A 288,358-nucleotide genomic window follows, 5' to 3' on the forward strand; every position below is an offset into this window, starting at 1 on the left:
AGCCGGGTTAAGTACAAGTAGACTGGCTCTTCTTACTGTCTTTGCTGTGAACCTTTCCTGTGAGACCAGTTTTAGATTCAGATGCTTCACTTCTGGTTTACTGTATCCCTTGGACCTTCTTATTGACGATGAAACACAGAAATTCCATCGGAGTTGAACACAAAAGGCACAATGCCGACTTCACTACAAGAAGACTGACTCTTCTTACAGTCTATGTTTTCAACCTTTCCTGCGAGACCAGTTCTTGTTTCCGATGCTCCACCTCATGTTTACTGTATTCATTGGACCTTCTTATTGATGATGAAACACAGAAATTGCATCGGAATTAAACACAAAAGCACAGTGCCGACATAACTACAAGAAGACTGACTCTTCTTTGTGTCTATGTTTAGAACCTTTACTGTGGGGCCAGTTTTAGATTCCGATGCTTCACTTCAGGTTTACTGTATCCCTTGGACTTTCTTATTGACGAAGACAAACAGAAATTGCATCAGAGTTTAATACAAAAGGCACTATGCCGACTGAAGTACAAAAAGACGGACTCATCTTACTGTCTTTGTTCTGAAACTTTCCTGTGACACTAGTTTTACATTCTGATGCTTCACTTCGGGTTTACTGCATCCCTTGGACCTTCTGATTGACGATGAAACACAGAAATTGCATCGGAATTAAATACAAAAGTCACAATGCCGATATAAGTACAAAAAGACAGATTCTTCTTAGTGTCTATGATTTGAGCCTTTCCTGTGAGGCCGGTTTTAGATTCTGATGCGTCACTTTAGGTTTACTGTATCCCTTGGACCTTCTTATTGACGATGAAACTCAGAAATTGCATCGGAATTAAATACAATACGCACAATGCCGACATAAGTACAAGAAGACAGACGCTTCTTACAGTCTCTGCTTTGGACCTATCCTGTCAGACCAGCTTTAGACTCCGATGCTTCACTTCAGTTTTACTGTATCCCTTGGACCTTCTTATTGACGATGAAACACAGAAATTCCATCGGAATTATATACAAAAGGCACAATGCCGACATAAGTACAAGAAGACTGACTCTTCTTACAGTCTACATTTTCAACCTTTCCTGCGAGACCAGTTTTAGTTTCCGATGCTTCACTTCAAGTTTACTGTATCCCTTGGACCTTCTTATTGATTATGTAACACAGAAATTGCATCGGAATTAAATACAAAAAGCACAATGCCGACTAAAGTACAAGAGGACTGACTCTTCTTACATTCTATGATTTAAGCCTTTCCTGTGAGACCAGTTTTAGATATCGATGCTTAACTTCAGGTTAACTGTATCCCTTGGACTTTCTTATTGACGATGAAACACAGAAATTGCATCGGAATAAAATACAAGAGGCACAAAGCCAACTTAAGTACAAGAAGACTGACTCTCCTTACTGTCTATGTTTAGAGCCTTTCCTGTGAGACCAGTTTTAGATTCCGATGCTTCACTTCAGGTTTCCTGTATCCCTTGCACGTTCTTATTGACGATAGAACACGGAAATTGCATAGGAATTAAATACAAAAGTCACAATGCAGACTTAAGTACAAAAAGAAAGCCTCATCTTACTGTATATAATTTGAGCCTCTCCTGTGAGACCGGTTTTAGATTCCGACACTTCAGTTTAGGTTTGCTGTTTACCTTGGGCCTTCCGAGTGACGAATATCCTTAGAAATTGCAACGGAATTAAATAAAAAAGGCACAATGCCGGGTTAAGTACAAGTAGACAGGCTCTTCTTACTGTCTTTGCTGTGAACCTTTCCTGTGAGATCAGTTTTAGATTCAGATGCTTCACTTCTTGTTTACTGTATCCCTAGGACCTTCTTATCGACGATGAAACACAGAAATTGCATCGGAATTAAATATAAAAGTCACAATGCCGACTTAAGTACAAAAAGACAGACTCTTCTTACTGTCTATGATTTGAGCCTTACCTGTGAGACCGGTTTTAGATTCCGATGCTTTGCTTTAGGTTTACTGTATCCCTTGGACCTTCTTATTGACGATGAACCTCAGACATTGCATCGGAATTGAATAAGAAAGGCACAATGCCGACTTAAGTAAAAGAAGACTGACGCTTCTTACTGTCTATGCTTTGGACCTTTCCTGTGAGACCAGTTTTAGACTCCGATGCTTCACTTCAGGATTACTGTATACCTTGGACCTTCTTGCAGACGATGAAACACAGAAATTGCATCGGAATTGAATACAAGAGGCACAATGCCGAGTCAAGTACAAGAAGACTGACTCTTCTCTCTGTCTATGTATTGAAACTTTCCTGTGAGACCAGTCTTACATTCCGATGGGTCACTTCAGGTATACTGTATCCCTTGGACCTTCTTATTAACGATGAAACACTGAAATTGCATCGGAATTAAACACAAAAGGCACAGTGCCGACATAAGTACAAGAAGACTTACTCTTCTTACTGTCTATGTATTGAACCTTTCCTGTGAGACCAGTTTTAGATTCCGATGCTTCTCCTCAGGTTTACTGTATCCCTTGGACCTTCTTATTGACGATGAAACACAGAAATTGCATCGGAATGAAGTACAAAAGGCACAAAGCCGACTTAAGTACAAGAAGACTGACTCTTATTTCTGTCTATGTTTAGAACCTTTCCTGTGAGACCAGTTTTAGATTCCGATGCTTCACTTCAGGTTTACTGTATCCCATGGACCTGTATTATTGACGATGACAAGCAGAAATTGTAACAGAGTTTAATACAAAAGGCACAAAGCCGTATTAAGTACAAGAAGACTGACTCTTCTTACTGTGTATGTTTAGAACCTTTCCTGTGAGACCAGTTTTAGATTCCGATGCTCACTTCAGGTTTACTGTATCCCTTAGACTTTCTTATTGACGCTGACAAACAGAAATTACATCGGATTTCAATACAAAAGGCACAAAGCCGACATAAGTACAAGATGACTGACTATTCTTACTGTCCATGCTTTGAACCTGTCCAGTGAGACCAGATTTAGATTCAGACACTTCACTTTAGGTTTACTGTATCCCTTGAACCTTCTTATTGACGATGAAACACCGAAATTGCATCGGAATTAAATACAAAAGGCACAATGCCTACTTGAGTACAAGAAGACTGACTCTTCTTACTGTCTATGTTTTGAACTTTTCCTGTGAGACCAGTTTTAGACTCCGATGCTTCACTTCAGGTTTACTGTATCCCTTGGACGTTCTAATTGACGCTCACAAACAGAAATTGCATCGGATTTTAATACAAAAGGCACAATGCCGACATAAGTACAAGAAGACTGACTCTTTTTACATTCCCTGTTTTGAACCTTTCCTGTGAGACCGATTTTAGATTCCGATGCATCACTTCACGTTTACTGTATCCCTTGCACCTTCTTATTGACGATGAATCACAGAAATTGGATCGGCATTAAATACAAAAGGCACAATGCCGACTTAAGTACAAGAAAACTGACTCTTCTTACAGTTTATGTTTTGAACCTTTCCTGTGGGACCAGTTTTTAGATTCCGATGCTTCACTTCAGGTTTACTGTATACCTTGGACCTTCTTATTGACGATAAAACACAGAAATTTCATCGGAATTAAATCCAAAATGCACAATGCATTCTTAAGAACAATAAGACTGACTTTTCTTACTGTCTGTGTTATGAACCTTTCCTTTGATGACAGTTTTATATTCCGATGCTTCAAATAATTTTACTGTAACCCTTGGACCTCCTTATTGACGATGAAACAGAGAATTGCATCTGAATTAAATACAAAACGCACAATGCCGACTTAAGCACAGGAGGACTGACTCCTCCTACATTCTCTGTTTTTAACCTTTCCTGTTGGACCGGTTTTAGATTCCGATGGTTCACTTCAGGTTTACTGTGTACCTTGGACCTTCGTACTGACGATGAAGCACAGAAATTGCATCGGAATTAAATAAAAAAGGCACAATGCAGTCTTAAGTTTAAAATGACGGACTCTTGTCACTGTCTATGTTTTGAACCTTTCCTGTGAGACCAGTTTGAGATTACGATGCTTCACTTCTGGTTTACTGTATCCCTTGGACCTTCTTATTGACGATGAAACACAGAGATTGCATCGCAATTAAATGCAAAATTCACAATGCCGAAGTACGTACAAGAAGATGGACTCTTCTTACTGTCCGTGTTTTGAACCTTTCCTGTTAGATTAATTTTAGATTCCGATGCTTCACTTCAGGTTTACTGTATCCCTTGTGAAATCTTATTGACGATGAAACACAGTAAATACATCTGAAGTGAATACAAAATGCACAATGCCGACTTAAGTACAAGAGGATTGTCTCTTCTTACTGTCTATGTTTTGAACCTTTCCTTTGAGACCAGTTTTAGATTTCAATGCATCCCTTCAGGTTTACTGTATCTCCTGGATCTTCCTATTGACGATGAAACACAGATATTGAATCGGAATTAAATACAAAAGCACAATGCCGACTTAAGTACAAGAGGATTGTCTCTTCTTACTGTCTATGATTTGAGCCTTTCCTGTGAGACCTGTTTTAGATTCCGATGCTTCAATTCAAGTTTACTGTACCTATGACCTTCTTTTTGACGCTGAAACACAGTAATTACATCGGAATTAAATACAAAAACAAAATGCCCACTTACGTACAAGAGGATTGTCTCTTCTTACTGTCTATGATTTAAACCTTTCCTGTGAGACCAGTTCTAGTTTCCAATGCTTCCCTTTAGGTTTACTGTATCTCCTGGACCTTCCTATTGACGATGAAACACATAAATTGCATCGGAATTAAATACAAAATGCACAATGCCGACTTAAGTACAAGAGCAATGTCTCTTCTTACTGTCTATGTTGTGAACCTCTCCTGTGAGACCAGTTTTAAATTCCGATGCTTCGCTTCACGTGTACTGTATCCCTTGGACCTTGTTATTGACGATGAATTAGAGAAATGGCATTGGAATTAAATACAAAATTAACAATGCCGACTTAAGTTCAAGAAGACTGACTCATCTTACTGTATAAGATTTGAGCCTTTCCTGTGAGACCAGATTTAGATTCCGGTGCTTCACTTCAGGTTTACTGCATCCCTTGGACCTTCTTATTGACGTTGAAGCACAGAAATTGCATCGGAAATTAATACAAAAGGCACTACGCCGACATAAGGAAAACAGGATTGTCTCTTCTTACTGTCTATGTTTTGAACATATCCTGTGAGACCGGTTTTTTCCAATGCTTCCCTTTAGGTTTACTGTATCTCCTGGATCTTCCTATTGACGATGAAACACAGACATTGCTCCGGAATTAAATACAAAAGGCACAATGCCGACTTAAGAAAATGAGGAATGTCTCTTCTTACTGTCTATGTTTTGAACCTTTCCTGTAAGATCAGTTTTAGATTCCGATGCATCACTTCAGGTTTACTGTATCCCTTGGACCTTCATATTGACGATGAAACACAGATTGCATCGGAGTTAAATACAAATAGCACAATGCCCACTTAAGTACAAGAGCAATGTCTCTTTTTACAGTCTGGTTTAGAACCTTTACTGTGAGACCAGTTTTATATTCCGATGCTTCGCTTCACGTGTACTGTATCCCTTGGACTTTCTTGTTGACGATGAATTAGAGAAATTGCATTGGAATTAAATAGAAAATTCACAATGCCGACTTAAGGACAAGAAGACTAACTCTTCTTTCTGTATAAGATTTGAGCCTTTCCTGTGAGACCAGATTTAGATTCCGATGCTTCACTTCAGGTTTACTGTATCGCTTAGACATTCTTATTGACGATTAAACACAGAAAATGCATCGGAATTAAATACATAGGGCACAATGCCGACTTATGTACAAGACAACAGACTCTTTTTACTGTCTATGTTTTGCACCTTTCCTGTGACACTAGTTTTAGATTCCGATGCTTCACTTCATGTTTACTGTATCCCTTGCACCTCCTTATTGTCGATGAAACACAGAAATTGCATCGGAATTAAATACAAAAAGCACAATGCCGACATAAGTATAAGAAGACTGACACTTCTTGCTGTCTACGCTTTGAACATTTCCTGTGAGACCAGTGTTAGATTCCGATACTTCACTTCAGTTTTACTGTATCCCTAGGACCTTCTTATTGACGATGACACTCAGAAATTGCATCTGAATTAAATACAGTATGCAGAATGTCGACTGAAGTGTAAGAAGGTTGACTCTTCTTACTGCCTGTGCTTTGAACCTGTCCTGTCAGACCAGGTTTAGATTGAGATGCTTCACTTCAGTTTTACTGTATATCATGGACCTTCTTATAGACGACGAAACACAGAAATTGAATCGGAATTAAATACAAAAGGCACAATGAGGATTTGAGTACAAGAAGACTGACTTTACTTCTTTATGTCTATGTTTTGTACCTTTCCTGTGAGACCAGTTTTTGATTCCGATGCTTCACTTCAGGAATACTGTATCCCTTGGACCTTCTTATTGACGTTGAAACACAGAAATGGCATCGGAATTAAATACAAAATGCACAATGACGACTTAAGTACAAGTAGACGGACTCTCCTTAATGTCTATGTTTTGAACCTTTCCTGTGAGACCAGTTTTAGATTCCGATGCTTCAGTTCAGGTATACTGTATCCCTCGGGCCTTTTCATTGACGATGACTCACAGAAATTACATCGGAATTAAATACAAAATGCACAATGCCGACTTAAGTACAAGAGGACTGACTCTTCTTACTGTCTATGTTTTGAACCTTTCCTGTGAGCCCTGTTTTAGATTCCGATGCTTCACTTCAGGTTTTCTATATCCGTTTGACATTCTTATTGACGATGAAACACAGAAATTGCATAGGAATTATATACATAAGGCACAATGCTGACTTAAGTAAAAGAGGACTGACTCGTCTTATATTCTACGATTTGGACCTGTCATGTGAGACCAGTTTTCGATTTCGATGTTTCACTTCAGGTTTACTGTATCCCTTGATCCTTCTTATTGACGTTGAAACACAGATATTGCATCGGAATTAATTCCAAAACACACAATGCCGACTTCAATACAAGAAGACTGACTCTTCTTACTGTCTATGTTTTGAACCTTTCCTGTGAGACTAGTTTTAGTTTTCGATGCTTCACTTCAGGTTTGCTGTATCCCTTGGACGTTCTTATTGACGATGAAACACAGAAATTGCATCGAACGTAATTACAAAAGGCACACTGCCAACTTAAGTGCAAGAAAGCTGACTCTTCTTACTGTCTATGCTTTGAAGCTTTCCTGTGAGACCAGTTTTAGATATCGATGCTTCACTTCAGGTTTACTGTATCCCTTGGACCTTCTTATTGACGATGAAACACAGAAATTGCATCGGGATTAAATACAAAAGGCACAATGCCGACTTAAGTACAAGAAGACTGAATCTTCTTACTGTCTATGTTTTTAACCTTTCCTGTGAGACCGTATTTAGATTCCGATGTTTCACTTCAGGTTAACTGTATCCCTTGGACCTTCTTGTTGACGATGAAACACAGAAATAGCATCGGAATTAAATACAAGAGCCAAAATGCCGACTTAAGTACAAAAAGACAGCCTCTTCTTACTGCCTATGTTTTGAGCCTATCCTGTGAAATCAGTTTTAGATTCTGATGCTTCATATCAAGTTTACTGTATCCCTTGGACATTCTTATTGACTGTGAGACACAGTAATTGCATCAGAATAAAATACAAATGCACAATGCCGAGTTAAGTACAAGATGACTGACTCTTCTTACTGTCAATGTGTTGAACCTTTCCTGTGGGACAATTTTAAGATATCGATGCTTCACTTCAGGTTTACTACATCCCTGAGATCTTCTCATAGTCGATGAAACACAGATATTGCATCGGAATTAAATACAAAAGGCACAATGAGGATTTAAGTACAAGAAGACTGACTCTTCTTCTTTATGTCTATGTTTTGAACCTTTCCTGTGAGACCAGTTTTTGATTCCGATGCTTCACTTCAGGAATACTGTACCCCTTGGACCTTCTTATTGACGTTGAAACACAGAAATGGCATTGGAATTAAATAGAAAATGCACAATGACGACTTAAGTACAAGTAGACTGACTCTTCTTAATGTCTATGTTTTGAACCTTTCCTGTGAGACCAGTTTTAGATTCCGATGCTTCAGTTCAGGTATACTGTATACCTTGGACCTTTTCATTGACGATGACTCACAGAAATTACATCGGAATTAAATACAAAATGCACAATGCCGACTTAAGTACAAGAGGACTGACTCTTCTTACTGTCTATGTTTTGAACCTTTCCTGTGAGACCAGTTTTAGATTCCGATGCTTCACTTCAGGTTTTCTATATCCGTTTGACCTTCTTATTGACGATGAAACACAGAAATGGCATAGGAATTAAATACAAAAGGCACAATGCAGACTTAAGTAAAAGAGGACTGACTCTTCTTACATTCTACGATTTGGACCTGTCATGTGAGACCAGTTTTAGATATCGATGTTTCACTTCAGGTTTACTGTATCCCTTGGTAATTCTTATTGACGTTGAAACACAGAAATTGCATCGGAATTAATTACAAAACACACAATGCCGACTTCAATACAAGAAGACTGACTCTTCATACTGTCTATGTTTTGAACCTTTCCTGTGAGACCAGTTTTATATTCCGCTGCTTCAGTTCAAGTATTCTGTATCCCTTGGATCTTCTCATTGACGATGACTCACAGAAATAGCATCGGAATAAAATTCAAAATGCACAATGCCGACTTAAGTACAAGTAGACTGACTCTTCTTACTGACTATGTTTTGAACCTTTCCTGTGAGACCAGTTTTAGATTCCGATGCTTCACTTCAGGTTTACTGTATCCCTTGGACCTTCTTATTGACGATGAAACACAGAAATTGCATCGGAATTAAATACAAAAGGCACAATGCCGAGTTAAGTACATGAAGACTGAATCTTCTTACTGTGTATGTTTTTAACCTTTCCTGTGATAACGGATTTAGATTCCGATGCTTCACTTCAGGTTAACTGTATCCTTTGGACCTTCTTGTTGACGATGAAACACAGAAATAACATCGGAATTAAATACAAGAGACACAATGCCGACTTAAGTACAAAAAGACAGCCTCTTCTTACTGCCTATGATTTGAGCCTATCCTGTGAGATCAGTTTTAGATTCCGATGCTTCATATCAAGTTTACTGTATCCCTTGGACATTCTTATTGACTGTGAGACACAGCAATTGCATCAGAATTAAATACAAATGCACAATGCCGAGTTAAGTACAAGAAGACAGACTCATCTTACTCTCTATGTTTTGGGCCTATCCTGTGAGACCAGCTTTTGATTCCAATGCATCTCTTCAGGTTTACTGTATCCAATGGACCTCCTTACTGACGATGAAACACAGAAATTTCATCGGAATCAAATACAAAAGGCACAATTCCGACTTAAGTCCAAGAAGACTGACTCTTCTTTATGTCTATGTTTTGAACCTTTCCTGTGAGACCAGTTTTAGATTCCGACGCTTCTCTTCAGGATTACTGTATCCCTTGGACCTTCTTATTTACAATGAAACACAGAAATTGCATCGGAATTAAGTACAAAAGGCACAATGACGACTTAAGTACAAGAAGACTGACTCTGCTTAATGTCTATGTTTTGAACCTTTCCTGTGAGACCAGTTTAAGATTCTGATGCTTCAGTTCAGGTATACTGTATCCCTTGGACATTCTCATTGACGATGTCTCATAGAAATTACATCGGAATTAAATACAAAATGCACAATGCCGACTTAAGTACAAGAAGAGTCTCTCTTCTTACTGTCTATGCTTTGAACCTTTCCTGTGAGACCAGTTTCAAATTCCGATGCTTCACTTCAGGTTTACTGTATCCCTTGGACCATCATATTGACGATGAAACATAGGGATTGCATCCAAATTAAATACAAGAGGCACAATGGCGACATGAGTACAAGAAGACTGACTCTTCTTACTGTCTATGTTTTGAACCATTCCTGTGGGTCCAGTTTTAGAATCCGATTCTTCACTTCAGGTTTGCTGTATTCCTTGGAAATTTTTATTGACGATGAAACACAGAAATTGCATCGGAATTTAATACTGGAGCCACAATGCCGACTTAAGTACAAAAAGAAAGCCTCTTCTTACTGTCTATGTTTTGAGCCTATCCTGTGAGATCAGTTTTAGATTCCGATGCTTCATATCAAGTTTACTGTATCCCTTGGAAAATCATATTGACGATGAAACATAGAGATTGCATCGGAATTAAATACAAGAGGCACAATGGCGACATGAGTACAAGAAGTCTGACTCTTCTTACTGTCTATGTATTGAACCTTGCCTGTGAGATTAGTTTTAGATACCGATGCATCACTTCAGTTTTACCGTATCCCTTGTACCTTCTTATTGACGATGAAGCACAGAAATTGCAACGGAATTAAATACAAAAGGCACAATGCCGACTTAGGTTTAAGAAGACTGACTCTTCTTAATGGATATGGTTTGAACCTTTCCTGTGAGACCAGTTTTAGATTCCGATGCTTCACTTCATGTTTACTGTATCCCTTGCACCTTCTTATTGTCGATGAAACACAGTAAATTGCATCGAACGTAAATACAAAAGGCTCAATGCCGACTTAAGTACAAAAAGACTGACTCATCTTACTCTCTATGTTTTGAACCTTTCCTGTGAGACAAGTTTTAGATTCCGATGCTTCACTTCAGGTTTACTGTATCCCTTGGACCATCTTATTGTCGATGAAACCCGGAAATTTAATCGGAAATAAATACAAAAGGCACAATGCCGACTTAAGTACAAGAAGACAGGCTCTTCTTACTGTCTATGCTTTAAGTGATTCCTGTGAGACCAGTATTAGATTACGATGCTTCACTTCAGGTTTACTGTATCCCTTGGACCATCTTATTGTCGATGAAACCCGGAAATTTAGTCGGAAATAAATACAAAAGGCACAATGCCGACTTAAGTACAAGAAGACAGGCTCTTCTTACTGTCTATGCTTTAAGTGATTCCTGTGAGACCAGTATTAGATTACGATGCTTCACTTCAGGTTTACTGTATCCCTTGGACCTTCTTATTGACTATGAAACACAGAACTAGCATCGGAATTAAATACAAAAGGCACAATGCCGACTTAAGTACAAAAAGACTGACTCATCTTACTCTCTATGTTTTGAACCTTTCCTGTGAGACAAGTTTTAGATTCCGATGCTTCACTTCAGGTTTACTGTATCCCTTGGCCCATCATATTGACGATGAAACACACAACTTGCATCAGAATTAAATACAAAAGGCACAATGCCGACTTATGTACAAGAAGACCGACTCTTCTTACTGTCAATGATTTGAGCCTTTCCTGTGAGGCCTGATTTATATTCCGATTATTCACTTCAGGTTTACTGTATCCCTTGGACCTTCTTATTGAGGATGAAACACAGACATTGCATCGGAATTAAATACAAATGCACAATGCCGAGTTATGTACAAGAAGACAGACTCATCTTACTCTCTATGTTTTGGGCCAATCCTGTGAGACCAGCTTTTGATTCCAATGCATCTCTTCAGGTTTACTGTATCCCATGGACCTCCTTACTGACGATGAAACACAGAAATTTCATCGGAATCTAATACAAAATGCACAATGCCCACTTAAGTACAAGAAGACTGGCTCTTCTAACTGTCTATGATTTGAACCATTCCTGTGAGACCAGTTTTAGATACCGATGCATCACTTCAGTTGTACCGTATCCTTTGGACCTTCTAATAGACGATGAAACACAGAAATTGCATCGGAATTAAATAAAAAGGCACAACGCCGACTTAAGTACAAGAAGACTGACTCTTCTAAATGTCTATGTTTTGAACCTTTCCTGTGAGACCAGTTTTAGATTCCGATGCTTGACTTCAGGTTTACTGTATCCCTTGGATATTCTTATTGACGATGAAACACAGATACTGCAACCGAAATAATTACAAAAGGCACAATGCCGACTTAAGTACAAGAAGACTGACTCTTCTTACTGTCTATGTTTTGAACCTATCCTGTGAGACCAGTTCTAGATTCCGATGCTTCTTTTCAGGTTTGCTGTATCCCTTGGACCATCTTATTGACGATGAATCACACAAATAGCATCGGAATTAACTACAAAACTCACAATGCCGACTTAAGTACATGAAGACCGACTCTTCTTACTGTCAATGATTTGAGCCTTTCCTGTGAGACCGATTTTAGATTCCGATGATTCACTTGTGGTTTACTGTATCCCTTGGACCATTTTATTGACGATGAAACACAGAAATTGCAACCGAAATAAATACAAAAGGCACAATGCTGACTTAATTACAAGAAGACTGACTCTTCTGATGGGCTATGATTTGAACCTTTCCTGTGAGACCAGTTTTAGATTCCGATGCTTGACTTCAGGTTTACTTTATCCCTTGGAAATTCTTATTTACGATGATACACAGAAATTGCAACCGAAATAAATACAAAAGGCACAATGCCGACTTAATTACAAGAAGACTGACTCTTCTTACTGTCTATGTTTTGATCCTATCCTGTGAGACCAGTTTTAGATTCCGATGCTTCACTTCATGTTTACTGTATCCCTCGGACCTTATTATTGGCGATGAAACACAGTAAATTGCATCGAACGTAAATACAAAAGGCTTAACGCCGACTTAAGTACAAGAAGACTGACACTACTGACGGGCTATGTTTTGAACCTTTCCTGTGAGACCAGTTTTAGATATCAATGCTTCTCTTCAGGTTTACTGTATCCCTTGGACCTTCTTATTGACGATGAAACACAGAACTAGCATGGGAATAATATACAAAATTCACACTGCCGACTTAAGTGCAAGAGGAATGCCTCTTCTTACTGTCTATGCTTTGAACGTTTCCTATGAAACCAGTTTTAGATTCCGATGCTTCATTTCAGGTTTACTGTATCCCTTGGACCATCTTATTGAAGATGAAACACACAAATTGGATCGGAATTAACTACAAAAGGCACAATGACGACTTAAGTGCATGAAGTGCGACTCTTCTTACTGTCAATGATTTGAGCCCTTCCTGTGAGACCAGTTTTAGATTCCGATGATTCACTTGTGGTTTACTGTATCCCTTGGACCTTCTTATTGATGATGAAACACAGAAATGGCATCGGTATTTTATACAAAATGCGCAATGCCCTTCTAAGTACAAGAAGACTGACTCTTCTTACTGTCTATGTTTTGAACCTTTCCTGTGAGATCAATTCTAGATTCCGAAGCTTCACTTCAAGTTTACTGTATTCCTTGGACCGTCTTACTGACGATGAAACACAGAAATTTCATCGGAATCAATTACAAAAGGCACAATGCCGACTTCAGTACGAGAAGTCTGACTCATCTTACTGTCTGTGTACACAACCTTTCCTGAGAGATTAGTTTTAGATACCGATGCATCACTTCAGGATTACTGTATCCCTTGGACCTTCTTATTGACGATGAAACACAGAAATTGCACCGGAATTAAATACAAAAGGCACAATGCCGACTTAAGTACGAGAAGACTGACTCATCTTACTCTCTATGTTTTGAACCTTTCCTGTGAGACAAGTTTTGGATTCCGATGCTACACTTCAGGTTTACTGTATCCCTTGGACCATCTTATTAACGATGAAACACGGAAATTTAATCGGAAATAAGTACAAAAGGCACAATGCCGACTTAAGTACAAGAAGACTGACTCTTCGTACTTTCTATGATTTGAACCTGTCCTGTGAGACCAGTTTTAGATTCCGATGCTTCGCTTTAGGTTTACTGTATACCTAGGACTCACTTATTAACGATGAAACACAGAAATTGCATCGGAATTAAAAACAAAAGGCACAATGCCCACATAAGTACAAGAGGAATGTCTCTTCTTACTTGCTATGCTTTGAATCTTTCCTGTGAGACCAGTTTTAGATTCCGATGCTTCACTTCAGGTTTACTGTATCCCTTGGACCTTGTTATAGACGATGAAACACCGAAATTGCATCGGAATTAAATACAAAAGTCTCTATACCGACTTGAGTACAAGAAGACTGACACTTCTTACTGTCTATGTTTGAACCATTCCTGTGAGACCTGTTTTAGTTTCCGATGCCTTACTTCAGATTTACTGTATCCGTTGGACCTTCTTAATGACGATGAAACACAGAAATTGCATCGGAAGTATATACAAAAGGCACAATTCCGACTTAAGTGCAAGAAGACTTACCCTTCTTATTGTCTATGATTTGGACCTTTCCTGTGAGACCAGTTTAAGATTCCGATGCTTCACTCCAGCTTTGCTGTATCACTTGGACCTTCTTATTGACGATGAAACACAGAAATGGCATCGGAATTTTATACAACAGGGACAATGCCGTTTTAAGTACAAGAAGACTGACTCTTCTTACTGTCTATGCTTTGAAACTTTCCTGTGAGACCAGTTTTCGAATCCGATGCTTTACGACAGGTTTACTGTATCCCTTGGACCTTCTTATTGGCTATGAAACACAGAAACAGCATCATAATTAAACACAAAAGGCACAATGTCGACTGAAGTACAAGAAAACTGACTCTTTTTACTCAGTATGATTTGAACCTTTCCTGTGAGACCAGTTTTAGATTCCGATGCTTCACTTCAGTCTTACTGTATCCCTTGGACCATCTTATTGACGATGAAACACAGAAATCGCATCCGAAAATAAAAACAAGAGGCACAATGCCGACTTAATTACAAGAAGACTGACTCTTCTTACTGTCTATGTTTTGAAACTTTCCTGTGAGACCAGTTTTCGAATCCGATGCTTTACGACAGGTTTACTGTATCCCTTGGACCTTCTTATTGGCGATGAGACACAGTAAATTGCATCGAACGTAAATACAAAAGGCTCAATGCCGGCTTAAGTACAAGAAGACTGACACTACTTACGGGCTATGCTTTGAACCTTTCCTGTGAGACCAGTTGTAGCTATCGATGCTTCTCTTCAGGTTTACTGTATCCCTTGGACTTTCCTATTGACAATGTAACACAGAAATGGCATCGGAATTTTATACAAAATGCGCAAAGCCCTTCTAAGTACAAGAAGACTGACTCTTCTTACTGTCTATGTTTTGAACCTATCCTGTGAGACCAGTTTTAGATTCCGATGCTTCACTTCATGTTTACTGTATCCCTTGGACCTTCTTATTGGCGATGAAACTCAGTAAATTGCATCGGACGTAAATACAAAAGGCTCAATGCCGACTTAAGTACAAGAAGACTGACACTACTGACGGGCTATGCTTTGAACCTTTCCTGTGAGACCAGTTGTAGATATCGATGCTTCTCTTCAGGTTTACTGTATCCCTTGGACCTTCTTATAGACGATGAAACACAGAAATTGCATGGGACTAATATACAAAATTCACACTGCCGACTTAAGTGCAAGAGGAATGCCTATTCTTACTGTCTGTGCTTTGAATTTTTCCTATGAGACCAGTTTTGGATTCCAATGCTTCATTTCAGGTTTACTGTATCCCTTGGACCGTCTTATTGACGATGAAATATAGAAATTGCATCGGAATTAAATACAAAATGCACAATGCCGACTTAAGTACAAGAAGACTGACTCTTCCTACTGTCTATGCTTTGAAAAATTCCCGTGAGACCGGTTTTAGATATCGATGCTTGACTTCAGGTTTCCTGTATCCATTGGACCTTCTTATTGACTTTGAATCACATATATTGCATCGGATTTAAATACAAAAGGCCCAATTCCGACTTACGTACAAGAAAACTGACTTTTCTTACATTGTATGATTTGAACTTGTCCTGTGAGACCAGTTGCAGATTCCGATGCTTCACTTCATGTTTACTGTATCCCTTGGACCTTCTCATTGGCGACGAAACACAGTAAATTGCATCGAACGTAAATACAAAAGGCTCAATGCTGACTTAAGTACAAGAAGACTGACACTACTGATGGGCTATGTTTTGAACCTTTCCTGTGAGACCAGTTTTAGATATCGATGCTTCTCTTCATGTTTACTGTCTTCTTTGGACCTTCTTATTGACGATGAAACACAGAAATTGAATCGGAATAATATACAAAATTCACAATGCCGACTTAAGTGCAAGAGGAATGGCTCTTCTTACTGTCTATGCTTTGAACTTTTCCTATGAGACCAGTTTTAGATTCCGATGCTTCATTTCAGGTTTGCTGTATCCCTTGGACCATCTTATTAACGATGAATCACTCTAATTGCATCGGAATTAACTACAAAAGGCACAATGCCGACTTAAGGACATGAAGATCGACTCTTCTGACTGTCAATGATTTGAGCCTTTCCTGTGAAACCAATTTTAGATTCCGATGATTCACTTGTGGTTTACTGTATCCCTTGGACCATCTTATTGACGATGAAACACGGAAATTGCAACCGAAATAAATACAACACGCACAATGCCGACTTAATTACAAGAAGACTGACTCTTCTGAGGGGCTTTGTTTTGAACCTTTCCTGTGAGACCAGATTTAGATTCCGATGCTTGACTTCAGGTTTACTGTATCCCTAGGACATTCTTATTGACGATGACACACAGAAATTGCAACCGAAATAAATACAAAAGGCACAATGCCGACTTAACTACAAGAAGACTGACCCTTCTTACTTTCTATGTTTTGAACCTATCCTGTGAGACCAGTTTTAGATTCCGATGCTTCACTTCATGTTTACTGTATCCCTTGGACCTTCTCATTGGCGACGAAACACAGTAAATTGCATCGAACGTAAATACAAAAGGCCCAATGCTGACTTAAATACAAGAAGACTGACACTACTGACGGGCTATGTTTTGAACCTTTCCTGTGAGACCAGTTTTAGATATAGATGCTTCTCATCAGGTTTACTGTATCCCTTGGACCTTCTTATTGACGATGAAACACAGAAATTGCATGGGAATAATATACAAAATTCACACTGCCGACTTAAGTGCAAGAGGAATGCCTCTTCTTACTGTCTATGCTTTGAACTTTTCCTATGAGACCAGTTTTAGATTCCGATGCTTCACTTCAGGTTTACTGTATCCCTTGGACCTTCTTATTGACAATGAAACACAGAAATTGCATCGGAATTATATGCAAAAGGCACAATGCCGATTTAAGTACAAGAAGACTGACTCTTCTTACTGTCTATGTTTTGAAACTTTCCTGTGAGACCAGTTTTCGAATCTGATGCTTCACGTCAGGTTTACTGTATCCCTTGGACCTTCTTATTGGCGATGAGACACAGTAAATTGCATCGAACGTAAATACAAAAGGCTCAATGCTGACTTAAGTACAAGAAGACTGACACTACTGATGGGCTATGTTTTGAACCTTTCCTGTGAGACCAGTTTTAGATATCGATGCTTCTCTTCATGTTTACTGTCTTCTTTGGACCTTCTTATTGACGATGAAACACAGAAATTGAATCGGAATAATATACAAAATTCACAATGCCGACTTAAGTGCAAGAGGAATGGCTCTTCTTACTGTCTATGCTTTGAACTTTTCCTATGAGACCAGTTTTAGATTCCGATGCTTCATTTCAGGTTTGCTGTATCCCTTGGACCATCTTATTAACGATGAATCACTCTAATTGCATCGGAATTAACTACAAAAGGCACAATGCCGACTTAAGGACATGAAGATCGACTCTTCTGACTGTCAATGATTTGAGCCTTTCCTGTGAAACCAATTTTAGATTCCGATGATTCACTTGTGGTTTACTGTATCCCTTGGACCATCTTATTGACGATGAAACACGGAAATTGCAACCGAAATAAATACAACACGCACAATGCCGACTTAATTACAAGAAGACTGACTCTTCTGAGGGGCTTTGTTTTGAACCTTTCCTGTGAGACCAGATTTAGATTCCGATGCTTGACTTCAGGTTTACTGTATCCCTAGGACATTCTTATTGACGATGACACACAGAAATTGCAACCGAAATAAATACAAAAGGCACAATGCCGACTTAACTACAAGAAGACTGACCCTTCTTACTTTCTATGTTTTGAACCTATCCTGTGAGACCAGTTTTAGATTCCGATGCTTCACTTCATGTTTACTGTATCCCTTGGACCTTCTCATTGGCGACGAAACACAGTAAATTGCATCGAACGTAAATACAAAAGGCCCAATGCTGACTTAAATACAAGAAGACTGACACTACTGACGGGCTATGTTTTGAACCTTTCCTGTGAGACCAGTTTTAGATATAGATGCTTCTCATCAGGTTTACTGTATCCCTTGGACCTTCTTATTGACGATGAAACACAGAAATTGCATGGGAATAATATACAAAATTCACACTGCCGACTTAAGTGCAAGAGGAATGCCTCTTCTTACTGTCTATGCTTTGAACTTTTCCTATGAGACCAGTTTTAGATTCCGATGCTTCACTTCAGGTTTACTGTATCCCTTGGACCTTCTTATTGACAATGAAACACAGAAATTGCATCGGAATTATATGCAAAAGGCACAATGCCGATTTAAGTACAAGAAGACTGACTCTTCTTACTGTCTATGTTTTGAAACTTTCCTGTGAGACCAGTTTTCGAATCTGATGCTTCACGTCAGGTTTACTGTATCCCTTGGACCTTCTTATTGACTATGAAACACAGAAACAGCATCGGAATTAAATACAAAAGGCACAATGTCGACTGTAGTACAAGAAGACTGACTCTTCTTACTCAGTATGTTTTGAACCTTTCCTGTGAGACCAGTTTTAGATTCCGATGCTTCACTTCAGGCTTACTGTATACATTGGACCTTCTTATTGACGATGAAACACAGAAATTGCATGGGAATAATATACAAAATTCACACTGCCGACTTAAGTGCAAGAGGAATGTCTCTTCTTACTGTCTATGCTTTGAACTTTTCCTATGAGACCAGTTTTAGATTCCAATGCTTCATTTCAGGTTTCCTGTATCTCTTGGACCATCATCTTATTGAAGATGAAACACACAAATTGGATCGGAATTAACTACAAAAGGCACAATGCCGACTTAAGTGCATGAAGTCCGACTCTTCGTACTGTCAATGATTTCAGCATTTCCTGTGAGACCAGTTTTAGATTCCGATGATTCACTTGTGGTTTACTGTATCCCTTGGACCTTCTTATTGATGATGAAACACAGAAATGGCATCGGTATTTTATACAAAATGCGCAATGCCCTTCTAAGTACAAGAAGACTGACTCTTCTTACTGTCTATGTTTTGAACCTTTCCTGTGAGATCAATTCTAGATTCCGAAGCTTCACTTCAAGTTTACTGTATTCCTTGGACCGTCTTACTGACGATGAAACACAGAAATTTCATCGGAATCAATTACAAAAGGCACAATGCCGACTTCAGTACGAGAAGTCTGACTCATCTTACTGTCTGTGTACACAACCTTTCCTGAGAGATTAGTTTTAGATACCGATGCATCACTTCAGGATTACTGTATCCCTTGGACCATCTTATTAACGATGAAACACGGAAATTTAATCGGAAATAAGTACAAAATGCACAATGCCGACTTAAGTACAAGAAGACTGACTCTTCGTACTTTCTATGATTTGAACCTGTCCTGTGAGACCAGTTTTAGATTCCGATGCTTCGCTTTAGGTTTACTGTATACCTAGGACTCACTTATTAACGATGAAACACAGAAATTGCATCGGAATTAAAAACAAAAGGCACAATGCCCACATAAGTACAAGAGGAATGTCTCTTCTTACTTGCTATGCTTTGAATCTTTCCTGTGAGACCAGTTTTAGATTCCGATGCTTCACTTCAGGTTTACTGTATCCCTTGGACCTTGTTATAGACGATGAAACACCGAAATTGCATCGGAATTAAATACAAAAGTCTCTATACCGACTTGAGTACAAGAAGACTGACACTTCTTACTGTCTATGTTTGAACCATTCCTGTGAGACCTGTTTTAGTTTCCGATGCCTTACTTCAGATTTACTGTATCCGTTGGACCTTCTTAATGACGATGAAACACAGAAATTGCATCGGAAGTATATACAAAAGGCACAATTCCGACTTAAGTGCAAGAAGACTTACCCTTCTTATTGTCTATGATTTGGACCTTTCCTGTGAGACCAGTTTAAGATTCCGATGCTTCACTCCAGCTTTGCTGTATCACTTGGACCTTCTTATTGACGATGAAACACAGAAATGGCATCGGAATTTTATACAACAGGGACAATGCCGTTTTAAGTACAAGAAGACTGACTCTTCTTACTGTCTATGTTTTGAAACTTTCCTGTGAGACCAGTTTTCGAATCCGATGCTTTACGACAGGTTTACTGTATCCCTTGGACCTTATTATTGGCTATGAAACACAGAAACAGCATCATAATTAAACACAAAAGGCACAATGTCGACTGAAGTACAAGAAAACTGACTCTTTTTACTCAGTATGATTTGAACCTTTCCTGTGAGACCAGTTTTAGATTCCGATGCTTCACTTCAGTCTTACTGTATCCCTTGGACCATCTTATTGACGATGAAACACAGAAATCGCATCCGAAAATAAAAACAAGAGGCACAATGCCGACTTAATTAAAAGAAGACTGACTCTTCTTACTGTCTATGTTTTGAAACTTTCCTGTGAGACCAGTTTTCGAATCCGATGCTTTACGACAGGTTTACTGTATCCCTTGGACCTTCTTATTGGCGATGAGACACAGTAAATTGCATCGAACGTAAATACAAAAGGCTCAATGCCGGCTTAAGTACAAGAAGACTGACACTACTTACGGGCTATGCTTTGAACCTTTCCTGTGAGACCAGTTGTAGCTATCGATGCTTCTCTTCAGGTTTACTGTATCCCGTGGACTTTCCTATTGACAATGTAACACAGAAATGGCATCGGAATTTTATACAAAATGCGCAAAGCCCTTCTAAGTACAAGAAGACTGACTCTTCTTACTGTCTATGTTTTGAACCTATCCTGTGAGACCAGTTTTAGATTCCGATGCTTCACTTCATGTTTACTGTATCCCTTGGACCTTCTTATTGGCGATGAAACTCAGTAAATTGCATCGGACGTAAATACAAAAGGCTCAATGCCGACTTAAGTACAAGAAGACTGACACTACTGACGGGCTATGCTTTGAACCTTTCCTGTGAGACCAGTTGTAGATATCGATGCTTCTCTTCAGGTTTACTGTATCCCTTGGACCTTCTTATAGACGATGAAACACAGAAATTGCATGGGACTAATATACAAAATTCACACTGCCGACTTAAGTGCAAGAGGAATGCCTATTCTTACTGTCTGTGCTTTGAATTTTTCCTATGAGACCAGTTTTGGATTCCAATGCTTCATTTCAGGTTTACTGTATCCCTTGGACCGTCTTATTGACGATGAAATATAGAAATTGCATCGGAATTAAATACAAAATGCACAATGCCGACTTAAGTACAAGAAGACTGACTCTTCCTACTGTCTATGCTTTGAAAAATTCCCGTGAGACCGGTTTTAGATATCGATGCTTGACTTCAGGTTTCCTGTATCCATTGGACCTTCTTATTGACTTTGAATCACATATATTGCATCGGATTTAAATACAAAAGGCCCAATTCCGACTTACGTACAAGAAAACTGACTTTTCTTACATTGTATGATTTGAACTTGTCCTGTGAGACCAGTTGCAGATTCCGATGCTTCACTTCATGTTTACTGTATCCCTTGGACCTTCTCATTGGCGACGAAACACAGTAAATTGCATCGAACGTAAATACAAAAGGCTCAATGCTGACTTAAGTACAAGAAGACTGACACTACTGATGGGCTATGTTTTGAACCTTTCCTGTGAGACCAGTTTTAGATATCGATGCTTCTCTTCATGTTTACTGTCTTCTTTGGACCTTCTTATTGACGATGAAACACAGAAATTGAATCGGAATAATATACAAAATTCACAATGCCGACTTAAGTGCAAGAGGAATGGCTCTTCTTACTGTCTATGCTTTGAACTTTTCCTATGAGACCAGTTTTAGATTCCGATGCTTCATTTCAGGTTTGCTGTATCCCTTGGACCATCTTATTAACGATGAATCACACTAATTGCATCGGAATTAACTACAAAAGGCACAATGCCGACTTAAGGACATGAAGATCGACTCTTCTGACTGTCAATGATTTGAGCCTTTCCTGTGAAACCAATTTTAGATTCCGATGATTCACTTGTGGTTTACTGTATCCCTTGGACCATCTTATTGACGATGAAACACGGAAATTGCAACCGAAATAAATACAACACGCACAATGCCGACTTAATTACAAGAAGACTGACTCTTCTGAGGGGCTTTGTTTTGAACCTTTCCTGTGAGACCAGATTTAGATTCCGATGCTTGACTTCAGGTTTACTGTATCCCTAGGACATTCTTATTGACGATGACACACAGAAATTGCAACCGAAATAAATACAAAAGGCACAATGCCGACTTAACTACAAGAAGACTGACCCTTCTTACTTTCTATGTTTTGAACCTATCCTGTGAGACCAGTTTTAGATTCCGATGCTTCACTTCATGTTTACTGTATCCCTTGGACCTTCTCATTGGCGACGAAACACAGTAAATTGCATCGAACGTAAATACAAAAGGCCCAATGCTGACTTAAATACAAGAAGACTGACACTACTGACGGGCTATGTTTTGAACCTTTCCTGTGAGACCAGTTTTAGATATAGATGCTTCTCATCAGGTTTACTGTATCCCTTGGACCTTCTTATTGACGATGAAACACAGAAATTGCATGGGAATAATATACAAAATTCACACTGCCGACTTAAGTGCAAGAGGAATGTCTCTTCTTACTGTCTATGCTTTGAACTTTTCCTATGAGACCAGTTTTAGATTCCAATGCTTCATTTCAGGTTTCCTGTATCTCTTGGACCATCATCTTATTGAAGATGAAACACACAAATTGGATCGGAATTAACTACAAAAGGCACAATGCCGACTTAAGTGCATGAAGTCCGACTCTTCGTACTGTCAATGATTCCAGCATTTCCTGTGAGACCAGTTTTAGATTCCGATGATTCACTTGTGGTTTACTGTATCCCTTGGACCTTCTTATTGACGATGAAACACAGAAATGGCATCGGAATTTTATACAAAATGCGCAATGCCCTTCTAAATACACGAAGACTGACTCTTCTTACTGTCCATGTTTTGAAACTTTCCTGTGAGACCAGTTTTCGATTCCGATGCTTCACTTCGGGTTTACTGCATCCCTTGGGCCTTCTTATTAACGATAAAACACAGAAATTGCAACCGAAAAAAAAACAAAAGGCACAATGCCGACTTAATTACAAGAAGACTGACTCTTCCGACGGGCTATGTTTTGAACCTTTCCTGTGAGACCAGTTTTAGATTCCGAAGCTTGACCTCAGGTTTACTGTATCCCTTGGACATTCTTATTGACGATGATACACAGAAATTGCAACCGAAATAAATACAAAAGGCACAATGCCGACTTAATTACAAGAAGACTGACTCTTTTTACTGTCTATGTTTTGAACCTATCCTGTGAGACCAGTTTTAGATTCCGATGCTTCACTTCATGTTTACTGTATCCCTTGGACCTTCTTATTGGCGATGAAACACAGTAAATTGCATCGGACGTAAATACAAAAGGCTCAATGCCGACTTAAGTACAAGAAGACTGACACTACTGACGGGCTATGCTTTGAACCTTTCCTGTGAGACCAGTTGTAGATATCGATGCTTCTCTTCAGGTTTACTGTATCCCTTGGACCTTCTTATTGACGATGAAACACAGAAATTGCATAGGACTAATATACAAAATTCACACTGCCGACTTAAGTGCAAGAGGAATGCCTATTCTTATTGTCTGTGCTTTGAATTTTTCCTATGAGACCAGTTTTGGATTCCAATGCTTCATTTCAGGTTTACTGTATCCCTTGGACCGTCTTATTGAAAATGAAACACACAAATTGGATCGGAATTAACTACAAATGGCACAATGCCAACTTAAGTGCATGAAGTCCGACTCTTCTTACTGTCAATGATTAGAGCCTTTCCTGTGAGACCAGTTTTAGATTCCGATGATTCACTTGTGGTTTACAGTATCCCTTGGACCTTCGTATTGACGATGAAACACAGAAATGGCATCGGAATTTTATACAAAATGCGCAATGACCTTCTAATTACAAGATGACTGACTCTTCTTACTGTCTATGTTTTGAAACTTTCCAGTGAGACCAGTTTTCGATTCCGATGCTTCACTTCGTGTTTACTGTAACCCTTGGACCTTCTTATTGACGATGAAACATAGAAATTGCATAGGAATTAAATACAAAAGGCACAATGCCGACTTAAGTACGAGAAGACCGACTAGTCTGACTGTCTACGTTTTGAACCTTTCCTGTGGGACAAGTTTTAGATTCCGAAGCTTCACTTCAGGTTTACTGTATCCCTTGGACCATCTTATTGACGATGAAACACGGATATTTAATCGGAAATAAATACAAAAGCCACAATGCCGACTTAAGTACAAGAAGACAGACTCTTCGTACTTTCTATGATTTGAACCTGTCCTGTGAGACCAGTTTTAGATTCTGATGCTTCGCTTTAGGTTTACTGTATCCCTAGGACCAACTTATTAACGATGATACACAGAAATTACATCGGAATTAAAAAGAAAAGGCACAATGCCGACATATGTACAAGAGGAGTGTCTCTTCTTACTTGCTATGCTTTGAATATTTCCTGTGAGACCAGTTTTAGATTCCGATGCTTCTCTTCAGGTTTACTGTATCCCTTGGACCTTCTTATAGACGATGAAACACAGAAATTGCATCGGAATTAAATACAAAAAGCGCAATGCCGACTTAAGTACAAGAAGACTGACTCTTCTTAATGTCTATGGGTTGAACGTTTACTGTGAGACCAGTTTTAGATTCCCCTGCTTCAGTTCAAGTATTCTGTATCCCTTGGATCTTCTCATTGACGATGAGTCACAGAAATAGCATCGGAATAAAATTCAAAATGCACAATGCCGACTTAAGTACAAGTAGACTGACTCTTCTTACTGTCTATGTTTTGAACCTTTCCTGTGAGACCAGTTTTAGATTCCGATGCTTCACGTCAGGTTTACTGTATCCCTTGGACCTTCTTATTGACTATGAAACACAGAAATAGCATCGGAATTAAATACGAAGGCACAATGCCGACTGAAGTACAAGAAGACTGACTCTATTTACTCAGTATGTTTTGAAACTTTCCTGTGACACCAGGAATGTCTTTCCTGTATACTGTATCCCTTGGCCCATCATATTGATGATGAAACACACAACTTGCATCGGAATTAAATACAAAAGGCAAAATGCCGACTTATGTACAAGAAGACCGTCTCTTCTTACTCTCAATGATTTGAGCCTTTCCTGTGAGACCAGTTTTAGATTCCGATTATTCACTTCAGGTTTACTGTAGCCATTGGACCTTCTTATTGAGGATGAAACACAGATGTTGCATCGGAATTTTATACAAAATTCACAATGCCGACTTACGTGCAAGAGGAATGTCTCTTCTTACAGTCTATGTTTTGAACCTTTCCTATGACACCAGTTTTAGATTCCGATGTTTATTTTTAGGTTTACTGTATCCCTTGGACCATCATACTGACGATGAACTACACACATTGCATCGGAATTAAATAAAAAAGGCACAATGTCGACTAAAGTACAAGAAGACCCACGCTCCTTTATGTCTATGTTTTGAACATTTCCTGTGAGACCAGCTTTTGATTCCGATGCTTCACTTCAGAATTACTGTATCCCTCTGACCTTCTTATTGACGATGAAACACAGTAATTGCATCGGTATTCAATACAAAAGGCACAATGCCAACTTAAGTACGAGAAGACTGACTCTTCTTAATGTCTATGGGTTGAACCTTTACTGTGAGACCAGTTTTAGATTCTGCTGCTTCAGTTCGAGTATAATGTATCCCTTGGATCTTCTCATTGACGATGACTCACAGATATTGCATCGGAATTAAATACAAAATGCACAATGCCGACGTAAGTGCAAGAAGGCTGACTCTTCTTACTGTCTAAGTTTTGAATCTTTCCTGTGAGACCAGCTTTAGATTCCGATGCTTCACTTCAGGTTTACTGTATCGCTTTGACCTTCGTATTGACGATGAATCACAGAAATTGCATCGGAATAAAATACAAAATGCACAATGCCGACTTAAGTACAAGAAGACTGACTCTTCTTACTGTCTATGTTTCGAACATTTCCTGTGAGACCTGTTTTAGATTCCGATGCTTCACTTCAGGTTTACTGTATCATTTGGAATTTCTTACTCACGATGAAAGACAGAAATTGCATCGGAATTAAAACAAAAGGCACAATGCCGAATTAAGTACAAGAGAAATGTCTCTTCTTACTGTCTATGATTTGAACCTTTCCTGTGAGACCAGTTTTAGATTCCGATGCTTCACTTCAGGTTTGCTGTATCCCTTGGACCTTTTTTTTGACGATGATACTCAGAAACTACATCGAACGTAATTACAAAATTCACAATGCCGACTTAAGTACAACAAAACTGACTCTTCTTACTGTCTATGCATTGAACCATTCCCGTGAGACCAGTTTTGGATATCGATGCTTCACTTCAGGTTTACTGTATCCATTCAAATTTCTTATTGACTTTGAATCCCAGATATTGCATCGTATTTAAATACAATAGGCGCAATTCCGACTTACGTACAAGAAAACTGACTTTTCTTACATTCTATGATTTGAACCTGTCCTGTGAGTCCAGTTGCAGATTCCGATGCATCACTTTCGGTTTACTGTATCACTTGGACCATCTTATTGACGAAGAAACACAGAAATCGCATCGGAATTAAGAACATAAGGCACAATGCCGCTTTTAAGTACCAGTTCAATGTCTCTTCTTACTGTCTATGCTTTTGAACCTTTCCAGTGAGACCAGTTTTAGATTCCGATGCTTCACTTCAGGTTTACTGTTTCCCTTGGACCTTCGTATTGAAGATGAAACAAAGAAATTGCATCGGAATTAAATACAAAAGGCACAATTGCGACTTCAGTACAGGAAGACAAACTCTTCTTACTGTCTATGTATTGAACCTTTTCTGTGACACCACTTTTAGATTCCAATGCTTCACTTTAGGATTACTGTATCCCTTGGACCCTCTTATTGACGATGACTCACAGAAATTAAATCGGAATTAAATACAACATGCACAATGCCGACATAAGTACAAGAAGTCTGACTCTTCTTAATGTCTATGTTTTGAACCTTTCCTGTGAAACCAGTTTTAGATTCCGATGCTTCAGTTCAGGTATACTGTATCCCTTGGACCTTCCCATTGACGATGACTCACAGAAATTACATCGGAATTAAATACTAAACGCACAATGCCGACTTCAATACAAGAAGACAGACTCTTCTTACTGTCTATGTTTTGAACCTTTCCTGTGAGACCAGTTTTAGTTTCCGATGCTTCACTTCCGGTTTGCTGCGTCCCTTGGAACTTCTTTTTGACGATGTATCACATAAATTGCATCGAAATTAATTACAAAAGGCTCAATGCCGACTTAAGTACAAGAAAACTGACTCTCCTTACTGTCTGTGCTTTGAACCTTTCCGCTGAGACCAGTTTTAGATATCGATGCTTCACTTCTGGTTTACTGTATCCCTTGAACCTTCTTATTGACGATGAAACACAGAAATTGCATCGGAATTAAAAACAAACTGCACAATGCCAACCTAAGTACAAGAAGACAGACTCTTTTTATTGTCAATGTTTTGAACCTTTCCTGTGAGACCAGATTTAGATTCCGATGCTTCACTTCAGGTTTACTGTACCCCTTGGACCTTCTTATTGACGATGAAACACAGGAATTGCATCGAACTTAAATACAAAAGGCACAGTGCTGACTTAAGTACAAGAAGACGGACTCTTATTAACGTCTATGCTTTGAACCTTTCCTGTGAGACCAGTTTTAGATTCCGATGATTCACTTGTGGTTTACCGTATCCCTTGGTCCATCTTATTGACGATGAAACACAGAAATTGCAACCGAGAAAAAAACAAGAGGCACAATGCCGACTTAATTACAAGAAGACTGACTCTTCTGACGGATTATGTTTTGAACCTTTCCTGTGAGACCAGTTTTAGATTCCGAAGCTTGACCTCAGGTTTACTGTATCCCTTGGACATTCCTATTGACGATGATACACAGAAATTGCAACCGAAATAAATACAAAAGGCACAATGCCCACTTAATTACAAGAAGACTGACTCTTCTTACTGTCTATGTTTTGAACCTATCCTGTGAGACCAGTTTTAGATTCCGATGCTTCACTTCATGTTTACTGTATCCCTTGGACCTCCTTAATGGCGATGAAACACAGTAAATTGCATCTAACGTAAATACAAAAGGCTCAATGCCGGCTTAAGTACAAGAAGACTGACACTACTGACGGGCTATGCTTTGAACCTTTCCTGTGAGACCAGTTGTAGATATCGTTGCTTCTCTTCAGGTTGGACCTTCTTATTGACGTTGAAACACAGAAATTGCATGGGAATAGTATACAAAAATCACTCTGCCGACTTAAGCGCAAGAGGAATGCCTATTTTTACTGTCTGTGCTTTGAATTTTTCTTATGAGACCAGTTTTAGATTCCGATGCTTCATTTCAGGTTTACTGTATCCCTTGGACCATCTTATTGAAGATGAGACACACAAATTGGATCGGAATTAACTACAAATGGCACAATGCCAACTTAAGTGCATGAAGTCCGACTCTTCTTACTGTCAATGATTAGAGCCTTTCCTGTGAGACCAGTTTTAGATTCCGATGATTCACTTGTGTTTTACTGTATCCCTTGGACCTTCTTTTTGACGATGAAACACAGAAATGGCATCGGAATTTTATACAAAATGCGCAATGACCTTCTAAGTACAAGATGACTGACTCCTCTTACTGTCTATGTTTTGACACTTTCCTGTGAGACCAGTTTTCGATTCCGATGCTTCACTTCGGGTTTACTGTATCCCTTGGACCTTCTTATTGACGATGAAACAAGGAAATTGCATAGGAATTAAATACAAAAGGCCCAATGCCGACTTAAGTACGAGAAGACCGACTCATCTTACTCTCTATGTTTTGAACCTTTCCTGTGGGACCAGTTTTAGATTCTGATGCTTCGCTTTAGGTTTACTGTATCCGTAGGACCCACTTATTAGCGATCATACACAGAAATTACATCGGAATTGAAAAGAAAAGGCACAATGGCCACATATGTACAAGAGGAATGTCTCTTCTTACTTGCTATGCTTTGAATATTTCCTGTGAGACCAGTTTTAGATTCCGATCCTTCTCTTCAGGTTTACTGTATCCCTTGGACCTTGTTATAGACGATGAAACACCCAAATTGCATCGGAATTTAATACAAAAGTCACAATACCGACTTAAGTACAAGAAGACTGACACTACTGACGGGCTATGCTTTGAACCTTTCCTGTGAGACCAGTTGTGGATATCGATGCTTCTCGTCAGGTTTACTGTATCCCTTGGACCTTCTTATTGACGATGAAACACAGAAATTGCATCGGAAGTATATACAAAAGGCACAATTCCGACTTAAGTGCAAGAAGAATTACCCTTCTTACTGTCTATGTTTTGGACCTTTCCTGTGAGACCAGTTTAAGATTCCGATGCTTCACTCCAGCTTTACTGTATCCCTTGGACCTTCTAATTGACGATGAAACACAGAAATGGCATCGGAATCTTTTAAGTACAAGAGGACTGATTCTTCCTACTGTCTATGTTTGAAACTTTCCTGTGAGGCCAGTTTTCGATTCCGATGCTTCACGTCAGGTTTACTGTTTCCCTTGGACCTTCTTATTGACTATGAAACACAGAAATAGCATCGGAATTAAATACAAAAGGCACAATGCCGACTGAAGTACAGGAAGACTGACTCTTCTTACTGTCTAGGTTTTGAACCTTTCCTATGACACCAGTTTTTGATTCCGATGTTTCATTTTAGGTTTACTGTACCCCTTGGACCATCTTATTGACGATGAAACACACAAATTGCATCGGAATTAAATACAAAACGCACAATGCCGACTTAGGTACAAGATGACAGACTCTTCTTACTGTAAATGATTTGGTCTTTCTACTGAGACCAGTTTTAGATTCCGATGATTCACTTCAGGTTTATTGTATTCCTCGGAACTTGTTATTGACAAAGAAACACCGAAATGTTATCGTAATTTTATACAAAAGGCACAATGCCGTTTTATGTACAAGATGACTGAATCTTCTTACTGTTCATGATTTGAAACGTTCCTGTGAGACCAGTTTTCGATATCGATGCTTCACTTCGGGTTTACTGTATCCCATGGACCTTGTTACTGACGATGAAACACAGAAGTTTCATCGGAATCAATTACGAAAGGCACAATGCCGACTTCAGTACGAGAAATCTGACTCATCTGACTGTCTATGTACAGAACCTTTCCTGAGAGATTAGTTTTAGATACCGATGCATCACTTCAGGTTTACTGTATCCCTTGGAACTTCTAATAGACGATGAAACACAGAAATTGCATCGGAATTAAATGCAAAAGTCTCAATGCCGACTTAGGTACAAGTAGACTGACTCTTCTTACTGTCTATGTTTTGAACCTTTCCTGTGAGACCAGTTTTACATTCCGATGCTACACTTCAGGTTTACTGTATCCGTTGGACCTTCTTATTGACGATGAAACACAAAATTCCATCGGAATTAAATACAAAAGGCACAATGCGGACTTAGGTAATAGAGGAATGTCTCTTCTTACTGTCTATGATTTGAACCTTTCCAGTGATACCAGTTTTCGATTCCGATGCTTCACTTCAGGTTAACTATATTCCTTGGACCTTCTTATTGCCGAAGAAACACAGAAATTGCATCGACCTTAAATAGAAAGGGCACAATGCCGACGTAAGTGCAAGAAGACTGACTCTTCTTACTGTCTAAGTTTTGAATCTTTCCTGTGAGACCAGTTTTAGATTCCGATGCTTCACTTCAGGTTTACTGTATCGCTTGGACTTTCTTATTGACGATGAAACACAGAAACTGCATCGGAATTAAATAAAAGATGCACAATGCCGACTTAAGTACAAGAAGACTGACTCTTCTTACTGTCTATGTTTTGAACATTTCCTGTGAGACCAGTTTTAGATTCCGATGCTTCACTTCAGGTTTACTGTATCATTTGGACATTCTTACTCACGATGAAAGACAGAAATTGCATCGGAATTAAAACAAAAGGGACAATGACGATTTAAGTACAAGAGAAATGTCTCTTCTTACTGTCTATGATTTGAACGTTTCCTGTGAGACCAGTTTTAGATTCCGATGCTTACATCAGGTTTGCTGTATCCCTTGGACCTTCTTATTGACGATGATACACAGAAATTGCATCGAACGTAATTACAAAAGGCACAATGCCGACTTAAGTACAAGAAAACTGACTCTTCTTACTGTCTATGCTTTGAAAAACTCCCGTGAGACGAGTTTTAGATATCGATGCTTCACTTCAGGTTTACTGTATCCATTGGACCTTCTTATTGACTTTGAATCACAGATATTGCATCGGATTTAAATACAAAAGGCCCAATTCCGACTTACGTACAACAAAAGTGACTCTTCTTACATTGTAAGATTTGAACTTGTCCTGTGAGACCAGTTGCAGATTCCGATGCTTCACTTCCGGTTTACAGTATCCCTTGGACCATCTTATTGACGAAGAAACACAGAAATTGCATCGGAATTAAGAACAAAAGGCACAATGCCGCTTTTAAGTACCAGTGGAATGCCTCTTCTTACTGTCTATGCTTTTCAACCTTTCCTGTGAGGCCAGTTTTAGATTCTGATGCTTGACTTCAGGTTTACTGTATCACTTGGACAATCTTATTGACGATGAAACACAGAAATTTAATCTGAAATACATACAACAGGCACAGAGCATACTTAAGTACAAGAAGACTGACTCTTCTTACTGTCTATGTTTTGAACCTTTCCTGTGAGACCAGTTTTAGATTCCGATGCTTGACTTCAGGTTTACTGTATCTCTTGCACATTGTTATTGACGATGAAAAACCGAAATTGCAACCGAAATAAATACAAAAGGCACAATGCCGACTTAAGTACAAGAAGACTGACATTTCTGACTGGCTATGTTTTGAACCTTTCCTGTGAGACCAGATTTAGATATCGATGCTTCTCTTCATGTTTACTGTCTTCCTTGGACCTTCTTAATGACGATGAAACACAGAAATTGCATCGGAATAATATACAAAATTCACAATGGCGACTTAAGTGCAAGAGGAATGTCTCTTCTTACTGTCCTATGAGACCAGTTTTAGATTCCGATGCTTCATTTCAGGTTTGCTGTATCCCTTGGACCATCTTATTAACGATGAATCACACAAATTGCATCGGAATTAACTACAAAAGGCACAATGCCGACTTAAGTACATGAAGATCGACTCTTCTTACTGTCAATGATTTGAGCCTTTCCTGTGAGACCAATTTTAGATTCCGATGATACACTTGTGGTTTACTGTATGCCTTGGACCATCTTATTGACGATGAAACACGGAAATTGCAACCGAAATAAATACAAAAGGCACAATGCCGACTTAATTCAAGAAGACTGACTCTTCTGACGGGCTATGTTTTGAACCTTTCCTGTGAGACCAGATTTAGATTCCGATGCTTGACTTCAGGTTTACTGTATCCCTTGGACATTCTTATTGACGATGATACACAGAAATTGCAACCGAAATAAAAACAAAAGACACAATGCCGACTTAACTACAAGAAGACTGACCCTTCTTACTCTCTATGTTTTGAACCTATCCTGTGAGACCAGTTTTAGATTCCGATGCTTCACTTCATGTTCACTGTATCCCTTGGACCTTCTTATTGGCGACGAAACACAGTAAATTGCATCGAACGTAAATACAAAAGCTCAATGCTGACTTAAGTACAAGAAGACTGACATTACTGACGGGCTATGATTTGAAACTTTCCTGTGAGACCAGTTTTAGGTATCGATGCTTCTCATCAGGTTTACTGTATCCCTTGGACCTTCTTATTGACAATGAAACATAGAAATTGCATGGGAATAATATACAAAATTCACACTGCCGACTTAAGTGCAAGAGGAATGCCTCTTGTTACTGTCTATGCTTTGAACTTTTCCTATGAGACTAGTTTTAGATTCTGATGCTTCATTTCAGGTTTACTGTATCCCTTGGACCATCTTATTGAAGATGAAACACACAAATTGGATCGGAATTAACTACGAAAGGCACAATGCCGACTTAAGTGCATAAAGTCCGACTCTTCTTACTGTCAATGATTTGGGCCTTTCCTGTGAGACCAGATTTAGATTCCGATGATTCACTTGTGGTTTACTGTATCCCTTGGACCCTCTTATTGACGATGAAACACAGAAATGGCATCGGAATTTTATACAAAAGGGACAATGCTGTTTTAAGTACAAGAAGACTGACTCTTCTTACAGTCTATGTTTTGAAACTTTCCTGTGAGACCAGTTTTCGATTCCGATGCTTCACGTCAGGTTTACTGTATACCTTGGACCTTCTTATTGACTATGAAACACAGAAATAGCATCGGAATTAAATACGATGGCACAATGCCGACTGAAGTACAAGAAGACTGACTCTTCTTACTCTCAATGCTTTGAGCCTTTCCTGTGAGACCAGTTTTAGATTCCGATTTTTCACTTCAGGTTTACTGTATCCCTTGGACCTTCTTATTGAGGATGAAACACAGATGTTGCATCGGAATTCTATACAAAATTCACAATGCCGACTTACGTGCAAGAGGAATGTCTCTTCTTACAGTCTATGTTTTGAACCTTTCCTATGACACCAGTTTTAGATTCCGATGTTTCTTTTTAGGTTTACTGTACCCCTTGGACCATCATATTGACGATGAACTACACAAATTGCATCGGAATTAAATAAAAAAGGCACAATGCCGACTTAAGTACAATAAGACCCACCCTCCTTTATGTCTATGTTTTGAACATTTCCTGTGAGACCAGCTTTTGATTCCGATGCTTCACTTCAGAATTACTGTATCCCTCTGACCTTCTTATTGACGATGAAACACAGTAATTGCATCGGTATTAAATACAAAAGGCACAATGCAAACTTAATTACAAGAAGACTGAATCTTCTTACTGTCTATGTTTTTAACCTTTCCTGTGAGACAAGTTTTAGATTCCGATGCCTCACTTCAGGATTACTGTATCCCTTGGACCTTCTTTCTGTCGATGAAAGACAGAAATTGCATCGGAATTGAAAACAAAAGGCACAATGCCGAATTAAGTACAAGAGTAATGTCTCTTCTTACCGTCTATGATTTGAACGTTTCCTGTGAGACCAGTTTTAGTTTCCGATGCTTCACTTCCGGTTTGCTGCGACCCTTGGAACTTCTTTTTGACGATGTAACACATAAATTGCATCGAACTTAATTACAAAAGGCTCAATGCCGACTTAAGTACAAGAAAACTGACTCTTCTTACCGTCTGTGCTTTGAATCTTTCCGCTGAGACCAGTTTTAGATATCGATGCTTCACTTCAGGCTTACTGTATCCATTGAACCTTCTTATTGACTTTGAATCACAGATATTGCATCGGATTTAAATACAATAGGCGCAATTCCGACTTAAGTACAAGAAAACTGACTCTTCTTACATTCTATGATTTGAACCTGTCCTGTGAGAAAAGTTGCACATTCCGATGCTTCACTTTCGGTTTAGTGGATCCCTTGGACCATCTTATTGACGAAGAAACACAGAAATTGCATCGGAATTAAGAACAAAAGGCACAATGCCGCTTTTAAGTACCAGTGGAATGTCTCTTCTTACTGTCTATGCTTTTGAACCTTTCCTGTGAGACCAGTTTTAGATTCCGATGCTTCACTTCAGATTTACTGTTTCCCTTGGACCTTCGTATTGAAGATGAAACAAAGAAATTGCATCGGAATTAAATACAAAAGGCACAATTGCGACTTCAGTACAGGAAGACAAACTCTTCTTACTGTCTATGTATTGAACCTTTTCTGTGAGACCACTTTTAGATTCCGATGCTTCACTTCAGGATTACTGTATCCCTTGGACCTTCTTATTGACGACGACTCACAGAAATTACATCGGAATTAAATACAAGATGCACAATGCCGACATAACTACAAGAAGTCTGACTCTTCTTAATGTCTATGTTTTGAACCTTTCCTGTGAAACCAGTTTTAGATTCCGATGCTTCACTTCAGGTATACTGTATCCCTTGGACCTTCTCATTGGCGATGACTCACAGAAATTACATCGGAATTAAATACAAGATGCACAATGCCGACTTAAGTACAAGAAGACTTACTCTTCTTACTGTCTATGTTTTGAACCTTTCCTGTGACACCAGTTTTAGTTTCCGATGCTTCACATCAGGTTTACTGTATCCCTTGGAACCTCCTATTGACGATGAAACACAGAAATTGCATAGGAATTAAATACAAAAGGCACAATGCTGACTATAGTAAATGAGTACTGACCCTTCTTACATTCTACGATTTGGACCTGAGAAGTGAGACCAGTTTTAGATTTCGATGGTTCACTTCAGGTTTACTGTATCCGTTGGTCCTTGTTATTGAACATGAAACACAGAAATTCCATCGGAATTAAATACTAAACGCACAATGCCGACTTCAATACAAGAAGACTGACTCTTCTTACTGTCTATGTTTTGAACCTTTCCTGTGAGACCAGTTTTAGATTCCGACGCGTCACCTCAGGTTTGCTGTATGCCTTGGAACTTCTTGTGTACAATGAAACACAGAAATTGCATCGGAATTAAATACAAAATTTATAATGCCGACTTAAGTACATGTGGACTGACACTTCTTGCATTCTATGAATTGAACCTGTCCTGTGAGACCAGTTTTAGAATCCGATGCTTTACATAGTGTTTACGGTATCGCTTGGACCTTCTTATTGACGATGAAACACAGAAAAAGCATCGGAAATAAATACAAAAGGCACCATTCCGACTTAAAGAGATGAAGACTGACTCCTCTTACTGTCTATGTTTTAAACCTTTCCTGAGGGACCAGGTTTCGATAACGCTTCTTCACTTCAGGTTTACTGTATCCCTGGGACCTTCTTATAGACGATGAATCACAGAAATTGCATCGGAATTAAATACAAAATGAATAATGCCGACTTAAGTACAAGAAGGCAGACTCATCTAACACTCTATGCTTTGAGCCTATCCTGTGAGACCAGCTTTGGATTCCGATGCTTCACTTCAGGTTTACTGAATCCCTTGGACCTTCTTACTGACGATGAAACATAGAAATTTCATCAGAATCAAATAAAAAATGCCAATGCCGACTTAAGTTCAAGAAGTCTGACTCTTCTTACTGTGTATGTATTGAACCTTTCCTGTGCGATTAGTTTTAGATACTGATGCATCACTTCAGGTTTACTGTATCCCTTGGACACTCTTATTGACGATGAAACACAGATATTGCATCGAACTTAAATACAAAAGGTACAATGCGGACTTAAGGATAAGAAGACTGACTCTTCCTACTGTCTATGATTCTAACCTTTCCTGTGAGACCAGTTTAAGATATCGATGCTTCACTTCAGGTTTACTGTATCCAAGGGTTCTCCTTATTTACGATGAAACACAGATATTGCATCGGAATTAAATACAAAACGCGTAATGCCGACTTAAGTACAAGAAGACTGACTCTTCTTACTGTCTATGTTTTCAACCTTTCCTGTGAGACCAGTTTTAGATTCCGATGCTTCACTTCAGGTTTACTGTATCTCTTGGACCTTCTTACTGACAATGAAAGACAGAAATTGCATCGGAATTGAAAACAAAAGGCACAATGACGAATTAAGTACAAGAGGAATGTCTCTTCTTACTGTCTATTATTTGAACCTTTCCTGTGAGACCAGTTTTAGTTTCCGATGCTTCACGTCTGGTTTGCTGTGTCCCTTGGACCTTCTTATTGACGATGTAACACATAAATTGCATCGAACTTAAATACAAAAGGCTCAATGCCGACTTAAGAACCAGAAAACTGACTCTTCTTACTGTCTATGGTTTGAACCTTTCCTGTGAGACCAGTTTTAGATATCGATGCTTCACTTCAGGTTTACTGTATCCCTTGGAGCTTGTTATTGACGATGTAACACAGAAATAGCATCGGAATGAAAAACAAAATGCACAATGCCGACTGAAGTGCAAGGAGACTTACTCTTCTTACTGTCTATGTTTTGAAACGTTCCTGTGGAACCAGTTTTAGATTCCGATGCTTCACTTCAGGTTTACTGTATCCATTGGACCGTCTTATTGACGATGAAACACAGAATTTGCATCGGCTGTAAATACAAAAGGCACAATGCCGACAGAAGTACGAGAGGACTGACTCTTCTTATATTCTATGATTTGGACCTGTCCTGTGAGACCAGTTTTACATTCCGATTCTTCACTTCAGGTTTACTTTATCCCTTGAACCTTCTTATTGACGATGAAACACAGAAATTGCATCGAAATTATAAACAAAATGCACAATGCCAACCGAAGTACAAGAAGACTGACTCATCTTTCTGTGTATGTTTTGAAACTTTCCTGTGAGACCAGTTTATATATCGATGCTTCACTTCACGTTCACTGTATCCCTTGGACCTTCTTATTGTCGATGAAACACAGACATTGAGTCGGAATTAAATACAAAAGGCACAATGCCAACTGAAGTACAAGATTACTGACTCTTCTTACTGTCTATGATTTCAACCTTTCCCGTGAAACCAGTTTTAGATTCCAATGCTTCAATTCAGGTTTACTGCATTCCTTGGACTTTCTTATTGACGATGAAACACAGAAATTGCATCGGAATCATATGCAAAAGGCACAATGCCGACTTAAGTACAAGAGGAATTTCTCTTCTTACTGTCTATGTTTTGTCCTTTCCTGTGAGACAGGATTTAGATTCCGATGCTTCACTTCAGGATAAGTGTATCCCTGGGACCTTGTTGATGACGATGAAACACGGAAATAGCATCGGAATTAAATACTAAAGGCACAATGCCGACTTAAGTACAAAAAGACAAACTCTTCTTACGGTCTATGTTTGTGCCTATCCTGTGAGACCAGTTTTAGATTCCGATGCTTCATATCAAGTTTACTGTATCCCTTGGACCTTCTTTTTGACGATGAAACACAGAAATTGCTTCGGAAATAAATACAGAAGGCACAACGCCGACTTAAGTACAAGGAAACTGACTCTTCTTACTGTCTATGTTTTGCACCTTTCCTGTGAGACCACTTTTTGATTCCGATGCTTCACCTCAGGTTAACTGTATCCCTTGGACCTTCTCATTGACGATGAAACACAGAAATTGCATCGGAATTAAATACGAAAGGCACAATGCCGACTTATGTACAAGAAGACTGACTCTTCTTACTGTCTATGATTTGAGCCTTTCCTATGAGACCAGTTTTAGATTCCGATGCGTCACTTCAGGTTTACTGTATCACTTGGACCTTCTCATTGACGTATAAACACAGAAACAGCATTGGAATTATATACAAAAGGCACAATGCCGACATAAGTGCAAGAAGACTGCCTTTTCTCACTGTCTATGTTTTGAACCTTTCCTGTGAGACCAGTTTTAGATTCTGATGCTTCACCTCAAGTTTACTGTATCCCTTAGACCTTCTTATTGGCGATGAAACACTGAAATTGCATCCGAATTAAATACGAAGGGCACAATGCCGACCTAAGTACAGGAAGTCTGACTCTTCTTACTGTCTATGTTTTAACCTTTCCTGTGAGACCAGTTTTAAATTCCGATGCTACACTTCAGGTTTACTGTATCCCTTGGACCTTCTTGTTGGCGATGAAACACAAGGATTGCATCGGAATTAAGTACAAAAGGCACAATGCCGACTTAAGTAAAAGAAGACTGACTCTTCTTATTGTCTATGCTTTGAACTTTTCTTGTCTGACCGGTTTTAGATTCCGATGCTTCACTTAAGGTTTATTGTATCTCTTGGACCTTCTTATTGACGATGAACCACAAAAATTGCATAGGAGTCAAATACAGAGGGCACAATGCCGACCTAAGTACAGGAAAGCTGACTCTTCTTACTGCCTATGTTTGAACATTTCCTGTGCGACCAGTTTTAGATTCCGATGTTACACTTCAGGTTTACTGTATCCCTTGGACCTTCTTATTGACGATGAAACACAGATATTGCCGTGGAATTAAATACAAGAGGCACAATGCCGACTTAAGTACAAGCAGACTGACTCTTCTTACTGTCTATGTTTTGAACTATTCCTGTGAGACCAGTTTTCGATTCCGATGTTTCGCTTTAAGTTTACTGTATACCTTGATCCTTCTTAATGACGATGAAACACAGAAATTGCATCATAATTAAATACAAATGCACAATGCAGACTTAAGCACAAGAAGACCGATTCTTCTTACTGTCTATGTTTGGACCTTTCCTGTGGGACCAGTTTAAGATATCGATGCTACACTTCAGGGTTACTGTATCACTTGGATCTTATCGTTGCCGATGAAACAAAAAAAAATTTCATCGGTATCAAATACAAAAGGTACAATGCCGTTTTAAGTACAAGAGAAATGTCTCTTATTACTGTCTATGCTTTGAACCTTTCCTGCGTGACCAGTTTTAATATCCGATGCTTCACTTCAGGTTTACTGAATACATTGGACCTTCTTATTGAAGATGAAACACAGAAATTGCATCGGAATTAAATACAAAAGGCACAGTGCCGACTGATGTACAAGAAGACTGACTTTTCTCACTGTCTATGTTTTCAACTTTTCCTGAGAGACCAGTTTTAGATTCCGATGCTTCACTTCAGGTGTACTGTATCCCTTGGACCATCTTATTGACGATGAAGCACAGAAAATGCAACGGAAATAAATACAAAAGGCACAATGTCGTCTTAAGTACAAGAAGACTGACCCTTCTTACTGTCTATATTTTGTAACATTCCTGTGAGACCAGTTATAGATATCGATGCTTCACTTCAGGTTTACTGTATCCCTAGTACCTTCTTATTGACGATGAAACACAGAAATTGCATCGGAATTAAACACAAAAGGCACATTGTCAACTTAAGTACAGGAAGACTGACTCTTCTTACTGTCTATGTTTGAACCTTTCCTGTGAGACCAGTTTTAGATTCCGATGATTCACTTTAGGTTTACTGTATACCTTGGACCTCCTTATTGACGATGAAACACAGAAATTGCATCGGAATTAAATACAATAGGCACAATGCAGTCTTAAGTACAATAAGACTGGCTCTTCCTACTGTCTATGATTTGAACCTTTCCTGTGAAACCAGATGTAGATTCCGATGCTCCACCTTAGGTTTATTGTAACCTTTGGACCTTCTTATTGACGAAGAAACACAGAAATATCATTTGGAATTAAATACAAAGGCATAATGCCGATTTAAGTACAAGAGGACTGACTCTTCTTACTGTCGATGGTTTGAACCTTTCCTGTGAGACCAGTTTTAGATTCCGGTGCATCTGTTCAGGTTTAATGTATCCCTTGGACCTTCTGATTGACGATGAAACACAGAGATTGCATCGGAAGTATACACAAAGGCACAATGCCGACTTACATACAAGAATGACTCTTCTTACTGTCTATGTTTGAACCTTAACTGTGAGACCGGTTTGAGTTTCCGATGCTTCACTTCACGTTTACTGTATCCCTTGGACCTTCTTTTTGACGATGAAACACAGAAATTGCTTCGGAAATAAATACAAAAGGCACAACGCCTACTTAAGTACAAGGAGACTGACTCTTCTTACTGTCTATGTTTTGCACCTTTCCTGTGAGACCAGTTTTTGATTCCGATGCTTCACCTCAGGTTAAATGTATCCCTTGGACCTTCTCATTGACGAAGAAACACAGAAATTACATCGGAATTAAATACGAAAGGCACAATGCCGACTTATGTACAAGAAGACTGACTCTTCTTACTGTCTATGATTTGAGCCTTTCCTATGAGACCAGTTTTAGATTCCAATGCGTCACTTCAGGTTTACTGTATCACTTGGACCTTCTTATTGACGTTTAAACACAGAAACAGCATTGGAATTATATACAAAAGGCACAATGCCGACATAAGTGCAAGAAGACTGCCTTTTCTTACTGTCTATGTTTTGAACCTTTCCTGTGAGACCAGTTTTAGATTCTGATGCTTCACCTCAAGGTTACTGTATCCCTTAGACCTTCTTATTGGCGATGAAACACAGAAATTGCATCCGAATTAAATACAAAGGGCACATTGCCGACCTAAGTACAGGAAGTCTGACTCTTCTTACTGTCTATGTTTGAACCGTTCCTGTGAGACCAGTTTTAGATTCCGATGCTACACTTCAGGTTTACTGTATCCCTTGGACCTTCTTGTTGGCGATGAAACACAAGGATTGCATCGGAATTAAGTACAAAAGGCACAATGCCGACTTAAGTAATAGAAGACTGACTCTTCTTATTGTCTATGCTTTGAACTTTTCCTGTCTGACCGGTTTTAGATTCCGATGTTACACTTCAGGTTTACTGTATCCCTTGGACCTTCTTATTGACGATGAAGCACAGAAAATGCATCGGAATTAAATACAAAAGGCACAATGCCGACTTAAGTACAAGAAGACTGACTCTTCTTACTGTCTATGCTTTGTACCTTTCCTGTGAGTCCAGTTTTGGATTCCGATGCTTCACTTGAGGTTTACTGTATCTCTTGTACCCTCTTATTGACGATGAAACACAGATATTGCATGGGAATTAAACAGAAAACGCACAATGCCCACATAAGTACAAGAAGACTGACTCTTCTTACTGTCTATGCTTTGAACCTTTCCTGTGAGACCAGTTTTGGATTCCGATGCTTCACTTTATGTTTACTGTATCTCTTGTACCATCTTATTGACGATGCATCACAGAAATTGCATCGGAAGTAAGTACGAGAAGCACAATGCCGACTTAAGTATAAGTAAACTGACTCTTCTTATGTCTATGTTTTGAACCTTTCCTGTGAGACCAGTTTTAGATTCCGATGCTTCACTTCAGGTTTACTGTATGCCTTGGACCATCTTATTGACGATGAAGCACAGAAAATGCAACGGAATTAAATACAAAAGGCACAATGACGACTTAAGTACAGGAAGACTGACTCTTCTTACTGTCTATGTTAGAACCTTTCCTGTGAGACCAAATTTAGATTCCGATGCTTCACTTTAGGTATACTGTATACCTTGGACCTTCTTATTGACGATGAAGCACAGAAAATGCAACGGAATTAAATACAAAATGCACAATGCCGACTTAAGTACCAGAAGACTGACTCTTATTACCGTCGATGGTTTGAACCTTTCCTATGAGACCAGTTTTAGATTCCGATGCTTCACTTCAGGTTTACTGTATCTCTTGGACCTTTATAATTACGTTTAAACACAGAAATTGCATCGGAATTATGTACAAAAGGCACAATGTCAACTTAAGTACAAGAAAACTGACACTTCTTACTGTCTAAGTTTTACCCTTTCCTGTGAGAACAGTTTTAGATATCGATGTTTCACTTCAGGTTTACTGTATACCTTGGACCTTCTTAATGACGATGAAACACAGAAATATCATCGGATTTAAGTACAAAAGGCACAATGCCGACTGAAGTACAAGAAGACTGAATCTTCTTTCTGTCTATGTTTTGAATTTTTCCTGTGAGACCATTAGTTTCCGATGCATCACTTTAGATTAACTGTATCTCAAAGACCTTCTTATTGACGAATAAACACAGAAATTGCATCGGTATTAAATACAAAAGGCAGAATGCCGACTTAAGTACAATAGGGCAGACTCTTCTTACTGTCTATGATTTGAATCTTTCCTGTGAGACCTGTTTTAGATTCTGATGCTTCACCTCAAGTTTACTGTATCCCTTGGACCTTCTTATTTGCGATGAAACACAGAAATTGCATAGGAATTAAATACAAAGTGCACAATGCCTACCTAAGTACAGGAAGTCTGACTCTTCTTACAGTCTATGTTTGAACCTTTCCTGTGAGACTTGTTTTAGATTCCGATGCTACACTTCAGGTTTACTGTATCCCTTGGACCTTCTTATTGACGATGAAAAACAGAAATTGCATCGGAATTAAATACAAAAGGCACAATGCCGACTGAAGTACAAGAAGACTGACTTCTCTTACTGTCTATGTTTTGAGCCTTTCCTGTGAGACCAGTTTTAGATTCCGATGCTTCGCTTTAGGTTTACTGTTTACCTTGGACCTTCTTATTGACGATGAAACATGGAAATTGCATCGGAATTAAGTACAAATGCATAATGCCGACATAAGCGCAAGAAGACCGACTCTTCTTACTGTCTTTGTTTTCAATCTTTCCCGTGAGACCGGTTTAAGATATCAATGCTACTCTTCATGTTTACTGTATCGCTTGGACCTTATTGTTGACGATGAAGCAAAAAAAATTGCATCGGTATTATATACAAAAGGCACAATGCCGATTGAAGTACATGAGGAATGTCTCTTCTTACTGTCTATGCTTTGAACTTTTCCTGTGTGACCGGTTTTAGATTCTGATGCTTCACTTCAGGTTTACTGTATCTCTTGTATCTTCCTATTGACCATGAATCACAGAAATTGCATCGGAATTAAATACAAATGGCACAATGCCGACGTAAGTACAAGAAGACTGCCCCTTCTTACTGTCTATCTTTTGTACCTTTCCTGTGGGACCAGGTCTAGATATCGATGCATCACTTTAGGTTTACTGTATACCTTGGACCTTCTTATTGACGATGAAACACAAAAATTGCATTATAATTAAATACAAAGGCACAATGCTGACCTAAGTACAAGAAGACTGACTCTTCACACTGTCTATGTCTTTTGAACCTTTCCAGTGAGACCAGTTTGAGATACCGATGCTAGACTTGAGGTTCACTGTATCCCTTGGACCTTCTTATTGACGATGAATCTCAGAAATTGCATCAGAGTTAAACAGAAAACACACAATGCCGACTCAAGTACAAGAATACTGACTGTTCTCACTGTGTATCTTTGAACCAATAATGTGAGACTAGTTTTACATTCTGTTGCTTCACTTCAGGATTCCTGTATCCCTTGGACCTTCTTATTGACGATGAAACACAGATATTGCATTGGAATTAAATACAAAGGCACAATGCAAACTTAAGTACAAGTGGACTGACTGTTCTTACTGTCTATGTTTTGAACCTTTCCTGTGAGACCAGTTTTAGATTCATATGCTTCACTTCAGCAGTACTGTATCCCTTGGACCTACGTATTGACGACGAATCAAAGAAATTGCATCGGAATTAAATACAAAAGCACAATGCCGACATAAGTACAATAGACTGACTCTTCTTACTGTCTATGATTTGAAACTTTCCTGTGAGACCAGTTTTAGATGCCGATGCTTCACCTCAGGTTTACTTTATCCCTTGGACCTTCTTATTGACGATGAAACACAGAAATTGCAACGGAATTAAATACAAAAGGCACAATGCCGACTGAAGTACAAGAAGACAGACTCTTCTTACTGTCTATGATTTGAACCTTTCCATTGAGACCAGTTTTAGATTCCGATGCTTCGCCTTAGGTTTACTGTATACCATGGACCTTCTTATTGACGATGAAACACAGAAATTGCATCGGAATTAAATACAAAAGGCACAATGCCGACTTAAGTACAAGAAGACTGACTCTTCTTACTGTATATGCTTTGAACCTTTCCTGTGAGACCAGTTTCAGATATCGATGCTACACTTTAGGTTTACTGTATACATTGGGCCTACTTATTGAAGATGAAACACAGAAATTGCATCGGAATTAAATACATAGGGCACAATGCCGTCTTAAGTACTAGAGGACTGTCTCTTCTTACTGTCTATGTTTTGAACGCTTCCTGTGAGACCAGTTTTAGATTCCGATGCTTCACTTTAGGTCTACTGTATCCCTTGGACCTTCTTACTGACGATGAAACACAGAAATTGCATCGCAATTATATACAAAAGCGCAATGCCGACGTAAGTACAAGAAGACTGACTCTTCTTACTGTCTATGTTTTGAACCTTTCCTGTGAGACCAGTATTAGAATCCGATGCTTCACTTCAGGATAACTGTATCCCTTCGACCTTCTCATTGACGATGAAACACAAATATTGCATCGGAATTAAATACAAAACGCACAATACCGACTTAAGTACAAGAAGACTGCCCTTCTTACTGTCTATGGTTTGAACGTTTCCTGTGAGACGTGTTTGAGATTCCCATGCCTCACCTCAGGTTTACTGTATCCCTTGGACCTTCTTATTGACGATGAAACACAGATATTGCATCGGAAGTATATTCAAAAGGCACAATGCTGTCTTAAGTACAAGAAGACTGACTCTTCTTACTGTCTATGATTTGAACCAATAATGTCAGACCAGTTTTACATTCCGATGCTTCACTTCAGGTTTACTGTATCCCTTGGACCTTGTTATTGACGATGAAACACAGAAATAGCATCGGAATTAGATACAAAAGGCACAATGCCGACTAAAGTAAAAGAAGACTGACTCTTCTTACATTCTATGATATAAGCCTTTCCTGTGAGACCAGTTTTAGATATCGAAGCTTCACTTCAGATTTACTCTATCCTTTGGACCTTTTTGTTGTCGAAGAAACACAGAAATTGCATCGGAATAATATACAAAGGCTACAATGCTGACATAAGTACAAGAAGACAAACTCTTCTTACTGTCTATGTATTGAACCAATCCCGTGAGACCAGTTTTAGATTCCGATGCTTCACTTCAGGTTTACTGTATCTCTTGGAGTTTCTTATTGACGACGAAACACAGAAATTGCTTCGGAATAAAATACAAATGGCACAATGCCGACTTAAGTACAAGAAGACTGACTCTTCTTACTTTCTATGATTTAAACCTTTCGTGTGAGACCAGGTTTAGATATTGAAGCTTCAATTTAGGTATACTGTTTCGCTTCGACATTCCTATTGACGATGAAACACAGAAATTGCTTCGGAATAAAATACAAAAGGTACAATGAAGACTTATGTACAAGAAGACTGACTCTTCTTACTTTCTATGCTTTAAACCTTTCCTGTGAGATCAGTTTTAGATTCCGATGCTTGACTTCAGGTTTACTGTATCCCTTGGAACTTCTTATTGACGATGAAACACAGGAATTGCATCCGACTTACGTACAAAAGGCACAATGCCGCTTTAAGTACAGGCAGAATGACCCTTCTTACCGTCTATGATTTGAACCATTTAGGTGAGACCAGTTTTAGATTCCGACGCTACACTTCAGGTTTACTGTATCTCTTGGACCTTGTTTTTGAGGATGAAACACAGATATTGCATCGGAATTAAATATAAAAGGCACATTGCTGATAGAAGTACAAGTAGACAGACTCTTCTTACTGTCTATGTTTTGAACCTTTCCTGTGAAACTAGTTTTAGAATTCGATGCTTCACTTCAGGTTTACTGTAACCCTTGGACTTTCTTATTGACGAAGAAACACAGAAATTGCATTGGAATTAAATACAAAAGGCACAATGCCGACGTAAGTACAAGAAGACTGACTCTTCTTACTGTCTAAGAATTGAACCTTTGCTGTGAGACCAGTATTAGAATCCGATGCTTCACTTCAGGATAACAGCATCCCTCCGACCTTCTTATTGACGATGAAACACAGATATTGCATCGGAATTAAATACAAAACCCTCAATACCGACTTAAGTACAAGAAGACTGCTCTTCTTACTGTTTATGGTTTTAACGTTTCCCGTGGGACCAGTTTGAGATACCGATCCCTCACTTCAGGTTTACTGTATCCCTTGGACCTCCTTATTGACGATGAAACACAGATATTGCATCGGAATTATATACAAAAGGCACAATGCCGACTTAAGTACAAGAAAACTGACACTTCTTACTGTCTATGATTTGAACCAATAATGTGAGACCTGTTTTACATTCCGATGCTTTACTTCAGGTTTACTGTATCCCTTGTACCTTGTTATTAACGATGAAACACAGAAATTGCATCGGAATTAGATACAAAAAGCACAATGCCGACTAAAGTACAAGAAGACTGACTCTTCTTACATTCTATGACATAAGCCTTTCCTGTGAGACTAGTTTTAGACATCGAAGCTTCACTTCAGGTTTACTGCATCCTTTGCACCTTTTTGTTGTTGATGAAACACAGAAATTGCATTGGAATAAAATACAAAGGGCATAATGCCGACTTCAGTACAAGAAGACTAACTCTTCTTACTATCTATGTAGTGAACCAATCCCGTGAGACCAGCTTTAGATTCCGATGCTTCACTTCAGGTTTACTGTATCTCTTGGACCTGTTTATTGACGACGAAACACAGAAATTTCTTCGGAATAAAATACAAAAGGCACAATGCCGACTTCAGTACAAGTAGACTGACTCTTCTTACTTTCTATGTTTTAAACCTTTCCTGTCAGACCAGTTTTAGATTCCGATGCTTCACTTCAGGCTTACTGTAACACTTGGACCTTCTTATTGACGATGAAACGCGGTAATCGCATCGGAATTAAATACAAAAAGCACAGTGCCGACTTAAGTACAAGTAGACTGAAACTTCTTACTGTCTATGTTTTGAACCTTTCGTGCGAGACCAGGTTTAGATATTGAAGCTTCACTTCAGGGTTACTGTTTCGCTTGGACCTTCCTATTGACGATGAAATACAGAAATTGCATCGGAATTAAATAAAAAAGGCACAATGCCGACTTAAGTACAAGAAGACAGACTCTTCTAACTGTCTATGATATGAACCATTCCTGTGAGACCAGTTTTAGATTCCGATACTTCACTTCAGGTTTACTGTATCCCATGGACCTTCTTATTGACGATGAAACACAGAAATTGCACCGGAATTAAATACAAAACGCTCAATACCGACTGAAGTACAAGAAGACTGACGCTTTTTACTGTCTATGATTTGAACCTTTCCTGTGAGTCCAGCTTTAGTTTCCGATGCTTCACTTCAGGTTTACTGTATCCCTTGGACCTTCTTATGGACGATGAAACACAGGAATTGCATCCGACTTAAGTACAAAAGTCACAATGCCGACTTAAGTACAGGAAAAATGACTCTTCTTACTGTCCATGATTTGAACCTTTCCGGTGAGACCAGTTTTAGATTCCGACGCTTCACTTCAGGTTTACTGTATCTCTTGTACCTTGTTTCTGAAGATGAAACACAGAAATGGCATCGGAATTAAATACAAAAGGCACAATGCCGATTGAAGTACAAGTAGACTGACTCTTCTTACTGTCTATGTTTTGAACCTTTTCTGTGAAACCAGTTTTAGAATCCGATGCTTCACTTCAGGTTTACTGTAACCCTTGGACATTCTTATTGACGAAGAAACACAGAAATTGCATTTGAATTAAATACAAAGGCACAATGCCGACTTAAGTACAAGTAGACTGACTCTTCTTACTGTCAATGTTTTGAAACTTTCCTGTGAGACCAGTTTTTGATTCCGATGATTCACATCAGGTGTACTGTATCCCTTGGACCTTGTTATTGACGATGACACACAGAAATTGCATCGGAATTAACCACAAAATGCACAATGCCGGCTGAATTACAAGAAGACTCACTCTTCTTACCGTCTATGATTTGAACCTTTCTTGTGAAACCGGTTTTAGATTCCGATGCTTCACTTCAGGTAACTCTATACCTTGGACCTTGTTATTGACGATGAAACACAGAAATTGGATCGGAACTGAACACAAAAGGCACAATGCACACTTAAGAACAATAAGACTGACCGTTGTCACTGTCTATGTTATGAACCTTTCCTGTGAGACCAGTTTTAGATTCCGATGCTTCACTTCAGGTTTACTGTAACGCTTGGCCTTTCGTATTGACGAAGAAACACAGAAATTGCATTTGAATTAAATACAAAGGCACAATGCCGACTTAAGTAGAAGAAGACTGCCTAATCTTACTGTCAATGTTTTGAAACTTTCCTGAGAGACCAGATTTAGATTCCGATGCTTCAGTTCAGGTTTACTGTATCCCTTGGACCTCCTTATTGACGATGACACACAGAAATTGAAACGGAATGAAATACAAAAGGCACAATGTCGACTTAAGTACAAGATGACTCCCTAATCTTACTGTCAATGTTTTGAACCTTTACTGTGAGACAAGTTTTGGATTCCGATGCTTCACTTCAGGTTTACTGTATCCCTTGCACCTTCTTATTGACGACGAAACACAGAAATTGAAACGGAATGAAATACAAAAGGCGCAATGCCGACAGAAATACAAGATGACTTCCTAATCTTACTGTCTATGTTTTGAACCTTTACTGTGAGACCCGTTTTGGATTCCGATGCTTCACTTCTGGTTGACTGTATCCGTTGGACCTTCAGATTGACGATGAAACACAGAAATTGAATCGGAATTAAATACAAAAGGCACAACGCCGACTGAAGTACAAGAAGACTGACTTCTCTTACTGTCTATGGTTGAACATTAACTGTGAGACCAGTTTGAGTTTCCGTTGCTTCACTTCAGGTTTACTGTATCCTTTGGACCTTCTTATTGACGATGAAACACAGAAAATGCTTCGGAAATAAATACAAAAGGCAACATACCGATTTAAATACAAGATGACTGACACTTCTTATTGTCTATGTTTTGAAGCCTTCCTGTGAGTCCAGTTTAAGATTCCGATGCTTCACTTCAGGTTTACTGTAACCCTTGGACCTTCTTATTGACGATGAAACACAGAAATTTCCTTGGAACTAAATACAAAAGCACAATGCTGACTTAAGTACAAGAAGACTGACTCTTCTTACTGTCTATGTTTTGAACCTTTCCTGTGAGACCAGTTTTAGATTCCGATGCTTCAGTTCAGGTTTACTGTATCCCTTGGACCTTCTTATTGGCGTTTAAACATAGTTACTGCATTGCAATTAAATACTAAAGATACAATGCTGACTTAGTTACAAGAAGACTGTCTCATGTTACTGTCTATGTTTTGAACCTTTACTGTGAGACAAGTTTTAGATTCCGAAGCTTCACTTCAGGTTTACTGTATCCCTTATACCTCCTAATTGATGATGAAACGCAGAAATTTCATCGGAAATATATACAATATTCACAATGCCGACTTAAGTACAAGAAGACTGTCTCTTCTCACTTTCTATATTTTGAACATTTCCTGTGAGACAAGTTTTGTATTCCGATGCTTCACTTCAGGTTTACTGTAAGCCTTGGACTTTCTTATTGACGAAGAAACACAGAAATTGCATTTGAATTAAATACAAAGGCACAATGCCGACTTAAGTACAAGAAGACTGACTCTTCTTACTGTCAATGTTTTGAAACTTTCCTGTGAGACCAGTTTTTGATTCCGATGTTTCACTTCAGGTTAACTCTATACCTTGGACCTTGTTGTTGACGATGAATCACAGAAATTGCTTCGGAATTGAACACAAAAGGCACAATGCACACTTAAGAACAATAAGACTGACCCTTGTCTCTGTCTATGATATGAACCTTTCCGGTGAGACCACATTTAGATTCTAATTCTTCACTTCAGGTTCACTGTAACGCTTGGATTTTCTTATTGACGAAGAAACACAGAAATTGCATTTGAATTAAATACAAAGACACAATGCCAACTTAAGTACAAGAAGACTGCCTAATCTTACTGTCAATGTTTTAAACTTTCCTGTGAGACCAGTTTCAGATTCCGATGCCTCACTTCAGGTTTTCTACATCCCTTGGACCTCCTTATTGACGATGAAACAAAGAAATTGAAACGGAATTAAATACAAAAGGCACAATGTCGCCTTAAGTACAAGAAGACTGACTCTTCTTACTGTCAAAGTTTTGAACCGTTCTTGTGAGACCTGTTTTAGATTGCGATGCTTCACTTCTGGAATACTGTATACCTTGGGCCTTCTTATTGACGGTGAAACGCAGAAATTGCATCGGAATTAAATACAAAAGGCACAATGCCGACTGAAGTACAAGAAGACTGACTTCTCTTACTGTCTATGATTGAACTTTAACTGTGAGTCCTGTTTGAGTTTCCGATGCTTCACTTCAGGTTTACTGTATCCTTTGGACCTTCTTATTGACGATGAAACACAGAAATTGCTTCGGAAATAAATACAAAATGCAAAATGCCGATTTAAATACAAGAAGACTGATTCTTCTTACTGTCTATGATTTGCATCTTTCCTGTGAGACCAGTTTCTGATTCCGATCCTTCACTTCGGGTTTACTGTATCCCTTGGACCTTCTTATTGGCGTTTAAACATAGAAACTGCATTGCAATTAAATACAAAAGGCACAATGCTGACTTAAGTACAAGAAGTCTGTCTCATGTTACTGTCTATGTTTTGAACCTTTCCTGTGAGACAAGTTTTAGATTCCGAAGCTTCACTTCAGGTTTACTGTATCCCGTATACCTCCTTATTGATGATGAAACACAGAAATTTCATTGGAAATATATACAATAGGCACAATGCCGACTTAAGTACAAGAAGACTGACTCTTCTTACTGTCCATGTCTTTAACCTTTCCTGTGAGACCTGTTTTAGATTCCGATGCTCCACTTCAGAATTACTGTGTCCCTTGCACCCTCTATTGACGATGAAACACAAAAATTGCATCGGAATTAAATACAGAAGGCACAAACCCGACCTAACTACACGAAGAATGTCTCTTCTTACTGTCTATGCGTTGCACCTTTGCTGCGAGACCAGTTTTAGATTCAATTGCCTCACTTCAGGTTTACTGCACCCCTTGGACCTTCTTATTGACGAAGAAACACAGAAATATTGTCGGAAATAAATGCAAAAGGCACAATGCCGACCTAACTACAAGAAGAATGTCCTCTTCTTACTGTCTATGTTTTAAACCTTTTCTATGAGTCCAGTTTTAGATTCCCACTCTTCACCTCATGTTTACTGTATCCGTTGGACCTTCTTATTGACGAAGAAACACTGAAATAGCATCGGAATTAAATACAAAAGGCACAATGCCGACTTAAGTGCAAGAAGACTGACTCTTCTTACATTTCATATTTTGAACCTTCCCTATGAGACCAGATTTAGAGTCCGATGCCTCATTTTAGGTTCACTGTATCCCTTGGACCTTCGTACTGACGATTAAGCACAGAAACTGCATCCGAATTAAGTACAATAGGCACTATGGCGACTTAAGTACAAGATGACTGACTCTTCTTACTGTCTTTGATTTGAACCTTTCCTGACAGACCAGTTTTAGATTCCGATGCTTCGCTTCAGGTTTACTGTACCCCTTGGACCTTCTTATCGACGTTGAAACACAGAAATTGCGTGGGAATTAAACAGAAAACGCACAATGCCGACTTAAGTACAAGAAGTCTGACTCTACTTACTGTCTATGCTTTTAACCTTTCCTGTGAGACCAGTTTTTGGATTCCGATGCTTTACTTCAGGTTTACTGTAACGCTTGGACCTTCTTACTGACGATGAATCACAGATATTGAATCGGAATTAAATACAAAAGGCACAATGCCGACTTAAGTACAAGAAGACTGACTTCTCTTACTTTCAATGGTTGAACCTTAACTGTGAGAACAGTTTTAGATTTCGATGCATCACTTCAGGTTTACTGTATCCCTTGGACCCTCTCATTGACGATGAAACACAGAAATTACATCGGATTTAAACACAAAACGCACAATGCCGACTTAAGTACAAGAAGGCTGAGCCTTCTTACTGGCTATGTTTTGAACCAATCCTGTGAGACCAGTTTTAGATTCCGATGCTTCAGTTCAGGTTTACTGTATCCCTTAGCCCTTCTTATTGGCGTTTAAACATAGAAACTGCATTGCAATTATATACAAAAGGCACAATGCCGACTTAAGTACAAGAAGACTGTCTCATGTTACTGTATATGTTTTGAACCTTTCCTGTGAGACAAGTTTTGGATTCCGAAGCTTCACTTCAGGTTTACTGTATCCCTTATACCTCCTTATTGATGATGAATCACAGAAATTTAATCGGAAATATATACAATGGCACAATGCCGACTTAAGTACAAGAAGACTGACTCTTCTTACAGTCCATGTTTTTAACCTTTCCTGTGAGACCAGTTTTAGATTCCGATGCTCCACTTCAGATTTACTGTGTCCCTTGCACCTTCTATTGACGATGAAACACAGAAATCGCATCGGAATGAAATACAGAAGGCACAAAGCGGACCTAACTACAAGGAGAATGTCTCTTCTTATTGTCTATGCGTTGAACCTTTCCTGCGAGACCAGTTTTAGATGCAATTGCTTCACTTCAGGTATACTGTTCCCACTTTGACCTTCTTATTGACGAAGAAACACAGAAATAGCATCGGAATTAAATAGAAAAGGCACAATGCCGACCTAACTACAAGAAGAATGTCTCTTCTTACTGTCTATGTTGAGAACCTGTCCTGTGAGACCAGTTTTAGATTCCCACTCTTCACCTCAGGTTTACTGTATCCCTTGGACCTTCTTATTGGCGAAGAAACACTGAAATAGCATCGGAAAAAAATACAAAAGTCACAATGCCGACTTAAGTATAAGTAAACTGACTCTTCCTACTGTCTATGTTTTGAATCTTTCCTGTGGGACCAGTATTAGCATCCGATGCTCACTTTGTGATTACTGTATCCCTTCGACAATCTTATTGACGATGAAACAAAGATATTGCATCGGAATTAAATACTAAACGCACAATACCGACTTAAGTATAAGAAGACTGGTCTTCTTACTGTCTATGGTTTGAACGATTCCTGCGAGACCAGTTTGAGATTCCGATGCCTCACTTCAGGTTTACTGTATCCCTTGGACCCTCTTATTGACGATGAAACACAGATATTGCATCTGAATTATATACAAAAGGCACAATGCCGACTTAAGTACAAGAAGACTGACTCTTCTTACTGTCTATGATTTGAACCAATAATGTGAGACCAGTTTTACATTCCGATGCTTCACTTCAGGTTTACTGTATCCCTTGGACCTTCTTATTGACGATGAAACACAGAAATTGCATCGTAATGAAATACAAAAGGCACAATGCCGACTGAAGTACAAGAAGTCTGACTCCTCTTACTGTCAAAGTTTTGAACCGTTCTTGTGAGACCAGTTTTAGATTGCGATGCTTCACTTCTGGATTACTGTATACATTGGGCCTTCTTATTGACGGTGAGACACAGAAATTGCATCGGAATGAAATACAAAAGGCACAATGCCGACTGAAGTACAAGAAGACTGACTTCTCTTACTGTCTATGGTTCAACCTTAACTGTGAGACCAGTTTTAGATTCCGATGCATCACTTCAGGTTTACTGTATCCGTTGGACCTTCAGATAAACGATGAAATACAGAAATTGAATCGGAATTAAATACAAAAGGCACAAAGCCGACTTAAGTACAAGAAGACTGACTCTTCTTACTGTCAAAGTTTTGAACCGTTCTTGTGAGACCAGTTTTAGATTGCGATGCTTCACTTCTGGATTACTGTATCCCTTCGGCCTTCTTATTGACGGCGAGACACAGAAATTGCATCGGAATGAAATACAAAAGGCACAATGCCGACTGAAGTACAAGAAGACTGACTTCTCTTACTGTCTATGGTTGAACCTTAACTGTGAGACCGGTTTTTGATTCCGATGCATCACTTCAGGTTTACTGTATCCCATGGACCTTCTCATTGACGATGAAACACAGCAATAGCATCGGATTTAAACACAAAACGCACAATGCCGACTGAAGTACAAGAAGGCTGACCCCTCTTACTGTCTATGTTTTGAACCATTCCTGTGAGACCAGTTTTAGATTCCGATTCTTCAGTTCAGGTTTACTGTATCCCTTGGACCTTCTTATTGGCGTTTAAACATAGAAACGGCATTGCAATTATATACAAAAGGCACAATGCCGACTTAAGTACAAAAAGACTGTCTCATGTTACTGTCTATGTTTTGAACCTTTTTTGTGAGACAAGTTTTAGATTCCGCAGCTTCACTTCAGGTTTACTGTATCCCTTATACCTTCTTGTTGATGATGAAACACAGAAATTTCATCGGAAAAATATACAATATGCACAATGCCGACTTAAGTACAAGAAGACTGACTCTTCTTACTGTCTATGTTTTTAACCTTTCCTGTGAGACCAGTTTTTGATTCCGATACTCGACTTCAGATTTACTGTGTCCCTTGCACCTTCTATTGACGATGAAACACAGAAATTACATCAGAATTAAATACAGAAGGCATGAAGCCGACCTAACTACAAGAAGAATGTCTCTTCTTATTGTCAAAGCGTTGAACCTCTCCTACGAGACCAGATTTAGATTCAATTGCTTCACGTCAGGTTTACTGTTCCCCTTGGGCCTTCTTATTGACGACGAAACACAGAAATAGCATCGGAATTAAATACAAAAGGCACAATGCCGACTTAAGTGCAAGAAGACTGATTCTTCTTACTGTTTATGTTTTTAGCCTTTCCTATGAGACCAGATTTAGATACCGATGCTTCATTTCAGGTTCACTGTATCCCTTGGACCCTCGTATTGACGATTAAGGACAGAAATTGCATCGGAATTAAGTACAAGAAACACAATGCCGACTTAAGTATAAATAAACTGCCTCTCTTTCTGTCTATGTTTTGAACCTTTCCTGTGAGACCAGTTTTAGATTCCGATGCTTCACTTTAGGTTAACTGTATACCTTGGACCTTCATTTTGACGATGAAACACAGTAATTGCATCGGAATTAAATACTTAAGCACAATGCAGACGTAAGTACAAGAGGACTGACTTCTCTTACTGGCTATTGTTGAACCTTAACTGTGAATCCAGTGTGAGTTTCCGACGTTTCACTTCAGGTTTACTATAACCATTGGACCTTCTTATTGACGATGAAACACAGAATTTGCCTTGGAACTAAATACAAAATCACAATGCCGACTTAAGTACAAGAAGACTGTCTCTTCTTACTGACTGTGTTTTGAACCATTCCTGTGAGACCAGTTTTAGATTCCGATGCTTCAGTTCAGGTTTACTGTATCCCTTGGACCTTCTTATTGGCGTTTAAACATAGAAACTGGATTGCAATTAAATACAAAAGGCACAATGCCGACTTAAGTACAAGAAGAGTGTCACATGTTACTGTCTATGTTTTGAACCTTTCCTGTGAGACAAGTTTTAGACTCCGAAGCTTCACTTCAGGTTTACTGTATCTCTTATAATTCCTTATTGATGATGAATCACAGAAATTTAATCGGAAATATATACAATGGCACAATGCCGACTTAAGTACAAGAAGACTGACTCTTCTTACAGTCCATGTTTTTAACCTTTCCTGTGAGACCAGTTTTAGATTCCGATGCTCCACTTCAGATTTACTGTGTCCCTTGCACCTTCTATTGACGATGAAACACAGAAATCGCATCGGAATGAAATACAGAAGGCACAAAGCGGACCTAACTACAAGGAGAATGTCTCTTCTTATTGTCTATGCGTTGAACCTTTCCTGCGAGACCAGTTTTAGATGCAATTGCTTCACTTCAGGTATACTGTTCCCACTTTGACCTTCTTATTGACGAAGAAACACAGAAATAGCATCGGAATTAAATAGAAAAGGCACAATGCCGACCTAACTACAAGAAGAATGTCTCTTCTTACTGTCTATGTTGAGAACCTGTCCTGTGAGACCAGTTTTAGATTCCCACTCTTCACCTCAGGTTTACTGTATCCCTTGGACCTTCTTATTGGCGAAGAAACACTGAAATAGCATCGGAAAAAAATACAAAAGTCACAATGCCGACTTAAGTATAAGTAAACTGACTCTTCCTACTGTCTATGTTTTGAATCTTTCCTGTGGGACCAGTATTAGCATCCGATGCTCACTTTGTGATTACTGTATCCCTTCGACAATCTTATTGACGATGAAACAAAGATATTGCATCGGAATTAAATACTAAACGCACAATACCGACTTAAGTATAAGAAGACTGGTCTTCTTACTGTCTATGGTTTGAACGATTCCTGCGAGACCAGTTTGAGATTCCGATGCCTCACTTCAGGTTTACTGTATCCCTTGGACCCTCTTATTGACGATGAAACACAGATATTGCATCTGAATTATATACAAAAGGCACAATGCCGACTTAAGTACAAGAAGACTGACTCTTCTTACTGTCTATGATTTGAACCAATAATGTGAGACCAGTTTTACATTCCGATGCTTCACTTCAGGTTTACTGTATCCCTTGGACCTTCTTATTGACGATGAAACACAGAAATTGCATCGTAATGAAATACAAAAGGCACAATGCCGACTGAAGTACAAGAAGTCTGACTCCTCTTACTGTCAAAGTTTTGAACCGTTCTTGTGAGACCAGTTTTAGATTGCGATGCTTCACTTCTGGATTACTGTATACATTGGGCCTTCTTATTGACGGTGAGACACAGAAATTGCATCGGAATGAAATACAAAAGGCACAATGCCGACTGAAGTACAAGAAGACTGACTTCTCTTACTGTCTATGGTTCAACCTTAACTGTGAGACCAGTTTTAGATTCCGATGCATCACTTCAGGTTTACTGTATCCGTTGGACCTTCAGATAAACGATGAAATACAGAAATTGAATCGGAATTAAATACAAAAGGCACAAAGCCGACTTAAGTACAAGAAGACTGACTCTTCTTACTGTCAAAGTTTTGAACCGTTCTTGTGAGACCAGTTTTAGATTGCGATGCTTCACTTCTGGATTACTGTATCCCTTCGGCCTTCTTATTGACGGCGAGACACAGAAATTGCATCGGAATGAAATACAAAAGGCACAATGCCGACTGAAGTACAAGAAGACTGACTTCTCTTACTGTCTATGGTTGAACCTTAACTGTGAGACCGGTTTTTGATTCCGATGCATCACTTCAGGTTTACTGTATCCCATGGACCTTCTCATTGACGATGAAACACAGCAATAGCATCGGATTTAAACACAAAACGCACAATGCCGACTGAAGTACAAGAAGGCTGACCCCTCTTACTGTCTATGTTTTGAACCATTCCTGTGAGACCAGTTTTAGATTCCGATTCTTCAGTTCAGGTTTACTGTATCCCTTGGACCTTCTTATTGGCGTTTAAACATAGAAACGGCATTGCAATTATATACAAAAGGCACAATGCCGACTTAAGTACAAAAAGACTGTCTCATGTTACTGTCTATGTTTTGAACCTTTTTTGTGAGACAAGTTTTAGATTCCGCAGCTTCACTTCAGGTTTACTGTATCCCTTATACCTTCTTGTTGATGATGAAACACAGAAATTTCATCGGAAAAGTATACAATATGCACAATGCCGACTTAAGTACAAGAAGACTGACTCTTCTTACTGTCTATGTTTTTAACCTTTCCTGTGAGACCAGTTTTTGATTCCGATACTCGACTTCAGATTTACTGTGTCCCTTGCACCTTCTATTGACGATGAAACACAGAAATTACATCAGAATTAAATACAGAAGGCATGAAGCCGACCTAACTACAAGAAGAATGTCTCTTCTTATTGTCAAAGCGTTGAACCTCTCCTACGAGACCAGATTTAGATTCAATTGCTTCACGTCAGGTTTACTGTTCCCCTTGGGCCTTCTTATTGACGACGAAACACAGAAATAGCATCGGAATTAAATACAAAAGGCACAATGCCGACTTAAGTGCAAGAAGACTGATTCTTCTTACTGTTTATGTTTTTAGCCTTTCCTATGAGACCAGATTTAGATACCGATGCTTCATTTCAGGTTCACTGTATCCCTTGGACCCTCGTATTGACGATTAAGGACAGAAATTGCATCGGAATTAAGTACAAGAAACACAATGCCGACTTAAGTATAAATAAACTGCCTCTCTTTCTGTCTATGTTTTGAACCTTTCCTGTGAGACCAGTTTTAGATTCCGATGCTTCACTTTAGGTTAACTGTATACCTTGGACCTTCATTTTGACGATGAAACACAGTAATTGCATCGGAATTAAATACTTAAGCACAATGCAGACGTAAGTACAAGAGGACTGACTTCTCTTACTGGCTATTGTTGAACCTTAACTGTGAATCCAGTGTGAGTTTCCGACGTTTCACTTCAGGTTTACTATAACCATTGGACCTTCTTATTGACGATGAAACACAGAATTTGCCTTGGAACTAAATACAAAATCACAATGCCGACTTAAGTACAAGAAGACTGTCTCTTCTTACTGACTGTGTTTTGAACCATTCCTGTGAGACCAGTTTTAGATTCCGATGCTTCAGTTCAGGTTTACTGTATCCCTTGGACCTTCTTATTGGCGTTTAAACATAGAAACTGGATTGCAATTAAATACAAAAGGCACAATGCCGACTTAAGTACAAGAAGAGTGTCACATGTTACTGTCTATGTTTTGAACCTTTCCTGTGAGACAAGTTTTAGACTCCGAAGCTTCACTTCAGGTTTACTGTATCTCTTATAATTCCTTATTGATGATGAAACACAGGAATACCATCGGAAATATATACAATAGGCACAATGCAGACTTAAGTACAAGAAGACTGACTCTTCTTACTGTCTATGTTTTTAACCTTTCCTGTGAAACCAGATTTAGATTCCGATGCTCCACTTCAGATTTACTGTGTCCCTTGCACCTTTTATTGACGATGAAACACAGAAATTGCATCGGAATTAAATACAGAAGACACGAACCCGACCTAACTACACCAAGAATGTCTCTTCTTACTGTCTATGCGTTGCACCTTTCCTGCGAGACCAGTTTTAGATTAAATTTCTTCACTTCAGGTTTACTGTACCCCTTGGAACTTCTTATTGACGAAGAAACACAGAAATAGCATCGGAATTAAATACAAAAGGCTCAATGCCGACTGAAGTAGAAGAAGACTGACTTCTCTTCCTGTCTATAGTTGAACCTTAACTGTGAGACCAGTTTTAGAATCCGATGCTTCACTTCAGGTTTACTGTATCCCTTGGACCTTCTCATTGACCATGAAACACAGAAATTGCATCGGATTTAAACACAAAACGCACAATGCCGACTTAAGTACAAGAAGCCTGACCCATCTTACCCTCTATGCCTTGAACCATTCCTGTGAGACCAGTATTAGATTCCGATGCTTCAGTTCAGGTTCACTGTATCCCTTGGACCTTCTTATTGGCGTTTAAACATGTAAACTGCATTGCAATTATAAACAAAAGGCACAATGAGGACTTAAGTACAAGAAGACTGTCTCATGTTACCGTCTATTTTTTGAACCTTTCCTGTGAGACAAGTTTTAGATTCCGAAGCTTCACTTCAGGTTTACTGTATCTCTTGTACCTTCTTATTGACGATGAACCACAGAAATTGCATCGGAATTAAGTACAAGAAGCACAATGCCGACTTAAGTATAAGTAAACTGACTCTTCTTACTGTCTATGTTTTGAACCTTTCCTGTGAGACCAGTTTTAGATTCCGATGCATCACTTTAGGTTTACTGTATTTCTTGGACCATCTTATTGACGATGAAGCACAGAAAATGCAACGGAATTAAATACAAAAGGCACAAGCCGACTTAAGTACAAGTAGACTGACTCCTCTTACTCTCTATTTTTTGTACCTTTCCTGTGAGACCAGTGTTAGATATCAATGCTTCACTTCATGTTTACTGTATCCCTTGGACCTTCTTATTGACGATGAAACACTGAAATTGCGACGGAATTAAATACACAAGGCACAATGCCGACTTAGGTACAGGAAGACTGACTCTTCTTACTGTCTATGTTTGAACCTTTCCTGTGAGACCAGTTTTAGATACCGATGCTTCACTTTAGGTTTACTGTATACCATGGACCTTCCTATTGACGATGAAACACAGAAATTGCATCGGAATTACATACAAAAGGCACAATGCAGACTTAAGTACAATAACACTGTCTCATCCTACTGTCTATGTTTTGAACCTTTCCTGTGAGACCAGTTGTGGATTCCGATGCTCCACTTCAGGTTTATTGTAACCTTTGGCCCTTCTTATTGACGATGAAACACAGAAATTTCATTGGCATTAAATACAAAGGCACAATGCCGACTTAAGTACAAGAAGACTGACTCTTCTTACTGTCGATGGTTTGAACCTTTCCTGTGAGACCAGTTTGGGATACCGATTCTTCACTTCAGGTTTAGTGTATCCCTTGGACCTTCTTATTGACGATGAAACAAAGAAATTGCATCGGAAGTATACACAAAAGGCACAATGCCGACTTAAGTACAAAGAGACTGACTCTTCTTACTGTCAATGTTTTGAACCATTCTTGTGAGACCAGTTTTAGATTCCGATGCCTCATTTCAAGATTACTGTATACCTTGGACCTTCTTGTTGACGATGAAGCATAGAAATTGCATCGGAATGAAATACAAAAGGCACAATGCCGACTTACGTACAAGACTGACTCTTCTTACTGTCTATGTGTTGCACCTTTCCTGTGAGACCAGTTTTTGATTCCGATGCTTCACCTCAGGATTACGGTATCCCTTTGACCTTCTTATTGACGATGAAACATAGGGATTGCATCGGAATTAAGTACAAAAGGCACAATGCCGACTTAAGCACAAGAAGACCGACTCTTCTTATTGTCTATGTTTTGAACCTTTCCTGTGAGTCCAGTTTTAGATTCCGATGCTTCAGTTCGGGTTTACTGTATCCCTTGGACCATCTTATTGGCGTTTAAACATAGAAACTGGATTGCAATTAAATACAAAAGGCACAATGCCGACTTAAGTACAAGAAGAGTGTCACATGTTACTGTCTATGTTCTGAACCTTTCCTGTGAGACAAGTTTTAGATTCCGAAGCTTCACTTCAGGTTTACTGTATCTCTTATAATTCCTTATTGATGATGAAACACAGGAATACCATCGGAAATATATACAGTAGGCACAATGCAGACTTAAGTACAAGAAGACTGACTCTTCTTACTGTCTATGTTTTTAACCTTTCCTGTGAAACCAGATTTAGATTCCGATGCTCCACTTCAGATTTACTGTGTCCCTTGCACCTTTTATTGACGATGAAACACAGAAATTGCATCGGAATTAAATACAGAAGACACGAACCCGACCTAGCTACACCAAGAATGTCTCTTCTTACTGTCTATGCGTTGCACCTTTCCTGCGAGAGCAGTTTTAGATTAAATTTCTTCACTTCAGGTTTACTGTACCCCTTGGAACTTCTTATTGACGAAGAAACACAGAAATAGCATCGGAATTAAATACAAAAGGCTCAATGCCGACTGAAGTAGAAGAAGACTGACTTCTCTTCCTGTCTATAGTTGAACCTTAACTGTGAGACCAGTTTTAGAATCCGATGCTTCACTTCAGGTTTACTGTATCCCTTGGACCTTCTCATTGACCATGAAACACAGAAATTGCATCGGATTTAAACACAAAACGCACAATGCCGACTTAAGTACAAGAAGCCTGACCCATCTTACCCTCTATGCCTTGAACCATTCCTGTGAGACCAGTATTAGATTCCGATGCTTCAGTTCAGGTTCACTGTATCCCTTGGACCTTCTTATTGGCGTTTAAACATGTAAACTGCATTGCAATTATAAACAAAAGGCACAATGAGGACTTAAGTACAAGAAGACTGTCTCATGTTACCGTCTATTTTTTGAACCTTTCCTGTGAGACAAGTTTTAGATTCCGAAGCTTCACTTCAGGTTTACTGTATCTCTTGTACCTTCTTATTGACGATGAACCACAGAAATTGCATCGGAATTAAGTACAAGAAGCACAATGCCGACTTAAGTATAAGTAAACTGACTCTTCTTACTGTCTATGTTTTGAACCTTTCCTGTGAGACCAGTTTTAGATTCCGATGCATCACTTTAGGTTTACTGTATTTCTTGGACCATCTTATTGACGATGAAGCACAGAAAATGCAACGGAATTAAATACAAAAGGCACAAGCCGACTTAAGTACAAGTAGACTGACTCCTCTTACTCTCTATTTTTTGTACCTTTCCTGTGAGACCAGTGTTAGATATCAATGCTTCACTTCATGTTTACTGTATCCCTTGGACCTTCTTATTGACGATGAAACACTGAAATTGCCACGGAATTAAATACAAAAGGCACAATGCCGACTTAGGTACAGGAAGACTGACTCTTCTTACTGTCTATGTTTGAACCTTTCCTGTGAGACCAGTTTTAGATACCGATGCTTCACTTTAGGTTTACTGTATACCATGGACCTTCCTATTGACGATGAAACACAGAAATTGCATCGGAATTAAATACAAAAGGCACAATGCAGACTTAAGTACAATAACACTGACTCATCCTACTGTCTATGTTTTGAACCTTTCCTGTGAGACCAGTTGTGGATTCCGATGCTCCACTTCAGGTTTATTGTAACCTTTGGCCCTTCTTATTGACGATGAAACACAGAAATTTCATTGGCATTAAATACAAAGGCACAATGACGACTTAAGTACAAGAAGACTGACTCTTCTTACTGTCGATGGTTTGAACCTTTCCTGTGAGACCAGTTTGGGATACCGATTCTTCACTTCAGGTTTAATGTATCCCTTGGACCTTCTTATTGACGATGAAACATAGGGATTGCATCGGAATTAAGTACAAAAGGCACAATGCCGACTTAAGCACAAGAAGACCGACTCTTCTTATTGTCTATGTTTTGAACCTTTCCTGTGAGTCCAGTTTTAGATTCCGATGCTTCACTTCAGGTTTACTGTAACCCTTGGACACTCTAATTGACGAAGAAGCACAGAATTTGCCTTGGAATTAAATTCGAAAGCACAATGCCGACTTAAGTACAAGAAGACTTACTCTTCTTCGTGTCTGTGTTTTGAACCTTTCCTGTGAGACCAGTTTTAGTTTCCGATGCTTCATTTCAGGTTTACTGTACCCCAAAAAACTTCTTATTGACGATGAAACAAAGAAATTGCATCGAATTAATTACAAAAGGCACAATGCCGACTTAAGTACAAGAAAACTGACTCTTCCTACTGTCTATGTTTTGACCCTTTTCTGTGAGACCAGTTTTAGATTCCGGTGCTTCTGTTCAGGGTTACTGTATCCCTTGGACCTTCTGATTGACGATGAAACACAGAAATTGCATCGGAAGTATACACAAAAGGCACAATGCCGACTTAAGTACAAAAAGAGTGACTCTTCTTACTGTCAAAGTTCTGAACCAGTCTTGTGAGACCAATTTTAGATTCCGATGCCTCACTTCAGGATTACTGTATACCTTGGACCATATTGTTGACGATGAAGCACAGAAATTGAATAGGAATTAAATACAAAAGGCACAATGCCGACTTACGAACAAGACTGACTCTTCTTACTGTCTATGTTTGAACCTTAACTGTGAGACCAGTTTGAGTTTCCGATGCTTCATTTCACTTTTACTGTATCCCTTGGACCTTCTCTTTGGCGATGAAACACTGAAATTGCATCGGAATTATATACAAAAGGCACAATGCCGACTGAAGTACAAGAAGACTGACTCTTCTTACTGTCTATGTTTTGAACCATTCCTGTGAGACCAGTTTTAGATTCCGATGCTTCGCTTTACGTTTACTGTTTATCTTGGACCTTCTTATTGACGATGAAACACAGAAATTGCATCGGATTTAAATACAAATGCACAATGCCGACATAAGCACAGGAAGACAGACTCTTCTTACTGTCTATGTTATGAATATTTCCCGTGAGACCAGTTTTAGATATCGACGCCGCACTTCAGGTTTACTGTATCGCTTGGACCTTATTGTTGACGTTGAAACGAAGAAAACCACATCGGTATTATATACAAAAGGACAATGCCGATTTAAATACAAGAGGAAGGTCTCTTCTTACTGTCTATGCTTTGAACTTTTCCTGTGTGACCGGGTTTAGATTCCGATGCTTCACTTCAGGTTTACTGTATCTCTTGTACCTTCTTATTGACGATGAATCACAGAAATTGCATCGGAATTAAATACAAAAGGCACAATGACGACCTAAGTACAACACGACTGACTCTTCTTACTGTCTATCTTTTGTACCTTTCCTCCGAGACCAGTTTCGGATTCCGAAGCTTCACTTCAGGTTTACTGTATCTCTTGTACCTTCTTATTGACGATGAAATTGAGAAATTGCATGGGAATTAAACAGAAAACGCACAATGTCGACTTAAGTCCAAGAAGACTGACACTTCTTACTGTCTATGTTTTGAACCTTTCCGGTGAGACCAGTTTTCAGATTCCGATGCTTCACTTCAGGTATACTGTATCTCTTGGACCTTGTTTCGGAAGATGAAACACAGAAATTGCATCGGAATTAAATACAAAATGCACAATGCCGATTGAAGTACAAGAAGACAGACTCTTCTTACTGTCTAAGTCTTAAACGTTTCCTGTCAGACCAGTTTTAGATTCCGATGCATCACTTCAGGTCTACTGTATACCTTGGACCCTCTGATTGACGATGAAACACAGAATTTACATCGGAATTAAATACTAAAGGGACAATGCAGACATAAGAACAATAGTACTGACTCTTCTCACTGTCTATATTTTGAACATTTCCTGTGAGACCAGTTTTAGATTCCGATGCTTCACTTCAGGTTTACTGTAACCCTTGGACTTTCTTACTAACGAAGAAACACAGAAATTGCATTGGAATTAAATACAAAGGCACAATGCTGACTTAAGTACAAGAACACTGACTCTTCTTACAATCAATGTTTTGAACCTTGCCTGTGAGACCAGATTTTGATTCCGATGTTTCACTTCAGGTTCACTGTATCCCTTGGACCCTCTTATTGACGATGAAACACTGAAATTGCATCGGAGTTATATACAAAAGGCAAAATGCCGAATTAAGTGCGAGAAGACTGACTCCTCTTACTGTCTATGTTTTGAACCAATAATGTAAGACTAGTTTTACATTCAGATTCTTCACTTCAGGTTTACTGTATCCCTTGTACCTTCTAATTGACGATAAAACACAGAAATTGCATCGGAATTCGATACGAAAGGCACAATGCAGACATAAGTACAAGAAGACTGACTCTTCTTACTGTCTATGATTTGAACAAATAATGTGACACCAGTTTTACATTCCGATGCTTCACTTCAGGTTTACTGTAACCCTTGTACCTTGTTATTGACGATGAAACACAGAAATTGAATCGGAATTAGATGCAAAAGGCACAATGCCGACTTAAGTACTAGAATACTGCCACTTCTTACTGTCCATGTTTTGAACCTTTATAGTGAGCCCTGATTTAGTTTCCGATGCTCCACTTCAGGTTTACCGCGTCCCTTGACCCATCTTGTTGACGATGAATCACAGAAATTGCATCGGAATTCAATACAAAAGGCACAATGACGACTTAACTACAAGACGAATGTCTCTTCTTACTGTTTATGTTTTGAACCTTTCCTGTAAGACCAGTTCCGGATTCCGATGCTTCACTTCAGGTTTACTGTATCACTTGGACCTTCTTATTGACGACGAAACACAGAAATTGCTTCGGAATTAAATACAAAAGGCACAATGCCGACTTAAGTACAAGAAGACTGACCCATCTTACTTTCTATGTTTTAAACCTTTCCTGTCAGACCAGTTTTAGATTCCGATGCTTCACTTCAGGTTTACTGTGACGCTTGGACCTTCTTATTAACGATGAAATGCAGTAATCGCATCGGAATTAAATACAAAGGCACAATGCCGACTTAAGTACAAGGAGACTGACTCTTCTTACTGTCTATGTATTGAACGTTTCCTGTGAGACCAGTTTTAGATTCCGGTGCTTCACTTCAGGGATACCGTATCCCTTGGACCTTCTTATTGACGATGAAAAACAGGAATTGCATCCGACTTAAGTACAAAATGCACAATGCCGAATTAAGTACAGGAAGACTGACACTTCTTACTGTCTATGTTTTGAACCTTTCCGGTGAGACCAGTTTTCAGATTCCGATGCTTCACTTCAGGTATACTGTATCTCTTGGACCTTGTTTCGGAAGATGAAACACAGAAATTGCATCGGAATTAAATACAAAATGCACAATGCCGATTGAAGTACAAGAAGACAGACTCTTCTTACTGTCTATGTCTTAAACGTTTCCTGTCAGACCAGTTTTAGATTCCGATGCATCACTTCAGGTTTACTGTATACCTTGGACCCTCTGATTGACGATGAAACACAGAAATTACATCGGAATTAAATACTAAAGGGACAATGCAGACATAAGAACAATAGGACTGACTCTTCTCACTGTCTATATTTTGAACCTTTCCTGTGAGACCAGTTTTAGATTCCGATGCTTCACTTCAGGTTTATTGTAACCCTTGGACTTTCTTACTGACGAAGAAACACAGAAATTGCATTGGAATTAAATACAAAGGGCACTATGCTGACCTGAGTATAGGAAGACTGACTCTTCTTAATGTCTATGTTTAACCTTTCCTGTGAGACCAGTTTTAGATTCCGATGCTACACTTCAGGTTTACTGTATCCCTTGGACCTTCTTACAGACGATGAAACACAGAAATTGCATCGGAATTAAATACAAAAGGCACAATGCCGACTGAAGTACAAGAAGACTGACTCTTCTTACTGTCTATGTTTTGAACCATTCCTGTGAGACCAGTTTTAGATTCCGATGCTTCGCTTTACGTTTACTGTTTATCTTGGACCTTCTTATTGACGATGAAACACAGAAATTGCATCGGATTTAAATACAAATGCACAATGCCGACATAAGCACAGGAAGACAGACTCTTCTTACTGTCTATGTTATGAATATTTCCCGTGAGACCAGTTTTAGATATCGACGCCGCACTTCAGGTTTACTGTATCGCTTGGACCTTATTGTTGACGTTGAAACGAAGAAAACCACATCGGTATTATATACAAAAGGACAATGCCGATTTAAATACAAGAGGAAGGTCTCTTCTTACTGTCTATGCTTTGAACTTTTCCTGTGTGACCGGGTTTAGATTCCGATGCTTCACTTCAGGTTTACTGTATCTCTTGTACCTTCTTATTGACGATGAATCACAGAAATTGCATCGGAATTAAATACAAAAGGCACAATGACGACCTAAGTACAACATGACTGACTCTTCTTACTGTCTATCCTTTGTACCTTTCCTCCGAGACCAGTTTCGGATTCCGAAGCTTCACTTCAGGTTTACTGTATCTCTTGTACCTTCTTATTGACGATGAAATTGAGAAATTGCATGGGAATTAAACAGAAAACGCACAATGTCGACTTAAGTCCAAGAAGACTGACACTTCTTACTGTCTATGTTTTGAACCTTTCCGGTGAGACCAGTTTTCAGATTCCGATGCTTCACTTCAGGTATACTGTATCTCTTGGACCTTGTTTCGGAAGATGAAACACAGAAATTGCATCGGAATTAAATACAAAATGCACAATGCCGATTGAAGTACAAGAAGACAGACTCTTCTTACTGTCTAAGTCTTAAACGTTTCCTGTCAGACCAGTTTTAGATTCCGATGCATCACTTCAGGTCTACAGTATACCTTGGACCCTCTGATTGACGATGAAACACAGAATTTACATCGGAATTAAATACTAAAGGGACAATGCAGACATAAGAACAATAGTACTGACTCTTCTCACTGTCTATATTTTGAACCTTTCCTGTGAGACCAGTTTTAGTTTCCGATGCTTCATTTCAGGTTTACTGTACCCCAAAAAACTTCTTATTGACGATGAAACAAAGAAATTGCATCGAATTAATTACAAAAGGCACAATGCCGACTTAAGTACAAGAAAACTGACTCTTCCAACTGTCTATGTTTTGACCCTTTTCTGTGAGACCAGTTTTAGATTCCGGTGCTTCTGTTCAGGGTTACTGTATCCCTTGGACCTTCTGATTGACGATGAAACACAGAAATTGCATCGGAAGTATACACAAAAGGCACAATGCCGACTTAAGTACAAAAAGAGTGACTCTTCTTACTGTCAAAGTTCTGAACCAGTCTTGTGAGACCAGTTTTAGATTCCGATGCATCACTTCAGGTCTACTGTATACCTTGGACCCTCTGATTGACGATGAAACACAGAATTTACATCGGAATTAAATACTAAAGGGACAATGCAGACATAAGAACAATAGTACTGACTCTTCTCACTGTCTATATTTTGAACCTTTCCTGTGAGACCAGTTTTAGATTCCGATGCTTCACTTCAGGTTTACTGTAACCCTTGGACTTTCTTACTGACGAAGAAACACAGAAATTGCATTGGAATTAAATACAAAGGCACAATGCTGACTTAAGTACAAGAACACTGACTCTTCTTACAATCAATGTTTTGAACCTTGCCTGTGAGACCAGTTTTTGATTCCGATGTTTCACTTCAGGTTTACTGTATCCCTTGGACTTTCTTACAGACGATGAAACACAGAAATTGCATCGGAATTAAATACAAAAGGCACAATGACGACCTAAGTACATAATGACTGACTCTTCTTACTGTCTATCTTTTGTACCTTTCCTCCGAGACCAGTTTCGGATTCCGAAGCTTCACTTCAGGTTTACTGTATCTCTTGTACCTTCTTATTGACGATGAAATTGAGAAATTGCATGGGAATTAAACAGAAAACGCACAATGTCGTCTTAAGTCCAAGAAGACTGACACTTCTTACTGTCTATGTTTTGAACCTTTCCGGTGAGACCAGTTTTCAGATTCCGATGCTTCACTTCAGGTATACTGTATCTCTTGGACCTTGTTTCGGAAGATGAAACACAGAAATTGCATCGGAATTAAATACAAAATGCACAATGCCGATTGAAGTACAAGAAGACAGACTCTTCTTACTGTCTAAGTCTTAAACGTTTCCTGTCAGACCAGTTTTAGATTCCGATGCATCACTTCAGGTCTACTGTATACCTTGGACCCTCTGATTGGCGATGAAACACAGAATTTACATCGGAATTAAATACTAAAGGGACAATGCAGACATAAGAACAATAGGACTGACTCTTCTCACTGTCTATATTTTGAACATTTCCTGTGAGACCAGTTTTAGATTCCGATGCTTCACTTCAGGTTTACTGTAACCCTTGGACTTTCTTACTAACGAAGAAACACAGAAATTGCATTGGAATTAAATACAAAGGCACAATGCTGACTTAAGTACAAGAACACTGACTCTTCTTACAATCAATGTTTTGAACCTTGCCTGTGAGACCAGTTTTTGATTCCGATGTTTCACTTCAGGTTCACTGTATCCCTTGGACCCTCTTATTGACGATGAAACACTGAAATTGCATCGGAGTTATATACAAAAGGCAAAATGCCGAATTAAGTGCGAGAAGACTGACTCCTCTTACTGTCTATGTTTTGAACCAATAATGTGAGACTAGTTTTACATTCAGATTCTTCACTTCAGGTTTACTGTATCCCTTGTACCTTCTAATTGACGATAAAACACAGAAATTGCATCGGAATTCGATACGAAAGGCACAATGCAGACATAAGTACAAGAAGACTGACTCTTCTTACTGTCTATGATTTGAACAAATAATGTGACACCAGTTTTACATTCCGATGCTTCACTTCAGGTTTACTGTAACCCTTGTACCTTGTTATTGACGATGAAACACAGAAATTGAATCGGAATTAGATGCAAAAGGCACAATGCCGACTTAAGTACTAGAATAATGCCACTTCTTACTGTCCATGTTTTGAACCTTTATAGTGAGCCCTGATTTAGATTCCGATGCTCCACTTCAGGTTTACCGCGTCCCTTGACCCATCTTGTTGACGATGAATCACAGAAATTGCATCGGAATTCAATACAAAAGGCACAATGACGACTTAACTACAAGACGAATGTCTCTTCTTACTGTTTATGTTTTGAACCTTTCCTGTGAGACCAGTTCCGGATTCCGATGCTTCACTTCAGGTTTACTGTATCACTTGGACCTTCTTATTGACGACGAAACACAGAAATTGCTTCGGAATTAATTACAAAAGGCACAATGCCGACTTAAGTACAAGAAGACTGACCCATCTTACTTTCTATGTTTTAAAACCTTTCCTGTCAGACCAGTTTTAGATTCCGATGCTTCACTTCAGGTTTACTGTGACGCTTGGACCTTCTTATTAACGATGAAACGCAGTAATCGCATCGGAATTAAATACAAAGGCACAATGCCGACTTAAGTACAAGGAGACTGACTCTTCTTACTGTCTATGTATTGAACGTTTCCTGTGAGACCAGTTTTAGATTCCGGTGCTTCACTTCAGGGATACCGTATCCCTTGGACCTTCTTATTGACGATGAAAAACAGGAATTGCATCCGACTTAAGTACAAAATGCACAATGCCGACTTAAGTACAGGAAGACTGACACTTCTTACTGTCTATGTTTTGAACCTTTCCGGTGAGACCAGTTTTCAGATTCCGATGCTTCACTTCAGGTATACTGTATCTCTTGGACCTTGTTTCGGAAGATGAAACACAGAAATTGCATCGGAATTAAATACAAAATGCACAATGCCGATTGAAGTACAAGAAGACAGACTCTTCTTACTGTCTATGTCTTAAACGTTTCCTGTCAGACCAGTTTTAGATTCCGATGCATCACTTCAGGTTTACTGTATACCTTGGACCCTCTGATTGACGATGAAACACAGAAATTACATCGGAATTAAATACTAAAGGGACAATGCAGACATAAGAACAATAGGACTGACTCTTCTCACTGTCTATATTTTGAACCTTTCCTGTGAGACCAGTTTTAGATTCCGATGCTTCACTTCAGGTTTACTGTAACCCTTGGACTTTCTTACTGACGAAGAAACACAGAAATTGCATTGGAATTAAATACAAAGGCACAATGCTGACTTAAGTACAAGAACACTGACTCTTCTTACAATCAATGTTTTGAACCTTGCCTGTGAGACCAGTTTTTGATTCCGATGTTTCACTTCAGGTTTACTGTATCCCTTGGTCCTTGTTATTGAAGATGAAACACAGAAATTTCATCGGAATTAACCACAAAATGCACAATGCCGACTGAAATACAAGAAGACTGACTCTTCTTACTGACTATGTTTTGAACCATTCCTGTGAAACCAGTTTTAGATTCCGAAGCTTCACTTAAGGTTAACTCTATACCTTGTACCTTGTTATTGACGATGAAACACAGAAATTGCATCGGAATTGAACACAAAAGGCGCAACGCAGACTTAAGAACAATAAGACTGACCCTTCTCACTGTCTATGTTTTGAACCTTTCCCCTGAGACCAGTCTTAGATTCCGATGCTTCACTTCAGGTTTACTGTAACCCTTGGACCTGCTTACTGACGATGAAACACAGATATTGCATTGGAATTATATACAAAGGCACATTGCCGACTTAAGTACAAGAAGATTGACTGATCTTGCCGGCTATATTTTGAAACTTTCCTGTGAGACCAGTTTTAGATTCCGATGCCTCACTTCAGGTTTACTGTATCCCTTGGACCTTCTTATAAACGATGTAACACAGATATTGCATCGGAATTAAACACAAAACGCACAATGCCGACGTTTACAAGAAAACTGACTCTTCTTACTGTCTATGTTTTGAACCTTTCCTGTGAGACCAATTTTAGATTCCCATGCTTCACCTCAGGTTTACTGTATCCCTTGGACCTTCTTATTGACGAAGATACACAGAAATAGCGTCGGAATTAAATACAAAAGGCACAATGCCGACTTAAGTGCAAGAAGACTGACTCTTCTTACGGTCTATGCTTTGAACCATTCCTGTGAGAACAGTTTTAGATTCCGATTCTTCATTTCCGGTTCACTGTATCCCTTGGACCTTCTTATTGACGATGAAACACAGAAATTGCATCGGAATTAAATACAAAAGGCACTATGCCGACTTAAGTACAAGAGGACTGACTCTTCTTACATTCTAAGAATTGAACCTTTCCTGTGGGATCAGTTGGATATTCCGATGCTTGGCTTCAGGTTTACTGTTTCCCTTGGACCTTCTTATTGACGATGAAACACAGAAATTGCATCGGAATTAAATACAAAAGGCACAATACCGACTTAAGTACAAGAAGACTGACTCTTCTTACTGTCTATGGTTTGAACGTTTCCTATGAGACCAGTTTGAGATTCCGATGCCTCACTTCAGGTTTACTGTATCCCTTGGACCTTCGTATTGACGATGAAACACAGATATTGCAACGGAATTATATACGAAAGGCACAATGCCAACTTAAATATAAGAAGACTGACTCTTCTTACTGTCTATGGTTTGAACCAATAATGTGACACCAGTTTAACATTCCGATGCTTCACATCAGGTTTAATGTATCCCTTGGACCTTGTTATTGACAATGAAACACAGAAATTGCATCGGAATTAGATGCAAAAAGCCCAAGGCCGACTTAAGTACAAGATGACTGAGTCTTATTACTGTCTATGTTTTGAACCTTTCCTGTGAGCCCAGATTTAGATTCTGATGCTCCACTTCAGGTTTACTGCGTCCCTTGCACCATCTTGTTGACGATGAAACACAGAAATTGCATCGGAATTCAATATAAAAGGCACAATGCCGACATAACAACAAGAAGAATGTTTCTTCTTACTGTCTATGTTTTGAACCTTTCCTGTGAGACCAGTTTCGGGTTCCGATGCTTCACTTCATGTTTACTGTATCACTCGGACCTTCTTATTGACGAAAAAACACAGAAATTGCATCGAAATTAAATACAAAAGGCACAATGCCGACGTAAGTACAAGAAGACTGATTCTTCTTACTGTCTATGTTTGAACCTTTCCTGTGAAACCAGTTTTAGATTCCGATGCTTCACTTCAGGTTTACTGTATACCTTGGACCATCTTATTGACGATGAAACACAGAAATTACATCGGAATTAAATACTAAAGGCACAATGCAGACTTAAGAGCATTAGGACTGACTCTTCTCATTGTCTATTCTTTGAACCTTTCCTGTGAGACCAGTTTTGGATTCCGATGCTTCACTTCAGGTTTACTGTAAACCTTGGACTTTCTTATTGACGAAGAAACACGGAAATTGCATTGGAATTAAATACAAAGGCACAATGCCGACTTAAGTACAAGAAGACTGATTCTTCTTGCTGTCAATGTTTTGAACCTTTCCTGTGAGACCTGTTTTTGATTCCAATGTTTCTCTTCAGGTTTACTGTATCACTTGGACCTTGTTATTGACGATGAAACACAAAATCGCATCGGAATTAACCACAAAATGCACAATGCCGACTGAATTTCAATCAGACTGACCCTTCTCACTGTCTATGTTATAAACCTTTCCTGTGAGACCAGTTTTAGATTCCGATGCTTCCGTTCAGGTTTACTATAACCCTTGGACCTTCTTACTGACGATGAAACACAGATATTGCATTGGAACTAAATACAAAGGCACAATGCCGACTTAAGTACAAGAAGACTGACTGATCTTACTGGCTATAGTTTGAACCTTTCCTGTTAGACCAGTTTTAGATTCCGATGCCTCACTTCAGGTTTACTGTATCCCTTGGACCTTCTTATAAACGATGTAACACAGATATGGCATCGGAATTAAACACAAACCGCACAATGCCGACGTAAGTACAAGAAGACTGACTCTTCTTACTGTCTATGTTTTGAACCTTTCCTGTGAGACCAATTTTAGATTCCCATGCTTCACCTCAGGTTTACTGTATCTCTTGGACCTTCTTATTGACGAAGATACACAGAAATAGCATCGGAATTAAATACAAAAGCACAATGCCGACTTAAGTGCAAGAAGACTGACTCTTCTTACGGTCTATGCTTCGAACCATTCCTATGAGACCAGTTTTAGATTCCGATGCTTCATTTCAGGTTCACTGTATCCCTCGGACCTTCCTATTGACGATGAAACGCAGAAATTGCATCGGAATTAAATACAAAAGGCACTATGCCGACTTAAGTACAAGAGGACTGACTCTTCTTACATTCTAAGAATTGAACCTTTCCTGTGGGATCAGTTTGATATTCCGATGCTTCACTTCAGGTTTACTGTTTCCCTTGGACCTTCTTATTGACGATGAAACACAGAAATTGCATCGGAATTAAATACAAAAGGCACAATACTGACTTAGGTACAAGAAGACTGACTCTTCTTACTGTCTATAATTTGAACGTTTCCTGTGCGACCAGTTTGAGATTCCGATGCCTCACTTCAGGTTTACTGTATCCCTTGGACCTTCTTATTGACGATGAAACACAGATATTGCATCGGAATTATATACGAAAGGCACAATGCCGACTTAAGTACAAGAAGTCTGACACTTCTTACTGTCTATGTTTGAACCTTTCCTGTGAGACCAGATTTAGATTCCGTTGCATCACTTTAGATTAACTGTATCCCAAAGACGTTCTTATTAACGATGAAACGCAGTAATCGCATCGGAATTAAATACAAAAGGTACAATGCCGACTTAAGTACAAGAAGACTGACTCTTCTTACTGTCTATGTTTTGAACCTTTCCGGTCAGACCAGTTTTAGATTCCGGTGCTTCACTTCAGGTTTACTGTATCTCTTGGAACTTGTTCCGAAGATGAAACTCAGAAATTGCATCGGAATTAAATACAAAATGCACAATGCCGATTGGAGTACAAGAAAACTGACTCTTCTTACTGTCTATGTTTTAAACCTTTCCTGTCAGACCAGTTTTAGATTCCGATGCTTTACTTCAGGTTTACTGTATACCTTGTGCCCTCTTATTGACGATGAAACACAGAAATTACATCGGAATTAAATACTAAAGGGACAAAGCAGACTTAAGAACAATAGGACTGACTCTTCTCACTGTCTATATTTTGAACCTTTCCTATGAGACCAGTTTTAGATTCCGATGCTTCATTTCAGGTTCACTGTATCCCTCGGACCTTCCTATTGACGATGAAACGCAGAAATTGCATCGGAATTAAATACAAAAGGCACAATGCCGACTTAAGTACAAGAAGACTGTCTCTTCTTACTGTCAAAGTTTTGAACCTTTCCTGTGAGACCAGTTTTTGATTCCGATGTTTCACTTCAGGTTTACCGTATCCCGTGGTCCTTGTTTTTGAAGATGAAACACAGAAATTGCATCGGAATTAACCACAAAATGCACAATGCCGACTGAAATACAAGAAGACTGACTCTTCTTACCGTCTATGCTTTGAACCAATCCTGTGAAACCAGTTTTAGATTCCGATGCTTCACCTCAGGTTTACTGTATCCCTTGGACCTTCTTATTGACGAAGAAACACAGAAATAGGATCGGAATTAAATACAAAAAGCGCAATGCCGACTTAAGTGCAAGAAGACTGACTCTTCTTACAGTCTATGCTTTGAACCATTCATATGAGACCAGTTTTAGATTCCGATGCTTCATTTCAGGTTCACTGTATCCCTTGGACCCTCGTATTGAAGATTAAGTACAGAAACTGCATCGGAATTAAGTACAAAAGGCACTATGCCGACTTAAGTACAAGATGACTGACTCTTCTTACTGTCTTTTATTTGAACCTTTCCTGAGAGACCAGTTTTAGATTCCAATGCGTAGCTTCAGGTTTACTGTACCCCATGGACCATCTTATTGACGATGAAACACAGAAATTGCATAGGAATTAAATATATAAGGCACAATGCCGACTTAAGTAAAAGAACACAGACTCCTCATACTGTCTATGTTTTGAGCTTTTACTGTGAGACCAGTTTTAGATTCGGATGCTTCACTTTAGGTTTACTGTATCCCTTGGACCTTCGTATTGACGATGAAACACAGATATTGCTTCGGATTTAAATACAAAAGGCACAATGCTGACTTAAGTGCAAGAAGACTGACTCTTCTTACTGTCTATGTTTTGAACCACTCCTATGAGACCAGTTGTATATTCCGATGCTTCATATCAGGTTCACTTTGTCCCTTGGACCTTCGTATTGACGATTAAGCACAGAAAGTGCATCGGAATTACGTGCAAAAGGCACTATGCCGACTAAAGTACAAGATGACTGACTTTTCTTAGTGTCTTTGATTTGAACGTTTCCTGAGAGACCAGTTTTAGAATCCGATGCTTTGCTTCAGGTTTACTGCACCCCTTGGACATTCTTATTGACGATGAAACACAGAAATTACATCGGAATTAAATATATAAGGCACAATGCCGACTTAAGTACAAGAACACTGTCTCCATACTGGCTATGTTTTGAACCTTTCCTGTGAGATCAGTTTCAGATATCGATGCTTCACTTCAGGTTTACTGTATCCCTTGGACCTTCTTTATGTCGATGAATCAAAGAAATTGCATCGGAACTAAATACAAAGGTCACAATGCCGACTTCAGTACTAGAAGACTGACACCTCTTACTGTATATGTATTGAACCTTTCGTGTGAGGGTTGTTTTAGATACCGATGCTACACTTCAGGTTTACTGTATCACTGGGACCCTCCTATTGACGATGAAAACAGAAATTGCTTCGGAATTAAATACAAAAGGCACAATGCCGACTTAAGTACGAGAAGACTGACTCATGTTACAGTCTGTGTTTTGAACCTTTCCTGCGTGACCAGGTTTTGATTCCGATGCTTCACTTCAGGTTTACTGCATCCCTTGGACCTTCTTATTGACGATGTAACGCAGAAATCGCATCGGAATTAAATACAAATGGCACAATGCCGACTTATGTACAAGAGGACTGACTCTTCTTACTGTCTGTGATTTTAACCTTTCCAGTGAGACCAGTTTTAGATATTGATGCTTCACTTCAGGTTTAATGTATCCCTTGGACCTTCATATTGACGATGAAACACAGAAATTGCATCGGAATTAAATACAAAAGGCACAATGCCGACTTAAGTGCAAGAAGACTGACTCTTCTTACTGTCTATGTTTTGAACCACTCCTATGAGACCATATGTATATTCCGATGCTTCATATCAGGTTCACTTTATCCCTTGGACCTTCGTATTGACGATTAAGCACAGAAACTGCATCGGAATTACGTGCAAAAGGCACTATGCCGACTAAAGTACAAGATGACTGACTTTTCTTAGTGTCTTTGATTTGAACGTTTCCTGAGAGACCAGTTTTAGAATCCGATGCTTTGCTTCAGGTTTACTGCACCCCTTGGACATTCTTATTGACGATGAAACACAGAAATTGCATCGGAATTAAATATATAAGGCACAATGCCGACTTAAGTAGAAGAACACTGTCTCCATACTGGCTATGTTTTGAACCTTTCCTGTGAGATCAGTTTCAGATATCGATGCTTCACTTCAGGTTTACTGTATCCCTTGGACCTTCTTTATGTCGATGAATCAAAGAAATTGCATCGGAATTAAATACAAAGGTCACAATGCCGACATCAGTACTAGAAGACTGACACCTCTTACTGTATATGTATTGAACCTTTCGTGTGAGGGTTGTTTTAGATTCCGATGCTACACTTCAGGTTTACTGTATCACTGGGACCCTCCTATTGACGATGAAAACAGAAATTGCTTCGGAATTAAATACAAAAGGCACAATGCCGACTTAAGTACGAGAAGACTGACTCATGTTACAGTCTGTGTTTTGAACCTTTCCTGCGTGACCAGGCTTTGATTCCGATGCTTCACTTCAGGTTTACTGCATCCCTTGGACCTTCTTATTGACGATGTAACGCAGAAATCGCATCGGAATTAAATACAAATGGCACAATGCCGACTTAAGTACAAGAGGACTGACTCTTCTTACTGTCTGTGATTTTAACCTTTCCAGTGAGACCAGTTTTAGATATTGATGCTTCACTTCAGGTTTAATGTATCCCTTGGACCTTCATATTGACGATGAAACACAGAAATTGCATCGGAATTAAATACAAAAGGCACAATGACGAATTAAGTACAAGAAGACTGACTCTTCTTACTGTCTATGATTTGAATCTTTCCTGTGAGACCAGTTTTAGATTCCGATGCTTCACTTCAGATTTACTGTATCCCTTGTACCTTCTTATTGACGATGAAACACAGAAATTGCATCGGAATTAAATATAAAAGGCACAATGCCGACTTAAGTACAAGAAGACTGACTCATCTTACTGTCTATGATTTGAACCTTTCCTGTGAGACAAGTTTTAGATTCCGATGCTTCAATTCAGGTTTACTACATCCCTTGGACCATCTTATTGACGATTAAGCACAGAAACTGCATCGGAATTAAGAATAAAAGGCACAATGCCGACTTAATTACAAGGGGACTGACTATTGTTGCTGTCTATGCTTTTAACCTTTCCTGTGAGACCAGTTTTAAATTCCGATGCTTGACTTCAGGTTTACTGTACACCTTGCACCTACTTATTGACGATGAAACACAGAAATTGCATCGGCATTAAATACATAAGGCACAATGCCGACTTAAGTACAAGAACACCGACTCTTCTTACTGTCTATGTTTTGAACCTTTCCTGTGAGACCAGTTTTAGATTCCGAAGCTCCACTTAAGGTTTACTGTGTCCCTGGCACCATCCTATTGACGACGAAACGCAGAAAATAGGTCGGAATTAAATACAAAAGGCACTATGCCGACTTAACTATAAGAAGAATGTCTTCTCTTACTGTCAATACTTTCAACCTTTCCTGTGAGACCAGTTTTAGATTCCGATACTTCACATGAGGATTACTGTATACCTTGGACCTTCTGATTGACGAAGAAACACAGAAATAGCATCGGAATTAAATACATAAGGCACAATGCCGACCTAATTACAAGAAGAACGTCTCTTCTTACTGTCTGTGTTTTGAACCCTTCCTGTGAGACCAGTTTTAGATTCCCATGCTTCACCTCAGGCTTACTGTATCCCCTGGACCATCTTATAAACGAAGAAACACAGAAATTGCATCGGAATTAAATATAAAAGACACAATGCTGACTTAAGTACAAGAACACTGACTCCTCATACTGTCTATGTTTTGAGCCTTTACTGTGAGAACAGTTTTAGATTCCGATGCTTCACTTTAGGTTTACTGTATCCCTTGGACCTTCTTATTGACGATGAAACACAGAAATTGTTTCGGATTTATATACAAAAGGCACAATTCCGACTTAAGCATAAGAAAACTGACTCTTAATACTGTCTTTGTTTTTAACCTTCCTGTGAGACCAGTTTTATATTCCGATGCTCCACTTCAGGTTTACTGTGTCCCTTGCACCTTCTTAGTGACGACGAAACACAGAAATTGCATCGGAATTAAATACAAAAGGCACAATGCCGACTTAACAACAAGAAGAATGTCTCTTCTTACAGTCTACGCTTTGAAACTTTCCTGTGAGACCAGGTTTAGATTCCGATGCTTCACTTCAGGTTTGGTGAATCGCTTGGACCTTCTTATTGACGAAGAAACACAGAAATAGCATCGGATTTAAATACAAAAGGCACAATGCCGACCTAACTACAAGAATAATGTCTCTTCTTACTGGCTGTGTTTTGAACCTTTCCTGTGAGACCAGTTTTAGATTCCCATTCTTAACCTCAGGTTTACTGTATCCCTTGGATCTTCTTATTGACGAAGAAACACAGAAATGGCATCGGAATTAAATACAAAAGGCACAGGGCCGACTTAAGTGCAAGAAGACTGACTCTTCTTACTGTCTATGTTTTGAACCTTTCCAATGAGACCAGTGTTAGATTCCGATGCTTCATTTCAGGTTCACTGTATCCCTTGGACCTTCGTATTGACGATTAAGCACAGAAACTGCATCAGAATTAAGTATAAAAGGCACTATGCCGACTTAAGTACAAGATGACTGACTCTTCTTACTGTCTTTGATTTGAACCTTTCCTGAGAGACCAGTTTTAGAATCCTATGCTTCGCTTCGGGTTTACTGTACCCCTTGGACCTTCTTATTGACGATGAAACACAGAAATTGCATCGGAATTTAATATTTAAGGCACAACGCCGACTTAAGTACAAGATCACTGACTTCTCATACTGTCTATGTTTTGGGCCTTTACTGTGAGACCAGTTTTAGATTCCTTTCCTTCACTTTAGGTTTACTGTATCCCTTGGACCTTCTTATTGACGATGAAACGCAGAAATTGCATCGAAATTAAATACAAAAGACACAATGCCGACTAAAGTACAAGAGGACTGACTCTTCTTACTGTCTGTGATTTGAACCTTTCCTGTGAGACCAGTTTTAGATATTGATGCTTCACTTCAGGTTTACTGTATCCCTTGGACCTTCCTATTGACGATGAAACACAGTAATTGCATAGGAATTAAATACAAAGGGCACAATGACGAATTAAGTACAAGAAGACTGACTCTTCTTACTATGATTTGAATCTTTCCTGTGAGACTAGTTTTAGATTCCGATGCTTGACTTCAGATTTACTGTATCCCTTGTACCTTCTTATTGACGATGAAACACAGAAATTGCATCGGAATTAAATATAAAAGGCACAATGCCGACTTAAGTACAAGAGGACTGACTGTTCTTGCTGTCTATGCTTTTAACCTTTCCTGTGAGACAAATTTTAGATTCCGATGCTACACTTCAGGTTTACTGTATCACTAGGACCTTCCTATTGACAATGAAACACACTAATTGCTTCGGAATTAAGTACAAAAATTTCAATGCCGACTTAAGTACGAGAAGACTGACTCGTCTTACTGTCTGTGTTGTGAACCTTTCCTGTGAGACCAGGTTTTGATTCTGAAGCTTCACTTCAGGTTTACTGTATCCCTTGGACCTTCGTAACGACGATGAAACGCAGAAATTGCATCGGAATTAAATACAAAAGGGACAATGCCGACTTAAGTACAAGAAGACTGACTCTTGTTACTGTCTGTGATTTGAACCTTTCCTGTGAGACCAGTTTTAGATATTGATGTTTCACTTCAGGTTTACTGTAACCCTTGGACCTTCATATTGACGATGTAACAAAGAAATTGCATCGGAAGTAAATACAAAAGGCACAATGCCGAATTAAGTACAAGAAGACTGAGCCTTCTTACTGTCTATGATTTGAACCTCTCCTGTGAGACCAGTTTTAGATTCCGATGCTTCACTTCAGCTTTACTGTATCCCTTGGACCTTCTTATTGACGATGAAACACAGTAATTGCATAGGAATTAAATACAAAGGGCACAATGACGAATTAAGTACAAGAAGACTGACTCTTCTTACTATGATTTGAATCTTTCCTGTGAGACTAGTTTTAGATTCCGATGCTTGACTTCAGCTTTACTGTATCCCTTGGGCCTTCTTATTGACGTCGAAACACAGAAATTGCATCGGAATTAATTACAAAAGGCACAATGCCGACTTAAGTACAAGAAGACTGACTCTTCTTACTGTCTATACTCTGAACCTTTCCTGTGAGACCAGTTTCTGATTCCGATGCATCACTTCAGGGTTACTGTATGCCTTGGACCTTCTTATTGACGATGAAACACAGAAATTGCATTGGAATTAAATACAAAAAGAACAACGCAGACTTAAGAAAAGTAAGACTGACTCTTCTCACTGTCTATGTTTTGAACCTTTCCTGTGAGAACAGTTTTAGATTCCGATGCTTCACTTCAGGTTTACTGTATCGCCTGGACGATCTTATTGACGTCGAAACGCCTAAATTGCATTGGAATTAATTACAAAAGGCACAATGCCGACTTAAGTACAAGAAGACTGACTCTTCTTACTGTCTATACTGTGAACCTTTCCTGTGAGACTAGTTTCATATTCTGATGCTTCACTTCAGGTTTACTGTATCCCTTGGACCTTCTTATTGACGATGAAACACAGAAATTGCATAGGAATTAAATACAAAACGCACAATGCCGCGTTAAGTACAAGAACACTGACTCTTCTTACTGTCTATGTTTGAGCCTTTACTGTGAGACTAGTTTAGATTCCGATGCTTCGCTTTAGGTTTACTGTATCCCTTTATCCTTCTCATTGATGATGAAACACTGAAATTGCATCGGATTTGAATACAAAATGCAGTATTCCGACTTAATTACAAGAAAACTGACTCTTCTTACTGTCTATGATTTGAACCTTTCCTGTGAGACCAGTTTTAGATATTGATGCTTCACTTCAGGTTTACTGTATCCCTTGGACCTTCTTATTGACGACGAAACACCGAAATTGCATCGGAATTAATTACAAAAGGCACAATGCTGACTTAAGTACAAGATGACTGACTCTTCTTACAGTCTATATTGTGAACCTTTCCTGTGAGACCAGTTTCTGATTCCAATGCTTCACTTCAGGTTTACTGAATGCCTTGGACCTTCTTATTGACGATGAAACACAGAACTTGCATCGGAATTAAATACAAAAAGAACAACGCAGACTTAAGAAAAGTAAGACTGACTCTTCTCACTGTCTATGATTTGAACCTTTCCTGTGTGACCAGTTGTAGATTCCGATGCTTCACTTCAGGTTCACTGTATCCCCTGGACGATCTTATTGACGTCGAAACGCAGAAATTGCATTGGAATTAATTACAAAAGGCACAATGCCGACTTAAGTACAAGAAGACTGACTCTTCTTACTGTCTATATTGTGAACCTTTCCTGTGTGACCAGTTTCAGATTCCGATGCTTGACTTCAGGTTTAGTATATCCCTTGGACCTTCTTATTGACGATGAAACACAGAAATTGCATAGGAATTAAATACAAAACGCACAATGCCGCGTTAAGTGCAAGAACACTGACTCTTCCTACTGTCTATGTTTCGAACCGTTCCTGTGAGACCAGTTTTAGATTCCGATGCTTCATTTCAGGTTTATTACATCCATTGGACCATCTTATTGACGATTAAGCACAGAAACTGCATCGGAATTAAGAATAAAACGCACAATGCCGACTTAAGTACAAGAGGACTGACTATTCTTGCTGTCTATGCTTTTAACCTTTCCTGTGAGACCTGTTTTTGATTCCGATGCTTCACTACAGGTTTACTGTATCCCTTGGACCTTCTTATTGACGATGAAACACAGAAATTGCATCGGCATTAAATACATAAGGCACAATGCCGACTTAAGTACAAGAACACTGACTCTTCTTACTGTCTATGTTTGAGCCATTACTGTGAGACTACTTTAGATTCCGATGCTTCACTTTAGGTTTACTGTATCCCTTGGACGTTCTCATTGACGATGAAACACAGAAATTGCATCGGATTTAAATACAAAAGGCACTATTCTGACTTAATTACAAGAAGACTGACTCTTCTTACTGTATATGTATTGAACCTTTCCTGTGAGACCAGTTTTAGATATTGATGCTTCACTTCAGATTTACTGTATGCCTAGGACCTTCTCATTGACGATGAAACACAGAAATTACATCATAATTAAGTACAAAAGGCACAATGCAGACTTAAGGAAAATAAGACTGACTCTTCTAACAGTCAATGTTTTGAACCTTGCCTGTGAGCCCAGTTTTAGATTCCGATGCTCCACTTCAGGTTTACTGTGTCCCTTGCACCTTAGTATTGACGATGAAACAAGAAAATTCCATCGGAAGTAAATACAAAAGGCACAATGCCGACTTGACTACAAGAAGAATGTCTCTTCTTACTGTCTATGTTTGAACCTTTCCTGTAAGACCAGTTTTGGATTCCGATGATGCACTTCAGGTTTACTGTATACCTTGGACCTTCTTATTGACGAAGAAACACAGAAATTGCATCGGAATTAAATACAAAAGTCACAATGCCGACGTAAGTACAAGATGACTGACTCTTCTTACTGTATATGTTTTGAGCCTTTCCTGTGAGACCAGTTTGAGATTCCGAAGCTTCACTTTAGGTTTACTGTATCCCTTGGACCTTCTTATTGTCGATGAAACACAGAATTTACATCGGAATTAGATTCAAATGGCACAATGCCGACTAAAGTACATGTAGACTGACCCTTCTTACATTCAATGATATAAGCCTTTCCTGTGAGACCAGTTTTAGATATCGATGCTTCACATCAGGTTTACTGCATCCCTTGGACCTTCTTGCTGTCGGTGAAACAATAAATTGCTTCGGAATTAAATACAAAGGGCACAATGCTGACTTAAGTACAAGAAGACTGACTCTTCTTACTGTATATGTATTGAACCTTTCCTGTGAGACCAGTTTTAGATATTGATGCTTCACTTCAGGTTTACTGTATCCCTTGGACCTTCTTATTGACGTCGAAACACAGAAATAGCATCGGAATTAATTACAAAAGGTACAGTGCCGATTTAAGTACAAGAAGACTGACTCTTCTTACTGTCTATATTGTGAACCTTTCCTGTGAGACCAGTTTCTGATTCCGATGCTTCACTTCAGATTTACTGTATGCCTAGGACCTTCTCATTGACGATGAAACACAGAAATTACATCGGAATTAAGTACAAAAGGCACAATGCAGACTTAAGAAAAATAAGACTGACTCTTCTTACTGTCTATGTTTTGAACCTTTCCTGTGAGACCAGATTTAGATTCCGATGCTTCACTTCAGGTTTACTGGATCCCTTGGACCTTCGTATTGACGTCAAAACGCAGAAATTGCATCGGAATTAATTACAAAAGGCACAATGCCAACTTAAGTACACGAAGACTGACTCATCTTACTGTCGATATTGTGAACCTTTCCTGTGAGACCAGTTTCAGATTCCGATGCTTCATTTCTTGTTTACTGCATCCCTTGGACCTTCTTATTGACGATGAAACACAGAAATTGCATAGGCATTAAATACAAAACGCACAATGCCGCGTTAGGTACAAGCACACTGACTCTTCTGACTGTCTATGTTTTGAACCTATTCTGTGAGACCAGTTTTAGCTTATGATGCTTCATTTCAGGTTTACTACATCCCTTGGACCCTCTAATTGACGATTAAGCACAGAAACTGCATCGGAGTTAAGAATAAAAGGCACAATGCCGATTTAAGTACAAGAGGACTGACTATTCTAGCTGTCAATGCTTTTAACCTCTTTTGTGAGACCTGTTTTTGATTCCGATGCTTCACTACAGGTTTACTGTATCCCTTGGACCTTCTTATTGACGAAGAAACGTAGAAATTGCATCGGAATTAAATTAAAAAGGCACAATGCCGACGTAAGTAGAGGTGACTGACTCTTCTTACTGTCTATGATATGAGCCTTTCCTGTGGGACCAGTTTTAGATTCCGAAGCTTCACTTTAGGTTTACTGTATCGCTTGGACCTTCTTATTGAGGATGAAACACAGATATTGCATCGGAATTAGATTCAAATGGCACAATGCCGACTAACGTACAAGTAGACTGACCCTTCTTACATTCTATGATGTAAGCCTTTCCTGTGAGACCAGTATTAGATGTCGATGCTTCACATCAGGTTTACTGTATCCCTTGGCCCTTCTTGTTGTCGATGAATCACAAAATTGTATCAGAATTAAATACCAAGGGCACAATTCCGACTTAAGTACAAGAAGACTGACTCTTCTTACTGTATATGTATTGAACCTTTCCCATGAGACCAGTTTTAGATTCCGATGCTTCAGTTCAGGTTTACTGTATTACTTGGACCTTCTTATATACGATGAAACACAGAAATTGCATCGGAATTAAATACAATAGGCACATTGCCGACTTAAGTACAAGAAGACTGACTCTTCTTACTGACTGTGTTTTGAACCTTTCCTGTGAGACGAGTTTTAGATTCTTATGCTTCACTTCAGGTTTACTGTATGCCTTGGAACTTCTTATTGACGATGAAACGCGGATATTGCATCGGAACTAAATACAAAAGGCACATTCCGACTTAAGTACAAGAAGACTGACTCCTCTTACCGTCTATGTTTTGAACCTCTCCTGTGAGAGCAGTTTTAGATATTGATGCTACACTTAAGGTTTACTGTATCGCTTGGATCTTCCTATTGACGATTAAACACAGAAATTGCCTCGGAATTAAATACAAAAGGCACAATGCCGACTTAAGTACAAGGAGACTGAATTTTCTTACTGTCTATGTTTTGAACCTTTCCTGTGAGGCCAGGTTTAGATTCCGATGCTTTAATTCAGGTTTACTGTACCCCTTGGATCTTGTTATTGACGAAAAAAACACAGAAATTGCATCGTAATTAAATACAAAATGCACAATGCCGATGGAAGTACAAGAAGACTGACTATTCTTACTGTCTATGGTTTGAACCTTTCCTGTGAAACCAGTTTTAGATTCCGATGCTTCACTTCAAGTTTACTGTATACCTTGGACCTTCTTATTGACGATGAAACTCATAAATTGCATCGGAATCAAATACTAAACGCACATTGCAGACTTAGGGACAATAAGACTGACTCTTCTCACTGTCAATGTTTTGAACCTTTCCTGTGAGAACAGTTTTGGATTCCGATGCTTCACTTCAGGTTAACTGCATACCTTGGACCTTGGTATTGACGAAGAGACTCAGATATTGCATCGGAATTGAAGACAAAAGGCACAATGCAGACTTACGACAATAAGATTGACTCTTCTCTCTGTCTATGTATTGAACCTTTCCTGTGACACCAGTTTGAGAATCCGATGCTTGACTTCAGGTTACTGTAACCCTTGGACCATCTTATTGACGATGAAACAAAGAAAATGCATTGTAATTTGATACAAGGGCGCAATGCCGACTTAAGTACAAGAAGACGGACTCTTCTTACTGTCTTTGTTTTGAACCTCTCCTGTGAGACCAGTTTTCGATTCCGATGACTCACTTCAGCTTTACTGTATCCCATGGACCTTCTTGTTGACGGTGAAACACAGAAATTGTATCGGAATTAAACACAAAACGCACAATGCCGACGTAAGTACAAGAAGACTGACTCTTCTTACTGTCTTTGTTTTGTACCTTTCCTGTGAAACCAGTTTTAGAATCCGATGCTTAACTTAAAGATTACTGTATACCTTGGACCTTCTTATTGACGATGAAACTCATAAATTGCATCGGAATTAAATACTAAACGCACATTGCAGACTTAGGAACAATAAGACTGATTCTTCTCAGTGTCTATGTATTGAACCTTTCCTGTGAGAACAGTTTTGGATTCCGATGCTTACTTCAGGTTTACGGTAAACCTTGGAGCTTCTTATTGACGATGAAACACAGAAATTGCATTGGAATTAAATACAAAGGCACAATGCCGACTTAAGTACAAGAAGATTGACCCTTCTTACTCTCAATGTTTTGAACCTTTCCTGTGAGACCAGTTTTAGATTCCGAAGCTTCACTTCAGGTTAACTGTATACCTTGGACCTTGGTATTGACGAAGAGACTCAGATATTCCATCGGAATTAAATACAAAAGGCTCAATGCCAGCTTAAGTACAAGGAGACTGCCTAATCTTACTGTCTATGCTTTGAACTTTTACTGTGAGACCAGTTTTGAATTCCGATGCTACGCTTCAGGTTTACTGTATCCGTTGGACCTTTTGATTAACGATGAATCACAGAAATTGCATCGGAAGTATACACAAAGTGCACAATGCCGACATAAGTACAAAAAGACTGACACGCGTTACTGTCAAAATTTTGAACCTTTCCTGTGAGACCAGTTTTAATTCCGATGCTTCACTACAGGTTTACTGTATCCCATGGACCTTCTTATTGACGATGAAACACATAAATCGCATCGGAATTATATACAAAAGGCACAATGCCGACTTAAGTACAAGAATGCTGACACTTCTTACTGGCTATGTTTTATCCTTTCCTGTGAGAGCAGTTTTAGATATCGATGCTTCACTCCAGGTTTACTGTATCCATTGGACCTTCTTATTGAGGATGAAACACAGAAATTGCATCGGAATTAAATTCAAAAGGCACAATGCAGACTTAAGTACAATAAGACTGACTCTTCCTACTGTCTATGTTTTGAACCTTTCCTGTGAGACCATTTGTATATTCCGATGCTCCACATCAGGTTTATTGTAACCCGTGGACCTTCTTATTGACGATGAAACACAGAAATTGCATTGGAATTAAATACAAAAGCACAATGACGACTTAAGTGCAATAAGACTGATACTTCATACTGTCTATGGTTTGAACCTTTCGTGTGGGACCAGTTTGAGATTCCGAAGCCTTACTTCAGGTTTACTGTATCCCTTGGACATTCATATTGACGATGAAACACAGATATTGCATCGGAATTATATACAGAGTGCACAATGCCGACCTAAGTACAGGAAGACTGTATCTTCTCTCTCTCTATGTTTGAACCTTTCCTGTGAGACCAGTTTTAGATTCCGATGCTACACTTCAGGATTACAGTATCACTTGAACCTTCTTATTGACGATGAAACACAGAAATTGCATCGGAATTAAATACAAAAGGCACAATGCCGACTGAAGTACAAAAAGACTGACTCTTCTTACTGGCTATTTTTGAACCTTTCTGTGAGACCAGTTTTAGATTCCGAAGCTTCGCTTTAGGTTTACTGTATGCCTTGGACCTTCTTATTGTCGATGAAACACAGAAATTGCATCGGAAGTAAATACATATGCACAATGCCGACCTAAGCACAAGAAGACCGACTCTTCTTACTGCCTATGCTTTGAACATTTCCTGTGAGACCAGTTTAAGATATCGATGATATACTTCAGGTTTACTGTATCCCTTGGTCCTTCTTGTTGACGATGAAACAAAAAAATTGCATCGGAATTATGTACAACAGGCACAATGCCGACTGAAGTACAAGAAGACTGACTCTTCTTACTGTCTATGTTTTGAACCTCTCCTGTCAGACCAGTTTCACATTCCGATGCTTCTCTGCAGGTTTACTGTACTAAATTTACCTACTTATAGACGAAGAAACACAGAAATTGGATTGGAATTAAATACAAAGGCACAATGCAGACTTAAGTACAATAAGACTGACTCTTCTTACTGTCTATGTTTTGAACCTTTATTGTGAGACCTGTTTTAGATTCCAATGCTTTACTTCAGGTTTACTGTATTCCTTGGACGTTCTTATTGACGATGCAACACAGAAATTGCATCGGAATTAAATACAAAAGGCACAAAGCCGACATAAGTGTAGGAAGACTGACCCTTCTTACTGTTTATGTTTTGACCCCTTCCTGTGAGACCAGTTTTATATATCGATGCTTCACTTCAAGATTGCTGTATCCCTTGGACCTTCTTTTTGACGATGAAACACAGAAATTGCATCGGAAATAGATACAAAAGAGCAATACCGACTTAAGTACATGAAGCTGACTCTTTTTACTGTCTCTGTTTTGAACCTTTCCTATGAGACCAGTTTTTGATTCCGATGCTTCACTCCATGTTTACTGTATCCCTCGGACCTTCTTATTGACGATGAAACACAGAAATTGCGTCGGAATTAAATAGAAAAGGCACAATGCTGACTTAACTACTAGAAGACAGACTCTTCTCACTGCCTATATTTTGAACCTTTCCTGTGAGACCAATTTTAGATTCCGATGCTTAACTTCAGGTTTACTGTATCCCTTGGACCTTCTTATTGACGATGAAACACAGAAATTGCATCGGAATTAAATGCAAAAGGCACAATGCCGACATAAGTACAAGAAGACCGACACTCCTTACTGACTATGATTTGAATCTTTCCTGTGAGCCCAGTTTTAGATTCCGATTCTTCACTTCAGGTTTATTGTATCCCTTGGACACAGAAATAGCATCGGAGTTAAATACAAAGACACAATGCCGACTTAAGTTCAAGGAAAATGACACTTCTTATTGTCTGTGCTTTGAACCGTTCCTGTGAGACTAGTTATAGATTCCCATGCTTCACTTTAGGTTTTCTGTATCCCTAGGACCTTCTAATTGACGGTGAAACACAGAAATTGCATCGGAATTAAATACAAAAGGCACAGTGCCGAATTAAGTACAAGAAAACTGACTCTTCTTACATTCTATGATTTGAACCTTTCCTGTGAGACCAGGTTTAGATTCCGATGCTCCACTTCAGGTTTACTGTATCCCTTGGACCTTATTGACGATGAAACACAGAACTTGCATCAGAATTAAATACAAGGGGCACAATGCCACTGAAGTACAAGAGGACTGTCTCTTCTTACATTCTAAGATTTGAACCTTTCCTGTGAGACCAGATTTAGATTCCGATGCTTCACTTCAGGTTTACTGTATCTCTTGGACCATCTTATTGACGATTAAACACAGAAATTGCATCGGAATTAAATGTAAAGGGCACAATCCCATCTTAAGTACAAGAAGTCTGATTCATCTTACTGTCTATGCTTTGAACCTTTCCTGTGAGACCAGTTTTAGGTATCGATTCGTCACTTCAAGTTTGCTGTATCCCCTGGACCTTCTTATTGACGATGAAACACAGAAATTGCATCGGAATTAACTACAAAAGGAACAATGCCGACTCAAGTACAAGAAGACTGACTCTTCTTACTTTCTATGTTTTGATCCTTTCCTGTGAGACCAGTTTCTGATTCCGATGCTTCACTTCAGGGTAACTGTATCCCTTGGACCTTCTTATTTACGATGAAACACAGAAATCGCATCTGAATTAAATACAAATGGCACAATGCCGAATTAAGTACAATTAGACTGACTCTTCTTACTGTCTTGTTTTAAATCTTTCCTGTAAGACCAGTTTTAGATCCCAATGCTTAACTGCAGGTTTACTGTATCCATTTGACCTTTTAATTCACGATGAAAAACTAACTGAAATTGCATCGGAATTAAATACAATAGGCACAATAGCGACTTCAGTACAAGAAGACAGACTCTTCTTACTGTCTATGATATGAGGCTTTCCTGTTAGATTAGTTTTAGATTCCGATGCTTCACTTCAGGTTTACTGTATCCCTTGGACCATCTTATTGACGATGAAACACAGAAATTGCATCGGAATTAAATGCAAAAGGCAAAATGCCGGCATAAGTACAAGAAGATCGACTCTTCTTACTGACTATCTTTAGAACCTTTCCTGTGAGCCCAGTTTTAGATTCCGATGCTTCACTTCAGGTTTATTGTATCCCTTGGACACAGAAATTGCATCGGAATTAAATACAAAGGCACAATGTCGACTTATGTACAAGGAAAATGACAGTTCTTACTGTCTATGCTTTGATCCTTTCCTGTGAGACTAGATTTAGATTCTGATGCTTCACTTGAGGTTTTCTGTATCCCTAGGACCTTCGTATTGACGGTGAAACACAGAAATTGCATCGGAATTAAATACAAAAGGCACAGTGCCGACTTAAGTACAAGAAAACTGACTCGTCTTACTTTCTATGATTTGAACCTTTCCTGTGAGACCAGGTTTTGATTCCGATGCTTCACTTCAGGTTTATTGTATCCCTTGGACACAGAAATTGCATCGGAATTAAATACAAAAGGCACAATGCCGACTGAAGTACAAGAAGACTGACTCTTCTTACTGGCTATTTTTGAACCTTTCTGTGAGACCAGTTTTAGATTCCGATGCTTCACTTCAGGTTTACTGTATCTCTTGGACCCTCTTATTGACGATTAAACACAGAAATTGCATCGGAATTAAATATAAAGGGCACAATCCCATCTTAAGTACAAGAAGACTGACTCATCTTACTGTCTATGCTTTGAACCTTTGCTGTGAGACCAGTTTTAGATATCGATTCGTCACTTCAAGTTTGCTGTATCCCCTGGACCTTCTTATTGACGATGAAACACAGAAATTGCATCGGAATTAACTACAAAAGGAACAATGCCGGCTCAAGTACTAGAAGACTGACTCTTCTTACTTTCTATGTTTTGATCCTTTCCTGTGAGACCAGTTTCTGATTCCGATGCTTCACTTCAGGGTAACTGTATCCCTTGGACCTTCTTATTTAGGATGCAACACAGAAATCGCATCTGAATTAAATACAAAAGGCACAATGCCGAATTAAGCACAAAAAGACCGACTCTTCTTACTGCCTATGCTTTGAACATTTCCTGTGAGACCAGTTTAAGATATCGATGATATATTTCAGGTTTACTGTATAACTTGGTCCTTCTTGTTGACGATGAAACAAAAATATTGCATCGGAATCATGTACAACAGGCACAATGCCGATTTAAGTACAAGTGGAATGTCTCTTCCTACTGTCTATGCATTGAACCTTTCCTGTGTGACCAGTTTTAGATTCCGATGCTTCACATCTGGTTTACTGTATACATTGGGCCTTCTTATTGAAGATGAAACACAGAAATTGCTTTGGAATTAAATACAAAAGCCACAATGCCGACTGAGGTATAAGAAGACTGCCTCTTCTTATTGTCTATGTTTTCAACCAATCCTGTGAAACCAGTTTTAGATTACGATGCTTCACTTCAGGTTTACTGTATCTCTTGGACCTTCTTAATGACGATGAAACACAGAAATTGCATCGGAATTAAATACAAAAGGCTCAATGCAGACTTAAGTACAATAAGACTAACTCTTCTTAATGTCTATGATTTGAACCTTTCCTGTGAGTCCAATTTTAGATTCCGGTGCTTCACTGCAGGTTTACTGTATCCTTTGGACCTTCTTATTGACGATCAAACACAGAAATTGCATGGGTATTGAACACAAAACGTACAATGCCGACTTAGGTAATAGAAGTCTGACTCTTCTTACTGACTATGTTTGAACCATACCTGAGAGACCAGTCTAAGAGTCCGATGCTTCCCTTCAAGTTTAATGTATCCCATGGACCATCTTATTGACGATTAAACACAGAAATTGCATCGGAATTTAATACAAAAGGCACAATGCCGACTTAAGTACTAGAAGACTGCCTCTTCAACTGTCTATGTTTTGAACGTTTCCTGTGAGACCAGTTTTAGATTCCGATGCTTCTCTTTCGGTTTACTGTATCCCTTGGACCTTCTTATTGACAATGAAACACAGAAATTGCATCAGAATTATATACAAAGGCGCAATGCCGACGTAAGTACAAGAAGACTGACTCTTCTTACTGTCTATGTTTTGAATCTTTCCTGTGAGACCAGTATTAGACTCCGATGCTTCATTTCAGGATTACTGTATCCCTTGGACCTTCTTATTGACGATGAAACACAGATATTGCATTGGAATTATAACGAAAATGCAGAATGCCGGCTTAGGTACAAGAAGACTGACTCTTCTTACTATCTATGTTTTGAACCAATAATGTAAGACCAGTTTTAAATTCCGATGCTTCACTTCAGGTTTACTGTAACACTTGGACCTTCTTATTGACGATGAATCAAAGAAATTGCATCAGAATTAAGTACAAAAGGCAATATGCCGACGTAAGTACAAGAAGACTGACTCTTCTTACTGTCTATGTTATGAACCCTTCCTGTGAGACCAGCTTTAGATTCCGATGCCTCACTTCAGGTTTACTGTATCCCTTGGCCCTTCTTATTGACGATGAAACACAGAAATTGCATCGGAATTGAACACGAAACTCACGATGCCGACTGAAGTCCAAGAAGACTGACTCTTCTTACTGTCTATGTTTGAACCCTTCCTGTGAGACCAGTTTCAGATTCCGATGCTTCTCTTCAAGTTTACTGTACTCCTTTTACCTTCTTATTGACGATGAAACACAGAAATGGCATCGGAATTAAATACAAAAGGCACAATGCACACATAATTACAAAAAGACTGACTCTTCTTCTGTCTATGTTATGAACCTTCCCTGTGAAACCAGTTTTAGATTCCGATGCTTCACTTCAGGTTCACTGTAACCCTTGGCCCTTCTTATTGACGATGATACACAGAAATGGCATCGGAATTAAACACGAAACTCACAATGCCGACTGAAGTACAAGAAGACTGCCTCTTCTTACTGTCTATGTTTTGAAACTCTCCTGTCAGACCAATTTCATATTCCGATGCTTCTCTTCAGGTTTACTGTACTCCATTTACCTACTTATAGACGAAGAAACACAGAAATTGGATTGGAATTAAATACAAAGGCACAATGCAGACTTAAGTAGAATAAGACTGACTCTTCTTACAGTCTATGTTTTGGACCTTTATTGTGAGACCTGTTTTAGATTCCGATGCTTTACTTCAGGTTTACTGTATTCCTTGGACGTTCTTATTGACGATGCAACACAGAAATTGCATCGGAATTAAATACAAAAGGCACAAAGCCGACATAAGTGTAGGAAGACTGACCCTTCTTACTGTTTATGTTTTGACCCCTTCCTGTGAGACCAGTTTTAGATATCGATGCTTCACTTCAAGATTGCTGTATCCCTTGGACCTTCTTTTTGACGATGAAACACAGAAATTGTATCGGAAATAAATACAAAAGAGCAATGCCGACTTAAGTACATGAAGCTGACTCTTTTTACTGTCTCTGTTTTGAACCTTTCCTATGAGACCAGTTTTTGATTCCGATGCTTCACTCCATGTTTACTGTATCCCTCGGACCTTCTTATTGACGATTAAACACAGAAATTGCATCGGAATTAAATAGAAAAGGCACAATGCCGACTTAACTACTAGAAGACTGACTCTTCTCACTGAATATATTTTGAACCTTTCCTGTGAGACCAGTTTTAGATTCCGATGCTTAACTTCAGGTTTACTGTATCCCTTGGACCTTCTTATTGACGATGAAACACAGAAATTGCATTGGAATTAAATGCAAAAGGCACAATTCCGACATAAGTACAAGAAGACCGACACTCCTTACTGACTATGTTTTGAAACTTTCCTGTGAGCCCAGTTTTAGATTCCGATTCTTCACTTCAGGTTTATTGTATCCCTTGGACACAGAAACAGCATCGGTGTTAAATACAAAGACACAATGCCGACTTAAGTTCAAGGAAAATGACACTTCTTATTGTCTATGCTTTGAACCGTTCCTGTGAGAGTAGTTATAGATTCCGATGCTTCACTTTAGGTTTTCTGTATCCCTAGGACCTTCTAATTGACGGTGAAATACAGAAATTGCATCGGAATTAAATACAAAAGGCACAGTGCCGACTTAAGTACAAGAAAAAACTGACTCTTCTTACATTCTATGATTTGAACCTTTCCTGTGAGACCAGGTTTAGTTTCCGATGCTCCACTTCAGGTTTACTGTATCCCTTGGATCTTATTGACGATGAAACACAGAACTTGCATCAGAATGAAATACAAGGGGCCAATGCCACTGAAGTACAAGAGGACTGACTCTTCTTACATTCTAAGATTTGAACCTTTCCTGTGAGACCAGTTTTAGATCCCTATGCTTCACTTCAGGTTTACTGTATCCATTTAACCTTTTAATTCACGATGAAAAACTAACTGAAATTGCATCGGAATTAAATACAATAGGCACAATGGCGACTTCAGTACAAGAAGACAGACTCTTCTTACTGTCTATGATATGAGGCTTTCCTGTTAGATTAGTTTTAGATTCCGATGCTTCACTTCAGGTTTACTGTATCCCTTGGACCATCTTATTGACGATGAAACACAGAAATTGCATCGGAATTAAATGCAAAAGGCACAATGCCGGCATAAGTACAAGAAGACCGACTCTTCTTACTGACTATCTTTAGAACCCTTCCTGTGAGCCCAGTTTTAGATTCCGATGCTTCACTTCAGGTTTATTGTATCCCTTGGACACAGAAATTGCATCGGAATTAAATACAAAGGCACAATGTCGACTTATGTACAAGGAAAATGACAGTTCTTGCTGTCTATGCTTTGAACCTTTCCTGTGAGACTAGATTTATATTCTGATGCTTTACTTGAGGTTTTCTGTATCCCTAGGACCTTCTTATTGACGGTGAAACACAGAAATTGCATCGGTATTAAATACAAAAGGCACAGTGCCGACTTAAGTACAAGAAAACTGACTCTTCTTACTTTCTATGATTTGAACCTTTCCTGCGAGACCAGGTTTTGATTCCGATGCTTCACTTCAGGTTTACTGTATCCCTTGGACCTTATTGACGATGAAACACAGCAGTTGCATCAGAATCAAATACAAGGGGCACAATGCCGAATGAAGTACAAGAGGACTGACTCTTCTTACATTCTAAGATTTGAACCTTTCCTGTGAGAACAGTTCTCGATTCCGATTCTTCACTTCAGGTTTACTGTATCTCTTGGACCCCCTTATTGACGATTATACACAGAAATTGCATCGGAATTAAATACAAAAGGAACAATCCTATCTTAGGTACAAAAAGACTGACTCTTCTTACTGTCTATGCTTTGAACCTTTCCTGTGAGACCAGTTATAGTTATCGATTCTTCACTTCAAGTTTGCTGTATCCAGTGGACCTTCTTATTGACGATGAAACACAGAAATTGCATCGGAAACAACTATAAAAGGCACAATGCCGACTCAAGTACTAGAAGACTAAGTCTTCTTACTTTCTACTTTTTGATCCTTTTCTGTAAGACCAGTTTTAGATTCCGATGTTTCGCTTCAGGTTAACTGTATCCCTTGGACCTTCTTATTTACGATGAAACACTAAAATTGCATCTGAATTAAATACAAATGCACAATGCCGACTTATGTACAATAAGACTGACTCTTCTTACTGTCTATGTTCTGAACCTTTTGTGTGAGACCAGTGTTAGATTCCGATGCTTCACTTCAGGTTTCCTGTAACACTTGGACTTTCTTATTGACGATGAAACAAAGAAATTGCATTGGAATTACATACGAAGGCACAATGCCGAATTAAGTACAATTAGACTGACTCTTCTTACTGTCTTGTTTTAAATCTTTCCTGTAAGACCAGTTTTAGATCCCGATGCTTCACTTCAGGTTTACTGTATCCATTTGATCTTTTAATTGACGATGAAAAACTGAAATTGCATCGGAATTAAATACAAAGGCACAATGTCGACTTATGTACAAGGAAAATGACAGTTCTTACTGTCTATGCGTTGAACCTTTCCTGTGAGACTAGATTTAGATTCTGATGCTTCACTTGAGGTTTTCTGTATCCCTAGGACCTTCTTATTGACGGTGAAATACAGAAATTGCATCGGAATTAAATACAAAAGGCACAGTGCCGACTTAAGTACAAGAAAACTGACTCTTCTTACTTTCTATGATTTGAACCTTTTCTGTGAGACCAGGTTTAGATTCCGATGCTTCACTTCAGGTTTACTGTATCTCTTGGACTTTCTTATTGACGATGAAACACAGAAATTGCATTGGAATTACATACGAAGGCACAATTCCAACTTAAGTACAAGTGGACTGACTCTTCTTTTTCTCTATGTTTTGAACCTTTCCTGTGAGATCAGTTTTAGATTCCGATGCCTCACTTCAGGTTTACTGTAACCCTTGGCCCTTCTGATTGACGATGAAACACAGAAATGGCATCGGAATTAAACACGAAACTCACAATGCAGACTGAAGTACAAGAAGACGGACTCTTCTTACCGTCTATGTTTTGAACCTCTCCTGTCAGACCAGTTTCAGATTCCGATGCTTCTCTTCAGGTTTACTGTACGCCATTTACCTTCTTATAGACGAAGAAACACAGAAATTGGATTGGAATTATATACAAAGGTACAATGCAGACTTAAGTACAATAAGAATGACTCTTCTTACTGTCTATGTTTGAACCTTTATTGTGAGACCTGTTTTAGATTCCAATGCTTCACTTCAGGCTTATTGTGTCCCTTGGACCTTCTTATTGACGATGAAACACAGAAATTGCATCGGAATTATATACAAAAGGCACAATGCCGACATAAGTGCAGGAAGACTGACCCTTCTTACTGTTTATGTTTTGACCCCTTCCTGTGAGACCAGTTTTAGATATCGATGCTTCACATCAAGATTGCTGTATCCCTTGGACCTTCGTATTGACGATGAAACACAGAAATTGCATCGGAAATAAATACAAAAGGGCAATGCCGACTGAAGTACAAGAAGACTGACTCTTCTTACTGTCTATGTTTTGAACCTTTATTGTGAGCCCTGTTTAAGATTCCAATGCTTTACTTCAGGTTTACTGTATTCCTTGGACGTTCTTATTGACGATGCAACACAGAAATTGCATCGGAATAAATACAAAAGGCACAAAGCCGACATAAGTGCAGGAAGACTGACGCTTCTTACTGTTTATGTTTTGACCCCTTCCTGTGAGACCAGTTTTAGATATCGATGCTTCACTTCAAGATTGCTGTATCCCTTGACCTTCTTTTTGACGATGAAACACTGAAATTGCATCGGAAATAAATACAAAAGAGCAATGCCGACTTAAGTACAAGAAGACCGACTCTCCTTACTGACTACGTTATGAAACTTTCCTGTGAGCCCAGTTTTAGATTCCGATGCTTCACTTCAGGTGTATTGTATCCCTTGGACACAGAGATAGCATCGGAGTTAAACACAAAGACACAATGCCGACTTATGTTCAAGGAAAATGACACTTCTTATTGTCTATGCTTTGAACCGTTCCTGTGAGACTAGTTATAGATCCCGATGCTTCACTTTAGGTATTCTGTATCCCTAGGACCTTCTAATTGACGGTGAAACACAGAAATTGCATCGGAATTACATACAAAAGGCACAGTGCCGACTTAAGTGCAAGAATACTGACTCTTCTTACATTCTATGATTTGAACCTTTCCTGTGAGACCAGGTTTAGATTCCGATGCTCCACTTCAGGTTTACTGTATCCCTTGGACCTTATTGACGGTGAAACACAGAACTTGCATCTGAATCAAATACAAGGGGCACAATGCCGACTGAAGTACAAGAGGACTGACTCTTTTTACTTTCTAAGATTTGAACCTTTCCTGTGAGACCAGTTTTAGATTCCGATGCTTCACTTCAGGTTTGCTGTATCTCTTGGACCCTCTTATTGACGATTAAACACAGAAATTGCATCGGAATTAAATATAAAGGGCACAATCCCATCTTAAGTACAAGAAGACTGACTCTTCTTACTGTCTATGCTTTGAACCTTTCCTGTGAGACCAGTTTTAGATATCGGTTCGTCACTTCAAGTTTGCTGTATCCCCTGGACCTTCTTATTGACGATGAAACACAGAAATTGCATCGGAATTAACAACAAAAGGAACAATGCCGACTCAAGTACTAGAAGACTGACTCTTCTTACTCTCAATGTTTTGATCCTTTCCTGTGAGACCAGTTTCTGATTCCGATGCTTCACTTCAGGTTAACTGTATCCCTTGGACCTTCTTATTTACGATGAAACACAGAAATCGCATCTGAATTAAATACAAAAGGCACAATGCCGAATTAAGTACAATTATACTGACTCTTCTTACTGTCTTGTTTTAAATCTTTCCTGTAAGACCAGTTTTAGATCCCGATGCTTCACTTCAGGTTTACTGTATCCATTTGATCTTTTAATTGACGATGAAAAACTGAAATTGCATCGGAATTAAATACAAAGGCACAATGTCGACTTATGTACAAGGAAAATGACAGTTCTTACTGTCTATGCTTTGAACCTTTCCTGTGAGACTAGATTTAGATTCTGATGCTTCACTTGAGGTTTTCTGTATCCCTAGGACCTTCTTATTGACGGTGAAATACAGAAATTGCATCGGAATTAAATACAAAAGGCACAGTGCCGACTTAAGTACAAGAAAACTGACTCTTCTTACTTTCTATGATTTGAACCTTTCCTGTGAGACCAGGTTTAGATTCCGATGCTTCACTTCAGGTTTACTGTATCTCTTGGACTTTCTTATTGACGATGAAACACAGAAATTGCATTGGAATTACATACGAAGGCACAATTCCAACTTAAGTACAAGTGGACTGACTCTTCTTTTTCTCTATGTTTTGAACCTTTCCTGTGAGATCAGTTTTAGATTCCGATGCCTCACTTCAGGTTTACTGTAACCCTTGGCCCTTCTGATTGACGATGAAACACAGAAATGGCATCGGAATTAAACACGAAACTCACAATGCAGACTGAAGTACAAGAAGACGGACTCTTCTTACCGTCTATGTTTTGAACCTCTCCTGTCAGACCAGTTTCAGATTCCGATGCTTCTCTTCAGGTTTACTGTACGCCATTTACCTTCTTATAGACGAAGAAACACAGAAATTGGATTGGAATTATATACAAAGGTACAATGCAGACTTAAGTACAATAAGAATGACTCTTCTTACTGTCTATGTTTGAACCTTTATTGTGAGACCTGTTTTAGATTCCAATGCTTCACTTCAGGCTTATTGTGTCCCTTGGACCTTCTTATTGACGATGAAACACAGAAATTGCATCGGAATTATATACAAAAGGCACAATGCCGACATAAGTGCAGGAAGACTGACCCTTCTTACTGTTTATGTTTTGACCCCTTCCTGTGAGACCAGTTTTAGATATCGATGCTTCACTTCAAGATTGCTGTATCCCTTGGACCTTCTTATTGACGATGAAACACAGAAATTGCATCGGAAATAAATACAAAAGGGCAATGCCGACTGAAGTACAAGAAGACTGACTCTTCTTACTGTCTATGTTTTGAACCTTTATTGTGAGCCCTGTTTATGATTCCAATGCTTTACTTCAGGTTTACTGTATTCCTTGGACGTTCTTATTGACGATGCAACACAGAAATTGCATCGGAATAAATACAAAAGGCACAAAGCCGACATAAGTGCAGGAAGACTGACGCTTCTTACTGTTTATGTTTTGACCCCTTCCTGTGAGACCAGTTTTAGATATCGATGCTTCACTTCAAGATTGCTGTATCCCTTGACCTTCTTTTTGACGATGAAACACTGAAATTGCATCGGAAATAAATACAAAAGAGCAATGCCGACTTAAGTACAAGAAGACCGACTCTCCTTACTGACTACGTTATGAAACTTTCCTGTGAGCCCAGTTTTAGATTCCGATGCTTCACTTCAGGTTTATTGTATCCCTTGGACACAGAGATAGCATCGGCGTTAAACACAAAGACACAATGCCGACTTATGTTCAAGGAAAATGACACTTCTTATTGTCTATGCTTTGAACCGTTCCTGTGAGACTAGTTATAGATTCCGATGCTTCACTTTAGGTTTTCTGTATCCCTAGGACCTTCTAATTGACGGTGAAACACAGAAATTGCATCGGAATTACATACAAAAGGCACAGTGCCGACTTAAGTGCAAGAATACTGACTCTTCTTACATTCTATGATTTGAACCTTTCCTGTGAGACCAGGTTTAGATTCCGATGCTCCACTTCAGGTTTACTGTATCCCTTGGACCTTATTGACGGTGAAACACAGAACTTGCATCTGAATCAAATACAAGGGGCACAATGCCGACTGAAGTACAAGAGGACTGACTCTTTTTACTTTCTAAGATTTGAACCTTTCCTGTGAGACCAGTTTTAGATTCCGATGCTTCACTTCAGGTTTGCTGTATCTCTTGGACCCTCTTATTGACGATTAAACACAGAAATTGCATCGGAATTAAATATAAAGGGCACAATCCCATCTTAAGTACAAGAAGACTGACTCTTCTTACTGTCTATGCTTTGAACCTTTCCTGTGAGACCAGTTTTAGATATCGATTCGTCACTTCAAGTTTGCTGTATCCCCTGGACCTTCTTATTGACGATGAAACACAGAAATTGCATCGGAATTAACAACGAAAGGAACAATGCCGACTCAAGTACTAGAAGACTGACTCTTCTTACTCTCAATGCTTTGATCCTTTCCTGTGAGACCAGTTTCTGATTCCGATGCTTCACTTCAGGTTAACTGTATCCCTTGGACCTTCTTATTTACGATGAAACACAGAAATCGCATCTGAATTAAATACAAAAGGCACAATGCCGAATTAAGTACAATTATACTGACTCTTCTTACTGTCTTGTTTTAAATCTTTCCTGTAAGACCAGTTTTAGATCCCGATGCTTCACTTCAGGTTTACTGTATCCATTTGACCTTTTAATTGACGATGAAAAACTGAAATTGCATCGGAATTAAATACAATAGGCGCAATGGCGACTTCAGTACAAGAAGACAGACTTTTCTTACTGTCTATGATATGAGGCTTTCCTGTTAGTTTAGTTTTAGATTTCGATGCTTCACTTCAGGTTTACTGTATCCCTTGGACCTTATTGACGATGAAACAAAGCACTTGCATCAGAATCAAATATAAGGGGCACAATGCCGAATGATGTACAAGAGGACTGACTCTTCTTACATTCTAAGATCAGAACCTTTCCTGTGAGAACAGTTCTCGATTCCGATGCTTCACTTCAGGTTTACTGTATCTCTTGGACCCTCTTATTGACGATTAAACGCAGAAATTGCATCGGAATTAAATACAAAAGGCACAATCCTATCTTAGGTACAAGAAGACTGACTCTTCTTACTGTCAATGTTTTGAACCTTTATTGTGAGACCTGTTTTAGATTCCAATGCTTTACTTCAGGTTTACTAAATTCCTTGGACCTTCTTATTGACGATGAAACACAGAAATTGCATCGGAAATAAATACAAAAGAGCAATGCCGACTTAAGAACATGAAGCTGACTCTTTTTACTGTCTCTGTTTTGAACCTTTCCTATGAGACCAGTTTTTGATTCCGATGCTTCACTCCATGTTTACTGTATCCCTCAGACCTTCTTATTGACGATGAATCACAGAAATTGCATCGGAATTAAATAGAAAAGGCACAATGCCGACTTAACTACTAGAAGACTGACTCTTGTCACTGCCTATATTATGAAAATTTCCTGTGAGACCAGTTTTAAATTCCGATGCTTAACTTCATGTTTACTGTATCCCTTGGACCTTCTTATTGAGGATGAAACTCAGAAATTGCATCGGAAATAAATACAAAAGGGCAATGCCGACTGAAGTACAAGAAGACTGACTCTTCTTACTGTCTATGTTTTGAACCTTTATTGTGAGCCCTGTTTAAGATTCCAATGCTTTACTTCAGGTTTACTGTATTCCTTGGACGTTCTTATTGACGATGCAACACAGAAATTGCATCGGAATAAATACAAAAGGCACAAAGCCGACATAAGTGCAGGAAGACTGACGCTTCTTACTGTTTATGTTTTGACCCCTTCCTGTGAGACCAGTTTTAGATATCGATGCTTCACTTCAAGATTGCTGTATCCCTTGACCTTCTTTTTGACGATGAAACACTGAAGTTGCATCGGAAATAAATACAAAAGAGCAATGCCGACTTAAGTACAAGAAGACCGACTCTCCTTACTGACTACGTTATGAAACTTTCCTGTGAGCCCAGTTTTAGATTCCGATGCTTCACTTCAGGTTTATTGTATCCCTTGGACACAGAGATAGCATCGGAGTTAAACACAAAGACACAATGCCGACTTATGTTCAAGGAAAATGACACTTCTTATTGTCTATGCTTTGAACCGTTCCTGTGAGACTAGTTATAGATCCCGATGCTTCACTTTAGGTTTTCTGTATCCCTAGGACCTTCTAATTGACGGTGAAACACAGAAATTGCATCGGAATTACATACAAAAGGCACAGTGCCGACTTAAGTGCAAGAATACTGACTCTTCTTACATTCTATGATTTGAACCTTTCCTGTGAGACCAGGTTTAGATTCCGATGCTCCACTTCAGGTTTACTGTATCCCTTGGACCTTATTGACGGTGAAACACAGAACTTGCATCTGAATCTAATACAAGGGGCACAATGCCGACTGAAGTACAAGAGGACTGACTCTTTTTACTTTCTAAGATTTGAACCTTTCCTGTGAGACCAGTTTTAGATTCCGATGCTTCACTTCAGGTTTGCTGTATCTCTTGGACCCTCTTATCGACGATTAAACACAGAAATTGCATCGGAATTAAATATAAAGGGCACAATCCCATCTTAAGTACAAGAAGACTGACTCTTCTTACTGTCTATGCTTTGAACCTTTCCTGTGAGACCAGTTTTAGATATCGATTCGTCACTTCAAGTTTGCTGTATCCCCTGGACCTTCTTATTGACGATGAAACACAGAAATTGCATCGGAATTAACAACAAAAGGAACAATGCCGACTCAAGTACTAGAAGACTGACTCTTCTTACTCTCAATGTTTTGATCCTTTCCTGTGAGACCAGTTTCTGATTCCGATGCTTCACTTCAGGTTAACTGTATCCCTTGGACCTTCTTATTTACGATGAAACACAGAAATCGCATCTGAATTAAATACAAAAGGCACAATGCCGAATTAAGTACAATTATACTGACTCTTCTTACTGTCTTGTTTTAAATCTTTCCTGTAAGACCAGTTTTAGATCCCGATGCTTCACTTCAGGTTTACTGTATCCATTTGATCTTTTAATTGACGATGAAAAACTGAAATTGCATCGGAATTAAATACAAAGGCACAATGTCGACTTATGTACAAGGAAAATGACAGTTCTTACTGTCTATGCTTTGAACCTTTCCTGTGAGACTAGATTTAGATTCTGATGCTTCACTTGAGGTTTTCTGTATCCCTAGGACCTTCTTATTGACGGTGAAATACAGAAATTGCATCGGAATTAAATACAAAAGGCACAGTGCCGACTTAAGTACAAGAAAACTGACTCTTCTTACTTTCTATGATTTGAACCTTTCCTGTGAGACCAGGTTTAGATTCCGATGCTTCACTTCAGGTTTACTGTATCTCTTGGACTTTCTTATTGACGATGAAACACAGAAATTGCATTGGAATTACATACGAAGGCACAATTCCAACTTAAGTACAAGTGGACTGACTCTTCTTTTTCTCTATGTTTTGAACCTTTCCTGTGAGATCAGTTTTAGATTCCGATGCCTCACTTCAGGTTTACTGTAACCCTTGGCCCTTCTGATTGACGATGAAACACAGAAATGGCATCGGAATTAAACACGAAACTCACAATGCAGACTGAAGTACAAGAAGATGGACTCTTCTTACCGTCTATGTTTTGAACCTCTCCTGTCAGACCAGTTTCAGATTCCGATGCTTCTCTTCAGGTTTACTGTACGCCATTTACCTTCTTATAGACGAAGAAACACAGAAATTGGATTGGATTTATATACAAAGGTACAATGCAGACTTAAGTACAATAAGAATGACTCTTCTTACTGTCTATGTTTGAACCTTTATTGTGAGACCTGTTTTAGATTCCAATGCTTCACTTCAGGCTTATCGTGTCCCTTGGACCTTCTTATTGACGATGAAACACAGAAATTGCATCGGAATTATATACAAAAGGCACAATGCCGACATAAGTGCAGGAAGACTGACCCTTCTTACTGTTTATGTTTTGACCCCTTCCTGTGAGACCAGTTTTAGATATCGATGCTTCACTTCAAGATTGCTGTATCCCTTGGACCTTCTTATTGACGATGAAACACAGAAATTGCATCGGAAATAAATACAAAAGGGCAATGCCGACTGAAGTACAAGAAGACTGACTCTTCTTACTGTCTATGTTTTGAACCTTTATTGTGAGCCCTGTTTATGATTCCAATGCTTTACTTCAGGTTTACTGTATTCCTTGGACGTTCTTATTGACGATGCAACACAGAAATTGCATCGGAATAAATACAAAAGGCACAAAGCCGACATAAGTGCAGGAAGACTGACGCTTCTTACTGTTTATGTTTTGACCCCTTCCTGTGAGACCAGTTTTAGATATCGATGCTTCACTTCAAGATTGCTGTATCCCTTGACCTTCTTTTTGACGATGAAACACTGAAATTGCATCGGAAATAAATACAAAAGAGCAATGCCGACTTAAGTACAAGAAGACCGACTCTCCTTACTGACTACGTTATGAAACTTTCCTGTGAGCCCAGTTTTAGATTCCGATGCTTCACTTCAGGTTTATTGTATCCCTTGGACACAGAGATAGCATCGGCGTTAAACACAAAGACACAATGCCGACTTATGTTCAAGGAAAATGACACTTCTTATTGTCTATGCTTTGAACCGTTCCTGTGAGACTAGTTATAGATTCCGATGCTTCACTTTAGGTTTTCTGTATCCCTAGGACCTTCTAATTGACGGTGAAACACAGAAATTGCATCGGAATTACATACAAAAGGCACAGTGCCGACTTAAGTGCAAGAATACTGACTCTTCTTACATTCTATGATTTGAACCTTTCCTGTGAGACCAGGTTTAGATTCCGATGCTCCACTTCAGGTTTACTGTATCCCTTGGACCTTATTGACGGTGAAACACAGAACTTGCATCTGAATCAAATACAAGGGGCACAATGCCGACTGAAGTACAAGAGGACTGACTCTTTTTACTTTCTAAGATTTGAACCTTTCCTGTGAGACCAGTTTTAGATTCCGATGCTTCACTTCAGGTTTGCTGTATCTCTTGGACCCTCTTATTGACGATTAAACACAGAAATTGCATCGGAATTAAATATAAAGGGCACAATCCCATCTTAAGTACAAGAAGACTGACTCTTCTTACTGTCTATGCTTTGAACCTTTCCTGTGAGACCAGTTTTAGATATCGATTCGTCACTTCAAGTTTGCTGTATCCCCTGGACCTTCTTATTGACGATGAAACACAGAAATTGCATCGGAATTAACAACAAAAGGAACAATGCCGACTCAAGTACTAGAAGACTGACTCTTCTTACTCTCAATGCTTTGATCCTTTCCTGTGAGACCAGTTTCTGATTCCGATGCTTCACTTCAGGTTAACTGTATCCCTTGGACCTTCTTATTTACGATGAAACACAGAAATCGCATCTGAATTAAATACAAAAGGCACAATGCCGAATTAAGTACAATTATACTGACTCTTCTTACTGTCTTGTTTTAAATCTTTCCTGTAAGACCAGTTTTAGATCCCGATGCTTCACTTCAGGTTTACTGTATCCATTTGACCTTTTAATTGACGATGAAAAACTGAAATTGCATCGGAATTAAATACAATAGGCGCAATGGCGACTTCAGTACAAGAAGACAGACTTTTCTTACTGTCTATGATATGAGGCTTTCCTGTTAGTTTAGTTTTAGATTTCGATGCTTCACTTCAGGTTTACTGTATCCCTTGGACCTTATTGACGTTTAAACACAGAAATTGCATCGGAATTAAATACAAAAGGCACAATCCTATCTTAGGTACAAGAAGACTGACTCTTCTTACTGTCAATGTTTTGAACCTTTATTGTGAGACCTGTTTTAGATTCCAATGCTTTACTTCAGGTTTACTGTATTCCTTGGACCTTCTTATTGACGATGAAACACAGAAATTGCATCGGAAATAAATACAAAAGAGCAATGCCGACTTAAGAACATGAAGCTGACTCTTTTTACTGTCTCTGTTTTGAACCTTTCCTATGAGACCAGTTTTTGATTCCGATGCTTCACTCCATGTTTACTGTATCCCTCAGACCTTCTTATTGACGATGAATCACAGAAATTGCATCGGAATTAAATAGAAAAGGCACAATGCCGACTTAACTACTAGAAGACTGACTCTTGTCACTGTCTATATTATGAACCTTTCCTGTGAGACCAGTTTTAAATTCCGATGCTTAACTTCATGTTTACTGTATCCCTTGGACCTTCTTATTGAGGATGAAACTCAGAAATTGCATCGGAATTAACTACAAAAGGAACAATGCCGACTCAAGTACTAGAAGACTGACTCTTCTTACTTTCTATGTTTTGATCCTTTCCTGTGAGACCAGTTTCTGATTCCGATGCTTCACTTCAGGTTAACTGTATCCCTTGGACCTTCTTATTTACGATGAAACACAGAAATCGCGTCTGAATTAAATACAAAAGGCACAATGCCGAATTATGTACAATTAGACTGACTCTTCTTACTGTCTTGCTTTAAATCTTTCCTGTAAGACCAGTTGTAGATCCCGATGCTTCACTTCAGGTTACTGTATCCGTTTGACCTTTTAATTGACGATGAAAAACTGAAATTGCATCGGAATTAAATACAATAGGCACAATGGCGACTTCAGTACAAGAAGACAGACTCTTCTTACTGTCTATGAGATGAGGCTCTCCGGTTAGATTAGTTTTAGATTCCGATGCATCACTTCAGGTTTACTGTATCCCTTGGACCATCTTATTGACGATGAAACACTAAAATTGCATCTGAATTAAATACAAAAGCACAATGCCGACTTAAGTACAATAAGACTGACTCTTCTTACTGTCTATGTTCTGAACCTTTCGTGTGAGACCAGTGTTAGATTCCGATGCTTCACTTCAGGTTTCCTGTAACACTTGGACTTTCTTATTGACGATGAAACACAGAAATTGCATTGGAATTACATACGAAGGCACAATGCCGACTTCAGTACAAGTGGACTGACTGTTCTTTTTGTCTATGTTTTGAACCTTTCCTGTGAGACCAGTTTTAGATTCCGATGCCTCACTTCAGGTTTACTGTAACCTTTGGCCCTTCTTATTGACGATGAAACACAGAAATGGCATCGGAATTAAACACGAAACTCACAATGCAGACTGAAGTACAAGAAGACTGACTCTTCTTACTGTCTATGTTCTGAACCTTTCGTGTGAGACCAGTGTTAGATCCCGATGCTTCACCTCAGGTTTACTGTAACACTTGGACTTTCTTATTGACGATGAAACACAAAAATTGCATTGGAATTACATACGAAGGCACAATGTCGACTTAAGTACAAGTGGAATGACTGTTCTTTTTGTCTATGATTTGAACCTTTCCTGTGAGACCAGTTTTAGATTCCGACGCTTCACTTCAGGTTTACCGTATCCTTTGGACCTTCTTATTGACGATGAATCAAAGAAATTGCATCGGAATTAAGTACAAAAGGCACAATGCCGACTTAAGTACAAGAAGACTGACTCTTCGTACTGTCTATGTTTTCAACCTTTCCTGTGAGACCAGTTTTAGATTCCGATGCCTCACTTCAGGTTTACTGTTTCCCTTGGCCCTTCTTATTGACGATGAAACACAGAAATGGCATCGGAATTAAACACGAAACTCACAATGCCGACTGAAGTACAAGAAGACTGACTCTTCTTACTGTCTATGCTTTGAACCTTTATTGTGAGATCTGTTTTAGATTCCAATGCTTTACTTTAGGTTTACTGTATTCCTTGGACGTTCTTATTGACGATGCCACACAGAAATTGCATCGGAATTAAGTACAAAAGGCACAAAGCCGACCTAAGTACAAGAAGACTGACACTTCTTACTGTCTTTGTTTGAACCTTTCCTGTGAGACCAGTTTGATATTCCGATGCTTCACTTCAGGTTTATTGTATCCCTTGGACGTTCTTATTGACGATGAGACACAGAAATTGCATCGGAATTATATACAAAAGGCACAATGCCGACATAAATGCAGGAAGACTGACCCTTCATACTGTTTATGTTTTGACCCCTTCCTGTGAGACCAGTTTCAGATATCGATGCTTCACTTCAAGATTGCTGTATCCCTTGGACCTTCTTATTGACGATGAAACACAGAAATTGCATCGGAAATAAATACAAAATAGCAATGCCAACTTACGTACATGAAGCTGACTCTTATTACTGTCTCTGTTTTGAACCTTTCCTATGAGACCAGTTTTTGATTCCGATGCTTCACTCCACGTTTACTGTATCCCTCGGACCTTCTTATTGACGATGAAACACAGAAATTGCATCGGAATTAAATGCAAAAGGCACAATGCCGACATACGTACAAGAAGACCGAGTCTTCTTACTGACTATGATTTGAACCTTTCCTGTGAGACCAGTTTTAGTTTCCGATGCTTCACTTCAGGTTTACTGTATCTCTTGGACCCTCTTATTGACGATTAAGCACAGAAATTGCATCGGAATTAAATATAAAGGGCACAATCCCATCTTAAGTACAAGAAGACTGACTCTTCTTACTGTCTATGCTTTGAACCTTTCCTGTGAGACCAGTTCTAGATATCGATTCGTCACTTCAAGTTTGCTGTATCCCCTGGACCTTCTTATTGACGATGAAACACAGAAATTGCATCGGAATTAACTACAAAAGGAACAATGCCGACTCAAGTACTAGATGACTGACTCTTCTTACTTTCTATGTTTTGATCCTTTCCTGTGAGACCAGTTTCTGAATCCGATGCTTCACTTCAGCTTAACTGTATCCCTTATACCCTCTTATTTACGATGAAACACCGAAATCGCATCTGAATTAAATACAAAAGGCACAATGCCGAATTAAGTACAATTAGACTGACTCTTCTTACTGTCTTGTTTTAAATCTTTCCTGTAAGACCAGTTTTAGATCCCGATGCTTCACTTCAGGTTTACTGTATCCACTTGACCTTCTAATTGACGATGAAAAACTGAAATTGCATGGGAATTAAATATAATAGGCACAATAGCGACTTCAGTGCAAGAAGACAGACTCTTCTTATTCTCTATGATATGAGGCTTTACTGTTAGATTAGTTTTAGATTCCGATGCATCACTTCAGCTTTACTGTATCCCTTGGACCATCTTATTGACGATGAAACACAGAAATTGCATCGGAATTAAATGCAAAAGGCACAATGCCGACATAAGTACAAGAAGACCGACTCTTCTTCCTGACTATTTTTAGAACCTTTCCTGTGAGCCCAGTTTTAGATTCCGATGCTTCACTTCAGGTTTATTGTATCCCTTGGACACAGAAATTGCATCGGAATTAAATACAAAGGCACAATGCCGACTTATGTACAAGGAAAATGACTGTTCTTACTGTGTATGCTTTGAACCTTTCCTGTGAGACTAGATTTTTGATTCCGATGCTTCACTTGAGGTTTTCTGTATTCCTAGGACCTTCTTATTGACGGTGAAACACAGAAATTGCATCGGAATTAAATACAAAACGCACAGTGCCGACTTAAGTACATGAAAACTGACTCTTCTTCCTTTCTATGATTTGAACCTTTCCTGTGAGACCAGGTTTACATTCCGATGCTTCACTTCAGGTTTACTGTAACCCTTGGACCTTATTGACGATGAAACACAGCACTTGCATCAGAATCAAATACAAGGGGCACAATGCCGAATGAAGTACAAGAGGACTGACTCTTCTTACATTCTAAGATTTGAACCTTTCCTGTGAGAACAGTTCTCGATTCCGATGTTTCACTTCAGGTTTACTGTATCTCTTGGACCCTCTTATTGACGATTATACACAGAAATTGCATCGGAATTAAATACAAAAGGCACAATCCTATCTTAGGTGCAAGAAGACTGACTCTTCTTATTGTCTATGCTTTGAACCTTTCCTGTGAGACCAGTTTTAGTTATGGATTCTTCACTTCAAGTTTGCTGAATCCCCTGGACCTTCCTATTGACGATGAAACACAGAAATTGCATCGGAATCAACTACAAAAGGCACAATGCCGACTCAAGTACTAGAAGAATGCCTCTTCTCACTTTCTACTTTTAGATCCTTTTCTGTAAGACCAGTTTTTGATTCCGATGTTTCGCTTCAGGTTAACTGTAACCCTTGGACCTTCTTATTTACGATGAAACACTGAAATTGCATCTGAATTAAATACAAAAGCACAATGCCGACTTAAGTACAATAAGACTGACTCTTCTTACTGTCTATGTTCTGAACCTTTCGTGTGAGACCAGTGTTAGATTCCGACGCTTCACTTCAGGTTTACCGTATCCCTTGGACCTTCTTATTGACGATGAATCAAAGAAATTGCATCGGAATTAAGTACAAAAGGCACAATGCCGACTTAAGTACAAGTGGAATGACTGTTCTTTTTGTCTATGTTTTGAACCTTTCCTGTGAGACCAGTTTTAGATTCCGACGCTTCACTTCAGGTTTACCGTATCCTTTGGACCTTCTTGTTGATGATGAATCAAAGAAATTGCATCGGAATTAAGTACAAAAGGCACAATGCCGACTTAAGGACAAGAAGACTGACTCTTCTTACTGTCTATGTTTTCAAACTTTCCTGTGAGACCGGTTTTAGATTCCGATGCCACACTTCAGGTTTACTGTATCCCTTGGCCCTTCTTATTGACGATGAAACACGGAAATGGCATCGGAATTAAACACGAAACTCACAATGCCGACTGAAGTACAAGAAGACTGACTCTTCTTACTGTCTATGTTTTGAACCTTTATTGTGAGACCTGTTTTAGATTGCAATGCTTTACTTTAGGTTTACTGTATTCCTTGGACGTTCTTATTGACGATGCAACACAGAAATTGCATCGGAATTAAATACAAAAGGCACAAAGCCGACCTAAGTACAAGAGGACTGACTCTTCTTACTGTCTTAGATTGAACCTTTCCTGTGAGACCAGTTTAATATTCCGATGTTTCACTTCAGGTTTATTGAATCCCTTGGACCTTCTTATTTACGATGAAACACAGAAATCGCATCTGAATTAAATACAAAAGGCACAATGCCGAATTAAGTACAATTAGACTGACTCTTCTTACTGTCTTGTTTTAAATCTTTCCTGTAAGACCAGTTTTAGATCCCGATGCTTCACTTCAGGTTTACTGTATCCACTTGACCTTCTTATTGACGATGAAAAACTGAAATTGCATCGGAATTAAATACAATAGGCACAATGGTGACTTCAGTACAAGAAGACAGACTCTTCTTACTCTCTAAGATATGAGGCTTTCCTGTTAGATTAGTTTTAGATTCCGATGCTTCACTTCAGGTTTACTGTATCCCTTGGACCATCTTATTGACGATGAAACACAGAAATTGCATCGGAATTAAATGCAAAAGGCACAATGCCGACATAAGTACAAGAAGACCGACTGTTCTTACTGACTATCTTTAGAACCTTTCCTGTGCGCCCAGTTTTAGATTCCGATGCTTCACTTCAGGTTTATTGTATCCCTTGGACACAGAAATTGCATCGGAATTAAATACAAAGGCACAATGCCGACTTATGTACAAGGAAAATGACTGTTCTTACTGTCTATGCTTTGAACCTTTCCTGTGAGACTAGATTTAGATTCCGATGCTTCACTTGAGGTTTTCTGTATCCCTAGGACCTTCTTATTGACGGTGAAACACAGAAATTGCATCGGAACTAAATACAAAACGCACAGTGCCGACTTAAGTACAATCAAACTGACTCTTCTTCCTTTCTATGATTTGAACCTTTCCTGTGAGACCAGGTTTACATTCCGATGCTTCACTTCAGGTTTACTGTAACCCTTGGACCTTATTGACGATGAAACACAGCACTTGCATGAGAATCAAGTACAAGGGGCACAATGCCGAATGAAGTACAAGAGGACTGACTCTTCTTACATTCTAAGATTTGAACTTTTCCTGTGAGAACAGTTCTCGATTCCGATGCTTCACTTCAGGTTTACTGTATCTCTTGGACCCACTTATTGACGATTATACACACAAATTGCATCGGAATTAAATACAAAAGGCACAATCCTATCTTAGGTGCAAGAAGACTAACTCTTCTTACTGTCTATGCTTTGAACCTTTCCTGTGAGACCAGTTTTAGTTATCGATTCTTCACTTCAAGTTTGCTGTATCCCCTGGACCTTCCTATTGACGATGAAACACAAAAATGGCATCGGAATTAAACACGAAACTCACAATGCCGACTGAAGTACAAAAAGACTGACTCTTCTTACTGTCTATGTTCTGAACCTTTCGTGTGAGACCAGTGTTAGATCCCGATGCTTCACCTCAGGTTTACTGTAACACTTGGACTTTCTTATTGACGATGAAACACCGAAATCGCATCTGAATTAAATACAAAAGGCACAATGCCGAATTAAGTACAATTAGACTGACTCTTCTTACTGTCTTGTTTTAAATCTTTCCTGTAAGACCAGTTTTAGATCCCGATGCTTCACTTCAGGTTTACTGTATCCACTTGACCTTCTAATTGACGATGAAAAACTGAAATTGCATGGGAATTGAATATAATAGGCACAATAGCGACTTCAGTGCAAGAAGACAGACTCTTCTTATTCTCTATGATATGAGGCTTTACTGTTAGATTAGTTTTAGATTCCGATGCATCACTTCAGGTTTACTGTATCCCTTGGACCATCTTATTGACGATGAAACACAGAAATTGCATCGGAATTAAATACAAAACGTACGGTGCCGACTTAAGTACATGAAAACTGACTCTTCTTCCTTTCTATGATTTGAACCTTTCCTGTGAGACCAGGTTTACATTCCGATGCTTCACTTCAGGTTTACTGTAACCCTTGGACCTTATTGACGATGAAACACAGCACTTGCATCAGAATCAAATACAAGGGGCACAATGCCGAATGAAGTACAAGAGGACTGACTCTTCTTACATTCTAAGATTTGAACCTTTCCTGTGAGAACAGTTCTCGATTCCGATGTTTCACTTCAGGTTTACTGTATCTCTTGGACCCTCTTATTGACGATTATACACAGAAATTGCATCGGAATTAAATACAAAAGGCACAATCCTATCTTAGGTGCAAGAAGACTGACTCTTCTTATTGTCTATGCTTTGAACCTTTCCTGTGAGACCAGTTTTAGTTATGGATTCTTCACTTCAAGTTTGCTGAATCCCCTGGACCTTCCTATTGACGATGAAACACAGAAATTGCATCGGAATCAACTACAAAAGGCACAATGCCGACTCAAGTACTAGAAGAATGCCTCTTCTCCCTTTCTACTTTTTGATCCTTTTCTGTAAGACCAGTTTTTGATTCCGATGTTTCGCTTCAGGTTAACTGTAACCCTTGGACCTTCGTATTTACGATGAAACACTGAAATTGCATCTGAATTAAATACAAAAGCACAATGCCGACTTAAGTACAATAAAACTGACTCTTCTTACTGTCTATGTTCTGAACCTTTCGTGTGAGACCAGTGTTAGATTCCGACGCTTCACTTCAGGTTTACCGTATCCCTTGGACCTTCTTATTGACGATGAATCAAAGAAATTGCATCGGAATTAAGTACAAAAGGCACAATGCCGACTTAAGTACAAGAAGACTGACTCTTCTTACTGTCTATGTTTTGAACCTTTCATGTGAGACCAGTTTTAGATTCCGATGCCTCACTTCAGGTTTACTGTATCCCTTGGCCCTTCTTATTGACGATGAAACACAAAAATGGCATCGGAATTAAACACGAAACTCACAATGCCGACTGAAGTACAAGAAGACTGACTCTTCTTACTGTCTATGTTTTGAACCTTTCGTGTGAGACCAGTGTTAGATCCCGATGCTTCACTTCAGGTTTACTGTAACACTTGGAATTTCTTATTGACGATGAAACACAGAAATTGCATTGGAATTACATACGAAGGCACAATGCCGACTTAAGTACAAGTGGAATGACTGTTCTTTTTGTCTATGTTTTGAACCTTTCCTGTGAGACCAGTTTTAGATTCCGACGCTTCACTTCAGGTTTACCGTATCCTTTGGACCTTCTTGTTGATGATGAATCAAAGAAATTGCATCGGAATTAAGTACAAAAGGCACAATGCCGACTTAAGGACAAGAAGACTGACTCTTCTTACTGTCTATGTTTTCAAACTTTCCTGTGAGACCAGTTTTAGATTCCAATGCCACACTTCAGGTTTACTGTATCCCTTGGCCCTTCTTATTGACGATGAAACACGGAAATGCCATCGGAATTAAACACGAAACTCACAATGCCGACTGAAGTACAAGAAGACTGACTCTTCTTACTGTCTATGTTTTAACCTTTATTGTGAGACCTGTTTTAGATTGCAATGCTTTACTTTAGGTTTACTGTATTCCTTGGACGTTCTTATTGACGATGCAACACAGAAATTGCATCGGAATTAAATACAAAAGGCACAAAGCCGACCTAAGTACAAGAGGACTGGCTCTTCTTACTGTCTTAGTTTGAACCTTTCCTGTGAGACCAGTTTAATATTCCGATGTTTCACTTCAGGTTTATTGAATCCCTTGGACCTTCTTATTTACGATGAAACACAGAAATCGCATCTGAATTAAATACAAAAGCACAATGCCGAATTAAGTACAATTAGACTGACTCTTCTTACTGTCTTGTTTTAAATCTTTCCTGTAAGACCAGTTTTAGATCCCGATGCTTCACTTCAGGTTTACTGTATCCACTTGACCTTCTTATTGACGATGAAAAACTGAAATTGCATCGGAATTAAATACAATAGGCACAATGGTGACTTCAGTACAAGAAGACAGACTCTTCTTACTCTCTAAGATATGAGGCTTTCCTGTTAGATTAGTTTTAGATTCCGATGCTTCACTTCAGGTTTACTGTATCCCTTGGACCATCTTATTGACGATGAAACACAGAAATTGCATCGGAATTAAACGCAAAAGGCACAATGCCGACATAAGTACAAGAAGACCGACTGTTCTTACTGACTATCTTTAGAACCTTTCCTGTGCGCCCAGTTTTAGATTCCGATGCTTCACTTCAGGTTTATTATATCCCTTGGACACAGAAATTGCATCGGAATTAAATACAAAGGCACAATGCCGACTTATGTACAAGGAAAATGACTGTTCTTACTGTCTATGCTTTGAACCTTTCCTGTGAGACTAGATTTAGATTCCGATGCTTCACTTGAGGTTTTCTGTATCCCTAGGACCTTCTTATTGACGGTGAAACACAGAAATTGCATCGGAACTAAATACAAAACGCACAGTGCCGACTTAAGTACAATCAAACTGACTCTTCTTCCTTTCTATGATTTGAACCTTTCCTGTGAGACCAGGTTTACATTGCGATGCTTCACTTCAGGTTTACTGTAACCCTTGGACCTTATTGACGATGAAACACAGCACTTGCATGAGAATCAAGTACAAGGGGCACAATGCCGAATGAAGTACAAGAGGACTGAATCTTCTTACATTCTAAGATTTGAACTTTTCCTGTGAGAACAGTTCTCGATTCCGATGCTTCACTTCAGGTTTACTGTATCTCTTGGACCCTCTTATTGACGATTATACACACAAATTGCATCGGAATTAAATACAAAAGGCACAATCCTATCTTAGGTGCAAGAAGACTAACTCTTCTTACTGTCTATGCTTTGAACCTTTCCTGTGAGACCAGTTTTAGTTATCGATTCTTCACTTCAAGTTTGCTGTATCCCCTGGACCTTCCTATTGACGATGAAACACAGAAATTGCATCGGAATCAACTACAAAAGGCACAATGCCGACTCAAGTACTAGAAGAATGTCTCTTCTTACTTTCTACTTTTTGATTCTTTTCTGTAAGACCAGTTTTTCATTCCGATGTTTCGCTTCAGGTTAACTGTATCCCTTGGACCTTCTTATTTACGATGAAACACTGAAATTGCATCTGAATTAAATACAAAAGCACAATGCCGACTTAAGTACAATAAGACTGATTCTTCTTACTGTCTACGTTCTCAACCTTTCGTGTGAGACCAGTGTTAGATTCCGATGTTTCACTTCTGGTTTACTGTAACACTTGGACTTTGTTATTGACGATGAAACACAGAAATTGCATTGGAATTACATACGAAGGCACAATGCCGACTTAAGTTCAAGTGAAATGACTGTTCTTTTTGTCTATGTTTTGAACCTTTCCTGTGAGACCAGTTTTAGATTCCGACGCTTCACTTCAGGTCTACCGTATCCCTTGGACCTTCTTACTGACGATGAATCAAAGAAATTGCATCGGAATTAAGTACAAAAGGCACAATGCCGACTTAAGTACAAGAAGACTGACTCTTCTTAATGTCTATGTTTTGAACCTTTCCTGTGAGACCAGTTTTAGATTCCGATGCCTCAGTTCAGGTTTACTGTATCCCTTGGCCCTTCTTATTGACGATGAAACACAAAAATGGCATCGGAATTAAACACGAAACTCACAATGCCGACTGAAGTACAAGAAGACTGACTCTTCTTACTGTCTATGTTTTGAACCTCTCCTGTCAGACCAGATTCAGATTCCGATGCTTCTCTTCAGGTTTACTGTACTTCATTTACCTTCTTATAGACGAAGAAACACAGAAATTGGATTGGAATTAAATACAAAGGCACAATGCAGACTTATGTACAATAAGACTGACTCTTCTTACTCTCTATGTTTTGAACCTTTATCGTGAGACCTGTTTTAGATTCCAATGCTTTACTTTAGGTTTACTGTATTCCTTGGACGTTCTTATTGACGATGCAATAGAGAAATTGCATCGGAACTAAATACAAAAGGCACAAAACCGACCTAAGTACAAGAAGACTGACTCTTCTTACTGTCTTTGTTTGAACCATTCCTGTGAGACCAGTTTAAGATTCCGATGCTTCACTTCACGTTTATTGTATCCCTTGGACCTTCTTATTGACGATGAAACACAGAAATTGAATCGGAATTATATACAAAAGGCACAATGCCGACATAAGTGCAGGAAGTCTGACCCTTCTTACTGTTTATGTCTTGACCCCTTCTTGTGAGACCAGTTTTAGATATTGATGCTTCACTTCAAGATTGCTGTATCCCTTGGACCTTCTCATTGACGATGAAACACAGAAATTGCATCGGAAATAAATACAAAAGAGCAATGCCGACTTAAGTACATGAAGCTGACTCTTTTTACTGTCTCTGTTTTGAACCTTTCCTATGAGACCAGTTTTTGATTCCGATGCTTCACTCCATGTTTACTGTATCCCTCGGACCTTCTTATTGACGATGAAACACAGAACTTGCATCGGAGATAAATAGAAAAGGCACAATGCCGACTTAACTACTAGAAGACTGAGTCTTCTCAATGCCCATATTTTGAACCTTTCCTGTGAGACCAGTTTTAGATTCCGATGCATAACTTCAGGTTTACTGTATCCCTTGGACCTTCTTATTGACGATGAAACGCAGAAATTGCATCGGAATTAAATGCAAAAGGCACAATGCCGACATTAGTACAAGAAGACCGACTCTTCTTACTGACTATGTTTTGAAACTTTCCTGTGAGCCCAGTTTTAGATTCCGATGCTTCACTTCAGGTTTATTGTATCCCTTGGACACAGAAAAAGCATCGGGGTTAAATACAAAGACACAATGCCGACTTAAGTACGAGGAAAATGACACTTCTTATTGTCTATGCTCTGAACCGTTCCCGTGAGACTAGTTATAGATTCCGATGCTTCACTTTAGGTTTTCTGTATCCCTAGGACCTTCTAATTGACGGTGAATCACAGAAATTGCATCGGAATTAAATACAAAATGCACAGTGCCGACTTAAGTACAAGAAAACTGACTCTTCTTATATTCTATGATTTGAACCTTTCCTGTGAGACCAGGTTTAGATTCCGAAGCTTCACTTCAGGTTTACTGTATCCCTTGTACCTTATTGACGATGAAACACAGAACTTGCATCAGAATCAAATACAAGGGGCACAATGCCGACTGAAGTACAAGAGGACTGACTCTTCTTACATTCTAAGATTTGAACCTTTTCTTTGAGACCAGTTTTAGATTCCGATGCTTCACTTCAGGTTTACTGTATCTCTTGGACCCTCTTATTGACGATGAAACACAGAAATTGCATCAGAATTAAATACAAAAGAAACAATGCCGACTTAAGTACTAGAAGACTGACTGTTCTTAATTTCTATGTTTTAATTCTTTCCTGTGAGACCAGGTTTTGACTCCGATGCTTCACTTCAGGTTAACTGTATCCCTTGGACCTTCTTATTGACGATTAAACACAGAAATTGCATCGGAATTAATTACAAAAGGCACAATGCCGCATTAAGTACAAGAAGACTCACTCTTCTACTCTCCATGATGTGAACCTTTCCTGTGAGACCAGTTTTAGATTGCGATGCGTCACTTCAGGTTTACTGTATCCCTTGGACCTTCTTATAGACGAAGAAACACAGATATTGCATCGGAATTAAATACAAAATGCACAATGCCGACATAAGTACAAGAAGACTGACTCTTCTTACTGACTATCTTTAGAACCTTTCCTGTGAGACCAGTTTTAGATTCCGATGTTTCACTTCAGGTTTACTGTATCCCTTGGACCTACTTATTGACGATGAAACTCAGAAATTGCATGGGAATTAACACCAAAAACCACAATGCCGACTTAAGGTCAAAAAGACTGACTCTTCTAACTGTCTATGAATTGAACCTTTCTTGTGACACCACTTTTAGATTCCGATGCTTCACTTGAGGTTTACTGTATCCCTAGGATCTTCTTATTGACTATGAAACACAGAAATTGCATCGGGATTAAATACAAAAGTCACAATGTCGACTAAAGTACAAGTGGTCTGTCTCTTCTTACATTCAATTATTTAAGCCTTTCCTGTGACACCAGATTTAGATATCGATGCTTCACTTCAGTTTTACTATATGCCTTTGACCTTCTTATTGACGATGTAACACAGAAATTGCATCGGAATTAAACACAAAAGGCAAAATACCGACTTAAGTACAAGAAGACTGACTCTTCTTATTGTCTATTATTTGAACCGTTCCTATGAGACCAGTTTTAGTTTGCGATGCTTCACTTCAGGTTTTCTGTATCCCTTGGATCAACTTATTGACGATGAAACACAGAAATTGCATCGGAATTCAATACAAAACGCACAATGCCGACTTAACTACAAGTAGACTGCCTCTTCTTACTCTCTATGTATTGAACTTTTCCGGTGACCAGTTTCAGATTCCGATGCTTCACTTCAGGTTTGCTGTATCCCGTAGACCTTCTTATTGACGATGAGACACAGATATTGCATCGGAATTAAATCCAAATGGCACAATGCCGACTTAAGTACATGAGGAATGACACTTCTTACTTTCTATGTTTGTACCATTCCTGTGAGACTAGTTTTAGATTCCGATGCTTCACTTCATGTTTGCTGTATCCCTTGGTCCTTCCTATTGACGATGAAGCACAGAAATCTCTTCGGAATTAAATACAAAATGCACATTGCCGACTTAAGTACAAGAAGACTGACTCTTCTTACTGTCTATGATTTGAGCCATTCCTGTGATTCCAGTTTTAGATTCCGGTGCTCCACTTCAGGTTTACTGTATACCTTGGACCTTCTTATTGACGATGAAACACAGAAATTCCATCGGAATTAAATACAAAATGCACAATGCCGACTTAAGTACAAGAAGACTGACTCTTCTTACTGCCTATGCTTTGAACCTTTCCTGTGAGACCATTTTTAGATTCCGATGCTTCACTTCAGGTTTACTGTATCCCTTGGACATTATTATTGACGATGAAACACAGAAATTGCATCGGAAGTAAATACAAAAGGCACAATGCCCACTTAAGTACCAGAAGACTGATTCTTCTTACTGCCTATGTTTTGAACCTTTCCTGTGAGACCAGTTTTAGATTCCGATGCTTCATTTCAGGTTTACTGTATCCTTTGGACCCTCTTATTAACGATGAAACACAGAAATTGGATCGCAAATAAATACAAAACGCACAATGCTGACTGAGGTACAGGAAGACTGACTCTTCTTACTCTCTATGTTTTGCACCTTTCCTGTGAGACCAGTTGTAGATTCCGATGCTTCACTTCAGGTTTACTTTATCCCTTGGACCATCGAACTGACGATGAAACACGGAAATTGCATCGGAATTAAATACAAAAGGCACAATGCCGACTTAAGTACAAAAGACTGACTCTTCTTACTGTCTATATTTTGAACCTTTTATGTGAGACCAGTTTTAGATTCCGATGCTTCACTTCAGGCTTACTGTATCATTTGCACCTTCTTATTGACGATAAAAAACAGAAATTCCATCGGAATTATTTACAAAAGACACAATGCCTACTTAAGTACCAGAAGACTATCTCTTCTTACTGTCTTAGCTTTGAACCTTTCCTGTGGGACCACCTTAATTTTCCCATGCTTCACTTCACGTTTACTGTATCCCTTGGACCTTGTTAATGACGATGAAACACGGAAATTGCATCGGAATTAAATACAAAATTCACAATGTCGACTGAAGTACAAGTGGTCTGACTCTGCGTACTTTCAATGATTTAAGCCTTTCCTGTGAGACCAGATTTAGATATCGATGCTTCACTTCAGTTTTACTGTATCCCTAGGACCTTCTTTTGACGATGTAACACAGAAATTGCATCGGAATTAAATACAAAAAGCAAAATGCCGACTTAAGTACAAGAAGACTGACTCTTCTTACTGTCTATGTATTGAACCTTGCCTGTGAGACCAGTTTTGGATTCCGATGCTTCACTTCAGGTTTACTCTATCCCTCAGACCTTCTTATTGACGGTGAAACACAGAAAATGCATCGGAATTAAATGCAAAAGGCTAAATGGCGACTAAAGTACAAGAAGCCTGACTCTTCTCACTGTGTATGCTTTGAACCTTTCCTGTGAGACCAGTTTTAGATTCCGATGCTTCACTTCAGGTTTACTATATCCCTTGGACCTTCTTATTGACGATGAAACACAGAAATTGCATGTGAATTAAAGACAAAAGGCACAATGCCGTCTTAATTACAAGAAGACTGACTCTTATTACTGTCAATGTTTTGAACTTATCCTGTGAGACCAGGTTTAGATATCGATGCTACACTTTAGGTTCACTGTATCCCTCAGACTTTCTTATTGACGATGAAACACAGAAATTGCATCGGAAGTAAATACAAAAGGCACAATGCCGACTTAAGTAGCAGGAGACTGATACTTCTTACTGTCTATGTTTTGAACCTTTCCTCTGAGACCAGTTTTAGATACCGATGCTTTATTTCAGGATTACTGTATCCCTTGGACCTTCTTATTGACGATGAAACACAGAAATTGCATCGAAAAACAAATACAAAAGGCACAATGCTGACTGAGGTACAAGAACACTGACTCCTCTTACTGGCTATGCTTTGAACCTTTCCTGTGAGACCAGATTAAGATTCCGATGCTTCACTTCAGGTTCACTGTATCCCTTGGACATTCTTTTTGACGATAAAACACAGAAATTTCATCGGAAGTAAATACAAACGTCACAATGCCGACTTAAGTACCAGAAGACTGTCTCCTCTTACTGTCTAAGCTTTGAACGTTTCCTGTGAGACTAGCGTAAGTTTCCGATGCTTCACTTCAGGTTTACAGTATCCCTTGGACCTTCTTATTGACGATGAAACACAGAAATTGCATCGGAATTAAATACAAAATTCACAATGTCGACTGAAGTACAAGTGGCCTGACTCTTCTTACATTCAATGATTTAAGCCTTTCCTGTGAGACCAGATTTAGATATCGATGCTTCACTTCAGTTTTACTGTGTCCCTTGGACCTTCTTATTGACGGTGAAACACAGAAAATGCATTGGAATTAAATACAAAAGGCACAATGCCGACTTAAGTACGAGAAGACTGACTCTTCTTAGTGCCTATGCCTTGAACCTCTCCTGTGAGACCATATTTAGATTCCGTTGCTTCACTTCAGGTTTACTGTATCCCTTGGCCGTTATTATTGACGATGAAACACAGAAATTGCATCGGAAGTATATACAAACGGCACAATGCCGACTTAAGTACCAGAAGACTGCCTCTTCTTACTGTCTAAGCTTTGAACCTTTCCTGTGAGATCAGCTAAAGTTTCCGATGCTTCACTTCAGGTTTACTGTATCCTTTGGACCATCTTATTGACGATGAAACACAGAATTTTCATCGCAATTAAATACAAAACTCACAATGTCGAGTGAAGTACAAGTGGTCTGACTTTTCTAACATTCAATGATTTAAGCCTTTCCTGTGAGACCAGATTTAGATATCGATGCTTCACTTCAGTTTTACTGTATCCCTTGGACCTTCTATTGACGACGTAACACAGAACTTGCATCGGAATTAAATACAAAAGGCAAAATGCCGACCTATGTACAAGAAGACTGACTCTTCTTACTGTCTACGTATTGAATCTTGCCTTCTAATTGACGATGAAAAACATAAATTGCATCGGAATTAAATACAAAATGCACAATGCCGACTTAAGGACAAATGACTGACTCTTCTTACTGCCTATGATATGAACCTTCCCTGTGAGACAAATTTTAGTTCCCGATGCTTCACGTCAGGTTTACTATGTCCCTTGGACCTTCTTATTGACGATGAAACACAAAAATTCCAACGGAATAAAATACAAAAGGCACAATGCCGTCTTAAGTAGAAGAAGACTGACTGTTCTTACTGTCTATGTTTTGAACCTATGCAGTGAGACAAGTTTTAGATTCCGATGCCTCACAGCTGGTTTACTGTATCCCTTGGACCTTCTTATTGACGATGAAACACAGAAATCGCATCAGAATGAAATACAAAATACACATTGCCGACTTAAGTGCAAGAAGACTGACTCTTCTAACTGTCAATGATTTGAACCTTTCCTGTGAGACCAGTTTAAGATTCCGATGCTTCACTTCAGGTTTAGTGTTGCCCTTCGATCTTCTTATAGGTGATGAAACACGGAAATTGAATCGGAATCAAAAACTAAAGGCACAATGCCAACTTAAGTACCAGAAGACTGTCTCTTGTTACAGTCTATGTTTGAACTTTTACTGTGAGACCAGTTTTAGATTCCGATGCTTGACTTCAGGTTTTCTGTATCCCTTGTATCATCTTATTGACGATTAAACACAGAAATTGCATCGGAATTAAGTACAAAAGGCACAATGTCGACTTAAGTACAAGAAGACTGACTCTTCTTACTGTCTATTATTTGAGCCATCCCTATGAGACCAGTTTTAGGTTCCGATGCTTCACTTCAGGTTTACTGTATCCCTTGGACCTTCTTATTGACGATGAAACACAGAAATTGCATCAGAATTAAATACAAAAGAGACAATGCTGAATTAAGTACAAGGGGACTGACTCTTCTTACTGTCGATGATTTGAGCCAGTCCTGTGAGACCAGTTTTAGATTCCGATGCTACACTTCAGGTTTACTGTATGCCTTTTGCCTTCTTAGTGACGATCAAAACCTGAATTTGCATCGGAATTAAATACAAAAGAGACAATGCTGAATTAAGTACAAGAGGACTGACTCTTCTAACTGTCAATGATTTGAACCTTTCCTGTGAGACCAGTTTAAGCTTCCGATGCTTCACTTCAGGTTTAATGTTGCCCTTCGATCTTCTTATAGGTGATGAAACACAGAAATTGAATCGGAATCAAACACTAAAGGCACAATGCCAACTTAAGTACCAGAAGACTGACTCTTGTTACAGTCTATGTTTGAACTTTTACAGTGGGACCAGTTTTAGATTCCGATGCTTCACGTCAGGTTTACTGTATCATTTGGACCTTCTTATTGACGACGAAACACAGAAATCCCAACGGAATTAAATACATAATGCACAATGCCGTCTTAAGTACAAGAAGACTGACTCTTCTTACCGTCTATGTTTTGAACCTTTCCAGTGAGACCAGTTTTAGATTCCGATGCCTCACTTCAGGTTTACTGTATCCCTATTAACTTCTTATTGACGATGAAAAACAGGAATTGCATCGGAATTAAATTCAAAATGCATAATGCCGACTTAAGTACAAAAGACTGACTCTTCTTACTGCCTATGATTTGAACCATCCCTGTGAGACCAGTTTTAGATTCCGATGCTTCACGACAGGTTTACTGTATCCCTTGGACCTTCTTATGGACGATGAAACACTGAAATTCCAACGGAATTAAATACATAATGCACAATGCCGTCTTAAGTACAAGAAGACTGACTCTTCTTACTGTCTATGTTTTGAACTTTTCCTGTGAGACCAGTTTTAGAATCCGATGCCTCACTTCAGGTTTACTCTATCCCTTGGAACTACTTATTGACGATGAAACACAGAAATCACATCGGAATTAAATACCAAAGGCACATTGCCGACTTAAGTGCAAGACGACTGACTCTTCTTACTGTCAATGATGTCAGGTTTACTGTATCCCTAGGACCTTCTTATTGACGATGAAACACAGAAATTGCATCGGAAGTAAAAAGAAAAGGCAAAAAGCCGAATGAAGTAGAAGAAGACTGACTCTTCTTAATGTCTATGTTTAGAACCATTCGTGTGAGACGAGTTTTAGATTCCGATGTTTCACTTCAGGATTACTGTATCTCTTGGACTTTCTTATTGACGATGAAACACAGATATTGCATCGGACTTGAACACAAAAGGCACAATGCCGACTTAAGTACAAGAAGACTGACTCTTGTTACTGTCTATGATTGATATTTTCCTGTGATACCAGTTTTAGATTCCGATGCTTCACTCAGGTTTCCTGTATCCCTTGGACCTTTTTATTGACGAATAAATACAGAAATTGCATCGGAATTATATACAAAAGGCACAATGTCGACTTAAGTACAAGAGGACTGACTCTTCTTACAGTCTATGTTTAGAACCGTTCCTGTGAGACCAGTTTTACATTCCGATGTTTTACTTCAGGATTACTGTATCCCTTGGACCTTCTTACTGACGATGACACACAGAAATTGCATCGGAATGAAATATAAATTACACAATGCCGAGTTCAGCACAAGAAGACTGACTCTTCTTACTGTCTATGTTTGAACCTTACCTGTAGAAAAGTTTTAGAATCCGATACTTCACTTCAGGTTTACTGTAGCCTTTGGACCTTCCTATTGACAATGAAACTCAGAAATTGCAACGGAATTGAATACAAAGGGCACATTGCCGACTTACGTACAAGAAGACTGACTCTTCTTACTGTCTTTGTTTTGAACTTTTGCTGTGAGACCAGTTTCGGATTCCGATGCTTCACTTCAGGTTTACTGTATAGCTTGGGCCTTCTTCTTGACGATGAAACACAGAAATTGCAACGTAATTAAATACAAAAGGCACATTGCCGACTTAAGTACAAGAAGACCGACGCTTCTTACTGTCTATGATTTGAGCCTTTCCTTTGAGACCAGTTTTAGATTCCGATATTTGCCATCAGGTTTACTGTATCCCTAGGACCTTCTTATTGACGATGAAACACAGAAATTGCAGCGGAATGAATTACAAAAGGCAGAATTCCGGCTTAAGTACATGAAGACTGACTCTTCTTACTGTCTATGTTTTGAACTTTTGCTGTGAGACCTGTTTCGGATTCCGATGCCTCACTTCAGGTTTACTGTATCCCTTGGAACTTCTTATTGACGATGAGACACAGAAATTCCATCGGAATTAAATACAAAAGGCACAATGCCAACTTAAATACAAGAAGACTGACTCATATTACTGTCTATGTTTTGAACCTTTCCTGTGAGACCAGTTTTAGATTCCAATATCCCACTCCAGTTATACTGTATCCCATGGACCTTCTTATTGACGATGAAACACAGATATCTCATCGGAGTTAAAAACAAAAGGCACATTGCCGACTTAAGTGCAAGAAGACTGACTCTTCTTACTGTCTATGTTTTGAACCTTTCTGTGAAACCAGTTTTGGATTCCGGTGCCTCACTTCAGGTTAACTGTATCCCTTGGACCTTGTTATTGACGATGAAACACAGAAATTGCATCGGAATGAAATACAAATTACACAATTCCGAGTTAAGCACAAGAAGACTGATTCTTCTTACTGTCTACGTTTGATTCTTACCCGTAGACCAGTTTTGGAATCCGATGCTTCACTTCAGGTTTACTGTAGTCCTTGGACCTCCCTATTGACAATGAAACTCAGAAATTGCAACGGAATTAAATACAAAGGGCACATTGCCGACTTAAGTACAAGAAGACTGACTCTTCTTACTGTCTATGTTTTAAACTTTTGCTGTGAGACCAGTTTCGGATTCCGATGCTTCACTTCAGGTTTACTGTATCCCTTGGACCTTCTAATTGACGATGAAACACAGAAATTACAACGGAAATTAATACAAAGGGCACATTGCCGACTTAAGTACAAGAATACCGACTCTTCTTACTGTCTATGATTTGAGCCTTTCCTTTGAAACCAGTTTTCGATTCCGATGCTTCCCTTCAAGTTTACTGTATCCCTAGGACCTTCTTATTGACGATGAAACACAGAAATTGCATCGGAATGAAATACAAAAGGCAGACTGCCGACTTAAGTACAAGAAGACGGGCTCATATTACTGTCTATGTTTAGAACCTTCCCTGTGAGACCAGTTTTGGATTCCAATGTCTCATTCCAGGTATACTGTATCCCATGGACCTTCTAATTGACGATGAAACACAGAAATCGCATCGGAATTAAAAACAAAAGACACATTGCCGACTTAAGTGCAAGAAGACTGACTCTTTTACTGTCAATGTTTTGAACCTTTCCTGTGAGACCAGTTTAAGATTCCGATGCTTCACTTGAGGTTTAGTGTATCCCTTGAACCTTCTTATTGACGATGAAACACAGAAATTCCATCCGAATTAAACCCAAAAGGCACAATGCCGTCTGAGGTACAAGACTGTTCTTCTTACTGTCTATGTTTGAACGTTTACTGTGAGACCACTTTCAGATTCCGATGCTTCACTGCACGTTTCCTGTATCCCTTGGAACTTCTTATTGACGATGAAACACAGAAATTGCATCGGAATGAAATACAAAAGGCAGAATGCCGACTTAAGTACAAGAAGACTGACTCATATTACTGTCTATGTTTAGAACCTTTCCCGTGAGACCGTTTTTAGATTCCAGTGCCTCACTCCAGGTATAATGTTTCCCATGGACCTTCTTATTGACGATGAAACACAGACTTCTTATCGGAATTGAAAACAAAAGGCACTTACCGACTTAAGAGCAAGAAGACTAACTCTTCTTATTGTCAATGATTTGAAACTTTCCTGTGAGTCCAGTTTAAGATTCCGATGCTTCACTTCAGGTCTAGTGTATCCCTTGAGCCTTCTTATTGACGATGAAACACAGAAATTCCATCGGAATTAAACACAAAAGATACAATGCCGACTGAGGTGCAAGACTGTTTCTTCCTACTGTCTATGTTTGAACGTTTACTGTGAGACAAGTATTAGATTCCGATGTGTCACTTCAGGTTTAGTGTTTCCCTTGGACCCTTTTATTAGTGATGAAACACAGAAAGTGCATCGGAATTTAATACAGAAGGCACAATGCCGACTTAAATACAAGGAGACTGACTCTTCTTACTGTCTATGATTTGAGCAAGTCCTGTGCGACCAGTTTTAGATTCCGATCCTACACTTCAAGTTTTCTGTATACCTTTTGCCTTCTTATTGACGATGAAAAACAGAAATTGCATCGGAATTAAATACAAAAGGCACATTGCCGACTTAAGTGCAAGAAGACTGACTCTTCTTACTGTCAATGTTGTGAACCTTTCCTCTGAGACCAGTTTAAGATTCCGTTGCTTCACTTCAGGTTTAGTGTATCCCTTGGACCTTCTTATTGACCAAGAAACACAGATATTGCATCGGAATTGAACACAAAAGGCACAATGCCGACCTAAGTACAAGAAGACTGACTCTTGTTACTGTCTATGTTTGAAATTTTCCTGTGATACCAGTTTTAGAATCCGATGCTTCACTTCAGGTTTCCTGTATCCCTTGGTCCTTCTTGTTGACGATTAAACACAGAAATTGCATCGGAATTAAATACAAAAGGCACAATGTCGACTTAAGTACAAGGAGACTGACTCTTCTTACAGTCTATGTTTAGAACCGTTCCTGTGAGAACAGTTTTAGATTCCGATATTTCACTTCAGGGTAACTGATTCCCTTGGACCTTCTTATTGACGATGAAACACAGAAATTGCATCGGAATGAAATACAAATTACACAATGACGAGTTAAGCACAAGAAGACTGACTCTTCTTACTGTCTATGTTTGAACCTTACCTGTAGACCAGTTTTAGAATCCGATGCTTCACTTCAGGTTTACTGTAGCCCTTGGACCTTCCTATTGACAATGAAACTCAGAAATGGCAACGGAATTAAACACTAAGGGCACATTGCCGACTTAAGTACAAGAAGACTGACTCTTCTTACTGTCTATGTTTTGAAACTTTCCTGTGAGACCAGTTTTAGATTCCGATGCCTCTCTTCAGGTTTACTGTATCCCCTAAAACTACTTATTGCCGATGAAACACAGAAATCGCATCGGAATTAGATACAAAAGGCACATTGCCGACTGAAGTGCAAGAAGACTGACCTTTCTTACTGTCAATGTTGTGAACCTTTCCTGTGAGACCAGCTTACAATTCCGATGCTTCACTTCAGGTTTAGTGTATCCCTTGGACCTTCTTATTGACGATGAAACACAAATTTCATCGGAATTGAACACAAAAGGCACAATGCCGTCTTAATTACAAAAAGACTGACTCTTATTACTGTCAATGTTTTGAACCTTTCCTGTGAGACCAGTTTAAGATTCCGATGCTTCACTTCAGGTTTAGTGTATCCCTTGAATCTTCTTATTGACGATGAAACACAGAAATTCTATCGGAATTGAACACAAAAGGCACAATGCCGACTTAAGTACAAGAAGACTGATTCTTCTTACTGTCTACGATTTGAGCCAGTCCTGTGAGACCTGTTTTAGTTTCCGATGCTACACTTCAGGTTTACTGTATACCTTTTGCCTTCTTCTTGACGATGAAAAACAGAAATTGCATCGGAATTAAATACAAAAGGCACAATGCCGACTTAAGTACAGAAGACTGACTCGTCTTACTGCCTATGATTTGAACCTTCCCTGTGAGACCAGTTTTAGATTCCGATGCTTCACGTCAGGTTTACTGTATCCCTTGGGCCTTCGTATTGTCGATGAAACACAGAAATTCCAACGGAATTAAATACATAATGCACAATGCCGTCTTAAGTACACGAAGACTGAGTCTTCTTACTGTCTATGATTTGAAACTTTCCTGTGAGACCAGTTTTAGATTCCGATGCCTCTCTTCAGGTTTACTGTATCCCCTAAAACTTCTTATTGCCGATAAAACACAGAAATCGGATCAGAAATAGATACAAAAGGCACATTGCCGACTTAAGTGCAAGAAGACTGACCTTTCTTACTGTCAATGTTGTGAACCTTTCCTGTGAGACCAGTTTAAAATTCCGATGCTTCACTTCAGGTTTAGTGTATACCTTGGACCTTCTTATTGACGATGAAACACAAATTTCATCGGAATTGAACACAAAAGGAACAATGCCGACTTAAGTACAAGAAGACTGACTCTTGTAACTGTCTATGTTTGAAATTTTCCTGTGATGCCAGTTTTAGTTTCCGATGCTTCACTTCAGGTTTCCTGTATCCCTTGGACTTTCGTATTGACGATTAAACACAGAAATTGCATCGGAATTAAGTACAAAAGGCACAATGTCGACTTAAGTACAAGAAGACTGACTCTTCTTACAGTGTATGTTTAGAACCATTCCTGTGAGACCAGATTTAGATTCCGATGTTTCACTTCAGGACTACTGTATCCCTTGGACCTTCATATTGAGGATGAAACACAGAAATTGCATCGGAATGAAATACAAATTACACAATGCGAATTAAGCACAAGAAGAATGACTAATCTTACTGTCTATGTATGAACCTTACCTGTAGACCAGTTTTAGAATTCGATGCTTCACTTCAGGTTTACTGTAGCCCTTCGACTTTCCTATTGACAATGAAATTCAGAAATTGCAACGGAATTAAATACAAAGGGCACATTGCCGACTTAATTAGAAGAGGAATGACTCTTCTTACTGTCTATGTTTTGAACCTTTGCTGTGAGACCAGTTTCGGATTCCGATGCTTCCCTTCAGGTTTACTGTATCCCTTGGCCCTTCTTATTACGATGAAACATAGAAATTGCAACGGAATTAAATACAAAAGGCACATTGCCGACTTAAGTACCAGAAGACTAACTCTTCTTACTGTGTATGATATGAGCCTTTCCTTTGAAACCAGTTTTAGAGTCCGATGCTTCCCTTCAGGTTTAATGTATCCCTAGGATCTTCTTATTGTCGATGAAACACAGAAATTGCATCGGAATGAAATACAAAAAGCAGACTGCCGACTTAAGTACTAGAAGACTGACTCTTCTTAATGTCTATGCTGTGAATCCTTCCTGTGAGATCATTTTTACATTCCGATGCTTCACTTCAGGTTTACTGTATCCCTTGGACCTTCATATAGACGATGAAACACTGAAATTGCATCGGAATTAAATACAAATGGCACAATTCCGACGTAAGTACAAGAAGACTGACTCTTCTTACTGTCTATGATTTGGACTTTTGCTGTGAGACCAGTTTCGGTTTCCGATGCCTCAATTCAGGTTTACTATATCCCTTGGACCTTCTTATTGACGATCAGACACAGAAATGCCATTGGAATTAAATACAAAAGGCACAATGTCGACTTAAGTACTAGAAGACTGACTCTTGTTACAGCCTAAGCTTAGAACCGTTCCTGTGAGACTAGTTTTAGATTCCGATATTTCACTTCAGGATTACTGTATCCTTTGGACCTTCTTATTGACGATGAAACACAGAAATTGCAACGGAATTAAATACAAAGGGCACAATGCCGGCTTAAGTACAAGAAGACTATCTCTTCTTACTATCTATGTTTTGAACCTGTCCTGTAGACCAGTTTCAGATTCCGATGCTTCACTTCAGGTTTACTGTAGCCCCTGGAGCATCCTATTGACAATGAAACTCAGAAATTGCGACGGAATTAAATACAAAAGGGCATATTGCCGACTTTAGTACAAGAAGACTGACTCTTCTTACTGTCTATGATTTGAACTTCTGCTGTGAGTCCAGTTTCGTAGTCCGATGCTTCACTACAAGTTTACTGTATCCCTTGGACCTTCTTATTGAAGATGAAACACAAAAATAGCATTGGAATTAAATACTAAAGGCAGAATGCAGACTTAAGTACAAGAAGACTGACTCTTCTTTCTGTCTATGATTTGAACCTTTCCTGTGAGACCAGTTTTAGATTCCCATGCTTCACTTAAGGTTTACTGTATCCCTTGGACCTTCTTATTGACGATAAAACACAGATAGTGCATCGGAATTAAATACAAAACGCACAATTCCGACGTAAGTACAAAAAGACTGACTCTTCTTACTGTCTATGTTTTGAACCTTTCCTGTAGACCAGTTTTAGATTCCGATGCTTCACTTCAGGTTTACTGTAGCCCTTGGACCTTCCAATTGACAATGAAACTCAGAAATTGCTACTGAAGTAAATACAAAGGACACATTGCCGACTTAGGTACACGAAGACTGTCTCTTCTTACTCTCAGTGCTTTGAACTTTTGCTGTGAGACCAGTTTCGGATTCCGACGCTTCACTTCAGGTTTACTGTATCCCTAGGAGCTTCTTATTGACGATGAAACACAGAAATTGCATCGGAAATAAATACAAAAGGCAAAATGCGGACTTAAATACAGGAAGACTGACTCTCCTTACTGGCTATGATTTGAGCCTTTCCTGTGAGACCAGTTTTAGGTTCCGATGCTTCACATCAGACTTACTGTATCCCTTGGACCTTCTTATTGACGATGAAACACAGAAATTGCATTGTAATTAAATACAAAAGGCACAATTCCGCCTTAAGTACAAGAAGACTGACTCTTCCCTCTGTCTATGATTTGAGCCTTTCCTGTGAGACGTGTTTTAGATTCCGATGCTACACTTCAGGTTTACTGTACATATTGGACCTTCTTATTGGCGATGAAACACAGAAATTGCATCGGAATTAAATACAAAAGGCACAATGCCAACTTAAGTACAAGAGGACTGACTCTTCTTACTGTCTATGTTTAGAACCGTTCCTGTGAGACCAGTTATAGATTGCGATGCTTCACTTCAGGATAACTGTATCCCTTGGACCTTCTTATTGACGATGAAACACAGTAATTGCATCGGAATTTAATACAAAATGCACTATGCCGACTTAAGTACAAGAAGACTGACTCTTCTTACTGGCTATGATTTGAACCTTTCCTGTGAGACAAGTTTGAGATTCCGATGCTTCACCTCTAGTTTACTGTATCCCTTGGAACTTCTTATTGAAGATGAAACACAGTAATTGCATCGGAATTAAATACAAAAGGCACAATGCCGACTTAAGTACAGGAAGACTGACTCTTCTTACTGTCTATGACTTGAACCTTTCCTTTGAGACCACTTTTAGATTCGGATGCTTCACTTTAGGTTTACCTGAGCCCTTGGACCTTCCTATTGACGATGAAACTCAAAAATTGCATGGGAATTATGTACAAAAGGTACAATGCGACTTAAGTACAAGAAGACTGACACTTCTTACTCTCTATGTTTGAACCGTTCCTGTGAGACTAGTTTTAGATTTCGATGCTACACTTCGGGTTTGGTGTATCCCTTGGTACTTCCTGTTGACGATGAAACTCTGATATTGCAGCAGAAGTAAATACAAAAAGCACAATGCCGACTTAAGTACAAGTAGACTGACTCTTCTTAGTGACTATGCTTTGAACCTCTCCTGTGAGACAAGTTTTAGATTCCGATGCTTCACTTCAGGTTTACTGTATACCTTGGACCTTCTTATTGACAATGTGTTACAGAGATTGCATCAGAATGAAATACAAAAGTCTCACTGCCGACTTAGGTAAAAGAAGAGTGACTCTTCTTACTGTCAATGATTTGAACCTTTCCTATGAGACCTGTTTTAGATTGCGGTGCGTCACTCAGGTTTACTGTATTCCTTGGACCTTCTTATTGACGATGAAACACAGAAATTGCATCGGAATTAAATACAAAAGGCACAATGCCGACTTAAGTACAAGAAGACTGACTCTTCTTACTGTCTATGTTTTGAACCTTTCCTTTGATTCCAGTTTTAGATTCCGATGCTTCACTTCAGGTTTACTGTATCCGTTGGACCTTCTTATTGACGATTAAACACAGAAATTGCATCGGAATTAAATACAAAAGGCACAATGCCGACTTAAGTACAAGAAGACTGACTCTTCTCAGTGTCTATGCTTTGAACCTTTCCTGTGAGACCTGTTCGAGGTTCCGATGCTTCACTTCAGGTTTACTGTATCCCTTGGACCTTCTTATTGACGATGAAACTCAGAAATTGCATCGGAATTAAATTCAAAAGCACAATGATGACTTAAGAACAAGAAGACTGGCTCTACTTACTGTCTATGATTTGAGCCTTTCCAGTGAGACCAGTTTTAGATTCCGATGCTTCACCTCAGGTTTACCGTATCCCTCGGACATTCTTATTGACGATGTAACACAGAGATTGCATCGGAATTAAATTCAAAAGTCTCACTGCCGACTTAGGTACAACAAGAGTGACTCTTCTTACTGTCAATGATTTGAACCTTTCCTATGAGACCTGTTTTAGATTGCGGTGCTTCACTCAGGTTTACTGTTTTCCTTGGACCTTCTTATTGACGATGAAACACAGATATTGCGTCGGAATTAAATACAAAACGCACAATTCCGACTTAAGTTCAAGAAGACTGACTCTTCGTACTGTCTATGTTTCGAACCTTTCCTGTGAGACCAGTTTTAGATCCCGATGCTTCACTTCAGGTTTACTGTACCCTTGGCCCTTCTTATTGACGATGAAACACAGAAATAGCAACGGAATTAAACACAAAAGCCACAATGCCGACTGAAGTACAAGACAGTCTCTTCTTACTGTCTATGTTTGAACGTTTAATGTGCGACCAGTTTTAGATTCCGATGCTTCACTTCAGGTTTCCTGTATTCCTTGGACCTTCTTATTGACGAACAAACACAGAAATTGCATCGGAATTAAATACGAAAGGCACAATGTCGACTTAAGTACAAGAAGACTGATTCTTCTTACAGCCTATATTTAGAACCGTTCCTGTGAGACCAGTTTTAGATTCCGATATTTCACTTCAGGATTACTGTACCCCTTGGACCTTCTTATTGACGATGAAACACAGAAATTGCATCGGAATTAAATAAAAAAGGCACAATGCCGACTTAAGTACAAGAAGACTGACTCTTCCCTCTGTCTATGATTTGAGCCTCTCCTGTGAGACATGTTTTAGATTCCGATGCTCCACTTCAGGTTTACTGTATACCTTGGACCTTCTTATGGACGATGAAACACAGAAATTGCATCGGAGTTAAATACAAAAGGCACAATGCCGACTTAAGTACAAGAAGACTGACTCTTCTTACTGTCTATGTTTGAACCTTTCCTGTGATACCAGATTTAGATTCCGATGCTTCAATTCAGGTTTACTGTATCCCTTGGACCTTCTTATTGACGATTAAACACAGAAGTTGCATCGGAATTTAATACAAAAGGCACAATGCCGACTTAAGTACAAGAGGACTTACTCCTCATACTGTGTATGTTTAGAACCGTTCCTGTGATACCAGTTTTAGATTCCGTTGCTTCACTTCAGGATAACTGTATCCCTTGGACCCTCTTATTGACGATGAAACACAGTAATTGCATCGGAATTTAATACAAAATGCACAATGCCGACTTAAGTACACGAAGACTGACTCGTCTTACTGGCTATGTTTTGAACCTTTCCTGTGAGACAAGTGTGAGATTCCGATGGTTCACCTCTAGCTTACTGTTTCCGTTGGACCTTCTTATTGACGATGAAACACAGTAATTGCATCGGAATTAGATATAAAAGGCACAATGCCGACTGAAGTACAAGAAGACTGAATCTTCTTACTGTCTATGTTTCGAACCTTTCCTGTGAGACCAGTTTAACATCCCGATGCTTCACTTCAGGTTTACTGTATCCCTTGGCCCTTCTTATTGACGATGAAACACAGAAATTGCATCGGAATTAAGTCCAAAAGGCACAATGCCGACATAAGTAGATGAAGACTGTCTCTCCTTACTGTCTATGATTTGAACCTTTCCTGTGACACTAGTTTTAGATATGGATGCTTCACTTTATTTTTACTTTATCCCTTGGACATTCTTATTGAAGTTGAAACACAGAAATTGCTTCGGAAATAAATACAAAAGGCACAATGCCGACTGAAGTATAAGAAGACTGTCTCTTCTTACTGTCTATGATTTTAACCTTTCCTGTGAGATCAGTCTTAGATTAGGATGCTTCAGTTCAGGTTTACTGTATCCATGGACCTTCTTATTGACGATGAAACACAGAAATAGCAACGGAATTAAATACAAAAGTCACAATGCCGACTTAAGTACAAGATGACTGACCCTTCTTACTGTCTATGTTTTGAACCTTTAATGTAAGACCAGTTTGAGATTCCGATGCTTCACTTCAGGTTTACTGAGTCCCTTGGACCTTCTTATTGACGATGAAACACTGAAATTGCATCGTAATTAAATACAAAACGCACAATGCGGACTTAAGTACAAGAAGACTGACTCCACTTACTGTCAATGTTTGAGCCTTTCCTGTAGGACCAGTTTAAGATTCCGATGCTTTACTTCCGGTTTAGTGTACCCTTGGACCTTGTTATTGACGATGAAACACAGAAATTGCATCGGAATTAAATACAAACGGCACAATATTGACTTAAGTACAAGAAGACTGACACTTCTTACAGTCTATGTTTTGAACCGTTCCTGTGAGACTAGAAAAAGGTTCCTATGCTTCACTTCAGCATTAGTGTATCCCTTGGACCGTCTTATTGACGATGAATCTCCGAAATTGCATCGGAATGAAATAGAAAAGGCACAATGCCGTCATAAGTACATGAAGACTGACTCTTCTTACAGGCTAGGATTTGAGCCTTTCCTTTGAGACTAGTTTTAGATTCCGATGCTTCACTTCAGGTTTACTGTATCCCTTGTACCTTCTTTTTGACGATGAAACACAGAAATTGCATAAGAATTAAATACAAAAGGCACAGTGCCGACTTAAGTACAAAAGACTGACTCTTCTTGCTGCCTATATTTTGAATCTATCCTGTGAGACCAATTTTAGATTCCAATGTTTCAATTCAGGTTTACTGTATCCCTTGGACTTTCTTATTGACGATTAAACTCAGAAATTGCATCGGAATTAAAACCAAATAGGCACAATGCCGACTTAAGTGCGGGAGGACTGACTCCTCTCACTGTCTATGTTTGAACCTTTCCTATGAGACCAGTCTTAGATTCCGATGCTTCACTTCTGGCTTACTATATCCCTTATACCATCTTACTGACGATTAAACTCAGATATTGCATCGGAATTAAATACAAAAGGCACAATGCCGACTCTAGTACAAGAAGACCCCCTCTTCCTACTGTCTATGATTTGAAACATTCTTGCGTGCCAAGTTTTAGATTCCGATACTTCACATCAGGTTTAATGTATCCCATGGACCTTGTTATTGACGATAAAACACAGAAATGCCATCGGAATTATATACAAAAAGCACAATGCCGACTTCTGTACAAAAGACAAACTCTTCTTACTGCCTATGCTTTGTACCTTCCCTGTGAGACCAGTTTTAGATTCCGATGCTTCACTTCAAGTTTACTGTATCCCTTGGACCTTCTTATTGACGATGAAGTACAGATATTGCATCGGAATTAAATACTAGAGGCACAATGCCGACTTAAGTACAAGAAGACTGACTCTTCTTACTGTCTATGTTTTGAATCTTTTCTGTGAGACCAGTTTTAGATTCCGATGGTCTGTGAGACCAGTTTTAGATTCCGATGCTTCACTTCAGGTGTACTGTGTATCTTGGACCTTCTTATTGACGATGAAACACAGAAATTGCTTCGGAACTAAATACAAAAGGCACATTGCTGACTTATTGCAAGATGACTGACTCTTCGTACTGCCTATGATTAGAACCGTTCCTGTGTGACCAGTTTTAGATTCCGATGCTTCACTTCTGGATGACTGTGTCCCTTGGACACTCTTATTGACGATGAATCACAGAAATTGCGTCGCAATGAAATACAAAAGGCACAATGTCGACTTAAGTGCAAGAGGACTGACTCCTCTTACTGTCTAAGTTTTGAACCTTTCCAGTGAGACCAGTTTTAGATTCCGATGCTTCACTTCAGGTATACTGTTTCCCTTGGACCTTCTTATTGACGATGTAACACAGAGATTGCATCGGAATTAAATACAAAAGTCTCACTTCCGACTTAAGTACAAGAAGAGTGACTCTTCTTACTGTATATGATTTGAACCTTTCCTATGAGACCAGTTTTAGATTGCGGTGCTTCACTCAGGTTTACTGTATTCCTTGGACCTTCTTATTGACGATGAAACACAGAAATTGCATTGGAATTAAATACAAAACGCACAGTGCCGACTTAAGTACAAGAAGACTGACTGTTCTTACTGTCTATGTTTCGAACCTTTCCTGTGAGACCAGTTTTAGATCCCGATGCTTCATTTCAGGTTTACTGTATCCCTTCGCCCTTCTTATTGACGATGAAACACAGAAATTGCTTCGGAATTAAATACAAAACGCACAATGCGGACTTAAGTACAAGAAGACTGACTCAACTTACTGTCAATGTTTGAACATTTCCTGTAGGGCCAGTTTAAGATTCCGATGCTTTACTTCCTGTTTAATGTACCCTTGGACCTTGTTATTGACGATGAAACACAGAAATTGCATCGGAATTACATACAAAAGGCACAATATTGACTTAAGTACAAGAAGACTGACACTTCTTACAGTCTATGTTTTGAACCGTTCCTGTGAGACCAGAATAAGGTTCCTATGCTTCACTTCAGGATTACTGTATCCCTTGGACCTTCTAATTGACGATGAAACGCTGAAATTGCATCGGAATGCAATACATAAGGCACAATGCCGACTTAAGTACATGAAGACTGACTCTTCTTACTGCCTTTACTTTGAATCTTTCCTGTGAGACCAATTGTAGATTCCAATGTTTCCAATCAGGGTAACTGTATCCCTTGGACTTTCGTATTGACGATTAAACACAGAAATTGCATCGGAATTAAATACAAATAGGCACAATGCCGACTTAAGTGCGGGAGGATTGACTCCTCTTACTGTCTATGTTTGAACCTTTCCTATGAGACCAGTTTTAGATTTCGCTGCTTCACTTCTGGTTTACTAAATCTCTTATACCATCTTACTGACGATTTAACGCAGATATTGCATCGGAATTAAATACAAAAGGCACAAGGCTGACTTTAGTACAAGAAGACCCCCTCTTCCTACTGTCTATGATTTGAAACATTCTTGTGAGACCAGTTTTAGATTCCGATACTTCACATCAGGTTTAATGTATCCCATGGACCTTCTTATTGACGATAAATCACAATAATGCCATCGGAATTAAATACAAAAAGCACAATGCCGACTTAAGTACAAATGACAGACTCTTCTTACTGCCTATGTTTTGTACCTTTCCTGTGAGACCAGTTTTAGATTCCGAAGCTTCACTTCAAGTTTCCTGTATCCCTTCGACCTTATTATTGACGATGAAATACAGAAATTGCAACGGAATGAAATACAAAAGGCACAATGCCGACTTAAGTACTAGAAGACTGACTCCTCTTACTGTCTATGCTTTGAAGCTTACCTGTGAGACCAGTTTTAGATTGCGATGCTTCACTTCAGGTGTAGTGTATACCTTGGACCCTCTTATTGACGATGAAACTGAAATTGCATCGGAATTAAATACAAAAGGCACAATGCCGACATAAGTACAAGAAGACTGACTCTTCTTACTGTCTATATTTGAGCCCATCCTGTGAGACCAGTTTTAGATTCCGATGCTTCACTACAGGTTTACTGATCCATTGGACCTTCTTATTGACGATTAAACACAGAAATTGCATCGGAATTAAATAAAAAAGGCACAATGCCGACTTCAGTACAAGAAGACTGACTTTTCTTACTGTCTATGATTTGAGCCTTTCCTGTGAGACCAGTTTTGGTTTCCGATGCTTCACTTCAAGTTTAGTGCACCCTTGGACCTTCATATTGACGAAGAAACACAGAAATTCCATCGGAATTAAATACAAAAGGCACAATGCCGACTTAAGTACAAGAAGACTGTCTTTTCTTACTGTCTTTCTTTTGAATCTTTCCCGTGAGACCAGTTTTAGATTCCGATGCTTCACTTCAGGTTTACTGTATCCCTTGGACACTCTTATTGACGATGAAAAACAGAAATTGCATCGGAATTAAATACAAACGGGACAATGCAAACGTAAGGACAGGAAGACTGACACTTTTTACCATCTATGATTTGAACCTTTCCTGTGAGACCAGTTTTAGATTCCGTAGCTTAACTTCTGGTTAAGTGTATCCCTTGGACCTTCTTATTGACGATGAAACACAGAAATTGCATCGGAATTAAATACAAAAGGCACAATGCCGACTTAAGTACAAGAAGACTGACTTTTCTTACTGTCTATGCTTTGAGCCTTTCCTGTGAGACCAGTTTTAGATTCCGATGCTTCACTTCAGGTTTAGTGCACCCTTGGACCTTCTTATTGACGATGAAGCAAAGATATTGCATCGGAATTAAATACAAAAGGCACAATGCCGATTTAAGTACAAGAAGACAGACTCTTGTTACTGTTTATGTTTGAACCGTCCCTGTGAGACCAGTTTGAGATTCCGATGCGTTACTACAGGTTTTCTGTATACCTTGGACCTTCTTATTGATGATGAAACACAGAAATTGCATCTCCATTAAATACAAAATGCACTAGCCTCCTTAAGTACATGAAGACCGACTTTTCTTACTGTCTATTCTTTGAATCTTTCCTGTGAGACCAGTTTTAGTTTCCGATGCTTCACTTCAGGTTTACTGTATCCCATGGATTTTCTTATGGACGATGAAACACAGAAACTGCATCGGAATAATATACAAAAGGGACAATGCTGACTTAAGTACAAGAAGACTGTCTCTTCTTACCGTCTATGCTTTGAACCTTTCCTGTGAGACCAGTTTAAATTCCGATGCTTCACTTCAGATATACTGTATCCCTTGGACCTTCCCATTGACGATGAAGCTCAGAAACTGCAACGGTATTAAATACAAAAGGCACAATGCCGACATAAGTACAAGAAGACTGACTCTTCTTACTGTCTATGTTTTGAACCTTTCCTGTGAGACCAGTTTCAGATTCCGATGCTTCACTTCAGGTTTACTGTATCTCTTGGACCTTCTTGCTGACGATGAAACACAGAAATTGCATCGGAATGAAATACAAAAGACACAATGCCGTCATAAGTACAAGAAGACGGACTCTTCTTACAGTCTATGATTTTAGCCTTTCCTTTGAGAGTAGTTTTAGATTCCGATGCTTCACTTAGTTTTACTGTATCCCTCGTACCTTCTTATTGACGATGAAACACAGAAATTGCATCGGAAATAAATACAAAAGGCACAATGCCGACTTAAGTACAATAAGACTGACTCCTCTTACTGTCTATGAATTGTGCCTTTCCTGTGAGACCAGTTTTAGATTCCGATGCTTCACTTCAGGTTAACTGTATGACTTGGATCTTCTTATTGACGATGAAACACAGAAATTGCATCGGAATTAAATACAAAAGGCACAATGCCCACTTAAGTACAAGAAGACTGACATTTCTTGCTGTCTATGATTTGAACCATTCCTGTGACACCAGTTTCAGTTTCCGATGCTTCACTTCAGGTTTAGTGTACCCTTGGACATTCTTATTGACGATTACACACAGAAATTGCATCGGAATTAAATACAAAAGGAACAATGCCGACTTAAGTGCAAGTAGACTAACTCTTCTTACTATCTATGTTTTGAAACTTTCTTGTGAGACCAGTTGTAGTTTCCGATGCTTCCCTTTAGGTTTACTGTATCCCGTGGATTTTCTTATTGACGATGAAACACAGAAACTGCATCCGAATAGTATACAAAAGGCACAATGCCGACTTAAGTACAAGAAGACTGTCTCTTCTTACTGTCTATGTTTTGAACCATCCTGTGAGACCAGTTTAAATACCGATGCAGCACTTCAAATATACTGTATCCTTTGGACCTTCCTAATGACGTTGTAACTCAGAAATTGCAATGGAATTAAATACAAAATGCACAATGCCGACTTAAGTACAACAAGACTAACACTTCTTACTGTCTATGTTTGAACCTTTCCTGTGAGACCAGTTTCTGATTCCGATACTTCACTTCTGATTTACTGTATCCCTTGGACCTTCTTATTGACGATGAAACACAGAAATTGCAACGGAATTAAATACAAAAGGCAAATTGCCGACTTAAGTACAAGAAGACTGACGCTTCTTACTGTCAATGTTTTGAACCTTTCCTGTGAGACCAGTTTTAGATTGCGATGCTTCTCTTCAGGTTTAGTGTATCCCTTGGACCGTCTAATTGACGATGAAACACAGATATTGCATTGGAATTAAATACAAAAGGCACAATATCGACTTAAGTACAAGAAGACTGTCTCTTCTTACTGTCTATGATTTGAGCCTTTCCTGTGAGACCAGTTTTAGATTCCGAAGCTTCACTTCAGCTTCACTGTATCCCTTCGACCTTCTTATTGACGATGAAACACAGATGTTGCATCGGAATTAAATACAAAAGGCACAATGCTGACTTAAGTATAATAAGACTGACTCTTCTTACTGTCTATGGTTTGAGCCTTTCATGTGTGACCAGTTTTAGATACCGATGCTTCACTTCAGGTTTAATTTATCCCATGGACCTTCTAATTGACGATAAAACAAAGAAATGCCATCGGAATTATATGCAAAAGCACAATGCCGACTTAAGTATAAGAAGACTGACTCTTCTTACTGTCTATGTTTTGAACCTTTCCTCTGAGACCAGTTTCAGATTCCGATGGTTCACTTCTGCATAACTGTATCCCTTGGCATTTCTTATTGACGCTGAAATACAGAAATTGCATCGGAATTAAATATAAAAGGCACAATGCAGACTTAAGTACAAGAGGACTGACTCTTCTTACTGTCTATGTTTGAACCTTTCCTGTGAGACCTGTTTGATATTCCGATGCATCACTTCGCGTATACTGTATCCCTTGGACCTTCCTATAGACGATGAAACTCAGAAATTGCAACGGAATTAAATACAAAAGGCAAATTGCCGAATGAGTACAAGAAAACTGACGCTTCTTACTGTCTATGTTTTGAACCTTTCCTGTGAGACCAGTTTAAATACCGATGCATCACTTCAGATATACTGTATCCCTTTGACCTTCCTAATGACGTTGTAACTCAGAAATTGCAACGGAATTAAATACAAAAGGCACAATGCCGACTTAAGTACAAGAAGACTGACACTTCTTACTGTCTATGTTTGAAGCTTTCCTGTGAGACCAGTTTTAGATTCCGATGCTTCACTTCAGGTTTACTGTATATCTTGGACCTTCTTACTGACGATGAAACACAGAAATTGCTTCGGAACTAAATACAAAAGGCACAATGCCGACTTCTTGCAAGAAGACTGACTCTTGTTACTGTCTATGTTTAGAACCGTTCCTGTGGGACCAGTTTTAGATTCCGATGCTTCACTTCAGGATGACTGTATCCCTTGGACATTCTTATTGACGATGAATTACAGAAATTGCATCGGTATTAAATACAAAAGGCACAATGCCGACTTAAGTACAAGACGACTGACCCTTCTCACTATATATGTTTTGAACCTCTGCTGTGAGACTAGTTTTACATTCCAATGCTTCAGTTCAGGTGTACTGCGTCCCTTGGACCTTCCTATTGACGATGAAACTCAAAAATTGCAACGGAATAAAATACAAAAGGCAAATTGCCGACTTAAGTACTAGAAGACTGACGCTTTATACTGTCTGTGTTTTGAACCTTTCCTGTGAGACCAGTTTTAGATTGCGATGCTTCTCTTCTGGTTTAGTGTATCCCTTGGACCGTCTAATTGGCGATGAAACACAGAAATTGCATTGGAATTAAATACAAAAGGCTCAACATCGACTTAAGTACAAGAAGACTGACTCCTCTTACTGTCTATGATTTGAGCCTTTCCCGTGAGACCAGTTTTAGATTCCGAAACTTCACTTCAGCTTCACTGTATCCCTTGGACCTTCTTATTGACGATGAGACACAGATATTGCATCGGAATTAAATACAAAAGGCACAATGCCGACTAAAGTACAATAAGACTGACTCTTCTTACTGTCTATGATTTGAGCCTTTCATGTGTGACCAGTTTTAGATTCTGATGCTTCACTTCAGGTTTTGTGTATCCCTTGGATATTCTTTTGACGATGAGACACAGAAATTCCATCGGAATTAAATACAAAAGGCCCAATGCCGACTTAAGTACAAGAAGACTGTCTCTTCTTACTGTCTATGTTTGAATCTTTCCTGTGCGACCAGATTTAGATTCCGATGCTTCACTTCAGGTTTACTGTATCACTTGGACATTCTTATTGACGATGAAACACAGAAATTGCATCGGAATTAAATACAAGAGGCACAATGCCGACTTAAGTACAAGAAGACTGTCTCCTCTTACTCTCTATGTTTTGCACATTTCCTGTGAGACCAGTTTAAATTCCGATGCTTCACATCAGATATACTGTATCTCTTGGACCTTCCTAATGACGTTGAAGCTCAGAAATTGCAACGGAATTAAATACAAAAGGCACAATGCCGACTTAAGTACAAGAAGACTGACACTTCTTACTGTCTATGTTTGAACCTTTCCTGTGAGACCAGATTCAGATTCCAATACATCACTTCAGATTTCCTGTATCCTTAGGACGTTCTTGTTGACGATGAAACACAGAAATTGCATCGGAATTAAATACAAAAGGCACAATGCCGACTTAAGAACAAGAAGACTGACTCATCATACTGTCTATGTTTGAACCTTCCCTGTGAGACCAGTTTGAGATTCCGATGCGTTACTTCAGGTTTACTGTATCCCTTGGACCTTCTTAATGACGATGAAACCCAGAAATTGCATCGGAATTAATTACAAGAGGCACAATGCCGACTTAACTACAAGAAGACTGACTCTTCTTACTGTCTATGCATTGAACCATTCCTGTGAGACCAGTTTTAGATACCGTTGCTTCACTTCAGGTTTACTGTATCCCTTGGACCATCTTATTGACGATGAATCACAGATATTCCATCGGTAATACATACAAAAGGCCCAATGCCGACTTAAGTACAAGAAGACTGACTCTTCTTAATGTCTATGTTTTGAACCTTTGCTGTGAGACTAGTTTTAGATTCCAATGCTGCACTTCAGGTGTACTGTGTCCCTTGGACCTTTCTATTGACGATGAAACTCAGAAATTGCAACGGAATTAAATACAAAAGGCAAATTGCCCACTTAAGAACTAGAAGACTGTCGCTTCTTACTGTCTATGTTTTGAACCTTTCCTGTGAGACCAATTTTAGATTCCGATGTTTCAATTCAGGTTTACTGTATCCCTTGGACTGTCTTGTTGACGATTAAACACAGAAATATCATCGGAATTAAATACAAAAGGCACAATGCCGAATTAAGTACAAGAGGACTGACTCTTCTTACTGTCTATGTTTGAACCTTTCCTATGAAACCAGTTTTAGATTCCGATGTTTCACTTCTGGCTTACTGTATCCCTTGGACCATCTTACTGACGATTAAGCTCAGAAATTGCATCGGAATTAAATACAAAAGGGACAATGCCGACTTAAGTACAAGAAGACCGCCTCTTCTTGCGGTCTATGTTCTGAAACTATCTGGCCAGACCAGTTTTAGTTTCCGATGTTTCACTTCAGGTTTAATGTATCCCATAGACCTTCTTATTAAGGATAAAACACAGAATTGCCATCGGAATTATATACAAAAGCACAATGCCGAATTAAGTACAAGAAGACTGACTCTTCTTACTGTCTATGTTTTTATCCTTTCCTGTGAGACCAGTTTCAGATTCCGATGTTTCACTTAAGGATAACTGTATCCCTAGTAACTTCTTATTGACGATGAAACACACAAATTGCATTGGAGTAAATACAAAAGGCACAATTCCGTCTTAAGTACAAAAGACTGACTCTTCTTACTGCCTATGATTTGAACTTTTCCTGTGAGACCAGTTTTAGATTGCGATGCTTCTCTTCACGTTTAGTGTATCCCTTGGACCGTCTAATTGACAATGAAACACAGAAATTGCATTGGAATTAAATACAAAAGGCACAATGCCGACTTAAGTACAAGCAGACTGTCTCTTCTTACTGTCTATGTTTGAATCTCTCCTGTGAGACCAGTTTTAGATTCCGATGCTTCACTTCAGGTTTACTGTATCCCTTGGACATTCTTGTTGACGATTAAACAGAGATATAGCATCGGAATTAAATCCAAAAGGCTCAATGACGACTTATGTATTTGAAGACTGACTCTTCTTAATGTCTATGTTTGATCCTTTAATTTGAGACCAGTTTTAGATTTCGATGCTTCACTTCAGGTTTACTGTATCCCTTGGATTTTCGTATTGACAATGAAACACAGAAATTGCATCGGAATTAAATACAAAAGGCACAATGCCGACCTAAGTACAAGAAGACTGACTCTTCTCACTGTCTATGTTTTGAACCTTTCTTGTGAGACCAGTTTTAGATTCCGATGCTTCACTTCAAGTTTACTGTATACCTTGGACCTTCTTATTGATGATGAAAAACAGAAATTGCATCTGAATTGAATACAAAAGGACCCATGCTGACTTAAGTACAATAAGACTGACACTTCTTACTGTCTATGTTTGAACCATTCCTGTGAGACCAGTTTTAGATTCCGATACTTCACTTCAGGTAAACTCTAACCCTTGGACCTTCTTATTGACGATGAAACACATAAATTGCATTGGAATTAAATACAAGGGCACAATACCGACTTAAATACAAGAAGACTGACTCTTCTTATTGTCTATGTTTTGAACCTTTCCTGTGAGACCAGTTTTAGATTCCGATGCTTCACTTGAAATTTACTGTATCGCTTGGACCTTCTTATTGACGATGAAACACAGAAATGCCATCGGAATTATATACAAAAGGACAATGCCGACTTAAGAACAAGAAGACTGACTCTTCATACTGTCTATGTTATGAACCTTTCCTGTGAGACCAGTTTCCGATTCCGATGCTTCACTTCAGGATAACTGTATACCTTGGAACTTCTTATTGACGATGAAATACAGAAATTGCATCGGAAATAAGTACAAAAGGCACAATGCCGACTTAAGTACAAGAAGACTGACTCTTCTTACTGTCTAATCTTTGAACCTTTCCTGTGAGACCAGTTTTAGATTCCGATGCTTCACTTCAAGTTTACTGTATCCCTTGGACCTTCTTATTGACGATGAAACACAGAAATTGCATCGGAATTAAATACAAAAATCACAATGCCGACTTAAGTACAAGAAGACTGACTCATCATACTGTCTATGATTTGAACTTTCCCTGTGAGACCAGTTTGAGATTCCGATGCATAACTTCAGGTTTACTGTATCCCTTGGACCTTGTTATTGACGATGAAACACAGATATTGCATCGGAATTAAATACAAGAGGCACAACTCCGACTCAAGTACAAGAAGACTGACTCTTCTTACTGTCTATGTTTTGAACCTTTGCTGTGAGACTAGTTTTTAGATTCCAATGCTTCACTTCAGGAGTACTGTGTCCCTTGGACCTTCATATTGACGATTAAACTCAAAAATTGCAACGGAATTAAATACAAAAGGCAAATTGCCGACTTAAGTACTAGAAGACTGACACTTCTTACTGTCTATGAGTTGAACCATTCCTGTGAGACCAGTTTTAGTTTGCGATTCTTCTCTTCAGGTTCAGTGTATTCCTTGGACCGTCTAATTGACGATGAAACACAGAAATTGTATCGGAATTAAATACAAAAGGCACAATGCCGACTTAAGTACAAGAAGACTGACTCTTCTCACTGTCTATGATTTGAGCCATTCCTGTGAGACCAGTTTTAGATTACGATGCTTCACTTCAGGTTTACTGTGTGCCTTGGACCTTCTTATTGACGATGAAACACAGAGATTGCATCGGAATTAAATACAAAAGGCACAATGCCGGCCTAAGTACAATAAGACTGACTCTTCTTACTGTCTATGATTTGAGCCTTTCCTATGAGACCAGTTTTAGATTCCGATGCTTCACTTCAGGTTTACTGTATCCCTTGGACATTCTTATTCACGATGAAACTCAGAAATTGCATCGGAATGAAATACGAAAGGCACAATGCCGACTTAAGTACAAGAGGACTGACACTTCTTACTGTCTATGACTTGAGCCTTTCCTGTGAGACCAGTTTCAGATACCGATGCTTCACTTCAGCATAACTGTATCCCTTGGCATTTCTTATTGACGCTGAAATACAAAAATTGCATCGGAATGAAATATAAAAGGGACAATGCAGACTTAAGTACAAGAGGACTGACTCTTCTTACTGTCTATGATATGAACCCTTCCTGTGAGACCTGTTTGAAATTCCGATGCTTCACTTCGGGTATACTGTATCCCTTGGACCTTCCTATAGACGATGAAACTCAGAAATTGCAACGGAATTAAATACAAAAGGCAATTTGTCGATTAAGTACTAGAAGACTAAAGTTTCTTACTGTCTATGTTTGAACCTTTCCTGTGAGACCAGTTTTAGATAGCGATACTTCTCTTCAGGTTTAGTGTATCCCTTGGAACTTCTTATAGACGATGAAACACAGAAATTGCATCGGAATTAAATACAATAGGCACAATGCCCACTTAAGTACAAGAAGACTGACTTTTCTTGCTGTCTATGATTTGAACCCTTCCTGTGACACCAGTTTCTGTTTCCGATGCTTCACTTAAGGTTTAGTGTATCCTTGGACATTCTTATTGACGATTACACACAGAAATTACAACGGAAATAAATGCAAAAGGCACAATGCCGATTTAAGTGCAAGTAGACTAACTCTTCTTACTATCTATGTTTTGAAACTTTCTTGTGAGACCAGTTTTAGTTTCCGATGCTTCCCTTTTGGTTTACTGTATCCCGTGGAATTTCTTATTGACGATGAAACACAGAAACTGCATCGGAATAGTATACAAAAGGCACAATGCCGACTTAAGTACAAGAAGACTGTCTCCTTTTACTGTCTATGTTTTGAACCTTTCCTGTGAGACCAGTTTAAATACCGATGCATCGCTTCAGATATGCTGTATCCCTTGGACTTTCCTAATGACGTTGTAACTCAGAAATTGCAACGGAATTAAATACAAAAGGCATAATGCCGACTTAAGTACAAGGAGACTGACACTTCTTACTGTCTATGTTTGAACCATTCCTGTGAGACCAATTTCAGATTCCGATACTTCACTTCTGATTTACTGTATCCCTTGGACCTTCTTATTGACGATGAAACACGGATATTGCATCGGAATTAAATACAAGAGGCACAATGCCGACTTAAGTACAAGAAGACTGACTCATCATACTGTCTATGACTTGAACCTTCCCTGTGAGACCAGTTTGAGATTCCGATGCATTACTTCAGGTTTACTGTATCCCGTGGACCTTCTTATTGACGATGAAACACGGATATTGCATCGGAATTAAATACAAGAGGCACAATGCCGACTTAAGCGCAAGAAGACTGACTCTTCTTACTGTCTATGCATTGAAACTTTCCTGTGAGAATAGTTTTAGATTCCGATGCTTCACTTCAGGTTTACTGTATCCCTTGTACCTTCTTATTGACGATGAAACACAGAAATTGCATCGGAATTAAATACAAAAGGCACAATGCCTACTTCAGTACAAGAAGACCGCCTCTTTTTACTGTCTATGCTTTGAAACAATCTTGCGAGACCAATTTTAGTTTCCGATGTTTCACTTCAGGTTCAATGTATCCCATGGACCTTCTTATTGAGGATAACACACAGAAATGCCATCGGAATTATATACAAAAGCACAGTGCCGAATTAAGTACAAGAAGACTGACTCTTCTTACTGTCTATGTTTTGAACCTTTCCTGTGAGACCAGTTACAGGATAACCGTATCCCTAGGAACTTTTTATTGACGATGAAACACACAAATTGCATCGGAATTACATACAAAAGGCACAATGCCGTCTTAAGTACAAAAGACTGACTCTTCTTACTGCCTATGATTTGAACTTTTCCTGTGAGACCAGTTTTAGATTCCCATGCTTCACTTCAGGTTTACAGTATCCCTTGGACCTTCTTATTGACGATGAAGTACAGATATTGCATCGGAAATAAATACAAGAGGCACAATGCCGACTTAAGTACAAGAAGACTGACTCTTCTTACTGTCTATGATTTGAGCCTTTCATGTGTGACCAGTTTTAGATTGCGATGCTTCTCTTCTGGTTTAGTGTATCCCTTGGACCGTCTAATAGACGATGAAACACAGAAATTGCATTGGAATTAAATACAAAAGGCACAACATCGACTTAAGTACAAGAAGACTGACTCCTCTTACTGTCTATGATTTGAGCCTTTCCCGTGAGACCAGTTTTAGATTCCGAAGCTTCACTTCAGCTTCACTGTATACCTTGGACCTTCTTATTGACGATGAAACACAGAAATTGCATCGGAATTAAATACAAAAGGGACAATGCCGACTTAAGTACAAGAAGACCGCCTCTTCTTGCGGTCTATGTTCTGAAACTATCTTGCGAGACCAGTTTTAGTTTCCGATGTTTCACTTCAGGTTTAATGTATCCCATAAACCTTCTTATTAAGGATAAAACACAGAATTGCCATCGGAATTATATACAAAAGCACAATGCCGAATTAAGTACAAGAAGACTGACTCTTCTTACTGTCTATGTTTTAAACCTTTCCTGTGAGACCAGTTTCAGATTCCGATGCTTCACTTCAGGATAACTGTATCCCTAGTAACTTCTTATTGACGATGAAACACACAAATTGCATCGGAGTAAATACAAAAGGCACAATTCCGTCTTAAGTACAAAAGACTGACTCTTCTTATTGCCTATGGTTTGAACTTTTCCTGTGAGACCAGTATTAGATTGCGATGCTTCTCTTCACGTTTAGTGTATCCCATAGACCGTCTAATTGACAATGAAACACAGAAATTGCATTGGAATTAAATACAAAAGGCACAATGCCGACTTAAGTACAAGCAGACTGTCTCTTCTTACTGTCTATGTTTGAATCTCTCCTGTGAGACCAGTTTTAGATTCCGATGCTTCACTTCAGGTTTACTGTATCCCTTGGACATTCTTGTTGATGATGAAACACAGAAATTGCATCGGAATTAAATACAAAAGACACAATGCAAACGTAAGGACAGGAAGACTGACTCTTATTACCTTCTATGTTTTGATCTTTTCCTTTGAGACCAGTTTTAGATTCCGATCCTTCACTTCAGGTTAACTGTATGACTTGGACCTTATTACTGACGATGAAACACAAAAATTGCATCGGAGTTCAATACAAAAGGCACAATGCCCACTTAAGTACAAGAAGACCACCTCTTCTTACTGTCTATGTTTTGAAACTATCTTGCGAGACCAGTTTTAGTTTCCGATGCTTCACTTCAGGTTTAATGTATCCCATGGACCTTCTTATTGAGGATAAAACACAGAAATGCCATCTGAATTATATACAAAAGAACAAAGCCGACTGAAGTACAAGCAGACTGACTCTTCTTACTCTCTATGTTTTCAACCTTAGCTGTGATACCAGTTTTGGATTCCGATGCTTCACTTCAGGATTACTGTATCCCATGGACTTTCTTATTGACGATTAAACAGAGATATAGCATCGGAATTAAATCCAAAAGGCTCAATGCCGACTTATGTATTTCAAGACTGACTCTTCTTAATGTCTATGTTTGATCCTTTAATTTGAGACCAGTTTTAGATTTCGATGCTTCACTTCAGGTTTACTGTATCCCTTGGATTTTCGTATTGACAATGAAACACAGAAATTGCATCGGAATTAAATACAAAAGGCACAATGCCGACCTAAGTACAAGAAGACTGACTCTTCTTACTGTCTATGTTTTGAACCTTTCCTGTGAGACCAGTTTTAGATTCCGATGCTTTACTTCAAGTTTACTGTATACCTTGGACCTTCTTATTGATGATGAAAAACAGAAATTGCATCTGAATTGAATACAAAAGGCACCATGCTGACTTAAGTACAATAAGACTGACACTTCTTATTGTCTATGTTTGAACCATTCTTGTGAGACCAGTTTTAGATTCCGATACTTCACTTCAGGTAAACTCTAACCCTTGGACCTTCTTATTGACGATGAAACACATAAATTGCATTGGAATTAAATACAAGGGCACAATGCCGACTTAAATACAAGAAGACTGACTCTTCTTACTGTCTATGTTTTGAACCTTTCCTGTGAGACCAGTTTTAGATTCCGATGCTTCACAACTGGTTTATTGTATCCCTTGGACCTTCTTATTGACGATGAAACACAGAAATGCCATCGGAATTATATACAAAAGCACAATGCCGACTTAAGAACAAGAAGACTGACTCTTCATACTGTCTATGTTATGAACCTTTCCTGTGAGACCAGTTTCCGATTCCGATGCTTCACTTCAGGATAACTGTATACCTTGGAACTTCTTATTGACGATGAAATAAAGAAATTGCATCGGAAATAAGTACAAAAGGCACAATGCCGACTTAAGTACAAGAAGACTGACTCTTCTTACTGTCTAATCTTTGAACCTTTCCTGTGAGACCAGTTTTAGATTCCGATGCTTCACATCTGGTTTACTGTATCCCTTGGACTTTCTTATTGACGATGGGACACAGAAAATGCATTGGATTTAAATACAAACGCAAAATGCCGACTTAAATACAGAAAGACTGACTCTTCTTATTGTCTATGTTATGAACCTTACCTGTGAGACCAGTTTTAGATTCCGATGCTTCACATCTGGTATACAGTATCCCTTGGACCTTCTAATTGACGATGAAACACAGAAATTGCATTGGAACTTAACACAAAACGCACAATGCCGACTTGAGTACAAGAAGACTCACTCTTCTTACTGTCTATACTTTGATCCTTTCCTGTGAGACTAATTTTTGATTCCGATGCTACACTTCTGGCTTACTGTATACCTTGGACCATCTTTCAGACGATTAAACTCAGAAATTGCATCGGAATTAATTACAAAAGCACAATGCCGACTTAAGTACAAGAAGACTGACTCATCATACTGTCTATGTTTTGAACCTTCCCTGTGAGACCAGTTTGAGATTCCGATGCGTTACTTCAGGTTTTTGATTCCGATGCTTCACTTCAAGTTTACTGTATCCCTTGGACTTTCTTATTGACGATTAAACACAGAAATTGCATCGGTATTAAATACAAAAGGCACAATGCCGAATTAAGTACAAGAAGACCGCCTCTTCTTACAGTCTATGTTTTGAACCTTTCCTGTGAGACATGTTTGAAATTCCGATGCTCACTTCGGGTTTACAGTATCCCTTGGACCTTCTTATTGACGATGAAACACAGAAATTGCATCGGAATGAAATACAAAAGGCACAATGCCGACTTAAGTACAAAAGACTGACTCTTCTTACTGCCTATATTTTGAATCTTTCCTGTGAGACCAATGGTAGATTCCGATGTTTCAATTCAGGTTTACTGTATTCCTTGGACATTCTTTTTCACGATTAAACACAGAAATTGCATCCGAATAAATTACAAAAGGCACAATGCCGGCATAAGTGTAAGAGGACAGACTCTTCTTACTGTCTATGTTTGAACCTTTCCTATGAGACCAGTTTTACATTCCGATGCTTCACTTCAGTTTTACTGTAGTTCTTGGACCTTCTTATTGACGATGAAACACAGAAATTGCTCGGAACTAAATACAAAAGGCACATTGCCGAATTATTGCAAGAGGACTGACTCTTCTTACTGTCTATGTTTAGAACCGTTCCTGTGAGACCAGGTCTAGATTCCGATGTTTCACTTCAGGATTACTGTATCCCTTGGACATTCTTATTACGATGAATAACAGAAATTGCATTGGTGTTAAATACAAAGGCACAATTTCGACTTAAGTACAAGAAGACTGACTCTTCTTACTGTCTATGATTTGAGCCATTCCTGTGAGACCAGTTTTAGATTCCGATGCTTCACTTCAGGTTTACTGTATCCCATGGACTTTCTTATTGACGATTAAACACAGATATTGAATCGGAATTAAATCCAAAAGGCTCAATGCCGACTTAAGTACAAGAAGACTGACTCTTCTTTCTGTCTAAGTTTTTACCCTTTACTGTGAGACCAGTTTTGGATATCGATGCTTCACTTCAGGTTTACTGTATCCCTTGGACCATCGTATCGACGATGAAACACAGAAATTCCATCGGAGTTAAATACAAAAGGCACAATGCCGACTTGTGTACAAGATGACTGACTCCTCTTACTGACTGTGATTTGAACCTTTCATGTGAGACCAGTTTTAGATTCCGATGCTTCACTTCAGGTTTACTGTATCCCTTGGACCTTCTTGTTGTCAATGAAACACAGAAATTGCATCGGTATTAAATACTAAAGGCACAATGCCGACATAAGTACAAGAGGACTGACTCTTCTTACTGTGTATGCTTTGAACCTTTCCTGTGAGACCACTTTTAGATTCCGACTCTTCACATCTGGTTTACTGTATCACTTGGACCTTCTTATTGACGATGAGACACAAAAAATTCATTGGATTTAAATACAGTGGCACAATGCCGACTTAAATACAAGAAGACTGACTCTTCTTATTGTCTATGTTTTGAACCTTTCCAGTGAGACCAGTTTTAGATTCCAATGCTTCACATCTGGTTTACTGTATCCCTTCGACCTTCTTATTGACGATGAAGCACAGAAATGCCATCGGAATTATATACAAAAGCACAATGCCGACTTAAGAACAAGAAGACTGACTCTTCATACAGTCTATGTTATGAACCTATCCTGTGAGACCAGTTTCTGATTCCGATGCTTCACTTCAGGATAACTGTATTCCTTGGAACTTCTTATTGACGATGAAATACAGAAATTGCATCGGAAATAAGTACAAAAGGCACAATGCCGACTTAAGTACAAGAAGATTGACTCTTCTTACGGCCTATATTTTGAATCTTTCCTGTGGGACCAATGGTAGATTCCGATGTTTCAATTCAGATTTACTGTATCCCTTGGACATTCTTATTGACGATTAAACACAAAAATTGCATCCGAATAATTTACAAAAGGCACAATGCCGGCTTATGTGTAAGAGGACAGACTCTTCTAACTGTCTATGTTTGAACCTTTCCTATGAGACCAGTTTTACATTCCGATGCTTCCCTTCAGGTTTACTGTAGTTCTTGGACATTCTTACTGATGATGAAACACAGAAATTGCTTCGGAACTAAATCCAAAAGGCACATTGCCGAATTAATGCAAGACGACTGACTCTTCTTACTGTCTATGTTTAGAACCGTTCCTGTGAGACCAGTTCTAGATTCTGATGTTTCTCTTCACGATTGCTGTATCCCTTGGACCTTCGTATTGCCGATTAAACACAGATATTGCATCGGAATTAAATCCAAAAGGCTCAATGCCGATTTAAGTACAAGAAGACTGACTCATCTTACTGTCTATGTTTTGACCCTTTAATGTGAGACCAGTTTGGGATATCAATGCTTCACTTCAAGTTTACTGTATCCCTTGGACCATCTTATCGACGATGAAACACAGAAATTCCAAAGGAGTAAAATACAAAGGGCACAATGCAGACTTTTGTACAAGATGACTGACTCCTCTTACTGACTGTGATTTGAGCCTTTCCTGTGAGACTAGTTTTAGATTGTAATGCTTCACTTCAGGTGTACTGTATCCCTTAGTCCCTCCTATTGACGATGAAACTCAGAAATTGCAATGGAATTAAATAAAAAAGGCACAATGCCGACTTAAGTACAATAAGACTGACTCTTCTTACTGTCTATGTTTGGTACCCTTCCTATGAGACTAGTTTTAGATTGCGATGCTTCACTTCAGGTTTAGTGTATCCCTTGGACCTTCTTATTGACGATGAAATACAGAAATTGTATCGGAATTAAATACAAAAGGCACAATGCCGACTTAAGTACAAGAAGACTGACTCTTCTTACTGTCTATGATTTGAGCCATTCCTGTGAGACCAGTTTTAGATTCCGATGCTTCACTTCAGGTTTACTGTATGCCCTGGACCTTCTTATTGACGATGAAACACAGAGATTGCATCGGAATTAAATACAAAAGGCACAATGCCGACCTAAGTACAATAAGACTGACTCTTCTTACTGTCTATGATTTGAGCCTTTCCTATGAGACCAGTTTTAGATTCCGATGCTTCACTTCAGGTTTACTGTATCCCTTGGACATTCTTATTGACGATGAAACTCAGAAATTGCATCGGAATGAAATACAAAAGGCACAACGCCGACTTAAGTACAAGAGGACTGACACTTCTTACTGTCTATGTTTGAACCTTTCCTGTGCGACTAGTTTCAGATTCCAACGCTTCACTTCAGGAGTACTGTATCCCTTAGTCCTTCCTATTGACGATGAAACTCAGAAATTGCTACGGAATTAATTACAAAACGCACAATGCCGCCTTAAGTACTAGGAGACCGACTCTTTATACTGTCTATGTTTTGAACCTTTCCTGTGAGACCAGGTTTACATTCCGATGCTTCACTTCAGGTTTAGTGTATCCCTTGGACCTTCTTATTGAGAATGAAAAACAGAGATTGCATCGGAATTAAATACAAAAGGCACAATGCCGACTTAAGGACAGGAAGACAGACTTATCTTACTGCCTATGATTTGAGCCTTTCCCGTGAGACCAGTTTTAGATTCCGATGCTTCACTTCAGGTTTATTGTATCCCTTGGACCTTCTTATTGACGATGAAACACAGAAATTGCATCGGAATTAAATACAGAAGGCACAATGCCGACTTAAGTACAATAAGACTGACTCCTATTACTGACTATGAATTGAACCTTTCCTGTGAGACCAGTTTTAGTTTCAGATGCTTCACTTCAGGTTTTCTGTGTCCCTTTGACGTTCTTATTGACGATGAAACACAGAAATTGCATCGGAATTAAATACAAAATGCACAATGCCGACTTAAGTTTAATAACACTGACTCTTCTTAATGTCTATTATTTGAGCCTCTGCTGTGAGACCAGTTTTAGATTCCGATGCTTCACTTCAGGTTTACTGTATCCCTTGGACCTTCTTATTGACGATGAAACACCAAAATTGCATTGGAATTAAACACAAAACGCATAATACGGACTTGAGTACAAGTAGACTGACTCTTCTTACTGTCTATGCTTTGATCCTTTCCAGTGAGACCAGTTTTAGATTCCAATGCTTCGCTTCTGGCTTACTGTTTCCCTTGGACAATCTTACTGACGATTAAACTCAGAAATTGCATCGGAATTAAATACAAACGGCACAATGCCGACTATGAGTACAAGAAGACCGCCTCATCTTACTGTTTATGATTTGAAACTTTCTTGCGAGACCAGTTTTATATTCCGAAGCTTCACTTCAGGTTTAGTGTATCCCATGGACCTTCTTATTGACGCCAAAACACAGAAATGCCATCGGAATTATAAACAAGAGCACAATGCTGACTTAAGCACAAGAAGACTGACACTTCTTACTGTCTATGTTTTAAACCTTTCCTGTGAGACCAGTTTCAGATTCCGATGCTTCACTTCAGGATAACTGTATCCCTAGGAACTTCATATTGACGATGAAACACAGAAATTGCATCGGAATTAAATACAAAAGGCACTATGCCAACTTAAGTACAAGAAGACTGACTCTTCTTACTGTCTATGATTTGAACCTGTCCTGTGAGACCTGTTTGAAATTCCGATGCTTCACTTTGGGTTTACTGTATCCCTTGGACGTTCTTATTGACGATGAAACACAGAAATTCCATCGGAATTAAATACAAAGGGCACAATGCCGACTTAAGTACTAGAAGACTGACTCATTTTACTGTCTATGTATTGAACATTTCCTGTGTGACCAGTTTTAGATTCCGATGCTTCACTTCAGGTTTAGTGTATCCCTTGCACCTTCTTATTGACGATGAAGCACAGAAATTCCATCGGAATTAAATACAAAAGCACAATGCCGACTTAAGTACAAGAAGACCGCATCTTCTTACTGTCGATGACTTGAAACTTTCTTGCGAGACCAGATTTAGATTCCGATGCTTCACATCAGCTTTAATGTAGCCCATGGACTTTCTTATTGACGATCAAACACAGAAATGGCTTCGGAATTAAATACAGAAGGCACAATGCCCACTTAAGTACAATAAGACTGACTCCTCTTACTGTCTATTATTTGAGCCTTTCCTGTGAGACCAGTTTTAGATTCCGATGCTTCACTTCAGGTTTACTGTATCCCTTGGACCTTCTTATTGACGATGAAACACAGAAATTGCATCGGAAATAAATAAAAAAGGCACAATGCCGACTTAAGTACAATAACACTGACTTTTCTTACTGTCTAAGCTTTGAACCTTTCCTGTGAGACCAGTTTTAGATTCCGATGCTTCACTTCAGGTTTACTGTATCCCTTGGACCTTCTTATGGACAATGAAACACAGAAATTGCATCGGTATTAAATACAAAAGGCACAATGCCGGCTTAGGTACAAGAACACTGATTCTTCTTACTGCCTAAGATTAGAACCTTTCCTGTGAGATCAGTTTTAGATTCCGATGCTTCACTTGAGGTACACTGTATACCTTGAACCATCTTATTGACAATGAAAAACAGAAATTGCATCGGAGTTAAATACAAAAAGGCACCATGCAGGCTTAAATACAATTAGACTGACAATACTCACTGTCTGTGCTTTGAACCATTCCTGTGAGACCAGTTTTAGATTCCGATGCTTCACCTCAGGATAACTGTAACCCTTGGACCTTCTAATTGACGATGAAACACAGAAAATGCTTTTTGATTTAAATGCAAAGGCACAGTGATGACTTAAATACAAGAAGACTGACTCTTCTTATTGTCTATGTTATGAACCTTTCCTGTGAGACCAGTTTTGGATTTCGATGCTTCACATCTGGTTTACTGTATCCGTTTTACCTTCTTATTGACGATGAAACACAGAAATTGCATTGGAATTAAACACAAACCCATAATGCCGACTTGAGGACAAGAAGACTGACTCTTCTTACTGTCTATGCTTTGATCCTTTCCTGTGAGACAAGTTTTAGATTCCGATTCTTCACTTCTGGCTTACTGTATCCCTTGGACCATCTTACTGACGATTAAACTCAGAAATTGCATCGGAATTAAATACAAAAGGCACAATGACGACATAAGTACAAGAAGAGCGCCTCTTCTTACTGTTTATGTTTTGAAACTTTGTTGCGAGACCACTTTTAGATTCCGATGCCTCACTTCAGGTTTAATGTATCCCATGGTCCTTCTTATTGACGATAAAACACAGAAATGCCATCGGAATTATATTCAAAAGCACAATGCCGACTTAAGCACAAGAAGACTGACACTTCTTACTGTCTATGTTTGAACCTTTCCTGTGAGACTAGTTTTAGATTCCAATGCTTCACTTCAGGTGTACTGTATCCCTTAGTCCTTTCTATTGTCGATGAAACTCAGAAACTGCAACGGGACTAAATCCAAAAGGCTCAATGCTGCCTTAAGTTCTAGAAGACTCACTCTCCTTACTGTCTACGTTTTAAACCTTTCCTGTGAGACCAGTTTAAGATTCCGTTGCTTCAGTTCACGTTTAGTGTATCCCTTGGACCTTCCTATCGACGATGAAGCATAGAAATTGCACCGGAATTAAATACAGAAGGCACAATGCTGACTTAAGTACAAGAAGACTGACTTCTCTTACTGTCTAGCATTTGAACCTTTCCTGTGAGAAGAGTTTTAGATTCCGATGCCTCTCTTCAGGTGTACTATATGCCTTGCACCACCTTATTTACGATGAAACACAGAAATTGCATCGGAATGAAATACAAAAGACACAGTGCCGATTTAAGTACAAGAAGACTGACTCTTCTTACTGTCCATCATTGGAGCCTTTCCTGTTAGACCAGTTATTGATTCTGATGCTTCACTTCAGGTTTACTGTATCCGTTGGACCTTCTTATTGGAGATGAAACACAGAAATTGCATCGGAATTAAATACAAAAACACAAAGCCGCCTTAAGTACAAAAGTTTGACTGTTCTTACAGACTACGATTTGAATCTTTCCTGTGAGACCAGTTTTAGATTCCGATGCTTCACTTCAGGTTCACTGTATCCCTTGGACCTTCTTATTGACGATGAAACACAGAAATTGCATCGGAATTGAATATATAATTCACGATGCCGACTTAAGTACAAGCAGACTGACTCTTCTTACTGTCTATGATTTGAAACATTCCTGTGAGACCACTTTAAGATTCCGATGCTTGACTTCAGGTTTAATGTATCCTCTGGACCGTGTAAATGACGATGAAACACAGAAATTGCATCGGAATTAAATACCAAATGCACAATGCCGACATAAGTACCAGAAGACTTACACTTCTTACTGTCTATGTTTTGAACCTTTCCTGTGAGACCAGTTTTAGATTCCGATGCTTCAATTCAGGTTTACTGTATCCCTTGGACCTTCTTATTGACGATGGAACACACAAATTGCATTGGAGTTAAATACAAAAGGCACAATGCCGACTTAAGTACCAGAAGACTGACACTTCATACTGTCTATGTTTTGAACCTTTCCTGTGAGACCAGTTTTAGATTCCGATGCTTCATTCAGGTTTACTGTATCCCTTGGACCTTCTTGTTGACGATGGAACACAGAAATTACATCGGAATTAAATACAAAAGGCACAATACCGACATCAGTACAAGAAGACTGACCCTTCTTACTGTCTATGTTTTGAACCTTCCCTGTGAGACCAGTTTGAGATTCCGATGCTTCACTTCAGATATAATGTATCCCTTTGACATTCTTATTGACGATGAAACACAGAAATTGCATCGGAATTAATTACAAAAGGCACAATGCCGACTTAAGTACAAGCAGGCTGACTCTTTTTACTGTCTATGTTTTGAACCATTCCTGTGAGACCACTTTTAGCTTCCGATGCTTCACTTCAGGTTTACTGTATCCCTTGGACCATCTTATAGACGATGAAACACAGAAATTGCATCGGAATTAATTACAAAAAGCACAATGCCTACTTAAGCACAAGAAGACTGACTCTTCTTACTGTCTGTGATTTGAGCCTTTCCTTTGAGACCAGTTTTAGATTCCGATGCTTCACTTCAGGTTTACTGTTTCCCTTGGACATTCTTATTGACGATGAAAGACAGAAATTGCATCGGAATGAAATACAAAAGGCACAATGCCGACATCAGTACAAGAAGAATGAATCTCCTTTCTGCCTATGATTTGAGCCGTTCACGTGAGACCAGTTTTAGATTTCGATGCTTCACTTCAGGTTTACTGTATCTCTTGGACCTTCTCCTTGTCGACGAAACACAGAAATTGCATCGGATTTAAATACAAAAGGCATAATGCCGACTTAAGTACAAGAAGACTGACTCTTCTTACTGTCTATGGTTGAAACTTTCCTGTGAGACCAGTTTTAGATTCCAATGCTTCGCTTCTGGCTTACTGTTTCCCTTGGACAATCTTACTAACGATTAAACTCAGAAATTGCATCGGAATTAAATACATACGGCACAATGCCGACTATGAGTACAAGAAGACCGCCTCATCTTACTGTTTATGATTTGAAACTTTCTTGCGAGACCAGTTTTATATTCCGAAGCTTCACTTCAGGTTTAGTGTATCCCATGGACCTTCTTATTGACGCCAAAACACAGAAATGCCATCGGAATTATAAACAAGAGCACAATGCTGACTTAAGCACAAGAAGACTGACACTTCTTACTGTCTATGTTTTAAACCTTTCCTGTGAGACCAGTTTCAGATTCCGATGCTTCACTTCAGGATAACTGTATCCCTAGGAACTTCTTATTGACGATGAAACACAGAAATTGCATCGGAATTAAATACAAAAGGCACTATGCCAACTTAAGTACAAGAAGACTGACTCTTCTTACTGTCCATGATTTGAACCTGTCCTGTGAGCCCTGTTTGAAATTCCGATGCTTCACTTTGGGTTTACTGTATCCCTTGGACGTTCTTTTTGACGATGAAACACAGAAATTCCATCGGAATTAAATACAAAGGGCACAATGCCGACTTAAGTACTAGAAGACTGACTCATTTTACTGTCTATGTATTGAACATTTCCTGTGTGACCCGTTTTAGATTCCGATGCTTCACTTCAGGTTTAGTGTATCCCTTGCACCTTCTTATTGACGATGAAGCACAGAAATTCCATCGGAATTAAATACAAAAGCACAATGCCGACTTAAGTACAAGAAGACCGCATCTTCTTACTGTCGATGACTTGAAACTTTCTTGCGAGACCAGATTTAGATTCCGATGCTTCACATCAGCTTTAATGTAGCCCATGGACTTTCTTATTGACGATCAAACACAGAAATGGCTTCGGAATTAAATACAGAAGGCACAATGCCCACTTAAGTACAATAAGACTGACTCCTCTTACTGTCTATTATTTGAGTCTTTTCTGTGAGACCAGTTTTAGATTCCGATGCTTCACTTCAGGTTTACTGTATCCCTTGGACTTTCTTATTGACGATGAAACACAGAAATTGCATCGGAAATAAATACAAAAGGCACAATGCCGACTTAAGTACAATAAGACTGACTCATCTTACTGTCTAAGCTTTGAACCTTTCCTGTGAGACCAGTTTTAGTTTCCGATGCTTCACTTCAGGTTCGCTGTATCCCTTGGACCTTCTTATTGACAATGGAACACAGAAATTGCATCGGTACTAAATATAAAAGGCACAATGCCGACTTAAGTACAAAAAGACTGACTCTTCTTACTGTCTATGTATAGAACCTTTCCTGAGAGACCAGTTTTAGATTCCAATGCTTCACTTCAGGTTTACTGTATCCCTTTGACCTTCTTATTGACGATGAAACACAGAAATTGCAACGGAATTAAATACAAAATGCACAATGCCGACTTAACTTTAATAAGGCTGACTCTTCTTACTGTCTATTATTTGAGCCTTTCCTGTGAGACCAGTTTTAGATTCCGATGCTTTACTTCAGGTTTACTGTATCCCTTGGACCTTCTTATTGACGATGAAACACCAAAATTGCATTGGAATTAAACACAAACCCATAATGCCGACTTGAGGACAAGAAGACTGACTCTTCTTACTGTCTATGCTTTGATCCTTTCCTGTGAGACAAGTTTTAGATTCCGATTCTTCACTTCTGGCTTACTGTATCCCTTGGACCATCTTACTGACGATTAAACTCAGAAATTGCATCGGAATTAAATACAAAAGGCACAATGACGTCATAAGTACAAGAAGAGCGCCTCTTCTTACTGTTTATGTTTTGTAACTTTGTTGCGAGACCACTTTTAGATTCCGATGCTTCACTTCAGGTTTAATGTATCCCATGGTCCTTCTTATTGAGATGAAACACAGAAATGCCATCGGAATTATATTCAAAAGCACAATGCCGACTTAAGCACAAGAAGACTGACTCTTCTTACTGTCTATGTTTTAAACCTTTCCTGTGACACCGGTTTCAGATTCCGATGCTTCACTTCAGGATAACTGTATCCCTAGGAACCTCTTATTGACGATGAAAGACAGAAATTGTATCGTAATTAAATACAAATGGCACAATGCCGTCTTAAGTACAAGAGGACTGACTCTTCCTACTGTCTATGATCTGAACCTTTCCTGTGAGACCTGTTTGAAATTCCGATGCTTCACTTCGGGTTTACTGTATCCCTTGGACCTACTTATTGACGATGAAACAAAGAAATTGCATCGGAATGAAATACAAAAGGCACAATGCCGACATAAGTACAAGAGGACTGACACTTCTTACTGTCTATGTTTGAACCTTTCCTGTGAGACTAGTTTTAGATTCCAATGCTTCACTTCAGGTGTACTGTATCCCTTAGTCCTTTCTATTGTCGATGAAACTCAGAAATTGCAACGGAACTAAATCCAAAAGGCTCAATGCTGCCTTAAGTTCTAGAAGACTGACTCTTCTTACTGTCTATGATTTGAACCTTTCCTGTGAGACCAGTTTTACATTCCGATGCTTCACTTCAGGTTTAGTGTATCCCTTGGACCTTCTTATTGACGATGAAACACAGACATTACATCGGAATTAAATACAAAAGGAACAATGCCGACTAAGTACAAGAAGACTCACTCTCCTTACTGTCTACGTTTTAAACCTTTCCTGTGAGACCAGTTTAAGATTCCGTTGCTTCACTTCACGTTTAGTGTATCCCTTGGACCTTCCTATCGACGATGAAACATAGAAATTGCACCGGAATTAAATACAGAAGGCACAATGCTGACTTCAGTACAACAAGACTGACTTCTCTTACTGTCTAGGATTTGAACCTTTCCTGTGAGAAGAGTTTTAGATTCCGATGCCTCTCTTCAGGTGTACTATATGCCTTGCACCACCTTATTTACGATGAAACACAGAAATTGCATCGGAATGAAATACAAAAGACACAGTGCCGACTTAAGTACAAGAAGACTGACACTTCTTACTGTCCATCATTGGAGCCTTTCCTGTTAGACCAGTTATTGATTCTGATGCTTCACTTCAGGTTTACAATATCCGTTGGACCTTCTTATTGGAGATGAAACACAGAAATTGCATCGGAATTAAATACAAAAACACAAAGCCGCCTTAAGTACAAAAGTTTGACTGTTCTTACAGACTACGATTTGAATCTTTCCTGTGAGACCAGTTTTAGATTCCGATGCTTCACTTCAGATGTAATGTATCCCTTTGACATTCTTATTGACGATGAAACACAGAAATTGCATCGGAATTAATTACAAAAGGGACAATGCCGACTTAAGTACAAGCAGGCTGACTCTTTATAGTGTCTATGTTTTGAACCATTCCTGTGAGACCAGTTTTAGCTTCCGATGCTTCACTTCAGGTTTACTGTATCCCTTGGACCATCTTATAGACGATGAAACACAGAAATTGCATCGGAATTAATTACAAAAAGCACAATGCCTACTTAAGTACAAGAAGACTGACTCTTCTTACTGTCTATGATTTGAAACTTTCCTGTGAGACCACTTTAAGATTCCGATGCTTGACTTCAGGTTTAATGTATCCTCTGGACCTTGTAAATGACGATGAAACACAGAAATTGCATCGGAATTAAATACCAAATGCACAATGCCGACATAAGTACCAGAAGACTTACACTTCTTACTGTCTATGTTTTGAACCTTTCCTGTGAGACCAGTTTTAGATTCCGATGCTTCAATTCAGGTTTACTGTATCCCTTGGACCTTCTTATTGACGATGGAACACACAAATTGCATTGGAATTAAATACAAAATGCACAATGCCGACTTAAGTACCAGAAGACTGACACTTCATACTGTCTATGTTTTGAACCTTTCCTGTGAGACCAGTTTTAGATTCCGATGCCTCATTCAGGTTTACTGTATCCCTTGGACCTTCTTGTTGACGATGGAACACAGAAATTACATCGGAATTAAATACAAAAGGCACAATACCGACTTCAGTACAAGAAGACTGACTCTTCTTACTCTCTATGTTTTGAACCTTCCCTGTGACACCAGTTTGAGATTCCGATGCTTCACTTCAGATGTAATGTATCCCTTTGACATTCTTATTGACGATGAAACACAGAAATTGCATCGGAATTAATTACAAAAGGGACAATGCCGACTTAAGTACAAGCAGGCTGACTCTTTATAGTGTCTATGTTTTGAACCATTCCTGTGAGACCAGTTTTAGCTTCCGATGCTTCACTTCAGGTTTACTGTATCCCTTGGACCATCTTATAGACGATGAAACACAGAAATTGCATCGGAATTAATTACAAAAAGCACAATGCCTACTTAAGTACAAGAAGACTGACTCTTCTTACTGTCTGTGATTTGAGCCTTTCCTTTGAGACCAGTTTTAGATTCCGATGCTTCACTTCAGGTTTACTGTTTCCCTTGGACCTTCTTATTGACGATGTAAGACAGAAATTGCATCGGAATGAAATACAAAAGGCACAATGCCGACATCAGTACAAGAAGAATGAATCTCCTTTCTGCCTATGATTTGTGCCGTTCACGTGAGACCAGTTTTAGATTTCGATGCTTCACTTCAGGTTTACTGTATCTCTTGGACCTTCTCCTTGTCGACGAAACACAGAAATTGCGTCGGAATTAAATTCAGAAGGCATAATGCCGACTTAAGTACAAGAAGACTGACTCTTCTTACTGTCTATGCTTTGAACCTTTCCAGTGAGACCAGTTTTAGGTTCTGATGGATGCTTCACTTCAGGTTTACTGTATCCCTTGGACCTTCTTATTGACGATGAAACACAGAACGTGCATCGGAATTAAATACAAAAGGCACAATGCCGACATAAGTACAAGATGACTGACTCTTCTTACTGTCTATGGTTTGAAACTTTGCTGTGGGACCAGTTATAGATTCTGATGCTTCTCTTCGGGTTTACTGTATCCCTTGGACCTTCTTATTGATGGTGAAACACAGAAATTGCATCGGATTTAATTACAAAAGGCACAATGCCGACTTAAGAACAAGAAGACTGACTCTTCTTACTGTCTATGGTTGAAACTTTCCTGTGAGACCAGTTTTATATTCAGATGCTCCACTTCAGGTTTATTGTATCCCTTTGACCTTCTTATAGACGATAAAACACAAAAATTGCATCGGAATTAAATACAAAGTGCACAATGCCGACTGAAGTCAAGTGGACTGACTCTTCTTACATTCTAAGAATTGTATAACTCCTGTGAGAACAGTTTTAGATTCCGATGTCTCACTTCATGTTTACTGTATCCCTTGGACCTTCTTATTGACGATGAAACACAGAACGTGCATCGGAATTAAATACAAAAGGCACAATGCCGACATATGTACAAGATGACTGACTCTTCTTACTGTCTATGGTTTGAAACTTTGCTGTGGGACCAGTTATAGATTCTGATGCTTCTCTTCGGGTTTACTGTATCCCTTGGACCTTCTTATTGACGGTGAAACACAGAAATTGCATCGGATTTAAATACTAAAGGCACATTGCCGACTTAAGTACTAGAGGACTGACTCTTCTTACTGTCCATGATTTGATATTCCCTGTGGGATCAGTTTTGGATTCCGATGCTTCACTTGAGGTTTACTGTATCCCTTGGACCTTCTTATTGACGATGAAACACAGATATTGCATCGGAATTAAATACAAAAAGCACAATGCCGACCTAAGGACAAAAGACTGACTCTTCTTACTGCCTACGTTCTAAATATTTCCTGTGAGACCAGTTTTAGATTCCGATTCTTCACTTCAAGTTCACTGTATCCCTTGGACCTTCTTATTGACGATGAAACACAGAAATTGCATCGGAATTAAATATATAAGGCACGATGTCGACTTAAGTAGAAGAAGACTGACTCCTCATATTGTCTATGACTTGAACCTTTCCAGTGAGACCAGTTTTAGATTCCGATGCTTCACTTCAGGTTTACTGTATCCCTTGGACCTTCTTATTGACGACGAAACACAGAAATTACATCGGAATGAAATGCAAAAGGCACATTGCCGACTTAAGTACAAGAAGACTGACTCTTCTTACTGTCTATGCATTGATTCTTTCCTCTGAGACCAGTTTTAAATTCCAATGCTTCATTTCAGGTTCACTGTATCCCTTGGACCTTCTTATTGACGAAGAAACACCGAAATAGCATCGGAATTAAATACAAAGGGCATAATGCCGACTTAAGTACAAGAAGACTGACTCTTCTTACTGTCTATATTTTGAACCTTTCCTGTGACACCAGTTTTAGGTTCTGATGCTTCACTTCAGGTTTACTGTATCCCTTGGACCTTCTTATTGATTATGAAACACAGAACGTGCATCGGAATTGAGTACAAAAGGCACAATGCCGACTTAAGTACAAGTTGACTGACTTTTCTTACACTCTATGTTTTGAAACTTTGCTGTGAGAGGAGTTATAGATTCCGATGCTTCACTTTAGGCTTACTGTATCCCTTGGACCTTCTTATTGACGTTGAGACACAGAAATTGCAAAGGAATTAATTACAAAAGGCGCAAGGCCGACATAAAGACAAGAAGACTGATTCTTGTTAGAGTCTATGTTTGAATATTTCCTGTTAGACCAGTTTTAGGTTCCGATGCTTCACTTCAGGTTTACTGTATCCCATTGACCTTCTTGTTGACGATGAAACACAAAAATTGCATCGGAATTAAATACAAAAGGCACAATGCCGACTTAAGTACAAGAGGACTGACTCTTCTTACATTCTAAGAATTGAACCTTTCCTGTGGGATCAGTTTGATATTCCGATGCTTCACTTCAGGTTTACTGTTTCCCTTGGACCTTCTTATTGACGATGAAACACAGAAATTGCGTCGGAATGAAATAAAAAAGGCACAATGCCGACTTAAGTACAAGAAGACTGACTCCTCCTACTGTTTATGACTTGAACCTTTCCTGTGAGACCAGTTTTAGATTCAGATGCCTCACCTCAGGTTCACGGTATCCCTTGGACCTTCTTATTGACGATGAAACACAGAAAATGCATCGGAATTAAATACAAAAGCCACAATGCCGACTTAAGTATGAGAAGACTGACACAACTTACTGTCTATGTTTGAACCTTTCCTGTGAGACTAGTTTTAGATTCCGATGCTTTACTTCAGGTTTACTGCATTCCTTGGACCTTCCTACTGCCGTTGAATCTCAGATATAGCAACGGAATTAAATTCAAAGGGCAGAATGCAGACTTAAGTACAAGAAGACTGACTCTTCTTAGGGTCTCTGTTTTGAACTTTCCTGTGAGATCAGTTTTAGATTCCGTAGCTTCCCTCTAGGTTTACTGAAAGCCTTGGACCCTCTTATTGACAATGAAACACAGAAATTAGATCAGAATTAAAAACAAAAGACGCAATGCCGACTTGACTACAAGCACACTGACTCTTCTTACTGTCTATGTTTTGAACCTTTCCAGTGAGACCAGTATTAGATTCAGATGCTTCACTTCTGGTTTACTGTATCCCTTGGACCTTCTTATTGACGATGGGACACAGAAATTGCATCGGTATTAAATACAAAAGGCACAAAGCCGACTTAAGTACAAGAAGACTGACTCTTCTTACTGTCTATGATTTGAACCATCCCTGTGAGACCTGTTTGAGATTCCGATCCTTCACTTCAGGTGTAATGTATCCCTAGGTCCTTCTTATTGACGATGAAACACAGAAATTGCATCGGAATTAAATACAAAAGACACAATGCCAACTTAAGGACAAGCAGTCTGACCCTTCTTACTGTCTATTTTTTGGACCTTTCCATTGACACCAGTTTTGGATTCCGAAGCTTCACTTCAGGTTTCCTGTATCCCTAGTATCTTCCTATTGACGATGATTCTCAGAAAATGCAACGGAATTAAATACAAAAGGCACAATGCCGACTTAAGTACAAGAAGACTGACTCTTCTTACTGTCTATGTTTTGAACCTTTCCTGTGAGACCAGTTTAAGATTCCGATGCTTGACTTCAGGTTTAATGTATATTTTGGACCTTGTAAATGACGATGAAACACAGAAATTGCATCGGAATTAAATACAAAAGGCACAATGCCGACTTAAGTACCAGAAGTATTACACTTCTTACTGTCTATGTTTTGAACCTTTCCTGTGAGACCAGTTTTAGATTCCGATGCTTCACTTCAGGTTTACTGTATCCCTTGGACCTTCTTATTGACGATGGAACACACAAATTGCATTGGAATTAAATACAATAGGCACAATGCCGACTTAAGTAAAAGAAGACTAACACTTCATACTGTCTATGTTTTGAACCTTTCCTGTGACACCAGTTTTAGATTCCGATGCTTCATTCAGGTGTTCTGTTTCCCTTGGACCTTCTTGTTGACGATGGAACACAGAAATTACATCGGAATTAAATACAAAAGGCACAATACGGACTTTAGTACAAGAAGACTGACTCTTCTTACTGTCTATGTTTTGAACCTTCCCTGTGAGACCAGTTTGAGATTCCGATGCTTTACTTCAGATATAATGTATCCCTTTGACATTCTTATTGACGATGAAACACAGAAATTGCATCGGAATTAAATACAAAAGGCACAATTACGACTTAAGTACAAGCAGGCTGACTCTTTTTACTGTCTATGTTTTGAACCTTTCCTGTGAGACCAGTTTTAGATTCCGATCCTTCACTTCAGGTTTACTGTATCCCTTGGACCATCTTATGGACGATGAAACACAGAAATTGCATCGGAATTAATTACAAATGGCACAATGCCTACTTAAGTACAAGAAGACTGACTCTTCTTACTGTCTGTGATTTGAGCCTTTCCTGTGAGACCAGTTTTAGATTCCGATGCTTCACTTCAGGTTTACTGTATCCCTTTGACCTTCTTATTGACGATGAAACACAGAAATTGCAACGGAATTAAATACAAAATGCACAATGCCGACTTAACTTTAATAAGGCTGACTCTTCTTACTGTCTATTATTTGAGCCTTTCCTGTGAGACCAGTTTTAGATTCCGATGCTTTACTTCAGGTTTACTGTATCCCTTGGACCTTCTTATTGACGATGAAACACCAAAATTGCATTGGAATTAAACACAAACCCATAATGCCGACTTGAGGACAAGAAGACTGACTCTTCTTACTGTCTATGCTTTGATCCTTTCCTGTGAGACAAGTTTTAGATTCCGATTCTTCACTTCTGGCTTACTGTATCCCTTGGACCATCTTACTGACGATTAAACTCAGAAATTGCATCGGAATTAAATACAAAAGGCACAATGACGACATAAGTACAAGAAGAGCGCCTCTTCTTACTGTTTATGTTTTGTAACTTTGTTGCGAGACCACTTTTAGATTCCGATGCTTCACTTCAGGTTTAATGTATCCCATGGTCCTTCTTATTGAGATGAAACACAGAAATGCCATCGGAATTATATTCAAAAGCACAATGCCGACTTAAGCACAAGAAGACTGACTCTTCTTACTGTCTATGTTTTAAACCTTTCCTGTGACACCGGTTTCAGATTCCGATGCTTCACTTCAGGATAACTGTATCCCTAGGAACTTCTTATTGACGATGAAAGACAGAAATTGTATCGTAATTAAATACAAATGGCACAATGCCGTCTTAAGTACAAGAGGACTGACTCTTCCTACTGTCTATGATCTGAACCTTTCCTGTGAGACCTGTTTGAAATTCCGATGCTTCACTTCGGGTTTACTGTATCCCTTGGACCTACTTATTGACGATGAAACAAAGAAATTGCATCGGAATGAAATACAAAAGGCACAATGCCGACATAAGTACAAGAGGACTGACACTTCTTACTGTCTATGTTTGAACCTTTCCTGTGAGACTAGTTTTAGATTCCAATGCTTCACTTCAGGTGTACTGTATCCCTTAGTCCTTTCTATTGTCGATGAAACTCAGAAATTGCAACGGAACTAAATCCAAAAGGCTCAATGCTGCCTTAAGTTCTAGAAGACTGACTCTTCTTACTGTCTATGATTTGAACCTTTCCTGTGAGACCAGTTTTACATTCCGATGCTTCACTTCAGGTTTAGTGTATCCCTTGGACCTTCTTATTGACGATGAAAAACAGACATTACATCGGAATTAAATACAAAAGGAACAATGCCGACTAAGTACAAGAAGACTCACTCTCCTTACTGTCTACGTTTTAAACCTTTCCTGTGAGACCAGTTTAAGATTCCGTTGCTTCACTTCACGTTTAGTGTATCCCTTGGACCTTCCTATCGACGATGAAACATAGAAATTGCACCGGAATTAAATACAGAAGGCACAATGCTGACTTCAGTACAAGAAGACTGACTTCTCTTACTGTCTAGGATTTGAACCTTTCCTGTGAGAAGAGTTTTAGATTCCGATGCCTCTCTTCAGGTGTACTATATGCCTTGCACCACCTTATTTACGATGAAACACAGAAATTGCATCGGAATGAAATACAAAAGACACAGTGCCGACTTAAGTACAAGAAGACTGACACTTCTTACTGTCCATCATTGGAGCCTTTCCTGTTAGACCAGTTATTGATTCTGATGCTTCACTTCAGGTTTACAATATCCGTTGGACCTTCTTATTGGAGATGAAACACAGAAATTGCATCGGAATTAAATACAAAAACACAAAGCCGCCTTAAGTACAAAAGTTTGACTGTTCTTACAGACTACGATTTGAATCTTTCCTGTGAGACCAGTTTTAGATTCCGATGCTTCCCTTCAGGTTCACTGTATCCCTTGGACCTTCTTATTGACGATGAAACACAGAAATTGCATCGGAATTGAATATATAAGGCACGATGCCGACTTAAGTACAAGAAGACTGACTCTTCTTACTGTCTATGATTTGAAACTTTCATGTGAGACCACTTTAAGATTCCGATGCTTGACTTCAGGTTTAATGTATCCTCTGGACCTTGTAAATGACGATGAAACACAGAAATTGCATCGGAATTAAATACCAAATGCACAATGCCGACATAAGTACCAGAAGACTTACACTTCTTACTGTCTATGTTTTGAACCTTTCCTGTGAGACCAGTTTTAGATTCCGATGCTTCAATTCAGGTTTACTGTATCCCTTGGACCTTCTTATTGACGATGGAACACACAAATTGCATTGGAATTAAATACAAAATGCACAATGCCGACTTAAGTACCAGAAGACTGACACTTCATTCTGTCTATGTTTTGAACCTTTCCTGTGAGACCAGTTTTAGATTCCGATGCTTCATTCAGGTTTACTGTATCCCTTGGACCTTCTTGTTGACGATGGAACACAGAAATTACATCGGAATTAAATACAAAAGGCACAATACCGACTTCAGTACAAGAAGACTGACTCTTCTTACTGTCTATGTTTTGAACCTTCCCTGTGAGACCAGTTTGAGATTCCGATGCTTCACTTCAGATGTAATGTATCCCTTTGACATTCTTATTGACGATGAAACACAGAAATTGCATCGGAATTAATTACAAAAGGGACAATGCCGACTTAAGTACAAGCAGGCTGACTCTTTATAGTGTCTATGTTTTGAACCATTCCTGTGAGACCAGTTTTAGCTTCCGATGCTTCACTTCAGGTTTACTGTATCCCTTGGACCATCTTATAGACGATGAAACACAGAAATTGCATCGGAATTAATTACAAAAAGCACAATGCCTACTTAAGTACAAGAAGACTGACTCTTCTTACTGTCTGTGATTTGAGCCTTTCCTTTGAGACCAGTTTTAGATTCCGATGCTTCACTTCAGGTTTACTGTTTCCCTTGGACCTTCTTATTGACGATGAAAGACAGAAATTGCATCGGAATGAAATACAAAAGGCACAATGCCGACATCAGTACAAGAAGAATGAATCTCCTTTCTGCCTATGATTTGTGCCGTTCACGTGAGACCAGTTTTAGATTTCGATGCTTCACTTCAGGTTTACTGTATCTCTTGGACCTTCTCCTTGTCGACGAAACACAGAAATTGCGTCGGAATTAAATTCAGAAGGCATAATGCCGACTTAAGTACAAGAAGACTGACTCTTCTTACTGTCTATGCTTTGAACCTTTCCAGTGAGACCAGTTTTAGGTTCTGATGGATGCTTCACTTCAGGTTTACTGTATCCCTTGGACCTTCTTATTGACGATGAAACACAGAACGTGCATCGGAATTAAATACAAAAGGCACAATGCCGACATAAGTGCAAGATGACTGACTCTTCTTACTCTCTATGGTTTGAAACTTTGCTGTGGGACCAGTTATAGATTCTGATGCTTCTCTTCGGGTTTACTGTATCCCTTGGACCTTCTTATTGATGGTGAAACACAGAAATTGCATCGGATTTAATTACAAAAGGCACAATGCCGACTTAAGAACAAGAAGACTGACTCTTCTTACTGTCTATGGTTGAAACTTTCCTGTGAGACCAGTTTTATATTCAGATGCTCCACTTCAGGTTTATTGTATCCCTTTGACCTTCTTATAGACGATAAAACACAAAAATTGCATCGGAATTAAATACAAAGTGCACAATGCCGACTGAAGTCAAGTGTACTGACTCTTCTTACATTCTAAGAATTGTATAACTCCTGTGAGAACAGTTTTAGATTCCGATGTCTCACTTCATGTTTACTGTATCCCTTGGACCTTCTTATTGACGATGAAACACAGAACGTGCATCGGAATTAAATACAAAAGGCACAATGCCGACATAAGTACAAGATGACTGACTCTTCTTACTGTCTATGGTTTGAAACTTTGCTGTGGGACCAGTTATAGATTCTGATGCTTCTCTTCGGGTTTACTGTATCCCTTGGACCTTCTTATTGACGGTGAAACACAGAAATTGCATCGGATTTAAATACTAAAGGCACATTGCCGACTTAAGTACTAGAGGACTGACTCTTCTTACTGTCCATGATTTGATATTCCCTGTGGGATCAGTTTTGGATTCCGATGCTTCACTTGAGGTTTACTGTATCCCTTGGACCTTCTTATTGACGATGAAACACAGATATTGCATCGGAATTAAATACAAAAAGCACAATGCCGACCTAAGGACAAAAGACTGACTCTTCTTACTGCCTACGTTCTAAATATTTCCTGTGAGACCAGTTTTAGATTCCGATTCTTCACTTCAAGTTCACTGTATCCCTTGGACCTTCTTATTGACGATGAAACACAGAAATTGCATCGGAATTAAATATATAAGGCACGATGTCGACTTAAGTAGAAGAAGACTGACTCCTCATATTGTCTATGACTTGAACCTTTCCAGTGAGACCAGTTTTAGATTCCGATGCTTCACTTCAGGTTTACTGTATCCCTTGGACCTTCTTATTGACGACGAAACACAGAAATTACATCGGAATGAAATGCAAAAGGCACATTGCCGACTTAAGTACAAGAAGACTGACTCTTCTTACTGTCTATGCATTGATTCTTTCCTCTGAGACCAGTTTTAAATTCCAATGCTTCATTTCAGGTTCACTGTATCCCTTGGACCTTCTTATTGACGAAGAAACACCGAAATAGCATCGGAATTAAATACAAAGGGCATAATGCCGACTTAAGTACAAGAAGACTGACTCTTCTTACTGTCTATATTTTGAACCTTTCCTGTGACACCAGTTTTAGGTTCTGATGCTTCACTTCAGGTTTACTGTATCCCTTGGACCTTCTTATTGATTATGAAACACAGAACGTGCATCGGAATTGAGTACAAAAGGCACAATGCCGACTTAAGTACAAGTTGACTGACTTTTCTTACACTCTATGTTTTGAAACTTTGCTGTGAGAGGAGTTATAGATTCCGATGCTTCACTTTAGGCTTACTGTATCCCTTGGACCTTCTTATTGACGTTGAGACACAGAAATTGCAAAGGAATTAATTACAAAAGGCGCAAGGCCGACATAAAGACAAGAAGACTGATTCTTGTTAGAGTCTATGTTTGAATATTTCCTGTTAGACCAGTTTTAGGTTCCGATGCTTCACTTCAGGTTTACTGTATCCCATTGACCTTCTTGTTGACGATGAAACACAAAAATTGCATCGGAATTAAATACAAAAGGCACAATGCCGACTTAAGTACAAGAGGACTGACTCTTCTTACATTCTAAGAATTGAACCTTTCCTGTGGGATCAGTTTGATATTCCGATGCTTCACTTCAGGTTTACTGTTTCCCTTGGACCTTCTTATTGACGATGAAACACAGAAATTGCGTCGGAATGAAATAAAAAAGGCACAATGCCGACTTAAGTACAAGAAGACTGACTCCTCCTACTGTTTATGACTTGAACCTTTCCTGTGAGACCAGTTTTAGATTCAGATGCCTCACCTCAGGTTCACGGTATCCCTTGGACCTTCTTATTGACGATGAAACACAGAAAATGCATCGGAATTAAATACAAAAGCCACAATGCCGACTTAAGTATGAGAAGACTGACACAACTTACTGTCTATGTTTGAACCTTTCCTGTGAGACTAGTTTTAGATTCCGATGCTTTACTTCAGGTTTACTGCATTCCTTGGACCTTCCTACTGCCGTTGAATCTCAGATATAGCAACGGAATTAAATTCAAAGGGCAGAATGCAGACTTAAGTACAAGAAGACTGACTCTTCTTAGGGTCTCTGTTTTGAACTTTCCTGTGAGATCAGTTTTAGATTCCGTAGCTTCCCTCTAGGTTTACTGAAAGCCTTGGACCCTCTTATTGACAATGAAACACAGAAATTAGATCAGAATTAAAAACAAAAGACGCAATGCCGACTTGACTACAAGCACACTGACTCTTCTTACTGTCTATGTTTTGAACCTTTCCAGTGAGACCAGTATTAGATTCAGATGCTTCACTTCTGGTTTACTGTATCCCTTGGACCTTCTTATTGACGATGGGACACAGAAATTGCATCGGTATTAAATACAAAAGGCACAAAGCCGACTTAAGTACAAGAAGACTGACTCTTCTTACTGTCTATGATTTGAACCATCCCTGTGAGACCAGTTTGAGATTCCGATCCTTCACTTCAGGTGTAATGTATCCCTAGGTCCTTCTTATTGACGATGAAACACAGAAATTGCATCGGAATTAAATACAAAAGACACAATGCCAACTTAAGGACAAGCAGTCTGACCCTTCTTACTGTCTATTTTTTGGACCTTTCCATTGACACCAGTTTTGGATTCCGAAGCTTCACTTCAGGTTTCCTGTATCCCTAGTATCTTCCTATTGACGATGATTCTCAGAAAATGCAACGGAATTAAATACAAAAGGCACAATGCCGACTTAAGTACAAGAAGACTGACTCTTCTTACTGTCTATGTTTTGAACCTTTCCTGTGAGACCAGTTTAAGATTCCGATGCTTGACTTCAGGTTTAATGTATATTTTGGACCTTGTAAATGACGATGAAACACAGAAATTGCATCGGAATTAAATACAAAAGGCACAATGCCGACTTAAGTACCAGAAGTCTTACACTTCTTACTGTCTATGTTTTGAACCTTTCCTGTGAGACCAGTTTTAGATTCCGATGCTTCACTTCAGGTTTACTGTATCCCTTGGACCTTCTTATTGACGATGGAACACACAAATTGCATTGGAATTAAATACAATAGGCACAATGCCGACTTAAGTAAAAGAAGACTAACACTTCATACTGTCTATGTTTTGAACCTTTCCTGTGACACCAGTTTTAGATTCCGATGCTTCATTCAGGTGTTCTGTTTCCCTTGGACCTTCTTGTTGACGATGGAACACAGAAATTACATCGGAATTAAATACAAAAGGCACAATACGGACTTTAGTACAAGAAGACTGACTCTTCTTACTGTCTATGTTTTGAACCTTCCCTGTGAGACCAGTTTGAGATTCCGATGCTTTACTTCAGATATAATGTATCCCTTTGACATTCTTATTGACGATGAAACACAGAAATTGCATCGGAATTAAATACAAAAGGCACAATTACGACTTAAGTACAAGCAGGCTGACTCTTTTTACTGTCTATGTTTTGAACCTTTCCTGTGAGACCAGTTTTAGATTCCGATCCTTCACTTCAGGTTTACTGTATCCCTTGGACCATCTTATGGACGATGAAACACAGAAATTGCATCGGAATTAATTACAAATGGCACAATGCCTACTTAAGTACAAGAAGACTGACTCTTCTTACTGTCTGTGATTTGAGCCTTTCCTGTGAGACCAGTTTTAGATTCCGATGCTTCACTTCAGGTTTACTGTATCCCTTGGACCTTCTTGTTGTCGACGAAACACAGAAATTGCATCGGAATTAAGTTCAGATGGCATAATGCCGACTTAAGTACAAGAAGACTGACTCTTCTTACTGTCTATGCTTTGAACCTTTCCAGTGAGACCAGTTTTAGGTTCTGATGGATGCTTCACTTCAGGTTTACTGTATCCCTTGGACCTTCCAATTGACGATGAAACACAGAACGTGCATCGGAATTAAATACAAAAGGCACCATGCCGACATAAGTACAAGATGACTGACTCTTCTTACTGTCTATGGTTTGAAACTTTGCTGTGGGACCAGTTATAGATTCCGTTGCTTCTCTTCGGGTTTACTGTATCCCTTGGACCTTCTTATTGACGGTGAAACACAGAAATTGCATCGGATTTAAATACAAAAGGCACAATGCCGACTTAAGAACAAGAAGACTGACTCTTCTTACTGTCTATGGTTGAATCTTTCCTGTGAGACCAGTTTTAGATTCTGATCCTCCACTTCAGGTTTCTTGTATCCCTTTGACATTCTTATAGACAATAAAACACAAAAATTGCATCGGAAATAAATACAAAGTGCACAATGCCGACTTAAGTCAAGTGGACTGACTCTTCTTACATTCTAAGAATTGAACCACTCCTGTGAGAACTGTTTTAGATTCCGAAGCCTCACTTCATGTTTACTGAATGCCTTGGACCTTCTTATTGTCGATGAAACACAGATATTGCATCGGAATTAAATACAAAAGCACAGAGCCGACTTAAGTACAAAAGTCTGACTCTTCTTACAGAGTATGATTTGAATCTTTCCTGTGAGACCAGTTTTAGATTCCGATGCTTCACTTCAGGTTCACTGTATCCCTTGGACCTTCTTATTGACGATGAAACACAGAAATTGCTTCGGAATTAAATATATAAGGCACGATACCGACTTAAGTACAAGAAGACTGACTCCTCATAGTGTCTATGACTTGAACCTTTCCATGGAGACCAGTTTTAGATTCCGATGCTTCACTTCAGGTTTACTGTATCCCTTGGACCTTCTTATTGACGACGAAACACAGAAATTACATCGGAATGAAATACAAAAGGCACAATGCCGACTTAAGTACAAGAAGACTGACTCTTCTTACTGTCTATGCATTGAATCTTTCCTGTGAGACCAGTTTTAAATTCCAATGCTTCACTTCAGGTTCACTGTATCCCTTGGTCCTTTTTATTGACGAAGAAACACCGAAATTGCATCGGAATTAAATACAAAGGGCATAATGCCGACTTAAGTACAAGAAGACTGACTCTTCTTACTGTCTATATTTTGAACCTTTCCTGTGCCACCAGTTTTAGGTTCTGATGCTTCACTTCAGGTTTACTGTATCCCTTGGACCTTCTTATTGACGATGAAACACAGAACGTGCATCGGAATTGAGTACAAAAGGCACAATGCCAACTTAAGTACAAGATGACTGACTTTTCTTACTGTCTATGTTTTGAAACTTTGCTGTGAGACGAGTTATAGATTCCGATTCTTCACTTTAGGCTTACTGTATCCCTTGGACTTTCTTATTGACGTTGAAACACAGAAATTGCAAAGGAATTAATTACAAAAGGCACAAGGCCGACTTAAAGACAAGAAGACTGATTCTTCTTACAATCTATTTTTGAATCTTTCCTGTTAGACCAGTTTTAGGTTCCGATGCTTCACTTCAGGTTTACTGTATCCCTTTGACCTTCTTGTTGACGATGAAACACAAAAATTGCATCGGATTTAAATACAAAAGGCCCAATTCCGACTTAAGTACAAGAGGACTGCTCTTCTTACATTCTAAGAATTGAACCTTTCCTGTGGGATCAGTTTGATATTCCGATGCTTCACTTCAGGTTTACTGTTTCCCTTGGACCTTCTTATTGACGATGAAACACAGAAATTGCGTCGGAATGAAATACAAAAGGCACAATGCCGACTTAAGTGCAAGAAGACTGACTCTTCCTACTGTTTATGACTTGAACCTTTCCTGTGAGACCAGTTTTGTAATTCAGATGCCTCACCTCAGGTTCACCGTATCCCTTGGACCTTCTTAGTGACGATGTAACACAGAAATTGCATCGGAATTAAATACAAAAGGCACAATGCCGACTTTAGTATAAGAAGACTGACACATCTTACTGTCTATGTTTGAACCTTTCCTGTGAGACTAGTTTTAGATTCCGATGCTTTACTTCAGGTTTACTGTATCCCTTGGACCTTCCTACTGCCGTTGAATCTCAGATATAGCAACGGAATTAAATTCAAAGGGCAGAATGCAGACTTAAGTACAAGACGACTGACTCTTCTTAGGGTCTATGTTTTGAACTTTCCTGTGAGATCAGTTTTAGATTCCGTAGCTTCCCTCCAGGTTAACTGTAACCCTTGGACCTTCTTATTGACAATGAAGCACAGAAATTGCATCGGAATTAAATACAAAAGACGCAATGCCGACTTGACTACAAGCACACTGACCCTTCTTACTGTCTATGTTTTGAACCTTTCCAGTGAGACCAGTTTTAGATTCAGATGCTTCATTTCAGGTTTACTGTATCCCTTGGACCTTCTTATTGACGATGGGACACAGTAATTGCATCGGAATTAAATACAAAAGGCACGAAGCCGACTTAAGTACAAGCAGTCTGACCCTTCTTACTGTCTAAGATTTGGACCATTCCATTGACACCAGTTTTGGATTCCGAAGCTTCACTTCAGGTTTGCTGTATCCCTAGTATTTTCCTATTGACGATGATTCTCAGAAAATGCAACGGAATTAAATACAAAAGGCACAATGCCGACTTAAGTACAAGAAGACTGACTCCTCCTACTGTCTTTGTTTTGAACATTTCCTGTGAGACCAGTCTTAGGTTCCGATGCTTCACTTCATCTTTACAGTATCCCTTGGACCTTCTTATAGACGATGAAACACCGAAATTGCATCGGAATTAAATACAAAAGGCACAATGCCGAATTCAGTACAAGAAGACTGACTCTTCTTACTGTCTATGATTTGAGCCTTTCCTGTGAGTCCAGTTTTTGATTGCGATGATTCACTTCTGGTTTACTGTATCCCTTGGTCCTTCATCTTGTTGACGAATCACAGAAATTGCGTCGGAATTAAATACAAAAGACTTAATGCCGACTTAAGTACAAGAAGACTGACTCTTTTTACTGTCTATGTTTTGAACCTTTCCAGTGATACCAGTTTTAGGTTCTGATGGATGCTTCACTTCAGGTTTACTGTATTCCTTGGACCTTCTTATTGACGATGAAACACAGTTATTGCATCGGAATTAAATGCAAAAGGCACAATGCCCACCTAAGTACAAAAGACTGACTCTTCTTACATCCTATGTTCTAAATCTTTCCTGTGAGACCAGTTTTAGATTCCGATGCTTCACTTCACGTTTAGTGCATCCCTTGGACCTTCTTATTGCCGATGAAACGCAGAAATTGCACAGGAATTAAATACAGAAGGCACAATGCCGACTTAAGTACAAGAAGACTGACTTTTATTACTCTCCATGCTTTGAAGCTTTCCTGTGAGAAGAGTTTTAGATTCCGATGCTTCACTTCAGGTTCACTGTATCCCTTGGACCTTCCTAGTGACGAAGAATCACAGAAATTGCATCGAAATTAAAGATATAATGCACGACGCCGAATTCAGTACAAGAAGACTGTCTCTTCTTACTGTCTATGATTTTAACCTTTCCTGTGAGACCAGTTTAAGATTCCGATGCTTCACTTTAGGTTTAATGTATCCCTTGGACCTTCCAAATCACGATGAAACACAGAAATTGCATCGGAATTAAATACAAAAGGCACAATGCCGACTTAAGTACAAGAAGACTGACACATTTACTGTCTATGTTTGAACCATTCCTGTGAGACTAGTTTTAGATTCCGATGCTTCACTTCAGGTTTACTGTATGCCTTGGACCTTCCAACTGCCGTTGAAACTCAGATATTGCAACGGAATTAAATTCAAAGGGCACAATGCAGACTTAAGTATAAGAAGACTGGCTCTTCTTTGTGTCTATGTTTTGAACCTTTCCTGTGAGACCAGTATTAGATTCCGATTCTTCCCTCCAGGTTTACTGCAACCCTTGGACCTTCCTGTTGACGATGAAACACAGAAATGGCATCGGAATTAAATACAAAAGGCACAATGCCGACTTAAGTACAAACAGACTGACTCTTCTCACAGTCCACGTTTTAAACCTTTCCTGTGAGACCAGTTTTAGATTCCGATGCTTCACTTCAGGTTTACTGTATCCCTTGGACACTCTTATAGACGATGAAACACAGAAATTGCTTCGGAATTACATACAAAAGGCACAATGCCGACTTAAGTAGAATAAGTCTGACTCTTCTTACTGTCTATGAATTGAACCTTTCCTGTGAGACCAGTTTTAGATTCCGATGCTTCACTTCATATTTACTGTATCCCTTGGACCTTCCTACTGCCGTTTAAACTCTGATATTGCAACAGAATTAAATTCAAAGGGCACAATGCAGACTTAAGTACAAGAAGACTGACTCTTCTTAGTGTCTATGATTTGAACCCTTCCTGTGAGACCAGTTTTAGGTTCCGATGCTTCCCTCCAGGTTTACTGTAACGTTTGGACCTTCTTATTGACGAGGAAACACAGAAAGTGCATCGGAATTAAATACAAAAGACGAATGCCGACTTAAGTACAAGAAGACTGACTCTCCTTACTGTCTATTATTTGAGAATATCCTGTGAGACCAGTTTTTGATTCTGATGCTTCACTGCTAGGTTACTGTATCCCTTGGACCTTCTAATGGACGATGAAACACAGAAATTGCATCGGAATTAAATACTAAAGGCACAATTCAGTCTTAAGTACAAAAGAGTGACTCTTCTTACTGTCTATGTTTTGAACCTTTCCAGTGAGACCAGTTTTAGATTTCGATGCTTCACTTCAGGTTAACTGTATCACTTGGACCCTCTTATAGACGATGAAACACAGAAATTGCATCGTAATTAAATACAAAAGGCACAATGAAGACTTAAGTCAAGTGGACTGACTCTTCTTACATTCTAAGAATTGAACAATTCCTGTGAGACCAGTTTTAGATTCCGACGTCTCACTTCAGGTTTAGTGTATCCCTTGGACCTTCCTATTGACGATGAAACTCAGAAATTGCAACGGAATTAAATACAAGAGGCACAATGCCGACTTAAGTACAAGAAGACTGACTCTTCTTACTGTCTATAATTTGAACCTTTCCTGTGAGACCAGTTTTAGATTCCGATGCATCTCTTCAGGTATACCGTATCGCTTGGACCTTCTTATTGGCGTTGAAACACAGAAATTGCATCGGATTTAAATACAAAAGACACAGTGCCGACTTGAGTACAAGGAGTCTGACTCTTCTTGCTGTCTATCATTTGACCCTTTCCTGTGAGACTAGTTTTCGATTCCGATGTTTCACTTCAGGTTCACTGTATCCCTTGGACCTTCTCATTGACGATGAAACACAGAAATCGCAGCGGAATTAAATATAAGAGGCACGATGCCGACATAAGTACAAGAAGACTGACTCTTCTTACAGTCTATGTTTTGAACCTTTCTTGTGAGACCAGTTTAAGATTCCGATGCTTCACTTCAGGTTTACTGCATTACATGGACCTTATTATTGACGATGGAACACAGAAATTGCACCGGAATTCAATACTGAAGGCACAATGCCGACTTAAGTACAAGAGGACTGACTTTTCTAACTGTCTATGTATTGAACCTTTGCCGCGTGAAGAGTTTTAGATTCCGATGCTTCTCTTAAGGTTTACTTTATAACTTGGACCTCCTTATTGACGATGAAACACAGAAATTGCATCGGAATTAAATACAAAAGGCACAATGCCGACTTAAGTACAAAAGACTGACTCTTCTTACAACCTATGATTTGAATCTTTCCTGTGAGACCAGTTTGCGATTCCGATGTTTCACTTCAGGTTCACTGTATCCCTTGGACGTTCTTATTGACGATGAAACAGAAATTGCAGCGGAATTAAATATAATAGGCACGATGCCGACTTAAGTACAAGAAGACTGACTCTTCTTACTGTCTATGTTTGAACCTTTCTTGAGAGACCAGTTTAAGATTCCGATGCTTCACTTCAGGTATACTGCATCCCGTGGACCTTATTATTGACGATGGAACACAGAAATTGCATCGGAATTAAATACAAAAGGCACAATGCCGACTTAAGTACAAGAAGACTGACTCTTCATACTGTCTTTGTTTGAACGTTCCCTGTGAGACAAGTTTGAGATTCCGATGCTTCACTTCAGGTATAATGTATCCCTTGGACCTTCCGATTGACGATGAAACACAGAAATTGCATCGGAATTAAATACAAAATGCACAATGCCGTCTAAGTACAAGCAGACTGACTCTTCTTACTGTCTATGTTTTGAACCTTTCCTGTGAGACCTGTTTTAGATTCCGATGCTTCACATCAGGTTTACTCTATCCCTTGGACCTTCTTATAGACGATGAAACACAGAAATTGCATCGGAATTAAATACAAAAGGCACAATGCCTACTTACGTACAAGATGACTGACTCTTCTTACTGTCTGTGATTTGAGCCTCTCCTGTGAGACCTGTTTTAGATTCCGATGCTTAACTTCAGGTTTACTGTATCCCTTGGACCTTCCTACTGACGATGAAACACAGAAATTGCTTCGGAATTAAATACAAAAGGCACAATGCCGACTTAAGTACAAGATGACTGACTCCTCTTACTGTCAATGCTTTGAATCTTTCCTGTGAGACCAGTTTTAAATTCCAATGCTTCACTTCAGGTTTACTGTATCCCTTGGACCTGCTTATTGACGACGAAACACAGAATTTGCATTGGAATTAAATACAAAAGGCATAATGCCGACTTAAGTACAAGAAGACTGACTCTTCTTACTGTCTATGTTTTGAACATATCCTGTGAGACCAGTTTTAGATTCCGATGCTTCTCTTCAGGTTTTTCAGTATCCCTTGGACCTTCTTATTGACGATGATACACAGAAATTGCATCGGAGTTAAATACAAAAGGCACAATGCCGACTTAAGTACAAGAGGACTGACTCTTCTTACATTCTAAGTATCGAACCTTTCCTGTGAGATCAGTTTCATATTCCGATGCTTCACTTCAGGTTTACTGTATGCCTTGGACCTTCTTATTGACGATGAAACACAGATATTGCGTCGGAATTAAATACAAAAGGCACAATGCCGGCCTAAGTACAAAAGACTGATATTTCTTACTGCCTATGCTCTAAATGTTTTCTGTTAGACCAGTTTTAGATTCCGATGCTTCATTTCAGGTTTACTGTATCCCTTGGACCTTCTTATTGACGATGAAACACAGACATTGCATCGGAATTAAATACAAAAGTCACAATGCCGACTAAGTACAAGATGACTGACTTTTCTTATTGTCAATGTTTTGAATCTTTCCCGCGTGAAGAGATTTGGATTCCGATGCTTCTCTTCAGGTTTACTTTATACCTTGGACCTCCTTATTGACGATGAAACACAGAAATTGCATCGGACTTAAATACAAAAGACACAATGCCGACTTAAGTACAAAAGACTGACTCTTCTTACAGCCTATGATTTGAATCTTTCCTGTGAGACCAGTTTGAGATTCAGATGTTCACTTCAGGTTCACTGTATCCCTTGGACCTTCTTATTTACGATGAAGCACAGAAATTGCTTCGGAATGAAATATAAAAGACCCGATGCCGAATTAAGTACAAGAAGACTGACTCTTCTTACTGTCTATGCTTTGAACATTTCCTGTGAGACCAGTTTAAGATTCCGATGCTTCACTTTAGGTATACTGTATCCCTTGGACCTTCTAATTGACGATGATCATAGAAATTGCATCGTAATTAAATACAAAAGGCACAATGCCGACTTAAGTACCAGAAGCCTGACTCTTCTTAATGTCTATGTTTTGAACTTTTCCTGGGAGACCAGTTTTAGATTCCGATGCTTCACTTCATGTTTACAGTATCCCTTGGACCTTCTTATAGACGATGAAACACCGAAATTGCATCGGAATTAAATACAAAAGGCACAAGCCGACTTCAGTACAAGAAGACTGACTCTTCTTACTGTCTATGATTTGAGCCTTTCCTGTGAGACCACTTTTTGATTGCGATGCTTCACTTCTGGTTTACTGTATCCCTTGGTAATTCATCCTGTTGACGAATCACAAAAATTGCGTCGGAATTAAATACAAAAGACTTAATGCCGACTTAAGTACAAGAAAACTGACTCTTCTTACTGTCTATGCTTTGAACCTTTCCTGTGAGACCAATTTAAGATTCCGATGCTTGACTTCAGGTTTAATGTATCCTTTGGACCTTGTAAATGACGATGAAACACAGAAATTGCATCGGAATTAAATACAAAAGGCACAATGCCGACTTAAGTACCAGAAGTCTTACACTTCTTACTGTCTATGTTTTGAACCTTTCCTGTGAGACCAGTTTTAGATTCCGATGCTTCATTCAGGTTTACTGTATCCCTTGGATCTTCTTGTTGACGATGGAACACAGAAATTACATCGGAATTAAATACAAAAGGCACAATACCGACTTCAGTACAAGAAGACTGACCCTTCTTACTGTCTATGTTTTGAACCTTCCCTGTGAGACCAGTTTGAGATTCCGATGCTTCACTTCAGATATAATGTATCCCTTTGACATTCTTATTGACGATGAAACACAGAAATTGCATCGGAATTAATTACAAAAGGCACAATGCCGACTTAAGTACAAGCAGGCTGACTCTTTTTACTGTCTATGTTTTGAACCATTCCTGTGAGACCACTTTTAGCTTCCGATGCTTCACTTCAGGTTTACTGTATCCCTTGGACCATCTTATAGACGATGAAACACAGAAATTGCATCGGAATTAATTACAAAAAGCACAATGCCTACTTAAGTACAAGAAGACTGACTCTTCTTACTGTCTGTGATTTGAGCCTTTCCTTTGAGACCAGTTTTAGATTCCGATGCTTCACTTCAGGTTTACTGTTTCCCTTGTACATTCTTATTGACGATGAAAGACAGAAATTGCATCGGAATGAAATACAAAAGGCACAATGCCGACATCAGTACAAGAAGAATGAATCTCCTTTCTGCCTATGATTTGAGCCGTTCACGTGAGACCAGTTTTAGATTTCGATGCTTCACTTCAGGTTTACTGTATCTCTTGGACCTTCTCCTTGTCGACGAAACACAGAAATTGCATCGGAATTAAATTCAGAAGGCATAATGCCGACTTAAGTACAAGAAGTCTGACTCTTCTTACTGTCTATGCTTTGAACCTTTCCAGTGAGACCAGTTTTAGGTTCAGATGGATGCTTCACTTCAGGTTTACTGTATCCCTTGGACCTTCTTATTGACGATGAAACACAGAACGTGCATCGGAATTAAATACAAAAGGCACAATGCCGACATAAGTACAAGATGACTGACTCTTCTTACCGTCTATGGTTTGAAACTTTGCTGTGGGACCAGTTATAGATTCTGATGCTTCTCTTCGGGTTTACTGTATCCCTTGGACCTTCTTATTGACGGTGAAACACAGAAATTGCATCGGATTTAAATACAAAAGGCACAATGCCGACTTAAGAACAAGAAGACTGACTCTTCTTACTGTCTATGGTTGAAACTTTCCTGTGAGACCAGTTTTAGATTCAGATGCTCCACTTCAGGTTTATTGTATCCCTTTGACCTTCTTATAGACGATAAAACACAAAAATTGCATCGGAATTAAATACAAAGTGCACAATGCCGACTTAAGTCAAGTGGACTGACTCTTCTTACATTCTAAGAATTGTACAACTCCTGTGAGAACAGTTTGAGATTCCGATGCCTCACTTCATGTTTACTGAATCACTTGGACCTTCTTATTGACGACGAAACACAGATATTGCATCGGAAATAAATACTAAAGGCACATTGCCGACTTAAGTACTAGAGGACTGACTCTTCTTACTGTCCATGATTTGATATTCCCTGTGGGATCAGTTTTGGATTCCGATGCTTCACTTGAGGTTTACTGTATCCCTTGGACCTTCTTATTGACGATGAAACACAGATATTGCATCGGAATTAAATACAAAAAGCACAATGCCAACCTAAGGACAAAAGACTGACTCTTCTTACTGCCTACGTTCTAAATCTTTCCTGTGAGACCAGTTTTAGATTCCGATGCTTCACTTCAGGTTCACTGTATCCCTTGGACCTTCTTATTGACGATGAAACACAGAAATTGCATCGGAATTAAATATATAAGGCACGATGTCGACTTAAGTAGAAGAAGACTGACTCCTCATATTGTCTATGACTTGAACCTTTCCAGTGAGACCAGTTTTAGATTCCGATGCTTCACTTCAGGTTTACTGTATCCCTTGGACCTTCTTATTGACGACGAAACACAGAAATTACATCGGAATGAAATGCAAAAGGCACATTGCCGACTTAAGCACAAGAAGACTGACTCTTCTTACTGTCTATGCATTGATTCTTTCCTCTGAGACCAGTTTTAAATTCCAATGCTTCATTTCAGGATCACTGTATCCCTTGGACCTTCTTATTGACGAAGAAACACCGAAATAGCATCGGAATTAAATACAAAGGGCATAATGCCGACTTAAGTACAAGAAGATTGACTCTTCTTATGGCCTATATTTTGAATCTTTCCTGTGGGACCAATGGTAGATTCCGATGTTTCAATTCAGGTTTACTGTATCCCTTGGACATTCTTATTGACGATTAAACACAGAAATTGCATCCGAATAATTTACAAAAGGCACAATGCCGGCTTATGTGTAAGAGGACAGACTCTTCTAACTGTCTATGTTTGAACCTTTCCTATGAGACCAGTTTTACATTCCGATGCTTCCCTTCAGGTTTACTGTAGTTCTTGGACATTCTTACTGATGATGAAACACAGAAATTGCTTCGGAACTAAATCCAAAAGGCACATTGCCGAATTAATGCAAGACGACTGACTCTTCTTACTGTCTATGTTTAGAACCGTTCCTGTGAGACCAGTTCTAGATTCTGATGTTTCTCTTCACGATTGCTGTATCCCTTGGACCTTCGTATTGCCGATTAAACACAGATATTGCATCGGAATTAAATCCAAAAGTCTCAATGCCGACTTAAGTACAAGAAGACTGACTCATCTTACTGTCTATGTTTTGACCCTTTAATGTGAGACCAGTTTGGGATATCAATGCTTCACTTCAGGTTTACTGTATCCCTAGGACCATCTTATCGACGATGAAACACAGAAATTCCAAAGGAGTTAAATACAAAGGGCACAATGCAGACTTTTGTACAAGATGACTGACTCCTCTTACTGACTGTGATTTGAGCCTTTCCTGTGAGACTAGTTTTAGATTGTAATGCTTCACTTCAGGTGTACTGTATCCCTTAGTCCCTCCTATTGACGATGAAACTCAGAAATTGCAATGGAATTAAATAAAAAAGGCACAATGCCGACTTAAGTACAATAAGACTGACTCTTCTTACTGTCTATGTTTTGTACCCTTCCTATGAGACTAGTTTTAGATTGCGATGCTTCACTTCAGGTTTAGTGTATCCCTTGGACCTTCTTATTGACGATGAAACACAGAAATTGTATCGGAATTAAATACAAAAGGCACAATGCCGACTTAAGTACAAGAAGACTGACTCTTCTTACTGTCTATGATTTGAGCCATACCTGTGAGACCAGTTTTAGATTCCGATGCTTCACTTCAGGTTTACTGTATGCCCTGGACCTTCTTATTGACGAAGAAACACAGAGATTGCATCGGAATTAAATACAAAAGGCACAATGCCGACCTAAGTACAATAAGACTGACTCTTCTTACTGTCTATGATTTGAGCCTTTCCTATGAGACCAGTTTTAGTTTCCGATGCTTCACTTCAGGTTTACTGTATCCCTTGGACATTCTTATTGACGATGAAACTCAGAAATTGCATCGGAATGAAATTCAAAAGGCACAACGCCGACTTAAGTACAAGAGGACTGACACTTCTTACTGTTTATGTTTGAACCTTTCCTGTGAGACTAGTTTCAGATTCCAACGCTTCACTTCAGGTGTACTGTATCCCTTAGTCCTTCCTATTGACGATGAAACTCAGAAATTGCTACGGAATTAAATACAAAAGGCACAATGCCGCCTTAAGTACTAGGAGACCGACTCTTCTTACTGTCTATGTTTTGAACCTTTCCTGTGAGACCAGGTTTACATTCCGATGCTTCACTTCAGGTTTAGTGTATCCCTTGGACCTTCTTATTGAGAATGAAAAACAGAGATTGCATCGGAATTAAATACAAAAGGCACAATGCCGACTTAAGGACAGGAAGACAGACTTATCTTACTGCCTATGATTTGAGCCTTTCCCGTGAGACCAGTTTTAGATTCCGATGCTTCACTTCAGGTTTATTGTATCCCTTGGACCTTCTTATTGACGATGAAACACAGAAATTGCATCGGAATTAAATACAGAAGGCACAATGCCGACTTAAGTACAATAAGACTGACTCCTTTTACTGACTATGATTTGAACCTTTCCTGTGAGACCAGTTTTAGTTTCAGATGCTTCACTTCAGGTTTTCTGTGTCCCTTTGACGTTCTTATTGACGATGAAACACAGAAATTGCATCGGAATTAAATACAAAATGCACAATGCCGACTTAAGTTTAATAAGACTGACTCTTCTTAATGTCTATTATTTGAGCCTTTGCTGTGAGACCAGTTTTAGATTCCGATGCTTCATTTCAGGTTTACTGTATCCCTTGGACCATCTTATTGACGATGAAACACCAAAATTGCATTGGAATTAAACACAAAACGCATAATACGGACCTGAGTACAAGTAGACTGACTCTTCTTACTGTCTATGCTTTGATCCTTTCCAGTGAGACCAGTTTTAGATTCCAATGCTTCGCTTCTGGCTTACTGTTTCCCTTGGACAATCTTACTGACGATTAAACTCAGAAATTGCATCGGAATTAAATACAAACGGCACAATGCCGACTATGAGTACAAGAAGACCGCCTCATCTTACTGTTTATGATTTGAAACTTTCTTGCGAGACCAGTTTTATATTCCGAAGCTTCACTTCAGGTTTAGTGTATCCCATGGATCTTCTTACTGACGCCAAAACACAGAAATGCCATCGGAATTATAAACAAGAGCACAATGCTGACTTAAGCACAAGAAGACTGACACTTCTTACTGTCTATGTTTTAAACCTTTCCTGTGAGACCAGTTTCAGATTCCGATGCTTCACTTCAGGATAACTGTATCCCTAGGAACTTCTTATTGACGATGAAACACAGAAATTGCATCGGAATTAAATACAAAAGGCACTATGCCAACTTAAGTACAAGAAGACTGACTCTTCTTACTGTCTATGATTTGAACCTGTCCTGTGAGACCTGTTTGAAATTCCGATGCTTCACTTTAGGTTTACTGTATCCCTTGGACGTTCTTTTTGACGATGAAACACAGAAATTCCATCGGAATTAAATACAAAGGGCACAATGCCGACTTAAGTACTAGAAGACTGACTCATTTTACTGTCTATGTATTGAACATTTCCTGTGTGACCAGTTTTAGATTCCGATGCTTCACTTCAGGTTTAGTGTATCCCTTGCACCTTCTTATTGACGATGAAGCACAGAAATTCCATCGGAATTAAATACAAAAGCACAATGCCGACTTAAGTACAAGAAGACCGCATCTTCTTACTGTCGATGACTTGAAACTTTCTTGCGAGACCAGATTTAGATTCCGATGCTTCACATCAGCTTTAATGTAGCCCATGGACTTTCTTATTGACGATCAAACACAGAAATGGCTTCGGAATTAAATACAGAAGGCACAATGCCCACTTAAGTACAATAAGACTGACTCCTCTTACTGTCTATTATTTGAGTCTTTTCTGTGAGACCAGTTTTAGATTCCGATGCTTCACTTCAGGTTTACTGTATCCCTTGGACCTTCTTATTGACGATGAAACACAGAAATTGCATCGGAAATAAATACAAAAGGCACAATGCCGACTTAAGTACAATAAGACTGACTCATCTTACTGTCTAAGCTTTGAACCTTTCCTGTGAGACCAGTTTTAGTTTCCGATGCTTCACTTCAGGTTCGCTGTATCCCTTGGACCTTCTTATTGACAATGGAACACAGAAATTGCATCGGTACTAAATATAAAATGCACAATGCCGACTTAAGTACAAAAAGACTGACTCTTCTTACTGTCTATGTATAGAACCTTTCCAGAGAGACCAGTTTTAGATTCCAATGCTTCACTTCAGGTTTACTGTATCCCTTTGACCTTCTTATTGACGATGAAACACAGAAATTGCAACGGAATTAAATACAAAATGCACAATGCCGACTTAACTTTAATAAGGCTGACTCTTCTTACTGTCTATTATTTGAGCCTTTCCTGTGAGACCAGTTTTAGATTCCGATGCTTCACTTCAGGTTTACTGTATCCCTTGGACCTTCTTATTGACAATGAAACACAGAAATTGCATCGGAAATAAATGAAAAAGGCACAATGCCGACTTAAGTACAATAAGACTGTCTCTTCTTACTGTCTAAGCTTTGAACCTTTCCTGTGAGACCAGTTTTAGATTCCGATGCTTCACTTCAGGTTTACTGTATCCCTTGGACCTTCTTAAGGACAATGAAACACAGAAATTGCATCGGTATTAAATACAAAACGCACAATGCCGGCTTAAGTACAAGAACACTGACTCTTCTTACTGTCTATGATTAGAACCTTTCCTGTGAGATCAGTTTTAGATTCCGATGCTTCACTTGAGGTACACTGTATACCTTGAACCATCTTATTGACAATGAAAAACAGAAATTGCATCGGAGTTAAATACAAAAAGGCACCATGCAGGCTTAAATACAATTAGACTGACAATACTCACTGTCTGTGCTTTGAACCATTCCTGTGAGACCAGTTTTAGATTCCGATGCTTCACCTCAGGATAACTGTAACCCTTGGACCTTCTTATTGACGATGAAACACAGAAAATGCGTTTTGATTTAAATGCAAAGGCACAGTGATGACTTAAATACAAGAAGACTGACTCTTCTTATTGTCTATGTTGTGAACCTTTCCTGTGAGACCAGTTTTGGATTTCGATGCTTCACATCTGGTTTACTGTATCCGTTTTACCTTCTTATTGACGATGAAACACAGAAATTGCATTGGAATTAAACACAAACCCATAATGCCGACTTGAGGACAAGAAGACTGACTCTTCTTACTGTCTATGTTTTGAACCTTCCCTGTGAGACCAGTTTGAGATTCCGATGCTTCACTTCAGATATAATGTATCCCTTTGACATTCTTATTGACGATGAAACACAGAAATTGCATCGGAATTAATTACAAAAGGGACAATGCCGACTTAAGTACAAGCAGGCTGACTCTTTTTACTGTCTATGTTTTGAACCATTCCTGTGAGACCAGTTTTAGCTTCCGATGCTTCACTTCAGGTTTACTGTATCCCTTGGACCATCTTATAGACGATGAAACACAGAAATTGCATCGGAATTAATTACAAAAAGCACAATGCCTACTTAAGTACAAGAAGACTGACTCTTCTTACTGTCTGTGATTTGAGCCTTTCCTTTGAGACCAGTTTTAGATTCCGATGCTTCACTTCAGGTTTACTGTTTCCCTTGGACCTTCTTATTGACGATGAAAGACAGAAATTGCATCGGAATGAAATACAAAAGGCACAATGCCGACATCAGTACAAGAAGAATGAATCTCCTTTCTGCCTATGATTTGTGCCGTTCACGTGAGACCAGTTTTAGATTTCGATGCTTCACTTCAGGTTTACTGTATCTCTTGGACCTTCTCCTTGTCGACGAAACACAGAAATTGTGTCGGAATTAAATTCAGAAGGCATAATGCCGACTTAAGTACAAGAAGACTGACTCTTCTTACTGTCTATGCTTTGAACCTTTCCAGTGAGACCAGTTTTAGGTTCTGATGGATGCTTCACTTCAGGTTTACTGTATCCCTTGGACCTTCTTATTGACTTTGAAACACAGAACGTGCATCGGAATTAAATACAAAAGGCACAATGCCGACATAAGTACAAGATGACTGACTCTTCTTACTGTCTATGGTTTGAAACTTTGCTGTGGGACCAGTTATAGATTCTGATGCTTCTCTTCGGGTTTACTGTATCCCTTGGACTTTCTTATTGACGGTGAAACACAGATATTGCATCGGATTTAAATACAAAAGGCACAATGCCGACTTAAGAACAAGAAGACTGACTCTTCTTACTGTCTATGGTTGAAACTTTCCTGTGAGACCAGTTTTATATTCAGATGCTCCACTTCAGGTTTATTGTATCCCTTTGACCTTCTTATAGACGATAAAACACAAAAATTGCATCGGAATTAAATACAAAGTGCACAATGCCGACTGAAGTCAAGTGGACTGACTCTTCTTACATTCTAAGAATTGTACAACTCCTGTGAGAACAGTTTTAGATTCCGATGCCTCACTTCATGTTTACTGAATCCCTTGGACCTTCTTATTGACGACGAAACACAGATATTGCATCGGAAATAAATACTAAAGGCACATTGCCGACTTAAGTACTAGAGGACTGACTCTTCTTACTGTCCATGATTTGATATTCCCTGTGGGATCAGTTTTGGATTCCGATGCTTCACTTGAGGTTTACTGTATCTCTTGGACCTTCTTATTGACGATGAAACACAGATATTGCATCGGAATTAAATACAAAAAGCACAATGCCGACCTAAGGACAAAAGACTGACTCTTCTTACTGCCTACGTTCTAAATATTTCCTGTGAGACCAGTTTAGATTCCGATGCTTCACTTCAAGTTCACTGTATCCCTTGGACCTTCTTATTGACGATGAAACACAGAAATTGCATCGGAATTAAATATATAAGGCACGATGTCGACTTAAGTAGAAGAAGACTGACTCCTCATATTGTCTATGACTTGAACCTTTCCAGTGAGACCAGTTTTAGATTCCGATGCTTCACTTCAGGTTTAGTGAATCCCTTGGACCTTCTTATTGACGATGAAACACAGACATTACATCGGAATTAAATACAAAAGGAACAATGCCGACTAAGTACAAGAAGACTCACTCTCCTTACTGTCTACGTTTTAAACCTTTCCTGTGAGACCAGTTTAAGATTCCGTTGCTTCACTTCACGTTTAGTGTATCCCTTGGACCTTCCTATCGACGATGAAACATAGAAATTTCACCGGAATTAAATACAGAAGGCACAATGCTGACTTAAGTACAAGAAGACTGACTTCTCTTACTGTCTAGGATTTGAACCTTTCCTGTGAGAAGAGTTTTAGATTCCGATGCCTCTCTTCAGGTGTACTATATGCCTTGCACCACCTTATTTACGATGAAACACAGAAATTGCATCGGAATGAAATACAAAAGACACAGTGCCGACTTAAGTACAAGAAGACTGACTCTTCTTACTGTCCATCATTGGAGCCTTTCCTGTTAGACCAGTTATTGATTCTGATGCTTCACTTCAGGTTTACAATATCCGTTGGACCTTCTTATTGGAGATGAAACACAGAAATTGCATCGGAATTAAATACAAAAACACAAAGCCGCCTTAAGTACAAAAGTTTGACTGTTCTTACAGACTACGATTTGAATCTTTCCTGTGAGACCAGTTTTAGATTCCGATGCTTCCCTTCAGGTTCACTGTATCACTTGGACCTTCTTATTGACGATGAAACACAGAAATTGCATCGGAATTGAATATATAAGGCACGATGCCGACTTAAGTACAAGAAGACTGACTCTTCTTACTGTCTATGATTTGAAACTTTCCTGTGAGACCACTTTAAGATTCCGATGCTTGACTTCAGGTTTAATGTATCCTCTGGACCTTTTAAATGACGATGAAACACAGAAATTGCATCGGAATTAAATACCAAATGCACAATGCCGACATAAGTACCAGAAGACTTACACTTCTTACTGTCTATGTTTTGAACCTTTCCTGTGAGACCAGTTTTAGATTCCGATGCTTCAATTCAGGTTTACTGTATCCCTTGGACCTTCTTATTGACGATGGAACACACAAATTGCATTGGAATTAAATACAAAATGCACAATGCCGACTTAAGTACCAGAAGACTGACACTTCATACTGTCTATGTTTTGAACCTTTCCTGTGAGACCAGTTTTAGATTCCGATGCTTCATTCAGGTTTACTGTATCCCTTGGACCTTCTTGTTGACGATGGAACACAGAAATTACATCGGAATTAAATACAAAAGGCACAATACCGACTTCAGTACAAGAAGACTGACTCTTCTTACTGTCTATGTTTTGAACCTTCCCTGTGAGACCAGTTTGAGATTCCGATGCTTCACTTCAGATATAATGTATCCCTTTGAGATTCTTATTGACGATGAAACACAGAAATTGCATCGGAATTAATTACAAAAAGCACAATGCCTACTTAAGTACAAGAAGACTGACTCTTCTTACTGTCTGTGATTTGAGCCTTTCCTTTGAGACCAGTTTTAGATTCCGATGCTTCACTTCACGTTTACTGTTTCCCTTGGACCTTCTTATTGACGATGAAAGACAGAAATTGCATCGGAATGAAATACAAAAGGCACAATGCCGACATCAGTACAAGAAGAATGAATCTCCTTTCTGCCTATGATTTGTGCCGTTCACGTGAGACCAGTTTTAGATTTCGATGCTTCACTTCAGGTTTACTGTATCTCTTGGACCTTCTCCTTGTCGACGAAACACAGAAATTGCGTCGGAATTAAATTCAGAAGGCATAATGCCGACTTAAGTACAAGAAGACTGACTCTTCTTACTGTCTATGCTTTGAACCTTTCCAGTGAGACCAGTTTTAGGTTCTGATGGATGCTTCACTTCAGGTTTACTGTATCCCTTGGACCTTCTTATTGACTTTGAAACACAGAACGTGCATCGGAATTAAATACAAAAGGCACAATGCCGACATAAGTACAAGATGACTGACTCTTCTTACTGTCTATGGTTTGAAACTTTGCTGTGGGACCAGTTATAGATTCTGATGCTTCTCTTCGGGTTTACTGTATCCCTTGGACCTTCTTATTGACGGTGAAACACAGAAATTGCATCGTATTTAAATACAAAAGGCACAATGCCGACTTAAGAACAAGAAGACTGACTCTTCTTACTGTCTATGGTTGAAACTTTCCTGTAAAACCAGTTTTATATTCAGATGCTCCACTTCAGGTTTATTGTATCCCTTTGACCTTCTTATAGACGATAAAACACAAAAATTGCATCGGAATTAAATACAAAGTGCACAATGCCGACTGAAGTCAAGTGGACTGACTCTTCTTACATTCTAAGAATTGTACAACTCCTGTGAGAACAGTTTTAGATTCCGATGCCTCACTTCATGTTTACTGAATCCCTTGGACCTTCTTATTGACGACGAAACACAGATATTGCATCGGAAATAAATACTAAAGGCACATTGCCGACTTAAGTACTAGAGGACTGACTCTTCTTACTGTCCATGATTTGATATTCCCTGTGGGATCAGTTTTGGATTCCGATGCTTCACTTGAGGTTTACTGTATCTCTTGGACCTTCTTATTGACGATGAAACACAGATATTGCATCGGAATTAAATACAAAAAGCACAATGCCGACCTAAGGACAAAAGACTGACTCTTCTTACTGCCTACGTTCTAAATATTTCCTGTGAGACCAGTTTAGATTCCGATGCTTCACTTCAAGTTCACTGTATCCCTTGGACCTTCTTATTGACGATGAAACACAGAAATTGCATCGGAATTAAATATATAAGGCACGATGTCGACTTAAGTAGAAGAAGACTGACTCCTCACAGATTCCGATGCTTCACTTCAGGTTTACTGTATCCCTTGGACCTTCTTATTGACGACGAAACACAGAAATTACATCGGAATGAAATGCAAAAGGCACATTGCCGACTTAAGTACAAGAAGACTGACTCTTCTTACTGTCTATGCATTGATTCTTTCCTTTGAGACCAGTTTTAAATTCCAATGCTTCATTTCAGGTTCACTGTATCCCTTGGACCTTCTTATTGACGAAGAAACACCGAAATAGCATCGGAATTAAATACAAAGGGCATAATGCCGACTTAAGTACAAGAAGACTGACTCTTCTTACTGTCTATATTTTGAACCTTTCCTGTGACACCAGTTTTAGGTTCTGATGCTTCACTTCAGGTTTACTGTATCCCTTGGACCTTCTTATTGTCTATGAAACACAGAACGTGCATCGGAATTGAGTACAAAAGGCACAATGCCAACTTAAGTACAAGATGACTGACTTTTCTTACTGTCTATGTTTTGAAACTTTGCTGTGAGACGAGTTATAGATTCCGATGCTTCACTTTAGGCTTACTGTATCCCTTGGACTTTCGTATTGACGTTGAAACACAGAAATTGCTAAGGAATTAATTACAAAAGGCACAAGGCCGACTTAAAGACAAGAAGACTGATTCTTCTTACAATCTATTTTTGAATCTTTCCTGTTAGACCAGTTTTAGGTTCCGATGCTTCACTTCAGGTTTACTGTATCCCTTTGACCTTCTTGTTGACGATGAAACACAAAAATTGCATCGGATTTAAATACAAAAGGCACAATTCCGACTTAAGTACAAGAGGACTGCTCTTCTTACATTCTAAGAATTGAACCTTTCCTGTGGGATCAGTTTGATATTCCGATGCTTCACTTCAGGTTTACTGTTTCCCTTGGACCTTCTTATTGACGATGCAACACAGAAATTGCGTCGGAATGAAATACAAAAGGCAGAATGCCGACTTAAGTGCAAGAAGACTGACTCTTCCTACTGTTTATGACTTGAACCTTTCCTGTGAGACCAGTTTTGTAATTCAGATGCCTCACCTCAGGTTCACCGTATCCCTTGGACCTTCTTAGTGACGATGTAACACAGAAATTGCATCGGAATTAAATACAAAAGGCACAATGCCGACTTAAGTATAAGAAGACTGACACATCTTACTGTCTATGTTTGAACCTTTCCTGTGAGACTAGTTTTAGATTCCGATGCTTTACTTCAGGTTTACTGTATCCCTTGGACCCTCCTACTGCCGTTGAATCTCAGATATAGCAACGGAATTAAATTCAAAGGGCAGAATGCAGACTTAAGTACAAGACGACTGACTCTTCTTAGGGTCTATGTTTTGAACTTTCCTGTGAGATCAGTTTTAGATTCCGTAGCTTCCCTCCAGGTTTACTGTAACCCTTGGACCTTCTTATTGACAATGAAACACAGAAATTGCATCGGAATTAAATACAAAAGACGCAATGCCGACTTGACTACAAGCACACTGACCCTTCTTACTGTCTATGTTTTGAACCTTTCCAGTGAGACCAGTTTTAGATTCAGATGCTTCATTTCAGGTTTACTGTATCCCTTGGACCTTCTTATTGACGATGGGACACAGTAATTGCATCGGAATTAAATACAAAAGGCACGAAGCCGACTTAAGTACAAGAAGACTGACTCTTGTTACTGTCTATGATTTGAACCATCCCTGTGAGACCAGTTTGAGATTCCGATGCTTCACTTCAGGTTTAATGTATCCCTAGGACCTTCTTATTGACGATGAAACACAGAAATTGCATCGGAATTAAATACAAAAGGCACAATGCCGACTTAAGGACAAGCAGTCTGACCCTTCTTACTGTCTATGATTTGGACCATTCCATTGACACCAGTTTTGGATTCCGAAGCTTCACTTCAGGTTTGCTGTATCCCTAGTATCTTCCTATTGACGATGATTCTCAGAAAATGCAACGGAATTAAATACAAAAGGCACAATGCCGACTTAAGTACAAGAAGACTGACTCCTCCTACTGTCTTTGTTTTGAACATTTCCTGTGAGACCAGTCTTAGGTTCCGATGCTTCACTTCATCTTTACAGTATCCCTTGGACCTTCTTATAGACGATGAAACACCGAAATTGCATCGGAATTAAATACAAAAGGCACAATGCCGAATTCAGTACAAGAAGACTGACTCTTCTTACTGTCTATGATTTGAGCCTTTCCTGTGAGTCCAGTTTTTGATTGCGATGATTCACTTCTGGTTTACTGTATCCCTTGGTCCTTCATCTTGTTGACGAATCACAGAAATTGCGTCAGAATTAAATACAAAAGACTTAATGCCGACTTAAGTACAAGAAGACTGACTCTCCTTACTGTCTATGTTTTGAACCTTTCCAGTGATACCAGTTTTAGGTTCTGATGGATGCTTCACTTCAGGTTTACTGTATTCCTTGGACCTTCTTATTGACGATGAAACACAGTTATTGCATCGGAATTAAATGCAAAAGGCACAATGCCCACCTAAGTACAAAAGACTGACTCTTCTTACATCCTATGTTCTAAATCTTTCCTGTGAGACCAGTTTTAGATTCCGATGCTTCACTTCACGTTTAGTGCATCCCTTGGACCTTCTTATTGCCGATGAAACACAGAAATTGCACAGGAATTAAATACAGAAGGCACAATGCCGACTTAAGTACAAGAAGACTGACTTTTATTACTCTCCATGCTTTGAAGCTTTCCTGTGAGAAGAGTTTTAGATTCCGATGCTTCACTTCAGGTTCACTGTATCCCTTGGACCTTCTCAGTGACGAAGAATCACAGAAATTGCATCGGAATTAAAGATATAATGCACGATGCCGAATTCAGTACAAGAAGACTGTCTCTTCTTACTGTCTATGATTTTAACCTTTCCTGTGAGACCAGTTTAAGATTCCGATGCTTCACTTCAGGTTTAATGTATCCCTTGGACCTTCTAAATCACGATGAAACACAGAAATTGCATCGGAATTAAATACAAAAGGCACAATGCCGACTTAAGTACAAGAAGACTGACACATTTACTGTCTATGTTTGAACCATTCCTGTGAGACTAGTTTTAGATTCCGATGCTTCACTTCAGGTTTACTGTATGCCTTGGACCTTCCAACTGCCGTTGAAACTCAGATATTGCAACGGAATTAAATTCAAAGGGCACAATGCAGACTTAAGTATAAGAAGACTGGCTCTTCTTACAGTCTATGTTTTGAACCTTTCTTGTGAGACCAGTTTAAGATTCCGATGCTTCACTTCAGGTTTACTGCATTACATGGACCTTATTATTGACGATGGAACACAGAAATTGCACCGGAATTCAATACTGAAGGCACAATGCCGACTTAAGTACAAGAGGACTGACTTTTCTAACTGTCTATGTATTGAACCTTTGCCGCGTGAAGAGTTTTAGATTCCGATGCTTCTCTTAAGGTTTACTATATAACTTGGACCTCCTTATTGACGATGAAACACAGAAATTGCATCGGAATTAAATACAAAAGGCACAATGCCGACTTAAGTACAAAAGACTGACTCTTCTTACAGCCTATGATTTGAATCTTTCCTGTGAGACCAGTTTGCGATTCCGATGTTTCACTTCAGGTTCACTGTATCCCTTGGACGTTCTTATTGACGATGAAACAGAAATTGCAGCGGAATTAAATATAATAGGCACGATGCCGACTTAAGTACAAGAAGACTGACTCTTCTTACTGTCTATGTTTGAACCTTTCTTGAGAGACCAGTTTAAGATTCCGATGCTTCACTTCAGGTATACTGCATCCCGTGGACCTTATTATTGACGATGGAACACAGAAATTGCATCGGAATTAAATACAAAAGGCACAATGCCGACTTAAGTACAAGAAGACTGACTCTTCATACTGTCTATGTTTGAACGTTCCCTGTGAGACAAGTTTGAGATTCCGATGCTTCACTTCAGGTATAATGTATCCCTTGGACCTTCCGATTGACGATGAAACACAGAAATTGCATCGGAATTAAATACAAAATGCACAATGCCGTCTAAGTACAAGCAGACTGACTCTTCTTACTGTCTATGTTTTGAACCTTTCCTGTGAGACCTGTTTTAGATTCCGATGCTTCACATCAGGTTTACTCTATCCCTTGGACCTTCTTATAGACGATGAACACAGAAATTGCATCGGAATTAAATACAAAAGGCACAATGCCTACTTACGTACAAGATGACTGACTCTTCTTACTGTCTGTGATTTGAGCCTCTCCTGTGAGACCTGTTTTAGATTCCGATGCTTAACTTCAGGTTTACTGTATCCCTTGGACCTTCTTACTGACGATGAAACACAGAAATTGCATCGGAGTTAAATACAAAAGGCACAATGCCGACTTAAGTACAAGAGGACTGACTCTTCTTACATTCTAAGTATCGAACCTTTCCTGTGAGATCAGTTTCATATTCCGATGCTTCACTTCAGGTTTACTGTATGCCTTGGACCTTCTTATTGACGACGGAACACAGAAATTGCATCGGAATTAAATACAAAAAGCACAATTCCGACTTAAGTACAAGAGAACTGATCCTTCTTACTGTCTATGTTTTTAACCTCTCCTGTGAGACCAGTTTGAGTTTACGATGCTTCACTTCAGGTACAATGTATCCCTTGGACCTTCTTATTGACGATGAAACACAGAAATTGCATCGCAATTAAATACAAAATGCACAATTCCGACCTAAGAACAGGAAGACTGACTCTTCTTACTGTCAATGTTTGAACCTTTCCTGATAGATCAGTTTTAGATTCCTATGCTTCACTTCAGGTTTACTGTATCCCTAGTATCTTCCTATTGACGATGATTCTCAGAAAATGCAACGGAATTAAATACAAAAGGCACAATGCCGACTTAAGTACAAGAAGACTGACTCCTCTTACTGTCTTTGTTTTGAACATTTCCTGTGAGACCAGTCTTAGGTTCCGAAGCTTCACTTCATGTTTACAGTATCCATTGGACCTTCTTATAGACGATGAAATACCGAAATTGCATCGGAATTAAATACAAAAGGCACAATGCCGACTTCAGTACAAGAAGACTGACTCTTCTTACTGTCTATGATTTGAGCCTTTCCTGTGAGACCACTTTTTGATTACGATGCTTCACTTCTGGTTTACTGTATCCCTTGGTAATTCATCCTGTTGACGAATCACAGAAATTGCGTCGGAATTAAATACAAAAGACTTAATGCCGACTTAAGTACAAGAAAACTGACTCTTCTTACTGTCTATGCTTTGAACCTTTCCTGTGAGACCAATTTAAGATTCCGATGCTTGACTTCAGGTTTAATGTATCCTTTGGACCTTGTAAATGACGATGAAACACAGAAATTGCATCGGAATTAAATACAAAAGGCACAATGCCGACTTAAGTACCAGAAGTCTTACACTTCTTACTGTCTATGTTTTGAACCTTTCCTGTGAGACCAGTTTTAGATTCCGATGCTTCACTTCAGGTTTACTGTATCCCTTGGACCTTCTTATTGACGATGGAACACACAAATTGCATTGGAATTAAATACAATAGGCACAATGCCGACATAAGTAAAAGGAGACTGACACTTCATACTGTCTATGTTTTGAACCTTTCCTGTGAGACCAGTTTTAGATTCCGATACTTCATTCAGGTTTACTGTTTCCCTTGGACCTTCTTGTTGACGATGGAACACAGAAATTACATCGGAATTAAATACAAAAGGGACAATACGGACTTCAGTACAAGAAGACTGACTCTTCTTACTGTCTATGTTTTGAACCTACCCTGTGTGACCAGTTTGAGATTCCGATGCCTTACTTCAGATATAATGTATCCCTTTGACATTCTTATTGACGATGAAACACAGAAACTGCATCGGAATTAAATACAAAGTGCACAATGCCGACTTAAGTCAAGTGGACTGACTCTTCTTACATTCTAAGAATTGAACCACTCCTGTGAGAACAGTTTTAGATTCCGAAGTCTCACTTCATGTTTACTGAACCCCTTGGACCTTCTTACTGTCGATGAAACACAGATATTGCATCGGAATTAAATACAAAAAGCACAATGCCGACCTAAGTACAAAAGACTGACTCTTCTTACTGCCTACGTTCTAAATCTTTCCTGTGAGACAAGTTATTGATTCTGATGCTTCACTTCAGGTTTACTGTATCCGTTGGACCTTCTTATTGGAGATGAAACACAGAAATTGCATCGGAATTAAATATATAAGGCACGATGCCGACATAAGTACAAGACGACTGACTCCTCATAGTGTCTATGACTTGAACCTTTCCAGTGGGACCAGTTTTAGATTCCGATGCTTCACTTCAGGTTTACTGTATCCCTTGGACCTTCTTATTCACGACGAAACACAGAAATTACATCGGAATGAAATACAAAAGGCACAATGCCGACTTAAGTACAAGAAGTCTGACTCTTCTTACTATCGATGCATTGAATCTATCGTGTGAGACCAGTTTTAAATTCAAATGCTTCACTTCAGGTTCACTGTATCCCTTGGACCTTCTTATTGACGAAGAAACACCGAAATTGCATCGGAATTAAATACAAAGGGCATAATGCCGACTTAAGTACAAGAAGTCTGACTCTTCTTACTGTCTATATTTTGAACCTTTCCTGTGACACCAGTTTTAGGTTCTGATGCTTCACTCCAGGTTTACTGTATCCCTTGGACCTTCTTATTGACGATGAAACACAGAACGTGCATCGGAATTGAGTACAAAAGGCACAATGCCGACTTAAGTACAAGATGACTGACTTTTCTTACTGTCTATGCTTTGAAACTTTGCTGTGAGACGAGTTATAGATTCCGATGCTTCACTTTAGGCTTACTGTATCCCTTGAACCTTCTTATTGACGTTGAAACACAGAAATTGCAAAGGAATTAATTACAAATGGCACAAGGCCGACTTAAAGACAAGAAGACTGATTCTTCTTACAGTCTATGTTTGAACCTTCCCTGTTAGACCAGTTTTAGGGTCCGATGCTTCACTTCAGGTTTACTGTTTCCCATTGACCTTCTTGTTGACGATGAAACACAAAAATTGCATCGGATTTAAATACAAAAGGCACAATGCCGACTTAAGTACAAGAGGACTGCTCTTCTTACATTCTAAGAATTGAACCTTTCCTGTGGGATCACTTTGATATTCCGGTGCTTCACTTCAGGTTTACTGTATACCTTGGAACTTCCTATTGACGAAAAAACACAGAAATTGCATCGGAATTAAATACCAAAGGCACAATGCTGACTTAAGTACAAGAAGACTGACTCTTCTTACTGTCTATGATTTGAACCTTTCCTGTGAGACCAGTTTTGTATTCCGAAGCTTCACTTCAGGTCTACCGTATCTCTTGGACCTTCCTATTGACGAAGAAACACAGAAATAGCATTGGAATTAAATACAAAAGGCACAATGCCGACTTAAGAACAAGAAGACTGACTCTTCTTACAGTCTATGTTTGAATCTTTCCTGTTACACCAGTTTTGGATTCCGATGCTTCACTTCAGGTTTACTGTATCCCTTGGACCTTCTAATGGACGATGATACACAGAAATTGCATCGGAATTAAATACAAAAGGCACAATGCAGTCTCAAGTACAAAACAGTGACTCTTCTTACAGCCTATCATTTGAGTCTTTCCTGTGAGGCCAGTTTTAGATTCCGATGCTTCACTTCAGGTTAACTGTATCACTTGGACCCTCTTATAGACGATGAAACACAGAAATTGCATCGGAATTAAATACAAAAGGCACAATGCCGACATAAGTACAAGATGTCTGACTCTTCTTACTGTCTATGCTTTGAAACTTTGCTGTGAGAGCAGTTATAGATTCTGATGCCTCACTTCAGGTTTACGGTATGGCTTGGACCTTCTTATTGACGGTGAACACAGAAATTGCATCGGTATTAAATACAAAAGGCACAATCCCGACTTAAGAACAAGTAGACTGACTCTTCTTACTGTCTATGTTTGAACCTTTGCTGTGAGACCAGTTTTAGATTCCGATGCTTCTCTTCAGGTTTTTCAGTATCCCTTGGACCTTCTTATTGACGATGATACACAGAAATTGCATCGGAGTTAAATACAAAAGGCACAATGCAGACTTAAGTACAAGAGGACTGACTCTTCTTACATTCTAAGAATCGAACCTTTCCTGTGAGATCAGTTTCATATTCCGATGCTTCACTTCAGGTTTACTGTATCCCTTGGACCTTCTTATTGACGATGAAACACAGATATTGCGTCGGAATTAAATACAAAAGTCACAATGCCGGCGTAAGTACAAAAGACTGATTCTTCTTACTGCCTATGCTCTAAATGTTTTCTGTTAGACCAGTTTTAGATTCCGATGCTTCATTTCAGGTTTACTGTATCCCTTGGACCTTCTTATTGACGATGAAACACAGCCATTGCATCGGAATTAAATACAAAAGTCACAATGCCGACTAAGTACAAGAAGACTGACTTTTCTTATTGTCAATGTTTTGAATGTTTCCTGTGGGACCATTTTAAGATTCCGATGCTTCACTTCACGTATAGTGTGTCCCTTGGACCTTCTTATTGACGATGAAACAAGGAAATAGCACCGGAATTAAACACAGATGGCTCAATGCCGATTTAAGTACAAGAAGACTGACCTTTCTTACTGTCTATGTTATGAACCTTTCCCGCGTGAAGAGATTTAGATTCCGATACTTCTCTTCAGGTTTACTTTATACCTTGGACCTCCTTATTGACGATGAAACACAGAAATTGCATCGGACTTAAATACAAAAGACACAGTGCCGACTTAAGTACGAGGAGACTGACTCTTCTTGCTGTCTGTCATTTGAGCCTTTCCTGCGAGACCAGTTTACGATTCTGATGCTTCACTTCAGGTTCACTGTATCCCTTGGATTTTCTTATTGACGATGAAACACAGAAATTGCTTCGGAATGAAATATATAAGACACGATGCCGAATTATGTACAAGAAGACTGACTCTTCTTACTGTCTATGCTTTGAACCTTTCCTGTGAGACCAGTTTAAGATTCCGATGCTTCACTTCAGGTATACTGTATCCCTTGGACCTTCTAATTGACGATGAAAGATAGAAATTGCATCGTAATTAAATACAAAATGCACGATGCCGACTTAAGTACCAGAAGCCTGACTCTTCTTAATGTCTATGTTTGAACTTTTCCTGGGAGACCAGTTTTAGATTCCGATGCTTCACTTCAGGTTTACTACATCCCATGGACCTTCTTATTGACGATGGAACACAGAAATTGCATCGGAATTAAATACAAAAGTCACAATTCCGACTTAAGTACAAGAGGACTGACCCTTCTTACTGTCTATGTTTTGAACCTCTCCTGTGAGACCAGTTTGAGATTACGATGCATCACTTCAGGTGTAATGTATCCCTTGGACCTTCTTATTGACGATGAAACACAGAATGTGAATCGCAATTAAATACAAAATGCACAATTCCGACCTAAGAACAGGAAGACTGACTCTTCTTACTGTCTATGTTTGAACCTTTCCTGATAGATCTGTTTTAGATTCCTATGCTTCACTTCAGGTTTACTGTATCCCTTTGACCTTCTTGTTGACGATGAAACACAAAAATTGCATCGTAATTAAATACAAAAGGCAGTATGCCGACTTAAGTACAAGTGGACTGTCTGTTCTTACATTCTAAGAATTGATGGTTTCCTGTGAGACCAGTTTTAGATTCCGATGCTTCACTTCAGGTTTACAGTATCCCTTGGACCTTCTTATTCACGATGAAACACAGAAATTGCATCGGAATTATATACAAAAGCCACAATGCCGACTTGAGTACAAGAAGACTGACACTTCTTACTGTCTATGTTTTGAACCAATCCTGTGAGACCAGTTTTAGATTCCGAAGCTTCTCTTCAGGTTTTTCAGTATCTCTTGGACCTTCTTATTGACGATGATACACAAAAATTGCATCGGAATTAAATACAAAAGGCACAATGCCGACTTAAGTACAAGAGGACTGACTCTTCTTACATTCTAAGAATCGAACCTTTCCTGTGAGATCAGTTTCATATTCCGATGCTTCACTTCAGGTTTACTGTATCCCTTGGACCTTCTTATTGACGATGAAACACAGATATTGCGTCGGAATTAAATACAAAAGGCACAATGCCGGCCTAAGTACAAAAGACTGATTCTTCTTACTGCCTATGCTCTAAATGTTTTCTGTTAGACCAGTTTTAGATTCCGATGCTTCATTTCAGGTTTACTGTATCCCTTGGACCTCCATATTGACGATGAAACACAGAAATTGCATAGGACCTAAATACAAAAGACACAGTGCCGACTTAAGTACAAGGAGACTGACTCTTCTTAATGTCTATGCTTTGAACCTTCCCTGTGAGACCTGTTTGAGATTCCGATGCTTCACTTCAGGTTTACTGTATCCCTTGGACCTTCTTATTGACGATGAAACACAGGAATTGCATCGGAATTAAATACAAAGGGCACAATGTCGACTTAAGTACAAGAAGACTGACTCTTCTATCTGCCTATGATTTGAATCTTTCCTGTGAGACCAGTTTTAAATTCCAATGCTACACTTCAGGTTTACTGTATACCTTGGACCTTCTTAATGACGACGAAACTCAGAAGTTGCATCGGAATTAAATACAAAATGCAGAACGCCGTCTTAGGTACAAGAGGACTGACTCTTCTTACATTCTAAGCATTGAACCATTCCTCTGAGATCAGTTTCATATTCCGATGCTTCACTTCAGGTTTACTGTATCCCTTGGACCTTTTTATTGGCAAAAAAACACAGAAATTGCATCGGAATTAAATACAAAAGGCACAATGCCGACGTAAGTACAAGAAGACCCACTCTTCTTACTGTCTATGATTTAAACCATTCCTGTGAGACCAGTTTTAAATTCTAATGCTTCACTTCAGGTCTACTGTATCCCTTGGACCTTCTTATTGACGACGAAACACAGAAATTGCATCGGAATTAAATACAAAATGCACAACGCCGACTTAAGTACAAGAGGACTGACTTTTCTTTCTGTCTATGTATTGAACCTTTCCCGCGTGAAGAGTTTTAGATTCCGATGCTTCTCTTCAGGCTTACTTTATACCTGGGATCTCCTTATTGACTATGAAACACAGAAATTGCATCGGAATTAAATACAAAAGACACAGTGACGACTTAAGTACAAGGAGACTGACTCTTCTTGCTGTCTATCATTTGAGCCCATCCTGTGAGACCAGTTTTCGATTCTGATGCTTCACTTCAGGTTTACTGTATCCCTTGGACCTTCTTATTGACGATGAAACACAGAAATTCAATCGGAATTAAATACAAAAGGCACAATGCCGACTTAAGTTCAAAAGACTGACTCTTCTTACTGTCTATGTTTTGAACTTTTCCTGTGAGACCAGTTTAAGATTCCGATGCTTCACTTCAGCTATACTGTATCCCTTGGACCTTCTAATTGACGATGAAACATAGAAATTGTATCAGAATTAAATACAAAAGGCCCAATTCCGACTTAAGTACAGTAAGACTGACTCTTCTTCCTGTCTATGTTTTGAACCTTTCCTGTGAGACCAGTTTTAGATTCCGATGCTCCACTTCAGGTTTACTGTATCCCTTGGACCTTCTTATAGACGATGAAACACAGAAATTACATCGGATTTAAATACAAAAGGCACAATGCCCACTTAAGTACAAGAAGACTAACTCTTCTTACTGTCTGTGATTTGAGCCTTTCCTGTGAGACCAGTTTTCGATTCTGATGCTTCACTTCAGGTTTACTGTATCCCTTGGACCTTCTTATCGACGGTGAAACACAGAAATTGCATCGTAATGAAATACAAAAGGCACAATGCCGACATAAGAACAAGAAGACTGACTCTTCTTACTGTCTATGTTTGAACCTTTCCTGTTAGACCATTTTTAGATTCCTATGCTTCACTTCAGGTTTACTGTATCCCTTTGATCTTCTTGTTGACGATGAAACACAAAAATTGCATCTGAATTAAATACAAAAGGCACAATGCCGACTTAAGTACAAGTGGACTGCCACTTCTAACATTCTAATAATTTAAGCGTTCCAGTGAGACCAGTTTTAGATTCCGATGAATCACTTCAGGTTTATTGTATCCCTTGGACCTTCATATTGACGATGAAACACAGAAATTGCATCGGAATTATATACAAAAGTCACAATGCCGACTTAAGTACAAGAAGACTGACTCTTCTTACTGTCTATGTTTTGAACCTATCCTGGGAGACCAGTTTTAGATTCCGATGCTTTTCTTCAGGTTTTTCTGTATCCCTTGGACCTTCTTATTGACGATGATACACAGAAATTGCATCGGAATTAAATACAAAATGCTCAACGCCGACTTAAGTACAAGAGGACTGACTCTTCTTACATTCTAAGAATTGAACCTTTCCTGTGAGATCAGTTTCATATTCCGATGCTTCACTTCAGGTTTACTGTATCCCTTGGACTTTCCAATTGGCGAAAAAACACAGAAATTGCATCGGAATTAAATACAAAAGGCACAATGCCGATGTAAGTACAAGAAGACTGACTCTTCTTACTGTCTATGATTTGAACCTCTCCTGTGAGACCAGTTTTAGTTTCCGATGCCTCACTTCAGTTTTACCGTATCCCTTGGACCTTCCTATTGACGATGAATCTCAGAAATGGCAACGGAATTAAATACAAAAGGCACAATGCCGACATAAGTACAAGAAGACTGACTCTTCTTACAGTCTATGTTTTGAACCTTTCCTGTGAGACCAGTTTTAGAATCCGATGCTTCACTTCAGGTTTACTGTATCCCTTGGACCTTCTTATTGACGATGAAACACAGAAATTGCATCGGAATTCAATACAAAAGGCACAATGCCGACTTAAGGACAAGAAGACTGACACATCTTACTGTCTATGTTTGAACCTTTCCTGTGAGACTAGTTTTAGATTCCGATGCTTCACTTCAGGTTTACTGTATCCCCTGGACCTTCGTACTGCCGTTGAAACTCAGATATTGCAACGCAATTAATTCCAAAAGGCACAATGCATACTTAAGTACAAGAAGACTGACTCTTCTTACTGTCTATGTTTTGAACCTTTCCTGTGAGACCAGTTTTAGATTCCGACGCTTCCCTCCAGGTTTACTGTAACCCTTGGACCTTCTTATTGACGATGAAACATAGAAATTGCATTGGAATTAATTACAAAAGACACAATGCCAACTTAAGTACAAGAAGACTGACTCTTCTTACCGTCTATCATTTGAGCCTTTCCTGTGAGACCAGTTTTTGATTCTGATGCTTCACTTCTGGGTTACGGTATCCCTTGGACCTTCTAATTGACGATGAAACACAGAAATTGCATCGGAATTAAATACAAAAGGCACAATGACGACTTAAGTACAAAAGACTGACTACTCTTACAGCCTATGGTTTGAGTCTTTCCTGTGAGACCAGTTTAAGATTCCGATGCTTTACTTCAGATTCTCTTTATCCCTTGGACCTTCTAATTGACGATGAAACACAGAAATTGCAATAACATTAAATACAAAATTCACAATGCCGACATAAGGACCAGTGGACTGACTCTTCTTGCTGTCTATGTTTTGAACCTTTCCTGTGAGACCAGTTTAAGATTCCGATGCTTCACTTCAGGTTTACTGCATCCCTTGGACCTTCTTATTGTCGATGGAACACAGACATTGCATCGGAATTAAATACAAAAGGCACAATGGCGACTTAAGTACAAGAAGACTGACTCTCCTTAATGTCTATGTTTTGAACCTTCCCTGTGAGACCAGTTTTAGATTTTGATGCTTCACTTCAGGTTTACTGTATCCCTTGGACCTTCTTATTGACGGTGAAACACAGAAATTGTATCGTAATGAAATACAAAAGGCACAATGCCGACTTAAGTACAAGATGACTGACTCTTCTTACTGCCTATGATTTGAATCTTTCCTGTGAGACCAGTTTTAAATTCCAATGCTTCACTTCAGGTTTACTGTATCCCTTGGACCTTCTTATCGACGAAACACAGAATTTGAGTCGGAATTAAATACAAAAGGCATAATGCCGACTTAAGTACAAGATGACTGACTCTTCTTACTGTCTATGCTTTGAACCTTTCCTGTGACACCAGTTTTAGGTTCCGATGCTTCACTTCATGTTTACTGAATCCCTTGGAGCTTCTTATTGACGATGAAGCACAGAACGTGCACCGGAATTGAATACAATAGGCACAGTGCCGACTTAAGTACAAGATGACTGACTCTTCTTACTGTCCATGATTTGTAACTTCCCTGTAAGACCAGTTATAGATTCCGATGATTCACTTCCGGCTTACTGTATCCCTTGGACATTCTTTATGACGATAAAACACAGAAATTGCATCGCAATTAAATACAAAAGGCACAATGCCGACTTGAGGACAAGAAGACTGATTCTTCTTACTGTCTATGTTTGAACCTTTCCTGTTAGACCATCTTTAGATTCCTATGCTTCACTTCAGGTTTACTGTATCCCTTTGACCTTCGTGTTGACGATGAAACACAAAAATTGCATCGGAATTAAATACAAAAGGCACAATGCCGACTTAAGTACAAGTGGACTGTCACTTCTTACATTCTAAGAATTTAAGCTTTCCTGTGAGACCAGTTTTGGATTCCGATGCTTCACTTCAGGTTTACTGTATCCCTTGGACCTTCCTATTGACGATGAAACACAGAAATTGCATCGGAATTCAATACAAAAGGCACAATGCCGACTTAAGTACAAGAAGACTGACACATCTTGCTGTCTATGTTTGAACCTTTCCTGTGAGACTAGTTTTAGATTCCGATGCTTCACTTCAGGTTTACTGTATCCCCTGGAGCTTCCTAGTGCCGTTGAAACTCAGATATTGAATCGCGATTAATTTCAAAAGGCACAATGCATACTTAAGTACAAGAAGACTGACTCTTCTTACTGTCTATGTTTTGAACCTTTCCTGTGAGATCAGTTTTATTTTCCGATGCTCCACTTCAGGTTTACTGTATCCCTTGGACCTTCTTATAGACGATGAAACACAGAAATTGAATCGGAATTAAATACAAATGACACAGTGCCGACTTGAGTACAAGGAGACTGACTCTTCTTGCTGTCTATCGTTTGAGCCTTTCCTGTGAGACCAGTTTTTGATTCTGATGCTTCACTTCAGGTTTACTGTATCCCTTGGGCCTTCTTATTGACGATGAAACACAGAAATTCAATCGGAATTATATACAAAAGGCACAATGCCGACTGAAGTTCAAAAGGCTGACTCTTCTTACAGCCTATGATTTGAATCTTTCCTGTAAGACCAGTTTGAGATTCCGCTGTTTCACTTCAGGTTCACTGTTTCCCTTGGACCTTCTTATTGACGATGAAACACAGAAATAGCATCGGAATTAAATATAAAAGGCACGATGCCGACATAGGTACAAGAAGACTGACTCTTCTTACTGTCTATGTTTTGAACCTTTCCTGTGAGACCAGTTTAAGATTCCGATGCTTCACTTCAGGTATACTGTATCCTTTGGACCTTCTAATTGACGATGAAACATAGAAATTGCATCATAATTAAATACAAAAGGCACAATGCCGACTTAAGTACCAGAAGACTGACACTTCTTACTGTCTCTGCTTTGAACCTTTCCTGTGAGACCAATTTTAGATTCCGATGCTTCACTTCAGGTTTACTACATCCCGTGGACCTTCTCATTGACGATGGAACACAGAAATTGCATCAGAATTAAATACAAAAAGCACAATTCCGACTTAAGTACAGTAAGACTGACTCTTCTTACTGTCTATGCTTTGAACCTTTCCTGTGAGACCAGTTTTAGATTCCGATGCTCCACTTCAGGTTTACTGTATCCCTTGCAACTTCTTATAGACGATGAAACACAGAAATTACATCGGAATTAAATACAAAAGGCACAATGCCCACTTAAGTACAAGAAGACTAACTCTTCTTATTGTCTGTGATTTGAGCATTTCCTGTGACACCAGTTTTCGATTCTGATGCTTCACTTCAGGTTTACTGTATATCTTGGACCTTTTTATTGACGATGAAACACAGAAATTGCATCGCAATTGAATACTAAAGGCACAATGCCGACTTAAGGACAAGAAGACTGACTCTTCTTACTGTCTATGTTTGAACCTTTCCTGTTAGACCATTTTTAGATTCCAATGGTTCACTTAAGGTTTACTGTATCCCTTGGACCTTCTTACTGACGATGAAACACAGAAATTGCTTCGGAATTAAATACAAAAGGCACAATGCCGACATAAGTACAAGATGACTGACTCTTCTTACTGTCTATGATTTGAATCTAACCTGTGAGACCAGTATTAAATTCAAATGCTTCACTTCATATTTACTGTATCCCTTGGACCTTCTTATTGACGACGAAACACAGAATTTGCATCGGAATTAAGTACATAAGGCATAATGCCGACTTAAGTACAGGAGGACTGACTCTACTTACTGTCTATGTTTGAACCTTTCCTGTGACACCAGTTTTAGGTTCCGATGCATCACTTACGGTTTACTGTATCCCTTGGAGCTTCGTATTGACGATGAAACACAGAACGTGCATCGGAATTGAATACAAAAGGCACAATGCCGACTTAAGCAAAAGATGACTGACTCTTCTTACTGTCTATGAATTGAACCCTTCCTGTGTGACCAGTTTTAGATTCCGATGCTTCACTTCATATTTACTGTATCCCTTGGACCTTCCTACTGCCGTTTAAACTCTGAAATTGCAACAGAATTAAATTCAAAGGGCACAATGCAGACTTAAGTACAAGAAGACTGACTCTTCTTAGTGTCTATGATTTGAACCCTTCCTGTGAGACCAGTTTTAGGTTCCGATGCTTCCCTCCAGGTTTACTGTAATCCTTGGACCTTCTTATTGACGAGGAAACACAGAAATTGCATCGGAATTAAATACAAAAGACGCAATGCCGACTTAAGTACAAGAAGACTGACTCTTCTTACTGTCTATTATTTGAGAATATCCTGTGAGACCAGTTTTTGATTCAGATCCTTCACTGCTAGGTTACTGTATCCCTTGGACCTTCTAATGGACGATGAAACACAGAAATTGCATCGGAATTAAATACAAAAGGCACAATGCAGTCTTAAGTACAAAAGAGTGACTATTCTTACAGCCTATCATTTGAGTCTTTCCTGTGAGGCCAGTTTTAGATTCCGATGCTTCACTTCAGGTTTACTGTATCCCTTTGATCTTCCTATTGACGATGAAACACAGAAATTGCATCGGAATTAAATACAAAAGGCACAATGCCGACTTAAGTACAACCAGACTAACTCTTCTCACATTCTATGATTTAAATCTTTCCTGTGAGACCAGTTTTAGATTCCGATGCTTCACTTCAGGTTTGCCATATCCCTTGGTCCTTCCTATTGATGATGAATCTCAGAAATTGCAACGGAATTAAATACAAAATGCACAATGCCGACTTAAGTACAAGAAGACTGACTCTTCTTACTGCCTATGCTTTGAAACTTTGCTGTGAGAGCAGTTATAGATTCTGATGCTTCACTTCAGGTTTACGGTATGACTTGGACCTTCTTATTGACGGTGAACACAGAAATTGCATCGGTATTAAATATAAAAGGCACAAGCCCGACTTAAGAACAGGTAGACTGACTCTTCTTACTGTCTATGTTTGTACCTTTGCTGTGAGACCAGTTTTAGATTCCGATGCTCCACTTCAGGTTTACTGTATCCCTTTGACCTTCTTATTGACGAAGAAACACAAAAGTTGCATCGTAATTAAATACAAAAGGCACAATGCCGACTTAAGTCAAGTGGACTGACTCTTCTTACATTCTAAGAATTGAACCTTTCCTGTGAGACCAGTTTTAGATTACGACGTCTCACTTCAGGTTTAGTGTATCCCTTGGACCTTCCTATTGACGATGAAACTCAGAAATTGCAACGGAATTAAATACAAGAGAAACAATGCCGACTTAAGTACAAGAAGACTGACTCTTCTTACTGTCTATAATTTGAACCTTTCCTGTGAGACCAGTTTTAGATTCCGATGCATCTCTTCAGGTATACCGTATCGCTTGGACCTTCTTATTGGCGTTGAAACACAGAAATTGCAACGGATTTAAATACAAAAGACACAGTGCCGACTTGAGTACAAGGAGTCTGACTCTTCTTGCTGTCTATTAATTGAGCCTTTCCTGTGAGACCAGTTTTCGATTCCGATGTTTCACTTCAGGTTCACTGTATCCCTTGGACCTTCTTATTGACGATGAAACACAGAAATTGCAGCGGAATTAAATATAAGAGGCACGATGCCGACTTAAGTACAAGAAGACTGACTCTTCTTACAGTCTATGATTTGAACCTTTTTTGTGAGACCAGTTAAAATTTCCGATGCTTCACTTCAGGTTTACTGCATCCCGTGGACCTTATTATTGACGATGGAACACAGAAATTGCACCGGAATTAAATACTGAGGGCACAATGCCGACTTAAGTACAAGAGGACTGACTTTTCTAACTGTCTATGTATTGAACCTTTCCCGCGTGAAGAGTTTTTGATTCCGATGCTTCTCTTCAGGTTTTCTTTATACCATGGACCTCCTTATTGACGATGAAACACAGAAATTGCATCAAAATTAAATACAAAAACACAGTGCCGACTTAAGTACAAGGAGTGTGACTCTTCTTGCTGTCAATCATTTGAGCCTTTGCTGTGAGACCAGTTTTCGATTCTGATGCTTCACTTCAGGTTTACTGTATCCCTTGGACATTCTTATTGACGATGAAACACAGAAATTGAATCGGAATTAAATACAAAAGGCACAATGCCGATTTAAGTACAAAAGACTGACTCTTCTTACAGCCTATGATTTGAATCTTTCCTGTGAGACCACTTTGAGATTCCGATGTTTCGCTTCAGGTTCACTGTATCCCTTGGACCTTCTTATTGACGATGAAACACAGATATTGCAGCGGAATTAAATATAATAGGCACGATGCCGACTTAAGTACAATAAGACTGACTCTTCTTACTGTCTATGATTTGAACCTTTCTTGAGAGACCAGTTTAAGATTCCGATGCTTCACTTCAGGTTTACTGCATCCCGTGGACCTTATTATTGACGATGGAACACAGAAATTGCATCGGAATTAAATACAAAAGGCACAATGCCGGCTTAAGTACAAGAAGACTGACTCTTCATACTGTCTATGTTTGAACCTTCCCTGTGAGACAAGTTTGAGATTCCGATGCTTCACTTCAGGTATAATGTATCCCTTGGACCTTACGATTGACGATGAAACACAGAAATTGCATCGGAATTAAATACAAATGCACAATGCCGTCTAAGTACAAGCAGACTGACTCTTCTTACTGTCTATGTTTTGAACCTTTCCTGTGAGACCTGTTTTAGACTCCGATGCTTCACATCAGGTTTACTCTATCCCTTGGACCTTCTTCTAGACGATGAAACACAGAAATAGCATCGGAATTAAATACAAAAGGCATAATGCCGACTTAAGTACAAGAAGACCGACTCTTCTTACTGTCTATGTTTTGAACAAATCCTGTGAGACCAGTTTTAGATTCCGATGCTTCTCTTCAGGTTTTTCAGTATCCCTTGGACCTTCTTATTGACGATGATACACAGAAATTGCATCGGACTTAAATACAAAAGACACAGTGCCGACTTAAGTACAAGGAGACTGACTCTTCTTGCTGTCTATCATTTGAGCCTTTCCTGCGAGACCAGTTTACGATTCTGATGCTTCACTTCAGGTTTACTGTATCCCTTGGACCTTCTTATTGACGATGAAACACAGAAATTTAATCGGAATTAAATACAAAATGCGCAATACCGACTTAAGTACAAAAGTCTGACTCTTCTTACAGCCTATGATTTGAATGTTTCCTGTGAGACCAGTTTGAGATTCAGATGTTTCACTTCAGGTTCACTGTATCCCTTGGACCTTCTTATTGACGATGAATCACAGAAATTGCTTCGGAATGAAATATAAAAGACACGATGCCGAAATAAGTGCAAGAAGACTGACTCTTCTTACTGTCTATGCTATGAACCTTTCCTGTGAGACCAGTTTAAGATTCCGATGCTTCACTTCAGGTATACTGTATTCCTTGGACCTTCTAATTGACGATGAAACATAGAAATTGCATCGTAATTTAATACAAAAGGCACAATGCCGACTTAAGTACCAGAAGCCTGACTCTTCTTAATGTCTATGTTTTGAACTTTTCCTGGGAGACCAGTTTTAGATACCGATGCTTCACTTCAGGTTTACTACATCCCATGGACCTTCTTATTGACGATGGAACACAGAAATTGCATCGGAATTAAATACAAAAGGCACAATTCCGACTTAAGTACAAGAGGACTGACCCTTCTTACTGTCTATGTTTTGATCCTCTCCTGTGAGACCAGTTTGACATTACGATGCTTCACTTCAGGTATAATGTATCCCTTGGACCTTCTTATTGACGATGAAACACAGAAATTGCATCGCAATTAAATACAAAAGCACAATGCCGACATAAGAAGAAGAAGACTGACTCTTCTTACTGTCTATGTTTGAACCTTTCCTGTTAGACCATTTTTAGATTCCTATGCTTCACTTCAGGTTTACTGTATCCCTTTGACCTTTTTGTTGACGATGAAACACAAAAATTGCATCTGAATTAAATACAAAAGGCACAATGCCGACTTAAGTACGAGTGGACTGCCACTTCTTACATTCTAAGAATTGAAACTTTCCTGTGAGATCAGTTTCATATTCCGATGCTTCACTTCAGGTTTACTGTATCCCTTGGACCTTCTTATTGACGGTGAAACACAGAAATTGCATAGTAATGAAATACAAAAGGCACAATGCCGACTTAAGTACAAGAAGACTGACACATCTTACTGTCTATGTATGAACCTTTCCTGTGAGACTAGTTTTAGATTCCGATGCTTCACATCAGGGTTACTGTATCCCTTGGACCTTCCTACTGCTGTTGAAACTCAGATTTTGCAACCGAATTAATTTCAAAAGGCACAATGCAGAGTTAAGTACAAGAAGACTGACTCTTCTTACTGTCTATGAATTGAACCTTTCCTGTGACACCAGTTTTAGGTTCCCGATGCTTCACTTCATGTTTACTGAATCCCTTGGAGCATCTTATTGACGATGAAGCACAGAACGTGCACCGGAATTGAATACAATAGGCACAGTGCCGACTTAAGTACAAGATGACTGACTCTTCTTACTGTCCATGATTTGTAACTTTGCTGTAAGACCAGTTATAGATTCCGATGCTTCACTTCAGGGTTACTGTATCCCTTGGACATTCTTTATGACGATAAAACACAGAAATTGCATCGCAATTAAATACAAAAGGCACAATGCCGACTTGAGGACAAGAAGACTGACTCTTCTTACTGTCTATGTTTGAACCTTTCCTGTTAGACCATTTTTAGATTCCTATGGTTCACTTCAGGTTTACTGTATCCCTTTGACCTTCTTGTTGACGATGAAATACAAAAATTGCATCGGAATTATATACAAAAGGCACAATGCCGACTTAAGTACAAGAATACTGACTCTTCTTACTGTCTATGTTTTGAACCTTTCCTGTGAGACCAGTTTTAGATTCCGATGCTTCACTTCAGGTTTACTGAATCCCGTGGACCTTCTTATTATCGATGGAACACAGAAATTGCATCAGAATTAAATACAAAAGGCACAATTCCGACTTAAGTACAGTAAGACTGACTCTTCTTACTGCCTATGTTTTGAACCATTCCTGTGAGACCAGTTTTAGATTCCGATGCTCCACTTGCGGTTTACTGTATCCCTTGGACCTTCTTATAGACGATGAAACACAGAAATTACATCGGAATTAAATACAAAAGGCACAATGCCCACTTAAGTACAAGAAGACTAACTCTTCATACTGTCTGTGATTTGAGCCTTTCCTGTGAGACCAGTTTTCGATTCTGATGCTTCACTTCAGGTTTACTGTATCCCTTGGACCTTCTTATTGACGATGAAACACAGAAATTGCATCGCAATTAAATACAAATGGCACAATGCCGACATAAGGACAAGAAGACTGACTCTTTCTACTGTCTATGTTTGAACCTTTCCTGTTATACCATTTTTAGATTCCTATGCTTCACTTCAGGGTTACTGTATCCCTTTGACCTTCTTGTTGACGATGAAACACAAAAATTGCATCAGAATTAAATACAAAAGGCACAATGCCGACTTAAGTACAAGTGGACTGCCACTTCTTACATTCTACAAATTTAAGCGTTCCAGTGAGACCAGTTTTAGATTCTGATGATTCACTTCAGGTTTATTGTATCCCTTGGACCTTCCTATTGACGATGAAACACAGAAATTGCATCGGAATTATATACAAAAGGCACAATGCCGACTTAAGTACATGAAGACTGAGTCTTCTTACTGTCTATGATTTGAACCTCTCCTGTGAGACCAGTTTTAGATTCCGATGCTTCACTTCAGGTTTTCCGTATCCCTTGGACCTTCCTTTTGACGATGAATCTCAGAAATGGCAACGGAATTAAGTACAAAAGGCACAATGCCGACATAAGTACAAGAAGATTGACTCTTCTTAGAGTCTATGTTTTGAACCTTTCCTGTGAGACCTGTTTTAGATTCCGATGCTTCACTTCAGGTTTACTGTATCCCTTGGACCTTCATATTGACGATGAAACACAGAAATCGCACCGGAATTCAATACAAAAGGCACAATGCCGACTTAAGAACAAGAAGACTGACACATCTTACTGTCTATGTTTGAACCTTTCCTGTGAGACTAGTTTTAGATTCCGATGCTTCACTTCAGGTTTGCTGTATCCCCTGGACCTTCCTACTGCCGTTGAAACTCAGATATTGCAACGGAATTAATTCCAAAAGGCACAATGCATACTTAAGTACAAGAAGACTGACTCTTCTTACTGTCTATGTTTGAACCTTTCCTGTGAGACCAGTTTCAGATTCCGACGCTTCCCTCCAGGTTTACTGTAACCCTTGGACCTTCTTATTGACGATGAAACATAGAAATTGCATTGGAATTAATTACAAAAGGCACAATGCCAACTTAAGTACAAGAAGACTGACTCTTCTTACCGTCTATCATTTGGGCCTTTCCTGTGAGACCAGTTTTTGATTGTGATGCTTCACTTCTGGGATACGGTATCCCTTGGACCTTCTAATTGACGATGAAACACAGAAATTGCATCGGAATTAAATACAAAATGCACAATGCCGACTTAAGTACAAAAGACTGACTCTTCTTACAGCCTATGGTTTGAGTCTTTCCTGTGAGACCAGTTTCAGATTCCGATGCTTCACTTCAGTTTCTCTTTATCCCTTGGACCTTCTAATTGACGATGAAACACAGAAATTGCATCAACATGAAATACAAAAGGCACAATGCCGACATAAGTACCAGTGGACTGACTCTTCTTACTGTCTATGTTTTGAACCTTTCCTGTGGGACCAGTTTAAGATTCCGATGCTTCACTTCAGGTTTACTGCATCCCTTGGACCTTCTTATTGTCGATGGAACACAGACATTGCATCGGAATTAAATACAAAAGGCACTATGCCGACTTAAGTACAAGAAGACTGACACCTCTTACTGTCTATGTTTGAACCTTTCCTGTGAGACTAGTTTTAGATTCCGATGCTTCACTTCAGGTTTACTGTATCCCCTGGAGCTTCCTACTGCCGTTGAAACTCAGATATTGCATCGCGATTAATTTCAAAAGGCACAATGCATACTTAAGTACCAGAAAACTGACTCCTCTTACTGTCTATGTTTTGAACCTTTCCTGTGACACCAGTTTTAGATTCCGATGCTTCACTTCAGGTTTACTGCATCCCGTGGACCTTCTTATTATCGATGGAACACAGAAATTGCATCAGAATTAAATACAAAAGGCACAATTCCGACTTAAGTACAGTAAGACCGACTCTTCTTACTGTCTATGTTTTGAACCTTTCCTGTGAGACCAGTTTTATTTTCCGATGCTCCACTTCAGGTTTACTGTATCCCTTGGACCTTCTTATAGACGATGAAACACAGAAATTACATCGGAATTAAATACAAAAGGCACAATGCCCACTTAAGTACAAGAAGACTAACTCTTCTTACTGTCTGTGATTTGAGCCTTTCCTGTGAGACCAGTTTTCGATTCTGATGCTTCACTTCAGGTTTACTATATCCCTTGGACCTTCTTATTGACGATGAAACACAGAAATTGCATCGCAATTAAATACTAAAGGCTCAATGCCGACTTAAAGACAAGAAGACTGACAGAATGCCGACTTAAGTTCAAAAGACTGACTCTTCTTACAGCCTATGATATGAATCTTTCCTGTAAGACCAGTTTGAGATTCCGATGTTTCACTTCAGGTTCACTGTTTCCCTTGGACCTTCTTAATGACGATGAAACACAGAAATAGCATCGGAATTAAATATAAAAGGCACGATGCCGACATAGGTACAAGAGGACTGACTCTTCTTACTGTCTATGTTTTGAACCTTTCCTGTGACACCAGTTTAAGATTCCGATGCTTCACATCAGGTATACTGTATCCTTTGGACCACCTAATTGACGATGAGACATAGAAATTGCATCGTAATTAAATACAAAAGGCACAATGCCGACTTAAGTACCAGAAGACTGACTCTTCTTACTGTCTATGCTTTGAACCTTTCCTGTGAGACCAGTTTTAGATTCCGATGCTTCACTTCAGGTTTACTGCATCCCGTGGACCTTCTTATTGACGATGGAACACAGAAATTGCATCAGAATTAAATACAAAAGGAACAATTCCGACTTAAGTACAGTAAGACCGACTCTTCTTACTGTCTATGTTTTGAACCTTTCCTGTGAGACCAGTTTTATTTTCCGATGCTCCACTTCAGGTTTACTGTATCCCTTGGACCTTCTTATAGACGATGAAACACAGAAATTACATCGGAATTAAATACAAAAGGCACAATGCCCACTTAAGTACAAGAAGACTAACTCTTCTTACTGTCTGTGATTTGAGCCTTTCCTGTGAGACCAGTTTTCGATTCTGATGCTTCACTTCAGGTTTACTATATCCCTTGGGCCTTCTTATTGACGATGAAACACAGAAATTGCATCGCAATTAAATACTAAAGGCTCAATGCCGACTTAAAGACAAGAAGACTGACACACCTTACTGTCTATGTTTGAACCTTTCCTGTTAGACCATTTTTGAATTCCTATGGTTCACTTCAGGTTTACTGTATCCCTTGGACCTTCCTATTGACGATGAAACACGGAAATTGCATCGGAATTATATACAAAAGGCACAATGCCGACTTAAGTACAAGAAGACTGACTCTTCTTACTGTCTATGTTTTGAACCTATCCTGGGAGACCAGTTTTAGATTCCGATGCTTTTCTTCAGGTTTTTCTGTATCCCTTGGACCTTCTTATTGACGATGATACACAGAAATTGCATCGGAATTAAATGCAAAATGCTCAACGCCGACATAAGTACCAGTAGACTGACTCTTCTTACTGTCTATGTTTTGAACCTTTCCTGTGGGACCAGTTTAAGATTCCGATGCTTCACTTCAGGTTTACTGCATCCCTTGGACCTTCTTATTGTCGATGGAACACAGACATTGCATCGGAATTAAATACAAAAGGCACAATGCCGACTTAAGTACAAGAAGACTGACACATCTTGCTGTCTATGTTTGAACCTTTCCTGTGAGACTAGTTTTAGATTCCGATGCTTCACTTCAGGTTTACTGTATCCCCTGGAGCTTCCTACTGCCGTTGAAACTCAGATATTGCATCGCGATTAATTTCAAAAGGCACAATGCATACTTAAGTACAAGAAGACTGACTCTTCTTACTGTCTATGTTTTGAACCTTTTCTGTGAGACCAGTTTTAGATTCCGATGCTCCACTTCAGGTTTACTGTATCCCTCGGACCTTCTTATAGACGATGAAACACAGAAATTGAATCGGAATTAAATACAAAAGACACAGTGCCGACTTAAGTACAAGGAGACTGACTCTTCTTACAGCCTATGATATGAATCTTTCCTGTAAGACCAGTTTGAGATTCCGATGTTTCACTTCAGGTTCACTGTTTCCCTTGGACCTTCTTAATGACGATGAAACACAGAAATAGCATCGGAATTAAATATAAAAGGCACGATGCCGACATAGGTACAAGAGGACTGACTCTTCTTACTGTCTATGTTTTGAACCTTTCCTGTGAGACCAGTTTAAGATTCCGATGCTTCACATCAGGTATACTGTATCCTTTGGACCACCTAATTGACGATGAGACATAGAAATTGCATCGTAATTAAATACAAAAGGCACAATGCCGACTTAAGTACCAGAAGACTGACTCTTCTTACTGTCTATGCTTTGAACCTTTCCTGTGAGACCAGTTTTAGATTCCGATGCTTCACTTCAGGTTTACTGCATCCCGTGGACCTTCTTATTGACGATGGAACACAGAAATTGCATCAGAATTAAATACAAAAGGAACAATTCCGACTTAAGTACAGTAAGACCGACTCTTCTTACTGTCTATGTTTTGAACCTTTCCTGTGAGACCAGTTTTATTTTCCGATGCTCCACTTCAGGTTTACTGTACCCCTTGGACCTTCTTATAGACGATGAAACACAGAAATTACATCGGAATTAAATACAAAAGGCACAATGCCCACTTAAGTACAAGAAGACTAACTCTTCTTACTGTCTGTGATTTGAGCCTTTCCTGTGAGACCAGTTTTCGATTCTGATGCTTCACTTCAGGTTTACTATATCCCTTGGACCTTCTTATTGACGATGAAACACAGAAATTGCATCGCAATTAAATACTAAAGGCTCAATGCCGACTTAAAGACAAGAAGACTGACACACCTTACTGTCTATGTTTGAACCTTTCCTGTTAGACCATTTTTAGATTCCTATGGTTCACTTCAGGTTTACTATATCCCTTTGACCTTCTTGTTGACGATGAAACACAAAAATTGCATCGGAATTAAATACAAAAGGCACAATGCCGACTTGAGTACAAGTGGACTGTCACTTCTTACATTCTAAGAGTTTAAGCTTTCCAGTGAGACCAGTTTTAGATTCCGATGAATCACTTCAGGTTTATTGTATCCCTTGGACCTTCCTATTGACGATGAGACACAGAAATTGCATCGGAATTATATACAAAAGGCACAATGCCGACTTAAGTACAAGAAGACTGACTCTTCTTACTGTCTATGTTTTGAACCTATCGTGGGAGACCAGTTTTAGATTCCGATGCTTTTCTTCAGGTTTTTCTGTATCCCTTGGACCATCTTATTGACGATGATACACAGAAATTGCAACGGAATTAAATACAAAATGCTCAACGCCGACTTAAGTACAAGAGGACTGACTCTTCTTACAGTCTATGTTTTGAACCTTTCCTGTGAGACCAGTTTTAGATTCCGATGCTTCACTTCAGGTTTACTGTATCCCTTGGACCTTCTTATTGACGATGAAACACAGAAATTGCATCGTAATTCAATACAAAAGGCACAATGCCGACATAAGTACAAGAAGACTGACACACCTTACTGTCTATGTTTGAACCTTTCCTGTGAGACTAGTTTTAGATTCCGATGCTTCACTTTAGGTATACTGTATCCCTTGGACCATCTAATTGACGATGAAACATAGAAATTGCATCGTAATTAAATAAAAAATGCACAATGCCGACTTAAGTACCAGAAAACTGACTCTTCTTACTGTCTATGTTTTGAACCTTTCCTGTGAGACCAGTTTTAGATTCCGATGCTTCACTTCAGGTTTACTGCATCCCGTGGACCTTCTTATTATCGATGGAACACAGAAATTGCATCAGAATTAAATACAAAAGGCACAATTCCGACTTAAGTACAGTAAGACTGACTCTTCTTACTGTCTATGTTTTGAACCTTTCCTGTGAGACCAGTTTTAGATTCCGATGCTCCACTTGAGGTTTACTGTATCCCTTGGACCTTCGTATAGACGGTGAAACACAGAAATTACATCGGAATTAAATACAAAAGGCACAATGCACACTTAAGTACAAGAAGACTAACTCTTCTTACTGTCTGTGATTTGAGCCTTTCCTGTGAGACCAGTTATCGATTCTGATGCTTCACTTCAGGTTTACTGTATCCCTTGGACCCTCTTATTGACGATGAAACACAGAAATTGCATCGCAATTAAATACAAAAAGCACAATGCCAACATAAGGACAAGAAGACTGACTCTTCTTACTGTCTATGTTTGAACCTTTCCTGTTATACCATTTTTAGATTCCTATGCTTCACTTCATGTTTACTGTATCCCTTTGACCTTCTTGTTGACGATGAAACACAAAAATTGCATCGGAATTAAATACAAAAGGCACAATGCCGACTTAAGTACAAGTGGACTGCCACTTCTTACATTCTAAAAATTTAAGCGTTCCAGTGAGACCAGTTTCAGATTCCGATGATTCACTTCAGGTTTATTGTACCCCTTGGACCTTCTTATTGACGATGAAACACAGAAATTGCATCGGAATTATATACAAAAGGCACAATGCCGACTTAAGTACAAGAAGACTGACTCTTTTTACTGTCGATGATTTGAACCTGTCCTGTGAGACCAGTTTCAGATTCCGATGCTTCACTTCAGGTTTACGGTATCCCTTGGACCTTCCTATTGACGATGAATCTCAGAAATGGCAACGGAATTAAATACAAAAGGCACAAGAAGACTGACTCTTCTTACAGTCTATGTTTTGAACCTTTCCTGTGAGACCTGTTTTAGATTCCGATGCTTCACTTCAGGTTTACTGTATCCCTTGGACCTTCTTATTGACGATGAAACACAGAAATTGCATTGGAATTCAATACAAAAGGCACAATGCCGACTTAAGTACAAGAAGACTGACACATCTTACTGTCTATCATTTAAGCGTTTCCTGTGAGACCAGTTTTTGATTCTGATGCTTCACTTTTGGGTTACGGTATCCCTTGGACCTTCTAATTGACGATGAAACACGGAAATTGCATCGGAATTAAATACAAAAGGCACAATGCCGACTTAAGTACAAAAGACTGACTCTTCTTACAGCCTATGGTTTGAGTCTTTCCTGTGAGACCAGTTTCAGATTCCGATGCTTCACTTCAGGTTCTCTTTACCCCTTGGACCTTGTAATTGACGATGAAACACAGAAATTGCATCAACATGAAATACAAAAGGCACAATGCCGACATAAGTACCAGTGGACTGACTCTTCTTATTGTCTATGATTTGAACCTTTCCTGTGAGACCAGTTTAAGATTCCGATGCTTCACTTCAGGTTTACTGCATCCCTTGGACCTTCTTATTGTCGATGGAACACAGACATTGCATCGGAATTAAATACAAAAGGCACAATGGCGACTTAAGTACAAGAAGACTGACTCTCCTTAATGTCTATGTTTTGAACCTTCCCTGTGAGACCTGTTTGAGATTTCGATGCTTCTCTTCAGTTTTACTGTATCCCTTGGACCTTCTTATAGACGATGAAACACAGAAATTGAATCGGAATTAAATACAAAAGACACACTGCCGACTTAAGTACAAGGAGGATGACTCTTCTTGCTGTCTATCGTTTGAGCCTTTCCTGTGAGACCAGTTTTCGATTCTGATGCTTCACTTCAGGATTACTGCATCCCTTGGACCTTCTTATTGACGATGAAACACAGAAATTCAATCGGAATTAAATGCAAAAGGCACAATGCCGACTTAAGTTCAAAAGACTGACTCTTCTTACAGCCTATGATTTGAATCTTTCCTGTAAGACCAGTTTGAGATTCCGATGTTTCACTTCAGTTTCACTGTTGCCCTTGGACCTTCTTATTGACGATGAAAGACAGAAATAGCATCGGAATTAAATATAAAAGACACGATGCCGACATAGGTACAAGAAGACTGACTCTTCTTACTGTCTATGTTTTGAACCTTTCCTGTGAGACCAGTTTAAGATTCCGACGCTTCACTTCAGGTATACTGTATCCTTTGGACCTTCTAATTGACGATGAAACATAGAAATTGCATCTTAATTAAATACAAAAGGCACAATGCCGACTTAAGTACCAGAAGACTGACTCTTCTTACTGTCTATGTTTTGAACCTTTCCTGTGAGACCAGTTTTAGATTCCGATGCTTCACTTCAGGTTTACTGCATCCCGTGGACCTTCTTATTGACGATGGAACACAGAAATTGCATCAGAATTAAATACAAAAGGCACAATTCCGACTTAAGTACAGTAAGACTGACTCTTCTTACTGTCTATGTATTGAACCTTTCCTGTGAGACCAGTTTTAGATTCCGATGCTCCACTTCAGGTTTACTGTATCCCTTGGACATTCTTATAGACGATGAAACACAGAAATTACATCGGAATTAAATACAAAAGGCACAATGCCCACTTAAGTACAAGAAGACTAACTCTTCTTACTGTCTGTGATTTGAGCCTTTCCTGTGAGACCAGTTTTCGATTATGATGCTTCACTTCAGGTTTACTATATCCCTTGGACCTTCTTATTGAGGATGAAATACAGAAATTACATCGCAGTTAAATACAAAAGGCTCAATGCCGACGTTAGTACAGGGAGACTGACTCTTCTTACTGTCTATGATGTGAACCTCTCCTGTGAGACCAGTTTTAGATTCCGATGCTTCACTTCAGGTTTACTGTATCCCTTGGACCTTCCTATTGTCGATGAATCTCAGAAATGGCAACGGACTTAAATACAAAAGGCACAATGCCGACTTAAGTACAAGGAGACTGACTGTTCTTACAGTCTATGTTTTGAACCTTTCCTGTGAGACCAGTTTTAGATTCCGATGCTTCACTTCAGGTTTACTGTATCCCCTGGAGCTTCCTACTGCCGTTGAAACTCAGATATTGCATCGCGATTAATTTCAAAAGGCACAATGCATATTTAAGTACAAGAAGACTGACTCTTCTTACTGTCTATGTTTTGAACCTTTCCTGTGAGACCAGTTTTAGATTCCGATGCTCCACTTCAGGTTTACTGTATCCCTTGGACCTTCTTATAGACGATGAAACACAGAAATTGAATCGGAATTAAATACAAAAGACACAGTGCCGACTTAAGTACAAGGAGACTGACTCTTCTTGCTGTCTATCGTTTGAGCCTTTCCTGTGAGACCAGTTTTCGATTCTGATGCTTCACTTCAGGTTTACTGTATCCCTTGGACCTTCTTATTGACCATAAAACACACAAATTCAATCGGAATTAAATACAAAAGGCACAATGCCGACTTAAGGACAAGAAGACTGACTCTTCTACTGTCTATGTTTGAACCTTTCCTGTTAGACCATTTTTAGATTCCTATGCTTCACTTCAGGTTTACTGTATCCCTTTGACCTTCTTTTTGACGATGAAACACAAAAATTGCATCGGAATTAAATACAAAAGGCACAATGCCAACTTAAGTACAAGTGGACTGTCACTTCTTACATTCTAAGAATTTAATCTTTCCTGTGAGACCAGTTTTGGATTCCAATGCTTCACTTCAGGTTTACTGTATCCCTTGGACCTTCCTATTGACGATGAAACACAGAAATTGCATCGGAATTAAATACAAAAGGCACAATGCCGACTTAAGTACCAGAAGACTGACTCTTCTTACTGTCTATGTTTTGAACCTTTCATGAGAGACCAGTTTTAGATTCCGATGCTTCACTTCAGGTTTACTGCATCCCGTGGACCTTCCTATTGACGATGAAACACAGAAATTGCTTCGGAATTATATACAAAAGGCACAATGCCGACTTAAGTACAAGAAGACTGACTCTTTTTACTGTCTATGTTTTGAACCTATCCTGGGAGACCAGTTTTAGATTCCGATGCTTTTCTTCAGGTTTTTCTGTATCCCTTGGCCCTTCTTATTGACGATGATACACCGAAATTGCATCGGAATTAAATACAAAATGCTCAACGTCGACTTAAGTACAAGAGGACTGACTCTTCTTACATTCTAAGAATTGAACCTTTCCTGTGAGATCAGTTTCATATTCCGATGCTTCACTTCAGGTTTACTGTATCCCTTGGACTTTCCTATTGGCGAAAAAACACAGAAATTGCATCGGAATTAAATACAAAAGGCACAATGCCGATGTAAGTACAAGAAGACTGACTCTTCTTACTGTCTATGATTTGAACCTCTCCTGTGAGACCAGTTTTAGATTCCGATGCTTCACTTCAGGTTTACCGTATCCCTTGGACCTTCCTATTGACGATGAAACACAGAAATTGCGTCGGTATTAAATACAAAATGCAAATGCCGACTTAAGTAAAAAAGACTGACTCTTCTTACAGCCTATGTTTTGAGTTTTCCTGTGAGACTAGTTTTAGATTCCGATGCTTCACTTCAGGTTCTCTTTATCCCTTGGACCTTCTAATTGACGATGAAACACAGAAATTGCATCAACATGAAATACAAAAGGCACAACGCCGACATAAGTACCAGTGGACTGACTCTTCTTACTGTCTATGTTTTGAACCTTTCCTGTGAGACCAGTTTAAGATTCCGATGCTTCACTTCAGGTTTACTGCATCCCTTGGACCTTCTTATTGTCGATGGAACACAGACATTGCATCGGAATTAAATACAAAAGGCACAATGGCGACTTAAGTACAAGAAGACTGACTCTCCTTAATGTCTATGTTTTGAACCTTCCCTGTGAGACCAGTTTGAGATTTTGATGCTTCTCTTCAGTTTTACTGTATCCCTTGGACCTTCTTATTGACGATGAAACACAGATTTTGCATTGGAATTAATTACAAAAGACACAATGCCGACTTAAGTACACGAAGACTGAATCTTCTTACTGTCTATCATTTGAGCCTTTCCTGTGAGAACAGTTTTCAAATCTGATGCTTCACTACAGGTTTACTGCATCCCGTGGACCTTCTTATTGACGATGGAACACAGAAATTGCATCGGAATGAAATACAAAAGGCACAATGCCGACTTAAGTACAAGATGACTGAGTCATCTTACTGCCTATGATTTGAATCTTTCCTGTGAGACCAGTTTTAAATTCCAATGCGTCACTTCAGGCTTACTGTATCCCTTGGACGTTCTTTATGACGATAAAACACAGAAATTGCATCGCAATTAAATACATAAGGCACAATGCCAACTTGAGGACAAGGAGACTGATTCTTCTTACTGTCTATGTTTGAACCTTTCCTGTTAGACCATTTTTAGATTCCTATGCTTCACTTCAGGTTTACTGTATTCCTTTGACCTTCTTGTTGACGATGAAACACAAAAATTGCATCGGAATTAAATACAAAAGGCACAATGCCGACGTAAGTACAAGAAGACTGACTTTTCTTACTGTCTATGATTTGAACCTCTCCTGTGAGACCAGTTTTAGTTTCCGATGCTTCACTTCAGGTTTACTGTTTCCCTTGGACCTTCTTATTGACGATGAAACACAGAAATTGCAGTGGAATTCAATGCAAAAGGCACAATGCCGACTTAAGTACAAGAAGACTGCCACATCTTGCCGTCTATGTTTGAACCTTTCCTGTGAGACTAGTTTTAGATTCCGATGCTTCACTTCAGGTTTACTGTATCCCCTGGAGATTCCTACTGCCGTTGAAACTCAGATATTGCATCGCGATTAATTTCAAAAGGCACAATGCATACTTAAGTACAAGAAGACTGACTCTTCTTACTGTCTATCTTTTGAACCTTTCCTGTGAGACCAGTTTTAGATTCCGATGCTCCACTTCAGGTTTACTGTATCCCTTGGACCTTCTTATAGACGATGAAACACAGAAATTTGAATCGGACTTAAATACAAAAGACACAGTGCCGACTTAAGTACAAGGAGGCTGACTCTTCTTGCTGTCTATCGTTTGAGCCTTTCCTGTGAGACCAGTTTTCGATTCTGATACTTCACTTCAGGTTTACTATATCGCTTGGACCTTCTTATTGACGATGAAACACAGAAATTCAATCGGAATTAAATAGAAAAGGCACAATGCCGACTTAAGTTCAGAAGACTGACTCTTCTTACAGCCTATGATTTGAATCTTTCCTGTAAGACCAGTTTGAGATCCGATGTTTCACTTCAGGTTTACTGTTTCCCTTTTAACTTCTTATTGACGATGAAACACAGAAATAGCATCGAAATTAAATATAAAAGGCACGATGCCGACATAGGTACAAGAAGACTGACTCTTCTTACTGTCTATGTTTTGAACCTTTCCTGTGAGACCAGTTTTAGATTCCGATGCTTCACTTCAGGTTTACTGCATCCCGTGGACCTTCTTATTGACGATGGAACACAGAAATTGCATCAGAATTAAATACAAAAGGCACAATTCCGACTTAAGTACAGTAAGACTGACTCTTCTCACTGTCTATGTATTGAACCTTTCCTGTGAGACCAGTTTTAGATTCCGATGCTCCACTTCAGGTTTACTGTATCCCTTGGACCTTCTTATAGACGATGAAACACAGAAATTACATCGGAATTAAATACAAAAGGCACAATGCCCACTTGAGTACAAGAAGACTAACTCTTCTTACTGTCTGTGATTTGAGCCTTTCCTGTGAGACCAGTTTTCGATTCTGATGCTTCACTTCAGGTTTACTATATCCCTTGGACCTTCTTATTGACGATGAAACACAGAAATTGCATCGCAATTAAATACAAAAGGCACAATGCCGACGTAAGTATAGGGAGACTGACTCTTCTTACTGTCTATGATTTGAACCTCTCCTGTGAGACCAGTTTTAGATTCCGATGCTTCACTTCAGGTTTACTGTATCCCTTGGACCTTCCTATTGTCGATGAATCCCAGAAATGGCAACGGACGTAAATACAAAAGGCACAATGCCGACTTAAGTACAAAAAGACTGACTCTTCTTAATGTCTATGTTTTGAACCTTCCCTGTGGGACCTGTTTGAGATTTCGATGCTTCACTTCAGGTTTACTTTATCGCTTGGACCTTCTTATTGAGGATGAAACACAGAAATTGAATCGTAATTAAATACAAAAGGCACAATACCGACTTAAGTACAAAAAGACTGACACATCTTACTGTCTATGTTTGAATCTTTCCCGTGAGACTAGTTTTAGATTCCGATGCTTCACTTCAGGTTTACTGTATCCCTTGGACCTTCTTACTGCCGTTGAAACTCAGATATTGCAACGGAATTAATTTCAAAAGGCACAATGCAGACTTAAGTTCAAGACGACTGACTCTATTACTGTCTATGATTAGAACCTTTCCTGTGAGACCAGTTTTAGATTCCGACGCATCCCTCCAGGTTTACTGTAGCCCTTTGACCTTCTTATTGAGGATGAAACACAAAAATTGCATTGGAAATAATTATAAAAGACACAATGCCGACTTAAGTACAAGAAGACTGGCTCTTCTTACTGTCTATTATTTGTACCTTTCCTGTGAGACCATTTTTTGATTCTGATTCTTCACTTCAGGTTTACTGTATCCCCTGGACCTTCTTATTGGCGAAAAAACACAGAAATTGCATCGGAATTAAATAAAAAAGGCACGATGCCGACGTAAGTACAAGAAGACTGACTCTTCTTAATGTCTATGTTTTGAACCTTCCCTGTGAGACCTGTTTGAGGTTCCGATGCTTCACTTCAGGTTTACTGTATCCCTTGGACCTTCTTATTGACGAGGAAACACAGAAATTGCATCGTAATTAAGTACAAAAGGCACAATACCGACTTAAGTACAAGAAGACTGACACATCTTACTGTCTATGTTTGAACTTTTCCTGTGATACTAGTCTTAGAATCCGATGCTTCACTTCAGGTTCACTTTATCCCTTGGACCTTCTAATTGACGATGAAACACAGAAATTGCATCAACTTTAAATACAAATTGCATAATGCCGACCTACGTACCAGAAGACTGACTCTTCTTACTGTCTATGTTTTGAACCTTTCCTGTGAGACCAGTATAAAATACCGATGCTTCACTTCCGGTTTACTGCATCCCTTGGACCTTCTTATTGTCGATGGAACACAGAAATTGTATCGGAATTAAATACAAAAGGCACAATGGCGACTTAAGTACAAGAAGACTGACTCTTCTTAATGTCTATGTTTTGAACCTTCCCTGTAAGACCCGTTTGAGATTCCGATGCTTCACTTCAGGTTTACTGTATCCCTTGTACCTTCTTATTGACGATGAAACACAGAAAATGCATCGTAAAAAAATACAAAAGGCACAATACCGACTTAAGTACAAGCACAATGACTCTTCTTACTGTCTATGTTTTAAACCTTTCCTGTGAGAACAGTTTTAGATTCTGATGCTTCACTTCAGGTTTACTGTATCCCTTGGACCTTCTTATTTACGATGAAACACAGAAATTGCATCGGAATTAAATAAAAAATGGACAATGTCGACATAAGGGCAAGAAGATTGACTGTTCTTACATTCTATGTTTGAACCTTTCCTGTTAGACCAGTTTTAGATTCCGATGCTTCACTTCAGGTTTACTGTATCCCTTTGAAGTTCTTGTTGACGATGAAACACAAAAATTGCATCGGAATTAAATACAAAAGGCAGAGTGCCAACTTAAGTCTAAGTGGCCTGACTCTTCTTACATTCTAAGAATTGAACCTTTCCTGTGAGATCAGTTCGATATTCCGATGCTTCACTTCAGGTTTACTGTATTCCTTGGGCCTTCTTATTGACGAAAAAACACAGAAATTGTTTCGGAATTAAATACAAAAGGCTCAATGCCGACTTAAGTACAAGAAGACTGTCTCTTCTTACTGTCTATGATTTGAACGTTTCCTGTGAGACCAGTTTTAGGTTCCGATGCTTCACTTCAGGTTTACTGTATCGCTTGGACCTTCTTATTGACGATGAAACACAGAACTTGCATCGGAATTAAATACAAAAGGCACAATGCCGACTTGAGTACAAGAAGACCGACACATCTTACTGCCTATGTTTGATCCTCTCCTATAAGACTAGTTTTAGATTCCGATGCTTCACTTCAAGTTTACTGTATATCTTGGACCTTCCTAAAGCCGTTGAAACTCAGATATTGCAACGGAATTAAATTCAAAAGGCACAATCCAGACATAAGTAAAAGAAGACTGTCTCTTCTTACTGTCTATGTTTGAACGTTTACTGTGAGACCAGTTTTAGATACCGATGCTTTCCTCCAGGTTTACCGTAACACTTGGACCTTCTTCTTGACGATGAAACACAGAAATTGCATCGGAAATAAATACAAAAGGCGCAATTCCGACTTAAGTACAAGAAGACCGACTCTTCTTACTGTCTATCATTTGAGCCTTTCCTGTGAGACCAGTTTTTGATTCTGATGCTTCGCGTCAGGTTTACTGTATCCCATGGACCTTCTAATAGACGATAAAACACAGAAATTGCATCGGAATTAAATACAAAAGCCACAATGCCGACTTAAGTACAAGCAGACTAACCATTTTTACTGTCTATGTTTTTACCTTTCCTGTGAGACCAGTTTTAGATTCCGATGCTTCACTTCAGGTTTACTGTATCCTTTGTACCTTCCTATTGACGATGAATCACAGAAATTGCAACGGAATTAAATACAAAAGGCACAATGCTGACTTAAGTACAAGAAGACTGACTCTTCTTACTGTCTATGTTTTGAACCTTTCCTGTGAGACCAGTTTTAGATTCCGATGCTTCACTTGAGGTTTACTGAATCCCTTGGACCTTCTTATTGACGATGAAACACAGAAATTGCATCGGAATTCAATACAAAAGGCACACTGCCGACTTACGTACAAGAAGACTGACACACCTTACTGTCTATGTTTGAACCTTTCCTGTGAGACTAGTTTTAGATTCCGATGCTTCACTTCAGATTTACTGTATCCCCTGGACCTTCCTACTGCCGTTGAAACTCAGATATAGCAACGGAATTAATTTCAAAAGGCACAATGCATACTTAAGTACAAGAAGACTGACTCTCCTTACTGTCTATGTTTTGAACCTTTCCTGTGAGACCAGTTTTAGATTCCGACGCTACCCTCCAGGTTTACTGTAAACCTTGGACCTTCTTATTGACGATGAAGCATAGAAATTGCATTGGAATTAATTACAAAAGACACAATGCCGACTTAAGTACAAGAAGACTGACTCTTCTCACCGTCTTTCATTTGAGCCTTTCCTTTGAGACAAGTTTTTGATTCTGATGCTTCACTTGAGGGTTACGGTATCCCTTGGACCTTCTAATTGACGATGAAACACAGAAATTGCTTCGGAATTAAATACAAAAGGCACAACGCCGACTTAAGTACAAAAGACTGACTCTTCTTACAGCCTATGGTTTGAGTCTTTCCTGTGAGACTAGTTTTAGATTCCGATGCTTCACTTCAGGTTTACTGTATCCCTTTGAAGTTCTTGTTGACGATGAAACACAAAAATTGCATCGGAATTAAATACAAAAGGCACAATACCGACTTAAGTACAAGCACAATGACTCTTCTTACTGTCTATGTTTTAAACCTTTCCTGTGAGAACAGTTTTAGATTCTGATGCTTCACTTCAGGTTTACTGTATCCCTTGGACCTTCTTATTGATGATGAAACACAGAAATTGCATCGGAATTAAATAAAAAATGGACAATGTCGACATAAGGGCAAGAAGATTGACTCTTCTTACATTCTATGTTTGAACCTTTCCTGTTAGACCAGTTTTAGATTCCGATGCTTCACTTCAGGTTTACTGTATCCCTTTGAAGTTCTTGTTGACGATGAAACACAAAAATTGCATCGGAATTAAATACAAAAGGCAGAGTGCCAACTTAAGTCTAAGTGGCCTGACTCTTCTTACATTCTAAGAATTGAACCTTTCCTGTGAGATCAGTTCGATATTCCGATGCTTCGCTTCAGGTTTACTGTATTCCTTGGGCCTTCTTATTGACGAAAAAACACAGAAATTGTTTCGGAATTAAATACAAAAGGCTCAATGCCGACTTAAGTACAAGAAGACTGACTCTTCTTACTGTCTATGATTTGAACCTTTCCTGTGAGACCAGTTTTAGGTTCCGATGCTTCACTTCAGGTTTACTGTATCGCTTGGACCTTCTTATTGACGATGAAACACAGAACTTGCATCGGAATTAAATACAAAAGGCACAATGCCGACTTGAGTACAAGAAGACCGACACATCTTACTGCCTATGTTTGATCCTCTCCTGTAAGACTAGTTTTAGATTCCGATGCTTCACTTCAAGTTTACTGTATATCTTGGACCTTCCTAAAGCCGTTGAAACTCAGATATTGCAACGGAATTAAATTCAAAAGGCACAATCCAGACATAAGTAAAAGAAGACTGTCTCTTCTTACTGTCTATGTTTGAACGTTTACTGTGAGACCAGTTTTAGACACCGATGCTTTCCTCCAGGTTTACCGTAACACTTGGACCTTCTTCTTGACGATGAAACACAGAAATTGCATCGGAAATAAATACAAAAGGCGCAATTCCGACTTAAGTACAAGAAGACCGACTCTTCTTACTGTCTATCATTTGAGCCTTTCCTGTGAGACCAGTTTTTGATTCCGATGCTTCACTTCAGCTTTACTGTATCCCTTTGACCATCTTATTGACGATGATACACAGACGTTGCATCGGAATTAAATAAAAACACACAATGGCGACTTAGGTGCAAGAAGACTGACTCTTTTTCCTGTCTATGTATTGAACCTTTCCTGTGAGACCAGTTTTAGATTCCGATGCTTCTCTTCGGGTTTACTGTATCCCTTGGACCTTCTTATTGACGATTGTACACAGAAATTGCATCGGAATTAAATCCAAAAGACACAATTCCGACTTAAGTACAAGAAGACTGACACATCTTACTTTCTATATTTGATCCCTTCCTGTGGGACTAGTTTCCGATTCCGGTGCTTCAGTTCAGGTTTACTGTATCTATTGGACCCTCCTACTGCCGTTGAAACTCACATATTGCAACGGAATTATATTCAAAAGGCACATTGCAGACTTAAGTACAAGAAGACTGACTCTTCTTACTGTCTATGTTTTGAACGTTTCCTGTAAGACCAGTTTTAGATTCCGATGCTTCCCTCTCGCTTTACTGTAAACCTTGGACGTTCTTATTGACGATGAAACACAGAAATTGCATCGGAATTAAAAACAAAAGGCACAATGCCAACTTAAGGACAAGAAGACAGACTCCTCTTACTGTCTATGTTTGAACCATTCCTGTTAGACCAGTTTTAGATTCCGATGCTTCACTTCAGGTTTACTGTATCGCCTTGACCTTCTTGTTGACGAGGAAACACAATTATTGCATCGGAATTAAAAGCAAATGGCACAATGCTGACATAAGTACAAGAAGACTGACTCTTCTTACTGTCTATGTTTGAACCTTTCCTGTGAGACTAGTGTTAGATTCCGATGCTTCACTTCAGGGTTACTGTATCCCTTGGACCTTCCTACTGCCGTTGAAATTCAGAAATTGCTACGGAATTAAATTCAAAAGGCACAATGCAGAGTTAAGTACAAGAAGACTGACTCTTCTTACTGTCTATGTTTTGAACCTTTCCTGTAAGACCAGTTTTAGATTCCGATGCTTCCCTCCAGGTTTACTGTAACCCTTGGACCTTCTTATAGAAGATGAAACACAGATATTGCATCGGAACTAAATACAAAAGGCACAAGCCGACTTAAGTACTGGAAACTGACTCTTCTTACTGTCTATGATATGAGCCATTCCTGTGAGACCAGTTTTAGATTCCGATGCGTCACTTCAGGTTTACTGTGTCCCTTGGACCTTCTTATAGACGATGAAACACAGAAATTGCATCGGAATTAAATACAAAAGGCACAATGCCGACTTAAGTACTAAAAGACTGACTCTTCTTACTGTCTATGATTTGAGCCATTCCTGTGACACCAGTTTTAGGTTCCGATGCTTCACTTCAGGTTCACTGCATCCCTTGGACCATCTTATTGACGATGAAACACAGAAATTGCATCGGAATTAAATACAAAAGGCACAATGGCTACTTAAGTACAAGAAGACTGACTCTTCTTACAGTCTATGTTTGAACCTTCCATGTGAGACCAGTTTGACATTCCGATGCTTCACTTCACGGTTACTGTATCCCTTGGACCTTCTTATTCACGATGAAACACAGAAATTGCATCGGAATTAAATACAGAAGGCACAATGCCGACTTAAGTACAGGCAGACTAACTCTTCTTACTGTCTATGTTTTAAACCTTTCCTGTGAGACCAGTTTTAGATTCCGATGCTTCACTTCAGGTTTACTGTATCCCTTGGACCTTCCTATTAACGATGAATCTCAGATTTTTGCAACGGAATTAAATACAAAATGCACTATGCCGACTTAAGTACAAGAAGACTGACTCTTCTTACTGTCTACGTTTTGAACCTTTCCTGTGAGACCAGTTTTAGATTCCGATGCTTCACTTCAGGTTTACTGCATCCCTTGGACCTTCTTATTGTCGATGGAACACAGACATTGCATCGGAATTAAATACAAAAGGCACAATGGCGACTTAAGTACAAGAAGACTGACTCTTCTTGCAGTCTATGTTTGAACCTTCCATGTGAGACCAGTTTGAGATTCCGATGCTTCACTTCATGGTTACTGTATCCCTTGGGCCTTCTTATTCACGATGAAACACAGAAATTGCATCGGAATTAAATACAAAATGCACTATGCCGACTTAAGTACAAGAAGACTGACTCTTCCTACTGTCTATGTTTTGAACCTTTCCTGTGAGACCAGTTTTAAATTCCGATGCTTCACTTCAGGTTTACTGTATCCCTTGGACCTTCTTATAGACGATGAAACACAGAAATCGCATCGGAATTAAATACAAAAGTCACGATGACGACATAAGTACAAGAAGACTGACTCATCTTACTGTCTATGCTTTGAATCTTTCCTGTGAGACCAGTTTTAGATTCCGATGCTTCACTTCAGTATTACTGTATCCCTTGGCCTTCGTATTGACGATGAATCTCAGAAATTGCAACGGAATTAAAAACAAAAGGCACAATGCATCTTTAAGTACAAGATGACTGACTCTTCATAATGTCTATGTTTTGAACCTTTCCTGTAAGACCAGTTTTGGATTCCGATACTTCACTTCAGGTTCACTGTATCCCTTGGACCCTCTAATTGACGATGAAACACAGAAATTGCATCGGCACTAAATACAACAGTTACAATGAGGACGTAAGTACCAGGAGACTGACTCTTCTTACTGTCTATGTTTTGGACCCTTCCTGTGAGACCAGTTTAAGATTCCGATGCTTCACTTCAGGTTTACTCCATCCCTTGGACCTTCTTATTGTCGATGGAACACAGACATTGCATCGGAATTAAATACAAAAGGCACAATGCCGACTTAAGTACAAGAGGATTGGCTCTTCATTCATTCTAAGAATTGAACCTCTCCTGTGAGACCGTTTGTAGATTCCGATGCTTCACTTTAGGTTTACTGTATCCCTTGGACCTTCTTATTGACGATGAAACACAGAAATTTCATCGGAATTAAATACAAAAGGTCAATGCCGACTTAAGTACAAGAAGACTGACACATCTTACTGTCTATGTTTGAACCTATCCTGTGACACTAGTGTTAGATTCCGATGCTTCACTTCAGGGTTACTGTATCCCATGGACCTTCCTACTGCCGTTGAAACTCAGAAATTGCTACGGAATTAAATTCAAAAGGCACAATGCGGAGTTAAGTACAAGAAGACTGACTCTTCTTACTGTCTATGTTTTGAACCTTTCCCGTAAGACCAGTTTTAGATTCCGATGCTTCCCTCCAGGTTTACTGTAACCCTTGGACCTTCCTATTGACGATGAATCTCACAAATTGCAACGGAATTAAAAACAAAAGGCACAATGCCGACTTAAGTACAAGAAGACTGACTATTCTTACAGTCTATGATTGAACCTTTCCTGTGAGACCAGTTTTAGATTCCGATGCTTCACTTCAGGTTTACTGTATTCCTTGTACCTTCTTTTAGAAGATTAAACACAGATATTGCATCAGAACTAAATACAAAAGGCACAAGCTGACTTAAGTACTGGAAACTGACTGTTCTTACTGTCTATGATATGAGCCATTCCTGTGAGACCAGTTTTAGATTCCGATGCTTCACTTCAGGTTTACTGTGTCCCTTGGACCTTCTTCTTGACGATGAATCACAGAAATTGCATCGGAATTAAATACAAAAGGCACAATGACGACTTAAGTACAAGAAGACTGAGTCTCCTTACTGTCTATGAGTGAACCTTTCCTGTAAGACCAATTTTAGATTCCGGTGCTTTATTTCAGGTTTACTGTATCCCTTGGACCTTCTTATAGACGATGAAACACAGAAATTGCATCGGAATTAAATACAAAAGGCACAATGCCGACTTAAGTACTAGAAGACTGACTCTTCTTACTGTCTATGATTTGAGCCATTCCTGTGACACCAGTTTTAGGTTCCGATGCTTCACTTCAGGTTTACTGTATCCCTTGGACCATCTTATTGACGATGAAACACAGAAATTGCATCGGAATTAAATACAAAAGGCACAATGCCGACTTAAAAAGAAGAAGCCTGACTCATCTTGCTGTCTGTGTTCGAACCTTTTCTGTGAGAACAGTTTTAGATTCCGATGCTTCTTTTCAGGAATACTATATTCCTTGTACCTTCTTATTGACGATGAAACACAGATATTGCATCGGAATTAAATACAAAAGGCACAATGCCGACTTAAGAACAAGAAACTGACTCTTCTTACTGTCTATGTTTGAACCTTTCCTGTTAGACCAGTTTTAGATCCCAATTCTTCACTTTAGGTTTACTGTATCCCTTTGACCCTCTTGTTGACGATGAAACACAAAAACAGCATCGGAATTAAATACAAACGGCACAATGCCGACTTAAGTACGAGAAGACTGACTCTTCTTACTGTCTTTGTTTTGAACCTTTCATGTAAGACCAGTTTTAGACTCCGATGCTACCCTCCAGGTTTACTGTACCCCTTGGACCTTCTTATTGACGATGAAACACAGAAATTGCATCGGAATTATATACAAAAGGCACAATGCTGACTTAAGTACAAGAAGACTGCCTCTTCTTACTGTTTATGTTTTGAAACTTTCCTGTGAGACCAGTTATGGATTCCGATGCTTTATCGTTAGGTTAACTGTATCCCTTGGACCTTCATATTGACGATGATACACATAAATTGCACCGGAACAAAATACAAAAGACACAAAGCCGACTTAAGTACAAGCAGACTGACTCTTCTTACTGTCTATGCTTTAAACCTTTCCTGTGAGACCAGTTTTAGATTCCGATGCATCGCTTCAGGTTTACTGTATCCCTTGGACCTTCCTATTGACGATGAATCTCAGAAATTGCAACGGAATTAAATACAAAAGGCACAATGGCGACTTAAGTACAGGCAGACTGACTCTTCTTACTGTCTATGTTTTAAACCTTTCCTGTGAGACCAGTTTTAGATTCCGATGCTTCACTTCAGGTTTACTGTATCCCTTGGACCTTCCTATTAACGATGAATCTCAGATTTTTGCAACAGAATTAAATACAAAATGCACTATGCCGACTTAAGTACAAGAAGACTGACTCTTCTTACTGTCTATGTTTTGGACCCTTCCTGTGAGACCAGTTTAAGATTCCGATGCTTCACTTCAGGTTTACTGCATCCCTTGGACCTTCTTATTGTCGATGGAACACAGACATTGCATCGGAATTAAATACAAAAGGCACAATGCCGACTTAAGTACAAGAGGATTGGCTCTTCATATATTCTAAGAATTGATCCTTTCCTGTGAGATCAATTTCATATTCCGATGCTTCCCTACCGGTTTACTGTATCCCTTGGACCTTCTTAATGACGAAAATACACAGAAATCACATGGGAATCAAATACAAAAGGCACAATGCCGACTTAAGTGCAAGAAGACTGACTCTTCTTACAGTCTATGATTTGAACCTGTCCTGTGAGACCAGTTTTAGATTCCAAAGCTTCACTTCAGCTTTAAAGTATCCCTTCGACCTTCCTATTGACGATGAATCTCAGGAATTGCAACGGAATTAAATACAAAAGGCTCAATGCCGACTTAAGTACAAGAAGACTGACTCTTCTTACAGTCTATGCTTTGAACCTTTATTGTGAGACCAGTTTGAGATTCCGATGCTTCACTTCAGTGTTACTGTATCCCTTGGACCTTCTAATTGACGATGAAACACGGAAATTGCATCGGAATTAAATACAAATGGCACAATGCCGACTTAAGTACAAAAGACTGACTCTTCCTACAGCCTATGCTTTAAACCTTTCCTGTGAGACAAATTTTAGATTCCGATGCTTCACTTCAGGTTTACTGTATCCCTTGGACCTTCTTATAGACGATGAAACACAGAAATTGCATTGGAAATAAATACAATAGGCCAAATGCTGACTTAAGTACTAGAAGACTGACTCTCCTTACTGTCTATGAAGTGAGCCATTCCTGTGAGACCACTTTTAGATTCCGATGTATCACTTCAGTTTTACTGTATGCCTTGGACCTTCTTATTGCCGGTGAAACACAGAAATTGCATCGGAATTAAATACAAAAGGCACAATGACGACTTAAGTACAAGAAGACTGACTCATCCTACTGTGTATGCTTTGAATCTCTCCTGTGAGACCAGTTTTAGATTCCGATGCTTCCCTTCAGGATTACTGTATGCCTTGGACCTTCTTATTGAGGATGAAACACAGAAATTGCATCGGAATTAAATACAAAAGGCACAATGCCGACTTAAGAACAAGAAGACTGACTCATCTAACAGTCTATGTTTGAACCTTTCCTGTTAGACCAGTTTTAGATTCCGATGCTTCACTTCATGTTTACTGTATCCCTTTGACCTACTTGGTGACGATGAAACACAAAAATAGCATCGGAATTAAATACAAAGGGCACAATGCCGACTTAAGTACAAAAGACTGACTCTTCTTATAGCCTATGTTTGAGTCTTTCCTGTGAGACCAGTTTTAGATTCCGATGCTTCACTTCAGGTTCACTGTATCCCTTGGACCTTCCTATTGACGGTGAATCTCAGAAATTGCAACGGAATTAAATACAGAAGGAAAAACGCATCTTTAAGTACAAGAAGACTGACTCTTCTTACTGTCTATGATTTGAACCTTTCCTGTAAGACCAGTTTTGGATTCCGATACTTCACTTCAGGTTTACTCTATCCCTTGGACCCTCTTATTGACGATGAAACACAGAAATAGCATCGACACTAAATACAAAAGTTACAATGAGGACTTAAGTACCAGGAGACTGACTCTTCTTACTGTCTATGTTTTGGACCCTTCCTGTGAGACCAGTTTAAGATTCCGATGCTTCTTTTCAGGTTTACTGCATCCCTTGGACCTTCTTATTGTCGATGGAACACAGACATTGCATCGGAATTAAATACAAAAGGCACAATGCCGACTTAAGTACAAGAGGACTGGCTCTTCTTACATTCTAAGAATTGAACCATTCGTGTGAGATCAATTTGATATTCCGATGCTTCACTACAGGTTTACTGCATCCCTTGGACCTTCTTAATGACGAAAATACACAGAAATCGCTTCGGAATCAAATAAAAAAGGCACAATGCCGACTTAAGTGCAAGAAGTCTGACTTTTCTTACTGTATATGATTTGAACCTGTCCTGTGAGACCAGTTTTAGATTACAAAGCTTCAATTCAGGTTTACCGTATTTCTTCGAACTTCCTATTGACGATGAATCTCAGGAATTGCAAGGGAATTAAATACAAAAGGCACAATGCCGACTTAAGTACAAGAAGACTGACTCTTCTTACAGTCTATGTTTTGGACCTTTCCTGTGAGACAAGTTTGAGATTCCGATGCTTCACTTCATGTTTACTGTATCACTTGGACCTTCTTATTGACGATGAAACACAGAAATTGCAACGGAATTAAATTCAAAAGGCACAATGCAGACTTAAGTACATGAAGACTGACTCTACTTACTGTCTATGGTTTGGAACTTTCCTGTGAGACCAGTTTTATATTCCGATGCTTTCCTCCACGTTTACTGTAACACTTGGACCTTCTTATTGACGATGAAACACAGAAATTCCATCGGAATTAAATACAAAAGACACAATGCCGACTTAAGTACAAGAAGACTGACTCTTCTTACTGTCTATAATTTGAGCCTTACCTGTGAGACCAGTTTTTGATTCTGATGCTTCACATCAGTGTTACTGTATCCCTTGGACCTTCTAATTGACGATGAAACACAGAAATTGCATCGGAATTAAATACAAATGGCACAATGCCGACTTAAGTACAAAAGACTGTCTCTTCTTACGGCCTATGTTATAAACCTTTCGTGTGAGACCAGTTTTAGATTCCGATGCTTCACTTCAGGTTTACTGTATCCCTTGGACCTTCCTACTAACGATGAATCTCAGAAATTGCAACGGAATTAAATACAAAATGCACTAAGCCGACTTAAGTACAAGAAGAGTGACTCTTCTTACTTTCTATGCTTTGAACCTTTCCTGTGAGACCAGTTTTAGATTCCGATGCTTCACTCCAGGTTTACTGTATCCGTTTGACCTTTTTGTTGACGGTGAAACACAAACATTGCATCGGAATTAAATACAAAAGGCTCAATGAGGACTTAGGTACCAGAAGACAGACTCTTCTTAGTGTCTATGTTTAATCCTTCTCTGTGAGACCAGTTTGGGATTCCGATGCCTCACATCAGGTTTATTGTATCCCTTGGACCTTCTTATTGACGATGAAACACAGAAATAGCAACGTTATTAAATACAAAAGGCACAATGCCGTCTTAAGTACAAGTGGACTGACTCTTCTCACATTCTAAGAATTGAACCTTTCCTGTGAGACAAGTTTTAGATTCCGATGCTTCTCATCAGGTTTACTGTATCCCTTGGACGTTCTTATTGACGATGATACACAGAAATTGCATCGGAATTAAATACAAAAGGCACAATGCCGACATAAGTACAAGAGGAGTGGCTCTCCTTACATTATAAAATTTGAACCATTCCTGTGAGATCTATTTGATATTCCGATGCTTCACATCAGATTTACTGTATCCCTTAGACCTTCTTAATGACGAAAATACACAGAAATTGCATCGGACTCAAATACAAAAGGCACAATGCCGACTTAAGTACAAGAAGACCGATTCTTCTTACTGTCTATGATTTGAACCTGTCCTGTGAGACCAGTTTTAGATTCCAAAGCTTCATTTCAGGTTTACCGTATCCCTTCGACCTTCCTATTGACGATGAATCTCAGAAACTGCAACGGAATTAAATACAAAAGGCACAATGCCGACTTAAGTACAAGAAAACTGACTCTTCTTACAGTCTATGTTTTGAATCTTTCCTGTGAGACGAGTTTGAGATTCCGATGCTTCACTTCATGTTTACTGTATCCCTTGGACCTTGTTATTGACGATGAAGAACAGAAATTGCATCGGTATAAAATACAAATGGCACAATGCCGACTTAAGTACAAGAAGACCGACTCTTCTTACTGTCTATCATTTGAGCCTTTCCTGTGAGACCAGTTTTTGATTCTGATGCTTCACTTCAGGTTTACTGTATCCCTTGGACCTTCCTATTAACGATGAATGTGAGAAATTGCAACGGAATTAAATACAAAATGCACTATGCCGACTTAAGTACAAGAAGACTGACTCATCCTACTGTCTATGCTTTGAATCTTTCCTGTGAGACCAGTTTTAGATTCCGATGCTTCCTTCAGGATTACTGTATCCCTTGGACCTTCTTATTGACGATGAAACACAGAAATTGCATCGGAATTAAATACAAAAGGCACAATGCCGATTTAAGAACAAGAAGACTGACTCATCTTACAGTCTATCTTTGAACCTTTCCTGTTAGACCAGTTTCAGATTCCGATGCTTCACTTCATGTTTACTGTATCCCTTTGACCTTCTGGGTGACGATGAAACACAAAAATGGCATCGGAATTAAATACAAAAGGCACAATGCCGACTTAAGTACAAATGACTGACTCTTCTTACAGCCTATGTTTGAGTCTTTCCTGTGAGACCAGTTTTAGATTCCGATGCTTCACTTCAGGTTCACTGTATCCCTTGGACCTTCCTACTGACGGTGAATCTCAGAAATTCCATCGACACTAAATACAAAAGTTACAATGAGGACTTAAGTACCAGGAGACTGACTCTTCTTACTGTCTATGTTTTGGAACCTTCCTGTGAGACCAGTTTAAGATTCCGATGCTTCACTTCAGGTTTACTGCATCCCTTGGACCTTCTTATTGTCGATGGAACACAGACATTGCATCGGAATTAAATACAGAAGGCACAATGCCGACTTAAGTACAAGAGGACTGGCTCTTCTTACATTCTAAGAATTGAACCTTTCCTGTGAGATCAATTTGATATTCCGATGCTTCACTACAGGTTTGCTGTATCCCTTGGACCCTCTTAATGACGAAAATACACAGAAATCGCTTCGGAATCAAATACAAAATGCACAATGCCGACTTAAGTGCAAGAAGACTGACTCTTCTTACTGTATATGATTTGAACCTGTCCCGTGAGACCAGTTTTAAATTCCAAAGCTTCACTTCAGGTTTACCGTATCCCTTCGACCTTCCTATTGACTATGAATCTCAGGAATTGCAACGGAATTAAATACAAAAGGCACAATGCCGACTTAAGTACAAGAAGACTGACTCTTCTTACAGTCTGTGTTTTGAAACTTTCCTGTGAGACCAGTTTGAGATTCGGATGATTCACTTCATGTTTACTGTAACCCTTGGACCTACTTATTTAGGATGAAACACAGAAATTGCAACGGAATTAAATTCAAAAGGCACAATGCAGACTTAAGTACATGGAGACTGACTCTACTTACTGTCTATGATTTGGAACTTTCCTGTGAGACCAGTTTTAGATTCCGATGCCTTCCTCCAGGTTTACTGTAACCCTTGGACCTTCCTAATAACGATGAATCTCAGAAATTGCAACGGAATTAAATACAAAATGCACTAAGCCGACTTAAGTACAAGAAGAGTGACTCTTCTTACTGTCTATGCTTTGAACCTTTCCTGTGAGACCAGTTTTAGATTCCGATGCTTCACTTCAGGTTTACTGTATACCTTGGAACTTCTTATAGACGATGAAAGACAGAAATTGCATCGGAAATAAATACAAAAGGCCCAATGCTGACTTAAGTACTAGAAGACTGACTCTCCTTACTGTCTATGATTTGAGCCATTCCTGTGAGACCAATTTTAGATTCCGATGTTTCACTTCAGTTTTACTGTATCCCTTGGACCACCTTATTGACGATGAAACACAGAAATTGCATCGGAATTAAATACAAAAGGCACAATGACGAATTAAGTACAAGAAGACTGACTCGTCTTACTGTCTATGCTATGAATCTTTCCTGTGAGACCAGTTATAGATTCCGATGCATCACTTCAGGATTACTGTATCCCTTGGACCTTCTTACTGACGATGAAACACAGAAATTGTATCGGAATTAAATACAAAAGGCACAATGCCGTCTTAAGAACTAGAAGGCTGACTCATCTTACAGTCTACGTTTGAACCTTTCCTGTTAGACCTGTTTTAGATTCCGATGCTTCACTTCATGTTTACTGTATCCCTTTGACCTTCTTGGTGACGATGAAACACAAAAATAGCATCGGAATTAAATACAAAAGGCACAATGCCGACTTAAGTACAAAAGACTGACTCTTCTTACTGTCTATGTTTTGATCATTTCCTGTAAGACGAGTTTTGGATTCCGATGCTTCTCTTCAGGTTTACTGTATCCTTTGGACCTTCTTATTGACGATGAAACACAGAAATTGCGTCGGAATTATATACAAAAGGCACAATGCCGACTTAAGTACATGAAGACTGACTCTTCGTACTGTCTATGTTATGAGCCTTTCCTGTGAGACCAGTTATAGATTCCGATGCTTCACTTCAGGTTTACTGTATCCCTTGGACCTTCATATTGACGATGATACACAGAAATTGCATCGGAATTAAATACAAAGACACAATGCAGACTTAAGTACAAAAAGACTGACTCTTCTTACTGTCTAACATTTGAGTCTTTCCCGTGAGACCAGCTTTTGAATCAGATGCTTCACTTCAGGTTTACTGTATCCCTTGGACTTTCTAATTGACGATGAAACATAGAAATTGCATCGGACTTAGATTCAAAAGGCTCAATGTCGACTTATGTACAAAAGACTGACTCTTCTTACAGCCTATGTTTTGAGTCTTTTCTGTGAGACCAGTTTTAGATTCCGATGCTTTACTTCAGGTTAACTGTACCCGTTTGACCTTCTTGTTGACGGTGAAACACAAAAATTGCATTGGAATTAAATACGAAAGGGTCAATGAGGACTTAGGTACCAGAAGACTGACTCTTCTTAGTGTCTATGTTTGATCCTTCTCTGTGAGACCAGCTTGGGATTATGATGCTTCACATCAGGTTTACTGTATCCGTTGGACCTTCTTATTGACGATGAAACACAGAAATTGCATCGGAATTAAATACAAAAGGCACAATGCCGACTTAAGTACAAGAGGACTGACTCCTCTTACATTCTAAGAATTGAACCTTTCCTGTGAGACAAGTTTTAGATTCCCAAACTTCTCATCAGGTTTACTGTATCACTTGGACCTTCTTATTGACGAAGATACACAGAAATTGCATCACAATTAAATACAAAAGGCACAATGCCGACTTAAGTACAAGAGGACTGGCTCTTCTTACATTCTAAGAATTGAACCTTTCCTGTGAGATCTATTTGATATTCCGAAGCTTCACATCAGGTTTACCGCATCCCTTGGACCTTCTTAATGACGAAAATACACAGAAATTGCATCGGAATCAAATACAAAAGGCACAATGCCGACTTAAGTACAACAAGACTGACTCTTCTTACTGTCTATGATTTGAACCTGTCCTGTGAGACCAGTTTTAGATTCCAAAGCTTCACTTCAGGTTTTCCGTATCCCTTTGACCTTCCTATTGACGCTGAATCTCAGAAACTGCAACGGAATTAAATACAAAAGGCACAATGCCGACTTAAGTACAAGAAAACTGACACTTCTTACTGTCTATGTTTTGAACCTTTCCTGTGAGACGAGTTTGAGATTCCGATGATTCACTTCATGGTTACTGTATCCCTTGGACCTTATTATTGACGATGAATCTCAGAAGTTGCAACGGAATTAAATACTAGAGGCACAATGCATCTATAAGTACAAGAAGACTGACTCTTCTTACTGTCTATGTTTTGAACCTTTCCTGTAAGACCAGTTTTGGATTCCGATACTTCACTTCAGGTTTACTGTATCCCTTGGACCCTCTAATTGACGATGAAACACAGAAATTGCATCGGCACTAAATTCAACAGTTACAATGAGGACTCAAGTACCAGGAGACTGACTCTTCTTACTGTCTATGATTTGAACCTTTCCTGTAAGACCAGTTTTGGATTCCGATACTTCACTTCAGGTTTACTGTATCCCTTGGACCCTCTAATTGACGATGAAACACAGAAATTGCATCGGCACTAAATTCAACAGTTACAAAGAGGACTCAAGTACCAGGAGACTGACTCTTCTTACTGTCTATGTTTTGGATCCTTCCTGTAAGACCAGTTTAAGATTCCGATGCTTCACTGCAGGTTTACTGGATCCCTTGGACCTTCGTATTGTCGATGGATCACAGGCATTGCATCGGAATTAAATACAAATGGCACAATGCCGACTTAAGTACAAGAAGACTGACTCTTCTTACAGTCTATGCTTTGAACCTTTCCTGTGAGACCAGTTTTAGATTCCAAAGCTTCACTTCAGGTTTACCGTTTCCCTTCGACCTTCCTATTGACGATGAATCTCAGGAATTGCAACGGAATTAAATACAAAAGGCACAATGCCGACTTAAGTGCAAGAAGATTGACTCTTCTTACAGTCAATGTTTTGAACCTTTCCTGTGGGACCACTTTGAGATTCCGTTGCTTCACTTCATGTTTACTGTATCCCTTGGACCTTCTTATTGACGATGAAACACAGAAATTGCACCGGAATTAAATTCAAAATGCACAATGCAGACTTAAGTACATGAAGACTGACTCTTCTTACTGTCTATTATTTGAGCCTTTCCTGTGAGACCAGGTTTTGATTCTGATGCTTCTCTTCAGTGTTACTGTATCCCTTGGACCTTCTAATTGACGATGAAACACAGAAATTGCATCGGAATAAAATACAAATGGCATAATGCCGACTTAGGTACAAAAGACTGACTCTTTTAACAGCCTATGTTTTAAACCTTTCCTGTGAGACCAGTTTTAGATTCCGATGCTTCACTTCAGGTTTACTGTATCTTTTGGACCTTCCTATTAACGATGAATCTCAGAAATTGCAACGGAATTAAATACAAAATGCACTAAGGAAACTTAAGTACAAGAAGAGTGACTCTTCTTACTGTCTATGCTTTGAACCTTTCCTGTGAGACCAGTTTTAGATTCCGATGCTTCACTTCAGGTTTACTGTATACCTTGGAACTTCTTATAGACGATGAAAGACAGAAATTGCATCGGAATTAAATACAAGAGGCACAATGACGAATTAAGTACAAGAAGTCTGACTCATCTTACTGTCTATGCTATGAATCTTTCCTGTGAGACCAGTTATAGATTCCGATGCATCACTTCAGGATTACTGTATCCCTTGGACCTTCTTACTGACGATGAAACACAGAAATTGCATCGGAATTAAATACAAAAGGCACAATGCCGTCTTAAGAACTAGAAGGCTGACTCATCTTACAGTCTACGTTTGAAACTTTCCTGTTAGACCTGTTTTAGATTCCGATGCTTCACTTCAGGTTTACTGTATCCCTTTGACCTTCTTGGTGACGATGAAACGCAAAAATAGCATCGGAATTAAATACAAAAGGCACAATGACGACTTAAGTACAAAAGACTGACTCTTCTTACTGTCTTTTCTTTGAACCTTCCCTGTGAGACCAGTTTGAGATTCCGATGTTTCGCTTCAGGTTTACTGTATCCCTTGGACCTTCTTATTGACGATGAAACAAAGAAATTGCATCGGAATTATATACAAAAGGCACAATGCCGACTTAAGTTCAAGCAGACTAACTCTTCTTACTGTCTATGCTTTGAACCTTTCCTGTGAGACCAGTTTTAGATTCCGATGCTTCACTTCAGGTTTGCTGTATCCCTTGGACCTTCCTATTGACCATAAATCCCAGAAATTGCAACGGAATTAAATGCAAAAGGCACAATGCCTCTTTAAGTACAAGAAGACTGACTCTTCTTACGGTCTATGTTTTGATCCTTTCCTGTAAGACCAGTTTTGAAATTCGATGCTTCTCTTCAGGTTTACTGTATCCTTTGGACCTTCTTATTGACGATGAAACACAGAAATTGCATCGGAATTATATACAAAAGGCACAATGCCGACTTAAGTACATGAAGACTGACTCTTCGTACTGTCTATGTTATGAGCCTTTCCTGTGAGACCAGTTATAGATTCCGATGCTTCACTTCAGGTTTACTGTATCCCTTGGACCTTCATATTGACGATGATACACAGAAATTGCATCGGAATTAAATACAAAGACACAATGCAGACTTAAGTACAAGAAGACTGACTCTTCTTACTGTCTAACATTTGAGTCTTTCCCGTGAGACCAGCTTTTGAATCAGATGCTTCACTTCAGGTTTACTGTATCCCTTGGACTTTCTAATTGACGATGAAACACAGAAATTGCATCGGACTTAAATTCAAAAGGCTCAATGTCGACTTATGTACAAAAGACTGACTCTTCTTACAGCCTATGTTTTGAGTCTTTTCTGTGAGACCAGTTTTAGATTCCGATGCTTTACTTCAGGTTAACTGTACCCGTTTGACCTTCTTGTTGACGGTGAAAGAAAAAAATTGCATCGGAATTAAATACGAAGGGCTCAATGAGGACTTAGGTACCAGAAGACTGACTCTTCTTAGTGTCTATGTTTGATCCTTCTCTGTGAGACCAGCTTGGGATTATGATGCTTCACATCAGGTTTACTGTATCCGTTGGATCTTCTTATTGACGATGAAACACAGAAATTGCATCGGAATTAAATACAAAAGGCACAATGCCGACTTAAGTACAAGAGGACTGACTCCTCTTACATTCTAAGAATTGAACCTTTCCTGTGAGACAAGTTTTAGATTCCGAAACTTCTCATCAGGTTTACTGTATCACTTGGACCTTCTTATTGACGAAGATACACAGAAATTGCATCACAATTAAATACAAAAGGCACAATGCCGACTTAAGTACAAGAGGACTGGCTCTTCTTACATTCTAAGAATTGAACCTTTCCTGTGAGATCTATTTGATATTCCGATGCTTCACATCAGGTTTACCGCATCCCTTGGACCTTCTTAATGACGAAAATACACAGAAATTGCATCGGAATCAAATACAAAAGGCACAATGCCGACTTAAGTACAACAAGACTGACTCTTCTTACTGTCTTTGATTTGAACCTGTCCTGTGAGACCAGTTTTAGATTCCAAAGCTTCACTTCAGGTTTTCCGTATCCCTTTGACCTTCCTATTGACGCTGAATCTCAGAAACTGCGATGGAATTAAATACAAAAGGCACAATGCCGACTTAAGTACAAGAAAACTGACACTTCTTACTGTCTATGTTTTGAACCTTTCCTGTGAGACGAGTTTGAGATTCCGATGCTTCACTTCATGGTTACTGTATCCCTTGGACCTTATTATTGACGATGAATCTCAGAAGTTGCAACGGAATTAAATACAAAAGGCACAATGCATCTATAAGTACAAGAAGACTGACTCTTCTTACTGTCTATGTTTTGAACCTTTCCTGTAAGACCAGTTTTGGATTCCGATACTTCACTTCAGGTTTACTGTATCCCTTGGACCCTCTAATTGACGATGAAACACAGAAATTGCATCGGCACTAAATTCAACAGTTACAATGAGGACTCAAGTACCAGGAGACTGACTCTTCTTACTGTCTATGCTTTGAACCATTCCTGTAAGACCAGTTTTGGATTCCGATACTTCACTTCAGGTTTACTGTATCCCTTGGACCCTCTAATTGACGATGAAACACAGAAATTGCATCGGCACTAAATTCAACAGTTACAATGAGGACTCAAGTACCAGGAGACTGACTCTTCTTACTGTCTATGTTTTGGACCCTTCCTGTGAGACCAGTTTAAGATTCCGATGCTTCACTGCAGGTTTACTGGATCCCTTGGACCTTCTTATTGTCGATGGATCACAGACATTGCATCGGAATTAAATACAAATGGCACAATGCCGACTTAAGTACAAGAAGACTGACTCTTCTTACAGTCTATGCTTTGAACCTTTCCTGTGAGACCAGTTTTAGATTCCAAAGCTTCACCTCAGGTTTACCGTTTCCCTTCGACCTTCCCATTGACGATGAATCTCAGGAATTGCAACGGAATTAAATACAAAAGGCACAATGCCGACTTAAGTGCAAGAAGATTGACTCTTCTTACAGTCTATGTTTTGAACCTTTCCTGTGGGACCAGTTTGAGATTCCGATGCTTCACTTCATGTTTACTGTATCCCTTGGACCTTCTTATTGACGATGAAACACAGAAATTGCACCGGAATTAAATTCAAAATGCACAATGCAGACTTAAGTACATGAAGACTGACTCTTCTTACTGTCTATTATTTGAGCCTTTCCTGTGAGACCCGTTTTTGTTTCTGATGCTTCACTTCAGTGTTACTGTATCCCTTGGACCTTCTAATTGACGATGAAACACAGAAATTGCATCGGAATAAAATACAAATGGCACAATGCCGACTTAAGTACAAAAGACTGACTCTTTTAACAGCCTATGTTTTAAACCTTTCCTGTGAGACCAGGTTTAGATTCCGATGCTTCACTTCAGGTTTACTGTATCTTTTGGACCTTCCTATTAACGATGAATCTCAGAAATTGCAACGGAATTAAATACAAAATGCACTATGGCGACTTAAGTACAAGAAGACTTACTCTTCTTACTATCTATGTTTTGAACCTTTCCTAGGAGACCAGTCTTAGATTCCGATGCTTCACTTCAGGGTTACTGTATCCCTTGGACCTTCTTATAGACGATGAAACACAGAAATTGCATCGGAAATAAATACAAAAGGCCCAATGCTGACTTAAGTACTAGAAGACTGACTCTCCTTACTGTCTTTGATTGGAGCCATTCCTGTGAGACCAATTTTAGATTCCGATGTTTCACTTCAGTTTTACTGTATCCCTTGGACCTTCTTATTGACGATGAAACACAGAAATTGCATCGGAATTATAAACAAAAGGCACAATGCCGACTTAAGTTCAAGCAGACTGACTCTTGTTACTGTCTATGCTTTGAACCTTTCCTGTGAGACCAGTTTTAGATTCCGATGCTTCACTTCAGGTTTGCTGTATCCCCTGGACCTTCCTATTGACCATAAATCTCAGAAATTGCTTCGGAATTAAATACAAAAGGCACAATGCCTCTTTAAGTACAAGAAGACTGATTCCTTTTACTTTTCATGTTTGAACCTTTCCTGTAAGACCAGTTTTGGATTGCGATGCTTCTCTTCAGGTTTACTGTATCCCTTGGACCATCATATTAACGATGATACACAGAAATTGCATCGTAATTAAATACAAAGTCACAATGCCGACTTAAGTACAAGAAGACTGACTCTTCTTACTGTCTATCATTTGATCCTTTCCTGTGAGACCAGCTTTTGATTCTGATGCTTCACTTCAGGTTTACTGTATCCCTTGGACCTTCTAATTGACGAAAATACACAGAAATTGCATCGGAATCAAATACAAAAGGCACAATGCCGACTTAAGTACAAGAAGACTGTCTCTTCATACTGTCTATGATTTGAACCTGTCCTGTGAGACCAGTTTTAGATTCCAAAGCTTCACTTCAGGTTTACCGTATCCCTTCGACCTTCCTATTGACGATGAATCTCAGAAATTGCAACGGAATTAAATACAAAATGAACAATGCCGACTTAAGTACTAGAAGACTGACTCTTCTTACAGTCAATGTTTTGAACCTTTCCTGTGAGACCTCTTTGTGATTCCGATGCTTCACTTCATGTTTACTGTATCCCTTGGACCTTCTTATTGACGATGAAACACTGAAATTGCAAATTAATTAAATTCAAAAGGCACAATGGAGACTTAAGTACATGAAGACTTACTCTTCTTAATGTCTATGCTTTGAAACTTTCCTGTGAGACCAGTTTTAGTTTCTAATGCTTCCCTCCAGGTTTACTGTAACCTTTGGAACTTCTTATTGACGATGAAACACAGAAATTGCATCGGAATTAAACACAAAAGACACAATGACGACTTAAGTACAAGAAGACTGACTCTTCTTACTGTCTATCATTTGAGCCTTTCCTGTGAGACCAGTTTTTGATTTTGATGCTTCACTTCAGGGTTACTGTATCCCTTGGACTTTCTAATTGACGATGAAACACAGAAAGTGCATCGGAATTAAATACAGAAGGCACAATGCCGACTTAAGTTCAAAAGAATGACACTTCTTACAGCCTATGTTTTGAGTATTTCCTGTGAGACAAGTTTACGATTCCGATGCTTCACTTCAGGTTTACTGCATTCCTTGGACCTGCTTACTGTCGAAGGAACACAGACATTGCATCGGAATTAAATACAAAAGGCACAATGGCGACTTAAGTACAAGCGGACTGACTCTTCTTACAGTCTATGTTTGAACCTTCCCTGTGAGACCAGTTTGAGATTCCGATGCTTCACTTCATATTTACTGTATCACTTGGACCATCTTATTGAAGATGAAACACAGAAATTGCATCACAATAAAATACAAAAGGCACAATGCCGACTTAAGAACAAGAAGACTGACTCATCTTACAGTCTATGTTTGAACCTTTCCTGTTAGAACAGTTTTAGATTCCGATGCTTCACTTCATGTTTTCTGTATCCCTTTGACCTTCTTGGTGACGATGAAACACAATAATAGCATCGGAATAAATACAAAAGGCACAATGCCGACTTAAGTACAAAAGACTGACTCTTCTTACAGCCGATGTTTGAGTCTTTCCTATGAGGCAAGTTTTAGATACCGATGCTTCTCATCAGGTTTACTGTATCCCTTGGACCTTCTTCTTGACGATGATACACAGAAATAGCATCGCAATTAAATCCAAAAGGTACAATGCCGACTTAAGTACAAGAGGACTGGCTCTTCTCACATTCTATGAATTGTACCTTTCCTGTGAGATCTATTTGATTTTCCGATGCTTCACCTCAGGTTTACTGTATCCCTGGGACCTTCTAAATGACGAAGATACACAGGAATTGCATCGGAATCAAATACAAATGCACAATGCCGACTTAAGTACAAGAAGACTGACTCTTCTTACTGTCTATGATTTGAACCTTTCCTGTAAGACCAGTTTTGGATTCCGATACTTCACTTCAGGTTTACTGTATCCCTTGGACTCTCTAATTGACGATGATACACAGAAATTGCATCGGCACTAAATACAAAAGTCACAATGAGGACTTTAGTACCAGAGGACTGACTCTTCTTACAGCCAATGTTTTGAGTCTTTCCTGTGAGACCAATTTCAGATTCCGATGTTTCACTTCGGTTTTACTGTATCCCTTGGACCTTCTTATTCACGATGAAAAACAAAAATTGCATCGGAATTAAATACAAAAGGCACAATGACGACTTAAGTACAAGAAGACTGACTCATCTTACTGTCTATGCTTTGAACCTTTCCTGTGAGACCAGTTTTAGATTTCGATGCTTCACTTCAGGTTTGCTGTATCCCTTGGACCTTCCTATTGACCATGAATCTCAGAAATTGCAACGGAATTAAATACAAAAGGCACAATGACTCTTTACGTACAAGAAGACTGACTCTTCTTACTGTCTATGTTTTGAACCTTTCCTGTAAGACCAGTTTTGGATTCCGATGCTTCACTTCAGGTTTACTGTATCCCTTGGACCTTCTTATTGACGATGATACACAAATTGCATCGGAATTAAATACAAAGGCACAATGCCAACTTAAGTACCAGAAGACTGACTCTTCTTATTGTCTATGTTTTGGATCCTTCCTGTGAGACTAGTTTAAGATTCCGATGCTTCACTTCCGGTTTACTGCATCCCTTGAACCTTCTTATTGTCGATGGAACACAGACATTGCATCGAATTAAATACAAAAGGCACAATGCCGACTTAAGAACAAGAAGACTGACTCATCTTACAGTCTATGTTTGAACCTTTCCTGTTAGACCAGTTTAAGATTCCGATGCTTCACTTCAGGTTTACTGTATCCCTTCGACCCTCTTAATGACGAAAATACACAGAAATTGCATCGGAATCAAATACAAAAGGCACAATGCCGACTTAAGTACAAGAAGACTGACTCTTATTACTGTCTATGATTTAAACCTGTCCTGTGAGACCGGTTTCAGATTTTAAAGCTTCACTTCAGGTTTACCGTATCCCTTCGAACATCCTATTGACGATGAATCTCAGGAATTGCAACGGAATTAAGTACAAAATGCACAATGCCGACTTAAGTACAAGAAGACTGACTCTACTTACAGTCTATGTTTTGAACCTTTCCAGTAAGACCAGTTTGAGATTCCGATGCTTCACTTCATGTTTACTGTATCAATTGGACCTTCTTATTGACGATGAAGCACAGAAATTGCAACGGAATTAAATTCAAATGGCTCAATGCAGACGTAAGTACATGAAGACTGACTCTACTTACTGTCTATGTTTTGAAACTTTCCTGTGAGACCAGTTTTAGATTCCGATGCTTCCCTCCAGGTTTGCTGTAAACCTTGGACCTTCTAATTGACGATGAAACACAGAAATTGCATCGGAATTAAATACAAAAGACACAATGCCGACTTAAGTACAAGAAGACTGACTCTTTTTACTGTCTATCATTTGAGCCTTTCCTGTGAGACCAGTTTTTGATTCTGATCCTTCACTTCAGGGTTACTGTATCCCTTGGACCTTCTAATTGACAATGAAACACAGAAATTGCATCGGAATTAAATACAGAAGGCACAATGCCGACTTAAGTACAAAAGACTGACACTTCTTACAGCCTATGTTTTGAGTATTTCCTGTGAGACAAGTTTACGATTCCGATTCTTCACTTCAGGTTTACTGCATCCCTTGGACCTGCTTACTGTCGAAGGAACACAGACATTGCATCGGAATTAAATACAAAAGGCACAATGGCGACTTAAGTACAAGCGGACTGACTCTTCTTACAGTCTATGTTTGAACCTTCCCTGTGAGACCAGTTTGAGATTCCGATGCTTAACTTCATATTTACTGTATCACTTGGACCATCTTATTGATTATGAAACACAGAAATTGCATCACAATAAAATACAAAAGGCACAATGCCGACTTAAGTACAGGCAGACTGACTCTTCTTACTGTCTATGTTTTAAACCTTTCCTGTGAGACCAGTTTTAGATTCCGATGCTTCACTTCAGGTTTACTGTATCCCTTGGACCTTCCTATTAACGATGACTCTCAGAAATTGCAACGGAATTAAATACAAAATGCACTATCCCGACTTAAGTACTAGAAGACTGACTCTTCTCACAGTCAATGCTTTGAATCTTTCCTGTGAGACCAGTTTTAGATTCCGATGCTTCACTTCAGGATTACTGTATCCCTCGGACCTTCTTATTGACCATGAAACACAGAAATTGCATCGGAATTAAATACAAAAGGCACAATGCCGATTTAAGAACAAGAAGACTGACTCATCTTACAGTCTATATTTGAACCTTTCCTGTTAGAACAGTTTTAGATTCCGATGCTTCACTTCAGGTTTACTGTATCCGTTTCACCTTCTTCTTTACGGTGAAACACAAAAATTGCATCGGAATTTAAATACAAAAGGCACAATGAGGACTTAAGTACCAGAAGACTGACCCTTCTTACTGTCTATGTTTTGAACCTTTCCTGTGAGACCAGTTTAAGATTCCGATGCTTCACTTCAGGTTTACTGCATCACTTGGACCTTCTTATTTTCGATGGAACACAGACATTGCATCGGAATTAAATACTAAAGGCACAATGGCGACCTAAGTACAAGCAGACTGACTCTTCTTACTCTCTATGCTTTAAACATTTCCTGTGAGACCAGTTTTAGATTCCGATGCTTCACATCAGGTTTACTGTATCCCTTGGACCTTCCTATTGACGATGAATCTCAGAAATTGCAACGGAATTAAATACAAAAGGCACAATGCAGCCTTAACTACAAGAAGACTGACTCTTCTTACTGTCTATGATTTGAAACCTTCCTGTAAGACCAGTTTTAGATTCCGATGCTTCACTTCAGGTTTACTGTATCCCTTGGACCTTCTTATAGACGATGAAACACAGAAATTGCATCGGAATTAAATACAAAAGGCACAATGCCGACTTAAGTACAACAAGACTGACTCTTCTTACTGTCTATGTTTTGAACCTCTCCTGTGAGACCAGTTTTAGATTCCGATGCTTCTCATCAGGTTTACTGTATCCCTTGGACCTTCTTATTGACGAAAATACACAGAAATTGCATTGGAAACAAATACAAAAAGCACAATGCCGACTTAAGTACATGAAGACTGACTCTTCTTACTGTCTATGTTTTGAACCTTTCCTGTGAGACCAGTTTAAGAATCCGATGCTTCACTTCAGGTTTACTGCATCCCTTGGACCTTCTTATTGTCGATGGAACACAATCATTGCATCGGAAATAAATACAAAAGGCACAATGGCGACTTAAGTACAAGAAGACTGACTCTTCTTACAGTCTATGTTTGAACCTTCCCTGTGAGACCAGTTTGAGATTCCGATGCTTTACTTCAGGTTTACTGTATCCCTTGGACCTTCTTAAAGACGATGAAACACAGAAATTGCATCGGAATTAACTACAAAAGACACAATGCTGACTTAAGTACTAGAAGACTGACCCTCCTTACGGTCTATGATTTGAGCCATTCCTGTGAGACCAATTTTAGATTCCGATGTTTCACTTCAGTTTTACTGTATCCCTTGGACATTCTTATTGACGATGAAGCACAGAAATTGCAACGGAATTAAATTCAAATGGCTCAATGCAGACTTAAGTACATGAAGACTGACTCTACTTACTGTCTATGTTTTGAAACTTTCCTGTGAGACCAGTTTTAGATTCCGATGCTTCCCTCCAGGTTTGCTGTAAACCTTGGACCTTCTAATTGACGATGAAACACAGAAATTGCATCGGAATTAAATACAAAAGACACAATGCCGACTTAAGTACAAGAAGACTGACTCTTTTTACTGTCTATCATTTGAGCCTTTCCTGTGAGACCAGTTTTTGATTCTGATACTTCACTTCAGGGTTACTGTATCCCTTGGACCTTCTAATTGACAATGAAACACAGAAATTGCATCGGAATTAAATACAGAAGGCACAATGCCGACTTAAGTACAAAAGACTGACACTTCTTACAGCCTATGTTTTGAGTATTTCCTGTGAGACAAGTTTACGATTCCGATGCTTCACTTCAGGTTTACTGCATCCCTTGGACCTGCTTACTGTCGAAGGAACACAGACATTGCATCGGAATTAAATACAAAAGGCACAATGTCGACTTAAGTACAAGCGGACTGACTCTTCTTACAGTCTATGTTTGAACCTTCCCTGTGAGACCAGTTTGAGATTCCGATGCTTCACTTCATATTTACTGTATCACTTGGACCATCATATTGAATATGAAACACAGAAATTGCATCACAATAAAATACAAAAGGCACAATGCCGACTTAAGTACAGGCGACTGACTCTTCTTACTGTCTATGTTTTAAACCTTTCCTGTGAGACCAGTTTTAGATTCCGATGCTTCACTTCAGGTTTACTGTATCCCTTGGACCTTCCTATTAACGATGACTCTCAGAAATTGCAACGGAATTAAATACAAAATGCACTATCCCGACTTAAGTACTAGAAGACTGATTCTTCTCACAGTCAATGCTTTGAATCTTTCCTGTGAGACCAGTTTTAGATTCCGATGCTTCACTTCAGGATTACTGTATCCCTCGGACCTTCTTATTGACGATGAAACACAGAAATTGCATCGGAATTAAATACAAAAGGCACAATGCCGACTTAAGAACAAGAAGACTGACCCATCTTACAGTCTATATTTGAACCTTTCCTGTTAGAACAGTTTTAGATTCCGATGCTTCACTTCATGTTTTCTGTATCCCTTTGACCATCTTGGTGACGATGAAACACAATAATAGCATCGGAATTAAATACAAAAGGCACAATGCCGACTTAAGTACAAAAGACTGCCTCCTCTTACAGCCTATGTTTGAGTCTTTCCTATGAGACCAGTTTTAGATTCGGATGCTTCTCATCAGGTTTACTGTATCCCTTGGACCTTCTTCTTGACGATGATACACAGAAATAGCATCGCAATTAAATCCAAAAGGTACAATGCCGACTTAAGTACAAGAGGACTGGCTTTTCTCACATTCTAAGAATTGAACCTTTCCTGTGAGATCTATTTGATATTCCGATGCTTCACCTCAGGTTTACTGTATCCCTTGGACCCTCTAATTGACGATGAAACACAGAAATTGCATCGGCACTAAATACAACAGTCACAATGAGGACTTTAGTACCAGAAGACGACTCTTCTTACAGCCAATGTTTTGAGTCATTCCTGTGAGACCAATTTCAGATTCCGATGTTTCACTTCGCTTTTACTGTATCCCTTGGACCTTCTTATTCACGATGAAACACGGAAATTGCATCGGAATTAAATACAAAAGGCACAATGACGACTTAAGTACAAGAACACTGACTCATCTTACTGTCTATGCTTTGAACCTTTCCTGTGAGACCAGTTTTAGATTTCGATGCTTCACTTCAGGTTTGCTGTGTCCCTTGGACCATCCTATTGACTATGAATCTCAGAAATTGCAACGGAATTAAATACAAAAGGCACAATGACTCTTTACGTACAAGAAGACTGACTCTTCTTACTGACTATGTTTTGAACCTTTCCTGTAAGACCAGTTTTGGATTCCGATGCTTCACTTCAGGTTTACTGTATCCCTTGGACCTTCTTATTGACGATGATACACAAATTGCATCGGAATTAAATACAAAGACACAATGCCAACTTAAGTACAAGAAGACTGACTCTTCTTACTGTCTATCATTTGAGCCTTTCCTGTGAGACCAGCTTTTGATTCTGCTGCTTCACTTCAGGTTCACTGTATCCCTTGGAGCTTCCTATTGACGATGAATCTCAGAATTTGCAACGGACTTAAATACAAAAGGCACAATGCATCTTTAAGTACAAGAAGACTGACTCTTCTTACTGTCTATGCTTTGAACCTTTCCTGTAAGACACGTTTTGGATTCCGATACTTCACTTCAGGTTTACTGTATCCATTGGACCCTCTAATTGACGATGAAACACAGAAATTGCATCGGCACTAAATACAACAGTTACAATGAGGACTTAAGTACCAGAAGACTGACTCTTCTTATTGCCTTTGTTTTGGATCCTTCCTGTGAGACCACTTTAAGATTCCGATGCTTCACTTCAGGTTTACTGCATCCCTTGAACCTTCTTATTGTCGATGGAACACAGACATTGCATTGAATTAAATACAAAAGGCACAATGCCGACTTAAGAACAAGAAGACTGACTCATCTTACAGTCTATGTTTGAACCTTTCCTGTTAGACCAGTTTAAGATTCCGATGCTTCACTTCAGGTTTACTGTATCCCTTCGACATTCTTAATGACGAAAATACACAGAAATTGCATCGGAATCAAATACAAAAGGCACAATGCCGACTTAAGTACAAGAAGACTGACTCTTCTTACTGTCTATGATTTGAACCTGTCCTGTGAGACCAGTTTCAGATTTTAAAGCTTCACTTCAGGTTTTCCGTATCCCTTCGACCATCCTATTGACGATGACTCTCAGAAATTGCAACGGAATTAAATACAAAATGCACTATCCCGACTTAAGTACTAGAAGACTGACTCTTCTCACAGTCAATGCTTTGAATCTTTCCTGTGAGACCAGTTTTAGATTCCGATGCTTCACTTCAGGATTACTGTATCCCTCGGACCTTCTTATTGACGATGAAACACAGAAATTGCATCGGAATTAAATACAAAAGGCACAATGCCGATTTAAGAACAAGAAGACTGACTCATCTTACAGTCTATATTTGAACCTTTCCTGTTAGAACAGTTTTAGATTCCGATGCTTCACTTCAGGTTTACTGTATCCGTTTCACCTTCTTCTTTACGGTGAAACACAAAAATTGCATCGGAATTTAAATACAAAAGGCACAATGAGGACTTAAGTACCAGAAGACTGACCCTTTTTACTGTCTATGTTTTGAACCTTTCCTGTGAGACCAGTTTAAGATTCCGATGCTTCACTTCAGGTTTACTGCATCACTTGGACCTTCTTATTTTCGATGGAACACAGACATTGCATCGGAATTAAATACTAAAGGCACAATGGCGACCTAAGTACAAGCAGACTGACTCTTCTTACTCTCTATGCTTTAAACATTTCCTGTGAGACCAGTTTTAGATTCCGATGCTTCACATCAGGTTTACTGTATCCCTTGGACCTTCCTATTGACGATGAATCTCAGAAATTGCAACGGAATTAAATACAAAAGGCACAATGCAGCCTTAACTACAAGAAGACTGACTCTTCTTACTGTCTATGATTTGAAACCTTCCTGTAAGACCAGTTTTAGATTCCGATGCTTCACTTCAGGTTTACTGTATCCCTTGGACCTTCTTATAGACGATGAAACACAGAAATTGCATCGGAATTAAATACAAAAGGCACAATGCCGACTTAAGTACAACAAGACTGACTCTTCTTACTGTCTATGTTTTGAACCTCTCCTGTGAGACCAGTTTTAGATTCCGATGCTTCTCATCAGGTTTACTGTATCCCTTGGACCTTCTTATTGACGAAAATACACAGAAATTGCATTGGAAACAAATACAAAAAGCACAATGCCGACTTAAGTACATGAAGACTGACTCTTCTTACTGTCTATGTTTTGAACCTTTCCTGTGAGACCAGTTTAAGAATCCGATGCTTCACTTCAGGTTTACTGCATCCCTTGGACCTTCTTATTGTCGATGGAACACAATCATTGCATCGGAAATAAATACAAAAGGCACAATGGCGACTTAAGTACAAGAAGACTGACTCTTCTTACAGTCTATGTTTGAACCTTCCCTGTGAGACCAGTTTGAGATTCCGATGCTTTACTTCAGGTTTACTGTATCCCTTGGACCTTCTTAAAGACGATGAAACACAGAAATTGCATCGGAATTAACTACAAAAGACACAATGCTGACTTAAGTACTAGAAGACTGACCCTCCTTACGGTCTATGATTTGAGCCATTCCTGTGAGACCAATTTTAGATTCCGATGTTTCACTTCAGTTTTACTGTATCCCTTGGACATTCTTATTGACGATGAAGCACAGAAATTGCAACGGAATTAAATTCAAATGGCTCAATGCAGACTTAAGTACATGAAGACTGACTCTACTTACTGTCTATGTTTTGAAACTTTCCTGTGAGGCCAGTTTTAGATTCCGATGCTTCCCTCCAGGTTTGCTGTAAACCTTGGACCTTCTAATTGACGATGAAACACAGAAATTGCATCGGAATTAAATACAAAAGACACAATGCCGACTTAAGTACAAGAAGACTGACTCTTTTTACTGTCTATCATTTGAGCCTTTCCTGTGAGACCAGTTTTTGATTCTGATACTTCACTTCAGGGTTACTGTATCCCTTGGACCTTCTAATTGACAATGAAACACAGAAATTGCATCGGAATTAAATACAGAAGGCACAATGCCGACTTAAGTACAAAAGACTGACACTTCTTACAGCCTATGTTTTGAGTATTTCCTGTGAGACAAGTTTACGATTCCGATGCTTCACTTCAGGTTTACTGCATCCCTTGGACCTGCTTACTGTCGAAGGAACACAGACATTGCATCGGAATTAAATACAAAAGGCACAATGTCGACTTAAGTACAAGCGGACTGACTCTTCTTACAGTCTATGTTTGAACCTTCCCTGTGAGACCAGTTTGAGATTCCGATGCTTCACTTCATATTTACTGTATCACTTGGACCATCATATTGAATATGAAACACAGAAATTGCATCACAATAAAATACAAAAGGCACAATGCCGACTTAAGTACAGGCAGACTGACTCTTCTTACTGTCTATGTTTTAAACCTTTCCTGTGAGACCAGTTTTAGATTCCGATGCTTCACTTCAGGTTTACTGTATCCCTTGGACCTTCCTATTAACGATGACTCTCAGAAATTGCAACGGAATTAAATACAAAATGCACTATCCCGACTTAAGTACTAGAAGACTGATTCTTCTCACAGTCAATGCTTTGAATCTTTCCTGTGAGACCAGTTTTAGATTCCGATGCTTCACTTCAGGATTACTGTATCCCTCGGACCTTCTTATTGACGATGAAACACAGAAATTGCATCGGAATTAAATACAAAAGGCACAATGCCGACTTAAGAACAAGAAGACTGACCCATCTTACAGTCTATATTTGAACCTTTCCTGTTAGAACAGTTTTAGATTCCGATGCTTCACTTCATGTTTTCTGTATCCCTTTGACCATCTTGGTGACGATGAAACACAATAATAGCATCGGAATTAAATACAAAAGGCACAATGCCGACTTAAGTACAAAAGACTGCCTCCTCTTACAGCCTATGTTTGAGTCTTTCCTATGAGACCAGTTTTAGATTCGGATGCTTCTCATCAGGTTTACTGTATCCCTTGGACCTTCTTCTTGACGATGATACACAGAAATAGCATCGCAATTAAATCCAAAAGGTACAATGCCGACTTAAGTACAAGAGGACTGGCTTTTCTCACATTCTAAGAATTGAACCTTTCCTGTGAGATCTATTTGATATTCCGATGCTTCACCTCAGGTTTACTGTATCCCTTGGACCCTCTAATTGACGATGAAACACAGAAATTGCATCGGCACTAAATACAACAGTCACAATGAGGACTTTAGTACCAGAAGACGACTCTTCTTACTGCCAATGTTTTGAGTCATTCCTGTGAGACCAATTTCAGATTCCGATGTTTCACTTCGCTTTTACTGTATCCCTTGGACCTTCTTATTCACGATGAAACACGGAAATTGCATCGGAATTAAATACAAAAGGCACAATGACGACTTAAGTACAAGAACACTGACTCATCTTACTGTCTATGCTTTGAACCTTTCCTGTGAGACCAGTTTTAGATTTCGATGCTTCACTTCAGGTTTGCTGTGTCCCTTGGACCATCCTATTGACTATGAATCTCAGAAATTGCAACGGAATTAAATACAAAAGGCACAATGACTCTTTACGTACAAGAAGACTGACTCTTCTTACTGACTATGTTTTGAACCTTTCCTGTAAGACCAGTTTTGGATTCCGATGCTTCACTTCAGGTTTACTGTATCCCTTGGACCTTCTTATTGACGATGATACACAAATTGCATCGGAATTAAATACAAAGACACAATGCCAACTTAAGTACAAGAAGACTGACTCTTCTTACTGTCTATCATTTGAGCCTTTCCTGTGAGACCAGCTTTTGATTCTGCTGCTTCACTTCAGGTTCACTGTATCCCTTGGAGCTTCCTATTGACGATGAATCTCAGAATTTGCAACGGACTTAAATACAAAAGGCACAATGCATCTTTAAGTACAAGAAGACTGACTCTTCTTACTGTCTATGCTTTGAACCTTTCCTGTAAGACACGTTTTGGATTCCGATACTTCACTTCAGGTTTACTGTATCCATTGGACCCTCTAATTGACGATGAAACACAGAAATTGCATCGGCACTAAATACAACAGTTACAATGAGGACTTAAGTACCAGAAGACTGACTCTTCTTATTGCCTTTGTTTTGGATCCTTCCTGTGAGACCACTTTAAGATTCCGATGCTTCACTTCAGGTTTACTGCATCCCTTGAACCTTCTTATTGTCGATGGAACACAGACATTGCATTGAATTAAATACAAAAGGCACAATGCCGACTTAAGAACAAGAAGACTGACTCATCTTACAGTCTATGTTTGAACCTTTCCTGTTAGACCAGTTTAAGATTCCGATGCTTCACTTCAGGTTTACTGTATCCCTTCGACATTCTTAATGACGAAAATACACAGAAATTGCATCGGAATCAAATACAAAAGGCACAATGCCGACTTAAGTACAAGAAGACTGACTCTTCTTACTGTCTATGATTTGAACCTGTCCTGTGAGACCAGTTTCAGATTTTAAAGCTTCACTTCAGGTTTTCCGTATCCCTTCGACCATCCTATTGACGATGCATCTCAGGAATTGCAACGGAATTAAATACAAAATGCACTATCCCGACTTAAGTACTAGAAGACTGACTCTACTTACAGTCTATGTTTTGAACCTTTCCAGTAAGACCAGTTTGAGATTCCGATGCTTTACTTCATGTTTACTGTATCCCTTGGACCTTCTTATTGACGATGAAACACAGAAATTGCAACGGAATTAAATTCAAATGGCTCAATGCAGACTTAAGTACATGAAGACTGACTCTACTTACTGTCTATGTTTTGAAACTTTCCTGTGAGACCAGTTTTAGATTCCGATGCTTCCCTCCAGGTTTACTGTAACCCTCGGACATTCTAATTGACGATGAAACACAGAAACTGCATCGGAATTAAATACAAGAGACACAATGCCGACTTAAGTACAAGAAGACGGACTCTTTTTACTGTCTATCATTTGAGCCTTTCCTGTGAGACCAGTTTTTGGATCTGATGCTTCACTTCAGTGTTACTGTATCCCTTGGACCCTCTAATTGACGATGAAACACAGAAATTGAATCGGAACTAAATACAAAAGGCAAAATGCCGACATAAGTACAAAAGACTGACTCTTGTTACAGTCTATGTTTGAACCTTCCCTGTGAGACCAGTTTGAGATTCCGATGCTTCACTTTATTTTTAATGTATCCCTTGGCCCTTCTTATTGACGATGAAACACAGAAATTGCATCGGAATTAAATACAAAAGGCACAATGCCGACTAAAGTACAGGCAGACTGACTCTTCTTACTGTCTATATTTTAAACCATTCCTGTGAGACCAATTTTAGATTCCGATGTTTCACTTCAGTTTTACTGTATCCTTGGACCTTCTTATTGACGATAAAACACATAATTGCATCCGAATTAAATACAAAAGGCACAGTGTCGACTTAAGAACAAGAAGACTGACTCATCATACAGTCTATGTTTGAACCTTTCCTGTTAGACCAGTTTTAGATTCCGATGCTTCACTTCATGTTTACTGTATCGATTTGACCTTCTTGGTGACGATGAAACAAAAAAATAACATCGGAATTAAATACAAAAGGCACAATGCCGACTTAAGTACAAGAGACAGACTTTTCTTACTGTCTTTTTTTTTAACCTTCCCTGTGAGACCAGTTTTAGATTCCGATATTTCGCTTAAGGTTTACTGTATCCCTTGGACCTTCTTACTGACGATGAGACACAGAGATTGCATTGTAATTAAATACAAAAGGCACAATGCCGTCTTAAATTCAAGCAGACTGACTCTTCTTACTGTCTATGTTTTGAACCTTTCCTGTAAGACCAGTTATAGATTCCGATGCTTCTCTTCAGGTTTACTGTATCCCTTGGACCTTCTTATTGACGATGAATCTCAGAAATTGCATCGGAATTAAATACAAAAGGCACAATGACGACTTAAGTACAAGAAGACTGACTCATCTTACTGTCTATGCTTTGAGTCTTTCCTGTGAGACCAGTTTTAGATTCCGATGCTTCACTTCAGGTTTACTGTATCCGTTTCACCTTCTTCTTTACGGTGAAACACAAAAATTGCATCGGAATTTAAATACAAAAGGCACAATGAGGACTTAAGTACCAGAAGACTGACCCTTCTTACTGTCTATGTTTTGAACCTTTCCTGTGAGACCAGTTTAAGATTCCGATGCTTCACTTCAGGTTTACTGCATCACTTGGACCTTCTTATTTTCGATGGAACACAGACATTGCATCGGAATTAAATACAAAAGGCACAATGGCGACCTAAGTACAAGCAGACTGACTCTTCTTACTCTCTATGCTTTAAACATTTCCTGTGAGACCAGTTTTAGATTCCGATGCTTCACATCAGGTTTACTGTGTCCCTTGGACCTTCCTATTGACGATGAATCTCAGAAATTGCAACGGAATTAAATACAAAAGGCACAATGCCGCCTTAACTACAAGAAGACTGACTCTTCTTACTGTCTATGATTTGAAACCTTCCTGTAAGACCAGTTTTAGATTCCGATGCTTCACTTCAGGTTTACTGTATCCCTTGGACCTTCTTATAGACGATGAAACACAGAAATTGCATCGGAATTAAATACAAAAGGCACAATGCCGACTTAAGTACAACAAGACTGACTCTTCTTACTGTCTATGTTTTGAACCTCTCCTGTGAGACCAGTTTTAGATTCCGATGCTTCTCATCAGGTTTACTGTATCCCTTGGACCTTCTTATTGACGAAAATACACAGAAATTGCATTGGAATCAAATACAAAAAGCACAATGCCGACTTAAGTACATGAAGACTGACTCTTCTTACTGTCTATGTTTTGAACCTTTCCTGTGAGACCAGTTTAAGAATCCGATGCTTCACTTCAGGTTTACTGTATCCCTTGGACCTTCTTATTGACGATGAAACACAGAAATTGCATCGGAATTAAATACAAAATGCACAATGACGACTTACGTACAAGAAGACTGACTCATCTTACTGTCTATGCTTTGAATCTTTCCTGTGAGACCAGTTTTGAATTCCGAGGCTTCACTTCAGGTTTACTGTATCCCTTATACCTTCTCTTTGACAACGAAACACAGAAATTGCATGGGAATTAAATACAAAAGGCATAATGCCGACTTAAGTATCAGAAGACTGACTCTTCTTACTGTCTATGTTTTGAACCTTTCCTATGAGTCAACTTTTAGGTTTCGATGCTTCACTGCAGGTTTACTGTATGCCTTGAACGTTCTTATTAACGATGAAACACAGAAATTGCATCGGAATTCCATACTAAGAGCACAATACCGACTTAAGTACAAGTAGACTGGCTTTTCTTGCTGTGTATGTTTGAACCTTTCCTGTGAGACCGGTTTTAGATTCCGATGCTTCACTTCAGGATTACTGTATCCCCTGCACTTTCTTATTGACGATGAAACACAAAAATTGCATCGGAATTAAATACAAAGGGCACAATGCCGACTTAAGTACAAGTGGACTGACTGTTCTTACATTCTAGAAATTGAACCTTTCCTGTGAGACCAGTTTTAGATTCCGATGCTTCACTTCAGGTTTGCTGTATCCCTTGGGCCTTCCTATTGACCATGAATCTCAGAAATTGCAACGGAATTAAATACAAAAGGCACAATGGCTCTTAAAGTACAAGAAGACTGACTCTTCTTGCTGTCTATGTTTTGAACTTTTCCTGTAAGACCAGTTATAGATTCCGATGCTTCTCTTGAGGTTTACTGTATCCCTTGGACCTTCTTATTGACGATGAATCTCAGAAATTGCATCGGAATTAAATACAAAAGGCACAATGACGACTTAAGTACAAGAAGACTGACTCATCTTACTGTCTATGCTTTGAGTCTTTCCTGTGAGACCAGTTTTAGATTCCGATGCTTCACTTCAGGTTTACTGTATCCGTTTGACCTTCTTCTTTATGGTGAAACACAAAAATTGCATCGGAATTTAAATACAAAAGGCACAATGAGGACTTAAGTACCAGAAGACTGACCTATCTTACTGTCTATGTTTTGAACCTTTCCTGTGAGTCCAGTTTAAGATTCCGAGGCTTCACTTCAGGTTTACTGCATCACTTGGACCTTCTTATTTTCGTTGGAACACAGACATTGCATCGGAATTAAATACTAAAGGCACAATGGCGACCTAAGTAGAAGCAGACTGACTCTTCTTACTGTCTATGCTTTAAACCTTTCCTGTGAGACCAGTTTTAGATTCCGATGCTTCACATCAGGTTTACTGTATCCCTTGGACCTTACTATTGACGATGAATCTCAGAAATTGCAACGGAATTAAATACAAAAGGCTCAATGCCGCCTTAACTACAAGAAGACTGACTCTTCTTACTGTCTATGGTTTGAAACCTTCCTGTAAGACCAGTTTTAGATTCCGATGCTTCACTTCAGGTTTACTGTATCCCTTGGACCTTCTTATAGACGATGAAACACAGAAATTGCATCGGAATTAAATACAAAAGGCACAATGCCGACTTAAGTACAAGAAGACTGACTCATCTTACTGTCTATGCTTTGAACCTCTCCTGTGAGACCAGTTTTAGATTCCGATGCTTCTCATCAGGTTTACTGTATCCCTTGGACCTTCTTATTGACGAAAATACACAGAAATTGAATTGGAATCAAATACAAAAAGGACAATGCCGACTTCAGTACAAGAAGACTGAGTCTTCTTACTGTCTGTGATTTGAACCTTTCCTGTGAGATTAGTTTTAGAATTCGAAGCTTCACTTCAGGTTTACCGTATCCCTTGGACCTTCCTATTGACGATGAATCTCAGAAATTGCAACGGAATTAAATACAAAAGGCCCAATGCCGACTTAGGTACATGAAGACTGACTCTTCTTACTGTCTATGTTTTGAACCTTTCCTGTGAGTCCAGTTTAAAATTCCGATGCTTTACTTCAGGTTTACTGCATCCCTTGGACCTTCTTATTGTCGATGGAACACAATCATTGCATCGGAAATAAATACAAAAGGCACAATGGCGACTTAAGTAAGAGAAGACCGACTCTTCTTACAGTCTATGTTTGAACCTTCCCTGTGAGACCAGTTTGAGATTCCGATGCTTCACTTCAGGTTTACTGCATCCCTTGGAAATTTTATTTATTTTTATTTTATTTATTGATTTGTTTAACCTGGCAAGATTAGGGCCATCAGGCCCTCTCTTACATCTAACCAGGCATTCTACTTATTTTACATTCATATGTTTTAGTAGGCATGTTAAACTAAATCTAGTACAAAAAGTGAAATAAACAATTTGAAAGGTACACCTGGAAAAATACATACATATAGAGTTTATATTCTTAGGTCACAAGTACTGTTATAATTAGACATTATTGAAGAGACAGATTTTAGATAGGAGTGCCGGCAGCATGGAGTATGAGGGAGACTCATGGTGAAGGGAGGAGAAGAATAGAGACATGATGAAACATAATTAAGGAAATATAAAGGAAAAGAAGATTGCGTGGCTAATAGAGAAAGATGAAGAGGAAGGCATCTCAGGAGCAAGATAGGAGACGCTAGCTTTGCTATTTGACAGATGAGGGGATTGTCCTTGTACATTAAATTTGTGGAGAACTTTGTGAGGATGATAGTAGGAAATGCTTCAACTTCTTCTTAAAAGCAGCAGGAGATCGAATTTTGCGCAAGGTAAGGGGCAGTTTGTTCCATAGGCGGACAGCGGCAACTGAGAAGGAGTTTGCAAAAGTTTTTGTTTTGTGAGTGGGCACAGTTAGGATACCAAATAAGAGTGACCTCGTGTTTCGATTATGATGACATGACAGGTTTTTAATCTCTGAAGCAAGGTACTGGGGTGCTTGCGCGATGAGGAGTCGGTGGAGTAGACATAGAGTGTGGTAGTCACGCAATTTGTCCGGCCGCAGCCACCCTAGCTCGGAGTATGAAGCACTAACATGATCATATCGGCGAATGTTGCAGGTGTAACGCACACAGGCATTCATGGTTAGCTCTAGCCGTCTTTTGTTTTCACTACTCATGCCTTGTTGAATCACATCACAATAGTGGAGGTTCGGTAGAACGAGTGCTTGCACGAGCTGGCGTTTCAAGTCCTGTGGAAATATGTTCCGAAACTTTTTGAGAGCATAGAGACAAGCAGACGTCTTTCGGCACACTGCGACTGTATTCTCCGCCCAGTTGAGATGCTCATCCAAAGTTACACCCAAGTTCTTCACTGTTTTCTGATATGGTATTGGAGTACCGTCGAGCAGAATAGGAGGTAGCCGTTCGCGAAAATCTGAACTTATTAATTTCTGATGGGCTATTAAGATTACTTGCGTCTTTTTTGCATTTAGTTTAAGCCCCAGGTTTTTCGCCCATCTCACTACTGAAGACAGATCATCATTCATCTGAGCGATTGCAGTGTTTACATCTTCAGGTCTGACGCTTAGGTAGAGCTGGAGGTCGTCGGCATAGAAATGATATTTACAGGAGGACAGAACCGACGAAATATCGTTGACATATAAAGAAAACAAAAGTGGTCCTAAGACTGATCCTTGTGGCACTCCCGAGGAAACATGTTTCCAGGAAGATTTTTCATTTACGCAGACAACACATTGCTGTCTGTCTTTTAAGTAGCTTTCAAACCATCTCATTGCACTATCAGAGAAATTAAGCTGTTGCATTTTTCTGAGCAATATGTCAAAGTTAACAGTGTCAAAAGCTTTGCTGAAGTCCAGTAGCGTCAATATTGTTGCCTTTCGATTGTCGATGGCATATTTCAGGTCATCAGTTACTTTAATTAGAGCAGTGTTTGTGCTGTGATGTTTACGGAAACCGGATTGAAATTTGTCATATAGGCTGAATTCATGCAAGTGTTCAGTGATTTGGTCATGAACAATATATTCAAGTGCTTTGGAAACAGCAGGCAGTATGCTAATTGGTCGGTAATCACTAGGCAGTTGCGGGTTTTCGATCTTAGGGATGGGTCGAATTAGGCTTCTTTTCCATGCAGTAGGATATATTCCGTTCACGAGGGAAAAATTAAATATGTCAGTTAAGACAGGTACTAAGATATCGGCAACATTCTTAATCATGGTTATACCGATACTGTCGTTGCCTATTGCATCAGAAGAGATTCTCATTATTGCTTTTCTTGCCGTATTTGTTGTTACATGTTTTAGATGGAAGGTATCGTTGTTAGTTATCCTGTTTGGGGATTCTTGTGGACGGTAATTATCAGCTGTGCTGGTATTCAGAGGTGCAGAGAAGAATTCATTTAATTCGTTAGCAGACACATGAAAAGTAGTTTCCGATTTTGCCTTTCCGACCCCCAAGCTACGGAGATTCTTCCATAGAGTCGTGGGCGTCAGATCGCTGCATACAAGGGAGCGAGCGTGCCTGATTTTAGCATTGCGAATGCTTTGTTTCACTCTGTTCCGTAGCTTTCTGTATTCTTCGAAACGCTCGGGTTTCGGATCTGCCTTGAAACGCCTGTGGGCAGCATCCCTATTAGTCATCATTTGACGTAATTCAGCTGTGAGCCATGGAGCAGGAGATTTTCTTACACGGATTGTGCGCACAGGTGCATGTTTGTCATAGAGGGCAGTGAGTTTATCACCAAGGTCATTAATTTTGCCGTCGATTGTGGGTTTTCTGATTATTTGATGCCATAGGATTTCTGAGCAATCGGCTGTTAGAGCGTCAAGGTCAATACGTTTCATGTTCCTACAAGTTATGTAACGCGATTTGATCCTTGGGGACTGCACAGAGTAGGCCAGGAATATTACATCATGTGCTGAGAGGCCAGGGGCCGATGTTTGACCAACATCTCTTACTTTGTCAGTCTGTTTCGTTGCGATTACGTCTATAAGAGTATGACTGTGCGCTGTATGGTGTGTAGGTTGTAATGGAAGAATGTTCATGCTATTGCAACTAAACAGTCTTCTTAGGTTTATTGCGGAGGGAGTGTCTCTTAGCAGGTCTATGTTCAAGTCACCCATTACGATGACATGTTCGTATTGACACTGAAGTGAATGTAATTCCGACTGGAAAGAACTCATTGAGCTTATTTTTGGCGGCTTGTACACGACGCCAGTCAAGAATTTCCGACTTTGTATATTTATTTCAATGAACATGAATTCAGCCTCTTTTTCTTCAGCAGGATTTGACGTACATAAGACTTTCGCTTTGAGATCTGTTCGTATATACGCGCCGACCCCGCCACCTCGCTTTTTTGATCTGTCTGCCCTAAGAAATGTGTACCCTGGGAGATGAAAAGATGCAGAGGATATGTGTGGTTTCAACCACGTTTCGGATAAGAGGATTACGTGGTAGTTTAGTTGGTTGAAGAGGAGGCTAAGTTCTTCGTAATGCGCAGGTAAAGACTGGACGTTGCAGTGAGCTGCTAAAAGCTCTGACGAGTTCAGCCGAGCTGCCTGGAGTAGGGTGGCAGACTGGTTTGTCCCTTTGTTAGGCACTACCTGCCGCGAGGGGCACTGGCCGCTGCTTCCGCCAAGTGACATACCACAGGGGTGTCCAAGATTTTGCACGCCCTGTTTGTGACACCGCGAGTGCCGAAAGAAAGGCGCCTGCTAAAGAACCTTTCCTGTGAGACCGGTTTTAGATTCCGATGCTTCACTTCAGGATTACTGTATCCCCTGCACTTTCTTATTGACGATGAAACACAAAAATTGCATCGGAATTAAATACAACAGGCACAATGCCGACTTAAGTACGAGAAGACTGACTCTTCTTACTGTCTATGTTTGAACCTTTCCTGTGAGACCACTTTGAGATTCCGATGCTTCACTTTAGGTTTTCTGTATCCCATGGACCTTCTTATTGACGATGAAACACAGAAATTGCAACGGAATTAAATTCATAAGGGACAATGCCGACTTAAGAACAAGAAGACTGACTCTTCTTGCTGTCTAAGTTAGAACCTTTCCTGTGAGACCAGTTTTAATTAACGAAACTTTACCTCAGGATTACTGTATCCCTTGGACCTTCTTATTGACGACGAAACACAGAAATGGCATCGGAATTAAATACAAAAGGCATAATGCCGACTTAAGTACAAGAAGACTGTTTCCTCTTACTGTCTTTGTTTTGAACCTTCCCTATGAGTCGAGTTTTAGGTTCCGATGCTTCACTTCAGGCTCACAGTATCACTTGGACCTTCCTATTGACGGTGAATCTCAGAAATTGCAACGGAATTAAATACAAAAGGCACAATGCCTCTTTAAGTACAAGAAGACTGACGCTTCTTACTGTCTATGTTTTGAACCTTTCCTGTAAGACCAGTTTTGGATTCCGATGCTTCACTTCATTTTTACTGTATCCCTTGGACCCTCTAATTGACGATGAAACACAGAAATTGCATCGGCACTAAATACAACAGTTACAATGAGGACTTAAGTACCAGAAGACTGACTGTTCTTACTGTCTATGTTTTGGACCCTTCCTGTGAGACCAGTTTAATATTCCGATGCTTCACTTCAGGTTTACTGCATTACTTGGACCTTCTTATTGTCGATGGAACACAGACATTGCATCGGAATTAAATACAAAAGGCAAAATGGCGACTTAAGTACCAAAAGACTGACTCTCCTAACTGTCTATCTTTTTAACCTTTCCTGTGAGACCATTTTAAGATTCTGATGCTTCACTTCAGGTTTACTGCATCCTTTGGACCTTCTTATTGTCGATGGATCACAGACATTGCATCGGAATGAAATACAAAATGCACAATGGCGACTTAAGTACAAGAAGACTGACTCTTCTTACTGTCTTTTCTTTTAACCTTCCCTGTGAGACCGGTTTGAGATTCCGATGTTTCACTTTAGGTTTACTGTATTCCTTGGACCTTCCTATTGACCATGAATCTACGAAAATGTAACGGAATTAAATACAAAAGGCACAATGCCCCTATAAGTAAAATAAAACTGACTCTTCTTACTGTCTATGTTTTGAACCTTGCCTGTAAGACCAGTTTTGGATTCCGATGCTTCACTTCAGGTTTACTGTATCCCTTGGGCCTTCTTATTGACGATGAAACACAGAAATTGCATCGGAATTATATACAAAAGGCACAATGCCGACTTATGTGCATGAAGACTGACTCTTATTACTGTCTATGTTATGAACATTTCCTGCGAGACCAGTTATAGATTCCGATGCTTCTCTTCAGGTTTACTGTATCCCTTGGACCTTCCTATTAACGATGAATCTCAGAAATTGCAACGGAATTAAGTACAAAAAGCACAATGCCGGCTTATGCACAAGAAGACTGACTCTTCTTACTGTCTATGTTTTGAACCTTTCCTGTGAGACCAGTTTTAGATTCCGATGCTTTACTTCAGGTGTACTGTATCCCTTGGACCTTCTTATAGACGATGAAACACAGAAATTGCATCGGAATTAAATACAAAAGGCACAATGCTGACTTAAGTACTAGAAGACTGACTCTCCTTACGGTCTATGATTTGAGCCATTCCTGTGAGACCAATTTTAGATTCCGATGTTTCACTTCAGTTTTACTGTATCCCTTGGACCTTCTTATTGACGATGAAACACAGAAATTGCATCGGAATTAAATACAAAAGGCACAATGACGACTTACGTACAAGAAGACTGACTCATCTTACTGTCTATGCTTTGTATCTTTCCTGTGAGACCAGTTTTAAATTCCGAGGCTTCACTTCAGGTTTACTGTATCCCTTGGACCTTCTCATTGACGACGAAACATAGAAATTGCATGGGGATTAAATACAAAAGGCATAATGCCGACTTAAGTAAAAGAAGACTGACTATTCGTACTGTCTATGTTGTGAACCTTTCCTATGAGTCAAGTTTTAGGTTCCGATGCTTCACTTCAGGTTTACTGTATGCCTTGGACCATCTCATTGACGATGAAACACAGAAATTGCAACGGAATTAAATTCAAAAGGGACAATGCCGACTTAAGAACAAGAAGACTGACTCTTCTTGCTGTCTAAGTTAGAACCTTTCCTGTGAGACCGGTTTTAGATTCCGATGCTTCACTTCAGGATTACTGTATCCCCTGGACTTCCTTATTGGCGATGAAACACAAAAATTGCATCGGAATTAAATACAAAAAGCACAATGCCGACTTAAGTAAAAGTATACTGACAGTTCTTACATTCTATGAATTGAACCTTTCCTGTGAGACCAGTTATACATTCCGATGCTTCACTTCAGGTTCACTGTATCCCTTGGACCTTCCTATTGACGATGAAACACAGAAATTGCATCGGAATTAAATACAACAGGCACAATGCCGACTTAAGTACCAGAAGACTGACTCTTCTTACTGTCTATGTTTGAACCTTTCCTGTGAGACCACTTTGAGATTCCGATGCTTCACTTTAGGTTTCCTGTATCCCTTGGACCTTCTTATTGACGATGAAACACAGAAATTGCAACGGAATTAAATTCAAAAGGGACAATGCCGACTTAAGAACAAGAAGACTGACCCTTCTTGCTGTCTAAGTTAGAACCTTTCCTGTGAGACCAGTTTTAATTAACGATCCTTTACCTCAGGATTACTGTATCCCTTGGACCTTCTTATTGACGACGAAACACAGAAATGGCATCGGAATTAAATACAAAAGGCATAATGCCGACTTAAGTACAAGAAGACTGCTTCTTCTTACTGTCTTTGTTTTGAACCTTCCCTATGAGTCGAGTTTTAGGTTCCGATGCTTCACTTCAGGCTCACAGTATCACTTGGACCTTCCTATTGACGGTGAATCTCAGAAATTGCAACGGAATTAAATGCAAAAGGCACAATGCCTCTTTAAGTACAAGAAGACTGACTCTTCTTACTGTCTATGTTTTGAACCTTTCCTGTAAGACCAGTTTTGGATTCCGATGCTTCACTTCATTTTTACTGTATCCCTTGGACCCTCTAATTGACGATGAAACACAGAAATTGCATCGGCACTAAATACAACAGTTACAATGAGGACTTAAGTACCAGAAGACTGACTGTTCTTACTGTCTACGTTTTTGACCCTACCTGTGAGACTAGTTTAATATTCCGATGCTTCACTTCAGGGTTACTGCATTACTTGGACCTTCTTATTGTCGATGGAACACAGACATTGCATCGGAATTAAATACAAAAGGCAAAATGGCGACTTAAGTACCAAAAGACTGACTCTTCTTACTGTCTATGTTTTGAACCTTTCCTGTGAGACCATTTTAAGATTCCGAACTTCACTTCAGGTTTACTGTATCCCTTGGGGCTTCTTATTGACGATGAAACACAGAAATTGCATCGGAATTATATACAAAAGGCACAATGCCGACTTATGTGCATGAAGACTGACTCTTATTACTCTCTATGTTATGAACATTTCCTGCGAGACCAGTTATAGATTCCGATGCTTCTCTTCAGGTTTACTGTATCCCTTGGACCTTCATACTGACGATGATATACAGAAATTGAACCGGAATTAAATACAAAGACACAATGCCGACTTAAGTACAAGAAGACTGACTCTTCTTACTGTCTATCATTTGAGCCTTTCCTGTGGGACCAGCTTTTGATCCTGATGCTTCACTTCAGGTTTACTGTATCCCTTGGACCTTCTAATTGATGATGAAACACAGAAATTGCATCGGAATTAAATACAAAAGGCACAAAAGGAACAGTACAAAAGACTGACTCTTCTTACAGCCTATGTTTTGAGTCTTTCCTGTGACACCAGTTTTAAATTCCGATGCTTCACTTCAGGTTTACTGTATCCGTTTGACCTTCTTGTTGACGGTCAAACACAAAAATTCCATCGGAATTAAATACAAAAGGCACAATGAGGACTTAAGTACCAGAAGACTGACTCTTCTTACTGTCTATTTTTTGAACCTTTCCTGAGAGACCAGTTTAAGATTCCGATGCTTCACTTCAGGTTTACTGCATCCCTTGGACCTTCTTATTGTCGATGGAACACAGACATTGCATCGGAATTAAATACAAAATGCACAATGGCGACTTAAGTACAAGAAGACTGACTCTTCTTACTGTCTATGTTTGAACCTTCTCTGTGAGACCAGTTTGGGATTCCGATGCTTCACTTCACGTTTACTGTATCCCTTGGACCTTCTTATTGACGATGAAACACAGAAATTGCATCAGAATTAAATACAAAAGTCACAATACCGACTTAAGTACAAGCAGACTGATTCTTCTAACTGTCTATGCTTTAAACCTTTCCTGTGAGACCAGTTTTAGATTCCGATGCTTCACTTCAGGTTTACTGTATCCCTTGGACCTTTCCATTGACGATGAATCTCAGAAATTGCAACGGAATTAAATATAAAAGGCACAATGCCGACTTAACTACAAGAACACTGACTCTTCTTACTATCTATGATTTGAACCTTTCCTGTAAGACCAGTTTTAGATTCCGATGCTTCACTTCAGGTTTACTGTATCCCTTGGACCTTCTTATAGACGATGAAACCCAGAAATTGCATCGGAATTAAATACAAAAGGCACAATGCCTCTTTAAGTACAAGATGACTGACTCTTCTTACTGTCTATGTTTTGAACCTTTCCTGTAAGACCAGTTTTGGATTCCGATGCTTCACTTCATTTTTACTGTATCCCTTGGACCCTCTAATTGACGATGAAGCACAGAAATAGCATCGACACTAAATACAACAGTTACAATGAGGACTTAAGTACCAGAAGACTGACTCTTCTTACTGTCTATGTTTTGGTCCCTTCCTGTGAGACCAGTTCAATATTCGGATGCTTCACTTCAGGTTTAGTGCATTACTAGGACCTTCTTATTGTCGATGGAACACAGACTTTCCATCGGAAATAAATACAAAAGGCAAAATGGCGACCTAAGTACCAAAAGACTGACTCTTCTTACTACCAATGTTTTGAACCTTTCCTGTGAGACCATTTTAAGATTCCGATGCTTCACTTCAGGTTTACTGCATCCCTTGGACCTTTTTATTGTCGATGGATCACAGACATTGCATCGGAATTAAATACAAAATGCACAATGGCGACTTAAGTACAAGAAGACTGACTCTTCTTACTGTCTTTTTTTTAACCTTCCCTGTGAGAAGGGTTTGAGATTCCGATGTTTCACTTTAGGTTTAGTGTATTCCTTGGACCTTCCTATTGACCATGAATCTCAGAAATTGTAACGGAATTAAATACAAAAGGCACAATGCCTCTTTAAGTAAAAGAAGACTGACTCTTCTTACTGTCTATGTTTTGAACCTTTCCTGTAAGACCAGTTTTGGATTCCGATGCTTCACTTCAGGTTTACTGTATCCCTTGGGCCTTCTTATTGACGATGAAACACAGAAATTGCATCGGAATTATATACAAAAGGCACAATGCCGACTTATGTGCATGAAGACTGACTCTTATTACTGTCTATGTTATGAACATTTCCTGCGAGACCAGTTATAGATTCCGATGCTTCACTTCAGGTTTACTGTATCCCTTGGACCTTCTAATTGTCGATGAAACACAGAAATTTCATCGGAATTAAATACAAAAGGCACAAATGGCACAGTACAAAAGACTGACTCTTCTTACAGCCTATGCTTTGAGTCTTTCCTGTGAGACCAGTTTTAAATTCCGATGCTTCACTTCAGGTTTACTGTATCCGTTTGACCTTCTTGTTGACGGTGAAACACAAAAATTGCATCGGAATTAAATACAAAAGACACAATGAGGACTTAAGTACCAGAAGACTGACTCTTCTTACTGTCTACTTTTGAACCTTTCCTGTGAGACCAGTTTAAGATTCCGATGCTTCACTTCAGGTTTACTGCATCCCTTGGATCTTCTTATTGTCGATGGAACACAGACATTGCATCGGAATTCAGTACAAAAGTCACAATTGCGACTTAAGTACAAGAAGACTGACTCTTCTTACAGCCTATGTTTGAACCTTCTCTGTGAGACCAGTTTGGGATTCCGATGCTTCACTTCAGGTTTACTGTATCCCTTGGACCTTCTTATAGACGATGAAACACAGAAATTGCATCGGAATTAAATACAAAAGGCACAATGCTGACTTAAGTACTAGAAGACTGATTCTCCTTACGGTCTATGATTTGAGCCATTCCTGTGAGACCAATTTTAGATTCCGATGTTTCACTTCAGTTTTACTGTATCCCTTGGACCTTCTTATTGACGATGAAACACAGAAATTGCATCGGAATTAAATACAAAAGGCACAATGACGACTTACGTACAAGAAGACTGACTCATCTTACTGTCTATGCTTTGTATCTTTCCTGTGAGACCAGTTTTAAATTCCGAGGCTTCACTTCAGGTTTACTGTATCCCTTGGACCTTCTCATTGACGACGAAACATAGAAATTGCATGGGGATTAAATACAAAAGGCATAATGCCGACTTAAGTAAAAGAAGACTGACTATTCGTACTGTCTATGTTGTGAACCTTTCCTATGAGTCAAGTTTTAGGTTCCGATGCTTCACTTCAGGTTTACTGTATGGCTTGGACCATCTCATTGACGATGAAACACAGAAATTGCAACGGAATTAAATTCAAAAGGCACAATGCCGACTTAAGAACAAGAAGACTGACTCTTCTTGCTGTCTAAGTTAGAACCTTTCCTGTGAGACCGGTTTTAGATTCCGATGCTTCACTTCAGGATTACTGTATCCCCTGGACTTCCTTATTGGCGATGAAACACAAAAATTGCATCGGAATTAAATACAAAAAGCACAATGCCGACTTAAGTACAAGTATACTGACATTTCTTACATTCTATGAATTGAACCTTTCCTGTGAGACCAGTTATACATTCCGATGCTTCACTTCAGGTTCACTGTATCCCTTGGACCTTCCTATTGACGATGAAACACAGAAATTGCATCGGAATTAAATACAACAGGCACAATGCCGACTTAAGTACCAGAAGACTGACTCTTCTTACTGTCTATGTTTGAACCTTTCCTGTGAGACCACTTTGAGATTCCGATGCTTCACTTTAGGTTTCCTGTATCCCTTGGACCTTCTTATTGACGATGAAACACAGAAATTGCAACGGAATTAAATTCAAAAGGGACAATGCCGACTTAAGAACAAGAAGACTGACCCTTCTTGCTGTCTAAGTTAGAACCTTTCCTGTGAGACCAGTTTTAATTAACGATCCTTTACCTCAGGATTACTGTATCCCTTGGACCTTCTTATTGACGACGAAACACAGAAATGGCATCGGAATTAAATACAAAAGGCATAATGCCGACTTAAGTACAAGAAGACTGCTTCTTCTTACTGTCTTTGTTTTGAACCTTCCCTATGAGTCGAGTTTTAGGTTCCGATGCTTCACTTCAGGCTCACAGTATCACTTGGACCTTCCTATTGACGGTGAATCTCAGAAATTGCAACGGAATTAAATGCAAAAGGCACAATGCCTCTTTAAGTACAAGAAGACTGACTCTTCTTACTGTCTATGTTTTGAACCTTTCCTGTAAGACCAGTTTTGGATTCCGATGCTTCACTTCATTTTTACTGTATCCCTTGGACCCTCTAATTGACGATGAAACACAGAAATTGCATCGGCACTAAATACAACAGTTACAATGAGGACTTAAGTACCAGAAGACTGACTGTTCTTACTGTCTACGTTTTTGACCCTACCTGTGAGACTAGTTTAATATTCCGATGCTTCACTTCAGGGTTACTGCATTACTTGGACCTTCTTATTGTCGATGGAACACAGACATTGCATCGGAATTAAATACAAAAGGCAAAATGGCGACTTAAGTACCAAAAGACTGACTCTTCTTACTGTCTATGTTTTGAACCTTTCCTGTGAGACCATTTTAAGATTCCGAACTTCACTTCAGGTTTACTGTATCCCTTGGGGCTTCTTATTGACGATGAAACACAGAAATTGCATCGGAATTATATACAAAAGGCACAATGCCGACTTATGTGCATGAAGACTGACTCTTATTACTCTCTATGTTATGAACATTTCCTGCGAGACCAGTTATAGATTCCGATGCTTCTCTTCAGGTTTACTGTATCCCTTGGACCTTCATACTGACGATGATACACAGAAATTGAACCGGAATTAAATACAAAGACACAATGCCGACTTAAGTACAAGAAGACTGACTCTTCTTACTGTCTATCATTTGAGCCTTTCCTGTGGGACCAGCTTTTGATCCTGATGCTTCACTTCAGGTTTACTGTATCCCTTGGACATTCTAATTGATGATGAAACACAGAAATTGCATCGGAATTAAATACAAAAGGCACAAAAGGAACAGTACAAAAGACTGACTCTTCTTACAGCCTATGTTTTGAGTCTTTCCTGTGACACCAGTTTTAAATTCCGATGCTTCACTTCAGGTTTACTGTATCCGTTTGACCTTCTTGTTGACGGTCAAACACAAAAATTCCATCGGAATTAAATACAAAAGGCACAATGAGGACTTAAGTACCAGAGGACTGACTCTTCTTACTGTCTATTTTTTGAACCTTTCCTGAGAGACCAGTTTAAGATTCCGATGCTTCACTTCAGGTTTACTGCATCCCTTGGACCTTCTTATTGTCGATGGAACACAGACATTGCATCGGAATTAAATACAAAATGCAC

Source organism: Schistocerca piceifrons, chromosome 2 (assembly GCF_021461385.2).
Source record: "Schistocerca piceifrons isolate TAMUIC-IGC-003096 chromosome 2, iqSchPice1.1, whole genome shotgun sequence".
Classification (NCBI taxonomy): domain Eukaryota; kingdom Metazoa; phylum Arthropoda; class Insecta; order Orthoptera; family Acrididae; genus Schistocerca; species Schistocerca piceifrons.